This window comes from Balaenoptera acutorostrata, chromosome 8 (assembly GCF_949987535.1).
Source record: "Balaenoptera acutorostrata chromosome 8, mBalAcu1.1, whole genome shotgun sequence".
Lineage (NCBI taxonomy): Eukaryota > Metazoa > Chordata > Mammalia > Artiodactyla > Balaenopteridae > Balaenoptera > Balaenoptera acutorostrata.
The window spans coordinates 30513244-30801601 of record NC_080071.1 but is presented as its reverse complement, the minus strand read 5'-3'; the positions used below and the strand labels follow the sequence as shown (position 1 = coordinate 30801601).

The window sequence follows — 288358 nt, the reverse complement described above, 5'->3', positions numbered from 1 at the left end:
GTGTTTATTACAATCCATTTTAAAACATAGAAGAGCTATGAGAGGGTTTAATGTTACTATAAAACATTTTATTTTAAAATATTTAATCTGTATACTGAAATGTTGGATTTATGGAATCCTTTGTTCTTTTGTTGAGCAAAGATTTTCTTACTATAAAGAAGTTATGGAATCCATTTTGGATTTCAAGCTTATGCAAAATAAAGTGAAACATTATGGTTTATGTACAAGATGTTCTATAGCATGTGTTCCTAACCATCATAGAGAGTGCATTAAGAAATGTTTTCTTGTATCACTGAAAAGGAAACACTGCTCATGTAACTGAATGAAACACAAAAATTCTCAATTTGTGACTAAACTTATCAGCAATTAATATATGCAATTAGGAACAGTATGCCATGCTTAAAAACATGTTCATTTTCTTAATGTACCATATCCAAAATAGATGTGTTCTTGCTCGATTGGATTGAGTTGATGTTTAGTGTAGGAGTTTGGCAGCGGATTATGCAGAGTACGCGAATCCCACTTTTGATGGGGACAGCAAAGGGTAGAGTAGGGAAGTGAAGAAGGCTATGTGCTCATCACCTCATGCCTTCCTACTAAGATGCCTAGTTGTCTTTGTAATAGCTGCAGTCCCTGTGTTTTGATGCTAGTCATGGGAGGAATCAGGTCTCTTTTCTTCTCAAGAACAACAGCTCCACTGATGTCCAATCTGGTCAAATTAGAAACAAACCAATGACTCCTAAGTGAATCACTCTAGTTCCATTTACCATACTTCAGTGTCTCTTCCCTAACATTTACAAGGCTTCAGCCTTTATAGTTATCTCTTTATAATTATCCTTACCATTATCACTATAAAGCCAGATTACCCCAGAACTCTAATATTACATCGCATTATTTGCCAGTGTCCAGGAATTCTGAACTATTGAATTCTTGATTCTTTTTTTTTTTTTTTAAAGGATTTTCTTATTTATTTATTTATTTATTTATTTATTTTTGGCTGTGTTGGGTCTTCGGTTCGTGCGAGGGCTTTCTCCAGTTGCGGCAAGCGGGGGCCACTCTTCATCGCGGTGCGGGGACCGCTCTTCATCGCGGTGCGCGGGCCTTTCTCTATCGCGGCCCCTCCCGTCACGGGGCACAGGCTCCAGACGCGCAGGCTCAGCAATTGTGGCTCACGGGCCCAGCTGCTCCGTGGCATGTGGGATCTTCCCAGACCAGGGCTCGAACCCGTGTCCCCTGCATTAGCAGGCAGATTCTCAACCACTGCGCCACCAGGGAAGCCCCCGCATTCTTGATTCTTGATTCAGTATGTGTCTGTGCATTTTGTTATGCTGTTCTCTGCCTGGATATACTCTCCTCCCCAGTCTAAACCTATCAGACTATCAAGTTATACTCCTGAATTCATATTTATATTACCCCAAACCTCCACTGAAAAATGTGCAAGCTTTTATATGTTGACCATTATTGACAAAATGCTAGATATTTCTGTGGCAATCACCCTATCAAAAGCCAGTCAGTCATTTATATGTATATCCATTTATATGGATATATTGTCATAATATCCATTATACTATACACATTGTATGGCTTTGATCTAAGTTGGTCTACGTCATGGCTCCTGTGTACCTTCTGTATAAAAAAGGACAAAAAAAATGTAATTATTTATATTTCATTATTAGTCATTTTTATAAAACATTTTACAAACAATTTAAACTCTAACCTCCAAAGTAGATCTACTGTGGTGCCCACAGTTATTTTAATAGCATGCCACTAATAGTACATAATAACACATTTAGAAGGTTATTATTTTGTTTTACAGTATGGTTTGTACACTCAAATTGAGGTTCAGTGCTCAATGGGCTGATAAAATTGCAACTTCTCACAACATTAAACATAAACATCATGAATGGAATGGATTTAATTGTTATTGTTCTTTCATGCAAATCCAAAACACAAAAACAATCTGATGATGTTGAACTATTTACAGTACATTAACCATCGGGTTAAATTTTAAAGATTAAAGAGGTATAGATAGAAGAAAAAGTTATTGTCTATTTCTTAGAATTTCTATTATCTACTGATTGTAACATAACTAGTAAAGCTTAGAAAATCCATTTTGCAAGCTATAATATTATCTGTACTAATAAAAAAGTAAGCAGTATGAAAAGTATTTTCCAGAGGCTGTCAGCTTATATACTTTTAGAATACTCAAATTGTGAGGGGAGGAGGAACAATGAGGGAGGGAAGGCGTGAAGCCTGGAGGTAGGCTGCAGGAGAAATGGCAATTTTAATATAATGGCAGAAGGTCATTTGAATGGCATGGACCTCTGACTCTGGATTTTAAGTTATCTGTAGAATTGTGATGTAAACCCCATTCATCTCCCAAAACTTTAAGAAAAATCTATTAAAACGCAAAGACTTTGTGGGAATGTCTTCCCCCCTGTAGAAATCAGAAAGTGGTGCTAAATTTCGTGGTTCAGAACAGGGACAGGGGTTTGTGCAGATGCAGCAATGCATAATCTGGACCAGTTAATTCAGAGGAAGTCAAAGCTTGGAGCTGTATGTAACTATGAGAAGATAAACCCTCTGGGATATCACAGACATCTTGGGTACATAGTTGGATATTGCACAGAATCTGGAGTGATGTTTTAGCCAGTCTTATTGTTACAGGCAAGGTGATACCGCTAACATCTGAGGTTAATATAGATTAATAATTATTTTCACATATGAAAATGATGATATCTTGGGAATTCAATGAAGAAGTAGAATGTTATTTCCCCTTCTTATAGTCATTCTCATAGGTTTCATATTCTAACTCCAGTGATTCTTTGGTCTCTAACACATGTTTTGGCCACACCACATGGCTTGCTGGATCTCAGTTCCCTGACCAGGGATTGAACCTGGGCCATGGCAGTGGAAGCGCCGCCACTATCCACCAGGGAATTCCCCTGGTCTGTAAGACCTGCCTTCTCTTATTCACACACTTGCCACTTGCATCAGCTGGGGATGGGCAAAGATTAGGACTTAAGACTCCTTCCTAGGGCCCTGGGATCGACTATCTTTTCCAATAGCACTTACCACATACCACTATCTTGCATTCAGTGCAGTATTATTCTTCAATTAATTAACATTTATTTAGCTTTGTGAAAAAACATAGCCAAAGATTCTATCTACATGACATCAGAGGGAAACATAAATTCACACTTTACCATCTCAACATTGAGAGAATTTGATGTTATATAATCATATATAACAATGTTTCATTAAAAAAAAATTTATTTTTATTTTTGGCTGTGTTGGGTCTTAGTTTCTGTGCAAGGGCTTTCTCTAGTTGCGGCGAGTGGGGCCACCCTTCATCGCAGTGCGCGGTCTTCTCATTGTCGTGGCCTCTCTTGTTGCGGAGCACAGGCTCCAGACACGCAGGCTCAGTAGTTGTGGCTCACGGGCCCAGTTACTCTGCGGCATGTGGGATCTTCCCAGACCAGGGCTCGAACCCGTGTCCCCTGCATTGGCAGGCAGATTCTCAACCACTGCGCCACCAGGGAAGCCCAACAATATTTCATTTATATTTCAGTTTTCTTTCATTTGACATCATTTAGGCCTTAGATACTCCAACATCTGATGTATATCAATGCTTCATCCTGGATTTGCCAAAAGAGGCCTATGGAATAGTTTAGACATAGGCACTTGCCACCTAACTAAGCCTTAACATTCCTGGTGGAAAAGACATTAAAGTTTGGAATTGAGAAATGAAAATTCAAATTTAAGAGTAGCATTAAATTATGTTGGTGTGAGTCAAGTATTTTGAAAATAAGTGAAAGTAAAGAATGACTAATCAGGAAAGGTCTTCAAAGCATGCTTTAAGAGAGAACTTCTTCATATTTGGGGGAAGACAAGAGCTATGGAGTGAAAAATTGCAAATTCCTCCCCAGAGCGCACAGTCTCTCTTTTAGAACATTTCTATTTTTTTAAATTAGTAAAAATTACAGAAACAATTGTTGCAAAATTTTAAAACAATACAGAAATATATAGAATGAAGAGTAAAAGTACTCCTTCATCTGCTCCCTTTCCTCCAATAGCTCTTTTCTCCCCTGAAGTAACCATTGTTAACAGTTTGGTCTATTTCCTCCCAAAACTCTTCTATATATTCCTGAATACACTTCCACACATACATATCCTTAAACTGAGGCAAGTGTGTAAATAAATAAAAGGAATCATAGTACATATATTCTTCTGTGTGTAGGTATCAAATCAGGGGGTATATAGATATCAACCTGACTTATTACTAATAATGTCAACCTTGATCTCTAGTTAAGGCGGTGTCTTAACTAGACAGGTTTCTCCACAGCAAAGTTACTATTTTTCTCTTTACATGCTCTATTCTTTGGAAGTGAGTTACTAAGTCCAGCCCCCACTTACGGGAAGGAGAACTGAGCTCCATATCCTGGAGGGGGAAGTATCTAAATATATTATTTGGAATTCTGTAAGAAAGATTTTCCCTTCTCTTCTATTAATTTATTTATTCAATCATTTTTTATGTCAGTATGGACACATGGATATTAATTTATTCTTTGGGTTATAATCCAATATTATAGAGATTTATTCTGTTGCTCAAATTCACATGTTTTTTAACTCATTCTCACTCACTCACTTACTCACTCTCTCTCACTCACTCCAAAGGCATATTTGAAAGAGGAGCAGGCATAATAGGATTCTATTTATGTTTTCAGCTCCTCACTCATTCCTTTCTCACTGAGTCACTGATTTTTAATGTCTGCCTTCTAATGGACTGAGAGTCGGGTGGATGATGAGCTATGTATGAGGCCACAATCTAAGCTGAGTGAAGATGGAATCAGGGGAGGGACTGGAGCTCTGTGTTCTCACCACCCGACACCAAACACCTATTATTGACAATATCAGTGACTTTTGGACCCTTCAACATTGTCCATTCCTAATCAAAAGCCAGGAATAACTTAACCAGGTTCCCAGAATAAACTGGGACTAGTTTATAGAAACTTCCTCTCTCAAGGATTGGACTCAAGTAACCAGTGAGCTATGTGTTTTTTACTAGCTTGGATGAAAGTGAAAAATTCATTAAAAAAGAATCTACAAGTTTTGACAAAAGTTACCATAGCTTTCTTTAATTAGATTAATTATAATGTCTATTTTAAAGGCATTTTTTAAAAAGGCAAATTCACCTCAGGCCATGTTTAATTTTCAGGTGACCAAGTGACTCTAATTTTTTTTTTGAGCTGCAAATGTACATGTTTATCTTAGGTAAGAAAAGACCTTATCAGTATCTCATGTTTTCAAGTGAAACATTTTCATTGCATTTCAAAACATTTTCATTGCATTTCAAAACTATATTCAAAAATATACTTTCTGAGATTCTTTTCCATTATAGGTTATTACAAGATATTGAGCATAGTTCCTTGCGCTATACAGTAGGTCCTTGTTGGTTGTCTTTTCCAAACTATATTTGTAAGTGAATCCACGTATGGAAATGTATTTCAGACTATTGAATTCACAATAGGAAGCTTTAAATGTAGTGATCACAGCAGTTGTTATTTCATCATGCCATAGAGCAATGTTAATATGAAAATTGGAAATTAAATTAGCAGGGACTTCCCTGGTGGCGCAGTGGTTAAGAATCCACCTGCCAATGCAGGGGACATGGGTTTGGGCCCTGGTCTGGGAAGATCCCACATGCCACGGAGCAACTAAGCCCATGCGCCACAACTACTGAGCCTGCACTCTAGAGCCCGCGAACCACAACTACTGAGCCCTCGTGCCACAGCTACTGAAGCCTGCACGCCTAGAGCCGGTGCTGCACAGCAAAGAGAAGCCACCGCAATGAGAAGCCCATGCACTGCAAGGAAGAGTAGTCCCCGCTCGCCGCAGCTAGAGAAAAGCCCGCACACAGCAATGAAGACCCAATGCAGCCAAAAAAAAAAGAAATTAAATTAGCAGAAATTTTGTAAATTAAGTAAATCAAAATGAATCTTTACAAAAATTAATTGCTACAGTTAAAAAAAATTAAAGGAAGTGTTTCCAGATATCGAGGTACTATATTTTATATATCTTTACTATAATTTTAGAATCAAAGGAAGTCGAAAACATTTAACTTAGGGAAGATGGAAATAGAGCAGAAAAAAAAAAGGTATAGGAAGGATGAAAAAGAGTGGCAAAAAATAATTCCTAAACATCCCACCTAATCTTACCTACTCCAGTTGAGGTGGCCTTATAGTAGTTCTTAAAATTTTGTCACATGATTGTGTGGCCTCTGGGCTCTACAAGAAGCTGGGCTTGATTTTTCCCATTTGGCTTTTAGGACCAGGATTGATAATAAATAATGAGTGTCCAGGGACTTCCCTAGTGGTCCAGTGGGTAAGACTCCATGCTCCCAATGCAGGGGGCTCGAGTTTGATCCCTGATCCAGGAACTAGATCCCACATGCATGCCACAACTAAGAGTTCACATGCCACAACTAAGGAGCGGGCGAGCCACAACTAAGGAGCCCACATGCCGCAACTAAGACCCGAAGCAACTAAATAAATAAATATTAAAAAAAAAAAAAGAGTGTCCAAAAGTTAGTGTGTGCAAAATAGACTATATAGTTTAGGTCTGACTCTGGGATGAGTTCAAATAAAAACAAAGAAGATTTCTTTTTCTTCAATTATAATTTGTGAGAAATAGAAATATGTTCTCATGGGTATTTTAAGGGCTGTGATAAAGTTGCTTTGCTCAGTGAATGATAAGGAAAATTTTGAACATACTTAACAAACTGCCATGTTTACATAACCATAGATTCTAGGAAATGTGACTAGAAACCACATGTGAGAAGGAGCTGAAAAATCACAGGATTCCTTCTATCACTGTTTCCTACTCTTCTTCTGGCAAAGTCATGGTCATTCTTAGAGTAATGCAAAAATAGCAGTAGTAAGCTGAGATTTTGATCCCTGTTGACCCATAGGTCAATTTCTCAATCGGTTCAGAACCTAGAGGGAAGCTGGAATATAATTGAGACCCTAAACCCCAGTACTGTACTTCACTTGGCCAACACTTGTCTTTTAAAATTTAGTAAGGCATTACCTTCACCAGAAGCCTTCTCTGCCCCCACCCCCATTCTCCCCTTTGAGTTCAAGGCTCCTTCTCTGTTTTTCTCTTCTATTGGAGCACTGTCCACAATATAGTGAAATTATCTGTTCCCTCACTAGATGGTCAGCCTCACAAGGGACGTTTTTGAATTCTGAGTACCTAGCACAGTGCCAGCTTCCTAGTAGATGCTTTATAAATGTGGAATGGAAAGGATTCAACGCTCAATTCATTCTCATTGGCCCAATCTTCTTATGAGATGTTCTGTTTTCGCTCTATGGTTTCATTGTGATCTTCATCTTCCTATACAGCCAAAAAAAAAAAAAAAAGGGAATACACTACAGTTAAATTACAAATTTTAATTATGCTACATATTTATCTAGGAATCTATACTGAAGTATAGATTCTAGTATATAATACAAACAAAAAAAGCAACAGAATTGAACATACGAATATAATTTTTAAACAATCCACACTCATTACCAGAACTAAGACTCTTTTCTAAGTTTATCTTCAACCTCTTCCTTCAGATCATCTCTAGACTTGGGTAACTATCAGGTTCATCTCAGTTGAGTTTATAAGAAAATTAACACTCACTGTTTCATGCCCACTTAGGAGACCTGCCCTGAAGGCTTGGGTTGGGATGATCTGACATAATACATGGATCATGGGGCATGTAGAAAATGAAAATTCACTTGGTCGTGGAGGAACCTCTAAGGAAACCTGAAAATGTGGGTAGCCATTCTCCCCAACAGCTGAAACTGAGGCAGGACCAGAGGTCATGTGACTACCAACTGAGCACTGGCTCTCAAACTTGGCTATCCATAAGTCGGGAGTCTTTGAAATTCCTGATGCCCAGGCTGCACCCTGGACAAATGGAGTCAGAATCTCTGGGGACACAGGCCAGGCATCAATGGTTTTTAAGCTCCTCATGTGATTCCAATGTATAACTAAGGTTGAGAATTCCTTCAATAAAGAGAGATACCCTAGATATTTATAGAATACCTAGGTATTTGTAGAAAAATGAAACAGAGGTTTCTGTGCCACCTGCACAGTGGCAGGTGTTCCAAATTGTAGGTATTGTCTTGTTAATGAGCTTCTACTTAAATGATCAACCCTAAACAGTAGTACTAATGTTACAAACAGCAGGGATTTATTTATTTACCCCTGTTAATTCTCCAGAATGATTCCATGGAGACAAGCAGGCAATTACACAGATAAAGAGATAATACATTTTGCTAAGAAAACAAAATTCAAGTTGCAGACGTCTGGAGTGTGAGCAGAGTGGCACCTCCAATGTGCTCCCTGTACCAGGTTGGGACTGACTGAGAGCCCACACCCTGCAGCACTGCCAGGTCAGCTCAGGCCACAGGCCTCCTCAGCCACCTTTTTAACTTGCAAGAATATGGGGTAGGCGTGGAGAGGCATGTTTTTCATCAAGGTCAAGGACTTTAAATCCAGGCAAATCTGGATTCTAATAATAGTAATAGTTAATACTTACATAGGGCTTTTCATATGCCAGGCACTGTACTAAGTGCTTTAGGTATTAACTTAGTTGAGCCTTACAGCCTCCCTAGAAGGTGGGTATTATTAGCGTCCCGTCCTTACAGAGGCGACCTGAAGCACAGAGAGGTTAAGGAACTTGCCCAAGGTCATACAGGTGGTGTGTTACAGAATTCAGGATTTGAACCCAGAAAATGTGGCTTCTGATTCTGTGATTTTATCCATTACTTGACACTTCCACATACGAGGGATGCAACTGCCCTTGGGTATATTATTGAAGCTCACTGAGTCTTATTTTCTCATTTTAATAGTACTTATCTTGCAGGATTGGTGGGAGGGAAACAGCTAGTACAATGCCTGGGGCATGATTTTCTCTCTGTTGATGTTATTCTCCATCTCCAGGCAGGTTATTGTCAGCTCATTCTACCCTATGGGCCTGGATGGACGACTTGGATGTTTACTTAAGGATTAATTAGGAGAGACTAGCAGAGTTTTGCAGTTAAGTTTTCTTGTCTCCTACCTCAGAATATAAGATAATAGATACAGTATTATACCCAAACAGATTCCACATTCTCACAGACCATACTTAAGAAATAATGATTTCAGAAGATGGTTAATTTCAGCCACTTTTGTCCTGAGTAAAATCAACTTCACTTCAATTTGGCTGTACAGTTTAGCTAAGTTAGGAATTCCCCCCAAGGGAACCCATGATGTATAGTATAAGGATATATAAATTTGTATATTGGTCACTACCGTGAAAGCACTTTTCTGAAAGCAGAAATCCATCCAATCAAGTCATGGTAGTTGGAGTAGAGATAAAGAATTGCTTTCCTTTGCCATTTTAAAACAGTTCACGTGGTATGGCTCCATTTATATGAAATTTCCAGAATAAGGGAACCCATAGAGACAGAAAGTAGATTAGTGGTTGCCAGGGCCCAGGGAAAGGGTAAGAATGGGGAGTGACTACTAGTGGGTGTGTGGTTTCTTTCGGGGGTAACAATAATGTTCTGGAATTAGGTAGTGGTAATGATTGCACAACTCTCTGAACATGCAAAAAAGACACTGACTTGTACACTTTAAATGGGTGAATTTCATGGTATGTAGGTATCTCAAAAATGCTATTATAAAATAAAACCATTCATGTGAATGTTATTGGCTTTGCCTCTTGTGCCTCAGTGCCGAGAAGGAGATGGATATTTTACAGATGACTGCTGCTCACCTTAGCAGTGATAGATGGATAGCAGCACGACAGGATGTAGGATTATGATGACAGTTTTCAGGTTCAGTAACCGTGAGAGGCTATTTGAGGTGACCAAGTTCTCCACAGGGATCCTAAACAAAATCCCTACTCTATTGCTACCCTAAGCAAGGCCTAATTATCCAGAGCTATGGTGAGAGTGACCAGACATGCCCAAACCTCTTGGCATACTGTGATTTGCATGGTGCCTATAACATAGCAGGTGTTCAATAAATCTGTGATGAATGAGTAAATGAGTGACTGAGACTCCCCATGGATCCTCTGTGTTGGAGTAAAGTCTCTGAACACAAGCAGTGTTTTCAGTTTGTTTTTTTTTTACACCTGGGACAACTGCAATGTGCTCTGAAATGTGTTGATGCACTATATTTAGAACATTCAAACACAGTGAATTATATTAATATATTTATTTAAAAAAAAAGAGCTCAGGATACCAAAGTAGTGCCCTCTCCCTCCTCACTACGTAGGCATTACCTAGTCTTTAAAAAAAATTTTTTTTGAATTGAAGTATAGTTGATTTACAATGTTTGTTAGTTTCAGGTGTACAGCAAAGTGATTCAGTTATACATATACATATACATACACACACACACATATATACGCATTCTTTTTCAGATTCTTTTCCATTATAGGTTATTATAAGATATTGAATATAGTTCCCTGTGCTATACAGTAGGACCTTGTTTTTTATCTATTTTATATATAGTTGTATGTATCTGTTAATCCCAAGCTCCTAATTTATCCCTCCCCTCCTTCCCCTTTGGTAATCATATGTTTGTTTTTAGAGTCTGTGAGTCCGTTTCTGTTTTGTAAATAGGTTCATTTGTATCATTTTTTTTTAGATTCCGCATATAAGTGATATCATATGATTAAGGGGAGGTGTGGGTGTGAGTGGGTGGGGGGGAGCGGATTCTGTTTAAGCTATTCTTTAGAATGAGAGTGACACCCTGTGGTAAATTCTTATAATAGACTGTATTAAACAGAGTAGGTGTGGATTCCCTACTTGTCTACTTGTACTATTAACCAAATTAACCAGACTTCAAATTAAATGAGAATGTATTGAGTGCCTCCTATGCACAAGAACTATGCTAGTGCTTTCATGGATATTATTTCTTTCTAGTATTTTATATTTCACCCATATGATCAGGTGCTAAACTAATTCTACATGTATCTCTGTCTAGAGACGCTATGGCATCCAGAACCCCTTAAACTGTATGGAAAATGTGTGCATGTGTGTTTCTAGGGAAATGGACTCTTACCTTTAGTAATATGCTCCCACGGGTTCCTTGCTCCCATAACACTTGACATTGCTATCTTAGAGCATGCTCTAACAATGCCATGATGATATACTTTAGACTAGCTTCATGAATCTCTTTTTCTTTGAAAGTTGCCATTTCTCCTGGCAAACCATGCTCACCCTAGGTTTAAAAACAAACTTAAGGGGCTTTCCTGGTGGCGCAGTGGTTGAGAATCTGCCTGCTAATGCAGGGGACTCGGGTTCGAGCCCTAGTCTGGGAAGATCCCACATGCCGCAGAGCGACTAGGCCCGTGAGCCACAATTACTGAGCCTGCGCGTCTGGAGCCTGTGCTCCGCAACAAGAGAGGCCGCGATAGTGAGAGGCCCGCGCACCGCGATGAAGAGTGGCCCCCACTTGCCGCAACTAGAGAAAGCCCTCGCACAGAAACGAAGACCCAACACAGCCATAAATACATAAATAAATAAAATTAAAAAAAAAAACAAAAAAACAAACAAACAAACTTAAGGGAATTCCCTGGAGGTCCAATGGTTAGGACTCTGCGCTTCCACTGCAGCGGACACGGGTTTGATCCCTGGTGGAGGAACTAAGATCCCGCACAAGCCGTGCATCGGCCAAAGGAGGGTGGGGGGGAAACTTTAAAAAAAACTTCAAAGAAAAAAGAAAGAAAGGCAGAGAGAAAAAAGGCAAGAAGAATAGGGTTAGATAGCAGCACAACTTTGTAGAGTGGAAAGAGTATTGGAATCTGTCAGTCCCATATCTATTACTTCTGCCCGTTTGAGCTTAGTCAAATTAGCAAGTCTCAATTTCTTCATCTGCAACATGGGGATAATAATGTCAGAGAATTATTGTAACAATCAACAGATGGCGATGAGTTTTTAGATACAATCAGAAGTACAATCCATGAAAAAAAAGTGATAAGTTGGACTTTATTAAAATTTAAAACTTCTGCTCTGTAAAAGAGACTGTTAAGAGAATGAAAAGACAAGCCACAGACTGAGAGAAAATATTTGCAAAACACATGTCTGATAAAGGATTTGTATTATAAATATACAGAGAATCCACTGGGAAAACTTATGTGTATAAATCTGAAAGTGATAATCTATTACACAAACATAAATTTTTATTTACAGCACATTTTTTCGCTTGATTATAAAATAGTACACAATCACCATAGAAAACATAAAAATTAGAGAAAAGCATAAAGAAAAAAATTCAATTTATCCCATAGCTCAGCAATAATAATTGTTAACATTTGATGTATTATTTTCCTTTTTTGCTAAGCATTCATGAGTAATATATTCATATGGTATCATTGGTTAACTGATGCTTAAAATTATCCTATTTGTTCCACCTGGGGGGTCTGGATTTCTACCGAGAGAAGGAGGAGCCCCTTTTCAACACTGAGTATAGAATGTCAAATCCTGGTCTATAGAGTGACATCAGCCAAGCCCTGGAGCTGCATCTGGGACAGGATTGGGAAGAGAAGGCAAATGCACTCTTCAGGTGTGTGCTTGCTGCCTCTTCTGTCTCTGAACAGATCTAGTTTGTGTTTGGGTGTGTGTATGTACAATGAGCATGTGTGAGCCTGCACACACACAGGGAAAGAAAGAAAGAGGGCTGAGAGTTCAGGTCTGAGGCTTAGCGCTTGCATTGCTGGCTGCACACTTGCCAGAATGGCTTTAGGAAGCCCCTGCTAAGGGCTTTTTCCTTATCTTTAGGGATAACATAAATACAGAAACGTGCAAATCATAAGTATACAACTAGAATTTTAAAAAATCTAGATGCATCTAGATCAAGAAATATAACCAGCACCCCAGAACCCCCCACTATGCTCCCTTTCAGTGATTACCTGCCACATTAGTGACCTGACTTCTAATACCATAGATCATTTTTGTCTGCCAAGCAGATTATTTTGATTCTATAATGGACTCATAAAGGGAACTATTATACCTTCATAAGCACTCTGAAAAGAGTAAAGTTGCATTGATGTAAATATTTCAGAGCCAGGTAGGCCTGTGGACTCCGATGTGGGAAGGCATCATTACAGCCTTGGACCTGGACAACACAACTTGTCTCTTTTGCAATCACTGGGGTACCACCAAACCTCTGATTGAAGTCCTGTCTAACCCATGCCTGATCTGCTGCTTTAAATTTTGCTCTTCCAACTTCAGATAGTACCAATACTAATCGGTTGCCCTGACTCATGTCCTGCCAGACAAGACTGACCTCCGTAGCCTTCCCCTCATCCCAGTTCTGTTGGCTTGATGTCTGCTAAGCCCGCTGTGCTGCCCACCATGGCCTTAACCAGGTGCTCTTGCTCTTAATTTGTAGGAGACTTCTGAAAGGTCTAGGCCTAGGTAATGCAGATTGAGAAAAACGAAAGAGTAAAACATGAAGAGCGAGATTCAAAGAATTGAAAAGGACAGGAAAGAATAGGGGCTTTTTTTTTTTTTTTTGTCAATTTTAAGACATGAAACTTCCCAGTTTCCTTTTCTAGACTAGAGCAAAGGTAACTCAGAATAGGTCTCAAACCACACATTAGTCCATTTTTAGGATGATACAATAACTCTTCAAACATAGATAGAGCAGGGCCAAACATTCCCTATATATTCTTGTTAGAAGTTACCTATTTGTTCTATGCACAAGTTTAGTTTATTTTTTGAAATTTTTTTATTTTAAAAATTTTTAACATGTTCTGCACATCTTCCCTGTTGCTGGTTGGAAATCATTAAAACATCCTGGAAGGCTGTTTTGGGACAGTTAGTGTTGGGAGGAGTCCATGGGGATTTTGTGAGCACTCTATATAATGTACAATGTAATGAGTTGTAGGGAGTTGGAGGTACACACAGGGTGAGGGTGATTTACAACATCCTTTATAATTTAGAATAAAGGAGGTGGGTTTGGAGAGACCTTAGAGGTTAAAGAGATCAATCTTCTACTCAATGAAGTAATCCTTTTGACAATAACCTTGATAGATGGTTATTTAACATCTGCTTAAACATTTTCAATGATTTCCAATGACGAGACGCTCACTGCTTACCTAGGCAAGTAATTTTATTTATTCCCATCTTGAATTATAATAAAGCTTTTCTGTATAATGATTTGAGGTCTGCCTTCTTGCAGCTACTTTCTAGGGAACCCAGTTCTTTCCTCAGGAGTAATAAAGAATAAGACAGTAAACTAATGGGCAATTTTCCTATAGTGAGAGAGTTACCATGTCATTCCTTCCTTACTCCAAGTTAAATATCTCAATTCTTTCCACCATCCCCTAGCTATCGTGGTCTCCTTCCTCAAGACAGTTAATTTTATCAATGTCCAAATAGAACAGAATACTATAGATGTGGTCTGATCAATTTAGGGTCTAATGGGTCTATAACTTTCTTTGATTTGGATTTAATTCTCCCATTAATGCAGCCCAAGCTGGGTTTTGTTGTTGTTGTTGTTTGGTTGGTTTTTGTTTGTTGTTTGTTTTGGTAATCATCATACTTTTGGCATATACTGAGCTGTGATCAATAAAAACTGTCATATCTTATTTTCAAAATTTGTATAGCTAAAAAATTAACACACAGTGAAATTAACATTTTTAGTAAACAGTTCTGTGAATCTTAACACATGTATAGATTTGTGTAACCACAACCACAATCAAGATACAAAACAATTCCATCACTCGCCACCCCCCCGTCAAATTTCCTTCTACTATACCTTTGTAATCACACCCTCCTCTGACTTCTAAGCCCTGGAAAGTGCTAGTCTGTTTCCTACCACTTATAGTTTTCTCTTTTCAAGAATGTCATACAGTTGGAATCATTCAGTATGTAACTTTTGGACTGGCTTTTTTCACTCATCATAGTGCCTTTGTGATTCATTCAACTTGTTGCATGTATCAATAGTTCATTCCTTTCTATTGCTGAGTGTTACACTATATGGATGTACCATTGCTTGTTTATCTCTTTGCCAGTTTAAAGATACTTGGTTGTTTCCAGTTTTTGGCAATTTTTATAGAGTTACTGTAACCAACCATGTACCAGTTTTTGTACAAACATAGTTTTCATTTCTCCTAAATACTGAGGAGTGGAATTGTTGAGATACACCTAACTTTATAAAAAAACTTTCAAATGACTTTCCAGAGTAGCTGTACCATTTTGCATTTCCACCAGCAATATTTGAGAGTTACAGTTGTTCTGCATACTTGCCAGTACCTGGTATTGTCAGTATTAAAAAATTTTAGCCATTCTAATAAGTGTTTACTGATTTCATCCTGGTTTTAATTTGCATTTCCCTAAAGGCTAAAGATGTTGGACTATACTAATTTGCCTTCTGTATATCCTTTTTGGTGAAATGTCTGCTCAACTTTTTTCTCAACCTTTAAGTTGTTTTATTATTGAGTTTTGATATATATATATATATATATATATATATATATATACATATATATAATAGATATGTCTTTAACAAACATATGATTTACAAATAATATCCCCCAGTCTGTAGGTTGTCTTTCATTCTCTTAACAGTGAATATCTTTAATAGAATAGAAATTTTAATTTGGATGAAGTCCAGTTTATCAATTTTTTTCTTTTATAGATTGTGTTTTTGGTGACATGTCCAAGAACTCTACCTAAACCCAAGCCATGAATCTCTTTTTATTTTTTTTTCTTCTAACCATTGTATAGTTTTGTGTTTTACAATTAGATCTATGACCCACTTTGATAAATTTTGTTTATGATTCATGGTATGGGTTGAGGTTCTTTTTTTTGCATATGGATGCCCAATTGTTCAAACACCATTTATTTTTTATTTTTATTTTTTTTAAAGATTTATTTTTTTTTTATTGATTAATTGATTGATTGATTGATTGCTATGTTGGGTCTTCGTTTCTGTGCTAGGGCTTTCTCTAGTTGTGGCAAGTGGGGGCCACTCTTCATCACGGTGCGCGGGCCTCTCACCATCGCGGCCCCTCTTGTTGCGGAGCGCAGGCTCCAGACACGCAGGCTCAGTAATTGTGGCTCACGGGCCCAGCCGCTCTGCGGCACGTGGGATCTTCCCAGACCAGGGCTCGAACCCGAGTCCCCTGCATTAGCAGGCAGATTCTCAACCACTGCGCCACCAGGGAAGACCCAAACACCATTTATTGAAAAAACTATCCTTTCTCCATTGAAACGCCTTTCCATTTTTGTCAAAATTAATATATGTGTGATTTTATTTCTGGACTCTATTCTGTTCTGTTGATTTGTGTCTATTCCTTTGCTAATAATATACTCTCTTGATTATTGTAGCTTTGTAGTAAAACTTAAAATAGAGTAGTATGATTTCTCTAAATTTATTTCTCTTTTTCAGAATTATTGTGGCTATTCTAGTTCCTTTGCTTTCCCATAGATTTCCTATATATATCAAAAATCCCGCTGGGATTATGACTGGAATTGCATTAAACCTGTAGATCAATTGGCATCTTTACTGAATCTTCCAATCCTTGAATATAGTATGTCTCTCCATTTACATAGGTCTATTGTAAAACCAGTGTTATGAGGTTTACAGCATACAGTTCCTGTAAATATTTTATAAGATTTATACCTAGATATTTCATTTTTGGGGGCTGCTGTAAGTGGTATTGTGTTTTAAATTTCAGTATCTAATTGTTTATTGCTACTAAATGAAAATATGATTGATGTTTGTCTTTTGGCCTTGTAGCCTATGATCTTGCTAAATTCACTTTTTAGATCTAGGAGGTTTTTTATAGATTCCCTTGGGATTTTCTACACATTGTCTGTGAAACAGTTCTATTTTTTCCTTCAAACCTGTGTGCATTTTTTTTTCTTGCTTTATTTCACTGGTTAAGGGTTCTAGTATGATGCTGAATTGGCGTGGTGAGAGTGAACATCCTTGTAATGTTTCTGACCTTAGAGGGAACACATTCAGTCTTTCATCAGTTAGTATGATATTAGCTGTAGGGTTTTTTTTTTTTTTTTGAGGGTGCCTTTTCTCAATAGATTGAGAAAGAACTCATCTATTCCTAGTTTGCTGAGAGTTTTTATCTGGGATGGATGTTGAATTTATCAAATATTTTTTTCTGCATCAGGTGAGATGATCATGCTTTTTCTTTTGGCTATTAATATAGTGGATTACATTTCTTCTTTCCTAATATAAATAAGCAATGATGTAATTACCCTATAAACACTGCTTTCACTGTATACCACAATTTTTTGTATGTCGTATTTTTATTTTCCTTCAATTCAAAATATTTTCTGATTTCCCTTAAGAGTGTTTTCATTTCTTCAGATATATACCTAGGAGTGGAATTGCTGGATCATATGGTAGTTCTATTTTCAGTCTTTTGAGGAACCTCTGTACTGTTCTCCATAGTGGCTGTACCAATTTACATTCCCACTAACAGGGTACAGGGTTCCCTTTTCTCCACATCTTTGCCAACATTTGTTATTTGTGGTCTTTTTGATGAGAGCTGTCATATCTTTTTACAGAGTAAATTACTTCATGCTGGGAACTCTCCTATCCTTCATTTGTGCATGTTTTAAATATACATTTAGTGATATTAAATTTTGTCGTATAGGTATTGATCTATGTCCTTTTGGTCCATTGTATTTCATGTGTTAGTTGTTTTAATGTATACAATTGTAATAACTGATAATCCCTTGTTTTAATGTATCTTCAACCAAGTCATTGTTCAGAACATTGACTAGGTTAAGACTAAGAAAAGAACCTTGTAAGAATTTATAGAAGATCTATAGACTTATTCATTCATCTATCACATTTTATTAAATGCCTACTTCCATATGCCAGGTACTTTCTAATGCCCTGGAGATACGGAGACAAATAAAATAAAATCTGTTGACAGAGATCCAGAAAACAATGTGTTTTGGTACATCAGTGAATGCACCTAACTACTAAATCAATGCAAATTTTTTGAGCCTGGGTCAGGCTTTGTGTTGCATAGAGAAGACATAGCAGTGAACACGTTAGTGACAATCCCTTCCATCATAAAGTTGCTGGTCTTATCTGTACTATCACATTGCCTTGGTTTCTCCATTTTGCCTACCAAACTATCATGAAAGACTTTGACACATGACTCTCTGAAATCCCTAACTAACATCGGTTATCTATCTCTGATCTACCAATATAGATGCCCTATCAGGGAAAAAAAAAAAAAAAAGAGGTTAATTTGTGAAACTTGCTCTGAGTTATCTCCAGTTTCTTTTCTAAGTGCTAATCAACTCTATGTTTAAGCCAGTTTGGGGACTTCCCTGGTGCACAGTGGTTAAGAATCCACCTGCCGATGCAAGGGACATGGGTTCGAGCCCTGGTCCGGGAAGATCCGACATGCCGCGGAGCAACTAAGCCTGTGCACCACAACTACTGGAAGCCCATGTGCCTACAGCCCGTGCTCCGCAACGGGAGAAGCCACCGCAATGAGAAGCCCCCGCACCGCAACGAAGAGTAGCCCCCGCTCACCGCAACTAGAGAAAGCCCGAGGGCATCAATGAAGACCCAACGCAGCCAAAAACAAACAAACAAATAAATAAAAGAAAAAGCCAGTTTGTATTTTCTGGAGCTTGACATCAGCTAATGGAAAGAATCTAGAGCCTTGTTTTTCCCTTTCAAAAAGCAAGCTGTTTGTTTATCTTTATCTTAATTCCTCTACCAACTTAAACTTCATCCAACCTATTTTCCCTCTTGGTAGACCACCCTCTATCTTCTGTTGTCCATGTCTTCTGGTATCAGACTTTAGCTCCTCCTTTTCCTGTGGTTATATTCTCACTTACCTCTCTTAGAAGCTTTCTAGAGGGAGGAGGTGGGTAACCACAATCAGAGCAATTGATCTTTAGAGAGAGTGGAGGAAAGAGAGAACCAGAAGATGATGAATCCTGGCGCTGTTGTCTGTGCTTAGGCCTTATTTCGAATGTAGATGTTTGGTATTAGACTGATATTCATTAGTGGTATACACACTCTTGGTTCGGCTGTGTTTCAAGGCTAGGAAAAGTGGATGCATATGGAACCGACGGCAGAAAGGATTTATTTCAGGACACAGAATGATTTGAACAGAAATTACTTACATTTTCAAAATATGATCGCTCCTGTTCCTGTTATGGGAACTTTCTCAGTGCCCCTGAAATCCAGATGAAACTCTAAACATGGAAAAGTAGTTACTGTTAAAGCCAAAATCTCCTCTTTCCTCTCTTGTAATGACAGCATGATAATCTGTATACACGAGAGCTGTTGAATACCTTCTCCTGTTGGATTCCAGTAGCAGTAACTTCAAAAAGTTCTGGTAAATCAGTCTCTTTTCCATGACAGATATAACTATTGCCTTACTGCAAGATATTTTAAAACAACACAAACAACAGCTATAAGAACAAGAGCAGCAGCAACAAAACCCAGTCTCTTGCAAAATCCTGATTCCACATCTAAGCTGTGCAAACTCAATACTTCCAAATAATTGCCTTACACTGTCCTCCCTTTCTCTCTCATTTCACAATACAGGACTTTCCCACTAAAATCAATCATTCTTTGTCTCAGCTTATGTTTTGCTATGTACAGGGGTTAAAATTGTTCTGGATGGTTAATTAGCCATAAATCCTTCTCTAAAACATAGAACATGTCAGCTGTTTTTGTAAACCCCCTATGTTCCATTTTGCTTCAGTGCTTTTTTTATAAACCTAATTGTGTCAAGGCACTGACATATTTATTGCTCACCTTTTCACCCTTTATGCTGATCCCTGGCTGCCCACAGGGCCCTTTGAATCGATCAAAACCACTCCCCTTGTGTAAGAAAAGTCACATTTACACTAACAATGGGAATCCATAGCCATGTGTTGCTTCAGTGTGGGTCACCGGGAGCACATCAAAGCAAAGGCTGTGACTCGCTTGGATCCCTCTTGAGTTTTTACTTTCCCAGTTTCACATACAGAGGCACAGGAATGATTTTTTAAAAGCTATATATATATATATATATTTATTTAGTTTTGGCTGGGTTGGGTCTTCATTGCGGTGCGCGGGCTTCTCATTGCGGTGGCTTCTCTTGTTGCGGAGCATAGGCTCTAGGCACGCGGGCTGCAGTAGTTGTGGCTCACGGGCTTAGTTGCTCCGCAGCATGTGGGATCTTCCCAGACCAGGGCTCGAACCCGTGTCCCCTGCATTGGCAGGAGGATTCTGAACCACTGCGCCACCAGGGAAGTCCCAGGAATGATTTTTTTAAAACAAATTTTGACTGCTGCCTCATACCCATTCTGTGTTTTAGGAGGGAAAATGGAAAGTCCTTATTAAAAAGAAGTACCTCTTTTCTCCACTCAGACTTAGACCAGAGTTTTTCTGAACATGACCCAGGACAAGAAAAGAACAGAGAAGAAGAGTGGCTTGATATGAGAATTCAGCTGTTGAGCTCCCTGGAAAGCAGGAGTCATGTGGAAGATGTGAATTTTGCCACATGCTGGGTTAGTTTGTTCGTTTTTCCTTCCATCCATCCATCCATCCATCCATCCATCCATCCATCCATCCCTTACTCTGTAGAGATGTTAGAAGCAAAGATCACAGTCTCAAATGCCTTCAGAGTATGAATGAGGTTTAAAGACTATGAAAGATGGGAATTTGGGTGAACTGGAGAACACAGGTCCCATCTTAAAGAGGTGGCCACTACTCAGCTTTAGCATTTTCTAAGGAGGAGTACAAGTCCAGTGTGAATTGAATTCAGTCCAGTGTGAACTGAATTTTCAAGAGAATCAGGAAACCCAGTTTTTTATAAAAAATCTTCCAACTTTTTTTTTTATTAATTTATTTATTTATATTTATTTTTGGCTGTGTTGGGTCTTCGTTTCTGTGCGAGGGTTTTCTCCATTTGCGGCGAGCGGGGGCCACTCTTCATCGCGGTGCGCGGGCCTCTCACTGTCGCGGCCTCTCTTGTTGCGGAGCACAGGCTCCAGACGCGCAGGCTCAGTAGTTGTGGCTCATGGGCCTAGTTGCTCCGCGGCATGTGGGATCTTCCCAGACCAGGGCTCGAACCCGTGTCCCCTGCATTGGCAGGCAGATTCTTAACCACTGCGCCACCAGGGAACCCTTTTCCAACTTTTAAATGACATCAATTCTCTGAAAGTTTTAAAATCACTGTGCTGAATGGATCTGCATTCTGAATTTGACCAGCATTTCAGGACATCCAAAGCTCCACTGTCCTTCTGAAGTTTAGAGAGGAGTGAGGAGGTCATAAGTGATTATGCTACAAAGCATATATATTCTATATTTTGTAATAACCTATAATGGAAAAGGATCTGAAAAACAATCTATGTCTATATATCCATCTCTGAATCACTTGGCTGTATGCCTGAAACTAACACAATATTGTAAATCAACTATAGTTCAATAAAAAAGGAACAGAAAGTTAATAATCATAGCTATAATAAAGAAAAATATCCTGAATTAAAAAAAAGTTTTTCTTCTGTGGCAGATTCTAATTTCCCAGTCTTCCCCCACCAGAAGCAACTTCTATTACCAGTTCTTATGTATGTTCCTAGGTATATCCTGTATGCACATATATATTTTTGAAAACCACCACAACAATAAAGGGGAATGTAATATAAACATTGTTTTACATTTTATTTTTTCCACTTATGCGTCTTGGATATTATTTTTAATCAATACATATATTGATTAAATATATATTTTTTATATTTTTATAAAAATGATTAAATGTTTTATATGTATCATATATAAAAATCTCATCATTTCACTGCTACGTAGCATTTTATTATATGGTACTACCATAATTTATTTAATTCTCCTGTATTATTTTAGGATTCTTTTTCTATTCAAGCAAAATCATGAATGTCCTTGTACATGGGTCTTTGAATATAAATGAAAGTGTGACAGTAGAATAAAACTTTAGATGTGAAATTGCTGGGTCAAAGAGTATATGCATTTATGTTTTGAAATATTTTGCTAAGTTTCTTTCGAAGAAATTGCCAACCTACAGTACTCCCCACAGGGGCCACCTGTCACACTGCACTCTTGCCAACAACACAAATTTTTTGAAGTTTTCATTTGATAAGTAGAAAATAGTATTTCATTGATGTTTTCATTTTTATTTCTTTATCTATGAGTGAGGCTGAACATCTTTTGAAAATCATTTGCTTCCCTTTTTTCAGTTATTCATTAAATATTTCTTGACCATGTATAATATGCCATGCATTGTGCTAGATACTGTAAAACCAAACCAAATGCACACAACCTGTGATTCATAGAACGTATTGTCTAGTGGAGGTGACAGACATGAAACAATTAATTACAGAAATAATTATTTGGTTACTGTTGTGATAAGGGTAGGGTGTTATGAGAGTGTGTAACAGGGGGCCTGTCCTAGTCTAGGAGGACAAGGAGGACTTCTGGGAGAAGTAAATTGAGACCTGAAGGAGGACTGGAGTTAACAGGATGCTAACAGTAACATCACAATGCCTTGGTCTCCCTCTCCTGACCCTCCCAATCACTTAGGGAGTGACTACACTTCCTTTCTACCCCAGACTCAGGCCCACCTGACCAACAGGTGATCAGAGAACAGGATGGGAAAACAAATCTGAATCAGTTATTTTCATTATTCTGGTGAAAAGTCTGGTGGCTGAAATCAATGACTAAGTTTTATTTTGAAATACACGTTAACTTTTTTTTTTTTTGGCTGCGCTACATGGGATCTTAGTTGCCTGACCAGGGATCAAACCCATGTCCAGTGGTTAAGCGCAGAGTCTTAACCACTGGACCGCCAGGGAAGTCCCTGAAATATATATTAGTTTTAATAGACTATTTGTTAATTTGTCAAAAATCAAGAGATAACTAAATTGAGATTATTTGGAATATTTGACAGAATGATGTATTTTGCACCCCCTCCAATATCTTACATTTCTATTTTCTTTGACTGCCCAAAACCGGATTTCTTCACCTAAACTTAATGCTAACAGTTGTTAAATCATGAAAGTTTGCTGAAAAGATCTTTTTTCAGTTACAGCCCTTTATAATATTGAGGCCTTGATAGTAAGATTTCATATTTGAATTATGGGGAAATGAGAGCTGGAAGACATTTAAAAAAAAAAAAAAGAGTGAAATTAGCAGTCAGGAAATAACTTAGGGAAAGACTACTGGGAAGTCATGTGACCTCAACCTAGACCTCATTGTGTCACCTTGTTATCATAATATTGCCTTGTTCTTTTTAAAATTTTATTTATTTATCTTAAATTAATTTTTATTGGAGTATAGATGCTTTACAATGTTGTGTTAGTTTCTGCTCTACAGCAAAGTGAATCAGCTATATGTATACATATATCCCCTCTTTTTTGGATCTCCGTCCCATTTAGGTCACCACAGAGCACTGAGTAGAGTTCCCTGTGCTATACAGTATGTTCTCATTAGTTATCTATTTTATACATAGTATCAATAGTGTATATATGTCAATCCCAATCTCCCAATTCATCCCATCCCTCCTCCCACTTGGTATCCATATGTTTGTTCTCTACATCTGTGTCTCCATTTCTGCTTTACAAATAAGAATATCTATACCATTTTTCTAGATTCCACATATATGCATTAATATACGATATTTGTTTTTCTCTTTCTGATTTACTTCACTCTGTATGACAGTCTCTAGGTCTATCCACGCCTCTGCAAATGACCCAATTTCGTTCTTTTTTATGGCTGAGTAATATTCCATTGAACATATGTACCACATCTTCTTTATCCATTCCTCTGTTGATGGACATTTAGATTGCTTCCATGTCCTGGCTATTGTAAATAGTGCTGTAATGAACATTGGGGTGCAAGTGTCTTTTTGAATTATGGTTTTCTCAGGCTATATGCCCAGTAATGGGATTGCTGGGTCATATGGTAATTCTAGTTTTAGTTTTTTAAGGAACCTCCATACTGTTCTCCACAGTGGCTGTATCAATTTACATTCCCACCAACAGTGCAAGAGGGTTCCCTTTTCTCCACACCCTCTCCAGGATTTACTGTTTGTAGATTTTTTGATGATGGCCATTCTGACCAGTGTGAGGTGATAACTTCACTGTGGTTTTGATTTGCATTTGTCTAATAACTAGTGATGTTGAGCATCTTTTCATGTGTTTGTTGCCCATCTGTATGCCTTCTTTGGAGAAATATCTATTTAGGTCTTCCACCCATATTTTGATTGGATTGTTTGTTTTTTTGATATTGAGCTTCATGAGCTGTTTGTATATTTTGGAGATTAATCCTTTGTCAGTTCCTTCATTTGCAAATATTTTCTCCCATTCTGAGAGTTGTCTTTTTGTCTTGTTTATGGTTTCCTTTGCTGTGCAAAAGCTTTTAAGTTTCATTAGGTCCCATTTGTTTATTTTTGTTTTTATTTTCATTACTCTAGGAGACGGGTCAAAAAAGATCTTGCTGTGATTTATGTCAAAGAGTGTTCTTCCTATGTTTTCCTCTAAGAGTTTTATAGTGTTTTACCTTACATTTAGGTCTTTAATTCATTTTGAGTTTATTTTTGTGTATGGTGTTAGGGAGTGTTCTAATTTCATTCTTTTACATGTAGCTGTCCAGTTTTCCCAGCACCACTTATTGAAGAGGCTGTCCCTTGTGTATTGTTGCCTCCTTTGTCATAGATTAGGTGACCATAGGTGTGTGGGTTTATCTCTGGGCTTTCTATCCTGTTCCACTGACCTATATTTCTGTTTTTGTGCCAGTACCATACTGTCTTGATTACTGTAGCTTTGTAGTATAGTCTGAAGTCAGGGAGCCTGATTTCTCCAGCGCCGTTTTCCTTTCTCAAGATTGCTTTGGCTATTCAGGGTCTTCTGTGTTTCCATACAAATTGTGAAATTTTTTATTCTAGTTCTGTGAAAAATACCAGTGGTAGTTTGATAGGGATTGCATCGAATCTGTAGATTGCTTTGGGAAGTATAGTCATTTTCACAATGTTGATTCTTCTAATCCAAGAATATGGTATATCTCTCCATCTGTTCGTGTCATCTTTGATTTCTTTCATCAGTATCTTATAGTTTTCTGTGTACAGGTCTTTTGCCTCCGTAGGTAGGTTTATTCCTAGGTATTTTACTTTTTTGTTGCAGTGGTAAATGGGATTGTTTCCTTAATTTCTCTTTCTGATCTTTCATTGTTAGCGTATAGGAATGCAAGAGATTACTGTGTATTAATTTCGTATCCTGCAACTTTACTAAATTCATTGTTTAGGTCTAGGAGTTTTCTGGTGTCATCTTTAGGATTTTCTATGTATAATGTCATGTCATCTGAATATTGCCTTGTTCTAATCCTGTCTGAAACTATCTGAGGATGGCTTTATTGGGAATTCCCTGGCGGTCCATTGGTTAGGACTCTGCGCTTCCACTGCTGAGGGCGCAGGTTCAATCCCTGGTCAGGGAACTAAGATCCCCTATCCTGCATGCCACGTGGTGTAGCCAAAAAAAAAAAAAAAAAAAAAATGGGGATGGCATTATGCAGTTAAGATTCAGTTTGCTCTCTAATTTGAGCTGTTGGTATCCTAGCACTGTAAAATCTGTGTGGTTGTTATGATTACCCAGGCATAACTCAGACATATTGTAGGTTTGGTTCCAGACCACCACAGTAATGCAAATATCACAATAAAATGAGTCTCATGAAGTTTTTGGTTTCCCAGTGCATATAAAAGTTATGTTTATGTAGAAATGTGCAATAGCATTATGCCTATAAAAACCATGTATATACCTTAATTTAAAAATACTTTATTGTTAGGGAGTTCTCTGGCGGTCCAGTGGTTAAGACTCTGTACTCCCAGTGCAGGGGGCACGGGATGCACGGGGCACGGGTTTGATCCTTGGTCAGGGAACTAAGATGCCACATACCACATGGTGAGGCCAACAATAAAAAATTATTGTTAACAATACTAACCATCATTTGAGCTTCCAGCAAGTCATAATCTTTTTGCTGGTGGAGGGTCTTACCTCAATGTTGATGGTACAGACTGAGACTGATCAGGTTGGTGGTCACTGAAGTTTGGGGGTGGCTGTGGCAATTTCTTAAAATAAAACAGCCACGATGTTTGCCCCATTAACTGACTCTTCCTTTTGCGAATGATTTCTCTGTAGCATGCAATGCTGTTTGATTGCGTTTTACCCACAGCAGAACTTTAAAAATTGGGAGTCAATCCTCTCAAACTCTGCGGTTGTTTATCAACTAAGTTTATGTAATGTTCTAGATCCTTTGTTGTCATTTCAACAGTTCTCACAGCATCTTCACCAGGAGTAGTTTCCATCTCTAGAAACCACTATCTTTGCCCATCCATAAGAAGCAATTCTCCATCCTTTTTTTAAAAAATTTATTTTATTTATTTATTTTTGGCTGCGTTGGGTCTTCATTGCTGCATGCGGGCTTTCTCTAGCTGCAGCCAGCGGGGGCTACTCTTCGTTGCGGTGAGCGGGCTTCTCATTGCGGTGGCTTCTCTTGTTGCAGAGCACGGTCTCTAGGTGCTCGGGCTCAGTAGTTGTGGCTCATGGACTCTAGAGCGCAGGCTCGGTAGTTGTGGTGCACGGGCTTAGTTGCCCTGCGGCATGTGGGATCTTCCTGGACCAGGGCTCAAACCCGTGTCCCCTGCATTGGCAGGCGGATTCCTAACCACTGCACCACCAGAGAAGCCCAATTCTCCATCCTTTAAAGTTTTATCATGAGATTGCAGCAATTCAGTCACATCTTCAGGCTCCACTTCTAATTTTAGGTCTTTTACTTTTCCCACCACATCTGTAGTTACTTCCTTCACTGAAGTCTTAGACACCTCAAAGTCATCCATGAAGGTTGGAATCAACTTCTTCCAAACTCCTGTGTATGTTGATATTTTTACCTCTTCCCATGAATCATGAATGTTCTTAATGGCATCTAGAATGGTGAATCCTTTCTAGAAGGTTTTCAATTTACTTTGCCCAGCTCCATCAGAGAAATTGCTCTCTATGGCAGCTTATAGCCTCATGAAATATATTTCTTACATAATAAGACTTGAAAGTCAAAATTACTCCCTGATTCATGGGCTCTAGAATGGATGTTGTGTTAGCAGGCATGAAAACAACATTAATCTCATACATCTCCATCAGAGTTCTTGGGTGACCAGGTGCATTTTCAATAAGCAGTAACATTTTGAAAGGAATGTTTTTTTCTGAGCAGTAAGACCCAACAGTGGACTTAAAATATTCAGTAAACCATATTGTAAACAGATGTGCTGTCATCCAGGCTTTTTCTTGTTCCATTTATAGAGCACAGGCAGAGTAGATTTCCCATAGTTCTTAAGGGCCCTAGAATTTTCAGAATAGTAACTGAGCATTGGTTTCAACTTAAAGTCACCAGCTGCATTAGCCCCTAACGAGGGAGCCTGTCCATGAAGCTTTGAAGTTAGGCATTGACTTCTCCTCTCTGGCTATGGAAGTCCTAGATGGCATCCTCTTCCAATATGAGGCTGTTACATCCACAGTGAAAATTTCTGGTTAATTGTAGCCACCTTCATTAAGTATCTCAGTACTTCATTAGTATTTCAGCCACCTTCATTAAGTATCTTCATTAAGTATCTCAGTATCTTCATTAAGTATCCAGAAGATAACTTGCTGTAGCTTCTACAACAGCACTTGCTGCTTCACCTTGCACTTTTATGTTAAGGAGATGGCTTCTTTCTTTAAACCTCATGAACAAGCTCTGCTAGTTTCAAACTTTTCTTCTGCAGCTTCTTCACCTCTTTCAGCCTTAATAGAATTGAAGAGAGTTAGAGCCTTCTCTGGATTAGACTTTGGCTTAAGGGAATGTTGTGGCTGCTTTGATCATCTATCTAAACCACTAAAACTTTCTCTGTATCAGCAGTAAGGCTGTTTCACTTTATCGTTCTTGTGTTCACTGGAGTAGCACTTTTAAATTCCTTCAAGAACTTTTCCTTTGCATACACAACCTAGCTAACTGGCGCAAGAGGCCTAGTTTTTGTTTTTTTTTTTTGGCGGCACGCAGCATCTTAATTCCCCGACCAGGAATGGAACCTGCGCCCCCTGCAGTGGAAGCGCGGAGTCTTAGCCATTGGACCACCAGGGAAGTCCCTGGCCTATCTTGGCTTTTGACATGCCTTCTTCTCTTAAGCTGAATCATTTCTAGCTTTTGATTTAAAGTGAAAGACTATCCCTTTCGCTTGAATACTTAGAAGCCATTGTAGGGTTCTTAACTGGCCTAATTTCAATATTGTTGTATCTCAGGGAATAGAGAGGCCTGAGGAGAGAGAGGGAGAGGGATGGAGAATGTCCAGTCGGTGGGGCAGTCAGCAAACACACAACACTCATTGATTAAGTTTGCTGTCTTACATGGGCATGGCTTGAGGGACCCCAAACCATTTTAATAATAACATCAAAGATCAGTGATAACAGATCACTGTAACAAATATAATAACAATGAAAAAATTTGAAATATTGTGAGAATTACCAAAATGTGACACAAAGACATGAAATGAGCAAACGCTGTTGGAAAAATGGCACCGATAGACTTGCTGGAGGCAGGGTTGCAACAAACCTTCAATTTGTAAAAAACAAAATCTGTGAAGCACGATAAAATGAAGTAGGCCTGTTAGTAGCTTCTTGAAGACTAGTTGTTTTCTTTTGGGGGGATGTCAATAGCTTTTTTGATGGCCACATGGGGGAGCTCCACCTTCCTTAACAGTTACCTTGGAAAATCACATTCTATGTTTTTGTTTGCGTATTTATTTATTGTGATTACTTTTTATTTTCATCAAAGTAATCACCCACAAAAAAAAAAAAGTAATCACCCACAAAATTAAGAACAATCAAATGGTTCTACCTCATCCCTCTACAACTCTTAGTCTTACTCCCTAGAACCACCTACTATCTATTTTTTAGCCGTTTTCCCAAGTATCTATATTTGGCTCTCTGTTTCTAAATGTGGGATTTATACTGCCCTATCTTGATTTAACAACTTCAGATAGTATATTACATATGTTCTGTTATGGTAGATGTGGATTCAGCAATCTAGCCCTCTGACTGCCAGGATTCACCCTCCCCACCCCCCACCCCCATCCCCTGCCCAGTTGTGTAATTAGAATGCTTTCAAGTGAGAATTACAGAAAACCCTGACTCTACAGGCTTAATAAGGGAATTTGTTATCTCCATTTAATGTGAGGCTGAAGATAATATTTCTCAAGGTTGCACAATTCAGTGGCATCACTGAAACCTGGGTACTTTTTATCTTTGCTCTGCTATCCTTGGGGTATTGACTTTGTCTGCAGATTCACTGCTCTCATGATTGCTAGATGGTGGCAAATTTATTTGTCTTTTCCACATGTCCAGAGGAACAAGAAGAGACTGACTCTTCCTTGCATTTCTGTTTAAGAAGCCTCCCATCAGACTTGGATCTATGTTTCTTCCTAAAACTATCACAACTAAAGGGAATGGGGTTGTCATGATTGGGACTAATTAGATTTACCCTTTATGACTGGTGTTGGGATCAGCCTCCTCTAAAGCACGTTGCCAAACAGAAAATGGTAGATACTGGAACAAAATCTAGGTGGAGGAAGGTGGGAGATGGAGGGAAGGAATGTTGGATAGGCAATAATACTCCACCATGATAATAGAATTATGTCATAATTTTTGGTTCAGTTGATAGTCATGCATAACATCATATCATATAAATATTGTTCACTCCTGAGCCAAATAATGTACTATGGTTTAATTTCTTTGCTTTTATAGTTCTTGTGCTTGCTTTTCCTGAAGTTGATGATTGTAACATTTGTTTTACTTATATACTTTTCTATTCTTATCCTTATATTTTCTATGAGATTTGTCAAACGCCTTTCAATAGTTTCCCAAATGCTGAGCAAGTCAGATAGTTTATTATCTTCATTCCTTTTTCTGGGAACATTCCTCCTGGAGCTCTCTGGGGATCACTCTGTACTGGTTGTTCTCTAGGTCAGCTGTCAAACTGCGATTATTCTTTAACTCATTCTTAAATTTGACACTCTGTTTAGGGAATCCATGATTTTTCTTTTTCTTGATTCATTTGCTTATTTTGCTGGACTCATTCGCTTTCTAAGAAAGGGAGTAAGTTTGTTTAGCTATTGTGTGTCTGCAAATGCTTTTAGTTTACTCTAAAGCTTGACCAGGTATAAAATTCTAACTTGAATTTCTAGGTTGAAAGTCATTATCTGTCAAAGTTTTTAAGATTTCTTACCTTTTGTCCTGTATCATCTAAGGTCATTATTGAGAGATTCAAGGCCATTCTCATTTCTGTTCATTTGTATGTGATCTTTTATTCTCTCTTCTGAAGACTTAAAGGATTTTCACATTATCCCCAATGGTCAGTAACTGTATGATGCTTTCCTTGGAGTGGGACTTTTGAAATTAATAGTGCTAGTCATTTGGCAAGTCCTTTCAGGCTACAGACTTGTGTCCTTCACCTTCACTAGTTGTCTTAAATTATTTCTTAGATTATCACTCTTTCATTTTTTTTTTTAAAGTCTTTATTGAATTTGTTACAATATTGCTTCTGTTTTATGTTTTGGTTTCTGGCCGTGAGGCATGTGGGATCTTAGCTCCCCGACCAGGGATTGAACCCGCACCCCCTGCATTGGAAAGTGAAGTCTTAACCACTGGACCGCCAGGGAAGTCCCTCATTTTGTCTTTTGTTCTCTTTCTGGCACTTAGAATGATCAGATGTTGCATAACCTGGACTAATTTTCTGATTTTCTTATCTTTTGTATTTTTCATTTTTCCCTTATTCCCCTGCTCTCTTTTTTCCTACTTTCTGGGAAGACTTTATTTTCCAACCCTTCTATTTAATTAAAATTTTTTTCAATGTATAGATTTTTAATTTCTTTTTTTAAAAAAATTAATTTATTTTTGACTGCGTTGGGTCTTTTTTTTAAATTAATTAATTAATTAATTAATTAATTAATTTTTGGCTGCATTGTGTCTTCGTTGCTGCGTGCAGGCTTTCTCTAGTTGCAGTGAGCGGGGGCTGCTCTTTGTTGCAGTGCACGGGCTTCTCATTTTGGTGGCTTCTCTTGTTGTGGAGCATCGGCTCTAGGTACACAGGCTTCAGTAGTTGTGGCACGTAGGCTCAGTAGTTGTGGTTTGCGGGCTCTAGAGCGCAGGCTCAGTAGTTGTGGCGCATGGGCTGAGTTGCTCCATGGCATGTGAGATCTTCCCGGACCAGGGCTCGAACCCGTGTTCCCTGCATTGGCAGGTGGATTCTTAACCACTGCACCACCAGGGAAGCCCTAGATTTTTAATTTCTAAGAGCTTATTCTTGGATTATTTGTTTTTGTAGTGCTTTTTTTTTTTTTTAAGGGTACACCTTCTGTCTGAGACTATTCTCTTGTTTGTAAGTTTTTATCCCTTCCCTGTATTGTATACCCCCTTTTCCCTCCCCACTCCTTGAATTTTTTTAGTGTTCTTTCTCCCTTTCTTTTCCTGTTTGCTTGTTGTGATTACTCTCTTCTATGTTGTCTTCTAGAAATATCTGATAAAAATCTGATAAGGCATTCATTTATATTTAAGGACAGAATCCTAAACAGTTGGTTGGAGGTCTGTGTGTAGCCACTTCTCCTATGAGATCTTTCATGATTCCTCTAACCTATGTGCTTTTAGTCTTTTAATCCCCAAAGCACTCTGAATCTCTCTTATGGCATTCACATTCTGCTTTATATCAGTTACCTCTAACCTAGCTTATAAATGTAAACTCTCCTATGAGATATGGATTCATTCCCCTGGGATAAGTCACATCAGACCAGCCTGGATAACCCTGGAACATTTTGTTTCTTCTATTTCACTGCCAGTGTTGTTTATCACTGTCAATTCTTGTTAATCAGGAACATGGTTGAAATTCCTGGATTAACCTTGCATAATCTGGTAAAAACAACCATAGAGTATTTTGCTAAATTTACTAAATAAAAGTTATCTATCAGTGTTTTATTTTTGCATTTTCATTGATTTGTGGGCAGGATAGTTATCCTCCAAGGTGTTGTGTCTGCCAATCATCAGGGAGCAGCAAATGATACCCCAAGAAGCCATAAAAGAGGGCTTGCTAAAAATTGGAGTGATTTGTATACATCCATTGAATCAAAGAGTGATGTATAATAAATGCCTCTCAACTCAAACAAAAGTATGATTAGAAAAGAATTTTTCTTTTAAAGATGGTGAAGAGCTTCTAAGAAATATAGTGCTTCAAAGTGAATACATTTTTGTCGACTTCTTTAGCAATACTCATTATTCACTTGACTATCAAGAATATATATTTTTAAAGAAGGTAAGAATTATTTTAGTGCTAATAGATTAAATATTTTACGTCTCTGTTATGGACTAGAAAGAACATTTACCTTGAAACATTGCTATATAATTGTATATCAGGAAACAATGGCTAGTGTGAAAAATAATGATGTTTTTTAAAAAATTGAGTCAACTAATGTAAGAGTTGATAGAAAGCTAAGATTTTCTGAAAGATGAAAAAAAATGAAAGCTTAATTTATGTTGATGGTGAAAAAGTCACAATTTGCTTCCCTTTGCAGCCAAAAAAAAAAAAGACTCTGAGAGTTTTCCTGAATCTTAAGCATAACAGAGATTTGTTTGCTTAGCTAATTCCCTGAAAACTGTGGTGTGTGAGTTGCACGTTTCTGTGCTTGTGTCTGTTCTTGGCCAGGTGAAGTCATAGAAGGGGGAAGAAAGCAGGGTGCTTGATCTCAGAGACGCCTTACCTTTGCCTGATAACCCAAAATGGGGAAATGATGACAAAAAAAATGCGCACTTAGGACATCATTGTGTGTATTCAAGCGATGGTGAAAAAAGGTATGGCGGTTTTTAAGAATTGTCTGCCGTTTCTTTGACATGCCTCCCATCAAGGAGTATATATCCCCTCCCTTTGAATCTCAGCTGGCTTTTGACTCACTTAATAACCAGTAGATGGAGCAGAAGTGATGCTGTGTGACTTCCGAGGCTAGGTGAGAAAGGTGAGTCACCATGTAAGTTCCCATGCTGCCATGTAGAGAGAAAACACTTGTAACAGGATCTATAAATGGAAGTTTAAGCAAAGATCCTAAGATGACAAATGCCAGATGGCAGAGTGGATTGTGAGGATTTGTCAAATTTCAAGGGAAGTTTTCTAAATCTTTCTCATATCCAAGTTCTAAAGGATAGGGTTGGAAATGGGAAGAGAGGATTGGATAGAGGATGTCTTTGAAGAGAGCTCTGTTGTGAGCCCTCCCTGCCTCCTTTCTCTTCATCTTAAACATGGTGAGAAGAGTTCCTGAGAAATCTTGATATGTGATTCATGCAGTTGGTGGGGGGGCAGAGGGTAGCCATGAGGACTGATGTCTGACTTCTGACTGAAAAATGTAAAAGACAAGAATGTGGACTATCCAGCTGATCCAAGGGGAGCAAAGGATGTGTGTGTGTGTTTCCTCAATCAGATGTGGTCACTGGGAGAAAAGACAGGCCTGAGGCTCTTTTAAATCTTATCCAAGCCTGGACAGAGTGATGGGAACCCAAAGGAGAAAATGGAGTGTGGAATGCTGAGGTGGAGTAGCTAGCGGTGGGGGGGAGAACGCATCCACCAGGACTAAAAACAAAATTGAATGTTCCCAGTGAGGACTTCTAGCAGGACTCATAAAAGGAACCATAAATTAAAGAGCCAGGTTTAAACATCTATCAGATAAGAGGGCAAGGACCATTTAATGACAGTCTTGATTAAGTAATAACTTTCCTGTTCTCCCTCCCTGCTCCCCTTTCCCTTCTCTCCTCCTGCTTTGACCCTTGAGGAGTCAGATAACACATAGCAAAATAGGACATAGGAGAGAAGGGGTAGAAGCCCAGGGTGGAGAAATGGGATCATATTCCAGTCTTTGGTTGACTTACCTACAAAGACCTCAGTTGGAAGAGGGGAGAAGTTTAACTGTTAAATCAAATTCAATGTTTTGGTAATTACTTGAGATTGTGCACTTTCACATTCATTCTGAGACTTTGTTTGCAACTTGATGTGGCCATTTGGGCTTTTTATCATCTAAGAATGACCAGAAAAGTCCAGGACTGCCTGAATTTCATTCAGGGTGAAAGAAGGAGGGAACCAAGGAGCAGACCCTTTACTTGCAATTTGAACTTCCCTCCTTGTCCCAACCTAGGAAGATCTTTTATTCTTCTGGAGGTAGAAAGATGCCCTTTCTTTCAATACGGCACCATTACCATGGCTATTACAAAGTTCTAGGCTTAGTCTTTTAGGTTTTCGCTGAAATCTTGCAAGTCAAATTCTGTTGCATTTCAAAACAAAATTATCACTGTACCTTCTCGAGCACTTGCAACTCACTCCCTTTGCTTTTGTTTTCAAATTGTTGTGTCTTCTGTGAGCTGATGGAGCAACTTGACTGGCTTCTTTGTCCTAGGCTAGGTAGGTAGGTACCCTCAGGGAAACTAGGAATAACTAGGGGTTATGAGACCAAAACTGCATTAGTTTAATACTTAAAAAATATTATCCTGGCTCACACCAGTATTGGGCAGGCCGATGGCATGTATTTCCACTGGTCTCCGTTTGGCTTACACAGTAATGTACTAAGGTAGGGGGTGCCATTTGTGAGGTTGTCTCTGAGTTACAGGAGCAGGTGTAGAAATATCAGTTGACTCCATTTCAGCAGTTGTGGTGCCTACAGAGGAACTATTGCTTCCTTCAATTTGTGGACTTGTGAGACCTCAGTTGGTGGAACCAAAAAACTAAACTAAAATAAAACTAAGTAAAATCAAAGTCAAATGGCATTAGAGGAAATGCTAGAGAAAGACCTTTATTATTGATCAATATGATATGGCAATTTAAAATCTCACCTGACCTTGGAACATTGTATGTTAGAGTTATCATTATCTGAGTTATGGTGCCAGGAACTCTTTTTCTATTCTATTCATGAGATCTTACTCTCATGGTTAAAAAAATGAGTGAAGTTTAGGTACAGATGGAACGATATCTCAAATAAACTGTTTTAGGCTGGCTATAGTTCCTCAAGGAACATGGAATAAAATGGTTCAATCAGCATTCTGGAACCAACTATATTCTCTGCATAGTGTAGTATTTACTATTATTGTTGAACATGGAGTAACTTTTTAATGATAAGAAACTGGGAAAATCTTATTGGTCACTCTCCTTGAAAGATTTTTGATAATCTGTACCATTCTTTCAGACTATTTGTTTACAGTTACCTATTGGTTGATTCCTTAATCTCAGTTTGGTATAAATATAGATGTTGTAGGGACAATTTGTGTTTCACTGAAAAACTATGCACTGTCTAGGGGGTATCCTTCCATGTTATATGGTTCTGATTTTTTATAAGCTTTTCACAATTCTGTAAATTGCTGATAACTGATGGCAATGTAAAACAGTTGTTGTCTATAGACATGCATATTCTATCCTGTCTAGTAGAGGTGCAGTTGACTACTCTCCGCCACTGTGGAAGAAGCTAGTTTTGCCTCCATTTGCATGTTCATTTCACCATTTCTTTACTCCATGGAAAGTTGTGCTTTTTTTGACTTTCCCTTTGAATTGGTTTTAACACCTCCTCAGTTTCCTCACTGAGTTAAATAAAATCTTTAACACACATTCATTTTCATATCTGTATGAGAGTCATGAGTTTACCTTAAAAAATTATCTTTTAGGGACTTCTCTGGTGGCACAGTGGTTAAGAATCCGCCTGCCAATGCAGGGGACACGGGTTCAATCCCTGGTCCGAGAAGATCCCACATGCCACAGGGCAACTAAGCCCGTGTGCCACAACTCCTGAGCCTATGCTCTAGAGCCCATGAGCCACAACTATTGAGGCCGTGTGCCACAACTACTGAAGCCCGCTCGCCTAGAGCCCGTGCTCTGCAACAAGAGAAGTCACCACAATGAGAAGCCCGCGCACTGCAATGAAGAGTAACCCCCGCTCTCCACAACTAGAGAAAGCCTGTGCACAGCAATGAAGACCCAACGCAGCCAAAAATAAATAAATAAAATAAATAAATTATCTTTTAACAGTGTATTGTCAAAATATTAGTGTTTGGCAATCCATATGTTGCTCACCAATGACATGAAGTGGTGATTATTGTAGCAGAGATTTGAAATGGAACTATGAGTTTTAAATCAAAGTTTCTTCCTCATTTATCCTGGAAAATCAGTGGCTTTGGTGCTTATGCTGTGTAGCCTGTTATTTATGGGCAACAGATAAAAGGGCAAGGAATGTACATGTCTGGGGCAAGAGAATTCCGATGACTGCAAAACTATCATGGAATCCCTTAGCAACTCCCTCTGCTCACCTTCCCATTACTGAACCGGAGGACAACAGGAGAACAAAGAGACCAAAATAACAACATCAAATTACAGCAGGCAAGGCCACCCATACCTCCCCGTGCTCCAGGGCATCCAGAAGGAGTTCCTTTCTGATAATATCAGCAGAGATCATCCCTAGAAGCTTAGAAAACTGTAAAGGCCAGTTTCTATATTTAACTAAGAGACTTCTGATGTTTTTTGATGGCAAATTAAAAAGAATCAGAGTGGTTCCTTGGCATGAAAATCTTCTCCAAACACACAATATTATTATAGCAACAAGTCATGAAAAAGGCCTGATATAGGTTGACATCCATGACCTTGTCAACATTGATGGGAACTTGTGTGGAAACCAACTTTTGTCCTTTTTGAAGTCTGAAGGTTTGAGTAGACTCTAGCTGCTTTGCTAGGGCCCTGACACTGATTAGTTCTGATCTCTACCTTTTAAGATTCTCTTAGCAATTTGGCTGCTGTACAAGTGCTACCAGGGGCATGTGCTACCATTCCTCACAAATATGGTAGCGTACTGGGCTTTACAGTTTCTGACATAGATGAAAACAATGCCAACTGAAGTGAAGCATAGTCGCTTGTTGAAGTATAAACACATTCTAAGGGAGCATGTTTTCCCCATCTACTGGCCTCATCTACCAACTCCACTTTTGATACTACTTGGTCAATCCTCAGGCAAGAAGGGAGAAAGTATTGTGTGTGATCACCTTAAAGTCTAATTAGAGCAGAGATGTCATATAAGCCTGGCACATTTCTCTGGACACTTTCTTGGTGATGGGAACAGAGTTACCCCCATCTAACCTTGAAAATAGTTATTTAAATAATTGTTGCACGGTTGCCTCATATGAAACACATTCACATTTTATTTTATTTTATTTATTTATTTATTTATTTATTTTTTCACATTTTATTTTTTAACCTAGAAGTTGAAGCCACTCTGTAAGAGTCCTGTGCCGATCTTCTGCTATTGGTCCGAATTTTGCTAAATTGATTCCTACATTTACGTAATTGGGATCATAGCTAAAGCTCCAACTTTGGAGGTAGCTTTGTTCACTAGAACATGAGAAGTGCAAGATATTTATTTTAAATCGGGACTCTAAGTCTACAGTAACGTGACCTGTAGCAAATGTAGGGCATCATTCCCATTCTATAAGATCTGCAAGGCTCACTCTTAGGATATCATGGTTGATTTATGCTTTCTAAATATCTGTTTCAAATGTTCATAAAATGCGATAGTGGTGCTTTTTCCATTTCTCCAAACTTGGAGAATTAAGGTGAGCTCATTAAAATTTTATGTGGATTATTGCCCTCTACTGAGGCTTTATGTCAATGTCCCTGAGTTTTAAAAAGGGAGAGGGGCGCCATTCCACCCTGATCCCTGTGAATCTATAGAGATTAAAAATATGCAACACGATGCCCTGGGCCTAAAGGTTGTAGCAATATGAGCTTATCAGGCAATTAATTAGTGAATGGAGGTACATACATGTGTAGGAGAATGCTTCCTTGGGCTCCCATATGTTCTTCATTTAGAGGTAAGTCTAGAAGCAGGAGATTGTAGTGTATGCTAGTCCAGTGGTTTCTGGCAGAACTCCTGCTAGGGTATAAGAAACAGAATCCAGAATCTAGGGGTAGATTAGGCAGGAACTAGGCAGGGAATCAAGAGGTGAAATATTTTAGAAAGAGCATGTCATTTGGAGCCAGACTGAAATGGTTATCTGGGTATTTCCCCTTCCTCGCTGTGTGAATTTTGTAAGTTACTTAACCTCTCTGAGTCTCAGTTTCCATAAGTGTATGGTGGAATGGTAATCACCGCTTCATAGGTTGTTGTAAGGATTAGAAATACTGTATGTAAACTACCCAGGACAGTGTAGGCCCATATTATGGCATCTACTCTAAATTGGTTAAGATACAAGTCCTAGTAAAGGATGAGAGTTCCAACCAGGTGAGCCAAGGCAGATGCTCATTTTGAAGGACTCCAATGACTTGGGTCAGAGAGAGGTCAGGTAGGTCCTGCCTGCTTGAAATTCCAAGACTCATCCCTAGCATAGTACACCTTGTCTACAGGCTGAGAGGCCTGGGGCTGCTGATAAGGATTGGCTCAGAATAGGCCTAGGACTGAGGCTAGCCCCTATAGGGGTCAGAGGACAAGGGCAATCGGAGAAGGCAGAAAATGTCAGTGCTTTTTGTTAGTAAGACTTACCTGTGTCCTCGTGGAGTGGTCTTTGGTCTCTTGTCTAAAGAGACCAGATCTTTTGGGAGGATACTGAATTCTCAAATGTGTGTGTGTGTGTGTGTGTGTGTGTGTGTGTGTGTGTTGCAGTTTTACTGTTGCAGGAGGAAAGGACGTTAGCAATAATGATAGTTATTCATAGAATCTTTTCAGTAACCTAACCTATATTATTAATGCTATCCTTACCACAAGTGTGAATATTATCATTTTTGCCTAATACATGAGGAAAATAAGGTAGAGAGTGATCAGGTGACTGGGTCATGTCACAATTGGGACTAGAATCTATGTAGCATTTCTCCTGAGCCAGAGCTTTTCCCATTGTATAGATTTAAAAATAAAATGTATTGAAGGGATTTTTTGGTGCTGATAATAGGGCATATTTTCCTCTGTGACTTGTGGGATTTTTTTTAAGCCGTATAACAACCTATGGGCAACTTTTAATTGTACTTCTATGTAGATTACACTTGGAGTAAAATTTATGGGAAATTTTATGGCAGAATTTACATTCCCAGTCCCAGGGAAACCTTGCCTGACAGTACACTTTTTGAGGCAGCCAACAGCTCAGTAAACAGGATGGTTCTGGATTTGTCTGTAGCCAGCTGTGTAGCTTTAGGCACGTTTCCTAGACTTAAAAATCCGGGAGACTGTCATTCTAGCCTTACTGTCTTAAGTGACCTATGAAAGCTTCCTTCAGCTCTAAGTAATGATGATACTGTGCTCCAAACACTGTATTTTACAGACAGTATCATATGTAGGTATAACCACCCTCCTTTGATAGAAGAGAACCCTGAGGCCCAAAGAGATGAACAGACTTGCCAAAGTCATAAATGGAAGAGCAGTTTTCAGTGCAGGATGGGGACCTCAAAGCCCTCGCTTGTTCTACTGTGCCAGATCACCAATCAGTTTATCTCTCTCCCCTTTACTGGTAAAAAGTCAAAAAACTGTTAAGGTAACAGCCTCCAGTATGGGCGTACCCCCTCAGGCATGAGCAAGATACTCTATTGGGGAAAAGAGAAGAATGTCTGCACTTTGATTTATATTTATCTCATACTTTAAATATTTCTATTTTGGGAGTGTATTTTAAAATGTATATAATTTGTGTAATAGTACGTGTATGTGATGTGTAAATACATTAATTTACACACATCATACATGGAGGTTTGTGAGGTATGCAGTAAACTTATTTTTTCCTGAAAGGAAAAATGTTTGGAGAGCCCTGATTGTCAATCTAATTTTAGTATTTGATTAAAAAATATTGTGAAAATAAATAGGCCATAAAAAAATGTTGTATAATAGAAACTCAGTTGTAGATAATTCTATTTGGATTATTTGGTCTTTTGGATTATTTACACTTTTAGATTATCTGGGGCCATTATTCTACATCAAAGCAGATGCCAGAAGGTTGATTGCAGAAGAGATGTCTGCTTCATGTGGGTATTATTTGACTTTTGTAACCTTGTTTTTTCTTTTCCTTTTTTTTTTTAAACTTTTTATTTTATATTGGCGTATAGTTGATTAACAATGTTGTATTAGTTTCAGGTGTACAGCAAAGTGATTCAGTTATACCTATACATGTATCTATTCTTTTTCAAATTCTTTTCCCATCTAGGTGTAACCTTGCTTTTTCTGATATTCTGGTAGTAATAATAGCTACTGTTTATATATTTATGTGCCAGGTACCTTGATAAGCATTTTAAGTTGTATCTCATTTAATCCTCACAATGGCCCTGTAAGTCAGGATTAATAGCTCCACTTTATAGACAAGGCAATTGAAATTTAGTAAAGTGTCGAGATTTGCCCAAGATTACCTAGTTAGAATTTGGACTTTGATCTTTCTGACTCTCTAATTCACTTCTTTCTTGTTCGGTAATCTGTGTTAAACATGTCAGATGTATTTGCTAAAATATTAATTTCATACAAATCAAGGTTTTTTTTTTCTCCTTTAGAGCCATTAAAATGGATCCCACAATACACATCTCATCTAAACCTTATCACAAAATTTTCAAAGTGCTCATATAAGAGATCATTCTAAAAAATTATATATTTTATGTCTTTTTCTCCTCTTTAAATAGAGGTAAAATTAAACTCTGAAAGGGTTCCCTAATTAGCATATTTTATGAACAGTTATATTACTCTCAGGACTTTAAAATTACTGAATGTTAGATTATTAGAAGTAACTTAAAATGGGTATTTTGCTATTTGATATAGGAAAAGTTAAGGCTATAAATTATTTTATTGTTTAATTAGGTTTGCTACATAATTCCAATTTGTCCCATTAGTTTCTATCAGAAATTGAATACATTGTTTCATCAACAGAAGGCAAATTGTTTATTAATGTTAGGTAAAAAAAGCAAACAAAGAGGATACAGAAAAAAATCTATTAATTATGTGTGAAGCAGTAGTTACTAATTTAATTTGTCTTTGTAAGATACAATTCACTTTCAGTGAACAGGTCATAGATTTAAATAATATTTTCAATTGAAATTTTGGAAAATGGCTAATCACATAGAAAAGAATTTCAGGGACAAAAAGCATTAAATTTGGCCACTGGGTGTCAATCTTGATCCATATTCACAAGTAGTTAGGGCAAGAGAAATCAATCTTAAGTGACTTCAGCTTCTCTTTGTAATTCTCTCTCCAGACAGTTAAGGGAGTGGTTTTATTTAATAACTAACACAGTAGCACATTTTCTCTTTTAAAGTCTTTGTGATTTCTCTTTCACCACCATGAAGAATCTTCAGAAAATCTGAGGAGAAAAAAAGACTAAAAAAAGTAGCAAAGGGGCTTCCCTGGTGGCGCAGTGGTTGAGAATCTGCCTGCCAATGCAGGGGACACGGGTTCGAGCCCTGGTCTGGGAAGATCCCACATGCCACGGAGCAACTAGGCCCGTGAGCCACAACTACTGAGCCTGCGCGTCTGGAGCCTGTGGTCCGCAGCAAGAGAGGCCGCGATAGTGAGAGGCCCGCGCACCGCGATGACGAGTGGCCCCCGCTCGCCGCAACTAGAGAAAGCCCTCGCACAGAAACGAAGACCCAACACAGCCATAAATAAATAAATAAATTAAAAAAAAAAAAGTAGCAAAAGAAGGCCTTTAACAAAATGGACTGACATTTGCACTTCTAAAATCTTCTTGGGCTAAGCTGTGTTGATTGGCTATGTAAGACATCACTGGGTCACTTTATTTCTGCACACTACTCTCACTATGTAAAATTTCAAAGTTCCATAGGTCAAATATTGGCCTGGAAAGTATAGCTCTCTTAGTGAAACAGTGCATTTTTTGGTTCATGATTACTTTTTCTTTTTCTTTTTTTAAAAATTTATTTATTTAATTTTGGCTGTGTTGGGTCTTCGTTTCTGTGCGAGGGCTTTCTCTAGTTGCGGCGAGCGGGGGCCACTCTTCATCGCGGTGCGCGGGCCTCTCACTATCGCGGCCTCTCTTGCTGCGGACCACAGGCTCCAGACGCGCAGGCTCAGTAGTTGTGGCTCACGGGCCTAGTTGCTCCGCGGCATGTGGGATCTTCCCAGACCAGGGCTCGAACCCGTGTCCCCTGCATTGGCAGGCAGATTCTCAACCACTGCGCCACCAGGGAAGCCCATGATTACTTTTTCAAACTTGGAAAAAAGTAAAACTGTAAGGGGTGTATAGAGTGGGGGAGACATATCAGCCCCACGATCCCCTTATATTTACCTCTTTCTAATGTATCCTAGAATCTAGATATACTCTATGCATACATAAACATTTATGTGTACACATCTCCTCCTCTTTTTGGGTATACAAGTGGCACAATATACATGCCATGCTGAAACTTTTAAAACAATTTATTAGTGTATCTTGGAGCTTGCTTCATGTTAGTCAATATAGATCTGCCTCATTCTGAGCTGAGACCATCCTTTTTTTAAAGATAATAACTAGTGTTCCGATGTTCTCATCACTTAGGATTTTAAAAGTGGCACCAAAGGCAAGAATTTGGTAGCATGTGCCAATCCAGATTAGAGGAAATAGAACGAAGAGAAGTTTGAAGCCCTTACCTCTAATGGTCTGCAAGTCTTTGATGCCCCTTCTCCTCCTCCTCCTTCCAAACCCTCCTCCTTCCAAACCTCTGACTTCTGTTATCTTACACTCCCTGATGAGCCTTTTTAGAAATTGGTGGTCTACTTATGCCAAGCCACAGCCATATGATTGTCCCCAAGACACACCATAGCATTGTAAGGGCCCAGAAGAAAACATATCATAAGATTAGATAAAGTTGGATATTTGCAAATAACATTAAAAAAAAAACACCTCTCATTTGCATGAAAACAATACAGCTTGATTTCATTCATTTCTGAACTACTGAACTGGATTGAACATATTTTCATTTTCTCAAATTTAGTAGTTTGACTTAAGTCTGTCATCCTATTAACAGGGCTGCCTCCAATGAGGGTCTATAATTATGATGGATGCTGTGGCCCCAAATTTACCCTTCCATTATGTTGGACTGACATTGAAACCATATTGGACAAAGTGCCAGTAATCTTTCTAAAACCGGTGCAATCATGATGTGCTGAGATATAGCCTCAACAGGTAGCTGATGATTCCTGACTTTCTGGAGCTGCTGCACTCAGCTCTTGGGTTTCAATATCCCCTCCCATCCCAAGCACCATGGGAGGCTGTACTTAGGTTTTGAATTCATCTGGTTTTGAGCACTTTCAGTCTTGCTCCGTATCCCTTGGGATCATTAGCGATACCCTGGGGGTTAAGTGCTGGGCATACTTTTTACCAAACTGTGTTCTCTTTCTCAGCACAGGCCCCTTGGTTAGTAAATGGACCTTTGAAAAGACTCAGGGCTTCATAATTCTACAAATGGTATAAAACAGGCCCATTTGGAGCAACTCTGGTGCATCGCCTTCTAAGAGTTAGGAGACATGGTTGGTGCTCGTGTCCAGAGGGCAATGTTGGATGTTTTATGCCCTGTTAGCATTTTCAGAGGCTGCCCTTGATTTGCAGCTGAAGTCTCTAGTGGCCTTAGAACCTTCCATTACACCTTGACTGGGAATGACTTTAAGTCAAGGCTGCCCAGCAGGTTGATTTGCAGGTCTTCCGGAACAGTGTTTCAATGCATCCTTAAACTTTGCTGCTGTTTAACTCATCAGGCCTTGAAAGCATTAATGCATCTTCTGAAAGGGTCCTGCATAAAGGTGGAGGGCCAGAGGTGCCAGCAGCACAAAGAAGAGTGGCTCTCAGGCCTCCACCACCAACGATCCAGAAGAATGAATTCCCTTCCTGGATTGCTCCGGGGAACTTTGGCCTCTAGTTTCTACTTTTGCCTTTGGCTGGTAACTGCTGCCAAAAGCAGGGTCAGACTAGCCTTTCGGAAAGACAAATATGGGAATTGGTGTCATTTCTTATGTGCCCTTGGCCTAGGTAGTAACAGCTTTTCATCTATGAAATAAAAATAATAATAATGGCACTGCCTGTGGAAATCAGTGAGATGGTGTTTGTAAAGAGCTTGGTACAACACTCAATAAATAGTTGTCACTAACATTAAGAGAGAAGGTTACTTTACTAGTTACCGGAATAGGGTAATTTTTGTTGTTCCTTGACTAAAGGAGGACCTGCCCTCCTGACTGTGATTCATGAAGTTATGTAACTAGAAATTCACTTTCTTTCTTTTTTTAAATATTTATTTATTTATGTATTTTGGCTGTGCTGGGTCTTAGTTGCAGCACGCAGGATCTGTTAGTTGCGACACGCGGACGCTTCGTTGTGGCATGCATGCGGGATCTAGTTCCCTGACCAGGGATTGAACCCAGGCCCCCTGCATTGGGAGTGTGGAGTCTTACCCACTGGACAACCAGGGAAGTCCCGAAATTCACTTTTTAAAATCAAAATGTCTTGGTAAGCGTGAGAGAGAACATTCAGACTTGGCAGCCACTTACACGTTAGTGAGAATAAACTAATCTTATTTTGATAGGGAGTGATAAGGGCACTGAGCACTTTGGAGAAGAGAAAGAGTTCCCACTGAATAGACGAAAAGCAAAGATTATTAAGCCTCTGGTCACTACAGATGAGCTTCCTCTACTTTAGAGTTCTATACAGAGCTCCTCTATTTCCTTGAAGTCTGTGCCCCTTCGGGAAGAAATGTCATCTAGTGATCCATGCGTATTTAGTCCCATGGCTCCCTCGCTCCATTATTATTATTATTTTTTATAAATTTATTTCTTTTATTTATTTATTTTTGGCTGCACTGGGTCTTCGTTGCTGCGTGCGGGCTTTCTCTAGTTGTGGCGAGCGGGGGCTACTCTTTGTTGCGGTGCGCGGGCTTCTCATTGCGGTGGCTCCTCTTGTTGCGGAGCACGGGCTCTAGGTGCACAGGCTTCAGTAATTGTGGCTCGTGGGCTCTAGAGCGCAGGCTCAGTAGTTGTGGCACACGGGCTTAGTTGCTCTTCGGCGTGTGGGATCTTCCCGGACCAGGGCTAGAACCCGTGTCCTCTGCACTGGCAGGCAGATTCTTAACCATTGTGCCACCAAGGAAGCCCCCTCGCTCCATTATTAGTCACTCATTAATTTCTTTGCTTAAGTTAGAGCACGACTGGAAACAATGTGGGGGCAGGGACCCCAGATCTGCTCTTATTAGCGCATGTATAATGCCATAATCAATATTTGTCTTTACTATACTACAAAGCTACAGCAATCAAGATAGTATGGTACTGGCACAGAAACAGAAATATAGATCAAAGGAACAGGATAGAAAGCCCAGAGATAAACCCATGCACATATGGTCACCTTATCTTTGATAAAGGAGGCAAGAGTATACAATGGAGAAAAGACAACCTCTTCAATAAGTGGTGCTGGGAAAACTGGACAGCTACATGTAAAGGAATGAAATTAGAACACTCCCTAACACCATACACAAAAATAAACTCAAAATGGATTAGAGACCTAAATGTAAGACTGGACACTATAAAACTCTTAGAGGAAAACATAGGCAGAAAACTCTATGACATAAATCATAGCAAGATCCTTTTTGACACACCTCCTAGAGAAATGGAAATAAAAACAAAAATAAACAAATGGGACCTAATGAAACTTAAAAGCTTTTGCACAGCAAAGGAAACCATAAACAAGATGAAAAGACAACCCTCAGAATAGGAGAAAATATTTGCAAATGAAGCAACTGACAAAGGATTCATCTCCAAAATTTACAAGCAGCTCATGCAGCTCAATATCAAAAAAACAAACAGCCCAATCCAAAAATGGTCAGAAGACCTAAATAGACATTTCTCCACAGAAGATATACAGATTGCCAACAAACACATGAAAGGATGCTCAACATCACTAATCATTAGAAAAATGCAAATCGAAACTACAGTGAGGTATCACCTCACACCAGTCAGAATGGCCATCATCAAAAAATCTACAAACAATAAATGCTGGAGAGGGTGTGGAGAAAAGGGAACCCTCTTGCACTGTTGGTGGGAATGTAAATTGATACCGCCACTATGGAGAACAGTATGGAGGTTCCTTAAAAAACTAAAAATAGACCTACCATACGACCCAGCAATCCCACTACTGGGCATATACCCTGAGAAAACCATAATTCAAAAAGAGTCATGTACCACAATGTTCATTGCAGCTCTATTTACAATAGCCAGGTCATGGAAGCAACCTAAGTCTCCATCGACAATTGAATGGATAAAGAAGATGTGGCGCATATATGCAATGGAATACTACTCAGCCATAAAAAGAAACGAAATTGAGTTATTTGTAGTGAGGTGGATGGACCTAGAGTCTGTCATACAGAGTGAAGTAAGTCAGAAAGAGAAAAACAAATACCGTATGCTAACACATAAATATGGAATCTAAAAAAAAAAAAAAAGGTTCTGAAGAAACTAAGGGCAGGACAGGAATAAAGACGCAGACATAGAGACTGGACTTGAGGATATGGGGAGTGGGAAGGGGAAGCTGGGATGAAGTGAGAGAGTGGCATGGATATATATACACTACCAAACGTAAAATAGATAGCTAGTGGGAAGCAGCCGCATAGCACAGGGAGATCAGCTCGGTGCTTTGTGTCCACCTAGAGGGGTGGTATAGGGAGGGTGGGAGGGAGACGCAAGAAGGAGGAGATATGGGGATATATGTATATGTATAGCTGATTGACTTTGTTATAAAGCAGAAACTAACACACCATTGTAAAGCAATTATACTCCAATAAAAATGTTAAAAATAATATTTGTCTTTGAAGGAAGGTAAATGGGCATATTTTATAAATCTCTCTCTCTATATAAATATATATGTACAAAAATCTATATATAATTATAAACTATATATAATTGGACTATATATTGATATATTATTGAATATATATTCAATTGATTATGTATGTATATATGAGTATGAATATTATATTTGAATATATATAATTATATATGTACACTTGAAAGTGATACATAGTTTAAAGTCTATATCTTTAAAATTTTCATTCTGTTGAGTACCTTCTTTCAGAAGGGAACTTGTACCTTTTCTAGTTAAATGTGCTTATTTTATAAAGAGGAATTTTAGGGCCAAAATGGAGAAGTTATTTCCTCTAGATCTCACAACTCATTAGTGGCAGGGCAGGGACTAAATCTGGGGTCTTTTGTTCCAAAATGGTGCTTACTATATAATACTCAGCATAGCTGAGTAGTCAAACAGTGAATGCCTGGGATAGCAGCTAGGTTAGTCCAATACATACCTGCAGATTTTATCTGGAGCCAAGTACTCAAAAAGACACAATTCAATTGCATGAAAATTTATACTTCCTAAAATGAACCTATCTGGTTAGAGGTCAGAATAGTGGTTACCCCTGGGGGAAGTGATTCAAAGGGTCATGAGAGGTGCTTCCGTGATGTTGATACTGTTCTATTTCTTGATCTGGTGCTGACTACATGAATTAATTTGTGAAAAATTCATCTAACTGTATACTTAATGATTTTTGTGTGTGTTTTAATCTTTAATTTTAAAAGTTTACTTAGAAGAATATAGATTGGCTAGGTGCCATCTACATGAAAGACCTTTAGGTGCTACTTTTTACCCACATTAAAGTAAGAATTGAAACAAGTAGTGTAAGGACAGAGGTGCACATTTTAGAATGATCGTATTTAATCCTCCACCTTTGTTCTTTTATTGTCTCCTGGAAGCCCAGTTTCTCCAAAGTAACTAAATTTATTTAAGCGATGTAACAGATAAAAATCTACCTCTTGGGCATCTTTTGACCAAATTGAATTGGAAGGTATGAGAGCTTGTAGGTTTATGATTATTACCATGAGCCCAGAGTTAAAAATGCTTGTCACCTGTTTGGCCATCTTTTTAAGTGCACTTATCTGATCTTCTTTCCACTCCCGGCAGTAAAGGGAATGATAATTCCTCCTCTGGGCCCCCGCAAGGACATTGTTCATGGGAGGAGGGGCAGAGGTGCCAGATGTAGAGCCATGAGTTGAGTAGAGCTATTTCAGATGTTCAGCATGTTTCTCTGCTTCTGCGCTTCACAGTGTGAAGGCTTGTGCAAGGCAGGTTCAAGCATATTTTTCTTGAAATGAATGTTAGCACAGAAGGGAGTTGGAATTAATGGGTTTTTATCAAGAAATAGGAGGAGGAGGCGGCTGAATGCTATTGATGTAGAGCTGACTACAGCCTGCAACCTATTTCTTATTCTTTGATCTTTTGCCATGATTTCCACCTTTAAAAGTTTTAATTAAGGCTTTGCCATGGAAAATATGGAGTCCTTATGGGCCCACCAGAGTAAGTGCAGTTTTGCAGTTTTATAGTTTTTAACATCTAAATTATTTATAGAAAACCTGGGCCATTTTATATTTAAAAATAACTATAAGCTTTCTAGAAACGTACTGATAGTTGTCTCAAGATTCTGTATTCCCATTCATTAGCTACTTTTTTTTTAAATATGACAACTCACTATACGATGTTCTTTTTTTTTTTTTGCATCCAGACTTGCTAAAAAATTCTTTTGAAGTGTAGTGGAAATTCCTTCAATTTCACTTTCCCTTTTCTGGTTGAAATAAGAAAAAACATTAATTTAAAAAATATATACATCAATTTTAGCAATAAAAAATGTTCTTACATAGTTTGAAACATTCAAAAACGTCAAGAACCTTGTCAACATTTTAATTTGGTTCATATGATCATTCACTGCCTTTGCCTCCCTATATTTTTTCCGCTTCTTTGAGGTATAACTGACAAATAAAATTGTAAGTTATTGAAACCGTGCAGTGTGATGATTTGATGCACGTATACTTTGTGAAAGAATGTATATATACTGAGTTAATTAACACATCCATCCGCGCACATTTTTTTGGGCGGGGGTGGGGTGGTGAGAACATTTAAGTTTTACTCTCAGCAAATTTCAGTTATACAACTAAAGTGATCATGTTATACATTGGCCTATTAGATCCTCAGACTTTATTGATCTTAAAACTGAAAGTTTTACCAACCTCTCTATCTCACTTTTCTATTCTCTGTTTCTATGAGCTCGACTTTTTTTTTAGATTCCACATGTCAATGATACCATGCAGTATTTGTCCTTCTCTATCTGGCTTATTTCACTTAGTATACTGTTTGGCTACCTATTTAAAGTGTGTTGAAACTCCTAGGTCTCAGCTCTGTGCGTATCAAAGCCAGACCAAAGACATTTATTTATGAGTAAATAAAAACAGACAAAATTTCAAAGAGCAAACATTTTGACTTAGTGCTATTTAAAGTTCAGATTTTACAAAATCTTTGCCATATAGTTTGCCATATAGTTCAGCAATCCCATTTATGGTCTACCCACTAAGTATCAACCTCCATGTCAGGCATTACACAATACAGTGACGTTCAAAGTTGCATTTGGATAGAAGGGGTGTGATTCTTCCTCAGCTTGAGAATGAAATAATTGTATCAGACATAAACTCAAAGAGAAACTGGTCTCTGAGACTTATTTTGTTCTGCATTTTCACTCTTTTGATCTTTCCATCTTTCAGTACATGTTATTTGAAAGCCATGTCTTTATAAATGCAATGATGCATCCAAAATAAGTTAAATGACAAAGCTTCAAACACAGCTGCTATTTAAAAAATTATATGTAGCTGAGAGGAGAAAACAAAAACTAAAAGACAAGTGAAAATTCTATAGTTACTAATGTGAAAGACTGACGTAAATGAAATGGAGACACAAGTATTGACTCAGTACTTATTTTGAGCCCCAGATATTAAATGAGTATTTTTTTCCATTGAATGATATTGGGAAACCTCTTTGAAAACATGCTGTGCTTAGGAGCACGTCCATTGAAAAGATTCCGGGCCTACTACTCCCGGCTGCACCCGCATTCCAGCCCTATCTCTAGTTCAGAGATCTGAGAGTCAGAGTTAAAGAGATTTTAGAAAATAGTAATTTTTTTTCTTTTTGCTGTAATTCAACCTGAGGGCTTTTCATTTAAGTTGTCATTCCTGGGGGAAAACAAAAACCTACCTTCAAACCTGATAATGCTTCCTTGGCTGGCTGCAGATAAGAGCGCTTTTGCCATAAAGGAATGAGTTGACTTTGATTAGCTTAAAATTACTCCAGTGAATTTGTTGTCAAAGGAGGTATAATATCTTTCCATAAATTTCATATAATATCTATATTTTCAGTAATGTATAGCATTTTTACATGTTTACCCTTGTTGTCAAGGAATAAAATCTGATTTAAGATCACAAAAGGTTATTTTCATGATATGTGTATAAGTGAGATTCTGCTTAATTAATGAACTGACTGGGTTTTTTTCCCACCATGGACTTGTGGGCATTACTCCTTTCTCTTATTATGTTGTCTAGAAAGTCATTTACTTGTACTAAATTAACTAACGTCTACAGGAAATCAGAAGATAAGAATATTGAATGAGTCTCTCTTCTCCCCAAACTGTGGCTCATATAGTTTAACCCACTCAGTGTTGTCCCATGTAGTGTTCTTTCAAAAACAGCTACATTTATGGGGAGTTCCCTAGTGGTCCAGTGGTTAGGACTTGGCGCTTTCACTGCTGGGGCCCGGGTTTGATACCTGGTCAGGGAACTAGGATAAGATCCCACAAACTGCATAGCGTGGCCAAAAAACAAACAAACAAACAAACACCCAGGTACATTTAAACTTCCAGTTATAAGTATGTAGTAAGTACTCAGGATGTAATGTACAACATGAGAAATACAATTAACACTGCTGTTATATATGAAAATCGTTAAGAGAGTTCTCATCACAAGGAAAAATATTTTTTTCTATTTCTTTAATTTTATGTCTATATGAAATGATGGGTGTTTACTAAACGTATTGTTTAATCATTTAATCATTTTATGATGTATGTAAGTCAAATCATTATGCTGTACACCTTAAACGTATACAGTGCTGTATGTCAATTATATCTCAATAAAACTGGAAGAAAAAAAGTACATTTATTGACAACATTTGAAAATTGGGTTATTTCTAATGAAAATCCAGATTTCTGGCTTCTGTTACAAAATTATGGACCGAGAATACCAGGACTAACTTTTCGCAGGACAATAATTGGCTGAATTTGAGCAGTAGCCAAGTTATACACCGTAGAACAATGTGGATTTTTTCTTAAATATGACCCATATTAACTCATTTGTGTTACCAGATGAGGCCCTGTAGTCCTTTGAGTTTGAGACTCCTGTTTGAGGCAGGAATTGTGTTGGGTTACATAAGACTTGGAAGGGGGCAAAAGATTTTTGGTGCTAGAATGACCCTAGAGCTTCATAATCAAGAGTCTAGACTTCGGTTCAGATGGATATGAGCTCAAAACCCTGCTCAGCCATGTTCTTGGTCTTGGAACTTGGGGCAAATTGCTTAAATATTCTTAAACTGCTGCTTCTTATGTAAATAGAGCTAATTATATCTCCCTCATAGAGTTGTTGTGAGGAGAATTAGAGAGTGATTATTCCTAGTACAAAAAGTTTTGCTAATCAAGAAATCCCCTGGCTACCTTCAAGAAATTGTTTATAGAACATTTACTAAAATTCTGAGAAGGCACATTTGCATATTTTAAATACTCATCTAAATATTATCTATATTATTGGAGTACCCCTCATAGTCTCCAAATCAGAGCTGTAAACCATTTCCCCTTTAATATAATTCTTCTCAGAAAGTCACAGTGGTGGCTTTCAGGCTGAATAAAGCTTCCTATATTGTTTGGCTAGATTTCTGCATTCACAGTAGGCATGCTTAAAAGTCACTGTAATTTCAGAGGTCATTCCTAGAGTGGATATTAAGCAAAATATTAAAAAAAAACCCCAAAACCCATAGGGAAGGATTAAGATTTGTGTGTGGGGGGAGGTGGTGCAGAAAAGGGTTAAATCAATTTCCTTGGACTGGAAAAATAGACTTGACTTAGAAAACCCTTTCATAGGTGCATATTTTACAAATGAAACCTAGCAAGGCCAACAGGAATCTTATAATAATTGACTGAAAATTTAACCTCCTTCAGACCCTTCCTTTAATTATCCTGTCTGTACAAGTCTGTAGTTATTAATACTGTCTAAGCAAGAGCATCCCCAAGGTCAGTGTTCTCCATCTGGCTACACATTAGAATCACTTGGGAAATTTAAAAAATTAGCAATGCCCAGGCCCTACTCCCAGAGAGGCTGAGTTAATTGGTTTGGGTACAGTCTGGAAAGCACTATGAACTTCTGCTACATGGCTTCTATGGCCTTACTCTCAGCTGTGGGGACCTCAGCTGTAAATATCAACATGATACAATTCAGATGGTCTCTAGCTCTACTATCCAGTAATACAGATACTTCTAACAGTAGAGTTCTAGCCTGTTTATCTTTCTTGCAAATTAAAAAGACAGGCCTTTCTGAAGCTGAAGTTATTAGATCTCATAAAGAACCACAGTGGGGTCTGATGAATCATGGTAAGAAATCAGGGTGCACACCAATGGAGGTTTTAAACTTTGGGTTTATTTATTTAATTTATTTATTTATTTATGGCTGTGTTGGGTCTTCGTTTCTGTGCGAGGGCTTTCTCTAGTTGCGGCAAGCGGGGGCCACTCTTCATCGCGGTGCGCGGGCCTCTCATTATCGCAGCCTCTCTTGTTGCAGAGCACAGGCTCCAGACGCGCAGGCTCAGCAATTGTGGGTCACGGGCCTAGTCGCTCCGCGGCACGTGGGATCTTCCCAGACCAGGGCTCGAACCCGTGTCCCCTGCATTGGCAGGCAGACTCTCAACCACTGCGCCACCAGGGAAGCCCCCAGTGGGGGTTTATACTACATGGTGAAAAACGGAGGCTCATTAATAGAATGGACTCTGAGAAAAACTGAGGATTCCGTGACAGGAAGAGAAGAGCAGTAGGTATCTTGATTTTCTAGAGGACTTGTACGTTGGAGCTGTCAATAATAATAACTGATACTTACTGAACATTAATCCTCACAAACTGTATGGGGTAAGCACTCTAATTAGTCCCACTTTGCAGATGAAGAGACTGAGTCACAGGGAAGTTACAAGCTGAGGTTGTGTTGCCAAGGTTACATAGCTGTACAGAGGAAGTAGAGCTGGGATTTGAGCTCAGGCTCTTAATTATGACAGTTGCCTGTGTTAGGCTCATCTTCTTTATTATTGGGAGGATCTGGGGGGAACTTGCTGAAAATACCGTCTTTCTGTAATACCAGCAACGCTCCCCCGGGAAGTGCTGCCGGCCCTGATGCTGGCAGTGTTGCCCAGCCAAGTTTGCTCATGAAACCCCTTATGCATTGAATGTGTACAAAGGCAGCAACAAGAGCTAAACATTTCCTTTTCTAACCTCCCCCAGGGTTTATCAAGTAAAACAGTTACCTTAATCATCTCAAGGTCCAAGAGTTGGAACTTTGCTTTTTCCTAAGAGATGACTTTCTGGGAAGGTTTCTAACTAAGAAAACACCTTGGCAAAAGAGTAAAAAATTGACTATTTAGTGACTCTCAATCCAGGAGGCTCAGGACCTTTGGATTACTGACACAGTTCATCTGCTTTGGCAGTCATCTAGGATTTCTGGGGACTGGCACACTTTTATTAACTGCCTGTTAAGCCACCAGACATGCAAATGTAGACTTGACATATTAAAATACAGTCATAAAATGCTGGGGTATTTTTTGGGTAGACTGGCACATCTGAAGAATAAAATTATACAAGCTTCTGTCCATTTTGTTCAAATCACTGATAGTGTGGCTATGACCAATCCAATTCAAGTGTCTTCTATTTTTCAGACTATACAATTTTTTTTAAACACACTTTGCTCAATAGTTCTTGCAATGCACTGAATTCCAGATGAGAGTGTTGAGTAAGAATTAATATATTACTATATTTAAAATTTGATGTTTGTGATTATTAATGATTTTTAGCATGTAATTAAGAGGGAGCAACCACTAAGTTATTCACATTTTTTGTTCCCAATAATTCCTTTTGATTGTAGCATTGGAGTGTCTTCTCCCCAAAGCCTTTTTTTGGCTTATACTTCTCCTTCCCCTCTCTCTGTGCAAACTTGTCCCTTTGTTTGAAATCTTCTGAATTGTCACATGTTGAAACCCTTGTTGTCCTTTGATGACCAGTTTGAATGCTGCTTCTTCCATGATGCCTTCTTTGATTGCCCTGCTCTCCTCTGCAGTCTCCCAGGATTCAGCACTGGGTAGGTGTCACTCACACTATGTTTACCTCATCCTGTCTGGATTTGCAGTTATTTCCATATGCATTTCACTTCACCTGCTAGATCAAGGGCTGGCAAACTTTTTCTATAAATGGCCAGAGAGTAAATATTTTAAGCTGTGTGGACTATATGCTCTCTGTTGTAACTATTCAAATCTGCTGTTGTGTGAGATCATCCTTAGTCACTGTGTAAGTGAATTAGTATAACCGGGTTCTAATAAAACAACTTTTGGACATTGAAACTTGAATTTCACATAATTTTCACGCAATGAAATACTATTCTTCTTTTGAATTTTTTCAACCATATAAAATTGTAAAAACTATCCTTAGCTTGTAGGCTACACAAAAATAGGCATCTGGTGGATTTGGCTTTGCAGTTTGAACTCTCTTCAAGACTATTAATCCACAGAAGGCAAGAGCCACATGTCAGACAACTTTGTGTCTATTTTATATGCCTGCCACAAAACCTTTAGCCAAATCAATGTTATTTGAATTAACGGGCAATAAAAAGAAGACATATCTGTATCATTGAAAAAAATCAGAAAACTTGAGTGGTTTATGGTCGTTTCATTTATTCTTTCATTCTTTCAGCTGCAAGGAAGTTTGGAGACACAAAAAAAGTGATGGATTTTGTTTGTGCAACTTTACATAAGCAGAATTAACCCATTAAAATGCTACTGCCACATGAAGAGCCTAATGAATAATGTAGCCATCACTTTACCTGGAGTTTTAAAAAAAAAAAAACCTTCTGAGTTCATTTGGAGTATAAATGTTTTAAATTACACATTACTTTTGAAACGGGGGTGAGTAGGGGTTTGTATTAGTGAGCAGAAAAAGAGCAAGAAATTCTGAAGCCCCTAAGAAGGACAAAAACATAAGAAGGTCTGAAGGTACTTTTCAGTGTATGTTGATTACCAAATGGATTTTCTACAAAAAGAAAGTAGGGTAAAGCTGGCTATTGTTGACTTCCACTTCTTTTTCTCTTATTGTCTGAATTTTTTGATTATGGTAAAATATACTTAATGTAAAATTTGCCATTTTAATAATTTTAAAGTGTACAATTTAGTGGCGTGGCATTAAGTACATTCACAGTGTTGTGTAACCATCACCACTATTCATCTCCAGAATTTTTCATCTTCCCAAACAGAAACTCTGTACCTATTAAGCAATATTTCCCCGTTTCTTTGTCCCCACAAATCCTAGTAACCATTATTCTTATTCATTTCTGTCTCTAGGAATTTGACTACTGTAGGTACCTCATTTAAGTGGACTCATACAATATTTGTACTTTTGTGTCTGACTTTTTTCACTAAGCATAATGTTTTCAAGGTTCATCCATGTTGTAGCATGTATCAAAACTGTATTCCTTTTAATGGCTGAATAATATTCCATTGTGTGTATATACCACATTTTGTCTTTCCATTCATGTATCTTCAGTTCTTTTGATTATATACCCAGAACTGGAATTGCTGAATCATATTGTAATTTTATGTTTAACATTTTGAGAAAACACCAAACTGCTTTCCACAGTGGCTGCGCCATTTTACATTGCCACCATCAATGCACAAGCGTTCCACTTTCCCCACATTGTTTTTTTTTTGTTTTTTTGTTTTTTGCTGCACTGCATGGTACGTGGGATCTTAGTTCCCTGACCAGATATTAGACCAGATGAAAATCAGCCAACTCTGAGGATGCAGAGGCAAAGGCACACAGGTATGGAAGATACCCTTATCTTTATCCACCCACTGGAATGGGCTGTGCTGGAAGAAAAAAAATTGCAAGTCTCTCTTCTAAAGCTTGTGTTATACAGTGCCTCCAATTTCCCAATTTGAGAAATAGTAAGGGTTTTATTAGAAGGAGTCACATAAGTAGTATATTAGTTTTTTTTTTTTTAAAGGATTTTCTTATTTATTTATTTATTTATTTATTTATTTATTTTTGGCTGTGTTGGGTCTTCGGTTCGTGCGAGGGCTTTCTCCAGTTGCGGCAAGCGGGGGCCACTCTTCATCGCGGTGCGGGGACCGCTCTTCATCGCGGTGCGCGGGCCTTTCTCTATCGCGGCCCCTCCCGTCACGGGGCACAGGCTCCAGACGCGCAGGCTCAGCAATTGTGGCTCACGGGCCCAGCTGCTCCGTGGCATGTGGGATCTTCCCAGACCAGGGCTCGAACCCGTGTCCCCTGCATTAGCAGGCAGATTCTCAACCACTGCGCCACCAGGGAAGCCCAGTATATTAGTTTTTAAAGAAAGATTTTTGCAGCTACTTGGTGAAAAGTGTTCTGTCAATTTACCCACAATTATCATGGTCAGTGAAATCAGATGGCAGCAGGATCAATATCTCTCTGCTGCTCACCAAACATTATTAATGGTAGTTTGTATTTTTATTTTTACTGTAATTTAAAAAACTTTTCTATTTTGCCTAATTTGCCATTCAGACTGAGGTATTTCTAGGCTTAAATATTATTTTATAAAGTTGTCACCTTTAAGTTGATAAAATGTACAAGTTCTGAAGAGTATAGGTACATTTTTATTTATACTGATTATATCATCCAAGTGTTGTCTTGCAACATATTCAAATATAGCAAGTTATTCTTCTTGTGACATATTTGTTACTGAAGAGGTTGCTGTAACATTACGGTGCCCTGCAATCATTAGGCAGAACTTACTATGCTTTCAGTCGAAAAATTAGAATTTTGGAAAACTTGTCTCTGCCAGTGGACCTTGATAGCTTAAGAATACTTGACTCTTTTTGCTTGAGTTTTGTGGTAATATTAACCAGTGTAATTAAAAAAATTCCATAATGAAATATATCAACTTTGTGAAGAACTGAGTAACAGTAAACTAATATTTTTCAAATGACTAGTGCATAATGTTACAAAATCCATTCAAAGTGAAAGACAGGCCAATGGATTTTAGTATAACTGAGGATGAAAATTTCATTGATATGGTTTCAGATTCCTTATTTGTAATTAACCTTTAAGAAACTACAGGTTGATGGGAAGTCCCAGTTCAGCTTTCAAGAAGACTTAAATCCAGTCTTGTTACACCTCAGTTTGACTGGATCAAGGATTTACCCCTATTCTAACTGCCTGCTTGAGGGAAAATAAATCCTCTTTGGAGAAGGTGGCATCATCTATAGCCTACACAATTTTTCATACTCAATATAAAGTATTCAATAAAAATTTGCCAGGCATACCAGGAGCCAGGATGGAATGCCTGAAAACAAAAATGTAATTAATTAGAAACAAATCCATTGGGCTTCCCTGGTGGTGCAGTGGTTAAGAATCCATCGGCCAATGCAGGGGACGCAGGTTCGAGCCCTGGTCTGGGAAGATCCCACGTGCCACGGAGCAACTAAGCCTGTGTGCCACAACTACTGAGCCTGTGCTCTAGAGCCCGCGAGCCACAACTACCGAAGCCCGCGTGCCTAGAGCCTGTGCTCCGCAACAAGAGATGCCACCGCAGTGAGAAGCCCGTGCACCGCAACGAAGACACAACGCAGCCAAAAATAAAATAAATAAAATAAATAAATATATAAACAACAACAACAACAACAAAAACAAATCCAAAGTTGGTTCTTTGAAAAGACCAACAAAATTGATAATACTGATAAGGAAAAAAAAGAGAAAAGACAGCAAATAACCAATGCAGTAATGAAAAGAGAGATCATACAACAAATCATGCAGATTCCAAAAAGGTAATACGAGGATATGATGAACAAATTTATGCCAATACATTTAAAATTTTGAATTAAATGGAAAAATTCCTAGAAAAGCACAAATTGCTAACACTGACATGAGAAAAAGAAAAATCAGCCTCTTGGTGCCATGTTGATTACAATGGACCTTTTTCCTGTGGAGGGAGAAGTGATTTGTCCTTCTTAGAATCAACAGATCCTGTAATATGGGTTTGTTTTCCCTTCCCACAGTGCCTCTGCCAGCACCATCATTTGAAGGCTTACAAAATGCCTGATTCACTAACATGGAATCTAGAATCGTGTGGCCCCAGAACAAGCAACCCATTTGTAGTGAAGGAGGTTTAATACTGGGTGTTTGACCTTGCAATGCCTTCATCCTATTATGTACTTCATAAACCAGAAGGAGCCACCCTAATGGAACAATGAAATGACCTATTAAATTCTCATTTAAATGACCAGCTCAACAACAAAACCATGGAATTGGGATGCTGTCTTCTGGGATGTAGTATGTAGCAGATATATGATGCTCTGTCCCTAAGAAGTGGAAGAAAAATTGGTGTCTCTCACCATCATCTCAAGAATTTGCTAAATGACAGAAATGTAATTTAGGCTCTGCTGGTTTAGAGGTTCTTGTTCCTAGGCATAATGATTCCACTGGGGGACACAATAAAAGTACCACAGAACATTTAGGTATGACAGCTGCCTGGCCACTAGGCTCCTCATACAGGCTTCAACTCACCTTACGCTGGAAGCATTACGCTCCGGGTGCCTGCTGCAGCATATCTTTTACTTTTTGCCCTGGAACTTCTCCACTGCTGCAGACACGGGGGTCTCAGCAAGCGTACATGCATACCACAGGTTATGGGGAAGGTAATGCCCATGAAGATAACTCTTTACTAATAGTGGATGGGAGTTGATGGATGATTACTTCTCCTGGTTGATAGTCAGGTGGATAATTCTGAAAAGCATTCTCTGCGCTCCTTAGAAGGCTCTGGGAAAACTAAGTGCCAGGTACCACAGTGGTGACATTGATATAGTACCCCTATATAGCTTTCTTTCTTCCCTGTCTCATTCTCTCTGGTGCCCCAATATTGCTCCTTGGAGTTATTTCTCAAATAAATGACAGGCACTCAAGGGTTTGTTTCAGGACTCTGCTTTCAGGGAAAGTACAAGCTTAGGTACTCTGGAGCTGATCAGACTGGGTTCAAATTCTAGGTCTGCTAACTATCTTGTGATGTTCAGAAAATCACTTAACTTCTCTGGACTCAGTTTCCTTTTTTAGATAACAGGAATAATTATAGTACCTACTTCATAGAGTTGCTGTGAGGATTAAATAAGTTGATATTCATAAAGCACTTTGAACTGTGTCTAGCATGTAGTAAGCACTACATAAATGTTATCTATTACTTGTTCAAGGATTATTTTTTCATTTTATTAGTTTCTAGGAACCTTTCTGTAATATTAAATATTAACTTTTTTGGTCATAGGTGTAAAAAGTATTTTCCAATTTGTCTTCAAATTGTTTATTGTGTTTTTTTGCTTACAAAATCATTTTATTTTTATAGATAAAACTATCAATTCTTTCCATTCTGTATTGTAGGCTTTGTGCTTTGTAATATTAGGCTTTCCCATTCTAATAGTATAAAAATAAAATGTAATAGAAATAATTTCCCCAGGCAATTCATTAAAAACAAGGTGTATCAGTATTTGCATACTAGTTAGCTGGAACCTTGCTTGATGTCAGCAAGTTTTCATATGCATGTAAGATTCTTAGCTCATATCTGGCACATAAGTGAATATTCATCAAATTTTAGTTACTAGTTTTATTCTTCATAAAACAAAATAAAAAGAAGATCTTGACTGATTCTAGGACTACGGCAGGGAGTATACAAGATGAGCCTGGAGCACCTTGTAGTGCTGGAAAGTAAGGAAGTGCTCAAAACAAAAAAACCCACAAAAAACCCCACAATGATGGGGGTATGTTAAAGGGACATAGGAACCAAATGAAAGAGTTCCCAGTGACCAAAGCTAGAACAATTTGAGCAATAAAATAATGCAGTATTGGCTTATAACCCAAACTATAAAATAAATATCCATAATTCCATAGTGATATAAATAAAGTATTGAATAAAAAAATAATTAGGGACAAATAGATAAATCTATTCATGCAGAAGAATTTCCTTACTTTGCCCTTAAGGAAGTGGAGTGTGGGCTGTGCATAAATACTTCCTTATAAAGAGGACAGAACGAAAAGCAGGGAAAGGAGTGATTGCTGTGTAGCAACGTGACAAACACGACTTCAGCCAGGTGGCTAATATTAACATCAACCTGGTAAGTCATGTTGACAGTATGTACTCTTGACATGATGTGAGGATTATGGCCCTTTACCTCTGTAGTCTTTTTTTTTTTTTTTTTTTTTACCTCTGTAGTCTTGCCCCCAAGTAACCCCACTCTAATCATGAGAAAAAAATTAGACAATCTGAATTGAGGGGCATTGTACAGAGTGACTTCAGAACAGTCAAAGTCACTGAAATAAAAATAATGTCTGAAAAACTGTCACAGCCAACAGGCGCTTAAGGGGACATGATGACTAAATATAATGCAGGATCCTTGATGGGATCCTGGAACAGAAAGCGGGCGTTAGGAAAAAGCTAAGAAAATTGAATAAGTATGGACTTTAGTTCATAATAATGTATCAATAATGGCTCATTGATTGGTACAAATATACCATACTGATGTGCGTTGTTAATAATATGCTAAAATGGTTGGAGGATATATGGGAGCCCTCTGTACTATCTTTGCGACTTTTATGTAAATCTATTCTACAATTAAAAGGTTTTTTCAAAAAAGAAGACTTTGAGGAGTACAAAGTTTATTGCAGGAGATATGAATGTAATCAAAGAACTTATACCACATAGTGAGAATCTGTTTTTAAAAAATTAATTAATTAATTGATTGATTTTGGCTGCGTTGGATCTTTGTTGCTGTGAGCGGGCTTTCTCTAGCTGTAGCGAGCGGGGGGCTACTCTTCGTTGTGGTGCGCAGGCTTCTCATTGCCGTGGCTTCTCTTGTTCTGGAGCATGGGCTCCAGGCGCGCAGGCTTCAGTAGTTGTGGCATGGCAGGCTCAGTAGTTGTGGCTCATGGGCTCTAGAGCACAGGCTCAGTAGTTTTGGCACACAGGCTTAGCTGCTCCGCAGCATGTGGGATCTCCCCCAACCAGGGCTTGAACCTGTGTCCCCTGCATTGGCAGGCGGATTCTTAACCACTGTGCCACCAGAGAAGCCCCATGTACTGAGTATCTTAATGTAGGTAAGTGGTTGGTGGGATGGGATTACAGAAAAGAAAGAGACTCTCTGGGAGAGGTAGAGGAGCTCTTACCACAAAGGGGAAAATATTTGAGCTGAGGCTTGAGGAAAAAATAGCAGTTGGTCAACAAGTACTTTTCTTGTTTAGCTTGCATTTACTTAAACATTGCTGAAGCGTAAGAACCGAGATTCATCTTCTACATTTTGAAATGCTTCTTGGCATGCCCCATCTTAATGTCTGTTTCTCTGGACTGAACTCTTTTTTTTTTTTTTTTTTTGTTAAATTTTTATTTATTTATTTATTTTTAATTTATGGCTATGTTGGGTCTTCGTTTCTGTGCGAGGGCTTTCACTAGTTGTGGCAAGTGGGGGCCACTCTTCATCGCTGTGCGCGGGCCTCTCACTATCGCGGCCTCTCTTGTTGCAGAGCACAGGCTCCAGACACGCAGGCTCAGTAATTGTGGCTCACGGGCCCAGCCGCTCCGCGGCATGTGGGATCCTCCCAGGCCAGGGCTCGAACCCGTGTTCCCTGCATTAGCAGGGAGATTCTCAACCACTGCGCCACCAGGGAAGCCCCTGGACTGAACTCTTATAGTCCTTTGCCTACTGCATTGTCCAGTTACTAGGAAGATATTAGCAGAAGTGGTTCTTAAATGGATTTTATGATTCTGTTCTTGATCTAAAGGTCTGAATTCCATCTTCAAGATTTAGTTGTCACAAACCTTTTGACTGCAGTTTCAGGGTTTCTCATCCTTGAATTAGTGAAATTTGAGGGCAGATAATTCTTTGTTATGGGATGGGGCGGGGGATGGAGTGGGTAGAGAGGTTTGTCCTGTTCGTTGTAGGATGTTTAGCAACATCCCTGGTCTCTAACCACTAGATGACAGTACAACCCCCAGTCACAACAACCAAAAAGGTCTCCAAATATTGCCAGATATCCCCATGGGACATTAGAGAAATAATGCTCCTTTTATAACTCAGATTGCAATGTTAATTGTAGGCCCTAAAGGCAAGGATAGCTAAGGAGAGGTTAAAACTCTGAAATACCTTGAGGATATTTCCCACAGTATACACGATCTCAAGATCTCTTCAGAGTAGTTGCATCTTGTGAGGTCTGATATGGGTGAAATGCCAGAAGCCAAATGCAGAGTTTATACTGTTTTATTTCATTCGTTCATTTATTTGTTCTGCAAACATTTACTGAGGGTATGCCACGTATCAGGCCCCATGCCAAGTTCTGAGAATTTGGTGTTGAATAAGACAGACCCAACTCCTTTGATAGGGAGCCTGGCTGAATTCTTATGCAAGTCCCCAAACAAAGTCAGACATTGAAGACTGGAGTTATGTCTAATGGTGATACTGAGATAGTTGTCCTAATTGATTTCACCTGGAGGATCATATATGGGTCCTGACTTTACATAGGCCCTTTCTTCATGCACATACTGCTCCTTATCACATACCTTTCTACAACCTCCAGCCCTCTCACAACCCCTGAGATAAGAGATGGACTGTGGGACTGAAGGAATTGTACTGGTCTTCTGGCCTTCAAGAGTCATTATCCAGGCAGATGTTTTCACTGACCTTTGCCTATAGAAATTGCTCCTAAGAGAGAGGAATTTGAAAGCAGGAGGCTCACCACGTTGACCCTGCTACTGGATTCCTAGCCTTCCTCATGATGCACTATCAAGTGGCCCTGCACAGACTCTTGACTGGTGCTTGTGGTGGCGTCACCATCTGAACACGTGTGCCTGCCTTAGGCCCGCCTGACTCCCAGGGCTTCCTGCCATTCTGTCTTTAAGTCCTAAGTTTTTCAGGCAAGTCCTAATTTTATTGAACTTTTTTTTTGCAGTCAGTGAGACTCATTAGATTCTCTACTGTTTCTTTAAACCTCTGCCAAGATGTTCCCTATGACTATATTTGCAAAGAAGGAGGATTCCCTTGTCATATTACACCTGGTGTCTCCGTTTTTGGTTTGGAAAACATGGCTGCTGCCCTTGGTTGTCCTTTTAGGTGTGGCTGTGGCTTTTCCAGGCCTGGCTACCCACCAGGAACAGGCAGCTGACTTATGGCTCAGGAGCTGGTCCTGAGGCTGGCAAGTCAGAAGTTGGAAAAAAACAACAAAAAATGTTCTTTCCTTGTGAATGGCAGTTGTTATTACATCAGAAGCATACTGGGGCTGCCTGGTAGGTGAGATACCTTGTGATGTCTTTTTGGCAATTTTTTATGGTTTCAGTCTGGCTCTGGTTTACAAGGGGCAGAGATCCATTCAAACTCACTCAAGAAAAAAGAGGATGAGTGTAAGGATAATCTAGGTTAGAAACTAGACCTGGAGTGCAGTCAGGAATTTAATCAGCCCCATGAGACTCTGCCTATATCTCCACTAGGCTCTGTAATCTCACCCTCAAGGCTGGGAAAGCAGACAGTATGTTTGAGGAACCAGGTGGAGGCCAGTGTGTCTGGATAGTCATATGAGGTTCACAAGATGGTCAGTGTGAACCATCACTCCAGATCATTCAAGAGCTTGTAGCCGTGCTAAAATTTTTGAATTTTATTCCAGGAATAAATGGGGAAACTACTGAAGTGTTAAGACCAAGTGACTAATATGGTCTGGATGACTGAAAAAAATTACTCTGGCTTCAGAGGGAGAAGATTTCAGGAGGCCAAGGGAACACAACAAGTGTGACAAGAGCTGGGCTGGGGGAAATCAAGAGAGCTATGAGGGCATATCGAAGAGCCTCCTAAGTCAGTAGCGGTGGTTAGGGAAGGCTTCCTGGAAGAAGAGATATTTTAAATGAGACTGGAAATTTGAATAGGAATTAACCAGATGAAGGGAAGGATTGGGAGGAGAATAATATTCTAGACAGAGGGAATAATAGGAGCAAACCCTGGGAGACAAGAGAGGAATTGTCCTTGTGGAACTTATGACTTGATGCAAAGTTTCTTAAACTTAAAAAAAAATTATTTTATTTTAATATAATTTTAAGCTCACAGAAAAGTTGCAAGAATAGTGCAAGAGACTCCCATATGCCCTTTGCCCATTTGTTCTCTTTCTCTCTTCCTAATTGATAAATTATGAACTCACGTTCCTGAACCTCTATTTATTTATTTATTTATTGGCTGCGCCACGCGGGCAGGATCTTAGTTCCCAGACCAGGGATTGAACCCCAGCCCGGGCAGTGAAAGCACGGAGTCCTAACCACTGGATGGCTAGGGAATTCCCGTTTCTGAGCCTTCAAATACTTCAGGATGTATTTCCTAAAAAACAAGGACATTCTCTTTCACAACCAATATCATACATTATAGGATATTATTATTGAATCTACAGTCCATATTAAAATGCCTCTATTTTTTCCCAATAATACCCTTTAAAGCTATTTCTCCCCCCAGTCCAAGTCCAGCCCAAAGCTGTGTATTGCATTTAGTTGTCTTATCTCTAAAAAGTCCCTCAGCCTTTCTTTGTCTTTTGTGACCTTGCCAACCTGAAGTGTACAGGTTGATTATTTTATAGAATGTCCCTCTGTTTGGATTCTTCTGATGCTTTCTCATGATTATGTTATGCATTTGTGTAGGTATACCTTGTGGTATCTGCTTTGTTTACCATGTGTCTGGCTTCGGTAATCCTGATGCATCTGCCCTGCATGCATATGCTGGACACACCTTGTCCTGATAATATACCTGAGTCACCTTGCCTTGACCTCCTGCCTCCTCCAGAGTTTTGGGGTGGGGAGAGTTATGTTCAAATACTAACTATCCAATCCTAAACGTGCTTACCCTGCCTGTTCCCTGTTCCTTCCCATGGAAATCACAATAAAGGTGCTTGCCCACAATTCCCCCCTTTTCCTCTCTGAGTTATGACTCTGGTGGTTGCCTGTGTGGCCCCCGATGTCCTGACTTGTGTTCCCTCTTTTGGGATCTGTGAGTATAATAAACTATCTTTTCAATGGCCATCATTTCCTGATCTGTTGACCTTACCATACCTAAGTAATAATAAAACCTATTAAAACACCTGCCAGTTTCTCCACTTAAAGTTACTATTTTCTCTAATTAACGAGGAATTTGTGGGGAGATACCTCAAACTTTTTTGACTGAGATGCATAATAAGAAATACATTTTACATAGTGGAATGCCTGTTTCACAAGAGCTTTGTGAAACAACTCATGTCCTTTCCATATGAAAGTTATTTTAGTTTCTATTCTGCTCTGTTTTATTTGAAAATGTCTTGTCTGACCTACTACCTTGATTTCATAACCCTGTAATAGTTAGTTACCTTTGTTTGAAAACACTAGTCTGGTGGAAATATCACTTTGATCATCTGTTTACAGAATGGAAAATAGATGTGAGAGGGCAGACTGACAGCAAGGAGCCCATGATAAGGTTCTGGCCATAATTCAGGTGAGAGAGGTTGGTGGCTACTGGCAGTGAGATTGAGAGAAATGGGTGAGTTTGAGAGAGAAGTGAGTGGGTTGAGGAACTTGCATATGGAGTGGGGAAGAGAGAGGAGTCAAGAATGACAATTTCGGCCTTGGCCTGTGGGGTGGATGGTGGTGCCCCCTACTGAGACAAGAAACACTGAAGGTTTATGGTTCAGGCTCCATCATGTTGAGTTTGAACTCTTAGGGACATTGGCTTGGAACTGTCCAGTGGGCAGTTAGCTCTGTGGCACTCAGGAGGCAAATCTGGGTTAGATTATTAGCAAGCCGAAGTTGGATCATACTCAAGGAGATTTTACAACTTCATGTCCACTGCAGGAAGCAGAAGTTGGATCAGGATAGGAACAAATGCTCTGAAAATATTTCCAGTAATTTGGCGTTGAGATGCATAATAACATAGACAAGTCAAAAATAAATTTAAGGAAATCAATGAACACAAATTTACTAGGATAAATTTCACTTTTCCGCACTTTCCTGTCTCTTTTGGTTAACTGCACTGTAATGTATAGATGCATAGATGTAGAGAGAAATGTGGAACATAAAGAAATTACACGTTTGCATTACGTAGAAACGATACTGGCGTAAATCACAACTGCGTTAGCCTGTGCATTGCCGGATGCTGGTCCTTAGTTGTAATCCTCCAAATCTAGCAACAGGCATTCTCAGGTATAGATGCGGAGATAAAGACATGCGCACGGTGCAGGCTGTAAAAGATGCTTGGTTTTAAGTGGCACGAGTTTGGAACTGTATTGAAAAAACGGGGTTTTCTAGTGGAAAAGAGTGTGGATGTGTGAGTTTACATACAGTGTTGGGAATGATGGGCCGTGCTTCGTTATTGGTCCCTCATCCTCCATCCCCACCCCTTTATCTGCTCCACTCCCTCCCCCCCTCCATTCTTCCCCCCTTCTCCGGCGTTATTCTGGGATTAACGGCGGGGTCGGCCCCATACACAAACGCAGCTGGTTCGTACGGTCAGCCTGAGCCCTGCTGCGCAACCACGTCAGGAATTCCAGTAAGTTGGCAACACTGGAGCACAAAGACAACAACAATGAGGGAAACCCTTCAGTGCAGAAAGGAATGTTTGGAGCGGGGGCTGCTACAGTGAAAGGACGCAACCCTCCCCCCCGCCATCGCGCCTGCCCTCACCCTCCCGCACCTCCGCAAGCCCACGCGCGCCCTGGGAGGGACGCAGCCCCTCCCGCGCCTGCTGTGCCCCCGCCCGCGCGCCGCTCCAGGCGCGCGCCTCCCCAGCGCCCGCCGCAGCTCTTTGTAACTCGGTGGTGCGGGGACGCTCATTGACTATGCAGCGCGGCCCCGGCGGGCGTCGGAGCGGCTTGACCCCGGCGCGGTCTCGTACCATCGCCCCGGCCGCCCGGAACCGGCATAAATCACCCGCCGAGACTAAAGTGCAGCTTCTTGCCCCCTCGCCCCTTCCCTCCTCCCACTCGCCTCGTCCCCCTTACTTCCCAGCCCCCCTGCCCCTCGGGTCCCCAATCCTGCCCTCCTCCTCGGCGCCGCCCAGCGCCAGACGCTGTGCAGGGAGGCACATAGCGTTCCAGTGACTTTGGTCAGAGCAGAGAACTCTGGATTCCCAGTCCTCGAAAAGAAAGCCACACAATCTCTCCCGCCCCTTCTCGCACCCTACTCTTTTTTTTTTTTTTTAATGCACCCTACTCTTTTTAAGGCTAAGTTTTCTGTGTCTATTTCTCTCGTCTTGTCTTTCAAAAATAATACCTATCTCCCCCTTCCACCTCCCCGCAAAGCTTCACCAACCACTAAAGTCCGACTGTTGGGGGTCAGCAGAGTCCCACAAGATGCATGCTCGGGGGACTACGTGGGTGTTGGGCTGCCGCCTTCACGGCCAGGGCCCCTCTGGCTGAGGGAAAGGGCTCCTGACTCCCTGGACCAGGGCCTGGCTCCTGGAGCAGGAAATTCTGGGGTGACCCCTGGCCCGGAAACGGCCCCTCCTCACACAGGGCTCCCAGTGGCCAGGAAAGAGGTTACACCAACCCTCGTTTTTTCTGTGGGCACTGGAGTCACATATCGGGTGAGGACGATGCTCTGTAAGGTCTGCTCACAGTGCTTTTGGTGGCCGCCCACCCCCCGCCCCCCGCCCCCGCCTAACGCTGCCCCAAAGAAAGGAACTGCGGGGCCCTCTGAACCCCTTACATTTCTCCCTCACATAAAGGGGCACCAGCATCATCGAGAAGACGTCCATTCTTTCAATTTTGCTTCAGAATGGACAGATTTGTACGAAGTGCGATCTGGCCGTGACACCTGTAGACGTGGTGATTAAGAAAACTAAGCAAGGATCCGAGGCGCCCCCTCCCCCCAATATTGATCCAACTCCCCCCGTAACTTGTAAAAACACAGAGCACCCCATCTCAGCGCCCTAAGGGGGAAACCAAGGTGTCCGAGGGAGCCTGAGGATTGCAGACTAGAGAATGGTCTCAAACCTCTCCAGCAGTCTCTTTACTCCTCTTTCCCCTTCCCTTCTCTTCCTTCTCTTATTATTATTATTTTTTCCCTTTTCAAAAACTGTATAGGTGGCAGATATCCGCGTGGACCGCCTAGCGGACTTCAGTGCGGAGGCAAATCCTGCCCGCGTGTGAGTGTGTTAATGTGAGTGTGTGACTGTGAGGGGCGTGTGTGCGCGTATGAAGGACCGCGTGTACCTGGGAAGTGTGCGTGCACGTGTGCGTGTGTGCGCGCGTGAGGGAGCGTATGAGACTGCGCGTGAGGCGTATGTGCCTCTGTGTGCGCGAGGCTGTTTCTGTAGGAGTGCCTGCGTGAGTGTGCACGCGTGTGTTCGCGTCCCCGCTCCTCTCGGAGCTGCAAAGTGCAGGGGGCGGGCCGGGCGGCAGGGGGCCTGCCCCGCGGGATTCCCGCATGCTAGTTCCGGGGCGGGCGGGTCTAAAGGGCTTTATGCACTGTCTGGAGGGTGGGGACTGGCGCGGGTAGAAAACGGGATGCCTCGGGCGCGGGGCCCGGCTTTCTGCCACTGGGAGCCCGCCGAGGTGCGGGCCTGAAGGAGCGCTCTCCAGCGGAGGCGCTGCAGTGCTGAGTGCGACGCGCGCCCACCTCCCGGGGAAGGAACGGCGAGGCCGGGGACCCGGACCGTCGCGGGGATGGAGCGCAGGGCGTCGGCGGCGTGCACGCTGCTGCTGGCTTTCGCCGCCTGCCTGGCGCCGGCCAGGGGCCGAGGTAAGCGCTCACCGGCCGGAGTTCCGCGCGGAGCGCCGGACTTCCCCGCCTGGGGCAGGGTCGGGTCCGCGGACAGGCGGAGGGGACCGCGGCCGGCAGAGGCCAGGAGCGGGCGGCGGCGCGGCGGCTCCCCCTGGGGCGCTCAGGTTGCCCAGCGCTGGCAGAGCGGGAGCGCCCCTCTTTCGCCCGCCCGGGAAGTGAGCTGTCGCAAACTTGAGAAAGCAGCCCCTTCGGTTTCGGTGACAGCGCACCCCACGGGGACCCCGCCTTTGTTCCCATTGGGGTTTGTCCCAACCCTTCTGGAAGGCACTTTGCGGTTCTCCCCGCGAGTCCGCAGCCTGCTCCCCCCGCTGGTTTACTCTCTCCGGGGCCGAGCGGTCCTTGGCGCTGCTCGGTGCGCAGTTTTCCACCTGCAGCGCCCGGCCCGCGAGTCCCTTCGCGCGCGCAGGCTGCGGGCTCGAGCACCCCGCCTCTCTTCAGCAGCGAAACTTGGTCTCGCCGTGACCCCCAAGAGACCGTATTTCGATAAAGATCATTTACGAGCCAAGATAAGGCCGGGAGGTGGGATTGGTCGAGAGAGCGGCTGATGTGCTGCAGCGTTTTCTTGAAGGGTTTCCCTTTCCACCCGGGAGGGGGGAGCTTTTGTGTTGATGAATGGGCCCGTCTGCGCGGCCAGAGTTTTGAGGGCTCGAATGGAGAAAGTTTCTGCTATGAAGAGCTGTAAACTTCTCTCAGGTCGTCGGGGAGTTTTCGTTTTTTTACAGAAACAGGCGAGGGAAAGAGGAGGAGCAAGTAGTGGAGAGAATAAAAATAGTAAGATGAAAAGGAGAGAAGACAAGCAAGTAGAGAGTAAAATGGAGAGAAGGAGGGGAAGGAGAGAGCGGGGAGAGAGAGGGAGAGAGAGAGAGGGAGAGAGGGAGAGAGAGAGGAAGCTAGGGATGAATGGGAAGGGCGAGGAGGCAGGGGAAGAAGCGAGCTCTCTCCCTGGCTTTGCGTTGCTAGGTAGCAGCCAAGAGCTGCGTGTGACCGACAGCCAGACAGACAGAGCGAACTCTGCTGCCTCCAAGGGGACTAATCTGTCTGTGGGGATGGGAGACCCCCCCCCCCCTTCCCCTCCTGCTCGGACAACTTAATTGCCCTACAATGAAAATGAAACCCCTATTGTTGTAGGATTAGCCAAAGCAATAAATTGATTTCCCTGGATCACATATTGGGGTTGACGGGTGGGGACTGCAGAAGCCCCCATTGATGACGGAGAGAGGGGAGGGCTTGTGGATGGGCCGTGGCTTGTATTCAAATGGTTAATCTGCTTTCTTTCCTCAATTCTTAGCGTAAGCTCCTTAGAAGGAATCAACTAAGTAATTATACAGCAACTCCTAGCAGTACCCATTGCAGACTTCCTGGGAAGAAGTTTGGAAACGCCAACAAACCCCACTGGTTGTGTAAAAATCTTTGGAAAAGGAGGGGAGGCAGGGGGAGAACGTTAATAATTCTAACTTTGAACACCTTTTCTCAGTGTTGGTAACACAGAAAGAAGATTTATTATTATTGTGGAGGGTTTACTGCAGTGCTTAGCGTTATATACATCTCGTGTCCTAAATATAGCCATAGGATTTACTGTATGTTCTGTCAGTGCCTGGCAAAAGGAAATGTTGTCCGGATTCAACTGGGATACATCTGGGTTGTCCGCATACAACCAAAACAGATGTTCTCTTCCCTGGCTTGATGGTTTAGTCACCAAATAACCTGTACTTACTCTTCTTGGTAGTTTAGACCCATCCATCTTTCATTCTATAATAATAATAACAATAATAATACGTATAGTAATAGTAACATATCATATACTTATATATGTGGCAGGCCCTGTTCTAAGTATTTTACACTTCTTGACATTTAATCTTTACCATACCCCTTTGAAGTAAGTACTCTTACTATTTCAGTTTTACGGATGGGAAATGGAGGCATAGAGCAATTAACTTGCCCAAGGTCATGCTGCTAGGAAATCACAGAGCTGTGAGGCAAATCCAAGAGATTCTGACTCCAGAGGCTATAATTTAACTCCTACTGTATGTGGCTCTCTATCTCTTTTGTACTAAAAATGTCATGCCCCCTAAATTACTGTCCCCGTGTGAAGTTACTAAGGAAGCTGAGGGGCATTTTGCAAGTCTTTGCCACATAATGTAAAATCTGCTTACTGCTCATAACTAGATATTTTCAGAAACTCTTTTCAGGTTTCTATCACCTGAATCCTACTATCCTCACTCCCAGTCTTCCTACTTGATCATTTTTACATACATGTCCTCCGAATGTCCTCAATCTGGGAGTTTAAGAAGATTTCTAGATTCCTGTTGTATTGATTTTTGATTTAGATGAAGTAAAGTATGATGACAGTGTAAATGCCCTTATTTTAGCATAAAATATTTCAGGTAAGATCTTACTGCAAACTTTGTATCATTAGAAGTTGGAAAGAGTGTCATAGTTAGTCTTTTAAAAAATATCACATATCTGTAGCTAAAAATTATTTGCATTGTCCTCTGTTTTGTATAATGCTGTTTAAGAAAAAAAAAATGTGGGAGGGCCTGAACTCCATCGATGGCTTCACCACTTTCTAGCTGTGTGACCTTGGGGAAGTCATTTAACTTTGCATGGCTCAGATTGCTTATCTGTAAAATTGGTATGCTAATGAGAGAATCTATTCCATGACATTTTACGAACATAAAGAGATAAATGTGCTTAGTGTGGTGTAAGGCATGGTAGACAATGATCATAAATAAACTAGCAGCTCTTTTTATTATATTGATCAACAATAAATGTTACTTTTTTTTTTTTTGCTTACTACTCATATTTCTAATTTCCAAATGCACATAGGAAAGTCTTTAAGCATTTTCCATTTAACATTTCTTTGAGGAATTCCCAGATTCCAGGATGTGATTTGAAGTTTTTTGAGAAAATGGTATTGAGTCTCAGGACAATGATATTCTTTCATCCAACAGAAGTTTGGTTGTGCCCTTAATAGTATCAGCTTTTATGACAATTACATCTTTGGGTGCAGTTTATATGGTTAAAAGGATTGTGTGGCCAATAACAAACAGGCAGCATTTTGGTTCCATCACATCTCTGATACCTGCTTCTGCTTTTATTTCACAGCAGTTGGCTTCTCTTTCTCTTATTGAAGTTCTTCCTTGACAGTCTTTGGGGCTTCTGCTTAAACTCCCTTCAATAGTGTGCTTGTCCTGTTTTAATAGAAACTTTAATAACCTTAGATATCAACTGGTCTTCTTGCATTATTTTATAGATAAGTAACTAAACGCTGGAGGGAGACTGAAAGGGAGTGAAAGGGTGGGGATTAAGTGCCTTGCCTAAGGGCATATGGCCTGTGATAGAGCCAGGATCTGAACCTGAGTTTCCTTTCCTCATTCTACAGGACCTTTTTTAGAGACATGTCCTCTAAATGTCCCCAGGTTGAGGAAATTTCTGGATTCCTTTTGTGTTGATCCTGACTTATCAGATGAGTCAAAGTATGATGAAGAGATGATCTTGGAGAATCTTCAATTGGATGGGTCACCTGTCTCAGGCCTAAGCTGAATCTTATGATAACCATGTGTTTTTAGCTTGGTCCAGAACTTATGCCATGTCAGCACCCCAACTCCCAAAGTCTGTGCCTCTGGATCCATTTTTCAAAACCTTGGGCCATCAGAGCACATTCCTGAAGGTCTCTGGGTTTTGTAGTGAAGGCTGCTTCATCACTAGATTTTTAGTCTTATTCAAGGTAATTATTCGGTCACGGTTAATCACTGTCCGTGTTCTTTAGTCATGTGCTCTAAGAACACTGACAGGTTTCAGAAAATGTAAATTAAAAGTTAAAAAAATCATTTTAAAATAATGATATCAAGAACTTAAATGTATTTCCCATGTGACTAGGAGCACATTGCAAGGTTGTCTTTGGGGTTTCTGTTAAGTCCTAGTAGCTAGAACAAGGTATGTAGAAAGTTGAGGTGCTTACAGCAGTTTGTTGAATTGAAAAGAGTTGGTATAACTCAAATAGTTATATCATATTCTATTAACTTTGTGATCTTGAGGAATTAAAAAATACTGTCACCACTGTGGCATTCCACAAACATTTATTAATAAGTATCCACAGTGTGCTAGTGAGTCAGCAGTATCAATACTACAGAAAGGTTAAGGAGGATGAGAACTGAAAAGAGGAGTCTAGGTTTCACAATTAAAATGGGCTGCAACTTGGCCTTTAAGATTCTGAGATCGTCATTCTCTAGTTCCTAATAACCCTGACTATGATCTCACCAATATTAGAAAGATTTGACATGTTCCAGCCTCAGTGTTTTGGGCTGCTTCTTTAGAATGATCAGATTGGTAGATGTCTTGAAATGTCAGAGACATTTCTTTGATGCTTCCCATGTTCTATAGGGGTCGGTGCAAATGTTTCCTAATTGATTTCTTGACAGTCTTAGCATTGTAAGACAAAGTAGGAAGAGTGTGAGATTTTGGGGTTAGGGGATCTGGGTTTGAAACTTGCCTCTGCCATTTACTGTCTGGGAAATTCATTACAGTGTACTCAACTGCTCTGGATTGGTTTTATCTGTAAAACAGGCACATGTCTACCTGATAGGGTGGCTATGCCAATTAATTGAGATGCGTGTGAAGTGTTCTTTAGACTGTGAGGTCTCATATATTTTTCTATCCATCATTACTGCCTTCTTCAAGAATCTAACTTTTTCCAAACGTGAGGAGAAGATATTATATCTTGGTATCCTTTTGTTATTTTTACTTTTTTAATACAACTGATCCTTTGAGTGATATTCCTGGGCATGTTTGACATAGTACTTTAGTGGCTACAACAACTTTACATGGTAGTCTAAATTCTCATGTTTGTGAATGGCAGAAACCTAAGTTAAACTGCTTGAAGCCAAAAGGGAAGTTTATTGAAATACGTAATTGAAAAGATAGAGCCATTAGGTTGAACCATATGGGATTGCTGTTTTTCTAGGTCAGAAATAGTCAACTATGGCGATTTCACTTGGTTCAACCTAGTACAGATGGGGGCCCAGCATATGTCATGCTGATCTGGACTCTCTTTCTGTCTTCTGGCTCTGAGATGACTCTGATCTCTAGAGTGTTCTTCTCTGGTGTTACAAGATGGCTGTTAATGGCTTCTGGAACCGCATCCTCTCATGTCACGTCCAATGGGAAAGAGCAAGAGTTTTTGTCTTAATTGTTCTCTGCAAAAGTCTCAGTTGCATTTCAGGGGCTCTGCTTAGGTCATAAGCTTATCGGACAACCAATCACTGTATCCAGAGACGTGACCTATAGCTTAGACTTGAGTTACATGCTTGGTCCCTAAGGTCACAGACGAAGGCTAGACCCCAGAGGGAAAATTGGGTAAGGCTCCCAGGAGAATTGTGAACAGATGTGGGGCTGCAAAAACAACAGGTGTCTAGAACACCTTATCAGATAAAACCATTTTTCCACGTTATGTATGAAGACAGACTTGAAAAGGCTGTAGAAATTTCTCAAGAGCAGGCAGTCCTGGGGTAACTCAATAATTGAAGGGGGAAAAGTATTGGAAACATTTAAGGCAAAAGACATGGTGCTGTGTTCATGTGGTCATGTTGCAACTAGAAGATTTGCTTGTAGCCTAAAGGATTCTTATTTGGAGCAGAACTTTGTGATGGACAGGAACGTTCTAGAAAATGAGCTGAGAGATCAAAGTAAGGAGCTCTTGAGTCCATTGTAGGATTTCATTTTTCAGTGAGTCCTAGGCCCTTGCTCCTTTTCCAACTCACTTCATTTGTTTTTATTCCCAAGATGTTGTCCCTTTTCCAGGCACTAGACCTTGGCTGTGAGAAAGAGGTAGAGAGAAAGAAGAGAGAAGAAGGGTTTGGAGACATATTAAGATGCTTCTATGGAGACAAAATGCACCTTGATGCAAATCTAAGAGTCCTTAGCATATACCCTAGGGACTTCTTCTATAAATGGTAGAATAGGTGTCTTTCACACGTCACTGGATTAATTCAGAAATGCCAAACATTTGCACTCTGTGCTGATAGTTATTTTGCTGGTCTTTAAGTCTTATTTCTAATATCATGTACCAAGAAACTGGAAACATCAGTTTCCTGGAAATATAAGTCTCTCCAAGAAAATGACAGATTAGACAATGTGAAGTTTCATGTTAAAATCTCTATGCTTTTGGTCATTAGCCCTCAGGTCATGCCTAACCCCCAAGGTTATTGGAAACAGTGAGAAATGAATGAAAGCAGGAAATGTAATTACCATTCTGTGCATTGAAAAGTTAAGCCACTGTTACCATGGATACAATGGCTTGTTTATTGTCCAGATCTTGAGATTCCAAGTTTGGAAGCAATACCAGAGGTCTCCTTTAAGTTTATGTACCATCAGCCTCATGCAGATTCTTAGTAACTTTTAAAATAAGCCTTTACTCACTGATTCACATTAAGTAATAGCATACCTACTTTTGAGTGTCCAGCGGGTGTTGAGGAAACCCAATAAAGGGGAAGAAGACCGCAGCTACAATTCTGTTATGCTAGGCTTTCTTGGATTCTCATATAAAAACATCCTGTCATATAGTGTCAGAGATTTGCTTGTCACCTTGGGTCCAATTCTTTGGTTTTTAATCTCATTAACAAGGAGAAGTTTTTCTCAGTAAAGGCTGAAAAATCAAAACTCATTATTTCAATAGGGAAATCCTCAAATAAAATTGAATTTAAGGATAGAGATCTTTTTAATATGTCAATCTTACCTACCTTTTAATCTCACTAAAGGGGAGGAGAAAATGCTAATGTGTACTTCCACACAGGTTTGATTTTGATGTGGGAAAGGTGTGGAGGATACTTTTTGTTGCAAGAAACAGAAAACCCACCTCAAATTGGCTTAAACAATTAAGGGTATTTATTGGCTCATGTAAGTAAAAACTTCTGAGTCATAGCGGGGTTCAGGTGAGGTGCAGTCATGGCTCCAGTTCTCTCTCTTTGTAGTTTTCTTGACTCTACTCCCCTCTAGGTTTCAGCTTTGTTTTCAGCCTGGCTTCCCATATTGTTATATTATAGCTGCCAGGACAAATGGGGCTACATGTTTTCTTGATCCTATCTAAGAACAATTCAACTTTGAGAAGATTTCAGCTATGTTCTCAAAAGCATTATTTCATCACAATTTATAGAATGCTATAATCTCTAGGGTCCCTAGATGGAAATCAGCTAGCTTCCTAAATTTGGCATATCATCAAAATCACATGGGGAGCTTTAAACGGTATGTAGATTCTTAGGCCAAAACCCACACTTAACTAAGTTAGAAGTATGGAATCTGTTTTGTTAAGTAATTCTGAGAGTCAGACAGTTTGGGAACAACTGATCTGGGTAACCTGTCTCATTTTAGTTTTATAAACTGAAACTAATTTGCCATGGCAAATTCCTTCCAGTAGCAGTGAAGTATACTCTGTTAAATCTATTCCTTCTTTTGGGTGGGGGTGTTAAAAGGTAGTTACAGTAACGAGGAAAACTACTCTTTTATATCTGAGGGTGATATGAAGTACTGCCCCCATTCCTGGCGGTCTCCTTTCCTGGCCAACATGACAGCACCTCCCTGTAGCTACTATTTGTGTCTTAATTAGATTCTTTGTTCTTTCCCTGGACACCTTGATGCCCTTCCTCCCACTCTAAGAACCTGAGATTCTTTGAGCTACTACTTCCAACTACTGTTGGAGGTCTTCTTACCCTTTTCCACCCAAGTCAGGGATTCATCTCAAGGGAATCCCTGGCAGAACTCATTGGAATCTGAAGCAGCCGTCTGTGTTTGGCATGGGAGTATTGGAAAACCTTGTAGCTCATTCACTTTGTATCCTAAGCCCAACTCTTTGTCGATCCCACTGGGACATATAGTCCGTTGATCCTGCCACCTCTTCACTGCCCTTCAAATCCCTCAGTTATTCACTTCCTCAGCTTATATTTTATGGCCCATTGTTAGCATCACTTCCTTGCCTCCACCCTCAGCAGTCTGGTCCTCTTTTCTCAAACCTCCATCCAACACCACCTGCTCAGACCACGTTGCTTCTTATAAACGTGAAAGTAGAAGCAATCAACAGAACTCCACAAACTCCCATAGCTCAACCATCATCACCTGCACTTCAGCCTGTATATTTTGTCTTTCCTCCTGTTACTCTGGATGAACTTTCCATGCTCTGTAGTGCAACCAGTTCATTCATGTTCTAGATCACATTCTCTCTCACCTCTCACCATTTGGTTCCTCTCATGAAATCTTCTTTTCCCCACATTCCTTCTTGCTATCACCTATTTTCTCTGTTTCTTGGCAAAAATCCCTTGGCAGATTTGTCTTTATCCACTGTAGTTTCGTGTCAGTTGTTCTCAAATCCATGCCGTTCAAGTTTTTTCCGCCCCCACCCCCCTTGACAGGTATTTCTTTGGCCAACGTCACCGACGACCTCCATGTTGTTAAATCCAAAGATCCATTCTCAGCTCTCATCTTGTTTAGCTGATTAGCAACATTGCACACAGTGTGTCCTGCCTTCCTCCATGAAACCACATTCTCCTGGTTTCCTTCCTTCCTTGCTGGCCTCTCCTTGGTATCTCATGCTTGTTCTCATCCATCTTCCTGATTACTTTTCATCTCTATCTACATTACTTTGGTTGCCTCATCCTGTCTCTTTAAATACCATCTGTATGCTGACAACTTACAAATTTATGAGTGTAATCCAGACCTTACCCTAAACTCTAGTCCTATATGTGCAACTGCTTATTTGATATATCCACCTGGTTGTGCAATAGTCATTTCAGACTTATGTCCAAAAACTGAACTCCTGATCTCCACTAATGCCCCAAACCTGCTTTCTCCATAGATTTCCCCATATTAGTAAATGGCTTCTCCATCCTTGTTCAGACTCCAAACCTTGGACTCTGCTCTGACTCCTCTTTTTCTTTTATACCTCACATCCAATACATCAGACAATCCCATTGTTTCGATCATCAGAATACATGTAGAATCCAACCACTTTTCGTCTTTACCACTACTGCATTGATCCAAGTCATAGTCACGTCTTACCTGGATTATTGCAATAGCTTCCCTACTGATCACCTGCTTCCCTTCTGTCCCCCTTCTGTCAACTCTCAACCCCCTTTTAGAAACCAGTCAGATCCTGTCACTCCTCTGCTCAAAAGCTCCAATGGCTTTTGTCACACACGAGTTGGATTTTCCAGAAACAGACGCTGAGATGGAGTTTGGAGTGCAAGATATTTATTATGATCAGTGTCTGTGAAGGGAAGGGGAGGAAGCAGAAATAGGCAGAGGAAGAAACTGAACTGTGACAAGGCCTTGCTTGACGCAGTGGGGAGTTCTGGAGCTACAGTTGGCAGAGAGAGTGTTCTATGTGTCAGGCTGAATGGCCTTCCTCAGTTGCTAGATGTGGCCTGCCCTGGCCTGCCCTAGATGTGGCCTTATTCTACAACTGAGATGGACCTCAGAGGAGCTCAGTGTAGGTAGAAAGTCCTTCCCTGCAGCAGGTCCTTCCTTGAAGGGGAATCTGGGTGGTACATCTCCTCATCTCCCTGTCTATCATTGCTTCCCAGCTCATAAAGAGTCAGTGTCCAAGTAGACCCTAACCATCTGGCCTGCACATCACCTCCCTGAACTATCTCCTTCTCTCTCCCACTCACATTGCTCTAGGTGCAATGATATTCTTGCTTTTTTCCCAACGCAGTGAGCACCTTAAGGCCTTCATACTGGCTTTCTCTCTTCCTGCACATTCTTGCCTCAGACCGTGCATGACTTGTCCCTCACCTTCGATAGGTCACTGCCTATAGGTCACTTTCTCAGTGTCACCTTCTCTGATTTTTTCCTCTTACTTTCTTCATTGCACTTATCACCCTATGACATGATGGACATAATTTATTTATTTATTTTATTTATTTACTTTGTTTTCCCTTCCCTAAGATATGAATTCCAAGAGGGCAGGCATTTTTCTCTGTCTTATTCATTGACTTATCCCTAGTGTCCATAATAGGGCTAACTAAATACAAATAAGTTGAATGAGTGATAGATAGATGCCACCATGAGTGCTAAAACCAAGAAGGGCAGCCTAAGCTCATCACCATGTCCTTGGTATTGCCAGCCCTTAATTCTGCCAGGCTCCTGGAGGCCCCATCAAGGTCCTGATGGAGAAAAAAGAAAATTGCTGTCTCTATCAAAACAAGTGGCTTAGCAACGCTATTTCTCTCCATTTGACTCTCCCCCTTCCTCCACCTCACTGCCCCCCAACTACTGATGAAACCCAATGCATTTGATAGTAGCGGATTCTGCATCAGCCTTTTTAACTTCCACCCCAGACACTTGGTTACCCTGTGAGGATCCCCTGTACATACAGAATGGGGCTATTTTAGGGACAGATTTGATACAGTTGCTTTTACAAAAAGATAAGCCAAAGTTTTTAGACTTTATGTTAGTGGACTGTCATTCTGTGTTTAAACAGAACACAAAAGAAATCTGTCTGAGACCATGGCACAGTGAAAACAGCCTTGATCAGACAAAAGGCCCTCTTTGAAGAGGGGAGTGGTTTCTCAACTTGGGGAGGCGGCGTAGACTACGGAGGAAAGAACATCACATGTCAATTCAGGACATTCATGGGTCTTGTTCCTGATGAATGAACCAAAAATGGGCCCAACCGAAGAGGGCCAGACTGCTGAAAAACGCCCATGGCTGCTTGTCGCTAGGCACAATCTTTCTCACTTTAGACCCCATTCTTTTTTTTTTTTTTCTTTTTTTAAAATTTGGCTGTGTCGGGTCTTAGTTGCGGCATGCAGGATCTTTCGTTGCAGCACACGGGCTCTCTAGTTGTGGCATGCGGGCTTAGTTGCCCCATGGCATGTGGGATCTTAGCTCCCTGACCAGGGATCGAACCCATGTCCCCTACATTGGAAGGTGGATTCTTAACCACTGGACCACCAGGGAAGTCCCTAGACCCCATTCTTTTGATGACTTCATAATGCAACCGTGACCAAATAGGTTAGAGGCAGAGGAATGACTCAGTGACATGCATGTATGGGTGAAGAAGTTGGGAGAATGACCTGACATAACCACTGCTAAAAATTTTGAGTGCTTTCTATGTGCCTGATACAGTCCTAGGCGTTTCACAGGCGTAACTTTACCCACTTCTTTATTAACAGTTTGAACTTTATGGATAAAGAAGCAAGGCAAAGACAGGTGAGGTCATTTGCCCAAAGCCATCTAGTTATTAAGTGGTGAAACTAAGATTTGAACCCAGAGTCCTTAATCTTATGTGTTATCACTGTGGGTAAGTAGGAGCAAGTGCCAGGTAGTGCCTCTGTATCAATCAAACAAACCCTCATTTAATGGCTCATATTATGATCAGGTGACCTCATTTCAGAAGCTGGTAACTTTGCAACTCAACTCGTGGACCATTTTGTGCTACTCTTGGCAGTCATTCATTCGTTCATTCATTACATGTCGATGGAGACCATATCATGCTTTGGCATGTGTAACTGGGTACAACAGAGGATAGAGAGATTCCTGCCACATGGGCCTATCCAAAACAGATTACTCTTGAAGAGTACATTTCCATTTTAACCTAGTTTTCCCTCTATACTCTTTTGGTACTGGCTGATTCCTGCTTGCTGACTTTCTCCTATACTACCATTCCTTTATCTAGGAATGTCCTCTTCTCTATAATTACACATCTTTTAATTCAGAAGACCCTTCCCCAGTCAGAGAGTTCTATTTTAACTTCCTCTTAGGGATGGCGGTGATGTACAGATTTTTAAAGTCTGCTGTTGCTTAATACTGATGGGAAAATTCCTACTAAGTTCTCTTATTCAAAGTCCTAGAAGAAAGCAATTAACAACCAAGTGAGAACTGAGACTCTTTACAGCTGAGAAGTTTAATCGTGTAGAGATGGGGAAGGCGTTCGCCTGTGGGCTGGAAGGGCTGGAAGGGCTGGAAGTGCTGGAACATCTCTTGGCTCTAAAGCATCTCTCACCCTGGCCAAAGATGTCTGCTCCGTCACCATTAGGGCCAGTTCTTTAGAGTAAGACGCTCTTCCCCCCGAAATTCTGGTTAAAGTAAGAAATGTTTACCCCTGTCTGGTAAAGTAGTTCGTTGAGTTAATAACGCACAGTAAACATTTGTCAGCGTGAGGTTCAGAAAGAACGAGACGCAAAGCTGATGGTTTGATGCGGTGGTGGTGCGAAAGAAGGGAAGAAGGCACCAGAAGGTGAGAGTCTTGAAAGGGAGCCAACCTCATCTCCTAATTGTTTTGCCTAAATCAGCTTTTCTGGGGAAAAAAGATATTATTGCTCGTGCTTTTTCCTTAGGATGACATTATGGGGAGTTTCTGCTGTGAATCTGTCAAACGGATGTCAAAGATAACACTTCTTACTTTCTAGTAAGGCTCTCCTTCCTCTAATTAGCTCAGCTGAAATACGATTGTTAGAACAAAAGGAAAGGTTGATCCTAAAAGCAACGAAGTTGCAGCACTCTATCAATCATTCCTTCCGGATTCATCGGCATCAGGTAAGGTCGAGAGGAAGCTTTTGGATTTAGTGTAAATGGAAGTTATAATTTTTCTAGACCGTAATGATGACTATTGATAGGAAATCCAGTGTTCTTCCTTAGTTAGTATGCAATAAAAAAACAGTTTGCAAATGAATAAAGTGAAACCCACACATTTCCCAAATCCGTTGCTAAATGGTTAATTTTTATGTACCACCGCTCTGAATTATTTTTCCAGTTCACTTCTGGCATAAAAATTTACTTCTTCCCTAATATTTGGTGCAGCGAGGTGTTGAAAGAATTTGCTAAGTAATCACTGGAAGCTAAGATTCTAGTGAAAAACAAGATGCATGGTTTAAAAATTGAATGTACTAACTCGGAGACAGCAAAAATTAGATGCTTCTTGCTGTAAATAATTAAACCCAGCAGGGCAGAAAGAGAACATGGGACTTGAGCTAAGAAAGATGCATAGTGTATGGAACACTTTCACTTCCCTGTAAAGGAAATCAAAGAGGTCTTTAATAGTTGTTGCTGATTGTGAATATGTGCAACAAAATCCCACTGTAATCCAGATTTATTTTTCAAGCATTTTGCTTTGATTGAAGGAATGAGAAAGTGAAGGGAAGAGGAACGGTATTTTATTGAGGCCCTTTAGCCCTCTTTTTCTCTAGGAGGTCCAAGTGTGGTTTGTCACAGTGACCTGGGGCTTTGGTTCCCTTCAGGGCCTTCTTGCACTGGGGTTGCATTGGTAGATCAAAGACAGTTGGTTTTATTTTCTTGCCAAGAAGCAGTGGATCTCGAGACACATAGGATGGATTCTTTCTGATTTTCTCTAACAGGGTTGGTTTCCTTAGTCTCCCCACCTCCTCCACTTTTTTCGAGGTGGGAGGCAAGTAATTGGCCTTAATTTTTCTATCTGTATGAAAGGGAATAAGATTTTACAGTTTTCATACGGGTGGGCTTGAATATTAGCCTTAATGAAGTGCTTTATTTTATTATTTAAAAAATTAACGTAGACTAAAATGGTGTGTGTATAGTTCTATAAATTTTCATACATGTATATATTCGTGTAACCAGCACCACAATTGGGATTAGAACAGTTCAATAACCCCCCACTCCCTCGATTCCCTTATGCTATTCCTTTGTAGTCACACCCTCCAAATAAAGTTTCTAAGTTCTTTTTCTGAAAACTCACTTTCCCACATGAAAGCCTCAATTTCTGCCTTTCATTTGTTCATTTTAATTCAGGAAGTGTTTCTAGCTCATTTTTGAAGTAATTCAAAATGACATGGGTGAATGGTAAGTTTGCAAGGCTGGTTTCCCCTTATTGTATGGAGGAAAAAACTGGAAAGATGGAAGCTCTTTCAGTATAGCCATATAGGAAAAAAATTGCCTAAACTTGGCTTGTTGCTAGATTGGAATCTGCAAAGAAAACACTCAAGAAATCTCCCTTGAAGAGGAGGACAGAGGTTTATTTTTTATTTAACGATTTACCCCTTGACACCTGGGAAATGATTAGTTGATGTTTTCAAAGAAGATTAAGTCAGTGTGGTTAATTAACTGTGGTAATCAGGTGACTTAAATTAATTAACTCCTTGTTAACAATTTCCATCAATTTTGTAAATAAATGACTAAATCAGTAAATTATATTCTTAAGATTAAAGGCTTTATTTCCTGATTTATTTTGTTGATGACAAATTAGAGATTTTTCTCCTCATCTCATTCCCTTCCTGCCAGCCTGACAAATGAGAACTAGCTGGTTATAGTTTGAGAGGAACACACCAGAGTACCTTTTAATATGTGGTTTTAAGGAAAAGTCAGGCTAAAGGACACTTTTGCTCCTTCATCTCAGCACATTTTAAAAGATTTAGGGGAATGAAACTTAAGAAGTATGTACATAGCAACATTAAGGGAGAATAGAGGTAGCAAGTAATGATGAAACTCACTCCAGGAGAAGTTTTTTACTATGAAGTTTTTAATGTTTTATTTTCTTTTTTCTAAGCGAAAAGTGAATGAGGGATATAATAACATGAGACAGAATTTGGCTTTTAGCTAGAAATAAATTTTAATGGATAATTAGGTGTTCTATTTAGAAGGAATTTATCAAAATGTTGGGATATAGTGATTGCATTAGTCAGTAAAGCTTGATTGCAGGTTTAAAATGCCATGCAAATATACAACTAGAGTGTTCTTACTTTTTAGAATCTTTATAATTGAAAATTCTCTTCCCTGCTTACATGATTATGTCTTGGTCTCCAATGAAACATGTGAGCTGGAACATTACCAACCTGTCCCCCATGCCCTCAAATATGCCGTTGCATTTTCTTTTTTTTTTTTTTTTTAAAGGATTTTCTTATTTATTTATTTATTTATTTATTTATTTATTTTTTTTTTTTAAAGGATTTTCTTATTTATTTATTTATTTATTTATTTATTTTTGGCTGTGTTGGGTCTTCGGTTCGTGCGAGGGCTTTCTCCAGTTGCGGCAAGCGGGGGCCACTCTTCATCGCGGTGCGCGGGCCTTTCTCTATCGCGGCCCCTCCCGTCGCGGGGCACAGGCTCCAGACGCGCAGGCTCAGCAATTGTGGCTCACGGGCCCAGCTGCTCCGTGGCATGTGGGATCTTCCCAGACCAGGGCTCGAACCCGTGTCCCCTGCATTAGCAGGCAGATTCTCAACCACTGCGCCACCAGGGAAGCCCACCGTTGCATTTTCTGAAAGGCATTGAACGCTCAGGGGATTTGCATTGGGAGACAGATGATATAGGGTTATTTAGGATTCCTTCTAGAAGGAATATTTGGCATCTTGAATAACTTTTGAGGAGTTAGAATATATTTACGTATTTGTAAAAATTCAATGCTAAGATCACTCACATTTTATAAAGAGAAAATTCCTACAGTTTCCTTGAAGGTATAGAAGGCAGCCTCAGTTGTGGGAATGAGCTGAAGCCAGTGATGTAAATTTACATCTCTGACTGCTAAGCAAAATTTTGGGCTCTTCCTACTATTACGGAAGCTCTCTGGCCACGCCCCCTGCCCCCTTCTCCACCTACCCAAGGATCCTCAATCTCAAGGGTCTTCCCTGGATGTAGTTCACCTGTGGCCAAACCTTTCTGGTGCTGGGGCGCTGCCTGGTGTTGGAGTTTGGAGATTTAGCTCTGTCACGTTCCAGATGTGCCCCTCTGGGCTATTTGACCTCTCTGAGCTTCAGGCTCCTGGACTACTTAGTAATGTCTACTCCACAGGTTCCTGGGAATATTTAAAGGACCTTGTGAGCATGCAAGGTCCTGGCACTTGGTGAGCATTCAGTAAACATTTAACCCCACAGGGAACCTGGTGCTGAATCATTCATAGTTGACCAGCTCTTGGTTAGGTCAATGCAGCAGGGCAGCCCCCATGCTGTGTCTTTTGAAATAAAGGAACCACTTGTCACATTCTCTATCCATAGAAATTGTTGAGGAAAAAATACAGTTTTTTTTTTTTTTTTTTTTAGGAGGGGGAACTGTCAAACAAGTAAGCATTAGAAGACAGGCATTGTATCTTGCCTTTCTACCCCCAAGAACATTTATCTGGACTTTCACCTTTAGGGCTTGAAAGCACAGACCCAAAATGTCATGTTATGTAGTATTTCAAACTTCTCAATGGACTCAGTGTTTCCATTTCGTGTGTCCTGTACCTACTTCCTGTAAACCTGGTCCTCTGCAGAGTTTACTGGTGATGTCTCTGTAACTCTGAGAACAAGAATGATAGAAGCATGAGTCTAAGTAGAGCTCGGGTGTGCCTTTTGGTCAAGGAGAAACCTTTCCAGAGGGAAGAGTACGTTAAAAGATGAACACTTGGCTTTGTGAGAAGTTTTAATCAGACCACCTAAAAATCATAATCAATGTTATAACAGTTCCTTATTATTCCGTGAAAATAGACAAGAGTCAGTGAGAAGTTTAAGAGGTGAAAAGCTATCAGTCAATCCAGATTTGGTTCATAATTACAGTGAATACATTGATGTATTTATTCCACATTTACTGAGAGCCTATTGGGTCCAGAACTGAAGACACAAAGATGAATAAGACATGTACACAAACAGTTGTGCTACAAGGTGAGAGGTGTTGTCATAGAGGATTGGGAGCACAGGAAAGGGAGTGAAGTCAAGTGGACCTGAGGGGGCCAAGAGCCAAGGAAGACTGCCCCGATTTGCCATTTGAACGGAGTCTTTTTTTTTTTTAAATTCTAATCAAAAGAGCAGCCATCCTAACTGAAGAAATATTTTTGCTTCCCAGTGTGGATTTAGATGTAGTTCAGAAATTGACTCCCTATATGAAATGTATATGTATGCTAAGCTAACCAGTCCACTACTTTATTTTTTTATTTTTTGAATTTTATTTTATTTATTGAACAGAGTCTTGAGGGAGGGTGTGTTGGCAGGAGATGGAGTTGGGAGAGCCGACTCTGGTGAGACTAGACGACTTTGTGTGTCAAGCTAAGCAGTTTGGTGCCTTTGAAAAAAATATAAGCTGGGAAGCACAATGATTAGACTTAGATTTTATAAAGATAATGCTTTCGCCATGAGGAAAAGCAGATCAACCAGTTAAATTAGAGAATTACTGTAATTATCTGAGAGACAGATGATAAGGGTCGAACTAAACTTGTGGACCTGAAGGTGACCAGAGGAGAAAGAGTCACCATGGAATATAGAAAAAGCTTTTATTTGTTGCTGTTTTTGATAATTCCCATTATTTGTTTTATAAGTTGATATGTGTTATTTATGGGAATATTAGACATGTCTTTTCAATGTACATTCATAAATACTTGATGGTATTATCTTGAATCCCCTTATCTGAAAAAGTTCTAGCATATTGGGTATGGCAAGTGCTGTTTTCCTTGGTTTCGTTCATTGATTCCTAGTTGGTACAGCTTCCTTGCAGAGCATCTGGAAATGTGTAGGGGCATTTTTTGGGTTGTCACAGTCCCTGGTTGCCACTGCTAGCATTTAGAGGGCAGACAAGGATGTTAAACCAGCTGCAACACACAGGACAGTTCCACACTACAAGGAATCATCCAGCCCCAAATGCCGGTATTCCTTCTGTCAACCAAGGGCCTATATTGGTTGATAGGGAGTGGACAAAGAGGCAGGAAGGAATAATACTGGTAATAAGGGCTGACATTTTTTGAAACTTATTATGTGTCTGGGATATAGTCACCAGAATTATAGCATTTAGTCCCCATTTTACAAATGTGCAAACTGAACCAGAGTGGAGGACTATCTCTGGATCTTGCATATTTAACTTTAATGGGCAAGTATAAGCGGAAAAGGAGAAAAACATTTGCTCTGTGCACTTGTAGTTTATCAAGTCTCAGGATCCACCTCTAGGAAACATTTCTTCCAGTTCCGGAGAATATTGGCAAAGCATCACCTTCCAGTATGTTTTAAAATATGGAAAATATTTGATGACATTTAAGAAAAATTAGGGTGGCTTTATGGATTGGGAGAAACTCTCATTTGACAGCAAAACAGTTGGTGCTGCATAAATGCCTGGTGAATTGAACTGACTCCATGGAGGCACTCCGTGGCTTTAGAGGGTGCCAGGATCTTACACATTAATTTTTTTCTTCACATAAAAGGAAACCTGCTTCAAGCACAGTCTTGGTAATTTGAAGGCATGTGTCCGTGACATAGGATGAAGAATGTAGCTCTTTCTTGGTCATGCCCTACACTTTCCTGCCAGTTCCAGTTTGTTCCTTCTGCCAGGCACACCCACTCCCCTCAGACCCCCATATCGTAGCTTAAAAGCACCTTCCTCCACAGGGCCTTTCTTGATCTCCGCTGAATGTTATCTGAGCCTCTCTCACAGCACTTATCATCACACTGTGAATTACAATTATTTATGTATGTATTTTATCTCTTCCTCTAGAATAGGACCACTGATGCTAAGAGTTATGCCTGCTTCCTCTGGTATCCTGTGTCTGGCACAGAGCCACGTGTAAGCAGGAACTCAAGAAATCTTTGTTTAGTGGAAAGTTCTTTTAAGAACTCCATGAGTTGTAGTAAAGCAACTCTGTCCCCCAGGGGAGGTGATAGGCATGCTCTACTGTGGATCGCTGTTGCAGAGAGGATTTTGTTTGGCTTTGTTTCTCCCTAACGTAACCAGCAATACGAGGCTGGCTTGGTACTTCCATGGTATCATCAGGGACCTAGGTACCTATCTTCTCGCTCCACCATCCTCTGCTGGTGGCTTCCATCCCTAAGGTCACCTCATTGTCCAAAATAGTTTCTGTAGCCATAGCTACTTCTGCTCCATGCTAAGTGTGGAGAAGGAAAAAGAAGGGCATGCCTTCCCTCTTTAAAGGAGACTTCCCAGAAGTCCTACGTAACCCTATTGCTTGCATTTCATCTCGTTGATCAAGACTTACTCCGGTGACCATACTTAGCTGAAGTCTGGGAAATATAGCCTTTTGGCTGCACACACTGTTCACCTGAATAAAACTGGGATTCTGTGTCTGAAGAGGAAGGGGAATGAATATTGTGGTAGGCTATTGTGGTCCTGGCCATAGACGGTCAGGTGACACTGGGCATTTGTTACACTTTGAGGACCACATTTTTGTAAAGACATTTGAACTGAATTTGGAGGACAGAAGAAAGGATGATGAGAGAACCAGAAACCATGTTACGGGAGGAATGATAGAAAAACTGGGGATGTTTCTTTTGGAGAAGAGAAGAATCAGGGGAACAGTGGCTAGCTCTCTCTTCAAATATTCAAAGGAGCATCACATGGAAGAAGGATAAGGCCTATTTTTAATGATTCTAAAGGATAAGAAGGGAATTGTAGGCACATAGCATGCACCAAAAGAAGGCTGCAATTTGACTTTAATGTCTCTTTTAACCTTTGACCTTATAGAGATGTATACTATATACATGCATCTGTGAGTCTGATTTTGAGGTTAGAAATATTGCTTGTTCTATAGTTTCTTTGTTGTCAGAATCCCCTTTTCTCAGTGGTTGCTGTAGTGGTGCTACTGCATTTGCAGTTTATATTTTGAAAAGCTCAGGATTTTTCCTTCTGTGAGGTGTGGGCTCTGTTTCCTTTATGCTTGGTCTTTTTCAAAATGTCATCGAGAGTCAGAAACAGTTTCCACACTCAGGCTGAAGTGAGGAGGATTCTTAGGTTGTAGATACTAATATCAGGGCTTAATAATTCCATATTGCCTAACTCAGTAATTCAATAAATATTGTCACTATCAACTTTGGACTAAGATATCTGTGCTTAGGCAACTGGTTAATGTTATTTAGTTAAACTTGAATTCTTTTAAATTATTACTAAACGTTTTAAACATCTGAAATGCAGTTGCTGAAATGTCTTAAAAACAGAGGCATTATCAACCAGAGAAATAAACTAGCAGAGTTAATTTATCTCACTAAATAGTGATTTATTTTTGAAACTGCATAGATGTGTACCTGAAAACTTGCCTATCTTTGTGAATTAAGTTTTATTTTTCTAGTTCAGTTTTATTTTGAATATAGATGTTTTTCTTTTGTGAACCTCAGATATAAGAAATAGTTAAGGAGAGAGTATAATTTAAAATAGAAGTGATAATTTAGTAATAAGATAATATGAAATTTCTGTATTAAATCAGCTTTTTTGGGGCAATAAGCTATAATTCTAATTAGGGTAATTTAAAAAGATCTTCAAACTGAGTTGCAGATTATGAATACAGAAGTGCTAGAATATAAGCAAATATATATTAAACAAACAAAAAAACCCCTGAAAAATTCAAAAGGAGACCATATATAGAGTTTAAAGGATCGGAAAACACCTGCCTAAAAATAGTAACAATAGCTAACATTTGTTGACCATGTCCTTATGTGTCAGGCCCATACTTCTTACACTATTTCCATTTTAACATTATGAGTAGGAGCTCTTATTATCCTCATTTTTAGATGAGGAAACAGAGGCAAGGAAATTAAATAACATGCTCACTCACCGTAGTGTTAGGAAGAGGTGGAGCTGGAGTTTGAATCCAGGTGTAGACTTCAGGGGCTTCTCTCTGGAAAGTTACTTGGGTTTCTAAGCAGTCTTTCCTCTTCCCTCCCTTTCCTCACCCCCCAATCTTAGAGCAGTATATCAAGCATACAGCCATCTGGTTATTCAGACTTCCTCTCTTAAACTTCTGTAGAAAAGCTTTAGACACGCTGGGCTGAATGAAAGAAGGGAAATATAGACTTCTATACTTGAGATGCATTCCTACAGGTGTAATGGAAAGTACACCTCCAGGAAAGCATATCAAGTCCATTCCTTAGTCAGCAAGCTTTGAAATGTTGGGCTTCCGTGTGTGTGTGTGTGTGTGTGTGTGTGTGTGTGTGTGTGTGTGTGTATGTATCTGTGTACATGCATATATACACAGATACACACATACACATTGGGTGGAGTTGGTGAATCTTGTATTTCTAATGGAAGGAGTTCTTTGAGTTACGTAGACAAGGGGTTTCAGTTTACAAAAGAACCAATACTACAGTGTTTCAATAAATCATGTTCATTTGTTACTTGATTCTCTAGGCCTTTGGAGTCATTCCTTTTGCAATATTTCCTTAGGGCCTTTTTCTTCAGCCCAGATTAATCTAAGACACATTACACTGATGTGAGATGTCACCAGTTCTCCTGGGAAACCCTTGGACTGTATTTTCAATGGCCTGTGCTTTTATGGAAAAATGCTGTCTCACTGCTGATGAGGTTTCTGGTATCAGCAAAGACAGTTGATCACGTACCACATTAGGAGCCCTGATAAGATCCTCTATTCCCCTAAAATCTGTGCCATCAATCTGGCGAGGAAGGTATTTGGGCATTAGAAATGCCTAAAATGCCACAATTAGAAAATTCACTTCTTTGAGGGCCTCCTATTTTCTGCTGAAAGTACCAGTATCCATAAAGGTTTTAAAACTCAAACTTTGCTGTGAATAAGTTCATTTGGGTGCAGATTTTGGGACTCAGGGTCGAGAGCCATGAAAACTCTGGCCACGTTATGGGGATCTAAGGGAGAGAGAGGAAAGGATTTTTAGACAAGGGTGGGGGAAATGAAGCAGAGGTAGGACCCTTTAACTAGATAAGGCCCTAATCGCCTCATTCCTGGACTATCAGAAGAGCCTTTTAGATTTAAGCTGCTTTTACCTCTTTGTAACTTTACCGACCAAGCTTAGTGAAGTGTTGAGTGCTCTTAGTAAACAGAGTGACCATGGTCCTTCTCAGGGAAGAACTGGCTTCACTTAGTTTCTGGCAGGAGGTGGGCTGGCTGTGTGGGCTTGCACGAGGACAGCCAAAATTGTTGTGGGTTTGCTGCCTTTACCGTAGTCTCCTGACGGTTGTTATTCTGTCTCCTTGAGAGCACGTAGATAAATGGTCTGCCAGAGCCTCAACACACGCTGTTGGATTGAATTGAGTTTGGAGCGTTTGCTCTGTGAGGTGGAGACTATTTAGGAGGGTGGTGAGATCTCTCTGTTTCATTACCAGGGAAGCCTGTTGCTGGGGTCATGGCAATGATGAGATATTTTATTCCTCCTTTTGGAAGGGTTGGATATCTAGGTTCATGTAAATCCATTCTTAGTCAACCAGAGAGAAGGTGATAACTGAAGATGATAAAGTTTTCCTTCGAATGTATTGCAAGGCATAATCACAAATGATTTTAGTCAAAGAATGTGTGCATTTGTAGCATTTTTCTATTACGTTAGAGAACGTTTAGAAACTAGGATAATGAATATCTTAGCATTTTAAGGAAGAATTTGAAATTTCATTTTTTTGAACCTACGACCTGGAGAATTTATGAGCTTTCTGAATGAAGAGCTTTTTAGCTTAGCTTCAGTTGATTAAAATCCTGGATTTCTTTATGTCCTCAGTTCTGTGCCATATGTTGAGGCGAGCGCTGAGGTCAATGGGAATACTTTTATGACCATCAAAAGGTCACCGTGTCCAAGTTTAACGTGCAGTATAATGATTTAAAGTCCACTCTGGGAAAGCCTCTATATTTATCATCAGATTTTGTGTGTGTGTTGAAATTATACACCTACGGTATTCCACATAAAAACTCCAGAGGGTCACCTGATATCGAGTGACTTAAAGTAGATGAAGAATAAAAATGCTTGTTGTAGGAAAATAGGAAAATGCATAAAGAAGAAAATAGGAAACCAGTGGCAAGCTTGGTGTTGGCCCTAGGCCCTAGCTTGACCTGTGTGTCCTAGGATAAATCTTGATTTTCAGTCTTGCCCTTGACCTCAGACTGGACCAGTGGCTACTTTGTTCATGGGCAGGCAACCACCATCCTTGCTCTAAATGCTGAGCCTCGCACAAGCAAGGTGGCTCAGGCTTTGGGAGTTTTCTCTCAATTAATTATTAAGGGAACAAACAGGTCTTGTCTGGTGAAGGCATTGGTCCCCAAATATTTTACTTCCTAGGCTGTTAGAATGTTCGAGATGGATGAGAAGTGGGTGTGCCCAGGAGGGAACCACCCTTCACGGAGGGACTGCTGTTACTTCAGGCTTTGTGCTAGTGGTTTACAGGGACCTGTTTAATCCTCACCAGAACCTGGTTTTGCAGGTCAGAAACTTTGCGGGTAAGGAAACTGTGTATCAGAGTTTAAATCCCAGTTCACCAAGCCAAGTCAGTTAAGCAACAAATACTTACTGACTGAGGATTTAGTGTTGAATAAAACAAACAGTTCCTGCCCTCATGGAACTTTTTGAATGATATGGAGACAGTAGTCAGTGCTACCCATGTGTCTTGGCTCTTAGTCTAGTATTTTCTCCATCACTATCTTCTTATTTCAGCACTTATTGAGAAATCTGAATTTCTTACTGGACTTAATTTAAATTGTCTTTATTATAATACCTAAGAACCTATATTCTGAATATCAGTTCCTTCATTCAATGTCTAAGTCAGCACTGTATAATTCTAGATGCCCAATTTCCAGACTTAAGACAGCCACTGAAAACTCTATTCTTGACCAAATCCCTAATATCAGTTTATTTTCTTGTAATTACTTTTTTTTTAAAACAAATACTAGGTTGTTGTTTTTTTTTTTAATTTTAATTAATTAATTTATTTATATATTTTTATTTTTGGCTGTGTTGGGTCTTCGTTTCTGTGCGAGGGCTTTCTCTAGTTGTGGCAAGCAGGGGCCACTCTTCATCGCGGTGCACGGGCCTCTCACTGTCGTGGCCTCTCTTGTTGCGGAGCAACAGGCTCCAGACGCGCAGGCTCAGTAGTTGTGGCTCACGGGCCCAGCCGCTCCGTGGCATGTGGGATCTTCCCAGACCAGGGCTCGAACCCGTGTCCCTTGCATTGGCAGGCAGATTCTCAACCACTGCGCCACCAGGGAAGCCCTGTAATTACTTTTTTAAAAAGTGTAATGCAGACAAAATTCCAGTAAACAATGGTTTTAATTTGTGTCAGTTAATAGAGATTTTATTGTATGTACTTCCTAGTATAGTTTATTACTGAAACCATTACTTTTTTTCCAGCATTAGAATTCTAAGATTCTATTTTAATGCATGGTTAACAGTTTCTATGTATTGTGACAATAAGTTCTTACTGTCATTACTTATTGATACTTAAAATACAGATTAGGTGAAATCTTAGGAAATATATGCTACCTTTTTTCTTCCTGCTTTTGACAGTCATTGCAGATAAACTTGTAATTTTATTTTTAAGCTGCTCTTAATATTGGCGGAATTATGAATTCACCATATATAGTCAGAAACCCAAACACCATTTCATTACACATGGGTATCAGTGGGTGACAATATAATATTGTTGATTCTGTGTCAACAAGCTATTGAGTTTCACATTATAACATGAAGTGATGACATTTATAGAGCCTGGAAGTCATTTGGAGACCCGTAAATGTTATTTAAACCCAGGCATAACAAACCGGGGCCAAAGAACTCCTGGTTTAACAGATAACCTGCTGGTGAGGCATGTCCTGAAGTTCTTTTTGCTCAATTGCTAAAATCAATATAGTAGAGGAGACACAGGAAATTTTGTGTCATTTTACCATGAAAATCTTTGTAAATGTAATAAATCCTATTTTATAGTTTCCCAAGTTAACAAAATCAGCTTTACCTTTGACTCTATAGGGAAACTAAAGTCATGCTTATGTTAGCAAATTGCTTACAATAAAAATTACAAATTTTGATTTGTGGAATCAGATATTCTCCTGTAGCTTTCTTTTTCTCCCTCCTATTTTTTGTGCGGGAGGGTATAGAGTACTCTCTACTACAGAGTAATGCTGGATATAAATGGTTTGTATAATATGGGTGGGGCGGGGGGAGGGGAGTCCCATCCTTTATTGAAATAGCAGAGAATGACCTGGACGTATAAATAGGCTCCTAAGGATTTGGAGTTGACTTCTTAAGAGTCTTTCTGGACTCTCATGAGGGTCAGTATGGAAGATAATTGTTCAGTTGGTAATTAGATCAGAAGAAACAGTGGCTCTAAACAGCAGGATCTATTAAAAAAGTACACAAATCATCATGATCTCATGACTTTATCACCTCTTGGAAATCAACTTCACCCATATATTGCAATGCATCATATATCGTTTAGTTATTGAGGGTCATCTGGGTACTAGGACGTTCTGTGCTAGGCACTGGGATTACAGAGGTATTTATTCCTGCTTTTAGGAGCTCACACTTTAGAATAATGCTCTGTTATTGGTAGAATCATAAAAAATTCTTGCCACCTTACTATCACTCTTCTTTTGGTCTCTTAATCTCATTTACTTTTTCTGTTCTTTATTTTTCATATGTCAGGTCATGGTGGGAGAATTTTGAGCTTCTGCTTATAAAATCCTTTCTGAGATAGAACATCACTAGAAGGGAAAAAAATACAAAAACACTGTAAAACAACAAAACCAGTTTTTTAAAAAAAGTTAATGACACAATACATATGTATTAAAAATGTTGACTTCAGTTTACCAGATGATTAGTTATCAGTACTTATTGCCCAGGAACAGGCTCTTAAACTTATTGGTGGAAATATTTTCACATTGTTGCCGCACAGTATTTCTTAAGAGTTTAGGAAAATGTTTTGTTGGCAGAAGCCATACATGCCCATAACTAAATCATCAAGGTTGAGTCATGCATGTGTGCTCACCTCAACTAGTCTCCTAACAAATTGATCAAAGTCAGTGTGTAAACACTGTGAGAAGCCACCATAAGCCCCGCCATGGTCAACATTTCTGGTCAGAGTTGTCATCAGACTTGCTTATGGTTGCGTAAGTATTTGTTGCTTCAGAGTAAATTTCATACACATATATGAAATTATATATATTGTATATAAAAATATATCTGATCTCTACTTTCTGAAAATATACACATTTAGAATGAGAGCTTATTTAGTTCCTAGCTGAAATTTGTGACTCATAAACCCACTTATCAATTACAAACTGTTCCAGCCTGGATTTGGGCCATAGCTAGATAAGAATGAGTTACCATTTTGTATCAAATTGTGGTTAGGGTGCAAGATGCAAGGTCTCATTAAATTTAGTGTTTGGATGCTGATTGTTGACCTTGATATCTCTCCTTTCCTCCCCCTCTCTCTTCCTCTTTCCCCCTTTCTCTTTCTTCCTCTATTTCTGCCTCTTCTCCCTTTTCATGTCTTGAGAGCCTATTGGTGTAACTATTGTGAATGGTCAAGAACTAAATAACAGGGCTTCCCAGGTGGCGCAGTGGTTAAGAATCTGCCTGCCAATGCAGGGGACACGGGTTGGATCCCTGGCCCAGGAAGATCCCACATGCCGGGGAGCAACTAAGCCCGTGCGCCACAACTACTGAGCCTGCGCTCTAGAGCCTGTGAGCCACAGCTACTGAGCCCGCGTGCCACAGCTACTGAATCCCGCGCGCCTAGAGCCCGTGCTCCGCAACAAGAGAAGCCACCACAATGAGAAGCCCGTGCACCACAACGAAGAGTAGCCCCAGCTCGCCACAACTAGAGAAAGCCCGCTCACAGCAACGAAGGCCCAACACAGCCAGAAATAAATAAATAAATCAATTAAAAAAAAAAAAAATGAAATACCATAGAGTAAGGGATAAAGAATACAGCAAAGTGTTTGTTAAATGAAAACAAGGAAAAATTGTACAGCACAAGGAAATATAGCCATTATTTTGTAATAACTTTAAATGGAGTATAATCTATAAAAATATTGAATCACTGTGTTATACACCTGAAACTAATATAATATTGTCAATCAACTATACTTCAATAAAGTCAATAATAAAAGTTAGAAAAAAACTAAAATAAGATCAGAACAAAAAGGTGTTTGTATGATTCAATCCAGAAGATCCGTTTAGTAGTTACAAATGATTTGCCCTGTGACTATAGAGAATCATCCCCAAATCCACCAGTTGGGAGTTAATTTCTTCTCCTTCTGCTGCTATTGTCATAATTTCTGGTATCAAGCCATTGTTCACTTGATAACCTGGTGATCTAATTTGCTTGTTAAGGTGACCAAAACAGCAGTGATGCTTGCAGCTTTAACACACCTGTATTGATTTGACTTACGGTTCAACACTTGGGACTAATTAATCAGAAAAACCCTGGTTTGGTGTTGTTTATAAACTCTGTGTTAGGATTGAGAGTGGGTCTATCACACCCTATGTAATAAGCCTTAAGCAGGAAAGCTGCCTATCTGGAGATCTGTGTAGTCACTTATTTCTCACATGTGTGTGATTTTCCTTTTTAGCTTTTGATTCTGTTCAACCATCTTCCAGTAATTTATCTTGCTAATCAGTAAGCTGTATAGGAATACTCTGGGCAGTTGGGTTTGGAAATCAGCTCTTAAATGGGGGGATTTATAGTTTTTGTACAAGTCATGTTAAAACATTGTGTTGAAGGGTGTTATACTCTTTTCTCATGGAGTTTGATTCATTGGGTTCTTATTAACCAGAGCAGGCAGACTGTCTTAAATTTTCTTCTGTTTGGATAGTGCTCTTTTCAGCAACCTATAAATGTAGCTCTTTGGCCATCAGATAACCAGTTAGTTCCTTGGGGGGGAGTGGGGACAAAGGTCTTGGACTTAGTTTTCTCCCATGTGGAGGGGGAGTCCATCTATAGGAACCTCAGTGATTCAGCTGATAGAGAAAACACTGCATGGATTATATGAGGAAATACAGAAAAGACTAATACAAACACAGTTTCAGTGTTTGGTCATGGCTGGCAGAAAGTTTTCATTGCTGAGTGTTCTTGGTCAAAACTTAGAGATTCTTTCGAATGCTTTGGGCACTTAGATGATCGTCAATTCGTATCTTTATTTTTTTGTGAGCGTATGTGGCAGGGGTGGGGAGAGGACATTCGAAAAAAGTTTTTTCTTTTGTTCTGATAATTACACAGATGGGAAAACGTTTCACCATGAGCAGGTGTGTTTATGACTGTTTTTCATAGCAATGACCTTTTCCATTAGTGAAGAACTGCTTGAGGACTTCAGATTTGGGGCTTGTTTTTTTGTGTGACTCCCCCCACCCTTGAATGGGTAAGCCTGTGGATGTCCCGTGGAGCACTTCAGGGTGAAGCAGGCCTGCCTGGAACTGAGATGCTTTACCACACTCCCAGGGGAGTTCATTTCAAGGTGCTAGTACTAGCAGCTGCGGCATGATATTGCCCAATCTCAGGCCCTCTTATTGATGGGTAGGAGGGAGTGCGATTGCCGCTTAAGAAATTTTATTATCTTTAGGAGGAAAGAATTTATTACGGGGGGTTTCGTAGATGATCTCTTTAATGTGGGTTAAGACATTTTGAGCCCTGAATGTCCATGCTGCTTAGAGGTTCTAAGTTGTTCTCAACTGGGGGTGGTACCACCACTCTCAAGGGGTGTGGACATGTATGTCACAGGGACAGGGGATGGGCAGTACTGGCATTCCACATGTCAGGGGAGGGGCCAGGGACGCTAGACCTCCTGCTTTGCCCACGGCAGCTGAATAATTATCCCATCCTACATGCCCATCACGTCCTGTCAGGAACCCCTGAGAAGCGTGGTTTTATTTATAATGCACTTCAGTGCTGATGAACAATCTGGTTGTAGGTCGAGGAGGTGCTCAGTGAAAAAGAAGTGATGTGGAAGAGACGGGGAAAGGGGAGAAAGGCAGGTAGATAGCGTTTAAACAAAATGCGTGAGGAATAGCTCAGTTAGGAAAGGTGGAAATGTAACTTCCCACTTCTCAGAATTGAGAGGCTTCTCTGATAGTGCATCATATTATTCTGCCGGCTTTGGATCATTGAAAAGGCACTTTAAAAATTATTAAGCAAATATTTCAGCAGTCTTTGAGATCCTCTATCTCTTGAGGTCTGGCTGAATTCCTCATGCTGGATGCGCAGACACATCCATTCAGCTTGGAGAGAACCGGACACTAGGAGGCCTTGGGTGGCACCTGCGGAAACTGTTGGCCATTTGCCATGCATTGGAGCTGCTTTGGATCGGGCCTGGGGCAACTGGAAGGGCTGCAGGGTGAGCCCCACCCCTGCCAGAGCCTCTTGGTGAACCACCCACCGGCCTGTTCACTGAGCTCATGCTCTGGGCAGGGTTCTAAGGAGCCCAAGCCCTTCTCATGGCCAAAGTCTATATCCTCATTCAGATTTGCATCCACCCAGAGCGACTTTTAGTTTTAGTATAGTTACTGGCACTAGAGATTTCTAAGCTTTCTCACTCTCCACCCATTTGATCATGTCACTCTGTTCTTGGCATTCAAGGCCCTTTCTTCCCCATCTCCCCAGCTTGGTTGTCCCCCACTTTAGAAGAGGTTCCCTGCACTTGGGCCATGGAGGCCTGCTTATTCCCCCCTCACCCATGCTGGGCCTCCCTCAAGTTGTTTGGGCCCTTGCACAAAGCACGGTCCCTCCTTCACCCTCCCACCCCCCCTGCCAAGTCCTGCTCTTTCACACAGGCCCAGTGCAGTCTTATTCTCCTTCATGAAGCCTCTCTCATTGCATCATCTTGTGGTATTCATTTTTTTCTCCCTGAGACCAATTGGTTCTTATTACCTCTGCTGCTTATTTGGAACGAAGTCATCTACTGTCATATGGCACAACTTTGGAGTCATACTACCTAGGTGTGAATCCCTGCTTCTCCACCTACCAGTTGTGAGATTTGGTCAAGCCTCAGTTTTCTCATCTATGAAATGGGGCTATTAGTACCATCTCATAGGATTGTTGTGAGGACAAGTGAGATAATCTATGGGAAACACTTAAAATACTGCTGGCACTTAATAAATTCTGGGTGATTGAAAGCTGTCATTTATTTTGTGGGATGGGGGTTGAGGAATAGAGCACAGGCTCTGAAATCACACAGGCCCTGGGTCTGAATCAGACTTCGACATTTTCTGCATCTGTGGGAATTTGATTAATGCCCCTGAGATTCAAGTTCCCCTTCTATTAAATAAATATAAATCTCACTTCACATATTTCTAAGAGGATCCAATGGATATGTATAGGGACTTCCCTGGTGGCGCAGTGGTTAAGAATCCACCTGCCAATGCAGGGGACACGGGTTCGAGCCCTGGTCTGGGAAGATCCCACATGTCGCGGAGCAACTAAGCCTGTGCTCCACAACTACTGAGCCTGTGCTCTCCAGCCCATGCGCCACAACTACTGAGGCTGCGTGCCACAACTACTGAAGCCTGTGTGCCTAGAGCCCGTGCTCCGCAACAAGAGAAGCCACTGCAATGAGAAGCCCACGCACCGCAACGAAGAGTAGCCCCCGCTCTCCACAACTAGAGAAAGCCCACACACAGCAACAAAGACCCAACACAGACAAAAATAAATAAAATTAAATCTTAAAAAAAAAATGGATGTGTATAAAGCTTTTTATATTGTCCAACACATAGTAAGTGCTCAACAAATAGCAGCTATTGTTGTTACATGGCTATTTAATCTATAATGCATAAATAACTTTTGTCCCCAATAAATTTGTAAGTTCTATTTAAAAAAAGGATCCTATCTTATCATTCTTTGTTTCTTCCACAAACCTTAAACAAAGTTTTGCACACAGCGGGTAAGATTTTTTTGTGTGTGTGGCTTTATTGAATCTGACATCATATTCTTTTGGTCCTTTTTAAAAAAAAATTTCATTTAAGTGATGTATGTACATGATCACGCATCAGCTGGCTTTGTGGGTTTCCCTCCAAGTCTTTGACTTCTTGAAATGTCCTCTCAATATCAATATTGTTTTCCTCTATCAAAACATCAGGGCTCTGAAACAATAATTTGGAAAAAGCAGTCAACTCAGTTGTTTGTAAACTGGATTAAAAAAAAAAAAGAATAATTCTGGCCACCTATTTGGTGACCTGTTCTGAAAACCAGGCAGCTAAAATATTGTACAGAAAGAGTCGTAGGCTGGTTTGCTGTACCCGTCTCGTTTCAGTTCCATCAGTTGAGTTGGTGGCTATTCCACCGGTGGACATTAGGCAGGGCAGGGTCTCCAGACAGTTTGTTACCCTTGGCTGTCATGGCTGCAGTGTCAAGTTTGGAAATTAGCTAGTGACTTTAAATCTTCAAAAGGGGACTGGCCTTGTTGGTGTGGACAAGGTGTGAGAATTGTAGTAAACCATCACCCAGCTTATAAACATCACAAGTATGTCTGTCAATACCAAGGGAATAAAAACAAAGTACTGAAAAAGTGAAGTAAAAATTATGGGTGAGTTAAGGAATGTATTTCTTTGAGCTCAGTGGAGGTAAGACTATTAAAGTGCCACGTAGTGTTACATGTTTTTACCTGCCTCCTCAGGTAGACCAAAAGTGTCTGGAAAGACCAGCACATGTTAGAGGATCTAGCCGGAAAGTAGGATTTGCCACAGAAATTACCTTACTCTGTTAACTTTGGACAGTGTTCCATTGACTACGACTTGCCTTTTTCTTCTAATAAGAGAATTCATGAGAGGAAAAAGAAACTCTTATAAAGAAAGGGCAAAAGAATGAAACATTAGGGGGCTTCCCTGGTGGTGCTGCGGTTAAGAATCCGCCTGCCAATGCAGGGGACACAGGTTCGAGCCCTGGTCCGGGAAGATCCCACATGCCGCGGAGCAGCTAAGCCCATGCGCCACAGCTACTGAGCCTGCACTCTAGAGCCTGTGAGCCACAACTACTGAAGCCCGCGCGCCTAGAGCCCGTGCTCCACAACAAGAGAAGCCACCGCAATAGGCCCACGCACCGCAATGAAGAGTAGCCCCCGCTCTCTGAAACTAGAGTAAAGCCCCGAGCGCAGCAAAGAAGAGCCAGTGCAGCCAAAATTAAATAAAATAAATAAATTTTAAAAAATTTCAAAAAAGAATGAAACATTAGTATGACTCAATATTTTTCTCTTTTTAAAACTTTTAGATAGTCCTCCTATTTCAAATTATACCAGGTTTCATTTTTCTTTCTATAGATTTACGATAGTAAACTCCAATTAAAAGACTCATTGTTTGCCTTGATGGTTTTATGAATCTCTGATACGTAATTTTACAAAGAGAAATCTTCATTACCTGGTGAATACGTGTTTACTGTCCCACATGTGCCTAGCGCCGTGCCAGAGTTTGTAAAGGACACAGAAGTGGTGCTCTCAATTCCGTGCTGTGCCCCTTCCGGAAAAACAAACTTCTTCCCTCCTCTAGGCATTATCGGTTGCTCCAATAGCTTATCTTAACACATTCTTAGTCCAACACTTAAACCAGGAAGCTTGGGCTATGGCTATTTATGAAGAAAGGATTACTCTTGTTTTTCTCCAGCTTGGGGCTCTATAACGTTGAAAAACAAGTTTATCCCCATGTCTATTGTAATTTAAAAAAAAATTTTTTTTTCTTTTAATTAATTAATTAATTAATTATTTTATTTTTGGCTGCATTGGGTCTTCGTTTCTGTGCGAGGGCTTTTTCGACTTGCAGCGTGCGGGGGCCACTCTTCATCGCGGCGCGCGGGCCTCTCAGTGTCGCGGCCTCTCTTGTTGCAGAGCACAGGCTCCAGACTCGCAGGCTCAGCAGCTGTGGCTCACGGGCCTAGTTGCTCCGCGGCATGTGGGATCCTCCCAGACCAGGGCTCGAACCCGTGTCCCCTGCATTGGCAGGCAGACTCTCAACCACTGCGCCACCAGGGAAGCCCTCTATTGTAATTTTTCTTGAAGAGATTGAAACTCTTTTTTTTGATTTCCCTGCATTGCTTTTTCTAAAAAAAATTATTTTATTGAAATATAGTTGATTTACAATGTTGTGTTAATTTCTACTGTACAGCAGAGTGATTCAGTTATACATATATATATGCATTCTTTTTCATAATCTTTTCCATTATGTTTATCACAGGATATTTCATATAGTTCCCTGTGCTATGCAGTGAGAACTTGTTTTCCATTCTCTGTATAATAGTTTGCATCTGCTAATCCCAAACTCCCAATACATCCCTCCCCCACACCCCTCCCTCTGTGCATTGCTTTTGATTGTTGCAAATTTTCCTTTTTTTTAATGTGCAATGTTTGTTGCTAAGTAGACTACTCTCCTCCAGTTGTATTGTATGAGCATATGGAGTGGTGTGGATTTCACACCAGTCCAGTTAATGAATCCAGTGAATGTTGATAGCAACTTTGGAAAATAATCAAATTTTTACATTCATTTTTTTGGTGGAATTTTTTTTTTTTTCTGGTTTGAAGAGAACATAGAGCACTGGTAGTCAGTACAGCACAGATGCTGGACCAAAACTGTCAGATCCAGATCTTGCTTTACACATGTTTGCTATTTGATCTTGGGCAAGTTACTGAGTTGCTCTGTGTCTCAGTTTCTTTATTTGTAAAATATGCATAATAATGACATCTATCTTGTAGGGTTGTTATGAAGGTTAAATGACAAAGTTTACAAAAAATTTACAAAGTACTTAGAATGGTGCATACCATTTAAGTACCACACAAATAGTTTTTTCATCTTTGCACCATCTATTTTGTTTTTTGGGAAAGGCAGGGCCAGCCTGGGAAAGTAGGGTGTCCCTTTGGTTCTAATGGTTCCTTGTCAATGACTGCCTGGCTCTTAACAATAGGTTTTTATTTCAGTGTGGATTATGATGTTTTCCTCTTTGGTTTTTATTAGAGGGAGACTGTTTTAAAGTTATAAAAGATTGTTTGCAAAATTACCTCTTGGTTAAAAATGGATTGGTTGAATATGGATGTTTAGAGACCATTTGTTGAAAGAAGTATTAAATTTTGCTCTATTTAGATTTTTTTCTTTCATAAACTATGTTTAGCTCCAAGGTATGAAATTCCCCCACTCCCACCTTCTTTGGACTTCAAATTATTAAACAATAAAGTATAGATAATATGTAGTAACCTTTGGAGGGGTTATGAGTAAAGGCTACTAATTTAAAAAAAACTCTCAGAAAATAAAGTGCATACAAACCAGTTGAAATCAGGGGCAGCTGAAATTGTTATCAAACTTGATCTAGACCTTTTCATTAGCAGTGTGTTGTTTTTTTTTTTTTAATTTATTTTTCATTTTTGCCTGTTCTGGAACTTTATTATTATTTTTGTTTGATTTCTATTTTATTATTATTATTATTGTTAAAAATTTTTATTTTATATTGGGGAATAGTTGATTTACAATGTTGTGTTAGATTCAGGTGTACAGCAAAGTGATTGTGTTACATATCTACATATATCTATTCTTTTTCAGATGCTTTTCCCATATAGGTTATTACAAAGTATCGAATAGAGTTCCCTGGGCTATACTAGCAGTTTGTTTTTAAACAACACATATTTCCTTTGTAATAGAATGGATGACAGTCTTCTGACACTAGTGGAGCATTTGGTTGATTACTAAGATGCCACCCAGCAAGTGATAGAGTATCCGTTTGTTCTTCTGAAGAGATGTTTCCAAACAGTAGTCATTTGGGAGTTATAACAGGCATGGAAGTTAATATTGAAAAGATGAACTTGACAAATGAATTACCATGGATCTGTTGATAAGTTGAGTGAATTGGGCTTGATATATTATTACTTTAGATAACTGAGTATTTGGGAGATCAAATGTGAAAAATACTAACTAGAAAGAGTTACTTAATTGTAAAACTTCCCCTATCAGTTTAACTTTTTTTTTAATGTGTGATTTTAAATAATTGACTTTGAAGTGCTTAACAAATGACTTTTGGGTATCTATTTTGTGTTCTTTTCATAATGTGCTTAACTTCATATTTTAGCAAAAACAAAGAACAACCTCAAAATTTGACTTGTAATAAAAATTGCTTAAGAAATGAAAAAAGAAAAAAAAACCAAATAAACAAAAATGTTGCTTAAGAAATAACACTAATATACATATATTTAAAAACAGGCAGTATATTGTTCTGAGAATTTGCTTCAGTATGCTCAGTTTCTAAGTGTATGATTTTTCCAGCAATAGGAAACTCTTTGTAAGTAGACTGACCTTTAGATTGTTACAATTTTTCAACCAGAAATTATTAGATACTAAGGGAAACAAATGTACTGAATTTACAAATGTATTATGTTGGATTACTAACAATAGACCTAATTGATAAAAGTGATTTAATATATGTTGTGTTAATAGCTAAACCTCCAAAGCCTCTAATCTCTCATGGAAATATTGCTTTGTAGAACAAAATCCAATGAGAAGTTCTGGGATTCCAGAGTGAATTTGTACATTCCTTAGGGGCATTTTTGCAAGGGAGGTTGTTGTGTTTTAAAGGTAGTTGATAAGAGACCTGCACCACCAACCCCAGACCTGCACCACCAACCACCATCATGCATTAGTCTATAGAAGGTATTTGGGTGTACGTATTCCTGTACCACTCGGTACCACCATTTAGCCAAGGAAAGTTTCTGACCATTTGCAGCATACATTATAAATCAGGATGTCACTACCAGACAATCAGATTTGAACATTCCATGAACAAAGTAGCCTATATCCCCTAGGAATAGATCACTTAACTATGTTTATGTCATGCTCTTGATATGCCTGCATTTACACAAGACAGGATAGCACATTGTTTATTTATTTTAGGAGTAGGTAATTGATCTGTATATTTACTTAATTTCAGTTTAATTAGTCAAACATTGAAATGGGTAATTTAGCATGATTGCTTAAATACATGGGGAAAGTATAATTATTCTTCCAACCCCCTGAATTATTCCTCTACCACCATGGGTTTGTGAAAGAATAATTTTGAGTCTTCTCCATGTTGGGTTGGTGTTGGTTGCTCTCTTAAAAATAAAATTCATACTTGGCACATAATGTATGGGGAGGTTGCTGGTCAGATATTTGGGGAAACTCAGAGGATCACTAACTGCCAAATTAGTCCCCTGGGGAGAACTAGGAAAACTGCAGGATATACTGGTTGAATTAAATGAACTTGTTTAAGTTATATTCACTTTCTGGTATCACTAGGAGATATCACTGCCACTTGGAAATGTGGCTAGTTTGATGCCAAGTTTGTGCGCTCTGATTGGCTGCAGAGATTTTTGTTTGTTTGTTTTCTGGCCTTTGTTTGTTGGCAGAGAAGAGCCGTACCTGGCATCTTACAAATAAGTTACAAGCAAAAAGCCATATTATTGGTCTTGTATCTAAGAATGAAGAACCATAAATTGCTGTATATGATTTAGTAATAAATAGGCACTTAAAAAGACTGTAGGGTGGGAAACTGAAAAAAGCACAGTCCCACAAATGAAAAGTTACTCATGATGTTATCAGAGATAACCACCCTTAACTTTCTGGGCTTTTCTGTGCTTTTTTTCTGTTATATATGATTCTGTTACAGGTAAAATTTTGCATCCTTGTCTTTGTTATAATGTATAATGAAATATTACAAATATTTCTCTAAATCATTTAGAAGTTCTTCATAACTATTTTAATGAGTTCCTAATATGATATATAGATATAGCTATAAGAAAATTTATTCATTTTCATATTATTGGACATTTACGAGGTTTGCAATTTCCTTTATTATAAATTATGCTATGATGAAAACCTCTACACATGAATCTTTAATTCTCTGCTTAGTTCCTTAAGGGGAAAAAAAATTACCTAGAAGTAAAAGTATTAAGTTAAAGAATGAGCACTTTTAAAAAGCAGGATACCTGTTGTCAAATTGCTTTCCAGATTGGTTACCTCAAGGTGCACTCTAGTCAGCTGTGTGTGAAAATGACTTTCCTGCAGACCCTGAAACAGAATATAATCATAAAAATGTTTTCCTAATTGTATAAATAATTTACGTTCTTTGATTACTAACTAGTTGAATAATTTTTTGTTTTCATCAAAAATTTGTATTTTTTTGAAATATCTGTGTGGGTAACTTTTTAAACTGGCTTTCTCTTGCTTGTGGGATTACAGAATGTCACAGTGACGAGTTTCAGTGCCAACCTGGGCTTTGTATCGTTGCGTCCTGGCGGTGTGACGGGACCAGAGACTGCGCGAATGGCTTGGATGAAATTGGCTGCCGTAAGTGAAGAGCGGTGGGGCTAAGCTCTGTTCTGAGTAGCAGAAGTGCTTCATGGTCATTTCAGCTGTAACAAAGAGAAAGAGTTGTGCCTTTAGTAGTAGATTGGACTGAACTCCAATCTTTTGAGATAGAGAACTGGTGGCATTAAGAATTCAGTCCCTTTTGATCACGAGGTTCAATTCACATCAGTTTCTATCTTACTTTTATCCCATGACCTTGGTATGGAACCAACTTTCTGAGCTTTTTTTTCTGAAGCCTATAAACGATTATTTCAGATTATTCAATCTGCAAATTTTGTGCACTAACAAGAACAAAAAAATATTGTCTGTACTGCTGTGATTTGTAATTCAAGGAAGAGTCTGTGTTTATAAAAAGGATGTAGTAGAACTTGTGTGCATTACTATCAAGAGGTCACAAAAGGGGCTAGTGTGGTTTATGTTTTTTAAATAATAGTTAAAAACATGATAATATTATAAACCCCCAATTTAACTCTTTAATTTAGAAGAATTATAAAATCACTTTCATATATTTCTTCATTTAGTTCTCTCAACAATATTCTGAGGTAGGTTTCAGATGAGGAAACTGAGGCATAGAGAAGCTAAATTATTTATTAAAGGCTTCCCAGTTGGTGCAGTAATCCCAACCCTTGTGTCCATTGCTCTCCCACCTTGCCATAGGTGATCCATCACACTACTGCAATTTCATTCATTCTGACAGGTGAACAGGCAAGGGTTATCATCCAAAAACCAAGAAAGCAGGTGAAAATTTGTTTTGAATCGTTGGCCATCCTGTGGCACAACAGGACAAACTTTGGTGTATTGTTTGGATGACGATGCATTTGAAAATGGGAGAAGTGTGGGGATTAGGTCCTGTAAGGTGCTTCTCAAACTTTCATGCAGAAATGGATCACCTGGGGAGCTTGTCAAAGTGTAGGTTTTAATTCCACATGTTTGAGGTGGGACCTGAGATTCTGCATTTCTGCAAGCTCCCAGGTAGTGCTGATGCTGCTAGTCTGGAAACCACACTTTGAGTAAGGGAGTAGTTCTATTTGTAGAGATATGATCAAGTGCTATCTATTTGCCTCCTCTGGGCTTACTGAGTTCATTTTAGGTTAAACACTAGGAGCAGAAAGTCAGGAACAGTGTATTCTGAGATAAAGGAATAATTGAACAGTCATACCAACAATTTATCAATGTCCCATAGTGATGATGATAAAAACATACCAATGACAATCACTCGCAACTTATTTACATGGTACTTTCACATATGTTACTCTACTTTTTTTTTTTTTAACATCTTTATTGGAGTATAATTGCTTTACAGTGTTGTGTTAGTTTCTGCTGTATAACAAAGTGAATCAGCTATATGTATACATATATCACCATATCCCCTCCCTCTTGCCTCTCCCTCCCACCCTCCCTATCCCACCCCTCTAGGTGGTCGCAGAGCACCGAGCTGATCTCCCTGTGCCATGCAGCTGCTTCCCACTAGCTATCTGTTTTACATTTGGTAGTGTATATATGTCCATGCCACTCTCTCACTTCGTCCCAGCTTACCCTTCCCCCTCCCTGTGTCCTCAAGTCCATTCTCTGCATCTGCATCTTTATTCCTGTCCTGCCCCTAGGTTCATCAGAACCATTTTTTTTTATAGATTCCATATATATGTGTTAGCATATGGTATTTGATTTTCTCTTTCTGACTTACTTCACTCTGTATGGCAGACTCTAGGTCCATCCACCTCACTACAAATAACTCAATTTCGTTTCATTTTATGGCTGAGTAATATTCCATTCTACTTATTTTTTATAGCACACCGTGAGAAAAATATAGTCCCCATTTTATGGTGCATACATTGAGATTCAGAGAACCTGCTGAAGATTGTAAAGCAAGTAAATTGTGGAAATAATAAATTATTTGATTTTGGGTCTTATTTCCCAAATCTCATGGATTTTACAATTTATCATGATGCTTGGCTATTAGTTATTACACAACACTTCAAATAATTTAATAATTATAAACTCATGGTTGATTTTATTGAAATTAAAAATTTAATATTTTTTTGGTCATAACTTTGTATGAATGTGTGTTTGGGCTGTTTGTTTTATTCTCTGTATTTTGTATTGCTTTGGATCATCATTTTGTTGTGATGCCATTGCTGAGATTATTTGACAGTGAACACTGGTCAAAGTCCACAGGCTCTAAGGTTTTTTATATTTGCTATCAAATATATTGAGCAGGAGTTGACATACTTCTTTTGAAACGGGCATTGTTGGTTGGTATAATAGGGTGGATGTTTGACATAATGAGTTTTTTTCTGGTTTATTTTAGCTCACCCTACTTGCCGTTCCAACCAGTTCCTGTGTCAGAGTGAAGAGCTATGCATCCCGGTCCACTGGGTGTGTGACGAGGAAGAAGACTGTATTGATGGCTCAGATGAACGTCGGCATTGCCGTAAGTGCTTGTAGAGGAATCTTGTTTTGGCCCTTTGGACACCTTAAATTCCAACCTGTTACAAATACAAAACACAATGGAATGAATCTTTATAAATGCAGAGTTGGGCCTTGAAGGACAAGGGAACCTGTGCCAGCCATCTCACTCAGGGGTTGGATGATACTGAAAGTGTGAATGTGCTGAAGAATTATCAATATAGCCAGTGATGTGGACATGGGATAGATTCCCAATATTTAACTCAGGTTATGTTATGCTTAAGAAAGAAACAAAACACTTATTGGTATCTGTATGTGGAGGTCTTCATTTGTCTGGTTGGCAGTTGGATGAGTCCACGAGCTCCTGCAGCACACTGTGCAGGCAAAACCTTCCACCCCGGGGCTTCCCTGGTGGTGCAGTGGTTGAGAATCTGCCTGCCAATGCAGGGGACACGGGTTCGAGCCCTGGTCTGGGAAAATCCCACATACCGCGGAGCAACTAGGCCCGTGAGCCACAATTACTGAGCCTGCGCGTCTGGAGCCTGTGCTCCGCAACGGGAGAGGCCACGATGGTGAGAGGCCCGCGCACCGCGATGAGGAGTGGCCCCCGCTTGCCACAACTAGAGAAAGCCCTCGCACAGAACTGAAGACCCAACACAGCTATAAATAAATAAATTAATTAATTAAAAAAAACAAAAACAAAAAAAACCCCTTCCACCCCTTCTGCCCCACTATTAAACTCTCTTCTTTCTGACTGAGTGGAAGTGGAGGTCTGTTGGAGGCACTTCAGTGACGGCTGCTATAGCCATCGTAGGATGAGCTGGCACCAGAAAGCAAATAGTAGCAAGGAAGAGGACGTTGGCGACTGCTGATTCCTGGACATTGAGGGGGTTCAGGGCAGTAACCTGGAAGAAACCCTTCCATTCTGATTTCTTTGGGATGGAACTGGAAAAGAGTGTTTTATTGGGCTTAAACAATTTTGGACAAGAGCATAATCTTGGGTGAATGTAAGATGGCAACATGTGAGAAAGATGTCTGTCATCTGTAGCATTCCTTTCTCTTAAGGATATTTGTATAATTTAAAATTATTCTTGTATCAATGGGGATGTTTTTGGCTGCAAAGAATGAAAAACACAACTCAAAAACGTTAAGGAAAAAGGGAATTTATTATCTCACCCAAGAAGCCTAAATGTAGCATTGTTCCGGAATTGATTGGCAGATAAGGGAAAATCTCAATTCCTTGGATCGGTGACATCATCCAATTTTCTTCTACTATTCTGCCCTGCCCTGCCATCTTTTTAGCCTATTGGCTTTTCATGATTGCATGAAAGCTGCAGAAGTCCTGAATTTTACATTCCCATAATTCACATTTCAATATCTAGAAGAGAAAACATCAACATCTTTTCCCTGTGTTTTTATAAGACAAAAGAAAACAACAACAACAAAAAAACCCCAAACTAAAACCTTTTAGCGAGTCTAAGTTGGACTGAGATGGAAATTGGAGAGAAGATACAAGGCTGTAATGAACCACCTCAGGCTCTTGACCTCAGTTGTCCTCTGGAAAAGTCCAGCTCTGATCACTGTGTAGCATTCACCTTTCAACTTCCCCACATTCTGTTTCATTAAATGCACATCCCACAAATCATGGACATCTATCATCACTGTGTGTTGGTTTTGAGACAGCCAAGATCCTGTCGACATTTTCACATGGACATTGTCCACAAAGATCAAAGAAGAAACAGATATTTTTGATGGCTACGTCATGTGGGAACTTGTTTGTTGGGTGACTAGCAGTGGAGATGCTGTGGTCTTCAGTAGATTCTGGATGTATTTATAAAAAATTGGAATTAAGTCCAGGAATTTTGAGTCCAGCAATGGGAGTATGAGCTCTTTTCAGTCGAGCCACTAGAAGCCTTCTTTTGAGGAAGATAATGGAAATTCTCAATACTTATGAGTTTGACTTTGGTGTAAAGGTAAAATGTAGACTGTATAATTAAACAATCTGTTAGGGCTCGTCAGTGCTGGTCATGAGGTCTGCCAGCAACAAAGAGATGGTGATCCTTGGGGCAGAGTGGTTCAGGGGAAACCAGCAAACTGTGTAGGGCTGTGGAGGGTGGTGGTGGTGACAAATGGCAGTCTTGAGGAGGGCACAGACAGGAGCTAGTCAAGGCCAGATAGGAGCACGGCATATCTACATCAGGTCCAGTTACGCGCATCCAGATCTGAGATGGAGTGGCAAAAAGGGAGGGAGGTGGGGGACAGTAGTTCAGAAGGACTGAAAGGAGGAAGGAAAAGTACCAGGCATAGTAGGGAGCAGGGAGAAATCCTTGTTTCTAGGAAATCTGTTCTGGGCTCTGATATTTCTGGCTGGCCTCTCAAAGGTCCTAGAGGAAAAGGGTGACCTAGTAGGTACTCAGCGCTAGATTGTGAAGCTCTGGAGAGCAGTGACTGTGCTTTATTCAGCTTGTATCCCTAAGGCTTGGTATTCTGTCTAGCAGATAGTAGGTTCTTGATAAGTGGACACTGAATGAATGAATGATGGGTTATTTATCTTTTGGCTAGATATGCCATTTGGTTCCATTTTCCCTTGCTCCCCACACGGAGTAGGAAGAAAGCTGAGCTGTAGATTGTGATGCAGTGTGTGGTGGATGACCCCTTGATAATAATACTACATAGAGGGGATGGGAACTACCAAGGGCAACTGCTTGGGGAGACTGGAAATAACTTTACAGCAATAATTTATGAACAATGTTCCATACTATTTTAAATGAGTATGGATTTTATAAGGTAACTCTTGCATTTTAAATTTTACATTATTTTTTTTATCGGATCATCTTTTCCCCAAATGCTTCTCTTTTATGTGGACAATTAAAAAGTCCCATCATAATTCCTGCCTCAGGGCTTCCAGTGGTTAAGAATCTGCCTGCCGATGCAGGGAACACGGGTTCGAGCCCTGGTCCGGGAAGATCCCACATGCCGGGGAGCAACTAAGCCCGTGCGCCACAACTCGTGAGCCTGCGCTCTAGAGCCCACGTACCGCAAACACTGAAGCCCTTGCGCAACAACTACTGAAGCCCGCGTGCATAGAGCCCATGCTCCGAAGCAAGAGAAGCCACCGCAATGAGAAACCCGCGCACCACAATGAAGAGTAGCCCCCCTCGCCGCAACTAGAGAAAGCCCGCGTGCATCAACGAAGACTCAACGCAGCCAAAAATAAATAAATAAAAATTAATTAATTAAAAAAAATTCCTGCCTCAGACTCACAGAATAGAATTCACATGATGCTTGGAATATTGATTCATTTGATTTTGTCTGTTTTATCCAGAGGCAAATTTGATAAACTACTGGTGCTCTGCTCTCACCTACCCTAATCAACTTAGGATAAAATCAAGCTAGCTTAAATTTATGTTTATAAAACAGACAGGTATTCAATGTAGAAAGCTTATATAGTAGAGAAAACTCTGAAGAAAAAAAAAAATCACCCACATTTCTAATACTAAGAAATAACCACTGTTTACCCTTTGGCATATTTCCTTCTTGTTTAAACAAGGATTTCAATGAGGGGGACCTTACTGATCCTTGATTAATACCTATACCTGCAAAATTCTTATTTCATCCATCATTTTTACTGTATAGGTTTTCAAGCTATATTGTATTCTCAACACATGTTGATAATATAATTGTCTACACTCACAACCTTGAATGTTGATGTGATTCTGGGCATTTTGATAGTATCCTGATAATAACACTTTTGCTTTCATATTGTAAGATGTCTACCTTAGAGTAGCTGGGTTAATGTTACTGTCATATTTGTTAGTTGGTCTGTGTTTTTCAGTAATTACAAAGTAATATTTTTTTCCTTTCACAGCTGGGAGAACATGCTCAAGCCATCAGTTTACGTGCAACAACGGTGAATGTATCCCAGCAGAATTCACATGTGACCATTCCACAGACTGCTTGGATGGAACTGATGAGAAAAACTGCCGTGAGTCCTTTACAGTCTTTGCACTGTATTTGGTTTCACCTTTGTCCCTTTGGCATTTTAATCAATTTGTTGATGGACAGAAATGCCTACAATATGCCTCTTGTTATTGAAATCTCTTGGCAGATTTTTTTGTGGATTAGAGGTGATGTTCTGATAGGAGTCTATTTTTAGCAAGATATTCTGAGTCTGTCCTGCCTTAGCACATCAAGTTTCTGTATGTCTTGAAGTAAGAAACTTTTAACTTTAACATAGAATCACAAAAAGTCAATGAGTACAAAATCCAGTTTGGTCAATTTTAACTTTTAGTACGTTACCATCGTAAGCTTCTAGGTCAGATGTCTCAGTTTTTCTGCTCTTATGGACTCAATGTTTTCCAGATTACCTTTGGAAATGTGTTACAGTTTGAAAATGGCTATCTGTGTAATGGAAGAATACTATATCAATTAGTAACTGATCACCACAAGATAAAGCATACAAATCAGAGTATTCTATGTATAATGTTTAAATATGACCATAAGCAAAATAAGAAGGTGCAATCACTTCTTACAAATGAGTAAAGAGTAATCTGCCTCTCTTGAGGTTTATATAGAATTGTTAGAATACAAGAATATACTAATTATTCTGCTGTGTCTGTCCTCTGGTCCATCTAACTCTGTCTTTAGTCTCAGACATACCCATTTTCTCTCAAAAGCGCTTATAGGTCTATCATTTATGAATTTACCCAGAGCTTCTTTGAGTTTTTATATATCTTTCCCTGGCATTCTTTCTGGCATACTGCATTTCAGACTTCAAGGAGTTATTTTAATATTCTAGTATTCTAATAATCGGTGGAGAGATTTTGTGTACCTTAGAAACCTTGATCATAAACTTCTTGGTTATTATGTTTCCAACTAAAGATTTAGGTTTTAGTCTATTCTCATGGGACAACTCTTTTATTGTTTGATCATTTTGATAGGATTTTAGTTCTCTGGACTAAAATTCTAAATTCCTTCCTTTGGTATATTGTATGCTTAATGAAAGAGCCACCTTCTGTATATTTTGCTACACTTTCCAATGCGGCACCATGCCTAGGGTGGGAGCTAACATAAACTGGTTGCGAGCAAATTGTTCCTATTTCCTGTAGTGTTCAAATTGTGCTCTTAATGGAAGAAATACTCGTATGTGTGTCCAGATTCATGCTGCAGCCTCACTGTCATCACACAGTACATTAAAACAAAACAAAAAGCTTCTCCAATGCTTTCTTCCCTTGTATGTTATTTTCCTTTGAGAGGAGTTTGTGCTATTTGTCTTTACGTTTCCATTTCCTAGCAGAACTTCTGGTATCGTTCTGTTGTAGTTTCCAACTTACATGGTTTCTTTTGAAAGAGATTGTGTTGCCTCTAGGTTGGGTCTTCTTTAACTTTGGAAAAGTTATGGAGAATTTAGACTTGGTACTGGCAGTTTTAGAGACGGTAGTGTGTGTCTGGAGGTCACAAATAGCAAGTCCAGAGTCAAGGACTCCCCTTTGAGTACTTTGTAAAGCAAACAATAAATTCTTTATATTGTGGCAAGTGAAGAAAATATTTTTGATTAATAATAGAGACAAATCATACATTATATTTTGCAGTATTATGTAAACTTCGAAGTCTTATGTAAATTCCAGTGGTTATTGTTATTAGACCCCTCTCTGGGGACATTAGGGCCAGTATTATAATACTGTCTTACGAATAAGGTAACTGAACCAGCAAAGGATGGAGTGGCTTGTTCAAGGTTAAATGGTGTGTGGCAGAGCTGGAGCTCAGTTCGTCCTCTGGTCCAAGTCTGGTGATTGCTCTTCATGAAGGACTTTATTTACAGAAGGAGGAAGTCCTACCTTGTGCAAGAACAGAACCAGAGGCCTGTGCCACCAGCCAACAGTCTGCGTCTTTATCCCTTATTTACAAGTGGATAAAAATGAGTGCTTTGGGCTTCCCTGGTGGCGCAGTGGTTGAGAATCCGCCTGCCAATGCAGGGGACACGGGTTCGAGCCCTGGTCTGGGAAGATCCCACATGCCACGGAGCAACTAGGCCCGTGAGCCACAACTACTGAGCCCGCGCGTCTGGAGCCTGTGCTCCTCAACAAGAGAGGCCGCGACAGTGAGAGGCCCGCGCACCGCGATGAAGAGTGGCCCCCACTTGCCACAACTTGAGAAAGCCCACGCACAGAAACGAAGACCCAACACAGCCAAAAATAAATAAATAAATAATTAATTAATTAAAAAAAAAAAAGTCCCATACTATAAAAAAAAAAAAAAAATGAGTGCTTTATTGCAAATACAATGGGACTGCAGGAAATGCTATTTTAGGGAAAATAAAAGGCAGCCAAAACAGACTGTTTGGATTTATTCCACGTGAACACCCTGCAGCCAAGTCTCAAGTCACCAGTACAGCTGCCTCATGACTTTGCCGACGGACCTTCTGGAAAAAAGCTGGCAGGGTACAAGCATTCAAGCAGCTCTTATAGAAAGGAATGAAGGAAAGGAAGTGAGCTTTGTAAAATATCTGGGCAGGAATCCTTAATCAAGATTTTGTTCATTTTTTTAAGTACATGCAAGTAACTGTTGAACCAGAGTTAAACCTCATTGTTTCTGGAATCATACAAGTCATGAATCCTTCAGGGTTCATGGCCCTAAAGTGAATCTCACACATGTAAGGGGGTTTTACAATGAGGTATTTTTTCCTATTTCTCTCTACCTCGTTTATTTATTGCTATGTGTTCTGTAAGGAAGAGTGTAAAAAAAAAAACCAAACAAATCAGAGGAAATTAAAAAAGAATCCTCATACTTCCTTGTTAGTGCTTTGATCTCCTGGCCACAGCCAGATTTGTACAAGAAGGAAATGAATGACCTGGATCAAAGTCTTTAAAAAGTGCCAGTACTGGGGGGAGGATTTACCTCATTTTATTTTCCGTCTTTGTTTGGAGCTCTTGTGGGAAATGGGAGAGGGGAGTGTCACTCCCAGGGCATCAATCACTATCGTATTCAATTTTTTTTTTTTTATTGGAGTATTGTTGCTTTACAATGGTGTGTTAGTTTCTGCTGTACAGCAAAGTGAATCAGCCATACGTATACATATATCCCCTCCCTCCTGGATTTCCTTCCCACCTAGGTCACCACAGAGCTCCGAGTAGAATTCCCTGTGCTATACAGTAGGTTCTCACTAGTTATCTGTTTTATACATAGTAGTGTATGTATATCAATCGCAATCTCCCAATTCATCCCACCTTCCCTCTCCCCGCTTGGTGTCTATACGTTTGTTCTCTACATCTGTGTCTCTATTTCTGCTTTGCAAATAGGTTCATCTGTACCATTTTTCTAGATCCCACATATACGCATTAATCAGTACTACAAAGTAGGTGTGAGGACCATCTCCACTTTACAGAGATCAAGAGGTCAGGGTAGACGAACCAGGATATTAACCTAGGTCTAAACCCTATGCCCATGCTCTTGGAATACTTTACTTTTGTATAAGAAGTTTATAGAGCATTTTTGCCTATAGGTTACTTAGCTATTTTATTATTAAAATGATTGTTTAAATCTTTTTATTATGGAAGGTTTTAAACATAATCAAAAGCAGAGTGATTACATCAACTCATAGCTAATTTTGTCTTACCTATATCTCTTCTCTCCATTATTTTGAAGCAGTTCTCATATATCCTATAAGTTTGTCTTTAAATAATTCAGTATCTATATTGCTAAAATATAAGGACTGAAACATTACAGTATCATGATCACACCTAAAAGTTAATAACTGTTTTTTAAGTAATCAGATATCCATCCAGTTTTAAAAATTCTCCAATTGGCTTATTATATTTTTACAGTGTCATTTAAATAAAAATCCAAAGAAAATCTATATGTTGGAGTTAGCAAGTGACTTGTTCTGGAGTTTCCCATAGTCTGGGTTTTGCTCATTGCACCCACCCTCTGATGTCCTTTAACATGTTCTTCTGTCCCCTGTATTTCCTAGAAATTGGTAGCTAGATCTAGAGTAAGGTTTTTCCATCTTGGAAATAATGACATTTGGGTCCAAATAATTCTTTATTGTGGGGGGCTGTCTTGTGCATTGTAGAATAGCTATCAGTATCTTTGGCCTCTATCCACTAGAAGCCAGCAGCACCTCCCAACTGTGATGACCAAAAATGTCTCTAGACAGTGTGAAATGTCCTCTGGGAGCAGAATTATTCCCCTCCCCTGCTCCAGTTGAAAATAGCACTGGTCTAGAGGCTTGAACACATGCAAGGTGTGTGTGTGTGTGTGTGTGTGTGTGTGTGTGTGTGTGTGTGTGTAAGGGCAACAACATTTTGTATATAAAGGTATGTATTTCCATCAGGAGGCACCTAATGTCTAACTGCCCCTTTGTGATATTAGCAGCCATTGATAATCATGCTAAGATCCATTTAGTCGTAGAGGTACTTAGCTATTTTAAATGTCACTTCAGATATATAGCAACTGTTTAATTAGTTGTTTTAAATTAGAATGTTCCCACATGATGGAGGATTAAGTGAGGCTTGGCCAGAAAACCTTTTTGTGAGACGTGACACTTTGTTCTGTTTTTGCAGTCATGATGCATAGGAAAATTACTTTTGGACAAACTTAGAATCAGTTTATGAATATGGCTTTAATTTGTCTATTTCTCAGAAATAAGATTGTCTATAGGAATGGGTCTTCTAGGCACTAGAGACCACTTAAATATAGTGGTGGATGTTGGAAAACTGCCAAGAAGGACTTATTTCTTTTCCCCAAATATTTGAAAGGATCAGGAAGCTTGACTCTGTAGTTCATAGTCCCGCCTGTCAGATCAGACCCCTAGGATATAGTTCTTACCCTTTCAAGCTTCTAAGATCAAGGTCTTGAGCTCCAAGACAGAGCACCTTGTGTCCATTCCAAGCACTCCTTTTGCATAACCATGAATGGTGTGTAAGGGTCCACTCAGGGAAGCAGGGAGAAGGGAGGGAAAAGAAATGGGTGAGATGGCAAGAAAGGCAAGGGTATTAAGGTCCCAATAAAAAGATTATCCTTGAAATAAATAGTTTCGTATCATATTTGGTCTTTTTGTCTGCTGTGTTCCTATATGCATAAGGCAGATATTTTTGGTTATTCTACTGTCTGAGAACTTTCTGAAAATATATATGTGTGTGTGTGTGTGTGTGTGTGTGTGTGTGTACAGCTATGAAATAGGTAAAAGTTCATTTTTCCTGTTATTTTGCTCGTCAGTCTGGCCATCTGTAAAATGTCACCTGCTATTAAACAGCTTGTCAATTATTATTATTTTTTAAGGAACAGAGAGTTGAAACTGCCATCCATTTTGCTTTTAATGGGATTAGCATCAAGGAAAACCCACTCACTCAGAGTCTAAGATAAACATCAGAACAATGCAGCAATTATGGGTCATTCAATTAATATGTTGCACTGACTTTCCATTGCTCAAAAATAGTATAATGAAAAAAAAAATAGTATAATGTTTTCTTAGTTAAGTTAACAGATTATTTCATCTTTATCAAGCACCATATTAGCATGCTTTTGGTGTGAGTAAAACGATTGCTAATTATCATTGGTTTGCAGCACTTCTCTTTTGTTACTTCGGAATGCCAAAGAAAGGGTCAAATCCTTGTTACAATGAAGGCTTTCTTGCCGGTAATCAGCAGTATTTGGTCTGCCTGCCACTGGGGCGGCTTCGTCTCTGAAGTTTTATTTCTACTGACTTTCTGTTCTTTAGAATTTTGTATATCTAACTTTATATTTCTAACTGTTGAAACTCCAACTGGGGGCATAACTGGGAGGGAGTGAAGAGGAGGGATAAGTCATTCTTTGGACAGTGATGCCTGGTGACCGACATGTTCATCAAACTCAGCCCCACTGCGCCTTGCTCTTACTATTCTCTCTACTCGAGGTGAGAAGGAAGAAGCAGACTGACCCCATCTTACATATCACATCACAGACGGACCTTTTGTTTTTTAGCAGTTTGAGATAGGATTCAGAGCCCTGAAACCTTGAGGAAAGAGAAAAATCTCTTATTTAGTCTTCATCTTACAAGCACATTATAAATATCTCCCATCTTTTAAAAGACCCTAAGATCCCTCTCAGCTGTTACCCTACTTCTCTGCTCCCTTTCACAGCAAAGTTACATAGAATTGTCTTTAATCACTATCTATCTCCATTTCCTCTCCTTCTTTCTTTCTTGAACTCATTGAAAACAGTCCATCTCCAGATCTCCCAAAAACATTCTTGTCAGTGTCACCGGTGACCTCCATGTTGATAACCCTAATAGTTCTTGTTCAAACAACACCTTATCAGAGAGCTACTCCTCACTGTTACTCTTTCTCATTTATTTTAATGTCTGTCCTTCCACCCTCCTAAACAGAATGTAAGTTCCATGAGAGCAGGGATTTTATGAAGTTCATCACTTTCTCTCTAGTACTTAGCAGTCCCGTTACTATCTGTTGAACGAAATAGTTTTAAAAAGCTGTGTTGGGCTTCCCTGGTGACGCAGTGGTTGAGAATCTGCCTGCCAATGCAGGGGACATGGGTTCGAGCCCTGGTCTGGGAAGATCTCACATGCCGCGGAGCGACTAGACCCGTGAGCCACAATTACTGAGCCTGCGCGTCTGGAGCTTGTGCTCTGCAACAAGAGAGGCCGCGACAGTGAGAGGCCCGCGCACCGCGATGAAGAGTGGCCCCTGCTTGCCGCAACTGGAGAAAGCCCTCGCACAGAAACGAAGACCCAACACAGCCATAAATATATAAATAAATTAAAAAAAAAAAAAAGCTGTTACTTCACTTATAATTTCATTTGTAATCTCTTTATCCAGTTCTTAGCACGGTGTCTAGGAGGATGGATTTCAATAAATATGTGTTGCGTTATTCCCTGGAGCATTTGAGGCACGGTGGTCCATCCTGTGGCTCAGTGACTCCAATGCTACGGCTCAATGTGAGATTTTTATTATTTTTCAAAAAATTAGAACTATGTCAGTCTTTAACTCCTTTGCAGATTTTGGTGATAGTTCTGTGTGTGAGAAGAAAAGAGGTACTGCAGATCCAAACTCTTCAGAGCAGGCCTCTTGGGTGCTTTTTTAAACTTAGGTCTGAGATCAGGTCACCATGGATAGAGACCAGATAGGGATTTAGGACTTCAGACCCAGTAGTTCAAAGCGAGGGCGGTAAGGGAAACTATATAAGTTAATGTCTTTCCCTTTTTGGCTTCAGGCTCCTGAAAGCTGCTCAGACTAAACTTGATGTTAGTCCAATTCTAGGTCTTGGGAAGACCATATTTACTTTCTCTTTCCAAGGTACTGAATTGTTATTCACATTTTATAAATATTATGTATACGCTTTTCATTGAAAGGCTCTTCAGATTATTTTTGGAAAGAGGCAGGAAATGCTTCTCTGTTGTCCTCTTGCATATTACTGCACTCCCTAGATGCCAGTACATGATGACAGTCACTTCAGGGACTTGAATTTGACTGACACAGGAGGTGGGGGGGGGAGGGGGTGGTGGGGTGGTCAGAGGGGAATAGGTTGGTCTCCTGCTGCTTTGTGGCCTGTTTTTTTGGTATGGACTCTCTTGTTTGTCCTGGTACTCTTGGAAAGCTCTGTTTCCTAGCATAGGGTTTCCTGGAATTCTTAGATTATACCAGATTGAAGTCCTTAGTAGAATATGCCATAATTTGATGAAATTTAAATTTGACCTCACTTCTCCAGACTTCCCAAAGTGGAATGAGAAACTGAATGGAAGAAAGAAAAACTTTCCCTTGCGTTGCTTCTTCTCTTTCTTTTCGTGCTATCTTTTTAAGATTATTTCCTTTCATTCAATTTCATTCTTCCTCCTGTAATTTTCTCTTCCTATTACTCTGAAGCCTGTAAGTGGTAGCAATACCTATTATAGTGGTTAGGAGCAAGCGTAGTGGGGCCAGGTTGCCTGAATTTGAGTTCAGGTTCTCCAGCTTACCAGTCGTATGACCTTTTTCAAATTGTTTAACCTCTCTGTACCTCAGAGAGGCATGTATATAAGATCTATAAAATGGGAACAATAGCGTTACTACCTCACTGGGTTGTTATAAGAACAAAATGAGTTCATACACATTGAGTACTTGAACAGGCTTCTGGCACATAGTTTTCAATGCATGTTATTGATGATTATTATTGTTTTTGCTTATTTAACTTCGTGGATAGTACTTGCAGCTAAGTGCTGGTGGCCAAACTAGTAAACTTTTTCTGGCAAATCATTACTCTGACTGGATTATCCTGCCTTGGAACCAGACTAACATAAAGTAACTTATAAAGGATGACTTCAAGACCTTGAAAAGTCCCAGGTGTCTGGGCAGGACATATCAGTAACTTCTTGTTTTCCTTTTAATCCTGGCTTAAGTGTCATAATATACCTTTAAGAGGCCCTCTCTTTCTTTAGAATCAATTTGTCTTCTTTTTGGCTATTTTGTCAAATTCTGAGAACAGATTGTATTTACAGCCTTCCTGTCAAGATAATAAAGAGTAGTGCCTAATATGTGTGTCTTACCCTGCTGTGAATGATATCCATTCTGGGAGGCCTACGAGTTTCTCAAACCACATCTTCCTCCTTGATTATGTAAACAGAACTATAGCATGGAAATTTCTTGCTTCAAGCCAAATCATTAGCAGAGAAAACATTTAAAAAGTCTTCAAGCACCAATCTGACATGTATATTTGGAGACAGCTCCCAGTTTCGAGGAGCAAACATGGACATGTATCGTTTGGAGGTTGGAGAAAGGAAGGGAGAGGGAAGAGGTGGTGTGAATGAGGACATTCTTGCATTTTCATATCAGATAAACTTTAGAGGTCTGGGCCTTAGTTAATAGGTGCTTGTCCATCTTTCCATTAAAACAAAACTTAGCAGGATGAGTTTCTCTGGTGTTCTTGTACAGTGTCTCCTCTCTTACTACACTTCCCCTTTACTTGAAGTCCTGTAGGACATTTCAGCTACATGATGGATTTGCTCCATGGGAAAAAGTTTACAAGGTTAGACTCAGACTCTCCAGGCAAATAAACCAAAAAGTAAGACTTTAGAGATCCCCTATCACAAAGTATTGTGACTTCCTGTTTTCTGGGGTAGATTGAAACCCATTAATTAATACTGTTAGCAGTAGAAATCTTTAAAGGAAGTAGAATCTGTTCATTTCTTACTTTGCTTAGTGTACAACTTGGACCTGTTCCCTCTGTGTGGGTATCCAAAGGGGGAAAAAGTTTTGGAAACAGTTTTCCAAATCTTTTGTGTATTTTGTGTCTTGGTTCTGTGCAGTCTTTCCTATGGGCACACCCCTCCACTTAATCATGCACAGAAGAGACCAGAAGGTGTACAGGGGTTGAGGCAAGTCCTTAGCTGATTGACAGAGATTCATTATCAGCGTGGACGGAGACAAGAAAGCTGTTCATTCTTCATTCCAAGTGTCAAACTGCTGACCTCTAACCATTCCAATACCCTCTCTGATGACATCAAGCTGGCCTTGTTGTTTGTTGGGGGAATGAGCCATGTCAGCAAACTTTTAGTCTTGTTAGTGGATACTGGTTTTCAATTTTATGGGACTGGTTCTCAAAAAGCAGGACAGGGAGAGCAAGAGATCTGCCCAGCATATTTGTCTCAGATCCTTCATATCTACAATAATCACCTTAAATGAAAGAGTCACAGTCCAAGCCCAGATAAATTTTTCTCCTGATAGATAACTTCTCTATTGCAAAGAGTTGGGTTTTCTAAGATTTCTTTCCTGCCTGCTGCTCTCTTAAAAGGCTAGATGGCATACTGACCCTAAACGCTATCCGCCACATGGGGGAAAGGAATCGCTTGCTGGACTCAACTGGTTTCTAGGCATCTCTTGAAGGCAGAATTACTTAACTGAGCAGTGTGACCCTTTGAAGGTGCATTTGCAATGTGCACCATCTCAATGATGAAAAGACATCAATAACCCTAAACACTAGCTGGTTCTTGGGCTCTTAAAAAATAAAATAAAATTCAGAAAAATTAAAAATCTTTATCAGTTATTAAATGCCTTCCATTTTAGTATATGATTTGACTACATGTAACTTTGGCAGTTAAAGGATTTAAAGACACTTAACAGACTAGTTTTGAACTTCTGGAGATGAGAATATTTGTGCTTATTCCTTTATTGGGGGACTTCACAAAATGGGACTGTGCTCTCTGGTGTTGGAGACATACCCTTTTCTTACTTAAAAAGAAATCAGAAGAGAATCGGAGAATCATTATGAAAACAATCTTTAATGGAACAAACAATGGACCAAGAAAGATATCATACTTGTGAGAGGGAGGCTATTAAAAGATCGTAAAAGGCAGACATTCAAACTATTTTTAAAAGCTTTTTTAAGTGATAACTCTAGCAATACCAAGCATTTCTTGAGCACAGTGAGTAATGACCCAGTCCCTGTACTGAGTGAGGGGGATTTTAAAATGAGTAAGACAGGATCCTTGATCTCAGAGGGTTTCATGATGTCATGGGGGAAACAGATAATCAACCAACAGGATGAAGCCTGCACTTAGGGATCATGAGAGATACATGTTCCAAGTCTAGGCAAGCACAGGGGAGAGACTGACAGTACCTTTTTTCTTCAAGGGACATGCTGATTTTTCCAGTGAGACCTCAAAAACCAGAGTTAAGCATCTGGTTAATAGCAGTGAAGTGACCATATGTGCATAATGTGGTAGCAATTATTCGGGCTTTTCAAAAAGCTTTACTAGACATTGTCTTGAGGTCCCTGTACCCTGTGAAGGAACTTATCCAAATGTGTGGATGGGGAAGTGGTGACACAGAGAGGATGAACAACTTGAGTAAGAGTAAATAGGTACTGAGTTGTACCCCAGGTCCCAGGTTTCCTGGCTTCTAGGCCTGTTTTCTTTCTATGACCCTCCAGCCAAAGAACTGGCCCTTCATTTCCCAAAGCATATGTGGTGGTACATTACTTTCCTGGGATGTTATTTGTATTATGTAAACGAAGGTTCCATTTTGAAATAAGTTGAATTTCTTCTCATTCTTCAACTCGAAGCTCGCAAGTCACTTCAGAGGAGACTTCCCTGGGCTCCCATTCCCCCCGACTATGCACTCTCACGGCACTCTGTACTTCCCACATTAAGCATGTAATCCAGTTTGTAATTTGCTGTTTGTGTCATTCTTAGGTTATCCAGAGAATGTATCTTTTGTTTACTAATAATGCTTAGCAGTTAGTGTCTAGAATATAGTAGTCACTCAAGAAGTGATTGCTAAAGCAACGTCTTCATTTAAGGTTTGTGTGCTCTTTCCGTTCTTTCAGGATACCCAATATGTGAGCAGCAAACTTGTGCCAATGGAGCCTGCTATAATACCAGTCAGAAGTGTGATGGGGAAATGGATTGCAGAGACACCTCTGATGAACTCAACTGCAGTAAGTAATATGGTGAAGCTGGTTTATACTGGCCAGTTATGCACATTTCTTCTCAAGTTTGTGTTCAGTGAATTCATGTTGGTAGCTTGAAGTCAGCCATGGTGGAGTATTTACACCATGGAAATTGGCAGATAGTACAGGTGAGGACTTTTATATTCCTGGAGAACTGGTTATTAAACATTTACCAGAACACTACTGCATAGTAAGAATCTCTCTTTAAACTTGAGACAGAATCTTCCTATGAAATTAAGTGGCTACAGTGGAATTGAATTTCTCTCTTTTCTTTCCCTTCTTAACCTTGTGTCCCAGCTCACCGATGCTTGCGCAGTGAGTTTCAGTGTGGCAGTGGGGAGTGCATTTATAAAACCTATGTCTGCGACCATGACCTTGACTGTGAAGATGGCAGTGATGAACGTTCTTGCAGTACGGTGATTTCCTTACGTTGGGTCGTGCTGTTAGGAGTGCTGTTAGGAGTGCTTTTGTCTTTGCGTTTTTTTTTTTTTTCTCCCTACCAATGTACTACTTTTTTAAAATCACAGAGTCACTATGTCTGATGGCAAAGGGAGCCAGACTGTCATTTAGGGCCCATGGCATGAGCCTCAGCAGTATTGCTGAACTTGGACTTCTTTAATTTCCAAGGATCTGTGTAGAGTTGAAGGGTTGCTGATGGACAGTTTGCATTCTTTCCTTAGGCTACAAAGATACAGAGTGTATTGTATCACTGGACTCTCAAATTACTCATACCTCAGGAATGGGTCTAATAACCTTCACAGAATGAGAGAAGGGCTTAGAAAGGGAGACAAGGTCCCTAATAGTAATGGCCCTAACTCTCCTCTTTACTTTGAAATTCTTACCACATTAAAATCACAAGTCGGGAAAGTTTCAGTATGGTTGCAGGTGGCTTTTGTTACCTCCACATTTTCACTCTGACCCTCCTTTTCTTTCCATGATATTGCCTGCAATGCACACGAACGCTCTCATTGTTGCCACCTCCGGACTCATTTTATTAGAATATGAAATCTCCATGAGAGAGTTTTATAAATTCCAATAAATTGACAGGTTTTTTTTTTTTTTTTATTTGGTGGTCACTTATTTACCAGAATGTAGGATTTTCTCCACACCCATTTTGATTGGTGGGTAACCATGCCTTAAGGGTTGTTAAATATTTTCAGTATCACTCTAATTTTCTGTGAGCCATGCCTGATTTCTTTTCTGGCACCTGTGCTTGTTTCAGGGACTGCATTGAGAAGAATGTGACATCATGGAATGAGTTACTCAGAATCATTAGGTCCTAGATAGCAATGACTGTGCTTGTGGTCAAGTAAGAGAATGTTGGCCATTGGCGTGTCTATAGCATCTTTGTCCGTCTGCGTTCTCTGTTCTGTGACAACCTATAACATAACTGTCTTGTTTTTAATCTTGATGCACCTGAGTTCATGTCCTGGACCCAAAGCTGCTGTTTTCTTCTCCTCCTTCTCCTCTTCTTTCTCCTTCTCTTCCTCCTTTTTTTCATTTTTGTCAAGATAGTTAAGGGACTAAATGGGCATAGAAATTTCAGTTTCTAGGAGCTCAGTTTAGGTGGCAAGGTGAGCACTTTGATTTTTTCTGAGTGGTTTGTATCTTTGGAGTGCAGCTGTCATTTTCTTCCAGGTTCTTATCAGACCTGCAAAGGTAACGAATTCACTTGCCCCAACGGCTTCTGCATTAATCAAAATTGGGTTTGTGATGGAGAAGGTGACTGTGTAGATAATGCCGATGAAGATGGATGCGGTAAGGAGGGGAAGAGCTTCTGATTGGAAAGTGTTTTCTTAAAGTGTTTTCCAGAACTTGTTTTTCCTACTTTCCTTGTTAGAAAGTATCTGTGTGACATGCAAGTTTCTGAATTGGCTGGGCCTAAGGGGAATTAGTGGATGGGGAGGAAAGAGGTGATTCCACAAGCTTTTCCTAAAAAGACCCAAAACTCAAATATAGCATAAATTATAATCCTTTCCTTCCTAACACTAAGGCCAAATAGGTAGGACAGTCTCTCCCCTGTCTATAGCCCTATCCGAGGTTTTCCCTTTAAGACTCTTATTTTAATTAGATGTATCTATATAAAAAAAGTAGGCTGGGGGAAGGAGGGAAAATGTGATTTGTCTTAAGACCTTATAACCTTGAAAAATGACTTGGAGCTGGAGATTGTTAGTTGTGGGAAAGGCCACTCTCCAGGGAAGTGAGAAGGAGATTGTCAGTGATATTCACCCCCTTCACTGTGCTGTTATCCACAGCAGTACCTCCAACAGTTCAGAAGTTGCTGACACCCGTGAATAAAGCATGTCACCTTTGCGGGTCTAGCCCCAGGTATTGGTTTGGCCAAAAAGTTCGTTCAGCTTTTTCTGTAAGATCTTTATATTAAGAATGATGCTTGTTCTGGGAACACCCATTGGTTTCATGTTTCAGTGATCCAAGAAGTTGTTTTCCTACATTTGGGTGTTTCTTACACTGTTGACATTTCACTAAAGAAACAAAACAAACTGAACAACTCAAAATGACACACACACACACACACACACACATAAAAACCAACATAGGAATCCTGGCATTACCTTGATAGCCCTAGTTCTATTGTTCATGATTTAATTAACTAAATATTCTGCTATGGGTTATTCATCTAGTTTGTTGATAATTCAGGCCCATTTCTGCTTCCTCCTCTTATAACCTGGCTGGGAGTTGCCTCCCCTAGAAAGAGTGGAACTTAATGCCATTTGCCACTGCTTAGAATCTCAATAAAAGGTCAGTTGTAGAGTTAGAAACTACTAGATTACTGTGAAATATAGGTCATTTGTAGACTTCTTGTCTACCTGATCTCTATCCTCTCTTAACCATGTATTGAAAAAGAGTTGGCTCTGCCTCTAATGTGGCCTGTAGTAACTCTCTCTTTTTTCCCCACAGAAAGCAGAATTAACCGTACTTATGAATGTTACCCAAATGAATGGGCTTGTCCAAAGTCTGGAAAATGCATCCCAATTACTAAAGTTTGTGATGGGACTTCAGATTGTCCAGAAGGAGAAGATGAAAGCAATATCACTGTAGGACAACACTGTGGTGAGTATGGAAATTTATCTGGGCATCTTTCAGGTAAAGGTGTGTCTGTTTCTCTATAACAGATTGCCAAATACAGAGACTATCAGTTGGTGTTTGCAGAACGAACAATCCCAAGACTTAGTGGCTTTAACCAACGAACGTTTATTATTTCTCACAGTTCTGTGGGTTGGCTACGTAGTTCTTCTGGCCTGGACCAGCTCACTCACATCTCAGGATGCTGCAGTAAAAGCACGGCTAGTCCAGGCTTGTTTGCATGGTGGTGGAAAGGGCAAAGCCCAGTGTACAAGGTCTTTTAAGCCTCTGCTTATGTCATGTTTGCCAAGTGTTCTATTGGCCAAAACAAGTCACACCAAGCCCAGATTCAGTGGATTGAAGAAATAGACTCCATCTCTTGATGGGAGGAGCTTAAAAATATTTGTGACTTCCCTCTCCCCCTTCCCAGGAAGAATGGATTTAATGGTAATTGTGATGACTCTAAAGTGTTCTGGAGATTTTATTCCCTGGCTTATACCTATGGAAAAAGTGTTGTCTGGATATACTCCAAGAAGCTTCTGGTTTCAGGGATAGGTACTTTGAGTCAGTGTTTTTTTTCCCCCCCTATAGCTGTAGAATATTCCCCCACCATCAACCATCAATTCTGTGGACAACTGACTTTCCTGTAAGAAAATATAATTCATGACCTTGATTTTATCAATAGTACTCTTTCTAAATTATCTAGTAGTTGCCTAGCAATGGCCATTAACTATAACCCTAAAGTTTTGGGGATTTTTTACCCTGGAAAAAAGAGACTTCTATGGCTTTTTTTTTTTGCCATTTCATTTGGGAACCCTTTTAAATAGTCATAGTACAAAAGATAGACAACTAAAATTAACAGAAAAATAAATATAGTCACCTGAAATTCCACCACTTGAAGCTAGCCATGATTAATTAACTTTTTAGTGTTAAAAGTTAAGAGTTTAGTGTTTAGTGTCCAGTGACTTGGGAATTCTTGGGAATTTCCTTCTATGATGTTGACACAAAGATAGACTTATGACCAGATTTTTCCATAAACAGCACTTCTGATGACTTGTGCTTACACTTAGTTACAACTTTTTAAAAATATGTGCTGAGCTTTTTAAAATTATTATTATTAATTTTTTTTAACATCTTTATTGGAGTGTAATTGCTTTACAATGGTATGTTAGTTTCTACTTTATAACAAAGTGAATCAGCTATACGTATACCTATATCCCCATATCTCCTCCCGAGCTTTTTATTGCATTGTATTGCAGGAAGGCTTGAATGGTGACTGATTTCCTGCAGATGCTGCATGCTTACTGAGCTTTTACTTTTGAAAGAAAAAGTTCTTACTTCTTGTAAATCAGCCTTGTCCAGAGGTCACCGTTCATTTCACCAAGTGTTTTTCTCTGTTTAGATGTGGATTTGTGTCCGTTCTTAGGCTGTGAGTACCAATGCCACAAGTCACCAGTTGGAGGGATGTGTTACTGTCCCTCAGGTTTTATCGTCAACGAAAATAGCACCCATAACTGTGTCGGTAAGTGACAGGTGGCAGGGCCTGGTCTTTCATCACGGCGCTTGCGGCACTGGTGGGTTCCATGCCCTGTAACATCACGGAGTTTGTACTTGTGGATACGAACGTCTATTAACAAAGGGCAGCACAGTCCTCACCGAAAACCTGACAGTATGAAGTTTTAACTCTGAGAAGCTTTTGTGAGGCACCCAAGGCGAAAGAGTGGTCGTGTGATGCGTGAGTTGACTAGCTATGTGTATATCTTTCTACCACCCGATGATGCAGGTAGTCTTTTGGTGTTTTGTGTATTTGTGTTTTATGTACTTGGAAGCAGAAATGATATTGGCCATACTTGTTAAATACAGTTAGCCCTCCCTATCCGTGAATTCCGCAACTTCGGATTCAAATCAACTGGGGATTAAAAAAAAAAAAAGGCAGAAAGTTCCAAAAAGCAAAACTTGAACTTTCTGTGTGCAGGCAACTATTTATATAGCACTTAAATTGTATTTATAGCTATTTACATAGTATTTACATTGTATTGATATTAGGCATTATAAGTAATCTAGGGATGATTTAAAGTATATAGGAGGATGTGTCTAGGTTATATGTAAACACTACACCATTTTATACAAGGAACTTGACCATCTTTGGGTTTTGGTATCCTGGGGGGTCCTGGAACCGACCCCCGGAGAATGCCAAGGGTCAACTGTACTGAAATACTTCCATGTAGTTTGTAAATAGCTGCTGCCTTGAATCCATCAAGCACCTTACCCTGCTCCTCTGGCCTCTTCCCAGGATGTCCAAACCTCCCCAGGTTCCAGGAACTAAAGAGTGGTCACCCAACACAACAGAGGATCACCAGGTCACTGATCCACTGACCACACTGGCCAGTCAGTGCCCATGCTGTGCTGGTTGTTAATCCCATTGATTTTTGAAGCTAATACTAAAGAAGAACAAACTCTATCATGTTATTTCCATCCAGTGGCTGGCATTGAATTAGACACCAGTGCACTAAATATTTCTGACATCTTTCCTATCTGAAAGATAAGAATGATTTCTCCTACTGGGAAAATTTTGATTTTGATGTAAGCCAGCTTTGTACCCCACTGTGATTAGGAAGGGGTTCTTATGATGGGAGAATTAGACATGGCCAAGTATCATCAATTTTCAGTTTTTTAGGGTTTGAACAATGAATTTTTAATGCCCTGATTTCTTTTTCCTTCTTTCTAACTTTTGTTATGTGAACAACAGACATACTAGCAGGAAGTGACCACAGGGGTTTTTACTGGTGTTGGGAAAAGGCATCTGGAAGGCAACTGAAACAATTCATTACTATGAAGTATTCATCTATGGATCTTCAAAAGATAGATGATTCAGAATTTTACCAGGATATCTGTGTTCTTTTGATACTCCTTAGAAATTTGAGATTCTTTAGGGCTTTTTGGATGAAAACAAACATGGCACACGTACAAAATACTTTTAGAAAAGTATTTCTTCTGAAATAATTTCTAAAATATTAATATAATTTGGCCAAAAATATTGAATTTGGATAAACCTAATGAAGTTATTCAGTCTTTAGTCTCAGCTCATGGCTTCCAACTTAATTATGGTTGATCTTAATAATTTCCTCATAGTCAGAAAAAATTTTAATGTCAGAAAGACTCTGGGGAGTTCCCTGGTGGTCCAGTGGTTAGGTCTCTGTTTCACTGCCGAGGGCCTGGGTTCGATCCCTGGTCCGGGAACTAAGATCCCACAAGCCATGTGGCACGGTCAAAAAATAAAAGAAAAGAAAAAAGAAAAAAAGAAAGACTCTGGTTTACAAACTCTTGAGAAAGTCTATTCCTCAGTGTTACTGAGAACTGTTGTAATGGGGCTCGCTCATTTACCTGTTGTATGCCAAGATTTTTATATCCGGTAAAGCAATCCAGTTGAGGTTGTTCTTGTGGTGTTCAAAGTAGGTAATTTTAGATTTCTAATATCAGGACCGTGTCCCAAAGTTTGCCCTGGATCTGATTGCTCCTCTTAAGTAACTCTATTCGACAAGAACATGTTAAGATCAAATGCTTTATGCAAATCAGCCTGAGAGATCCTGAAGACTCAGAGAGAACTTTGAACTATTTAAGAAAGCCCCCAAATTTCTAATCGTCTCAAAACGTTTTATAAATAAAACATTTATGATCTGCAGCTAGCATTAAGTGATATTATAGGACACTGATTGTGTTTTATTATTATCATTATCATTAGCGTAACACTGCAGGTGCATTCAAGTCATTTAAAAAGACTTTTCACACAAATGTCCTCATTTGTTCGGTGGTTTTCTCAGTTTGGAACCCCTGCTTATGCTTCCTGGCATCACTGCAAGGGCTGCATCCCTTTTTTCTCGGAATGGTGCTCATCTGTAGGTATAAGGCTGCTCGTCTGTTTTTGCCAAATGTCAGGCTTCTCCACCCCCTTTACTGCCACCCAGCTGCCAATCCGATTTCCAGTCTCTTAGTTTTCTAGGCCCCTCTGCTTTCTCTTAGTAGAAAAGGAATTCTAGTAGAGATACCAGAAGCCATGTTCTCAGTATTACACTAGCTTTTCTGTTTTTCCTCTCAGCCCCAAAGAGGAGTTAGGGCTGGACTGCCTTGTAGTTGGAACTTGATAGGCCATGAAGTCTTTTCAGTAAAAGTGACTTGCTCTTTCATAATCCCTAGTTCATTCTTGTGATACCTCACAACCTATTCTCGGTCTTTTTTTCCCCCCACCCTAGAGCCGCATTCTCCAACACGTTTTCCAACATCTTTTCTAATAGCTAAGCCTGTGATGAGGTTTGGGTCATAGGTCAGAGATCCAGCCCACTTAAATTTGTTGCAGCCCTTAAGAAAAGAAAAACTTTCATAACAAGATTTTTACGTTTAATCTATTAATGAATGTAAGACAGAATTTTGCAATATTATGCTGTGCACAGGATAATTTCAGGATTCATAGAAGACATTCAGTTCATAGCACACTGCAAGTAGTCTGATACTGGGGCACTAATTTTAAGTTCCACAAACATCTTTCAGTCCCTTTACAATGTGCCTAGGACTTTAGTACAGATGACTTCCTTTGGATATAAGCTCAAAAGTCTGCAGTTGAGGGCTTTTGTGAATGTGAGACCCCCTGACACCTGCAGAGACCTTTTCTGTGACCTTCCCTCTCCTTTAAGAATGTACCCTTTGCCTCTGAGTTTTGAAGCTTGGTTAACAGTGATTTCACATTTCTTTCAAAGAAGACTATATTTTGCTCTCTTTGTCAAGAGAACTCATTAGTTTCAATACATGACACGATGAAACCAGTTACACTTGTTTCAGCTGAGCTTTTAGGGGAAATGTTTAGGTCTGCTCTTTCAAGCGTTTCAGTTCAGCAAATACTCTCTTTATGGCTGTAATCCTCTGCATGGCTGACTCATCACAGAGGCTTCAGGTGTTGGAAACCTATACAACATTTACCATCTTAGATCTGGCTCCCCAGTGAATGCCTCAGTGGTCATCAAGAATAAAATGGAATAATCCTGACAAGAAATTTTGTGTCCTTCCGTTCATCTGCTGCTGGTGGTCTTGACCTGGCTGTGGAGCCTCTGAGGCATGCTGCCGGAGCAGTTTCCCAGGGTTATTGTTTCTGATTGACAGGACATGCTGTTTGTTGAGGGAATGACATCGTGGTGGAGAGTTAGAGCAGGACGGTCATTCAGCATGGTGGGATTTCACACAGCCAGGTGGATCAGAGGGCGTCCAAGGGGGTCTATGCTAAAAAACATTTTTTTGAATTACTTTCAAAACCGTGTTTGTTGGTAGGAGGGAACAAAGAATAAAAAGGAAAGTAGATCAAGGTAACGGGCTGGAGTATTGTAAAGCAGCACTTTAGTGTTTTTTACAGTTTCTACTACCTTTTCTAGTCTCTTGAAAACCTCAGGTCTCCTTTCATTTTTCTTGTCTTCCCTTTGGCTGACAATGGATAGTAATTAGCCTTCATTCTTCTTCATAATAGAGAATAGAATCTTATTCAGTCATTAAAAGTGACAGTGTTTATACACTCATTTAAACCTGTAAAGTATTTGTAGCCCAGGTGATAGGAAGGGCATTTGCACCCAAGAATTCCTAGTTATGACTTCACCCTCTTTTTGACGTGAGAACTGCTCCCAGGGTGACTCCAGACCCTTAGACATAGTCATAGTGTCTTGCATTCAAAATGAGGTCATGACACCCTGGGAGTTTGAGGGCGAATGTCCTGTACTTTTATTCCTGCTGAAGCGAAGCCTCACGTGGTGCTTTCTTAGGGCTGAGGCGAGGGCACAGGAGACATAGATCAAATGCGGGCCTTTTATTTTTACCCACATGTTCTTTTATCTTGTCATGTCCAAATTGGATTAATTTTTTCTTCGTCACAGTCCTTGGAATGAAAGATATGCTGGTCCATGTTGTTATACTTGGTCTGGAGGGTAAATGGGAACTGTTATCTTGATCCCAGGACTTTCTTGGTCTTTCTTGCTGGGGAGTCAAAAGATGGTGGGCCATCCAGCAGGTGTGGTAGAACTCAACTCACAACTCTGCAAGTGTGATCGGATCCTAGAAATTCTGGAGAATCCTAGACCTGAGGGTCTCAGGAATTATAATTTACTTGAGAATTTCCTGAAGCCCTAGGGGGTGGGAACCTTGTTGGTTTAGGCTGTGGAGGTCATTCTCCAAGGGAAGAGAGCAGGGTGAAGGAGGGTGAAGAGTGGATGTGAACTTGGGGGGGTCAAATGAAATATTTGGCACCAGTGGACCAAAGATAGGACAATTTCTGTGCCCCTTAAGCTTTATAATCTTTGAGAAAGACACGTTCTTTCCCCCACATGTTGTATTGTTTATATGCCAATTATATTGAAACACTTTCTACACGGTAGAACGGAGACTATTATGGCATTGAACAGAGCTCTATTATGTAATGGATTTTCAATAAGCCCTTATTAAATGAATGAATAATGCTAATGAATAATCAAAAGAGAATATATTTTTCATGTCTTAAAAATGATTTTAATTTTGGTTACGATTTTTGACATCAGAGGAAAGGCAGCTGAGTAAACAGACCTTTCCAGATACTTTATTGCAGGCACAGATTTGTGTCTTACTGAGCCACTGGATATAAGGCAGTTCTTTCTGCAGTGATGGAAATGTCTGTGTCTTCCAGTATGGTAAACACTAATCATATGTAGCATTTGAAAGGTGGCAAGTGTGACTTGGAAATTGAATCATTAAATTTATTTTATTTTAGTTAATCTAAATATAAATTTGAGAAGCTGCAGAGGGCAGTGGCTACCATATTGGAAAGCACAATTTTAAAGGGATGCATTTACACTAAAAGTCAGATATTTTGTAAACCAACATTAACAAATGAAATGCAAAGGCGATGTGTCCAAGCAGTGTTGTGCATCACCTGCAAAGTTATCCTTTACGTAGATTTTTAAAAACCTTGGGTTTTCCCTAGTATGATGATGCCTATTTTTTTCCCCCTAGAGGGTACTTACTTAGGCAGGGGCATCACCCTATTCCTGTATAGCTTGTCCAAGAGTTTTTTCAGAAGGTGCTCAAGAAATGCTGTTAAACATGATTACAAACGGTTATTTCCTATGTGGCAGATTTTGATGATTGCCAGATGTGGGGAGTTTGTGACCAGATATGTGAAGACCGAATTGGCCATCACCAGTGCCACTGTGTAGAGGGGTATATCTTGGAGCACCAACAGCGCTGTAAAGCTAATTCTTCTTGTGAGTAAATTAAAGACACTTGTGTTTCTGAACAGTAAACTTCTGATGACTATCCTCTTTCCATAGCAGATGACAAAAGAAATATCAGCATTGATGCGGATGGCAGGGTTTTATTACCACAAATCAGGAATGGCTCCTGCTTTTGGAAGAATAGGTCAACATTAATTTCATACTTTGGTTATTAGGGACCAACTTGTGGATTAACAGGTTTTTTTTATTTTTTAAAAAATTTTTATTGGTTGCTTGTTCACTTTGGGACTGGAATATTATGTCATCTATCACATAAATTTTATGAGTACATTTGACCTGCTTTTAATTACTGTACCTACCATATGGTGACAAGTACCAATAGGCATTGTTTGTGCAAAATTTAGAGGTGGTTCAAAATGGACCTGCTAAATTTGGATTAGTTTGTGAAAATGCCCTCATTCTAAGAGTACTGTGGTAGAGAAAAGTCATGAAAATTTGTTTTAAAAAATTGGGCCTCCCAAAGCATTTTTGTCACCATGGATTTCTGGGTAATAAGATCTTTACTCTTTTTTTCCAATTGTTTTTTTCACACCTGTTTAAGGTGCCTTTGGGGCCTTTCTGAAACTTATCTGCCCACATGATCTATGAATTGACCATTTTCTAGTTGTTTTTGTGTAGAAATACTGATATGCTGTGGACAAACTTTTAGATTTTTACAACTGATTTTTAACATTTATTTATTTTTGAATAGGTATTATACTCATATTTTCAAAAATTTAAAATTACTTAGAAGATATATGACCTCCCCCTACCATCTCTGTTCCCCTCTGCCTAGTTTCCCACTTCTCCTCTCCTATGGATAATCACTGTTTATTTTAATTCTAGAGATTGTTAAATGCATAAATAAGAATATACAAATATACTTAACCCTATTTTTACATATATGGTGGTAAACTATACATACAGTTCTTCATCTTGCTAATGTCGCATACTATATTTTCAAGGGCTTTCCATATCAACACAGACAGCTTTTTTTCATTTTTTAAAAAAATTTTTGTTGTATTTTTAAATTGAAATATAGTTGATTTCCAGTGTTTCAGGTGTACAGTTTTTTTTTTAATAGTGGCAAAATCCATTTTTTTGGTTGTATATAATTTATTTAACTAGTCCTTTACTTATGGACTTTTATATTATTTCTTACCCTTTGATATTGCAAACAAGACCTCAGTGAATAACCTTATTCATTTTGCATTCTTGTGAGTATACGGGTATAGCAAATTTGGATCCACCATTGCCATGTTTTTCACAGAGTGGTTTCTCACTAATCCTTAAAATGTGTTTTGTGTTTTACACAATCTAAAGTTGCACCTGGGGTAAGGTACCCACCTCATCAATGATTCTCGATGATACCTCAGTGTCATTGAACTAGCAATCAGGACATTCGAGTTCTTGGCAGACTCTGTTCCTAACTTACTGTGATTTTGGACATTTCATTAAGCCTCTTTGTGCCTCAGTTTGCCCATCTGGAAAATGGATAGAATGACATATATGTGTGCCTCAGAAGGTTTAAAACCAAATAAGAAAACATAGTTGTAAGTTGCTTCATCATCTTTGTTCACTTGAAAGACTGATAATGCCTTCCTTCTTCACATTTAGTTGGTGAGGCCTCTGTGATCTTCTCCAATGGTCGGGATTTGCTAAAGGGTGATATTCATGGAAGCGCCTTTGAGATCCTGGTAGAGTCTCAAAATCGTGGATCGGCTGTGGGTGTGGATTTTCACTATCACCTACACAGAGTCTTTTGGACTGACATTGTGCAAAATAAGGTAAATAGAAATTTCTGGAGTGTAGCTTGGGAGCTGATAGAACTCCAAGCACAAAGTGTTGATAGCTTTTCATTTTTGGGAGAGTAGAGGGGAAAGTTCCTTTGTTTTCTAACAAAAAAGGCCCTTGAGATATTTTATGTTAATCAGCACCTTTTACAGCTATAGTATTACATGTGACCTATTAAACAAAGCACTCTATTATATGGATTAGCCTTGAGCAACTTTTAATTTTATTCGAAATGGAGTCCAAAAGCCTAATTAAAAGAAATAGTAGACATTCTTTCAAAACTGGGTAGATATTTGGTAGTAATTTTTGAAACTTGATCATTTAAAATGTAAAAAGTATTCTGCTTTCCTGTATGATAAAAATCAGATTTTTACCTGCATCTTCTAAATGGAACAGTAATTGAGGATTGGGTAGCAAATATTGACAGTATTTTGTTTAACAGCCAAAATTTCATTATGCTCTCTTACTTGGAAAGTGTGATGGATCTGATTTCAACTTTGAGTAATGCAACGGAGATTTTTAAAACATAAATTTTAGAGACTCCTAAAGAGTTATGGAATTTTATTTCTTCCCTTACATTTCCTTGTACCATTAATAAAATTTTAATTCAATTAACTGATAATTTGCATAAAATTTCTAAAAATTGAGACTTTGGATTATTAGCAGATCTGATTTAATGACAGCTAGAAATCAAAACAAACCACTACCACCTCCTCCACCGAGAAATCCACATTGAATTAAACTTTCTCTAACTACCAAGAATTAGAAACGCAGGCTTTTTTTTTGTAAACCCAACTTTTTATATATGCCTCATATGCTTTTAAAGAAACTCCCTGCCCCCAGTAACCCATGATGTAAAATAACAAGTCTCCAGTGAATTCTTTTTTTTTTAATAGATCTTTATTGAAGTATAATTGCTTCACAATACTGTGTTAGTTTCTGTTGTACAACAAAGTGAATCAGCCATATGCATACATATGTCCCCATATCCCCTCCCTCCTGAGCTTCCCTCCCATGCTCCCTATCCCACCCCTCTAGGTCATCACAAAGCACCCAGCTGATCTCCCTGTGCTATGCTGCTGCTTCCCACTAGCTAACTATTTTATATTCGGTAGTGTATATATGTCGATGCTACTCTCACTTCGCCCCAGCTTACCCCTCTCACCCCGTGTCCTCAAGTCCATTCTCTATGTCTACATCTTTATTCCTGCCCTGCAACTAGGTTCATCAGTACCATTTTTTGGTTTTTTTTTAGATTCCATATATATGTGTTAGCACAGAGTATTTGTTTTTCTCTTTTTGACTTACTTCACTCTACATGACAGACTCTAGGTCCATCCACCTCATTACAAATAACTCAATTTTGTTTCTTTTTATGGCTGAGTAATATTCCATTGTATATATGTGCCACATATTCTTTATCCATTCATCTGTCGATGGACATTTAGGTTGGTTGCATGTCCTGGCTATTGTAAATAGTGCTGCAATGAACATTGTGGTGCATGTCTCTTTTTGAATTATGGTTTTCTCAGGGTATATGCCCAGTAGTGGGATTGCTGGGTCATATGGTAGTTCTATTTTTAGTTTTTTAAGGAACCTCCGTACTGTTTTCCATAGTGGTTGTATCAATTTACATTCCCACCAGCAGTGCAGGAGGGTTCCCTTTTCACCACACCCTTTCCAGCATTTATTGTTTCTAGCTTTTTTGATAATGGCCATTCTGACTGGCGTGAAGTGATACCTCATTGCAGTTTTGATTAACATTTCTCTAATAATTAGTGATGTTGAGCATCTTTTCATGTGTTTGTTGGCAATCTATATATCTTCTTTGGAGAAATGTCTATTTAGGTCTTCCACCCATTTTTAAATTGGATTGTTTGTTTTTTTGATATTGAGCTCCACAGACTGGCTGAATGGATACAAAAATAAGACCCATATGTATGCTGTCTACAACAGACCCACTTCAGACCTAGGGATACATACAGACTGAAAGTGAAGGGATGGAAAAAGATATTCCATGCAAATGGAAATCAAAAGAAAGCTGGAGTAGCAATACTCGTATCAGATAAAATAGACTTTAAAATAAAGACTGTTACAAGAGATAAGGAGGGACACTACATAATGATCAAAGGATCAATCCAAGAAGAAGATATAACAATTATAAATGTTTATGCACCCAACATAGGAACACCTCAATACATAAGGCAAATGCTAACAACCATGAAAGGGGAAATCGACAGTAACACAATAATAATAGGGGACTTTAACACCCCACTTACACCAATGGACAGATCATCCAAACAGAAAATAAATAAGGAAACACAAGCTTTAAATGACACAATAGACCAGATAGACTTAACTGATATTTTTAGAACATTCCACCCAAAAGTGGAAGAATGCACTTTCTTCTCAAGTGCACACGGAACATTCTCCAGGATAGATCACATCTTGGGTCACAAATCAAGCCTCGGAAAATTTAAGAAAATTGAAATTGTATCAAGCATCTTTTCTGACCACAACGCTATGAGATTGGAGATTGATTACAGGAAAAAAACTGTAAAAAAACACAAATACATGGAGGGTAAACAGTGTGCTACTGAATAACCAAGAGATCACTGAAGAAATCAAAGAAGAAATAAAAAAATAAATAGAAACAAATGACAATGAAAACACGATGACCCAAAACCTATGGGACGCAGCAAACGCAGTTCTAAGGAGGAAGCTTATAGCAATTTAATCTCACCTCAAGAAACAAGAAAAATATCAAATAAACAATCTAACCCTACACTTAAAACAACTAGAGAAAGAAGAACAAACAAAACCCACAGTCAGTAGAAGGAAAGAAATCATAAATATCAGAGCAGAAATAAATAGAAACGAAGAAAACAATAGCAAAGATCAATAAAACTAAAAGCTGGTTCTTTGAGAAGATAAACAAAATTGATAAACCCTTAGCCAGACTCATCAAGGAAGAAAGGGAGAGGACTCAAATCAATAAAATTAGAAATGAAAAAGGAGAAATCACAACTGATACCACAGAAATACAAAGAATTATAAGAGACTACTACAAACAACTATATGCCAATAAAATGGACAACCACAAAGAAATGGACAAATTCTTGGAAAGGTACAATTTTCCAAGACTGAACCAGGAAGAATTAGAAAATATAAACAGACCTATCACAGGTAATGAAATTGAAACCATAATTAAAAATCTTCCAACAAACAAAAGTACAGGACCACATGGCTTCACAGGCAAATTCTATCCAACATTTAGAGAAGAGCTAAAACTGATCCATCTCAAACTCTTCCAAAAAATTGCAGAGGGAGAAACACTCCCAAATTCATTCTATGAAGCCACGATCACCCTGATACCAAAACCAGAAAAAGACATCACAAGAAAAGAAAATTATAGACCAATATCACTGATGAACATGGATGCAAAAATCCTGAACAAAATACTAGCAAATAGAATCCAACAACACATTAAAAGGATCATACACCATGATCAAGTGGGATTTATCCCAGGGATGCAAGGTTTCTTCAATATATGCAAATCAATCAATGTGATACACCATATTAACAAATTGAAGAATAAAAACCATATGATCATCTCAATAGATGCAGAAAAAGCTTTTGACAAAATTCAACACCCATTTACGATAAAAACTCTCCAGAAAATGGGCATAGAGGGAACCTACCTCAACATAAGGAAGGCCATATATGAATTCTTTTTTTTTTAAATCCAAATGACTGATTTGTGCAACAAAGATAGGTCCCTGGAATGAAGTATAGGAAAACTGCTCCCAGTGAATTATGCTTAAGAAGTGTAATAATTTTGGTTTTTCTTTCAGGTTTTTTCAGTTGACATTAATGGTTTAGATATCCAAGAAGTTCTCAATGTTTCTGTTGAAGACCCAGAGAATCTGGCTGTGGACTGGGTAAATAATAAACTTTATGTTGTAGAGACCAATGTCAACTGCATAGATATGGTAAATTTGGATGGAAGCCAACGGATTACCATTATAAGTGAACATTTGGGACATCCTAGAGGAATTGCCGTGGACCCAACTGTTGGGTAAGTTATGTGAAAACATACTGATTCCAGCATTTTTGGAGTTTTATTTCTCCCCCTGTACACAAAACATCCATTGGCATAATTGAAGGTTAATCCTGACATCTTTTAGGTTCTGTACTCTAGAATCCATGTTTATTTCATATCTCTTTTCATAGAAGCTTTAAAGGAGTTGGCTAAATATAATCCAATTTGAGGATATGCAGTCCAAACACACCTACTGGTGTCCTAAAAATATGTGATATTTTTGGGGTATGAATTTTATTCTTAGTGTTTGCCACATTCTCCTGGCTGAGAAATTGGATTCTGTTTTCTGACTCTAATAGTATTGTCACAACTAAACCATTATTAACATGATCACTCTAACATAAGTTGTAAAGTTGTTTTAAAGAGGGGATAGATCTGAAACCACTAGGTGGCATTGCGAGAGGCTCTGAATATCCCCGGTTCTTTATGTCTCAGGGCAGAGAGAATTCAGCGAGAGGCAGTGATAGATAAGAAGTGATTTATTAGAATAGGACGCTTGTGAGGCTTACAAGCGGGCAGGCGAGTGTTGTGCTGCCCCGAGTACTTAGTGGGTTACATTTTTATAATCGAAGGAAGAGAGGGGAGGGGGAGAAGACCACCTTCTTTTTCATTCTTTGAGTCTTCCATCATTAACTCCTCCTATATGTTGGGTGGGGGAGTTTTTGAACCTATATGGTGTCTCCGGGACTGTCACGGCACTATGGAGAAATGATTTCAGGTCTCAGTACAATGAGGGTCTTTCACTTTGAAATATCACCTTTCCGTAAGTTATTGTTTTTTTGTGTGTGCAAAGAGAATGTCCTAGGGGTCATTAACTTGTTGACATCACTGGGCAGATTGTAGACCTTATTTTCCACTGTTGTTTTATTGTTTTGGGGCATGTCTCATGCTTCTGTTGCATGGTTTTGTTGGTAAGCAAGTTGGCTTGGTTTTGTTGTTAAGCAAGCCAGTCTGGCTTTGATGCTAAGCGACTTGCTCTGCTTTATGAGTCAAGCAAGCCCACATTGTTTCAGGATTTTCCCATTACTTTCTTGAGTGATCATTAACTTACTGTGGTCTCCCAAAGCCCCCTAAAGTTCCCTCTCTATCTGCAATCCCCTAATGTGGTTTCTAAGCTAACTATTTGATTACCCTACTCTATCCCCTATCAGATCTATCCCTTTTAGTGATTTCTTGTTAGAGACTGGGGTTGAGATGTCAGTGTTAATACCTCATTACAAGTTGTTCAACTGTGAATCAATCCAGCAATAGTGATAATGCTTACTTTTCTCCAGGTGTAAATTAAAATTTTCCTCATCTTCACATTTGAGACCAGTTATGGGGGACTAGCTTTCTCCTAGATTTTCACAGTTGGGTCTTAGGAGCCTTGGATGAACTTGAGGCTACTTAAGTGTTGGTGAATGGTGATTATTAATTTCTATTTCATGATTTCAACTGTCCTTCCTTGAAAATCATGTATATGTTCTCTAGACCATGCCTTAGAATGAGGAATTAAGGAGGGAAATGGCTTGATAGTTTTTTCTTTTTTACAGCCTTTTTGCTGGCTGTAAAAAAGAGAAGTGAAGGATGGAGTCAGGGATCGGGGAGAATATTAAGAAGTTAAGAAGGTAGATGTGCATTTTTTTTTTTTTTTTTTTGCCTGCCAGTTAGTACATTTTAATAGTTGCTATTTGGAGTTGTTGACTCTCCTGATTGGCCCTCACAGTTTCTGATTTTTAATACTTTAAAATTTCTCTATTGTTTTAAACCCCCATGGTTCTCTAATCAGCTAGAGGAAATTTCCATTGATCCAAACATACAATCTCAAAAAATATTTTCTAGGTAAACTTGTAAAATAACTGATTCTTTCATCTTTTGGTTTTCTTTTGTAGTTATTTATTTTTCTCAGATTGGCAGAGCTTTTCTGGGACACCTAAGATAGAAAGGGCTTTCATGGATGGCTCCAACCGTAAAGACTTGGTGACAAGAAAGCTGGGCTGGCCTGCTGGGATAACCCTGGATTTGGTATCAAAGCGTGTTTACTGGGTTGACTCCCGGTTTGATTACATTGAGACTGTAACTTATGATGGAATTCAAAGGTAAGAAGTATTTTTTTTATATCTTTATAAGTTTTGGGGAAATACATAAAATTTATGGAGAGAGAAACTGAAGGACTAGAATTAAAAAATTGCTTTGTTGGTTGACATAACTTGAATGATCTTTGTGTTGACATTGCACGTTGTGACCTGCTCTGAGTTTTAGCTTGTGTTCCATATTAACACTCATTAAATATTATCTACAGCATTTGTTCTTTGATTTCTCTTCTCCAAGCCCTCTCTCACTCCCAGATGAAGCACATTATTTTCATTAACTTCCGAGTCCATTTATTTGTCTGGGTCCCTTATGGTTTGTTTCCAAAGATCACTTTATCTTTTAGCTTTCTATCTTCCCTCCAGTAAATAAGTTTTATTATTTTTTTTAACATTATCTGGTGGGAATTAATTGGGTTTTATACTGCTCTTATATATATTTCAAATCTTAAAGAGAAATTCTGACTTTACCTGATATACTTCAAAGACATTTAAACAATATTTGAACGCAGAGTATGGCATACCTTTTTCCTTCATCTTAGTTGGATTAGAGCTCACTATAAATTAATTAAATTGTTACCTATTTTAGATCCTCTTCTTTTGGTATTTTCAAAAACTGGTTAAAACATGGTCTTTAAATTTTGACCAAGAAAAATTACTCTAGTCAATTTGATTTTTCCAAATGGCGTGATTTTATTGTTTTCTCAGTGAAAAGAATATTCTAGTTTTGGTTTCTCCTTTATCTCTATTTTGTAAGGATGGTATCACAGTTTGCCACTGGATTTTATATTCTTAGAACAATCTCTACTTGGTTAAATGAAGTGATTGCGTATTAAGGCTATGATGTATTGTCACTGAAACTGGTTCCCATAGTGAGGATAGGAATTAATTTAATGAAAAAATAATCATATAAGTCATATAAAAACAATTGAGAAATTGCCTAATTTTTTTTCACTTTCACGGTTGTTTTGGCATTAATTTTATAGTCTAAATATTTTTATGCTATGGTTAAAGTAAAACATAAAAATCAATGGAATTTCAGAAAGATTCGAGTGGTTTGCTGGCTGTGGAGAAATATGGAGGAGATACTAAAACTCACAAGTACAGCTAAAATCATAAAGTCATTGCCTCTTGCTTTACCAGCAGGTGGCATTTAGATTTATGGAATTTATTATTATTATTATTATTATTTTTTGGCTGCTTTGTGTCTTCATTGCTGCGTGTGGGCTTTCTCTAGTTGCGGCAAGCGGGAGCTACTTCTTTGTTGTGGTTCGTGGGCTTCTCATTGCGGTGGCTTCTCTTGTTGCAGAGCACGGGCTCTAGGCTTGCGGGCTTCAGTAGTCGTGGCACACAGGCTCAGCAGTTGTAGCACATGGGCTCAGTTGCTCCGCGGCATGTGGGATCTTCCTGCACCAGGGATCGAACCCGTGTCCCCTGCATTGGCAGGCGGATTCTTAACCACTGCACCACCAGGGAAGTCTTCTAGACTTCTGCAATTTGCTAGATGAAAAATAACCCCATTAATTTTAATGTACCATGTCACTATTGAGTGTTTCAAAGTTTGCACTCACTTGCCATCTTGGGTTTCTTTGTTTGTTTCGCGTGCAGTGTGATTCCCAGTGTTAGTATCTTCAAGTCTTTTCTTAAAGCTCTATTGTGCTCTTTAGTTTTCCAGGGCTGCTGAGATTTTTCTTTGAGGTCTTTCTCCTATGCCAAAAGAAAAGAGGTTTCTTTCACGTACCATCCTCTACCTCACTTTACTTATGTGACCTCAGTGAGTTACTGTTTCTGTAGGTGCAGTCATGGCGGCAGTGTTGATTTCTTCCCCTTGCCTAGCACCTCTTACCTGTGTCGTCTTCCATTTTAGTGGCTCTGGGCACTCTGCCTCCACTACACGTATGCTCAGCTGATGGTTTCGTCAGGCAGAGACGTACCAGTGGTAGCCCTGCTTTTTCCCCTCCCTAGAGTGACGTCAGGAATAAGTCTGTGTGTTTGCTGTGGGGTGAATTCTCCAGCTCATTGCCTTGCTCCCTAATTGCTGAGAAATGGTCAGTGGTGAGCACGGAGTAAGTGTTGAAGTTGTCTACCAGACTTCCAGTCCCTTGTTACACTCTTTCCCCTACAGATTTCAAAATGATATTTCACATCTTAGACCTTTTATATGTGGAGCAACCTTAAAAGAATGAAGAGTAGGTGGGAAAACAGTAATTTTTCAAAAGATCTAGAACAAGCGAGGACGGAGACTTGGAACTTAAGTGCCAAGGCTCTTTTCGAAGAGACAATAGGAAAATCCTTTTAGCGAGTATAGACAGAAATACACCTGCATCTTAAAATGTATCTTGACTATATATTCTGTATTTGTAGCAGAAATTTTTTAGCTCTTTAAGCATTTACGTGAACTAATTCCACCTTTTTTTTTTTTTTTGGAACTAATTCCACTGTTAATCAAAATTGTATGGTATATATCTTTTGTAACAGGAAGACAGTAATTCATGGAGGCTCGAACATTCCTCATCCCTTTGCAATAAGCTTGTTTGAAGATCATGTGTTCTTTACTGATTGGACAAAGATGGCTGTAATGAAGGCAAACAAGTTCACGGAGACTGACCCACAACTGTACTACCGGTCTTCCCTGAGGCCTTTTGGAGTGACTGTTTACCATGCCCTCAGGCAGCCCTATGGTAGGCCCCTCAGCAGTGGAAAACCATGCTTGGTACTGGCCTTGGTAGAAAGGTTTTCTCAAAGTTCTCATGAGATTTGGGTGGCATTCTCAAATATATGATGGGTTATCTAGAGAGTTCAACCCTCTGAAATTGGCTTTGCCGATCGTTGGCATTCTGGAGAACTTGATGCATTTCAGAGTTAAAATGCCCAATCTACAAAGAACTTAGAGGTGTATTTAACAGATATTTATTGGCACCTGCAGTATACCAGATCCTGTCTACAGGCTGGAGAAAGAGCAGCAAACAAACCAAACTAAAATACCCATCCTTATTCTACGGGAGGAATCTCCCAATTCAACCCTCTAATATTGCAGTCGAGGAAACTGAGGCCCAGAAGAAGAAAATGACATGCTAAGTGGTCATTTTAGGTAGTGTCAGAGCTATTTTTTTCCTTCTTCTCTGTTGTATATTTATGACACCTGTTATTTGGTTTGCATTGGGTCTGTCGTAGATCAGCTGGGTTTGGTATCTCTCAGGCTGGTCAGTTATCAAAGAAAAGAAATATTTTGATTCAGACACTGAATGTTATTTTATAGTACTTATGTTACTTATGTTATTTTACAGTAAGTTTTGTTTGTTTCAAGGTTTTAAATTAACATGACTGTTTAGACTGTGTATACAGCTCTCTTCTGTATTTGCTCATGCATCAAAGAAAAGAAACACAATAAACTAGACTACATCGGAAGAAAGCTTAATATCAGTGAACAGTAATTCAGAGAAAGATAGATTTCACTTTAAAACTGTAATGCTAAGTGATAGGTCTGGCTAGGATGGAAAAAGACTGTAAAGTAATTAGGTTGATTAAAAAAACTCAAACCAACCAACCACTAAACTGATAGATTCAGATGACTACCCTTCAATGTAGTCATCCTAGGAAACAAATACTTCATTGGAAAAAATATACTGTACCTGAAAGTATATACTGTATTAGAAAATACCTATTTGGAATAATCAGTTCATGAGCTACTAAATTCACATCTGCCCTTGACCAAAAATATTACCTAGTTTTATCATCTAAATTATTTCTATTATTTGCTTCAGAATTATACCTGCCTGTGTTTCTCAAAATTAATCTACCCGAGAAGGTGAAGAGACTATTTTAAAGAATAAGTCAAAGGCTAAGAAGACAATTTCAAAAGCAGACATTTTTAGCTCTGGCAGCCTTGTGTACAGTGAACTTCCTGATGTCACTGCTTTGAGAGTGGTTTTTGGAAGTATAAAATGGTTTGTGTTTCAGACATGTAGGGTTTTGGAATGAGATCTGGATTTGAATTCTAGTTTAGCTGTTTAACCACTGAGTAATCTTGAGCAAGTTGTCTCACCTTTTGGAACTTTGGTTTCCTTTTCTGTAAAATTGCGATAATATTTACCTCTTAGAGGCATTGATTGTTAAGTTGTCCTACAAAATAATCATCCAGTGAGTTATAGTTATTTACTCTATTTTTTGAATGGTAAAAAAATAATACTAAGGTTATTTGGGGAGCAGTTATATTTTAGTCACTGAGGCTAGCAGACAGAGTCTGTTACAGTTATAGGGGGGAAAAGAACCCCCAAGGTTATCCAGTTGCAGGAATCTTGGTTGTTTTTTTTTTTTTGCCACCATCAGTTTGAGAGTAGATTCGAGAGCAACAATGACATTGGGAGCAGCTAACTGTGGATGTATTCAGTAGCAACCAGTAGTGAGGTCTCCAAGGAGTTTCAAACCCAATTCACCCGCAGGTCTCAAAATGGCTTCGCATGTCTTGGATAAATATGCATTTCTAATTGAGATTTAACCATGTGCATTTTTCCCTCCAGCTAGCAATCCATGTGCAGATAACAATGGGGGCTGTCAACACATCTGTGTCCTCAGCCACAGAACATTTAATGGTGGTTTGGGCTACCGTTGCAAGTGCAGGCTCGGCTACATTCCGGATATGGATGACTACCACTGCGTTGGTAAGAAATCAGTTTTGGACTGTCTTTCTGACGGTCAGCACAGGGGTATGTGCTGCTCTTGGACTGGGCCAGCTCCCTGTAGCACTTCTTCACAGCAAATAAACTTTTGGTAGCCCCCGGGCATCTTCCTTGGTAGGCACCTTTCCCTTTGTACAAAGAGCTGTGTTGGAAGATGTAAATTTCTGTCCTTTGGGACACATCTAGGGTTTCCTTGGGCTCCCCTTTCCCTTTATCTCCTTCCTGAAATCTGTCTCTTTTTAATTTTTAAATTTTTAATTAATTTTTTAAAGATCTTTATTGGAGTATAATTGCTTTACAATGGTGTGTTGGTTTCTGCTTTATAACAAAGTAAATCAGCTATACATATACATATATCCCCATATCTCCTCCCTCCTGCATCTCCCTCCCTCCCACCCTCCCTATCCCACCCCTCTAGGTGGTCACAGAGCACCGAGTTGATCTCCCTGTGCTATGTGGCTGCTTCCCGCTAGCTATCGATTTTACATTTGGTAGTGTATATATGCCCATGCCACTCTCTCACTTTGTCCCAGCTTACCCTTCCCCCTCCCCGTATCCTCAAGTCCATTCTCTAGTAGGTCTGCGTCTTTATTCCCGTCCTGCCCCTAGGTTCTTCATGACCATTTTTTTTAAAATTTTAGATTCCATATATATGTGTTAGCATATGGTATTTGTTTTTCTCTTTCTGACTTACTTCACTCTGTATGACAGACTCTAGGTCCATCCACCTCAGTACGAATAGCTCAGTTTTGTTTCTTTTTATGGCTGAGTAATATTCCATTGTATATATGTGCCACATCTTCTTTATCCATTCATCCGATGATGGACACTTAGGTTGCTTCCATGTCCTGGCTATTGTAAATAGAGCTGCAATGAACATTGTGGTACATGACTCTTTTTGAATTATGGTTTTCTCAGGGTATATGCCCAGTAGTGGGATTGCTGGGTCATATGGTAGTTCTATTTTTAGTTTTTTAAGGAACCTCCATAATGTTCTCCATAGTAGCTGTATCAATATACATTCCCACCAACAGTGCAAGAGGGTTCCCTTTTCTCCACACCCTCTCCAGCATTTATTGCTTGTAGATTTTTTGATGATGGCCACTCTGACAGGTGTGAGATGATATCTCATTGTAGTTTTGATTTGCATTTCTCTAATGATTAATGATGTTGAGCATTCTTTCATGTGTTTGTTGGCAACCTGTATATCTTCTTTGGGGAAATGTCTATTTAGGTCTTCTGCCCATTTTTTGATTGGGTTGTTTGTTTTTTTGATATTGAGCTGCATGAGCTGCTTGTAAATTTTGGAGATGAATCCTTTGTCAGTTGCCTCATTTGCAAATATTTTCTCCCATTCTGAGGGTTGTCTTTTTGTCTTGTTTATGGTTTCCTTTGCTGTGCAAAAGCTTTTAAGTTTCATTAGGTCCCATTTGTCTATTTTTGTTTTTATTTCCATTTCTCTAGGAGGTGGGTCAAAAAGGATCTTGCTGTGATTTATGTCATAGAGTGTTCTGCCTATGTTTTCCTCTAAGAGTTTGATAGTGTCTGGCCTTAGATTTAGGTCTTTGATCCATTTTGAGTTTATTTTTGTGTATGGTGTTAGGGAGTGTTCTAATTTCATTCTTTTACATGTAGCTGTCCAGTTTTCCCAGCACCACTTACTGAAGAGGCTGTCTTTTCTCCACTGTATATTCTTGCTTCCTTTATCAAAGATAAGGTGACCATATGTGCATGGGTTTATCTCTGGGCTTTCTATCCTGTTCCATTGATCTATATTTCTGTTTTTGTGCCAGTACCATACCGTCTTATTTATTTATTTATTTATTTTTAATTTTTGGCTGTGTTGTGTCTTTGTTGCTGCACGCGGGCTTTTCTCTGGATGCGGTGAGCAGGGGCTACTCTTCATGTGGTGCACAGGCTTCTCATTGTGGTGGCTTCTCTTGTTGCAGAGCTCTGGCTCTAGCCACACGGGCTTCAGTAGTTGTGGCACACAGGCTCAGTAGTTGTGGCTCGCGGGCTCTAGAGCACAGGCTCAGTAGTTATGGTGCATGGGCTTAGTTGCTGCGCGACATGTGGGATCTTCCCAGACCAGGGCTCGAACCCATGTCTCCTGCATTGGTGGGTAGATTCTTAATCACTGCGCCACCAGGGAAGCCCCATACTGTCTTGATTACTGTAGCTTTGTAGTATAGTCTGAAGCCAGGGAGCCTGATTCCTCCAGCTCTGTTTTTCTTTCTCAAGATTGCTTTGGCTATTCGGGGTCTTTTGTGTTTCCATACAAATTGTGAAATTTTTTGTTCTAGTTCTGGGAAAAATGCCAATGGTAGTTGCAAGAGATTTCTGTGCATTGATTTTGTATTCTGCTACTTTACCAAAGTCATTGATTAGCTCTAGTAGTTTTCTGGTAGCATCTTTAGGATTCTCTATGTATAGTATCATGTCATCTGCAAACAGTGACACCTTTACTTCTTCTTTTCCGATTTGGATTCCTTTTATTTCTTTTTCTTCTCTGATTACTGTGGGTAAAACTTCCAAAACTATGTTGAATAATAGTGGTGAGAGTGGGCAACCTTGTCTTGTTCCTGATCTTAGTGGAAATGGTTTCAGTTTTTCACCATTGAGGATTATGTTGGCTGTGGGTTTGTCATATATGGCCTTTATTATGTTGAGGTAAGTTCCCTCTATGCCTACTTTCTGGAGAGTTTTTATCATAAATGGGTGTTGAATTTTGTCAGAAGCTTTCTCTGCATCTATTGAGATGATCATATGGTTTTTCTCCTTCAATTTGTTAATATGGTGTATCACATTGATTGATTTGCGTATATTGAAGAATCCTTGCATTCCTGGGATAAACCCCACTTGATCATGGTGTGTGATCCTTTTAATGTGCTGTTGGGATTCTGTTTGCTAGTGTTTTGTTGAGGATTTTTGCATCTATGTTCATCGGTGATATTGGCCTGTAGTTTTCTTTGTTTGTGACATCTTTGTCTGGTTTTGGTATCAGGGTGATGGTGGCCTCATAGAATGAGTTTGGGAGTGTTCCTCCCTCTGCTATATTTTGGAAGAGTCTGAGAAGGATAGGTGTTAGCTCTTCTCTAAATGTTTGATAGAATTCGCCTGTGAAGCTATCTGGTCCTGGGCTTTTTTTGTTGGAAGATTTTAAATCACAGTTTCAATTTCAGTGCTTGTGATTGGTCTGTTCATATTTTCTATTTCTTCCTGGTTCAGTCTCAGAAGGTTGTACTTTTCTAAGAATTTGTCCATTTCTTCCAGGTTGTCCATTTTATTGGCATATAGTTGCTTGTAGTAATGTCTCATGATCCTTTGTATTTCTGCAGTGTCAGTGGTTACTTCTCCTTTTTCATTTCTAATTCTATTGATCTGAGTCTTCTCCCTTTTTTTCTTGATGAGTCTGGCTAATGGTTTATCAATTTTGTTTATCTTCCCAAAGAACCAGCTCTGTCTCTTTTTCAAACTATGCTCTTGAAATTCTGTAGGATTTAATTTTGAGTTCTTTTCTCTACCATGTGTATATCTTTTCCACTTTAGATGTTAGTCTTAACTCTAATGGGGAGCACTTCCCATCACTTTTATTGACCTCTCTTAGCTCACCACTTTTGCCTAAGTCAGGTAATCACATCTTGATCCCACCTGGCTTTACTGCTGTATTCCAAACTAAACTCCTAAGTGTTGGGTGGCTCATTTCTTCATCTAGTGTTTACTCCTCAATTCAGATTTTCTCTTTATTTCTACCTCTATGCTCTAGGTTTCATTCTTACCCTAAATGCTTCCTGTCCTCCTCTTTGGTCACCTGCACATCTACTCATAGTTAAAATAGGCTACTGCCTTGGCTTCAGCTGATGATGAAATGCACTCCTACAGTATTTGTTTCTCTTATGTTCCCTTTGACAACTCTCCTTTTTAATGCCTTTGGCAAATTCTTACTCCCTAGATGGTGCTGCTTCTGGCTTAGTATGTAAATTCCCTTATTTTAACTCAAACAAATTTGTTCACTTTGTAGGTAACCCTAGATTCAGATAAAAATCACCCTCGTTTAAAAAACCATGTGTTTCTTTTTGATTTCCTGGCATACTGTCACTGTCTCCTTCTTTGATTTTACACATCACTCCATTCTTTCCTGTTTCCTCCATTCCTCCACTCCCCTTCTTCTTTCCTTCCTTTATTTCTTTCTAAAGAATTTACCTGGTGGCTGTCAAACTTCTCTTTTGCTGGTCTTAATATCCCCCAAACTGCAATAGGATTTTTGATATAGATCTCTATACAAAAGTTAATGTAACTCGAGAATTTTGATGGGATTATTATGCAGTTAATACCGATTTAGATATTAAGCATATGGACACCATGTTTTTTTTTTAACATCTTTATTGGAGTATAATTGCTTTACATTGTTGTGTTAGTTGCTGTTGTATAACAAAGTGAATCAGCTATACGTATATATATATCCCCATATCCCTTCCCTCTTGCATCTCCCTCCCACCCTCCCTATCCCACCCCTCTAGGTGGTCAAAAAGCACCGAGCTGATCTCCCTGTGCTATACGGCTGCTTCCCACTACCTATCTATTTTACGTTTGGTAGTGTATATATGTCAATGCCACTCTCTCACTTTATCCCAGCTTACCCTTCCCCCTTCCTGTGTCCTTAAGTCCATTCTCTATGTCTGAGTCTTTATTCCTGTCCTGCCCCTAGGTTCTTCAGAACCATTTTTTTTAGCATACGGTATTTGTTTTTCTCTTTCTGACTTACTTCACTCTGTATGACAGATTCTAGGTCCATCCACCTCACTACAAATAACTCAATTTTGTTTCTTTTTATGGCTAAGTAATATTCCATTGTATATATGTGCCACATCTTCTTTATCCATTCATCTGTCGATGGACACTTAGGTTGCTTCCATGTCCTGGCTATTGTAAATAGAGCTGCAATGAACATTGTGGTACGTGACTCTTTCTGAATTATGGTTTTCTCAGGGTATATGCCCAGTAGTGGGATTCCTGGGTCGTATGGTAGTTCTATTTTTAGTTTTTTAAGGAACCTCCATACTGTTCTCCATAGTGGCTCTATCAATTTACATTCCCACCAACAGTGCAAGAGGGTTCCCTTTTCTCCACACCCTCTCCAGCATTTATTGTTTGTAGGCTTTTTGGTGATGGCCATTCTGACCAGTGTGAGGTGATACCTCATTGTAGTTTTGATTTGCATTTCTCTAATAATTACTGATGTTGAGCACCTTTTCATGTGTTTGTTGGCAATCTATATATTGTCTTTGGAGAAATGTCTATTTAGGTCTTCTGCCCATTTTTGGTTGGGTTATTTGTTTTTTTGATATTGAGCTGCATGAGCTGCTTGTATATTTTGGAGATGAATCCTTTGTCAGTTGATTCATTTGCAAATATTTTTTCCTATTCTGAGGGTTGTCTTTTCGTCTTGTTTATGGTTTCCTTTGCTGTGCAAAAGCTTTTAAGTTTCATTAAGTCCCATTTGTTTATTTTTGTTTTTATTTCCATTTCTCTAGGAGATGGGTCAAAAAGGATCTTGCTGGGGCACCATGTTTTATATAAATAAATCTTAAGGATAAATTTCTCAGGGAGAAGTAAGATTGTAATACTTCAGTTCAAGATTGTTTTGCCTTCACAGTTTTTTTTTCTTCCCTTCTTTCCATTATTTCCAACTATGTTTTCTACAGATTTATTTTTTTATGTTTATTTCAGAATGACATTGCAGAATTATAACATGTGTTTTATGGGTGTATAAGTAATTTCTCTGGAATTGGGAGAAGGCAAGAACTATGCTGTGGCTGACTGTGTGTGTCCCTCTTTCTACAGCTGCTGAGCGATTTCTGTTCTTTTCATCTGATGTGGCTGTTCGTGGCATCCCGCTCACCCTCTCTCACCAGGCAGATGTCATTCTTCCAGTGACAGGACATGCTTCCGTCTTTGTTGGGATTGATTTTGATGCCCAGGAGAAGGCTATCTTTTTTTCAGATACAACAAAAGACATGATTTGTAAACAAAAGATCGATGGCACAGGTGAGAATGTGTTTAAAGGGGTTTTTTTTTTGCATATTTTGTCGGTCTTCAATAATAATACTAATAATTTTTTCATTAAAACTTTGCATTCACTTCTTAAGCAGGGTGTTTTACTAAGCTTGCTAAATACTTTTAGATTGGGAAAAGAAATCTATTGCTTTTCTTTTGAATTAAGTTTAAGTGAACACTTCCTTTATTTTCAAAATAAGTCACAAATGAGAGCGCATTTTAAAACAAATATTGTTGTAATTGGACAATTAAGAATATTAATATTGACAAATCTTAACATATGGATACTCCATAATAGCAGTGTCAAATGTATGAAAGCTGTTAATGGGTTAATTAACTAGAGACTGTTCCCTATATTCAAGCAGCTAGACTGAGCCAATGGAATGACCTCTCTATAGGGATGCTGCACTACATAAATGCTGGGCTTGGAATAATAATATTTATTTTTAAAAGACATGAATTATATGTAAATATGGATTTACTGTAAGTTTTCAGTTGATTGGAATTCTGTCAAAATCTTCATAATCCTCACAGAAAGATAAATTATAGTCAGTCATATCTTACCAGTTGGGTACTTTATTGGATGTTGGCATGATCCAGTACTTTGATTTTACAATCCACTAATGGGTCGAAGCCTGAAGTTTGAAAAAAAAATCAGTAGCCATTATAACATAGCAACTAAGAGGGGCCAGCTCAGGAGCTAAACTGCCTAGCTTTGAATCCTGGCTCCTCACATTTCCTAGTTATGTAATCTTGGGGAAGTTACTTACTTTCTTTGTACCTCAGTTTCCTAAATCTGTGAAATAGGAATAATAATAATAATAATAGAGGTACTACATAGCTCATAAGGTTGTTGAGAGAATTTTAGGCTGATACATGTAAAACACCTAGAATAATGCCTGGAAAATAGTAAATATTCAGTAAATGTTAGCTATTATTGTAGCTGTTCTCAATGAAATACTCTATTGCTCTGCCCCGCCCTGCCCCCAACTCAGACCTGCTCGCTAGAGGTAATTCCTTACCATTCTTTTACCTGTTTGTTCTATTATTTGTCTCCGTGTTTCTAAATATTTTGCTTATACTGTTACTGAGTCCAAGTTTGTACTGCTTGCTGCATGACAGGCCAGTAAATCTAGAGATGAGGTGTTGGGGCAGGGAATAGCGACTTTATTTGGAAAGCCAGCAGACTGAGAAGGTGGTGGACTAGCGTCCCAAAGAACCATCTTACCCAAGTTAGAATTCAGGCCTCTTTTATACTAAAAGGGGAGAGGGTGTGGCTGGTTGTTGCAAACTTCATGGTGCTGGAATCCTTTGTTCTTGCAGCTGTCCATGTACATCTGGTCACTGTGTTCTTATAAACCACTAACAAGACAAATGTTATTCTCTGTTCTGCAACTTTTTATCTATATATGAATGGAAAAGTCTTACACCTTTAAAGATCAGAGCCTTGAGAATGGGCTCTCCTGTGTATTTCAGGCCATAGGCAACATTCCTTTACAAAAGGTGCACAGCCAGCATGACTAAGCACAGGCAACAGAGCGCAAAGTTTAGAGCTAAAGGAATAGATTCAATATGGAGTCAGGTTTGTTCTTCTCTGTTGCAGTACTACTTCTTGATTTGCATATTAGACATTTATTTTCATTGTTATAGATAGGGATTTAGCTCTTACATTCCCCTCTACCAACTTCCCTCTCCCCCTGTTCTCCCTAAAAAGCTAGATTGTAATTTTTGTTCACTGCTAAGTCAAGTAGTATTCCATGATGACATTTCTTGAACAAATTTTGATTTTTTTTTCCTGCAGTTAACAATTACTCCATCTTCATTTGCTTAGTTTTCAATGTAGCTATTATATTTTCCCCAAATGCTCCAACAGATCTATCAAATGCTTGTCTGTGTATCTATGTATCTATCAAATGCGAACAATCTATAATTTTTTCCCCCTCTGCTGTTCAGTTGGATCTGGTAAACAACTCTTGTCTTCCGATTTGCCTCTGCCACTTTCCTGTGCTGGTTTTCCTGTTTCTGGCAAGCCACTTGTTTCTCTTTCCAGGCTGATTTCCTTATTTTGCTGAAACACATTATATAGTAGCTTCTTAAGAAGAATGAGTTGGTGGTACATATTTCGAGTCTGAAGGTGTTTTTATTTTGCCCTCCAACTTGATCATTTGACTAGGTGTAGGGTGAAAGTAATTTTACCTCAGAAATTTGAAGACATTGCTGCACTCTCTTCTAGTAGTCAGTGTTGAGAGTCCTGTGGCATCCAGAGTAGCATTTCAGTGTGTATGACCTTTTTTGGGGGAGGTTGTTTTTGTTCCTTTCTGGAAACTTTTAGAATCTTTTGGTTATCCCATTCATCTTGAGATTTCTCTCCCATTCTGGGAATTTTCTTGCCTTTGCTTTTTTTTTTTAAAATAAGTTTATTTATTTATTTATGGCTGTGTTGGGTCTTCGTTTCTGTGCGAGGGCCTTCTCCAGTTGTGGCGAGCAGGGACCACTCTTCATCGCGGTGTGCGGGCCTCTCACTGTCGCGGCCTTTCCCATTGCAGAGCACAGGCTCCAGACGCGCGGGCTCAGTAGTTGAGGCTCACGGGCCTAGTTGCTCCGCGGCATGCGGGATCCTCCCAGACCAGGGCTCGAACCCGTGTCCCCTGCATTGGCAGGCAGACCCCTAACCACTGCGCCACCAGGGAAGCCCGCCTTTGCTTTTTCTATTAGAGAATGTTAGATTAATTATCTATTTTTTCTTATCTTTTCTTTCCTAGTTTTCATCTCTATCATTTTGTTCTACTTTCTGTGAGATTTTTTGGCATTTTAGTTTTAGCCTTTCTATCGAATATTTAATTTCTCTTGTATTTTCAATGTTGAAGAGCCCCTTCTTGCTCTCTGATTATTCCTTTTTAAAAATAAAGCCGGTTCTTGCTGCATAAATTCAATCTTTTCTTATTCTATGAAGATATTAATTACATTAAAAAATTAATTTTCCTCTTTCCATCTTCTTTGGGTTCCTTTTTCCTTTTGGTTTGTTTCAACTTTCTCCTTCATGAAGGAAGCTTTCTTCAAATTTCTTTGAGCCTTGTTTGATATTAAGAGCAAAGCTATGAAACACCGACCAGAAGGCTGTTGGTATGAATGGGCCTCATCAGCTGGTGATAAGACAGCCTTTTTGTTGGGAAGCTTCCAAATGTCAGTATCAGAAAATCCTCTCTGGAGATAGTCAGTTTCTCCTTAGTAGCTGCTTCCATTCTCCCTATTGGGGTGAGGGGTAAGAGGGGGAAGCTAGTATCTGTTTTGGGAGCAGTACAGAGGACAGGGAGCTGAGGCCCGTTCAGTTCAGTATTCACATATATAACCCTCCTGTGCTCAGTTCTGTGCCCTCCATTGTGCAATGTGTCCTCAGCCCACAGCCTCTCTGCTTGAGGTCCCCCAGAGAAGAAAATCTCTGGTCTGTTAGAGGAGGTAGACGGAGAGGAGTGTCATATATGCTCAGGGTCTGGGAGGAACCTCTGGGTCCAGTTGCTCCCGATGCCAACTTTTAACTAGGCCCCTTAGCGTCCCGCCCCTACCTTTTTCAGAGCCGGTGCTTCTGCGTGCAGACACGCTGAGGCTTCTGTGTGTGTGGGTGTTGGCGCTCCCCCGTGCCGGCACGTCTCTCCTTTTGCTTAGTGAGTTACTTTGGAGAAGTCTCTTTCTCTTCCAAACTCTGTGGACATCTTTCATCTGCTGTTCTTTCACTGTCATTATTAAAAGGAGTTTGGAAGGAAGAGGAGATAAACACAGTGGTCAATCTGTTATTCTGAACCAGAATGCATCTTTTCTGAGGACTAGAATTAGGTCTGCTGAGCTACACACAGGCTAAGTCTCCTGTAGATGCCTCCACAGGTCAGCTTCCTTCTGCTTTGGCAACTGCAATTCTCATCATGGGTTTTTTTGTTTTGTTTTGTTTTTTAAAATCAATTTCAAGTCCACATGCTGAGCAAATTGCCTTTTAAAAGTTTCTTATAGTTAGTGGTTAAACTGCTTGTGCTCTGGTGAGGGATGTATTATTGTAAATTGCCCTGTTTTTCCGAGTGAGAAGGTTGAGTGTCAATGAGTTTATATGCAAAAACTGAATTGTCAGAAATCAAATTGAAGTCAAGATGGGCTGAATGAAGCCTTCAGGAAACTAGCTCCATCAATGATCCCTTCTCTCCTCCAACTTCTCTTGTTCTACTGACTTTTCCCCATCATATATGCTCAAGTCTCTCCCATACTAAAAAACCTTCAACCCACCCTTCACTCCACGTTCCTCTCTAGTTGCAGCCCTCTCTCCTCAAGTTCATGAACAAGCACCTTAAAAGTTTGGCCTACACTTTCCTAGCCCTACTTCCACATTTCTCACCTCTTCGTACTATGTCACTCGAAACCCCTTATCCTGGTCACCTCCAGTCTCTTTGTTATAAACTTTATCCTTATCTTTGGCGCCTTAGTCGTCTTCTTTAAAATGCTTTTTTCCCCCTTGACAACACACTCGTGAATTTCCTTTTATTTCTTGACGATTCTTTCTAGTGTTCCTTACACGTCTTTTCTTCTTTGCCTGTCCTATACACAACTGTGATCTCTAGTGCTCAACATTGGTCCTCTTTTTATTTTTTTAATTTTTTTAATTTTTATTTTTTAATTTGTGTATTTATTTTTGGCTGCGTTGGGTCTTCATTGCTGCACGCGGGCTTTCTCTAGTTGCGGTGAGCAGGGGCTACTCTTTGTTGTGGTGCACGGGCTTCTCATTGTGGTGGCTTGTCTTTGTTGTGGAGCACGGGCTCTAGGTGCTCGGGCTTCAGTAGTTGTGGCTTGCGGGCTCTAGAGCACAGGCTCAGTAGTTGTGGCGCATGGGCTTAGTTGCTCCACGGCATGTGGGATCTTCCCGGACCAGGGCTCGAACCCGTGTCCCGTGCATTGGCAAGCAGGTCCTTAACCACTGCGCCACCAGGGAAGTCCGGTCTTCTTTTCTTATTCTGCATTTTCTTCTGCATAATTTTTCACCTTCCGTATCTTGTGTTATAATCTATGTAGTAGTTATAAATCAGTGTGAGGAGACTTATGATAGGCCATTTCCTGAATGTTTTTCCTCCTCACCTGGAGGATGAGGGGAAAGGTCAGGTAAGGCTTCTTACAGGAGGTGATGGAAGTCTCCATCCAAACTCTCTCTCTGGGGTTCAGACCCATAGAGCCAACTGCCTTTTGGATATCTCACCTGGATATCCCACAAACCACCTCAAAACCAATATGTCTAAATGTTCACCTTTATTCCACTTCTCCAGACCCCTGCCGTAGGGGAAGAGCACCACCTCTCCCCCTGCCCACCAAATCTGGTGGTCACCCAAACTTCTTCCTTTCTTTTAGCCTCTACCATTAACTTGTTAACCTCCAGCCACGCTTTGGAGCGTGTGGAATCCTGTCTCTCTCCCTCCCACTTCCACGTCTTTGCTTTCCTGCAGCCCCCCATGCACCACTTCCTTTGGGAAACTTCTCCACACCTGCACTTGGCCTTGGTTTCCATACTATCCTGTGCATACCTCCAGCACAGCACCTGTTACTCTTCAGTTTTTTTCCCTCTTGGCCTAATTGCCTCCCCCCACCTCTCCCACTTCATTACCTTGAAGATACCTTGAAGACAGTGTCCACATTTCTTTCAAAATGCTTCACTTTTCTATGACTCAGTTTCCTCATGTACAGAATAGGGATAATAATAATTCCTACTGTTGAGCTGTTGTGAGGATGGATGAATTCATGTAAAGTACTTGGGCCAGTTCCAGGCTCATAGTAAATGCTCAGTATAAGCTATTATTATTAATACTATTAGCAATATCATGTTTCCTCAATGTTTAATATGGTGTCTAGCACACAGAGGACTTTCTTTTTACAATTTGCTGAATAAATGAATGGAAAAAACACCAGGATTGTTTCTCTTCCTTCAAAAGAAAGAGATGTGATTGCTTACACTGATTCACTTTTTTTTTTTTAAGAATATTTTGTTGTGATAGTTTAAGGTGTACAGCAGAGTGATTCAGTTTTACATTTTCCCATTTAGGTTGAGCAGAGTTTCCTGTGATTCACATTTTCTTTAGTAAAAAAAGAAAAAGGAGGGGAAAAGGCATAAAAAATTCACAAAGAAGAAAGTGGTCTTTTTTCTCCTTGTACCCAGTTCTGATTTCCTTTCTGGTTGCTGGTCTTTTCCAAACTTGGCAACTCTGTGGCTATGAAAGACTGTTGATGAGAAGGTTGGGCGGGAATACCTCATAGATACCCCCAGTCGTACCTGGCGGTGTCAGCTTATCAGCACTGTCTGTGGGTGGTGGTTGTGAGTATGTGAACTCAGGTATCTCTTCTTCAGATGTTCTGTACTGAGAAATTTTTTCTGGACGGTTGAACAAGGGAGTAAATCCAGGCCATACCACTCCTGGTTCTATTTATCAGAGTCATATCTATTCTTTGAGATCCAAACTTTTGGAGATGGATAGATTCTAGGTTTATCTCATGTGTTGCTTTGCAGTTTACCGTTGCTTTATTTTTTAAAAGAACTCCACATTACTGAAATATTCTCTAGTTCTCACACAAAGTTTAAATATGCAGTGGTAGGAAAATGTATGTCATGTAAAATATGCTTACTTTAAACCATGTCCATATTTTAATTTACAGGAAGAGAAGTTATCACAGCTAACAGAGTGCCAAGTGTTGAAAGTTTGAGTTTTGACTGGATTTCAAAGAATCTCTATTGGACAGATGCTTCTTATAGGAGTGTCAGTGTCATAAGGCTAGCTGATAAATCGAGGCGCACAATAGTCCAGAATTTAAATAACCCACGATCAATCGTAGTTCATCCTATTGCTGGGTAAGTGTGTTCATGTTTTCCTAAGAGCTTGAAACTTATGTCTTGTACAGTCATTGCAAAGTGATGCCATAGGTATTTGGCAAATTCAGTAAATACAAGATTGAACCATGTAAATTGAAATCACCTTAGATTGTGTCCTTTTAGCATATGCTGAAGTGATCACTTATCTCCTTCCAAAAACTTTCTCCTAAGCTTTGGCTTCCCAGTCTTCACTGGAGTGCGGTTTTTTTTCACAGTCGCAGAGGACCAAACAATGAGACACAGATTCTGTGGAGAAGGAATGAATATGCAGCAGAATTATCAGGAAAGGCTCAAATTCTTTCCCTGCTTTAATGTATTGATATAAAGCTTACCAAAACTTGCTTAATCATTCAGTAGTTTTCAGAATAAAAAGTCTTTCAGACCACAGACAAAGTTTCATGTTTAACCATTGCATTATTGGTGGAGTCAGACAAGAAGAGACAGAACATTTCACGCCATGCCTTTTTGTTTTTACCTTTCTTATTTAAATATGCTAGATAGCTAACATAAAGTCTGAGATAGCTAGTTGTGTTTTAATAGAGTAGTTAAAAAAAAAAAAGATGACTGGTAATTCACTAAAGCCTGATTCAGGGTACATAGCAAACACTTTACATAGTACATAATCTCATCTAATCCAAAAGCTGGTTTGTGAGTGAGGTATATACAAGACCTGTTTTGGAGGTAAAGAATCTGAGGCTCAGAGAGATAAAGTAACTTGCTCAAGGACCCACAGCTATTAAGCAATAGTTAGTATTCAAATTCCAGGCCTGTCTGACTGCAAAGCCTGTGTGTCTAACATATTTTAAAACTGATGATGTTATTGATAAGAAATTTCATTGCCCAATAGAGAGTTAAACAGTTGATTTTCTAGTGAATTTATCTTAAGCTAAATCTTTGACGTTAGGTTTTGAAAAGGCATTAAATTCCTTTCCTGATGTATCCTTCATATTTTTTTTTTATAAATTTATTTATTTTTATTTTTGGCTGTGTTGGGTCTTTGTTGCTGTGCGCGGGCTTTCTCTGGTTGTGGCGAGTGGGGGCTGCTCTTCGTTGCAGTGCGTGGGCTTCTCATTGTGGTTGCTTGTCTTGTTGCAGATCACGGGCTGTAGCCGCGCGGGCTTCAGTAGTTATGCCATGCGGGCTCAGTAGTTGTGGCTCACGGGCCCTAGAGCACAGACTCAGTAGTTGTGGCACACAGGCTTAGTTGCTCCGCAGCATGTGGGATCTTCCCGGACCAAGGCTCGAACCTGTGTCCCCTGCATTGGCAGGCAGATTCTTAACCACTGTGCCACCAGGGAAGCTCCTGTCCTTAATTTAAAACAATATGAAGTCACGTTTCAGAAAGTTACCTTTTGGAAAGACTAATTTTAGTTTTTAAGGCTCATATGAAAGAGAAAAGGTTTTTTCCCTACACTTATCTTTTTGCCACTCCTCGGGATAAAAAAAGACCTCTTGGGTAAGATCGTTTAAGAGTTACGTTTATTTGGATGCATTTTTCATCAGGGATGAAATGCTTTCCTGCAAATTTAATTCGTTGTGGAAGATGCCTAAAGAGTGATCTAGTGGATCCTGGATGTTTAATCCAGAAAGAAAGTGAGAGATTAAAATCTGTTTTCTTGCTCGTAGTTTATTTTATTTCAAGAACATGAAGTATTTAAAATGTAACCTGAACTGTGTCTTTTTAAAGAATCTACTTGGTGACAATAGTTTTAGGTCCTGAAGTCTAGCACAGTGGTTCTCTGCTCTGGATGCCCATTTTAATACCATTTGTATTTTCGATATATTTTTCTATATAAACCCAATAGCATACAGAAAATGAAATTAATTTGCAGCAAGTCTCTGGAGAATCTACGTTTGTGCTAAATCTCTCTAAGTCATGTAGTTTGTCCCAATATTAACATCTTTGATTTATTACCTCCTTTTCTAGGTATATATTCTTCACTGATTGGTACCGTCCCGCTAAAATTCTGAGAGCATGGAGTGATGGATCTAACCTTTTGCCTATAGTAAACACTACTCTTGGGTGGCCCAACGGGTTGGCCATTGATTGGAGGTAAGTAGGAATCATCCCAAATTGCTGAGTTCCCACTTACTATGGAAGACATATACATAGTTGGCCAGCTTCTGCTGGGATGAAAACATATGTAGTAATGAATATTCTGAGGAAATTGCTAGAGGAAGCAGAATAGGACAAGACCCAAACCCCACTAGAAGTAGAACAGGGATTTGATGAAGTACAGGTCATGTGCAATTTTTACAGGGGGCATCTTGAGGATAGGAAATTATGTCAACAAATGTGTATTTGCCTATATACACCATGGAGGATTTTTGGAATATGAGATTTAAATTTTAAGAAATTAATCTGTCAAGGAATATAGGAAAAGATAACAGGGTAAATAAGCTTACAGACATCAAATGCAAAAGCAGTTTATAGGAGAGAAAAAAGGAAGAAACGTGTTTAACCTTTTAAACATCAGTTACTACGAATATTTTTCCTAACTTGTGGATTTAATAAGGAGAAAACTAAAATTCCTAGCTTGAAAATAACAACATTTCAAGTTTTCTAAGACAATTGAAAATCACTTCATAAAAGTTGTTTTGTCTTTCTGGAGAGCATGAAGCTATTAAACTTTGCTTAATAAATGTGTCACCTGAACGTGCTGTTTTTGAATGCCCTTAGTATAAAGTGTGCTGTGCTAGTTTCTGGATAACCAATAACCAAGTATTTTATTATTTTAGCTCTTCACGATTGTACTGGGTAGATGCCTTTTTTGATAAAATTGAGCACAGTACCTTTGATGGGTTAGATAGAAAAGTCCTGGCCAGTGTACAGCAGATAACACACCCGTTTGGACTTGCTGTCTTTGAAGGTACGTTTTGAAGCAAAAGAAGTGTGTCTTATTTATACTGTACAAGTTGTATAAAACTCATCCTCATTTGGCAATCTCACAATTCCAGAAAAGCTGGTCACTTTTTAAATTGAAATGGTGCTTTTATCTATAAATAAAACATTTGGTTAGTTGACTGAATATTTAACTTTTATTTTTTGTTTAAGAAATTTTTAGATAATAATATTGACAACTTATATGGTTGTAGCACTTTATAGATTAAACATATTATACAGTTTAACTCTGTTATGTAAATATCATGCAAAGAAATAGTACATTACTGCTTCTTTATTTTCATGAATAAAACAGCAAGGGCTGTTTGTAATAATTATTGTAGCATTTCTTTTTTTTTTAAGTTTTATTTTTATTTTTAATTTTTTTAAACATCTTTATTGAAGTGTAATTGCTTTACAATGGTGTGTTAGTTTCTGCTGTATAACAAAGTGAATCAGCTATACATATACATATATCCCCGTATCTCCTCCCTCTTGCGTCTCCCACCCACCCTCCCTATCCCACCCCTCTAGGTGGTCACAAAGCACCGAGCTGATCTCCCTGTGCCATGCGGCTGCTTCCCACTAGCTATCTATTTTACGTTTGGTCGTGTATATATGTCCATATCGTAGCATTTCTTTGTTCTCTGATGTTTGCAAGAACCTTGTCAGAATCCTTGTGGGAGAACCATTACACATACTCATCAACTGGGTAGCTGACGTCATCTTTGTGATACAGAAGTGTTAGCACATGGCTTATGAAGAATAGCTAAATGTAGTTTTTTCGTCAACCTTTCCAAATAATTTAAGATTGCTGGGAGTATGGAATTCTGGGAAACTGCAGCAACAATGATCGCACCGGTGTATCTGTTTTCTTTCTCCCGTCTCCCCTCTTGTGAGTGTAAGCCTGTTCTCCTGGGTTCAGTTGCTGGGAATAAGAATCTAGCTTGTCGCTACGAAACAGGTGGTTTGTTTAGTCTTGAAAACAGGGTTTCTGTGAATGATTGTATAGCTTGTGCCAGGCCAAGAGGGCAAGGAGAAACTAAAATCTACCCTGGTTCTGCGTGATAAACCATAATTAGTCTAGTTAGAGAGGGGCCATTTTGTGACCCACCAAAGGCCCTGTGCACGTGCTAGTTGTGTCTCTGCTTGAAACTTCCTACTCTGAATAATTAGCATAGTGCTTTACAAAAACTAGACACTGACTATAATTCAAAGGCTTTGTCACACACCTGTGGCGTGGAATGAATAGCTAGTAAATATATTGTATATTCCACCCTGCTGTCTGTTTATCGGTGGAGGAGTGCATGGTATTTAAAAATATTTTTTAAATGGTCTTGTGAGATTTTTGATGAGTCAGTTAGAAATACGCAGCCCCCCAGCCTGTGCACTCTTTCCCTTTCTACTAATGATGTCAGACACGTCCTATTTGTTGTCACATAGGAACGTTATAAGAATGTTAAACTTTCTCTGCTCTTTGCTGGGATATTTTGGGATTGAATAAAGTTTCAGTACCTTTTGGTTTCATCAGTATGAAAAAAACTTGAGTGCATACCCATGAGACTAACACAGCATTACAATAATAATATCAATAATAATGATCATGTGTCTTTTCAACATTGCCCTTCATTGTGAATTTCTTAGAGAAAGTTTTTTTATTCCACAATGCCATGGAAATTACGTGTCTTTTTAATGAAAGGCTAGATCTCCTTGACTGCGCACCACACAGGACCTACCGGTTTATTGAACACGTTATATTTTTAAATATAGTAAGATGCCTTCCTGGGTGATGGGCCTGAGATGGCCGGTCAGTCTAGATAAGATTTAGTGAGTCTGATGACTGATTAGTCATTGATTAGGCCATAGATAAGGAAAACTGGTTTAATGATAAAATTTGTGATTTTCTGGTTAGTTGGCAGTTTTAGTTAAGTTATTGTTAAAGAGAAGATCCACTTTGATTCAGTCTTTTCTTTGAAAAATTCTGTTGAAATATATATGTTTATTTCTCTGTTTCAGTATCTAAGGTAGAATGAACATGATCAAATTTTTGAGTTTTAGAATCTTGTATTGCCTCTATCTTCTATTTTCAGCTTCATGGAGCATTACTCAGTGTGCTTTAGGTGTAGGAACACTTCTGTGGGTAATTGTTATTGATCCCTAAACATACACTGACATTTCCTTCTTGGACTAGGTCTGTACTTTTCCTTCTCAACAGCTTGTTATGAAACTTGAGGGTCAAAGTTTTTAAAAAAATGTTCTCATTAAAACATGGGATATAAAATGTTTGACCTGGAAGAGAGCTTAGAGATGATTTAGTCCATTTCCTTAATTTTAGTAGAAAAATGAGCACCACCCCCAAGGTAAAGTATTTGCCTAAGATAACTCAGCAGGTTACTGCTTTAGCTGGGATAAGAACTCAGTCTTTTGAGGCATCAGCTAATGCTCTGTAAAAGAATCCTGAGATTTAAAAAAATTTTTGCCCATGGCAATCTAAGCCCAATTGCTATTAAATACCATCACAATATTCCATACATTCTTGCCTGAACCTGAACGCTAGTATTATAAAAAATATAGGCTTCTGGGACTTCCCTGGTGGTGCAGTGGTTAAGTGCCAATGCAGGGGACATGGGTTCGAGCCCTGGCCCGGGAGGATCCCATATGCTGCGGAGCAACTAAGCCCGTGTGCCACAACTACTGAGCCTGTGCTCTAGAGCCCGTGAGCCACAGTGACTGAGCCTGGGAGCCACAACTACTGAAGCCCAGTGCGTAGAGCCCGTGCTCCGCAACAAGAGAAGCCACCGCAATGAGAAGCCCACACACTGCAACGAAGAGTAGCCCCCGCTGGCCGCAGCTAGAGAAAGCCCGCGCACAGCAACAAAGACCCAACACAGCCAAAATAAATAAATAAATTAAAAAAAAAAAAAGGCTTCTAAGAGGTAGGGTCTCTCTCAGAGATCCATACCAGCAACTCCTATTGTTTTTATTCCCTGAGTTTCACTGTTTATATTACACTCCTCTAGAGCTCTTCCCTTTCTCTCCAAATCATAGAATTTTCACCTCTACTGGTGCAGGAAAAATTTGTATCAGGAAGTATTCTTACAACTCTGTTGTTTTATTCAAGGTCCTTAGCTTCAGAAGCTCAAAAGTCAATAAATAAATGTTTTCTTTAAAAAAAAAAAGAATATATATATAGGCTTCTATAGAGTCATTTCTAGAGACTAACAAGTCATGGAAAATGATTACAGAAACATATTACAGATATTTATGGAAGAAGCTTCCCACATTTGGAAGAAGCATTACAAACATATTGCATTTTCCCAAGTGATTTGTAAGTGAGCTGTGGCGAAAATACTAATCACCGTGTTCCTTCTTAGGCTACGTGTATTTTACTGACTGGAGACTGCGTGGTATTGTTCGAGTCAGGAAAACAGATGGTGGACAACTGGTGGTTCTCCGAAGTGGCGTTGGTATTGTAATGCATGTGAAGGTATATGATACCAGAATCCAGACCGGTGAGTGATGTTGCCAGCTTCTTTTATAGGGATGTGTTTAATATGGTGGCTCCTTTTCTCTTTAAGTACTTATTATTTAACATAACTCCTGATAGTTTTATCTTCCTGTCACTCAGATAGTTTTAAAGTGTAAGATTTAGAATTTCTGTTTGACTCAGCTAACTTTAAAACTGTTTGAGAAAAACATGTTTCAGCACTTTTCTGCATTTAAATTGAATGTGCTATTTGGCACGTTGATTTCCAAGAGGAATCGAGTTTTTAATATTGGGTCTGACAACCAAACCTGTGATCAACCTAAAGGAAATGTGCTTGACTCACTTATCTCGGGGCATTGCTTTTTCAGGGTCTAACGCCTGTAACCGACCCACCAATCCGAACGGTGACTGCAGCCACTTCTGCTTCCCAGTGCCAAATTTCCAGCGGGTGTGTGGTTGCCCCTATGGAATGAGTCTGACTTCCGATCGTTTGACATGCGTGGAAGACCCATCCCGCGAGCCACCGTTGGAGCAGTGTGGTGCCTTTTCCTTCCCCTGTAACAATGGCAGATGTGTGCCCATTCACTACCGCTGTGATGGAATTGATGACTGTCATGATAGCAGTGATGAGGTTCAATGTGGCACATTTAGTAAGTAGCTGTACACTGGCAATACTTCCTAGGATGAATAGAACAGAGAGGCTGTACACTGGCAATACTTCCTAGGATGAATAGAACAGAGAGAGGGGGCTTAAAAAAAAAGGCTTGGGTTATCTCTATAGGAAAGAATATTCCTTTCGGATTGTTAATATGTACTCCAAAGGCTTTTAGGAAGCTAGGTGATAAATATCATTCATAGATAATGTTACAGATGATTTCTAGCGTTGATTTGGGCTGTCTTCAACAAAATTTCTTTCTGACATTGGCTGTTTGGATCAATGCAGAGTCATTGCATCTTGGCTTACTCCTCAAAAAGTCAACAAAACAAACTGGATCTAATCTTTAGTATTGGAGAGAATAATATCACAGAATAGGTGCTTGCAATAATAGCTTTTGAAAATCTCATGTGCTATATTCCTTTTTCCTCCTGTTGGTGTAAAATGAATTATGGGTGAAATGGTGGTTTTAACCTTTACATTCTTCTTTTGATGGTAATCCAATTTATAATAAATGCTATTGCAGAAGACAAAAAGGTAGAGGACAGTTGAAATCTCAGAAATTTCTATCAAGGAAACATTAGTAGAAAGAAAAGTGATATTTGAAAATGAAAGTGCTCATTTGTACATTTTTGAAATTTTTTGAAGCTTTATTTTGTGTATATCTTTTTGTTTTTAAAAGTGCAGATTTTACATGAATGTTTTATCAATTTCCAATGACCCATGTGATCAGAGGAAGCATAGCTTAGAAGTAAAGGATGGGCCTTAGAGTCACACCAACTAGAGCTTTGGTCTTGGGCAGATTCCTAAGCTCTCAAAGCCTCAATTTCCTCATCTATAAAATGCAGATAATTATATGTACCTGACAGTATTCTTGTGAGGATTAAGAGAGAAAAAAAATATGTAAACACTTAGAAAAGTGCCTGGCATATGATAGTTGCTGAATAAACTTGCACATTTTGTATAACGCTCCCATTGAAAAAGGAGAAGAAATGGGCCTTTACAAGGTAAGATCTCATTTAAAAGGCTGTAAAAACAGATGTCTTTATGACCAATTCGTTTCTGTTGTAGATACTTCCTGTGCACCTTCAGCATTTGCGTGTGGCCACGGGGGACAGTGCATTCCCTCACACTGGCGCTGTGACAAACAAAATGACTGTGTGGATGGCAGTGATGAGCAGAACTGCCCCACCCGAGCACCCACTTCCTGTCGCGCAGACTTCTTCACCTGTGATAATAACCTGTGTATCCCAAAGAGCTGGGTCTGTGACACAGATAATGATTGCGGGGATGGATCTGATGAAAAGTCATGCGGTAAGTTCTGAACTGATTTCTCTTGGTTGGTCAGCCTAGTGAATAGATTTGAACAGTCAGTAGGCCTTGTGCACTTTCCTTGAAGGCTTACATAATTTTCGTTGTATCTTAGCTACTTCTCTTCATCTGTCAATCCCTGTATTAATAGGCTATAGGAGCAAAGACATGGGAAGTCTTCCTAAATATTTTTTATGCAAGCAAAACAAGTCTTCCTAAATATTTTCTATGCAAGCAAAACACTGTCTCTGATGTCTAACACCCAGATAGACACTGGAAAATAAAATCCTTCAACTATTCAGATATTTAAAACAATTTTTCTTTCTAAATCATATAAACACATCCAGACATCTGGCTATTGGTTTTCCTTTTCATTTATACAGGCAAAAAAGGCAACAGAATAAAGAGAAACAGAACATTTAAATTTCATTAATCTAACCCACCTGCTTTTCATCTTGCGAGTTCCTGATTTCCTCTAGGTTGTCATTTGTTTTCATATCAGCAGTCATAGTTTAAGGTGGAGCAAAGTTCCCTGGACTAAATTCTGTCTTGGTTGCATGATTAGGCAATTCGCTTTTTCTCAGGACTAGATGAGCTTTAAGATCCCCTCCAGCTTTCACATTCTGTGAGACTATATTTACTATGACTTCACGTTTCGGGTAGGGGGAGGCAGCGCATCTGACTCTAAGGCTGTGTCTCTTCAGCCAGCTAGGACCCTGGTTTTGAGGATCGTTCTGCTTAGATTTTGGATTAAATCCAGTTATCATGATCTGTCTGTACACTGTTGCTACTAGGCATTGTGGTCATGCGGACCATGTTGCCTTGCTGGGCTCCATTGCTTAGCTTTGGTGCAGAGTCTTGGACTTCATAGCATTCAGGAGGTGTAGGCCAGTCCAAGGCCATGATGCTTAATTTCTAAGTGTGGTCTGTTTTTCAAGGTGTAATCACAGTTTCTGACTCTGCCCTGTAATATTTTTTTCCTCTTTCCCAAAAGTGTCCTAGCTGGGCTCTGGATGGGCTGACTTTGGCAATCTGGCTGACCTGAAGGAATTTTGAGCGCACATACAACTGAGATAACTTACGTATTTCCTTAGCGTTTTACAGTTTGGCTCTGGTACACACTGAACAAGAAATAAACTGTTACTTGGTTTTGTTTTTGGATGACATTAGATAATACAGAGACATGCTCGCCTAGTCAGTTTCATTGCCCCAATCATCGATGTATTGACCTATCTTTTGTCTGTGATGGGATCCACGACTGTGCTGATGGGTCTGATGAGAGTGCTTGTAGTAAGTACATTGTTTTATTTTTAAATTTTTAAATTTTTAAATTAATTAGTTAATCAATCCATTGAAGTATAGTTGATTTACAATATTATATGTTTCAGGTGTATAACATACTGATTCACAATTTTTAAAGGTTAACTCCATTTATAATTATAAAATATTGGCTATATTCCTTTGTTGTATAATATATTCCTGTAGCTTATCCCTATCTTGCCCTGCCCCTGTTCCTTCTGCCAATTGTTAACCACTAGTTTGTTTTCTATATCTGCGAGTCTGTTTCTTTTTGGTTACTTTCACTAGTTTGTTTTATTTTTTAGATTCCACATGTAAGTGATATTATATGGTATTTGTCTTTCTCTGACTTATTTCATTAAGCATTATACCCTCCATGTCCATCTATGTTGTTGCAAATGGCAAAATTTCATTCTTTTTTATGACTGAGTAGTACTCCATTGTATATATATACCACATCTTTTTTATCCACTCATCTGTTGATGGGCACTTAGGTTGCTTACATATCTTGGCTATTGTAAATAATGCTTCATTTTTATTCACGATGTTTAGAAAAATCTCAATGTTTAGTTGTTTGCTCCTTGGCTTAATTTCTAATACTTTTCTCTCTCATTTTCAGTAATTAATTGCACTGCTTCTCAATTCAAATGTGTCAGTAATGGTAATTGTATTAGCAACACATATCGCTGTGATGGTGTTTTTGACTGCAATGACCACTCTGATGAGACAGATTGTCGTAAGTACCATATACCTAGCATGTTTCAGGTGAGGGGGTCATTACATGTTTACCAGTATTGATATTACCACAAATTTTCTCTTAGACAAACTAGAGGGAAGGCAGCCTGAATTACAAAGCATTGTCAAAGGAACACAGTATTGAACATATAATAAAATTGACTTGACATTACCAAACAGCGACTTATAATTTGTGAATCGAGTGGTTGTAAGTGGGCACTTTCAAATTGTCTCTTGAGTAGGTTAAATATTTCTCAGATATTTTTGTTCTCACTGTTAATTTTTCCTAGGGCATACCAAATTAGTGGGTTTCAAAGTTTTGAGGTTTACTATTTATAAAGATATTTTAATGGTTTCTTTTAAATGTCAGTAGGGAGGTGAAATCAAGCAAATCATTTGTTTAGTATCTGCTAACATGCTACATATGGTCTTTGTCCTGAGAGTCTGGTAAGAGAAATTATAGAAAGTAAGAAACAAAGCAAGGTAGATAGTTACAAGGGCCTTATAGAAATGATACAGATAAAATTCTATGAAGGTTCAGAGAAAAGAAATTTTTTCAGAGGATTCAAGGAGGACTTCACGGACTATAAATCTGTTGGACCTATACTCTCCACAAGCTGTAGACCTATATTGGACAGGATTTGTTACTGCCCACTTTTTATATTAAATGAGGTGAGGTGGTCATTTGTTTGAATAATGGTATTTTGGACCACAAATAGTAGGTTTCTATCAATTCTCCTCCCTAATCAGAAGTGTTTAAATCTATGGATCAAAGAGAAAAGTTAAATGCTTACATACTATATAGGTGTGTGCAACACCCAGAAATTCTTAATCACTGAATTTCCTGTCTCACATTGAAAACATGGAATTCTTCTGTGGTGATCTGAGGTTAAAGTGCCATTGCCCCTGACTTGCTATTGCCTTCAAAAGTTCCTAGGAGGGAGTTTGGGTTTACTCCTGTGAAATAGGCAAGCAATTCTTACTTATCTCGTAAGGATTGCTTGGTGAATAGTGGAAAGTTTACAAAGAATTGAGGATTTACAGTCATCTTTTGTTTACTTAATGTGTGCTGGTTTCATCTGATATAATTCATTTGAGGGAAAATGATAACATCCAAATATACGACATTAAACCCATGAATTCCAATTCACCGTAGCTATTTAAGCTCTATTTAAATGCTCTGGTGATTCTTTATTATTTAATCCATAATTAGAAACACAGGAAATAGAATTTTCTTTTGACCCAGGGACTTATCTTCTATCCAAGAGTTGTACATCCTTTGTTGTCAGATCCACTAATCTGACGCATGAAGATCTCTACGTGCCACAGTGTCAGAGAAGACTCGTGTCATTTTAGATTTTAATATTACATTTGTCACAGTCATTATTATAAACCTACCACTGATCCAAAATCGTTTCCTCTGAATCTAGGAATTATATGAAAGGGATTATGGATTGCATCCACAAGCCCATTTTCCCCATTTTGTTCTCTCAGCAACCAGGCCTCCTGGTATGTGCCACCAAGATGAATTTCAGTGCCAGGCAGATGGTATCTGCATTCCGAAGACCTGGGAGTGTGATGGCCACCCGGACTGCCTCCACGGATCTGATGAGCACAATGGCTGTGCCCCCAAAACCTGCCCTTCATCTCATTTCCTCTGTGACAATGGAAACTGCATCTACAGGGAGTGGCTCTGTGATGGGGACAATGACTGCAGGGATATGAGCGATGAGAAGGGCTGCCCTACGCAGGCCTTTCAGTGTCCCAGTTGGCAATGGCAATGCCCCGGTTATAGCGTCTGTGTGAATCTGAGTGCAGTATGTGATGGCAACCCTGACTGCCCCAGTGGGACAGATGAGTCCCCGCTTTGCAGTAAGTTTCCCGACCACAGTTTGCTGCCATAACTTCATCCTGAGCAGTGGCCGGCTGTGCGTCCTCTTTGTCACAGTCACCATGTAGCTTTTGAGGAAGGGGTCTCGGTTCCTCTCTGAATTTAGATCTGTGTAGGGATAGCCATCATGGAGTTCAAATAAATCATCACTGGATAATATTTCTCATTAAATCCTTTGCACCCGGTTCTGTGTTTTTACTTCATTAGATTGTCAAATTAAATTTGGTTCTGTGGGTAATGCGCTCATTAAGTTTCTCTAACTTTAATATTTTCTGATTTCAATCAGAACTTGCCACAAAACAAATGAAGTCTGGGGATTTGTGTTTGCTATGATTAAAATCCTGTGATTGGCATGTAATCCTAATTACTGTCCTTTCTTTATTCCTTCTTTAATCAATGCTCACTCTCAGATGATACCCAGCCAGGTATGATTGCAAAGTATTTTAGATTCTTATGATTTTAAATGCATTGCGTTTGTGCTGAAAATGTCCTAATCATTTTGACTTACTTCCCCTTCTAGTGCATGTTTCATATCATGACTCTTATAAATAAGAGTACACATGGAAATAGAGGGCATTTGCATCCTCAGGTAGATGAACTATCTTTGGGTGCTTCAGGCATTGCCGTTTGAGTCCTGAAAGTAAGGATGATGGCATGTCAGTGCATCTGTGCCCTGTAGTCTTCCAATTGCCTTTCTCCTTTATAGACCTTCCAGCTCTGCTCTTCAGTGTCAAAGTCTTATCTTCCATGTCTGTGTAGGTAGAAGAATGACAGGAAGCAAATGGCAAGTAATTTAGGTCTCTTTGCATGCTTTACCAACGATAGTTGTGTTTCTTGATGTCCACCATATTTCCCCAAGTTTCTCTCATTGCACTAAATGGAGTTATAATAGAAGGCTGTAGTGAAGAAAGTGGTCCAAGTCCAGTGGACGTGAAAGATGGTAAATCCTCAGGCAAATCAGAGCACTGAACAGCCTGTGGACCTCATCCAGGTGGATTCTGCTCATAGCTCTTACCTGGGTATTGTGTTGAAGGTGGCCTGAGACTGTATGACACATAATACAACCGAGTGAACCAAAGAAGCAAAGATTCCTGACTTTTCCACTCTGTGATTCTTTTTCTTTATTCTAGACCAGGAGAGCTGCTCAGATTCCAATGGTGGTTGTACTCACCAGTGTATTCAAGGGCCCTATGGGGCTCAATGCCAGTGTCCATTGGGATACCTGCTTGCCAATGATTCCAAGACCTGTGAAGACATAGATGAATGTCGTATTCCAGGCTTTTGTAGCCAGCACTGTTACAATATGAGAGGTTCTTTTCGGTGCTGGTGTGATCCGGAATACAGGTTAGACGCTGACCAGAGGACCTGCAAAGCTACAGGTAATGAAAGTGAACTTACTCCAGCCAGTTTACCAAGCACACTCCAGAGCTTAAGATTAAATGTCACGTTTAACAAATTTCACCATCTTTATATAATGCTTAATGAATTCAGTTCAACCAGTATTAATTCAGTTTCTACTATGTGAAAGTATTTGTACTATGTGTTAGGGTATTGCTTTGGCTGCTTTAAAAGTGACCAGAGAGTGACCACCTAGAGGGGTGAGATAGGGAGGGTGGGAGGGAGACACAAGAGGGCGGGGTTACGGAGATATATGTATATGTATAGCTGATTCACTTGTTATACAGCAGAAACTAACACAACATTGTAAAGCAATTATACTCCAATAAAGATGTTAAAAAAATAAATAAATAAAAGTGACCAGATAAAGAATGCTAAAACAAAGTAGGCAGTTTCTTTCTTTTTCAGGCAGGAGTCTGGAGGGTAGACAGTTCAGGGGGTAAAAGCTGGTGTGGCTTCCCTCTAGGGATCCAATGCTTTTGCTCCAGTCTTTGCCTGCTCCCAGAAAGTAGGAAAGGGGCGAGTAGCTTCCTTTTAAGGCTGGCACCTAGAATTTGACACATCGTTTCTGTTCACATTTTATTGTTCAAAACTTAGTCGTATGGTCACTCCAAACTGAAATGGAAATGGGGAAATGTCTCTAGCTGGTAGGCCCTGTGCTGTGCTAAAACTTGGCATAATTTATTACTAAAAAGGAAGAAGAGGAGAGGGGACATGGGGATGATTAGAAGTCTCTGCAACAGCTGAATGCAAAGTACAAAATAAGCAAGTACAAAAGTAACTATAGTAACAGGAAGAATGCAAGTAGAGTTCACTCCAGGTTGATATTTAGATAAACACTAAAGTGTAATTCAAGGAGGAAAGATATTTCGAAAAAGCTTACTTTCAACACTCATGAAAATCAGCTAACTATTAAGGTAACATCATTCTTATAGGAATTTTTGTTTGTTTTTCCCATTACTCTAGTTTGGAATGACATCTTCTTGCTGTTACCAAAGGTAGTACATCAAATATTGATTGTTTTTTCTCCCAGAATCGTTGACACTTGTATTTTCTTCTTGGACAGCATCTGAAAGTCTGCTGTTACTTGCGGCGAGTCAGAACCAGCTTGTTGCTGACAACATCACCAAGCAGGAGCATTCTATCCACGCCCTTGTCCAGGATGGTTCTCACATTGTGGCTGTTGATTTTGATTCAGTCAGCGGTCATATCTTTTGGTCTGATGGAACTCAGGGTAAAATCTGGCGTGCGTTTCAAAATGGAACAGACAGAAAACTAGTGAGTACATGTCTACTGGCCTTTGACCTGACTAGTTCCCCTGTCTTGGGTCTATTTGCTGTTACTCACCAGTGGGAGAAGGCCCTACCTCATCTTAGGTCCTTCTCATGTTTTCCTCCGGGCCACATCACACCCAAGGGACCCCGATGTTCCTAACTCCTATTTGATGGGATCTGAAGGGAGATGCATGGCTCTGAATTGCAGGTCATATGATGCAGAGACCTCACAGCATCTTGGAGGTCCCTTTTGCAAATTTTTTTCCTAGTGGATGAGAGATAAGGGAAACACAGGGGAGGTTGCTTTTCTTTCTTTTACCTTTTAAAAATGTTTTAAAAATTTATTCTTTTCTTTGCCATTATGGTTTATTACAGGATACTGAATATAGTTCCCCATGCTATACAGTAGGACCTTGCTGTTGAGGTTGCTTTTCTTAGCTTTCATTCAGTTATGTTTCTTGATCAATCTCCCGGAGTTTCAGTTTCTTGATCCTTGATGGTTATGTTTCCTCTGCCCCTTAGAAATTTATTTTGTAATTGTTGGCACTCAGTCAATAAAGGTATTACTTTTGCCATGTGAACATTGTAAAGTTTCATAGGGTTGCCAGCTTAGCAAACGGATACAGCTTTTGTTTAATTGAAAAAATTCTGAAACCAAAATGAAACTACAGACCAATCCAACAATAGAGTATTCAGTTCTACATAATCTTGTATATTTTTCCAGAAAACCCTACTGTTTCTACATGGGAAGACAAAGTTTTCTAATCTTCATAAGCAATCATAGGACCAATTAGATGCCTTATTCTCAATTTTCATATAATTTCCATGTTTGCATTCATTTATTCCCTTGAGAATTCATTCGTTATTCACTTTTGTCTTCAGACGCTTGACAGTGGTATCACCATGACCGAAAGTATTGCAGTAGATTGGGTAGGACGCAATCTTTACTGGACAGACTTTTCTCTGCAAACAATTGAAGTCTCTAAACTGGATGGGAGTCACAGGACCGTGCTGCTTAGTGAAAACATAACAAATCCAAGGGGACTAGTGTTGGATCCCAGAACTACGTAAGACTTCTTTTTTTTTTTTTTTAAATGATGTTGCCTTAACATTGTATGAGGGAAAAATAACATGGCATGCTGTGGCTAATATTCATATCACAAAATTTACACATTGATTTATTAGCTTGGCAATAAATGATTAAGTCTAATGAATGCATGCAGTAATATTCCATAGACGGGCCATGGTACTTGTTGTGCCGTGTATACCTCATGGTTATACAACAAAAATGCCAGATTTTCCTGCTTCAGTTTCATATTGTTTACTAGAACTTCCTTTTATGTCATGTAAGGAAGTTTTTGCCTGCTGGCCCTAAAGGGAAGAAGAAGAAATTCTCCCATGTGCTTAGAAAACTTTGAAGGCTTCTTTCCTTGAATTTCCTTAGATTCTCTTAGATTCTTTTCTGCAGGAAGATGAGTTAGGCAAATTATGTTCAATGCAATGCAGACTTCCTAGATATTGTAAAGTAAATTTCGCACCTGTGAAATTTATGATAAATCTCTGATGATGGATAAATTGACTTATCTTAAAAACGACAGGGTAGATAAACAGGGACAGATGAACTTTTCTAGATCAACTCTTTGTGGATTGTACAGAAACATGAATCGGCATTGAGACATTTCAGTGTCACAGTATACTGCACGTTTTCTGAACATTATAAAAACACCCAGATGGCTTGTGATTGCATTATGATTACAGTTTTACTTTGTGACTCTCAGAGGAAATAGTAAGCTCTGTGCATATATTCTGACCTGGAGATGAGTTATTTTAAGCAGAGCTTAAACAGGATATTCTTAAAATACTTAAAATGTTACTTAAAATGACAGTTATTTTCCATTTTGAAATATGTCCCATCCAGTCGGTAACTAGTTTCTTTTCACAGTGCCTGTGTGATGTTCTGGTCTGACTGGGGCCATCACCCTCGCATTGAGCGAGCTAGCATGGATGGCAGTCTGCGTACCGTGATTATCCAGGAGAAGGTTTTCTGGCCCAATGGCTTAGCTATTGACTACCCCAACAGGCTGCTGTATTTCGTGGATGGCTATCTTGATTACATAGACTATTGTGAATATGATGGAAGCAATCGGCGGCAGGTGATAGCCAGTGATTTGGTAAGTTGGTAGTGAGGAAAGGAAACTAAGACCACAATAATGGTTTAGTAGGAAGCAGATAGAGTAACAAGAAAGCGAAGAAATTCACTGTTGTGTCGTAGACATTACAAGGTCCATCTAGGAAATATCAACAGGAGGAAGGGTCAATCTATCTTTTATTATTGACAGAAAATCAATATTCTAGTTCATGGTCAGATTGTGCCACATCCAGGAAGGATTAATAGCTCGTGTGACTTAGTTGATCTGTAGATGCTAATCTGTTGCTTCTCTAAGTCCATGTAAATAATGATTTAATTATATGTAGATTCCCTCCATGAAATCATAGCCTGTTATATATTTTGTATTTTTATTCAGGAAATTCTGGTGAATTTATTGTCACAAGTTAAATGAGAAAATATGTATTTTACCAAAAAGCTATTATTGACTTCTATTTAAGATTGTGATTGTTTATAGTTCTGTGACTTGAAGAGGCCCTGGGGGATCTCTCCTGTAACTAGACAGGTGATCTACATAAGTCACCTTACTTTCTGCACTTCAGTTTTGCTTTTGTTTATAAGATGGATGCCCAGTGTAATTACCAGAGTAAAAATGAAGGCTAAGTGACACAGGTACATGAAAGTATTTTGGTTGGTAAGTGAGGTATAGGTCAAGAAGTATATTTTTTTCTGTCTCTTGACCAATGATTTCTCTATGTCTTTATTAAATTAAATGCTAAAGGAAACCATCTTCTTGGGTAGGTATCCTTTTCTACTTTGTTCATCTTCATTTTTATTTCTAGGTCTCATTGTTCTCTTCTGCTTCACAGACTCTGCGGCATCCCTACTCCCTAAGTCTCTTTGAAGATTCCGTGTACTGGAGTGACCGTGCTACTCATGAGATTATGAAAGCCAACAAGTGGCATGGGGGGAACCAATCAGTAGTACTGTCTCTTCACCAGCCCCTTGGAATTGTTGTGGTTCATCCTGCAAAACAACCAGCTTGTAAGTGATAGAGATCTCCTGCATGGTATAGCTTGGAAAACATTGATCTGGGGAATGTAAAATGTATAATGTTGCAGACCCATTTGTTTGGACAATACATTTCCATGACCTCTGTTTACCATGGAAAACTCAAATCTTGTATGTCTTTACATACTCAAGTCTCCCTGGTCTTTTCTCCCACTTTCTTTTGCCACACTGGACTTCACTGGACTTCATTTTGGTACAGAAGCACACCAGGCTACTTACCATCTCTGAACGTCTGCACTGGCTCTTGCCTCTGCCCTGGGGCGCCCCTTGTCCAGATGTCTGCCTGAGTTGCTGCTTCATGTTATTTAGAATTCTCTTAGATGCTCCTTGGTGGCCCTCGACCATCCTATCGAAAATGGCACCGCCCCTCATAATTCTTTTGCTCTTTACTCTCACGTTCTAAAGTCACACAACTTATGAGTTTAGTTTTATCTCCCTTTGTTAGAGTATCTGCCTCATGTTTACAGTATTCCCAGTGCTTAGAGTGGTGTTTGGTACATAGTGAAGGCCTGCTAGTTTTTGAGTGAACAAATGGATTACTGCATCTAACAAGGTGTATGTAATAAGAATATATAGGCTCTAGAGAGCATCCTATGAGCACAGGATGCACACAGGATCCCTCTACTTCAAGGAGCAGAAACACACAAAGATGTCATCAATAGAAAAATAAAAGATTATTATCTAACCAAAACTTGGACAACAGTGGGTAAATGTCAAGGTCACACAGGGAACACACAACTTGGTTTCATTTAATGTAAAAAGATCTCTTTGGGGTCAGCCAAGGAGACACATCTTATGTAGCATCAAATTTCTATTACTAAGCTCTGGATTACTCAGTGGCTCTTTGTTCTGTTTATAGACTGGATTGATCTGTGACCTTGGGCAAGTCACTCCTCCCTCTTATGCCTCTTATGAATTCTATGTTGAAAGAATGATGTTGGGGAAGGGTAAATACCAAACCAGCCAATGTAACAATGTATTGTGTCTCCAAATATTGGGGGCTTCTGGAAGGACAATTTATTTTTATTTTTATTTATTTATTTATTTTTTAAAATAAATTTATTTATTTATTTATGGCTGTGTTGGGTCTTCGTTTCTGTGCGAGGGCTTTCTCTAGTTGCGGCAAGTGGGGACCACTCTTCATCGTGGTGCGCGGGCCTCTCACTATCGCGGCCTCTCTTGTTGCAGAGCACAGGCTCCAGACGCGCAGGCTCAGTAGTTGTAGCTCACGGGCCCAGTTGCTCCGCGGCATGTGGGATCTTCCCAGCCCAGGGCTCGAACCCGTGTCCCCTGCATTAGCAGGCAGATTCTAAACCAATGCGCCACCAGGGAAGCCCAGGACAATTTATTAATTGAGATATAATTGGCACATAACACTGTACTAGTGTTAGGTGTACAGCATAATGATTTGATATACGTATGTATTGTGAAATGATCACTGTAATAAGTTCAGTGAACATCGATCACCACACGTTTTTTTTTCTGTGATGAAAACTTTTAAGATCGACTCTTTACTATAGTCATCATGCTGTACATTACATCCCCAAGACTTATTTACCTTGTAACTGGAAGTCTGTACCTTTTGACCACCTTCACACATTTTGCTGCCCCTCATTCTCTGCTTCTGACAAGCACCAGTCTGTTCTCTCAGTTCATTTTTTTTTTAAAGTTAGATTTCATGTAAAAGTGATATCATATAGTATTTGTCTTGCTCTGTCTGACTTATTTCACTTAGCATAATACCCTCCAGGTCCATCCATGTGTTGCAAATGGAGGATTTCCTTTTTTGCGGGCTGAATAATATTCGATTATATGTCTATATATACATACCATGTCTTTATCAATGTTTTCCATTCACCAATGTTTTCTTCTCTTCTCTTTGTATTACAGCCACAAATCCATGCGTCCATGCCCAATGCAGCCATCTATGCTTGCTTTCCTCAGAGAGGCTTTACTCCTGTGCTTGTCCTTCAGGGTGGCGTCTCTCTCATGATTCTGTGACTTGCGTGAGAGGTACAGTATGTCCTTTAAGTATGCCCTGAAGGTGGAGCTTGCCACAGTTTGTACAAAGCTGTGTGAGCTCTAAACCACTTGGTGATGGGGTGTGTGCTGTGTTCCCTCTGATCAGCAGGTGTCTGTAGAGTGTGTGCTGTATGGGGTGTTAATTGAGCACCATATACAGAAACTGTATTCCAATTGAGTTGTAATTGTAATATAGTTTCTTTACATGCAGCTGATATTATGTGTGCATGTAATTCAACAATCTTTAACCTCACATTTTCTCTTACCTGGTTATAGTCAGGCAAGCTATGATAATGGGAAGTTCCAGATTCTGCATTTAGTAGTAAAAATCCTTAATATTTGTGGATAGCTTCATTTTTTAGGTTCCTGATCTCATCTTTATTCTCATAACCAGTAGTCAATAATGAGTGTTATAGTCTGGGTCTTCTGACTCCAGTGTCAGTACCTTTACTATTACTGTATGGTACTTTAAAAATGAAAGTTTTCTCTGTATGAAATATTTTAAGGGATTATTTGAACAATTTATTCTTCATCTCATTCTAGATATCTTACTGGGTTGATTGAAGAGTATGTGGAGAGTTATACTAAATACTTTAGGGAGCAAGAAAGGAAGGACAAGATGTAGTCAATCCGCAAAGGAGATTTCTAAGAAATCATTTGCCTTTGCTTAAAAATCTAAAGAGGTAGTCTAAACTCAAGTTTCTTTCTTTACTCAGTGAAGAGGAGTAAATGTGTTTTGATACTGATAAAAAATGGCTGTAGACCAGTTAAAATTAAATGGTTAATGGGAAAAAATTGCTAAATTAAGAGAAAAATAGAGTCAATCTAGAGGGAAGTTTAGTTTTCAAATGGAAAGTATATTCCTGAATCCAGGAAATTTATGGTGTTTACAGGTTATGCAGATGTAAGGTTACTGAAAATCAAATTCCATCGACATGTAATATTTTGCAATGATACTTTTGTGATGAAAGATTTTAATTATTGGTAATGCTGACAAAGGGATTGGCATTTGCCATTTTTCTTCAGAGCTTTATTATAAACCTAATCCTTGTTGACATTGTTTAATTTAGTGTGTCCTCAGAGTCTTTCAGCAGAAGATTAAACTGGGCTATAGACATTCTGCATACAAAGCATTCTTTCACCACACAAAGATTGTTGAACTGTGCATTGGGGATTGGTGTAATCTGTATTACTATCTGATGGTGATTGATAAGTGTAAACTCTAAATAGTACCTTTTGTTGTTTCACAAATAATTCCACTAGCGGTTTTCCCATGGACTGACTTTACTGAGGTGGAACCTTTTCAATAGTTTCCAACCGGCTTCTGAGCACCAGCTGGGTAACTGAGTGCCAGTATATGTGAACTAAAAAAAAAAGTTGCATTTTTTTTTCCCAACAGGAAGCTTAGAAGACTGTTAACATTCATAGATGAAAACGTTTTACTTGATTTAAATGTTCGATTGCCTCTAAAATTTTGTCTGCGAAGTGTCTAAAATATCTTTGGAAGTGCTTATGTGATAAGATCAAGTGAAAAAGCAGAGATGGTTTAATATTGGCTATGTAAAATCACACATTAAAAAAATCTGGAGGACAAGATACACAAGTGCCAATAATGCTTACAGTTGGGAAGGGGGATTATGGGATATTTCTATTTTTTCCTAATTTTATGCTCTAAAATTTTAAAGGGAGAGCTTTCTCTGTATGAAATAGTTTTTTATTGTTCAGCAAATACGTTCCCCACAATGCCAAAGAAACCCCCAGAACTCAAACCAAAACATCTTCCCAGCACCCCCTAAAATTAACAACCGCAAATCCAGGGCTGTGCAAGGTCATACTTTGGGAGGAGCTAGGCTTGGGAGTCATAAATGTCACCTCTTAATGACAACATAAATTTCCCATTCCTGACTGTTGTTCTTCACTTCTTTGCTCTGTGAACACTAATCTTAATAGGATCATGACATGAAAAATAGAAAATGAAGAAATGTTCTTTCATTTCAAAAGACTAAGACCTCCTGAACTCCTTTCCAGCCAACCCTAGGTGCTGCTGTGCCTACTCTTTCATGGTCATGGTCCATATACTTTGTCTGGCCCTCCAGACTCTAAGTTCCTTGAGACTAAATCCTCTACCTGATTCCTTGATGTAGGCTTTTTGCCTGTGGCGCACAGTGGCACTCAGTAAATGTTGAGTGAATGACAAACCCTCCAATATCCCTTTTTGCTTCTTCTCCATTCCTGTGTTTTTCACCTGCTCATTCCTTTATAGATGTGTAGAGTCATAAAATCACTCCTCCTGTTTTCTTTCCCACAGGGCACTTTTCATGCACCTTCCTATGCCACCTGCTGTCTCAGTGGTCACTTCTGCCAGTGCAGCATTAAATAATACCCCATCTCTGGTCTGTGGCCCACAAATGTTCACTGGCTGTAAACCCTCTCAAACACACCCACAGTGATCAGATGGAGGTGCTGAGACCCATCCCCAGGGAAGAGCAATGGCTGAAGAAGTAGTGCTGGGTGCTCTCAAGGGAAGAGCTTGTTAGAGGAATCAGGAAGGCCCATGTTTGATGGATGAGAAATGCAGTTTTTTACGCCTTAAACAGTGCTTTGGTTGACAATTGTTGCAATTAAGCAAAAGAAAAATTACCCATTGAAAAGAACAGAATCAGGTTTTGAGTAAGTAAAAGTTCCCCTGTGAAACTGGGAAATACTTCTTGTTTCTCTGAACCAATGAACATTTATAACATATAATTAATACATCATTAAATATCATCTCAGTATATTCAGGGTACATCTTAAACTCATAATTTTTCATTTCTGCAGTTAAATCAAATGAATTGAGTGGTGATTTGATATTCGATAAGTAGTACCCAGACTGCACTTTTTGCAGAGGAGTGATTAAGAACATAGGTTTTGGAGAGTTCAAGCAACCTTGCTGTGACTTGGGTTAGATTTGCTAATTTCTTTGTGCCTCATTTGAAATTTGGGGGAGGGGGATAACTACCTAACAAGCAGGGTTATGGGGCTTCAGGAAGAGAAATTAAATGAAGTAGTGCTTATTTGCTGCATGCTGTGTAGCATGTCTTCTCAATAAGTGGCGACGGTTATTATGGTTATTGCAGTTGTTCAGAAGAGAGGCATAGTGGAGCAGCTGAGAGAGTCAAGGCTTGGGGGTTAATCTCATTGCCTTGTTTCCTGCGGAAGCTGCAGAGCTGTGGGAAGCTCCTTGGCCTCAGTTGTTTCTGAAAACAACTTTGCAGGGTTGCTGTGAAAGACTAAATGCTATATATTGTAATACTTTGTAAAGTATTGAGCATGAAGAGTTGCAAATTTTATTTTAGATTTGTACCAGGTTAATAAATTGAGTCATTTCTCGGTAGTGGAAACAGGAACAAGGAACAAGGAAAAGCTAATAGGACATGGAAGTTAAGTAAAGAAAAAAATTGTCAAAATAATCCTGCTGAAGATGTAAAGCTTCCTGGATGATCAAAATAATGCAAACACCATTTTTAGCCCATGAAGAGTATGTAATGATTAATCATTTTATATAGTGTCTTAATAGGTGCTATATCTTATATGTCTTAATAACACAAAACTCACATTCCAAAGTTTTCCTTTTCTCACAGAAGAATGATAATAAAACCCTACTCGTGAACTTCATTAATTTTTTGATAAAGGGACTACAATTTGGATAAAGATCATCTTTGAAAATGGACCTCATTATCTATTAAAGAGCCTACTTGAACTGATAGTTTAAATAAGGCATTATGAAGATGTTTAAGTTGCAATGTACAGATACTTCTGAGAACTTTAGAAGGCATTCTTTACATATTTACTTATGTATCCATCCATTTATTCATTTATGGGGCCATTCAGTTAGCAAATATTTATTAGACAACTATTATAAGCCAAGCTCTGGGGACATAATAGTGAGTAAATCAGACAGGGTCACTGCCCTTTGGGAGTTAGAATCTAATGTGGAAGGTAGACATTAGTGAAACAACAATTGGTGGGATCATAAATTAGATTTACTTAGTAATTAAAGTCTCTCATAAACGCTAGGCAGCACTTTGTGGTGTTATTTTCTGAACATAATTAAAACTAATGAACTGCCATTCACCAAGAAGAGTCTATAAATTTTCTTTCACATTTTGGGGCAAAATCGAACTCTCCTTTCTCTGAGTTATTCTGCATATAGAAATGGAAGAACTTCTTGTCTGTGACTCTTAGCAAACTTGGATAGTTTAGCAGCATGAGTAAGGAATTAATGAAGAGTATGGTAAATACTGATCTACTTTGGGTAATTCCAGTGGTCTTATGTGTAAAGTTGGTGGTCTGGTGACACAGCAACCCATTGAAACCCAATGGAAGGCCCTGGATTATCTGGTGAAATATCTATCATGCATTATAGTTATTGCAGCAGTTCTGCAGTGGCATTTTGTCCCATCAGATGGTACCAATCCACTACCTTCTGTTACTCTAAATGTCTGGGATATAATTTTGAGAGATATTCTGTTATTTTCACAGGTGATGAAGCGTTCCTAATAGTTGTAAGACACAGTATAATTTTTGGAATCTCCCTTAACCCTGAGGTGAAGACCTTTGATGCTATGGTGCCCATATCAGGGATACAGAATGGTTATGATGTTGCAGTTGATTACTCAGAGCAATTCATCTATTGGCTTGAAAATCCAGTAAGTTTCGAATAACATTCAAAGTATGCAACTTGTTCTTGAAGAGCCTAGCGGCACTGAAGCCTTCTTATATTTTTGCTGGGTGGGAAATGGCCCAGACGTAAATAGATTTACCACTGAGCATTTTTTAATTTAGTGAGGGATGTCAATGGGAAGTTGGCCTGGAGCAAAGACCCGATAGTAAGCACATTTAAGCTATTGGGTATATTTATTCATTCAGCAAGTATTAAGTGACTACTCTTCCCCCTGCACTGAACTAGCTGATTCCAACTGCAGAGTACATGCCAAGAGGAAGCAGTGACAAAGCTTGCTCTTAAGGAGCTTTAGTCTATTAGACTAAGATAAAAATGAGGATATTAGACTAACATACAAATGATCATCGCTCAAGACCAAAAGCAGTAGTTCCCTAAGGGAATTCCAGGAAAGCATCTGATATGGCCACTGTGGCCTTTACTCAGAATCTTTGCCTCTAGGATAAAAAAGAACACTCCTCCAGTTTCCTTTCCACTGGGACCCTTTCCTCACCCTTTAGGGAAGAAACCTGTGAGGATGGGGAAGGGGCAAGGAAAATACAAATGAGGAAGAGAGGGAAGATCTTTGTGGTTGACGCTTGTCACCTCTGGAAAAATATACTCCTGGCCTCCTGATTCACACCTGTGACTTGGATTATTTTTATGACTCTTTGGCCTGTGGTGGTTAAGGAATAAACTTCTGTAGCTGATATCAGAGGGAGCCCGAATGGTAAGCCTTGTGTATTCCTGTGATGCGCTTGAGAATCAGTGTTTTCAGTGTTGCTGGCGTTAGCGTTATACACAGTAACCCCAGCCGGCGGCCCTGAAACTTTGCCTTTCTTGCACGTGTGAGGCGTGTTAAGGAAACACAGTAGCTGCAGTGAAGCTGTGGCCTGGAAACAGCTCAGCCCTCCTTGTCTTTCTTTCCAGGGTGAAATTCACAGAGTGAAGACAGATGGCACCAACAGGACAGTGTTTGTTCCTCTCTCAAGTTTGGGGGCTTCTACGAGCCTGGCCTTAGATTGGCTATCAAGAAACCTTTATTATACCAATCGTGGAACTCAGTCAATTAAGGTAATGATTCCATAATACTATTGACGCAAACACTGGTTTCTTATTCACGTAAAATCTATCCTCAGGAAATGCTGTCATATGGAGGAAGCAAAAGGGATATTAATAGTAACTATCAAAGTCTCTGAAGCCAAGGAGAAACCTAAAAATTGGAACTTTCTACTGCCCTACTTTGTCTCCTCCTAAGTATAAATGGTAACTTGTTCATACAAAGGGATTTTAGATAACTTATTAAGATATATACAAAGATAAATAAAAAATTATGTAAGGAGTTCAACATAAAGGGAAGCTTATAGTAGGCAAGGCATTTTCACTATCTTTCCTCATCAAGTATTCAATACTATTTCAGTTCTAAACCAAATTTATAGGTTACCTCTGTTCTTAGATGGAAATCTTTCTATGGCTCCAACAGTGAAACAGAAAGTAGAAACTTGATTCTAATTCCTTTGATGCTTTCCTTTTTTGAGATAAGTGTTTTTTTTACTCTAATTCCCAGAAGAAATTCTATAGGGGCACAGGTATGAAATCACATGAAGTAAATCAGAGGTAACTTGACTAGTACTGGTTTGCTCCACTCTGCGACAAGGTTAAAACTTACGTGATGGATTATTAATTCAGAGTAATTTTGAGAGTGAGAATTCCTAATGCAAAGGGGTGGTCTTGGGAGAGCGACAGTAGGGTGACATTCCACTGCTCAGGATGAGGCACCAGTTAGTAAGTTGGTTCTCTTTGGGGCGTTCAGAAAGATTAATGCTAAAGATGAGGAAGGCACACAGCAGTTAAGTGGCTAATTTAGAGCAGATTTGCTAGGAGGAGTGCTTATTCGATAGTCAGAACAGTGCTTTACAGTTTACAAAGGTCTTCCACAAACATCATCTCATCCAGTCTTTACAACATTCCCGAGGGCAGGCAAGTGTAGTAAACGGTCACAGTGACGGGGACATTCGCAGTACGCATGCAGTATGCTGATCTCAAGCTGGGTAGAATCAGCAGCTCCTAACATGAAGGGAACCTTGGAGGCTCATCTGGTTCAAGCTCTTTGTTAGACGAAAATCTGAAGCCCACAGAGGCTAAGAAACTGGCTTAAACAGTCAGCTTCACTGCCCTGATTCTGGGGGAGGTGGGTGGTCTAACTTTGCCTTGTTATAAACCACAAGCTCGGCAGTCTAGCCTGCTTCAACCCCCTTGGACAGTGACAGAAGGTATTTTGCACAACCTCAATGAAAAACATCACTGACCCATCAAAACACAGGCAATATTTACTGCCCAAGACCTTTAATACCAAACTCACATCTCTCTAGAGTCCACTCAGTAGAAAACTGTCTTCATTCCAAATGGCAGTTAATCTGCTCCTGCTTTGTAAGTGGGGTCTTCTCTTTTGGACTGATACTCTTCCAAGAGCAGGGCACATGTCTCCTCCATCAGGGTTAGATACAACAGAAAAGCACCAGTTGAAGAACTGAGTATGTGCGTGTGCATGTGTGTGTATTGGTGAGGCCACTTCAACCACGGAAACCTGAAGTTGGTAATTGTGCTCCAAATGCAGTGAGGTCCAGAGGAGAGAGAACTTGCTTTGGAGTTCTGGCTTCGAGTGTGGCTTGCTTGCTCATTTATGCATTCATTCAATAAGCACTAGGAAATGCTTTCCATGGATTGGTGCCATGGTTAATCCTGGATAGTCAAGGATGAATCAAACATTTGTTTTTCCTGCTTTTAAGTAGCTCACACATCTGAGAGCTAGACACATAAACAAATATCTTTGCTCCAGTGTAAGTGTGATATGTGCATTGAATATAAAGAGAGTGATTAAGGACAGAAGTAAGTGTGTGGGGAGAGAACGGTGGGCTTCCCCCAAGAGGTTACTTGAGAGCTAAGTCTTGAAGGATGACCATCCTTTATTTCTGCCTAATGAAGAAGTAGGGGGGAAAAAAACCACTTGAATAAAGACCCTGAGATATGAAAATGCATTTTGTGACTAAGCACGGTGTTTACTCACAGGCTGTTTGACCTTGGACAAATTATATAACTTCTCTGAGTCTGTGCTTCCTTATCTATAAAATGGGGTTAATAGTTCAGTAAGTAAAAGTACTTGACGCTAAGGTATCCTGCGAATACAGAGCCCTGTTTCCCTCAAATCATCAACATATTTAGACTATCCATAAAGGTAAATTGCCCCTTTAGTGTTTTTATCGGTTTTTTCCTTTGGTGGTATCAATTGTGACTCTTCCAGATGAATGTTAGATTGATTAAAAAACCAGAAATAGTGTCCAAGTACTGTTTACCTGTATAATATCCGTTCCAGAGTAGGAGAAACTCACATTTAATTCCAACTCTTCCGCTAGGGGTAGCTGTGGGCTCACTCACGAAAAGCAATTCTGTAGCTGAAGAGTGAACCCTACCGAATGGCTGTGTGTGAGAGAGCTCCATCTCTGCCAAAACACAAGGAGACGGACTTCCCTTTGAACCAAAGCCATCCTTAGGGAAAGGAGAGAAATTGCAGCAGGAAGAGGAAAATTGAAAAGAGAAAAATTATTTTAGTCCAAATAGGAGAGAAATGTACCACACAGTAGAGAGAAAAATATAGAGAGAAGAGTGAGGGAGAGAAGGGTGTGTGTGTGTGTGTGTGTGGTGTGTGTGGTGTGTGTGGTGTGTGTGTGTGTGTGTGTGAGACAGAGAGATGTATACAGATAGAGAGGCAGAGATAGAAACAAACGCAAATAATCAGTTTGTGTTGAAATGTAATTTTATAGAAAAGCCTTCATGCAAATCAAGAGGTATTTTCTTATTTCTTACGAGTTTTTCTCATCTCTGACTGTCTCAAGTGCATACCAAAATAGCCTTGTTTCTATAAGAAACTGCATCTAGTCCAGTAATCCATATCCCTCTGTGGTGTTTCACAGTGTTATAACACTGTGGTTGTAACAATTCTAGCAAGATTACTTAAAAACATAACATTGGGAAAACCACAAATCCTCTCTAGACCTCTTTTTCATCACGTTATATGAGCATAATAATGGCATCTATCTCACAAAATTACTGTGAGGATTAAATCCGATAATGCTTAGTATAAGGCCTGCTACGTAGTGAGGTCCCAATAAATGGATCAATAAAAAAAATTGAATACAGTTGTGCTGGGTGCTGTGTGAAGCACTTTACATGCATTGTCTCACGTTCCTGGCACCTCTATGCAGAAGGGAATTTGTCATCCACATTTACTGATAAAGTTCAGAGAGGTGAACTTACTTGCCTTAGGTCATATAGTCAGATGTGGCCGGGTCAGGATTTGCACTCAGGCTGTTAACTTGGCACAGAATTCACTTTAACTCTGTGTAAATTTGGACTGTTTGATCAACTGTGTTTGCAGTGATGGGCCACTGGGTGCTATGGCCCAGTCACTGGGGTACAGGAGACCTATGGGGTTCCCATTGGTCTTCCAGAGTTTTCTCATCTTTTTCTGTAGCTTCGCTCAGGCAATGATTCTGTATGTTCACTCATTTGAATCTTTCTTTTATCCGTATAAATATCCTCTCCTGGAACTTTAGGTGAATTGAAAATAGAAATTTGAGAGGTGATTTTGTTTTCTTACTCCCATTTTCTATTGAGCCTATTTTCTCATAGCCTTGAAATGCAATTAGGGATTATCTGAATATCATGCAAACCCTCCCATTCACCACAATCATGCTTTGAATTCGTTGTGTGTTTAAGTTCTCCTTCATCATAGCTTTCTTTATTTTCCCCTTATATAGGTTTTGACACTCCGAGGAGATGTCAGATACGGAAAAACACTGATTACCAATGATGGGACGAATCTTGGAGTTGGTTTTCCGGTTGGCATAACTATTGATCCTGTTAATGGGTGAGAGTTCATTCATAAGTAGTGTATGTCTTCTATACAGCACCACCCTTGTTAATATTATGGTCTAATAAAATGGAAGATTTCAAATGTAGGGCCTTTTGTGATTTCATATGCCAACATTTGAAAAATATAGATCTCAGTAAGAAAGAAATAACTCTAAGTTATATTTAATGTGTATTGTGTTCTGTTTTTCAAATTAATAACACTGAACTTAAAATTAATTCCAAACAAACAAGAATTTCAGATATTTTAAAATAGAATTATAAGAGTGAACAGTAATACATTTTGACTTTGAATGAACGTGGAAAGGTTTAAGGGGGTGGATAAACACTTGAAATAGACCTTGAAGGATGAGAAGGCTTCCAGTAGGTGCAGGATGGGTTGCAGCTGAGAAGTGGTACTTGAGGCCAAACAGCAGTGAAGGCCCAGAGGCATGGTGGTATTTAGCATGATTGTGTAGAGGGCTGGAACCAGAGACTTCGAGTAGGGGGCAATTGACTAGATGGGAGATACAGCAGCTAAAGTCATCTGGGGACAAATCAGGGAGGGACTTCATTTATTTTTTTTAATATTTATTTATTTATTTGGCTGCGCCGGGTCTTAGTTGCAGCACATGGGATCTTCTTGCCTTGTGTGGGATCTTTGGTTGTGGTATGAGGGATCTTTTAGTTGTGGCATGCGAACTCTTAGTTGTGGCATGTGGGATCTAGTTCCCTGACCAGGGATTGAACCCGGGCTCCCTGCATTGGGAGTGCAGAGTCTTAGCCACTGGACCACCAGGGAAGTCTAGGGAAGGACTTTAATATCATGCTAAGGAGTTGCACTGTATTTTTTCTGAGAAATAAGGAGCCAGCAGGGAATTTGGAGGAAGGGAATGATAGAACCTAATCTGTATTTTAGAAAGATTGATCAGAACTGGAGTGGAAAGGGTCAGGGGAAGGAAGAAAATGTTCAGTCAGGGATGAGAGTTCTTAGCTAAGTTTAGGTAGCTTAAATTTTTAGTGAACTCAGAATTCACAAGAGTTTTGTGACTTTGTCCAGAAAACTTTTGGCAGCCTGGAATGGGAAAGGAGAAAGAAAATAATGACAGGAACTCAGGGTTAGCAGTTAGCAAGGTAGGCACAATGGGAGATCATGAGAATAAATCAGAATATTGTTAAAATGGTTAAAATGGTATGAGGTCCAGGCATAGAGGGCCTGAAGGATTGAGAGCTCAGACAAGTTTTAAGCGCAAAGAACAGGTTCAATGGAAGAAATAAAATAGGAGCAAGGAAGAGATGGAAGAGTTTGGTTGAAGCAGGGAATTTCAGAGTTTGAGAACTTAGAGGCAGAGAAGTTTAGAATTGAAGAGGAGCTTCATGGGATGGGTATCTTGGATTGGTGGTGAAAGAGGTATGCATATAAAGATGATCAGAATTAAGTGTTTTGAGGACTTATAGGGAAAGAGTGTGAGAGGGTTGTCTGTTGAGGCTATAGCAGGAGGTGAGATAGAAAGGAAAGAAAACTTGGATTCAAGTCTAGAAGTTATGTCCTCACTGTAAATGGAAAGCAACCCTTATATATTTTAATGAAGTTTCATGGATCACAGATTTGGTAATTCTGTGTGCTGATTAGGGTTCATGTGTACAGATTGCATTTTCCATCACGAAAATCAGAAAATAAAGTAGCTGGTCTTGTGGTAGATGATTTGGAAGAGAATTAAATAAGAGGGCTGAGAGGTGGTCAGGGAGGTACTTGACCACATTTACATTAGCTTTGTCCTTCCTAGTGTGCTGGGCATACTGAGTCTTTGAAAAGGATCGACTGTTGATACAGGCTCTTCTTAGTCCATGAACTTCCTGTGTGACCAAGCTAAAGGATTGCCCACCAATGGAAAATGGTATCCTGTATCAGATACCATTTTAAATGGCCTCTCCCCCAATAATAACTGAGACGTATACAGACATTAGAGAACACCGATTAAGGACTCCTCCACATTGGATGTAACGAGATATTAACGTTTCAGACTTCCTGCATTGAATGGTGTGCATCTTGAGGACAGGAAAGACATGTTTTTCATTTAAATATGTAGTGAAGGCATCTGTTTCACTAAATGCCTTTGTTTTTCATGGTTGTAGGAAGCTGTACTGGTCAGACCGAGGAACCAACAGTGGCATTCCCCCCAAGATTGCCAGCGCTAACATGGACGGCACATCTCGAAAAACTCTCTTTACCGGGAGCCTTGATAATGTGGCGTTTATCACCCTCGATATTGAGGAGCAGAAACTCTACTGGGCAGTCGGCAGCACGGGAGTGGTATGAGCGCACTTTCTAGTCTGTTGTTCTTCGTTGCCGAGCTTGCACAGCTGACATGGATTGTTCTGAGTTGTCTGGCAGTGGTTCTCAAGAAATCTCACTTGGCCATTTGTACCAGTGTTTTATTGCCCTTTCTCTCAATAACTTCTTTCCCTGAAGTCCAGCTCTTTATAGTGTGTGCATGGTTCCTTACAGAATGTTTATTTTTTCCCTCATTCTTTCTTTTTCTTCAAGATAAAATAATTCCATTTCTCTTTTCGTATTTGTCCTTTAAGAGCCCTTTCTTTCATGTTTCACTGATTTCAGTGCTTTTCTTCGCAAGTTCTCAAAGGCTCTCTGATTGCAGAGACTAAGAAAATAAATAAATAAATAAATAGCAAGCTTCTGAGCTCAGTGTCCCCTCACAGCTACATATGCCGCTCTAATGTCCTAACATGGTAGATGCATGTGTGAAAACTCCCTTTCCTGGTCATTTTAAACTCCAAGGTGGAGTTCATTACATTCTGCAATAAGAAGCAGGAACTATACAGTTCCGTTCATTCACAGAAATAACATTTGATCTTCACTACTGTGCTTATGCAGCTGAGCTGGGACTGGGCACATAGAAGGTGCTCAGTAATAATTATTGCTCAACTAAAATATTGTTTTGGATGTTGAGTGTGTGCTAGTCTCTTCCTTGCTTTAAAGAACAGGAGTGATTTCAGATCTGTCTTTGACATGGATGCTCTCCATAAAATTGTCCGGTAGGTTTGGTTTTCAGTTCATGACAGCTCGCTGAGTACTCATTTCACTCCTGATATGTGCTTATAATGGTGAAAAAGAAGGTGATGTGTGTGAAAGCACTTTGCAGAAGCTCGTGCCACATGGTGTGATTTCTGCTTACAAATTAGCGTGTCCCAGACCAGACTCCCCAGCCCCCTCCCCTTCCTGTTTCCACATCTGCTCCGCTCTCTGGAATCTGTGAGCCGGTTGGTGGTATGACTCTCCATCCTTTCTCCTAGGCTAGAACCCACATATTCCTCCTTCACTCTAATAACCACATCCTTATTTAGTCATCACAAAATCCTGGCAGTTTGTCCCCATGCCTCTTCTCTCAGGTCCAGCCTTTTTCTGCCACTTCCACCATTCTGAGCCACTTCTCTCTAGCCCTGACGAGAGCGTGACCCTCACTAATGAACCTGTTTTAGTGATGGAGGCATGTGGTCTTCATAAAACCACAAGGAACCCTGGAACCCTGGCCCAGATAAGTAGCTCCAGATACTTCAGCCAAGCATGGTCAGCTCATCTGGTCCTGGTCACTCCCTCAGCAGCTCCCCTCAGAGCTTATCTCCCCTGTGCTCTACCCTTCTGGAACCTCTGTCTGTTTCTAGGGCATAACCTGCTCCTGTAACTGCTGGGTTCCCTTGTCCAGGAAGGTAGGAGCTACACCCCGTTTCTCTCTTACCAGCACTCAGCTCAGATCCTGGCACAGAGGAGGCACTTGAGACAAGTTTCTGTAATGAAATCAAACCAGCTATGTCTACATTTTGTTTTTCTTCCAGAGCAGAATGCTTGTCACTTCCTGTTAGAAACTTCATTCTTGAGTTCTTTTCTAGTTCACCAGAGTCATTTTGACTCAGGCTTGTTACTGTGCTGATATAACAGCGCTATCTTGCTGTCTTCTGTGAGTGTGTCGAGCACGTTTCCTATCTCCATTGCAGAAATAGTTGGTGAAGATGTTAAACGCAGGGCCAGTTAGACATTAAATGTGTATTATCCTTGACCAGAATATCACATGCAGGGATTAGTCCCCTATTCTTCACCATGCCATCTGAGAAAGTTGATTGGCTTATTTGGACTTCAGCTTCATTGTCAGTGAAATGGGCACAATGACGTTTGTCTGACCTGCTGCTTGACGTAGATGTGACTATCAAATATAGTCAGAAATATAGTCAGAAATCCCTGGAAAGGATAGAGTGCTATATAAATGTGAAACATTATTAAGAGAATATTGGTTTTAAACATTTTCCTCATTGCACCATGAAACAGTCAATAATGAAAATTCTGATCTTTCAGATTGAAAGAGGAAACGTGGATGGTACAAATCGAATGATCCTGGTAAACCATCTTTCCTACCCCTGGGGACTTGCTGTCTATGGCCCCTTCCTTTATTATACAGATGAAGAATATGAGGTCATTGAAAGAGTTGACAAGGCTACCGGGGCCAACAAAATAGTCTTGAGAGATAATGTCCCAAATCTCAGGGGCCTTCGAATTTATCAAAGACGTGGTGAGTATTTGTCACTGAAACATACATATTCATGGGTGTATATATATTTATTCATGGGTGTCTGCACACTGACATGCCCACACACAAACCCACATACGCACAAACCTGTGTGCATACACATGCATGCAAACTGAAATTACCCCAAGATATTTAAAAAATTATAACCATGTCTTAAGCATGGCTAAGCGTCGAAGACTAAGCTGGCATCTGAAAGGCCAGATTGACTGCAGAGTAAACTTACTCCCATTCTTTCCCCGGCACTTTAAACTCCTTACTTTGCTTTAATTTTATCGTACTCCCTGACATATTACGTATGTGTTTATCATCTGGGTTCTTCATTAGAAGGTAACCTCCATAAGGACAGGTATTTTGTCTGTCTTGTTTCTTACTCTCTCCCCAGTAACTAGAATAGTTGCTGGTGCATTGGAGGTGCTCAGTAAATATTTGTTGGATATCTGCTGGGAAAGTGATTAACACGATAGAATTTTTTTAATCTTAAAAGGAATACTCTTAGATGTTGCCTTTTTCAATAGATTTTTTCCCCAGAGATAATCGAACATCTGATTTGCCCCTTTATATTAACATTATGATCTGGAGATGATTTTTTATAATTTTGAAATATTTTGTAGCTTTTAGTCCCTAGCCAAAGATTTGTTTGCTGTCCTATAACCTAGGTTTGTTACTTGGTATTATTTTATTGCATGTTCAAAAAACCCTTAAATATTCTTATTTAGTATACTTTAAATCAAATGCTCATCACAGTTTTGATCATGTAATTAAAACTGATATAACTTAAAATGCCAGTACATAGGTCAAGAGGGGAAAAAAAAAATTAGAATTTGTTGACTGACCTCCCTAATTCCTCTAATTCTTGAATGATTTGTGGAAGAAAAGCAATTGGTGCTCCATTCTCTATTATTATATAATATATAAACTATATAACTATTATATAGTTGTGGTCCTGTTTTAAACCTCTGTACGTGTTAGTTCTAGAAGCAGTCGGCTCTCCAATATTGTTTTTAGGTCAACTCAGATTCCATATTTTGTTACTTACTTTTATAATGACGTATTTGGTGACTCAGTTGAAAAATTTGACATGGAGTGGCAAGTAGGTGGGGTGAAAAGTTACAAACTAATTTTGATTTCATTTAGGCTCCGAATCCTCAAATGGCTGTAGCAACCACGTGAATGCCTGTCAGCAGATTTGCCTGCCTCTACCAGGAAGACTGTTCTCATGTGCCTGTGCCACCGGATTTAAACTCAGTCCTGATAATCGGACCTGCTCCCCATATCACTCTTTCGTTGTTGTTTCCACGCTGTGGGCAATCAGGGGCTTTAGCTTGGAATTGTCAGATCATTCAGAAGCCATGGTGCCAGTGGCAGGCCAAGGTATGCCAACTCCAGTACAGGTAACACTTGACTCCATCTGGTGCCACGTTGAAGTCCTTGGTACCATAAAGCATTTCTCCACGTCTGGATTCGGCACATAAGGAAGCTTGTTTATCCTGCTTGATAACCATATTCACATGTCCTCATGACTCATCTCTGTTTTCTTATATCTAAAAAGTCATGGACCTAAGTTACCATCTTGCAAATAAAATCACTAAGTTTTTCAACCAATTTTTCATTTTGAAAAATATCAAATGCAGAAAAGTTGAAAAAAAGGTATAGAGAACATCCTTATACCCGCTAGAGTCAACCATTCTTAACATTTCACCACATTTGAGCCTTCAATCTCTCTGTGTGTTTATGTGTGTATGCATACATATACATACATTTTGAATGAACCTTTCGAAAATATATTGCAGATGTCATGACACTTCACCCCGTCTGCTTAGCGTGCAGCTTGAAGGGCATTGTCATCGAATTCATATTTTTTCCTGTTGGCCTCATAATATTTTTATAGCTGTGGATTTGTTCCAGCCAAGATGTAATCAAGATTCATGCATCGTATTTGGAATGTCTGTTTTGTGTCTTTTGATCTGTAGTAGTTACCCCAGTATTTTGTTATGACAGTGATTTTTTTGAAGAGACAAACCTATTGTCTTTTTAGCATCTCACATTGAGGGTGTCTGATTACTTCCTCATAGTGTCATTTAACTTGTCATTCAATTTATACCCTGATTTCCCATGAAATGAAAGTTAGGTCTAATTGTTTGATTAGATTGGGGTTGAACACACTTGAGAAGAATCCTTCATAGTTGAAGCTGTGTCCCTGATACAGAATCTCATTAAAAAGGACATAATGTAAGCTTGTCCCCCTCTTAGTAATGCTTAAGCTTGATCATTTGGTTAAGGTGGTCACTGTGAAGTCTGCTTTTTTTTCCCCCTTTGTAATTTGTATGAAATCTTTGGGGTCACACTTTGGTACCCATGAATTTGTTTTTCCTCAAGCACCTTTTATTCATTGGTTTGAGCCATTGATGATCCTTGTCTGAAATGATTATTTAATTGGGCATTGCAAAATGGTGATTTGTCTTGTTCTATCATTCCTTCTACATTCATTCTTTTTTAAAAATAATTAATTAATTTTTGTCTGTGTTGGGTCTTTGTTGCTGTGCGCGGGCTTTCTCTAGTTGCGGTGAGCAGGGGCTACTCTTTGTTGCGGTGTGTGGGCTTCTCATCGCAGTGGCTTCTCTTGTTGCAGAGCATGGGCTCTAGGCGCGCAGGCTCAGTAGTTGTGGCATGCAGGCTCAGTAGTTGTGGCTCGCGGGCTCTAGGGTGCAGCCTCAGTAGCTGTGGCACATGGGCTTAGTTGCTCCACGGCCTAGTGGGATCTTCCCGGACCAGGGATCGAACCCGTGTCTCCAGCATTGGCAGGCGGATTCTTATCCACTGTACCACCAGGGAAGTCCCTACATTCATTCTTCTATAAAGGAGAGTTCTCCTTTTTATTGTCACATGCACTCAAGTTTTTATTTTTTGAATTCAGTGTAGAATCATTTAGCATAATTATTCCTTTGATGCTCCAGGCAATCCATTTTGGCAGGGGAGAGCCTCTCGTAGTGGCTGCCTGTATTTTTTCGACATGATCGCATTAGTGTTTGAGTGCTTCCTTGTTTCTTGGTCTAATAAATATGTTCCAGGCTCACCTTGTACCTTCCCTTCCCAAACCTATAATTAGCCATTTCTCCCAGGAGCCAGTGCTCTTTACTGTGGGAAGTGGTTCTTAGAAACTAAGATCTGGGGGTAAGTGTGCTCATTGCAACTGGGAAATAAATAGTTTTATTTCATAATGGGGGCATGGTTGGAGCAGGGTGGGGTTGGGAATGAGAGTTTGAGAGGAAGGGCAGACATTTTTAAAAGTTCTAGTTCAAGCTAGAGTATTGTTTAATGATCTTTTCTTAAATGTTCTAGGACGAAATGCACTGCACGTGGATGTGGACGTATCTTCTGGCTTTATTTATTGGTGTGATTTTAGCAACTCTGTGCCATCTAATAATGCAATCCGTAGAATCAGACCAGATGGGTCTAGTTTTACAAACATCATTTCAGATGGGATAGGAGAAAATGGAGTCCGGGGTATTGCAGTGGATTGGGTAGCAGGTGGGTAAGCTATATAGTGATTTTATTGAAAAGGCTTTTCGTGTTTGCATTTCTTATTTCTTATTTATCATCTTATTTATGCTATAAAGTTTAACATAAGTGCGACAGATCTGTTTTTCTGAATGTTTATTGAGATTACTTAAAATAGATTGAATTGTGTTTTTAGAATAAATGTAACAGACTTGTGTCTATTAGTGATAAGGTGTTTCAGTTGACAGATTCATTAGAGATTATCTCATTTGTTTCTATTATTAATAGGATCAAACTGTAGGCAAAAATGGATAGAAATATTTAATTATGTAGGTTTATTTCACACTTAGATGAGCATCTAATTTCTAAATTAGAAATGTCTAAATTTTCAAAGAGAAAGCTATATCAAAGTATAATGTAAACCATGAAATATGACATTTACTTTAAAGGTTAGCAATTTTACTTGCCGAATTCTTAATTGCTTCCTCATGTTAATGTATGAAAACCGTTTTGATTATTAGGCACTTTATTGTAGTTAAATTGAAATGCCTGACCCAATATTACATTAACTTAGCTATACTGATTCATGTACTTAATTTTGGATTACCACTCATTTTTAATGATACACTGACAAACAAATGTATTATACTTCTAGAATATAATCCCATTATATCAAAATAGGTATCATTGTGTGTTATCAAGCCTGGCAAGTAGATATCACTTAGAAATATTAAAATATATTATGAAAATCTAGATACTATAATAGTTAATTGCCAATAGTAAACATGGTAATATGGTTAGGCTTTAAGGCTTTAAATTGGTTCTTAAATTCCATTCTTGATTACAAATTTACTATGTTATTTCTGAGGATATAGATAAAACAAGGGTCAACAGCCTATAGCCTGTCGGCCAAGTGCAGCCCATCACCTGCTTTTTGAGTAAAGTTTTGCTGGAACACAGCTATGCCCATTCATTTATGTATTGTCTATGATCGCTTTCATGTTACTGTGGCAGAGTAGAGTATACTGTATACTCTGCAAAGCCTAAAATATTTACTATTTGGCCCCTTACAGAAAAAGCTTGCCAACCCTTAGCAGCAGTACAACAGACTTCTGACTACATGGAATCAATGTGGGCTCCCTCTCTATTCCTTAAACTATCTTCCTGCCATGCTTTTTATTCGAGCATTTACATTGTTCTTTAATGCCCAAAGGCAAATGGCCTTTTGTTTTGGTGACTTTAGAAGGTCCGTGGGATGAAAACCTCTACACTAGTTAGAAAGACAAGAAAAGATCTCACGTTAATGCCAAACAGAAAGAGCATTTGATGACATAGGTAACAACCTGAGATATTGCTGGCTCTCACTCTTTGCTCCTTTCATCATGTTGGAGTAGAAGGTATGTTATGATAATGAGTCTTTGAAGATTCAGGTAGAAGAGGAAGGACATTCTGGAAAATACACCTTTCAGTAGAAAGTGGGTTATGATGTTTGCTATGAATTCTGATCTGCTTTAGAAGCTGAAGAGAGTTACATTCTCTTTAAATGTGAAGAAACAATCTATTTAGTTCCTAAGAGTAAATATTTATTTTTCTAAGTCTAAACTGAGATATTTATCTATCATCCTGGAAAAGACAATATATACTGACCCAAACCTCAATCTTACAAACGGTATCTTCTTCTTCCTTCTTGTTTTTCCATTCATCAGCATGCTCTTTCATTTTTCTGCAGGAAATCTTTATTTCACCAATGCTTTTAGGTCTGAAACACTGATAGAAGTTCTAAGGATCAATACCACCCATCGCCGTGTTCTCCTTAAAACCACAGTGGATATGCCCAGGGATATCGTTGTAGACCCCAAGAGCAGATACCTCTTCTGGTCTGACTATGGACAAAACCCAAAGATTGAACGTTCTTTTCTTGACTGTACCAATCGAACTGTGCTTGTATCAAACATCGTTGCCACACCACGGGGCTTGGCATTGGACCTTAGCAATGGCTACGTTTACTGGGTTGATGATGCTTTAGATTTAATTGCAAGGGTCAGCATTGATGGAGGGGAATCTGAAGTGATTCGTTTTGGCAGTCGTTACCCAGCTCCTTATGCCATCACTATATTTGGAAATTCTATCATATGGGTAGACAGGAATTTAAAAAAAATCTTCCAAGCTAGCAAGGAACCATATAAAGCAGATCCACCAACAGTGATAAGGGACAATATCGACTGGCTAAGAGATGTGACCATCTTTGACCAGAATGTTCAGCCCCGGTCACCAGCAGAGGTCAACAACAACCCTTGCTTGGAAGATAATGGAGGATGCACCCATTTCTGCTTTGCTCTGCCTAAATTGCACACCCCAAAATGTGGCTGTGCCTTTGGGACCCTGCAAGGTGATGGCAAGAGCTGTGCCATTTCATCAGAAAATTTCCTCATCTTTGCCTTGGATGATTCCTTGAGGAGCTTACACTTTGACCCTGAGGACTATAGTCACCCTTTCACAGCAATAAGTGTGGAAAGAATTGCCGTGGCCCTAGACTATGACAGCATAGATAACAGAATCTACTTCACACAAATTTTACAATCTGGAAAAGGCCAGATTTCCTATGTCAACCTGAATTCAAGGAGGAGTTCTCCCACCGTTGTTGTTTCCGGTAAGTGCACTCTAAGCGTAGCTTATCTTGGAAGGAGACACAATGGGATCAACACACATGGATAACCCAGGGGTTCTAAAATGCATATTGAGACTCTAACTTCTTTTTGTGTTTTTATTGGTGTATGTCCAGGCATAGGGAATCCTGAGGGCATTGCCTTTGACTGGATCAATAGAAGAATTTATTACAGTGACTACACCAACCAGACAATTAAGTCCATTGCCACGGATGGGTCTAAGCACACTGTGATAGCCCGAGTTACAAAGCCAAGAGCAATTGTGTTAGATCCTTGCCAAGGGTATGCCATGGTCTGCTTATTTCTGGAGGGAGTGGGGTCTGAAATTATTTTATGCTCATAGAGAAGCCAGTGTTTTGTGGGCTTGTAGCACTGTAGCTACAGATTCAAGGGTGAAAGAGCATGAGTGACTCTACCTGGGAAGGAACTCCCATTGATGCTAGGAAAATTGGCAGCTTACTAGGGAATTAATGCTCTGACTCAGTAAATCCCCACTGGGCAAGTTGTATGGATGGGAATGGAGTAGGGTTTCATTTTGCCGTATTGGTGTCAATTTACAGTTAAAGAATGCTGCCATCTTTCTTAAGTAAAAAGAGTGAGGTTCCTTGTGATGAATTATGACTCCTTTTGGATCACTAGGTACATGTATTGGACCGACTGGAGTACTAATGCCCAAATTGAGAGAGCCACACTGGGAGGAAACTTCCGGGAATCCATCGTGAACAGTGACCTGGTCTGGCCCAATGGGCTCACTCTGGATTATGAAGAAGGCTTTCTCTACTGGGCAGATGCTAATCTGTATGTGTCTTTGGTTATTCCTGTGGGTGTTGATGAGAAGATTTCTTCCTCCCTCTTCAAAAAGAGAGGGATATACATAATGTGATGAAATATTGGTGAATACATCTGTGAAACTTGATCTATATCATGAGATTGAATAATTGTGAACTGAAGGCATCTAATGATGCATTACTAGACAAGTTAATTTCAACTATATTTACAAATGTAGTCATTCAATTTATAATTTACAGGCCCCATGTAACTACCATAAAATATGAATGACTTTTAAATGCCCACTGATAGTAAGTTTTCTCTGGGCTTTAGCATTCAGTATCTTGTAAAAACATTTTCCTTCAGTCTTTGTCTTTTCGTCATCTTCTCAAAAAAGTTCTTTCTTCTGTGCTAGTTTCTTCTCAATTTCATAGTGTTTTGCTTATAAACTTCTGTCAGCTCTAATTTTATATGTAACTCTCCAAGTACTCCTGAAATTACTCATGTTCCAATCATCCGAATGATTGAAGAGATGAGATGATTTTGTTTATTATGGCTGGTGTCTACATGGTGGGAATCTTAACTTTTCTTGCTTATTTTCTTATGATTTTGGTCTTGTGACACTGAGCACCTAACAACTTCATCTTTATTTTCTCACTTGAAACAAAGCAGTGATGTTTTGTGTCTAAATTTGGATCATTCTAGGTAAATACCTCAAAGTAAATGACAAATGGAAAAAGTCATTAAGGGAGTGGGAAGGGAAAAGTAATTCACATTAAAAAAAAATATATTTATTTATTTGGCTGCATCGGGTCTTAGTTGCAGCATGTGGGAACCTTTAGTTGCAGCATGCAGAATCTTTTAGTTGCAGCATGTGGGATCTAGTTCCCTGACCAGGGATTGAACCCGGGCCCCCTGCATTAGTAGTGCGGAGCCTTAGCCACTGGACCACCAGGGAAGTCCCATGTAATTCACATTTTATTGAGTGACTACTTTGTGCTAAACACCGAGTTCCATGCAATACATGTATTATTTCTTAATACCCTCCCGTTTTCAAATGTCAGTCTGGTTCCTTTTGTAGGATTACTTGTGGGTTATATTAATATGTGGAAATCAATGATTTATATAGGCCATTGTTTGATAAGCAGATGAAGTTCTCCCATTACCAGAGAGACATTTCTTGCTGCCATATGCTCCACTTGAAAAGAAAGTTGGGGGCTTGTGTAAAGCCATGGTTGGGCTCAGGCATTGGGTACCAGTTGAGGAACTTATTCTTTCTGGAGTCCAGCATTTTTTTTTTTTTTTCCATCTTCGTTTTAGGCAGAAGATTGAGCGCATCACTCTAGAGGGCCTGGAGCGGGAGGTCATTGTCAGCAGAGCCAATAATCCTTTTGGTTTGGCTGTCTATGGCCAGTATGTTTACTGGAGTGACTGGTTCACTAAAAAAATTTACCGAGCAAACAAATATGATGGGTCAAGTCAGACTGCAATGACCACGACTCTTCCCTTCCTGCCTAAGGGTATTCGTGCTGTCGTGAAGGACCAACAGCAGTGTCACAATCCTTGCGATCAGTTTAATGGGGGCTGCAGCCATATTTGTGCACCAGGTAAGGCACTGGCCATGAAGATAGACTCATGGAGAGTAATAATAATGATGACCACTAGTAAGGAAGGCTGAGGGAATATTCAGCTCTAATAGAAAAAATTCTCTTTGTTTTCAGAGTAACTTATAAAATAGATTTCAGGGTTTGTATGTTGAGAAGAAGACTTTGAAAGGTTTCTTTTGTATTCCATATGGAGCCTTCTTACAAAGACATTTTTAATTCAAGCTTGATGGAGGTAGAAAGAAACATGCAGGTTTGGCTGCTGCATCTCATGTCTTGAATAGAAATTTCATCAATGAGCTAACATTCCTTATAAAAGGATTTAATTCTTTCACTTAGGAGGTACTGTTTATAGTGGATATTTTAGAGTGTGATGTGTGCTTCATAGAGAACAACAAATTCATAGGAAGACGTGCCTTTTGAGACTGTTGCTTTGCAGATTTCACTGAGAAAGTAGAATCATTGCTAACGTTTCAGTGAAGACAAGAGGTAGTGGTTTAAAGGTTAAGGTGAAGTAGCCACATTTATTAGAAATTGGTGGTGGTTCTCATTGATGGAAAAATGACTCAGAGTAGAGTTTCTATGGCTTGTCTTATAGCGTGTTTAATATAGAAGCTGTTGCCAATGCTCTCCTGGAGGAGAAAATATGAATGTTTGCTACACAAATCTTTAGCTTTTCCTGGGCCTACCTTTCTTCAGGTCCAAATGGCCCTGAGTGCCAGTGTCCACATGAAGGCCACTGGTACCTGGCCAACAACAATAAGTACTGCATCCGGGATAATGGTACAAGGTGCCATAGTTCCAAGTTCACCTGCCTCAGTGGGTACTGCATCCCAGAGCAGTGGAAATGTAACGACATCGATGACTGTGGTGACAGCAGTGACGAGCTGGAAACTCTCTGTGGTGAGTTGGACTCTTGGAACTTTTGTTAAGAACTCACAACGTACCAAGTGTTTGGTCCTTTTAGAAGTGAAAAACATTTACTCTGAGAATCTAGACTGCACTTTGCTTAAATCACACATAAACTGATATATGTGCTGTGAAGTAGTGTATGATGCTTTATTAGGAAGCACCTCTATAGTGGTTAAGAGCAAAGGTGCTGGATGCCATTTACAGTCTGTAGAGCCCTGGGAAAGTTACTTAACCTCTCTGAGCCTCAATCACATTAAAGCATTGTGTTTGCAAACTTAACGTGATTAAGTTTAATGTGATTGAGATAAACTTATACATTGAGATGGTAGAGAAATGGAGTGGCTTTGCCATTTGCTTAAAATACTTCATTTGCTAAAAGAAGCATGCAAAATACTTGCTTAATCTAACTAATTTAAAGTGTTATCTCACTTTGCATGCAGTGCGTTTTGCAGCTTTTGCCTTGGAAGGTAAACCCAAAGTGTCTTATTTTATTTGCTTGTATCTTTTTAGAGAATGGAATGATGCTTTAATCCAGAAGCTTCTTCAATGTTTTTTTTCCCCTCCTCTTAGCGTATCACACCTGCCCTTTGACAAGCTTCACATGTGCCAACGGGCGATGTGTCCAATATCGTTATCGTTGTGATCACTACAATGACTGTGGTGACAACAGTGATGAGGCAGGGTGCCTGTTCAGGGCTTGTAACGAAACCACGGAATTTACTTGCAATAATGGAAAGTGCATCCCGCTTCACTTAGTCTGCGATGGGATGGACCACTGCCATGATCACAATGCTTCAGATGAGAAAAATTGCTGTAAGTTCATCTTCAGTACTTGTGCTTTGGAGTCTTGAAGTCTTAGAGCTTGGGAGATGAAATTTTTATATAAAGACAATGCATTTTCTGAGAAAAAACCCCATAGTATTCATCTAAAACATATATTTCATTTTAATACAGTCTACTAAGTGATTTTTTAAAACAATTCTACCTAGTATTTGAATTATTCACCTAAATTTATGGATCTGTACAACCATTGACTATTTAATGTTCAGTATTTTCTCCTTGGTTTATACATCTGATTGTTTTAAAGCTTTACCAGTGGTTACTGACAAAAATGATTGATTAATGTGTTGTGTTTAATGTTTGTTGTGCAAAAAGGTACATAGTACAGTGTTGACTGAAATGATTTGTCTCTAGTTTTTCTGGTAAATTGCTTTTTAGTGAATTGATTTTCCAAAATTTCTGGGATTTGCACTTTAGAACCTTGAGAAAACAAAAGGGCGGAGCGTGAGCACAAATGTATTTTTAGTTTGGGTATATCTACATGCTCCGTTGCTTTTGTAGGCACTTAAACACAATATTTATTCGGGTGTGCTTTTTTTTTTTTTTTTTAAATCAACAAGTGGCCAATCTGCTTCATCTATCTCCCCAAACTATTTTTTGAGTATTTTAATGCAACTCCCAGACATACATATCACTGATAAAGACCTTTCGAAAAACAACTACTATGCCAGTATTATGCCCAACAAAATCAACAATACTTATTTAATATCCTCTAGTACTCAGTCCATATTCAAATTTTATCACTTGTCCCCAAAATGTCAACAGTTGCTCTGTTCAAATTAGGATTCAGGCAAGGTCTACACGTTGATTTAGGCTGGAATTGAGGCCTAGAGGTTTGATTACATTAGACTCAATTCTTTGGGCAAGAACACTTCATAGGTGGAGCTATTTCTTGTCGTATCACATAATGAAGCACATAATGCTTGATTGTTCCACTTTAAGTGAGGATGAAATTAATTAGTGAATTTAGAAGTCAGCCTGAATCTTCCCTTAGGAAGTTCCCATCAACCTTTCACCCAGTGGTTTTAGCATCCATGAATGGTTGTTCCATAAATTCATTATTACTTTAAGGGTTACAAAATAGGCATTTAAAAATTTTATTGTTCCTTGCACATTTATTAGCTGATGTTCCATAAAGAAGAAATTTCCCTTATTAACTATTTTGTTACCCTGAAATAAAATTCTGCAGGGTAAATGTCTGATTCTTTCCCTTTGTCATTTTTGAGAGTAATGAGTTGGTGACCAATGAGCACTAAGTTTTTGCTTTGTTTTGTTTTTACTATTGTGTTAAACTCATGGATTTTCACGTTTTTGAGTTTTAATGCAGTGAAGTAAGTTACTGGTTTCGGTGCTTAATTGTTCTATCTTCAGCCAGCAGGAACCCTGGTAAAGTTGGGTTCTCTGTTATTTTGACTTGACCCCATTCAGTCTTTCATAGCTCAGACTTGTACATTTCCTGTCTCAGACCTGGAATTGGCCTCATTCCTTTTGTGGTATTTAAAAATTACCACAGTGTTGCGTTACCCATTCCTATTTGGCTTTTATTGCTTCTAGGCCTTTTTATTGGACAGAGCTAGGAAATACAATTCTTAAGGGAAAAAAAAATGATATTGGTATTTTCCATTTTAATTTGGGATAACAGGTTTTTTACCTTTTGGATTTTATAATCATGTCTCTTTTACTTAAAATCTTGGTTTGTAATAAGTGACATTAACATAGTCACTTATTTGCTTTATTCTATAATAATTTCAACATGCCTATAATAATTTCAAAGTAACCACACAAATATAATTAAAGATTTTAGGTCCTTCTTGTTCTTAGATTATTTCCCACTAGGAATATGCCGTCATTTGTTACTGTTTCCAAATTTTAGGAATTGCTTTTCTTTATCTATTTTTATTTCATTATGTTTATTTATACAAAATAATGTGCATGGTTTCATAGTCAAAATTATATGACAAGGTACATTCACAGAAGTCCCTCATCCTTGTCCTCTCCACCCTGCTCTCTCCATACTATTCTCAATCTGTTCATAGGGGTTACAATTTTCATTAGTTTTATCTTTTCATCATTGTTGTTGTTTTTAGCGTAAGCATTTCTTTCTTGCTAGACACACACACTGTCATCATTTTTCTTACACAAAAGATAGCCTAGTGTTCTGCTTTCTTACTGTTGATATATACTGGAGATCATACCATCATTCCTTATCAATATACAGAGATCTTCTTCATTCCTTTTTACAGCTACATATTACTCCATTGTGTGGATATGCCATCGTTTATTTAACCAAGAGTGGGGAGTCATGCTGATGCTATTAAATAGTGAAAACGGACAATTAAAACTATAAAACAGCCTCCCCTCTCCTCCATGGCCTCCGGTATCAGCTGGAAATATCTCTCTTTAATGTAGAATGTATGGCATCCCATAAGTGTCGTGGATCATGTCTCTGTGATAGCTTTGAACATCCTTCCCTTCTGGTGGTTTGATTCTGCAGTAGATCTGTTAGCGTGGATGTGTATGATGTATATGTGGTGGGTATGTTCCAAATGTTTATCTGGTTGTCTTTTTCAAGCTGATCGCACGTGCCAGCCTGGATACGTAAAATGTATGAATTCAACTGTTTGTATCCCTCATCTTTTCTTGTGTGATGGAGACAACGACTGTGGAGATATGAGTGATGAAAACCCCATTTTCTGTGGTAAGATAAACCTGCTTCTCTTTCTGTAGTTCCAGGGATGCATGTCTTGAGCTAATGCAAAGATACATCACCTGGGTGTTTGGGCTAATTTCAATTTGTCATCTCAAATTGACCTTGTTATTAGTTTCAGTAGGCAGTTACTTTAGGATGTAATTGTAGGGGCATAAGAAGCCCCTTCTCTCTGTTCCCTGGCTGAATGCCTGACTCCAAATATTTCTTCCAGAGACCAGCTCTAATGCCTAACTTTCTACAATTAAAGGCCTTTTGTCTTCAGGAACTCCAGGCAGAATTTGCACATTGAGCCCTTGTATTTGCTCTCAATACATTTGTAGTAGCCATTAGTAACTGAAAGAATTTTTCTCTCTTTTTCATATGTTTGACTTTCAGAAACCTTAATTTCTTATTTATCCATTTGGTTTAATCAAATAATTTCCTGTATCTATTAAACTAAAAGGCCTTTCTTAAGCACGATGATTTTGAGACTATTGGTGTAAATAGATGCATCCTTTAAGAACTTAGTGATTGTCACCAGGCCAGGTTCCAGTCCAAGAGCAGGGGTCAGTTGTAAAAACAGCAGCAAGAGGTAGCAGAAAATCCAGAAAACACATCAGACCAGAACTACCTCAGGATATGCAAGAAAAGAATCAATGTTCACGTGTAGGCAGAGTCATTTACTCAGATGAATTACAAGGATGAATAAGAGCAGAACTTTGCTAACTCTCTAGAATCATGGTCTAAGATGGCTAAAAGATTGTGTGTAGGGTGAACTCAGATTTGGTTATATTGTTTTTGCTTTTCAATAGCATTTATTTTATTTCATGTTATGGCAGAAAACATAGAACCAAGTTTTCTTTTATCTATAATTTGTGATTTCGTGTGTCAAAAAAATAGTCTCTTGGTATTTCTAACAAATGCAATTCATTTTTGAATTTCTGGAATTTAGAAAAAACTTCTGGGAAACTGGAGTGGTATTGCTCTCCCATACTCCTCCCTCCCAATGGAAAACTTATACAAAAACTCACTTCCCAGGCCTCAGCCTTCCTTTCTTGGCAACTCGTATCCAGATCAGAGATACAGGCAGGTTATTAGGAACAAGCTTGTGTGTTGCTCATGGGTTTTATCTTCTTTCCCTCCTGCAGTCTCTAAGTCATGTAAGAGCGACGAGTTCCACTGCACGTCTGGATCCTGTATTCCTAGCTTTTGGTTTTGTGATCATGAAAGAGATTGTTCTGACGGCTCTGATGAACCTGACACTTGTGGTAAGAGAGTAAGCAAGCATGAAAAACATTGTAATGAGGCTGGAGACCCTCTTCCGACTACTTCAAATATAGACTATGGTTCTGGCTGCGGAATGTTTGCACTTTTTGCTGAAACCACTCAGCAGACACTCATTAAAAACCTGTTCATGCAGGGCACTGGGTGGGTTGCTGGTCAGGATATGGAGGTTGCTGATCGATGCAGATGAAAAGAGATTATGTTGGTGATGCACCTGGTACCTGCCTGGCTTGTAGAACTCAGTTAATTGTAATGGACTCTGTCTGAATTGGAATTTCTGAATTTGGCTGAGTTCTGACCCATAAGACTGTGGGAGGATCCAAGAGTGATTGAAATCATCATATACAGGTGGAGGGGGCATAGGAGGGGCACACATTTCTTCCTGTGCTGTGTGCCAGCTGAGGAGGTAGGGTCCCATGGCCATCTGAGCTTCCTGAGATGTTCCAAGGACCTTCTAGTTATATTCTTAGAGGCAGTTGTGTGTTGCTTGTGTCTGAAGGCTGCTATTTACCTCTGCAAGCCCTAATCTATATCCATGCACAATTTTTTTTACATGATTTAAAAAATATAAAGGTAAAATCTAATACATTGCTTTTTTGTCCGTCAGTATTGCTGTATAGGGGTCAGCAAACTATGGCCATGGGGGGCTTCCCTGGTGGCGCAGTGGTTGAGAGTCTGCCTGCTAATGCAGGGGACACGGGTTCGAGCCCTGGTCTGGGAAGATCCCACATGCCACGGAGCAGCTGGGCCCGTGAGCCACAATTGCTGAGCCTGCGCGTCTGGAGCCTGTGCCCCGCGACGGGAGGGGCCGCGATAGAGAAAGGCCCGCGCACCGCGATGAAGAGCGGTCCCCGCACCGCGATGAAGAGTGGCCCCCGCTTGCCGCAACTGGAGAAAGCCCTCGCACGAACCGAAGACCCAACACAGCCAAAAATAAATAAATAAATAAATAAATAAATAAGAAAATCCTTAAAAAAAAAAAAAAAAAAAAAACTATGGCCATGGGCTAGCTGCTCGTCTTTATAAATAAAGTCTCATTAGAATGCAGCCGCATCCTGGCTACGGCTGCTTTTTTGCTACAATGACAGTGTCAAGTAGGCGCGACAGAGAACATATAGCCTGTAAGCCTAAAGTATATACTGTCTGGTTAAGAGAGAGTTTGCTGACCCCTGTTACAAAGTCTTCATACTCCTGTTTAATGGCTGTGTGATAGTCCATTGAGTGGTTATGTGATCATTGAGTTAACTGCCTCTATTTTAAGCATTTAGATTGCTTTATTTTTTTCTGTATTATAAATATCACTGCAGTAAGTACCATCACATATAAAGCTTTTTTTTGGAGTGGTATTTTCTTTGTATAAATTTATTTATTTATTTTTGGCTGCGTTGGGTCTTCGTTGCTGCACGTGGGCTTTCTCTAGTTGCGGTGCACGGGCTTCTCACTGTGGTGGCTTCTCTTGTTGCAGAGCACGGGCTCTAGGGCACGCGGGCTTCAGCAGTTGTGGCACACAGGCTCAGTAGTTGTGGCGCATGGGCTTAGTTGCTCCACGGCAATGTGGGATCTTCCCGGACCAGGGCTCGAACCTGTGTCCCCTGCATTGGCAGGCGGATTCCCAACCACTGCGCCACCAGGGAAGTCCCTGGAGGGGTATTTTCTTAAGACCATTAGCCTAGTTTTGCAGCTGAATTCAGACTATTTTCTATTCCTATTTTCCCTCAGGTTCAAATTCTGTGGCTAATAGAAAGTGGTATTAGAAGCTCTCTGCCAATTTCTTTTTCCCCAACACTAAGAGTTTTGAGAAAACAAAGGGCACATAGAGTTTTGAGGATCTGTAAAGGAAATAATTAATAACTGTTAGGTGGGTAGAATAGTCTTAGAGATTGGTTTAAATATATGAACTATTGGTTCAGATATATGAAGAATAAATATAGTTTCCAGACTTCTCCATGGGAACCAAAGTCATAGTAATAGCAATTAGTACCAACTGTCTGACATATTTAAATAGAAGTAAACACACAATCTAATATGAATGCATTCTCATAATATGCAGAGATATTATTTTTTTTCTAGTTTTATTGAGATATAATTGACATACAACACTGTGTAAGTTTAAGGTATAGAGCATGATTTACATACATCATGAAATGATTACCACAATAAGTTTGGTGAACATCCAATACACAGATATTATTTTAAAGAAATAATAAGATGTGTATAAAAGAGTAAAATCCCCATTCCTTTACCCTCCTACAGTCTCCTCCCTCCCCAGACATAATCACTATTAAGTGTGAATTCTTCCTACCTTTATCTATATATCCTGACATGTAGTTTTTAAAACACAAATGGGATCTTACTACATATATTTTTTCTGCAATTTCCCCCCCACTTTTTTTTTTTAGCCTAACAATATCTTGTCACTTAGAAAATGCAGCTCTATCTCATTCCTTTGCACTGCGGGATATTGCTGTAAAGTATGGGTGTTCCATGTGTTTTTATCCCTTTCCCAACTGATGGATATTTAGGTTGTTCCCATTTTTTCACTATAAGACATAATGCTAGCATGAACATCCTGCATATGTGGGAAGATTCTTATAGGCTAGATCTCTAGGAGTAGCGTTCCTGTGTCAAAGGGGATATATTTCTTTCAAAGACTGTATTGATATGTACTCTTTTCTTACCAGCTTATGAAAGGTCATGTTTCTCCTTACTGTTTCATTGTGCTGTATTTTTAGTGGTTAAAATTAAATTTTCTTTTGCCCTAGGCTAATTTTGAGGGGTCTCTGGGTTTATTGGCATATGACAACTTGATTCGTTGACATGTGGGATATGATTAAAGAACTCTAATTGGTGTTCTAGAAAGCCCATGCTGTAGTAGGCTTCTCCCAAGATTCCTGGACTGCAAACCACTCTTCTCACCAAGAGTGCTTTTTATATTTTTTCAGAGTTTTCTGAGCCAACGTGCTTCAGTGATGAGTTCAAGTGTGACAATAACAGGTGCATCCAAGTAGAGTGGGTCTGTGATGGTGATAATGACTGTGGGGACATGAGTGATGAGGATGAAAGACACCACTGTGGTAAGTGCAAACAATCGATTCCTCTGCATTATCACATTCCAGGGAAACTCAGTAGATTTATTTTTCTGTCTTTGGAGTATATGGTTGTCAGAGAGGTTCCTCTTTATTGAATGCACACAGATAGAATGTTACCTTTATTTTTATGCTCAAGAATGTTTGATATCATCCACTTAAATGCTTTAAAATGATGAAAAATGATTTTAATGTTTACTTTTTTTCTGTTGCATTTAGGTAAGGGAAATAATGTCCTACATTTCTAGAGCAGATAAAGAGAACTCAGTTGGCCACTCTTAATAGCAGTTTTAATAGTGTTGCAATTAACTGTGCCTCCAGTTTTTAGGACATTATTTCCATTACCTAAATGCAACAGAAAATACCTAGAGCTGTTAGGGGGTGGGATGGGTCATTCCTTTTAAGTGAATCATGGAACAAACTATGGAACACCATCTCCCATTACCAACAGAGCATAGAACTCTTAGCTAAGGTGTCTTGGAAGAGTGTCTTTCCATGGTAGAATAATAAAAACAATGACTCCATGATGTTTGCATTTGATTGTTACCTCATATGTCCACGACTTTGGTGGTGGTCCATGGTTCTACATATATTCTATGAAGTGGGTGGTTGGCAGCTGCACAAACATGGACTGTAGCATATACTTTTCTCCCATATCTCCTCACCAAGACTCCCTTCCTCTTGTCTCCTCTTTACCCTCAGTGAGATTGGATAAAATACCTGTATTTTATTATGCAGGCTTTCATGATTACACGTTAGCATCTTAGCTCTTTCCTAACAGTGTCTTGGTTTCTGACAACTCTTACTGATATACACAGCTCCTATATACCTAGGAAAGAAGCCCTAGCTTTTTGGAAAATTCTGTGACTTTGAGCTTTGGTTGACTAACCATTGCGAGCTTCAGTTTTCTCATCTGTAGAACTGGCATAAAAATGCCTATCTCACATTGTGTTTGTGTGATTATACTTTGTAAACTAAAAAATGTTACCAAATGTAAGGGATTTTTGGTATCCAATTAATAAAATGTGAGTAGTTTTGATAGGCCTAAGGGAAAAATGTGACCTTACGTTAATTTTATGGAAAACTAAATGAGGTGTTTTTATTATCTTTACTTTTTACTTCTGAAAAAAAATCAAAGATCCAAAGCAATTAAAATGAAAATTTGGGAGGGTGGTTTGTCTACCTATTTTCCCTTCATTTCTTTTCATCCCTCAGACTATTATGTAATGTAAAGCAAGATAAATAATGGTTCAGAATGAATTTGACTTCTAGAATGAGCTCTCATGTGACTTCTGATTCTCATGTGCTTTGGTTTCAGAGAGTCACAGCTGCTCAAGTTCTGAGTTTCTCTGTGTAAGTAGCGTGTCTCCATCCAGGAGGTGCATCCCTCAGTCTTGGGTTTGTGATGGCGATGCGGATTGCTCTGATGCCTATGATGAGCACCAGAACTGCACCAGGAGATCCTGCTCTGAAACGGAGTTCACCTGTAGTAATGGACTGTGTATCCCCGACTGGTTCAGGTGAATTGGGGATTAAACAGTCTACCAACAAACCTAAACTTCCATGAGGCAGGACTGGGGCCTGGAGCCCATGGTACTTTTAGTGGTCTATGAAAATGTTTGGATTTCTTTTAAAATCAAAAGAAAAAAAAAAGAGAAATTTTAGGTCAAAGAAAGTATTTTAATACCAAATAATATATATGGCATTATACCAATGTGGTCCTTAATTATAAAAGTTTTTTATGGTGGTAAAAGTCACGTAATATAAAACATACTATTTTAACCATATTTAAGTGTACAGTTCAGTGGCACTAAGTATATTCACATTGCTGTGCAACTCTTACCATCATCCATCTCTGGAATTTTTCACCTTCCTAAACTGAAACTCTGTCCTCTTTAAACACTAACTCCCCATTCCCCCTCCCCACTCCCCTTGACCCCCAGCCCCTGGCATCTACCAATGTACTTTCTGACTCTATGAATTTGACTATTCTAGGGAAATAAATAAATATTGTTATGGAGGAAGGGGCCCATGAAGGCAAAAGTGCCTAGGGTCCATGAAGGTCATAATGTGACCTTGCACAGAGGGCCAGAGAGATGAATGAAGTGGGCTTGCTAGAAGAAAGTTCTTTCTTGGGGTAGCTGAGGCTCTTGGTTTTCCACTTGGAGTAGAGGCATGGGTACAAGAAATACTTCATTCTCTTCTCTCTGCTGTAAGAAAAATAACAGTGTGAGCATGATGATAAATGGGTCTGGGCGCTGCGGCTCAGGGTCACCCAGACAACAGTGAGGGGCAGGTGAGGTGGATCTCGGGCAAGTGCTCCAGCTAAGAGACGCAGACACTAGTTAGCGTCATTTGTTTGGAGGGAAGTTGGGAATCTGGATTTTCACCTGAAATATTCTGATTTTAAATGCTGGAAACATATTTTAAAAACCCACTCGAGAATGGTACTGGGTTTCATAACACAGGTGTGACCGGCGCAACGACTGTGGTGACTACAGTGATGAGAGGGACTGCGTGTACCCTGCCTGCGACAAGGTCCATTTTACCTGTCAGAATGGGCTCTGCATTTATAAGGCCTTCGTCTGTGATGGGGAAAATGACTGTGGAGATGACTCGGATGAGCTGGAGCACCTGTGTCACACCCCGGAAACCACGTGTCCCCCTCATCAGTTCAGGTGTGACAATGGGAACTGCATCGAGATGGTGAAAGTCTGCAACCACCTAGATGACTGTTTAGACAACAGTGATGAGAAAGGATGTGGTGAGTATAACAGAAGATTGGGGAAAAGGAAACCAGGGGGACTGAATGTGGATTTTCAACCCTTCGTGACTTAGCAGGACTTGTCAGTTGGTTCTCTAAGTAGAACATTGCCAGAAAATTAGTATTGCTTGTCTAGCAAAAAGCAAGGATTTCTTGGTATATAAGGTCAGTCACAAACATATTTTGGACTAATTCATGAGTTAGGCAGTCATTACAGAGAACAGGAGATGAACAAATTCAGGCCATCGGTATCTAACAGCAGAGAGTGTTGATTCTTTATGGCCTCTTGCAATGACTTGTTGCCTTCACTGCCTCTCTGCTAGGATTCCTTAGCCTGTTTTTTATTTTTTTTAAATAAATTTATTTATTTTATTTATTTTTATTTATGGCTGTATTGGGTCTTCATTGCTGCGCGCAGGCTTTCTCTAGTTGCGGCGAGTGGGGGCTACTCTTCATTGCGGTGCACAGGCTTCTCATTGCGGTGGCTTCTCTTGTTGTGCAGCACGGGCTCTGGGCGCACGGGCTTCAGTAGTTGTGGCTCACGGGCTCAGTAATTGTGGCTCGCGGGCTCTAGAGCACAGGCTCAGTAGTTGTGGCGCACAGGCTTAGTTGCTCTGCGGCATGTGGGATCTTCCCGGACCAGGGTTCGAACCCGTGTCTCCTGCATTGGCAGGCGGATTCTTAACCACTGCTCCACCAGGGAAGTCCCCTTAGCCTGTTCTTAATTTTCATCCTCAGGTGACTAAAGGGGAGAGTTTAACTGGCAGCCCCTTCCCCCGCCCCCACCGAACTCCCACAAGTAAACCAGTCTAGAATTTATAAAATATAGAATCTTAAGGAAATGTTCTCCCCGCTGTGTAGATAGTTTTTTAAAATTTTTATTTATTTATTTATTTATTTGGCTGTGTCGGGTCTTCGTTTCTGTGCGAGGGCTTTCTCTAGTTGTGGCGAGTGGGGGCCACTCTTCATTGCGGTGTGCGGCCTTTCACTGTCGCAGCCTCTCTTGTTGTGGGGCACAGGCTCCAGATGTGTAGGCTCAGTAGTTGTGTCACACGGGCTTAGTTGCTCCGTGGCATGTGGGATCTTCCCCTTCCCAGGGCTCGAACCCATGTCTTCTGCATTGGCAGGCAGATTCTCAACCACTGTGCCACCAGGGAAGCCCGTAGATAGTTTTTGAATGTAAATGGCCATGTGTCACAGGACCAGCCAGAGGTACCCTCCCAGGGTGCTGGGTGGCTCATCCCATTTGTGATTCTCAGTCAAGTGAGTGCGTCTCTTCCCATCTCCACGTTCAGGGACGTCACACTGGGAGCCTGAAATTGGCCATGGTGTGAGTCGTGGCACCACTGAAATGGAAGAGGCTACAAATTAGAGCTCCCCCCTCCCCCCATCCCACCCCACACCCCAGACCTGTTTTACCAGCACACCGCTGTGTGGGCTCGTCTGCTCTTCTTTCTCCTCTCTCCTGCTATTTTACTTCTAAATTTATCGATTAAAAGAAGATTGACAGGTATAGGATTAGAAGTCAAACTTGTTGGTTGTATTAGTTGTTAAAACCACTGGTGAAGGATCAAGTTGGGAGGAAGTTGAGTAAGATTGACTTTTGAATAATGTAGGACCTTTAGAAATCCCTTCTTATCTGTCTTCTTTTAGCATGATTCATTAAGAATTGGGTCTGTCCAAACAAAGCAAAACATAACAAAACAAAAAGGATTGGGTCTGTCCAGTGGGAAGGTTGACTTTGGACCATTATGGTGGATCCATTGCTGTCAACTTAGGTTCTCTGATAACTGTCTTTTACCTACAGGTGTTAACGAATGCAATGACCCTTCACTCAGTGGCTGCGACCACAATTGCACAGACACTTTAACCAGTTTCTATTGTTCTTGTAACCCTGGTTACAAGCTGTTGTCTGACAAGCGGACTTGTGTTGATATTGATGAATGCAAGGAGACGCCCTTTGTCTGTAGCCAGAAGTGTGAGAACTTACTGGGCTCTTACATCTGCAAGTGTGCCCCAGGCTACATCCGTGAGCCAGATGGAAAGACCTGCCGGCAGAACAGCAACATCGAGCCCGATCTCATTTTTAGTAACCGTTACTATTTGAGAAATCTCACTATCGATGGCCATTTATACTCCCTCATCTTGCAAGGACTGGGTAATGCTGTGGCAGTGGATTTTGACCGAGTAGAAAAGAGATTGTACTGGCTTGATATAGAGAATAAAGTCATTGAGAGAATGTTTCTGAATAAGACAAACAGGGAGACAGTCCTAAAGTACAATCTACCAGGTACAGAAAGTCTGGCTGTCGACTGGGTTACCAGGTAAGAAAAAGCTGAGGCGCTTTTTAAGAGTTAAAAGGCTTTTTGTTTTTAAAAAAGTATTCAAACCATGTTTTCATCCTAACAGAGAACTGATCTTTTCCAACTTGGGTTAATAGGTGTATACAATTTAATGCTTCTGCATGTTTTTGTTTTTTTCTGCTATGTACCTAATAATCAAATGGGATACCACAGAACCTAAAATCTAGTGATTTTAAGAATTTATGATATCAATTTCATGGGGAGGGCCATCACAAAGGAGGAAAGAGCTCTGTTATTACTGGCCATTCAGTTAACTGGAGGTGATGTGAAGGGATGATGCATGCATTTGTTGGTGCATTCAGTCATTTAAAGCTGTTGCCTAAGTGCCTCCAGCATGCAGTGCTATGCTAGGAACTGGGGTCTAGAGGTCAACAAGACAGACACAGCCCCTGCTTTCCTGGCGTTCACAGGCTGCTTACAATGCTATTTATTTGCAGCCTGGGCTGGTTGTAAAATAGAGAATGGCTAACTTGAAACTCTGAGCATCTTTAAGGTAGACGGTGATATTTTAATTGAACTCGACCATCTCAACCACACTTCTTCACATCTCTATTGAATACTGAATCTATCAGATATTTGGCTTTGTGGTTGACATGAAGCTGTAGGCACTTAGCCTGCAAATATTATTGCTTCAGTCACCCCAGACCTACAGAGGACTCTTCCACATCTTCTCTGTTTGACCATCTTAAGGGTAAAGATCCTAAGATGGGGGATGGAGAATTGGCCCCCTAGTTCTACCTGAATAGTAATTGGCCTGCCATAGGTGCTCAAGAACTGCCTACAGAAAAAATGAATAAAATAGTAATTATGTGAATACAAGTATTTTATATATAGTGGCTCTTTTGGGTGTCAAAAAGCATAGTGATTAATGATTTGCAGGAATAGAACCAATTGTGGTACTCAGGCACTTAGATAGCACATTCTTTTTTTTTTTTTTTTTTTTTTTAATTATGTGTTTCAGTGCATAAGTCTTTGCACAAAGGATCTCATCCTTTGGTGCAATGCAGGGAAAGATAATATTTTAGCCTTGATATTGTCATTCAGCCCCCTCTCCCCAAAACTGGTAGGATGATATTTTCCCTTGGATTTCAGCTACTTTCCTCTCACTCTAGGCATGTTCTTGACCAGGGGAAAGAATTAGGTACATGTGTGGTACTGAGGAAGATGGAGCAAAAAAGTCTAGGGTGAGGGTAGGATAAAATATCTCATGACCGAAGCATTTTCTCAAATGTTCAAGAAGGAGCACAGCCAGGCTAAACATTCCTTAAAACACAAGGCAGGATAGAACCCAGTCACATTTAAGTTTGTAGGGGACAGTCCTAAGATACTAATTACATTGAAATTTGAAACAATTTCCCCAATATCAATAAAGATGTTCATAGCGAACTCAAGGATGTTTGGTTTCCAAGGCCCTTAAACTTGATATACAAGTTTTTCAAGGCAACATTATGCACAGTGGAAAATTGTGCTGGTTCTCAGTCCTTTTAATTTTTCCTGGAGTGGGCACGGAGTGTCTTCTCCATATTCTGTTCACTGGGTCAGTGTTTTGACTGTGGAATAAAGAGAAATTAATGAGTTGGTAGTAAGCGCCACAGAGTGGAGTGGCCTGTGGTGTAGCCAGTCTTGAATTCCTGCTCTAGCTCTTACTAATCAGCAACCTCTGGGCCTCAGCAACCTCATCAAGAAAACAGGAATAAGATCTTAAATAATATAATATTTGAAAAAGTCCTTAGCCCAGGGCTTGGCATTTAATAGATAGCTGCTATTATTATTGCTATTATTACCCTCTACAATGTTGGAATCTAAAATTGTGGCCATCTCATACATCAGGATTTACCCAACTGAATTAAATAGCAAGGCTTGTGCATTTATGCATACTCATTCCCTCATCCCCAAGTCTAAAAAGATGCTACTGTCCTAACAGTTAAATATTCTGACACCTCGCATGGTTGGATCAGGCTTACCTCTGGCAAGGAGACATTGGGGTCTTTTGGAAGAGAAATCATTTCAGTAGGAATTGACTATCAGATCTCAAATGACACTCATTCTAGGAGTTCTGAACCCTTTGGAAGGTTATGGATACTTTAAGACTCTGGTGAAACCCACAGACCCCTTGCTGGATAAAAGCACTTAACAAATTTATGCTTATACAATTTTGCATCAGTTTTAGAGGGTACACGCCCCGCCCCCAGAGCCTAGGCTACCCTGGTGTCAGATTAAGGACCCCAGATTAAGAACCCTGCCTTATAGAAAATAATGGATTTTATTGAATAGCAATATATTCAGAACTGAAATATCCTTGAGGTAAGAGATTCTAATAAGTTTCTAAAGCTTTTTGAGTTTAAGTAAAACTTGGCACAGGGTAAGAAACTCATTTTGCCAGCCTGCTGGGACAGGGCCAGGGAGGGGGTCAGGTTTTTCTTTATCTGAAGGATGCCATGATTCAGAGTTCCCTTGTGCAGTCTCAATGATAACACTTAGACAAGTTTGTTTCCTGGACTCCACCATTTAAACTGTAGTTCATGATACTCATTGATCACTCTCACTTCTGCTTCCCTGCTCCTCTAAAGCCTGGAACATTGCTTGGGAAAGATGCCTTTTGCTGCATGAAGCAAGTAAAGCCAGAATCCTTGTGTGAAGTGTGGCCCCAGAATTTCCTATTGTAAGGTGACATCACCTTACAACAGGAAGAGTAGCACACATTCTTGCATCTTTTGTTGTCTCATTGCAGGAAGGTCAACTGTGTTTCCCCTTGTCCTTGTTTGCCTGGGGGAAATGTGCTTGGATCGGAAATTGTGTGGTTAAATGTGCAAGTAAAATGGCTATAACTCCTGGTTCTCCATTTCTCCATTTTCAGAAAGCTGTATTGGGTGGATTCCCACCTGAATTGCCTTTCTGTCTCTGACCTCAATGGTCGATACCGCCGCAGGCTGGCCGAGCACTGTGTGGACGCCAACAACACCTTCTGCATTGACAATCCCAGAGGAATTGCCCTGCACCCTCGATATGGGTATTGTCTCCCTGTAATCTTGGGCTCTTCTTTCATGCCCTTCTTCCACCTCTGTTACCAAAAAGGCTGTTCACATAGTGATATCAAGGCCAGTGTCTTGTTGGAGCTTGTCTTCTGCTTTTCCTACCTGGTAAATGGCTTAGTATTATGGGTAGAAGCATGGCTTGTTCAAATGCTATTCATCGGCTATTCTATTTTCTTTGCCATGACACACCATTTCACTTTCAAAGTCACATATTTTGGCTGCATGCAAGTAATTTATGGTTTAAAAAAACAACAACCCACCTTTACTGGACTTTCCGTGTCAAATCCACTGAAATCCCCAGTTAATCATGTTCATTCCTGAGCATTTCCTGTGCATCATGCCCTTTTAGATTATTTTCGGTTAGTTCTCTTTCCTTTATGAAAGGCTCTGTAGGATGTAAACTCCATTTCTCTAATTGGAGAAAGCTTATGTCTTTGCCACTGAGTTCTTCTGGCTTCAGGGACTGACCCTTTGTGTTTGCTCCAACAGGCATGTCTACTGGGGAGACTGGGCTGACCGAGCATACATTGGCAGAGTAGGCATGGACGGAACCCATAAGTCTGTGATTATTTCTACCAAGATCAAGTGGCCCAATGGCCTCACCATTGATTACACCAATGATCTACTCTACTGGACCGATGCCCACCTAGGTTACATTGAGTACGTACTTAGAAAAGAATAAAGCCAACTGGGTGACTGCTCATTCCAAACACCAGTGCTTGTGTTGCCAGTGTATTATTCCCAGGCAACTTCTAACTGGCCTGTTTGTTGGAAGTCACTTCTAACTAAAGTGCCTACAGGCAATTCACCAAGCTCTGTGGTATGGTGCAAGAGAAAGAGCGTGAACTCTGAAGTCATACAGATCAGGATTTTGTCTTGGTGCTTTTACTCCTTATACTCCTAAAAAAGCAGCTAGTAATCTCTCCCCTGTGGTACTCAGCTTAGTGCTCAACTCATCTTAATTCCCTTATCCCTTTACTTTGCCCTACCCTCCCAAATATATGATTAATAGACTTGGAAAAATTATACTGTTCAATGAAAAATACTCCTTGTAAAAAAGATAATACAAATTATCAGCCAAGCAGTACATGTTTATTTCGGGGCATTGCTAATTATGGCCTAGTTGGACTATGGTAATGTCTTCTGGGTATTTATGAACTAGTACCCAGATACACAGCCTGTTGCATGCAAAAGCAGGGAATTCACTAGAGCTATTTTAAAGGTTTAAAAACTCCTGTCATTCTATTAAATTTTTTTTGAAAAAAATTACACTTGACAAAAAATACTCATAAAAGTATCTGAGCTCTTTATATAGAGATCATGCAAGAACTGAAGGAGAAGGCCTCAAGACTGCTTTCTGGTTTATGACCTTTTTAAAGAAACAGATAATGACAAAGTTCTGGTCATTTATCTGCAGTCTTATTAACAGAGGTCAAGAAGGTATTCAGGTTTTCCTATGCCTTCTTTAAGTTTCCATAAATTATGATATTTTGGAAAAAAATTCTAACATCACATGGCTAATGTTATCAACTTCTTTAGTTGATAGCTCATTCCACCTCTTGTGAGTTTTAGGGTCTGCTCCCAGATTTTTAAATATTAAAATATCAGTATTCTGACATAGGTTCACAGGAATGAATGAGACCTAGATTCACTAATAATGTCTGGGTCATGATTAATAATACATGTGCTACCAGTGTGTACAAAGCTAACCCTGCTGGCCTTTAGGTTAACTCAGCTAGTCTATACCGCTCAGGTTATACTGAGAATCAAGCTGTCTCCGAAAACTGCTTCTTCCCTTGTCCTCCTGAGGAGACAGAAGTCCAGCTTTAGATTGCTTTCCTCTGATTTCTTCTGATGGCTTAGGAAACAGTGTTCATCCCAAGATATCGAAAAAATGCTTCATGGAGAACATCAACATAAGAGGTTATAAACCTACAAGAGCTGAACCAGCTGCATCAGCAGGAAAGCAGCTGTGGTTAGGAATTAGTGATCTTTAAACTCCTCTGGTTATTCCTATTGTTTTTTTTTTTTCTGATTTCTTTTTAACATCTTTATTAGAGTATAATTGCTTTACAATGGTGTGTTAGTTTCTGCTTTATAACAAAGTGAATCAGTTATACGTATACATATGTCCCCATAACTCTTCCCTTTTGCGTCTCCCTCCCTCCCACCCTCCCTATACCACCCCTCTAGTTGGTCACAAAGCACCGAGCTGATCTCCCTGTGCTATGCGGCTGCTTCCCACTAGCTATCTATTTTAAGTTTGGTAGTGTATATATGTCCATGCCACCTCTCACTTTGTCCCAGCTTACCCTTCCCCTTCCTCATATCCTCAAGTCCATTCTCTAGTAGGTCTGTGTCTTTATTCCCGTCCTGCCCCTAGGTTCTTCATGACCTTTTTTTTTTTTTTTTTTTTTTAGATTCCATAAATATGTGTTAGCATACGGTATTTGTTTTTCTCTTTCTGACTTACTTCACTCTGTATGACAGACTCTAGGTCCATCCACCTCACTACAAATAACTCAATTTTGTTTCTTTTTATGGCTGAGCAATATTCCATTGTATATATGTGCCACATCTTCTTTATCCATTCATCTGTTGATGGACACTTAGGTTGCTTCCATGTCCTGGCTATTGTAAATAGAGCTGCAATGAACATTTTGGTACATGACTCTTTTTGAATTATGCTTTTCTCAGGGTATATGCCCAGTAGTGGGATTGCTGGGTCATATGGTAGGTCTGTTTTTAGTTTTTTAAGGAACCTACATACTGTTCTCCATAGTGTCTGTATCAATTTACATTCCCACCAACAGTGCAAGAGGGTTCCCTTTTCTCCACACTCTCTCCAGCACTTATTGTTTATAGATTTTTTGATGATGGCCACTCTGACAGGTGTGAGATGATATCTCATTGTAGTTTTGATTTGCATTTCTCTAATGATTAATGATGTTGAGCATTCTTTCATGTGTTTGTTGGCAATCTGTATATCTTCTTTGGAGAAATGTCTATTTAGGTCTTCTGCCCATTTTTGGATTGGGTTGTTTGTTTTTTTGATATTGAGCTGCATGAGCTGCTTGTAAATTTTGGAGATTAGTCCTTTGTCAGTTACTTCATTTACAAATATTTTTTCCCATTCTGAGGGTTGTCTTTTTGTCTTGTTTATGGTTTCCTTTGCTGTGCAAAAGCTTTTAAGTTTCATTAGGTCCCATTTATTTATTTTTGTTTTTAATTTCCATTTCTGTAGGAGGTGGGTCAAAAAGGATCTTGCTGTGATTTATGTCGTAGAGTGTTCTGCCTATGTTTTCCTCTAAGAGTTTGATAGTGTCTGGCCTTAGATTTAGGTCTTTAATCCATTTTGAGTTTATTTTTGTGGATGGTGTGAAGGAGTGTTCTAATTTCATTCTTTTACATGTAGCTGTCCAGTTTTCCCAGCACCACTTATCAAAGAGGCTGTCTTTTCTCCACTGTATATTCTTGCCTCCTTCATCAAAGATAAGGTGACCATATGTGCGTGGGTTTATCTCTGGGCTTTCTATCCTGTTCCATTGATCTATATTTCTGTTTTTGTGCCAGTACCATACTGTCTTGATTACTGTAGCTTTGTAGTATAGTCTGAGGTCAGGGAGCCTGATTCCTCCAGCTCCGTTTTTCTTTCTCAAGATTGCTTTGGCTATTCGGGGTCTTTTGTGTTTCCATACAAATTGTGAAATTTTTTGTTCTAGTTCTGTGAAAAATGCCAGTGGTAGTTGGATAGGGATTACATTGAATCTGTAGATTGCTTTGGGTAGTATAGTCATTTTCACAGTGTTGATTCTTCCAATCCAAGAACATGGCATATCTCTCCATCTATTTGTATCATCTTTAATTTCTTTCATCAGTGTCTTATAGTATTCTGCATACAATTCTTTTTTCTTCTTAGGTAGGTTTATTCCTAGGTATTTTATTCTTTTTATTGCTGTGGTAAATGGGAGTGTTTCCTTAATTTCACTTTCAGATTTGTCATCATTAGTGTATAGGAATGCAAGAGATTTCTGTGCATTAATTTTGTATCCTGCTACTTTACCAAATTCATTGATTAGCTCTAGTAGTTTTCTGGTAACATCCTTAGGATTCTCTACGTATAGTATCATGTAATCTGCAAACAGTGACAGCTTTACTTCTTCTTTTCTGTTTTGGATTCCTTTTATTTCTTTTTCTTCTCTGATTGCTGTGGCTAAAACTTTCAAAACTATGTTGAATAATAGTGGTGAGAGTGGGCAACCTTGTCTTGTTCCTGATCTTAGTGGAAATGGTTTCAGTTTTTCACCATTGAGGATTATGTTGGCTGTGGGTTTGTCATATATGGCCTTTATTATGTTGAGGTAAGTTCCCTCTATGCCTACTTTCTGGAGAGTTTTTATCATAAATGGGTGTTGAATTTTGTCAGAAGCTTTCTCTGCATCTATTGAGATGATCATATGATTTTTCTCCTTCAACTTGTTAATATGGTGTATCACATTGATTGATTTGTGTATATTGAAGAATCCTTGCACTCCTGGATTAAACCCCACTTGATCATGGTGTATGATCCTTTTAATGTGCTGTTGGATTCTGTTTGCTAGTATTTTGTTGAGGAATATTGCATCTATGTTCATCAGTGATATTGGCCTGTAGTTTTCTTTCTTTGTGACATCTTTGTCTGGTTTTGGTATCAGGGTGATGGTGGCCTTGTAGAATGAGTTTAGGATTGTTCCTCCCTCTGCTATATTTTGGAAGAGTTTGAGAAGGATAGGTGTTAGCTCTTCTCTAAATGTTTGATAGAATTCGCCTGTGAAGCCATCTGGTCCTGGGCTTTTGTTTGTTGGAAGATTTTTATTTTTTAATTAATTAATTAATTTTTTTTAGCTGTGTTGGGTCTTCGTTTCTGTGCGAGGGCTTTCTCTAGTTGTGGAAAGCGGGGGCCACTCTTCATTGTGGTGCGTGGGCCTCTCACTATCGCGGCCTCTCCTGTTGCGGAGCACAGGCTCCAGACACGCAAGCTTGATAGTTGTGGCTCACGGGCCTAGTTGCTCCGCGGCATGTGGGATCTTCCCAGACCAGGGCTCGAACCCGTGTCCCCTGCATTAGCAGGCAGATTCTCAACCACTGTGCCACCAGGGAAGCCCTGTTGGAAGATTTTTAATCACAGTTTCAATTTCAGTGCTTGTGATTGGTCTGTTCATGTTTTCTATTTCTTCCTGGTTCAGTCTCGGAAGGTTGTGCATTTCTAAGAATTTGTCCATTTCTTCCAGGTTGTCCATTTTATTGGCATAGAGTTGCCTGTAGTAATCTCTCATGATCCTTTGTATTTCTGCAGTGTCAGTTGTTACTTCTCCTTTTTCATTTCTAATTCTATTGATTTGAGTCTTCTCCCTTTTTTTCTTGTTGAGTCTGGCTAATGTTTTATCAATTTTGTTTATCTTCTCAAAGAACCAGCTTTTAGTTTTATTAATCTTTGCTATCGTTTCCTTCATTTCTTTTTCATTTATTCCTGATCTGATCTTTATGATTTCTTTCCTTCTGCTAACTTTGGGGTTTTTTTGTTCTTCTTTCTCTAATTGCTTTAGGTGTAAGGTTAGGTTGTTTATTTGAGATGTTTCTTGTTTCTTAAGGTAGGATTGTATTGCTATAAACTTCCCTCTTAGAACTGCTTTTGCTGCATCCCATAGGTTTTGGGTCATTGTGTTTTCATTGTCATTTGTTTCTAGGTATTTTTTGATTTCCTCTTTGATTTCTTCAGTGATCTCTTGGTTATTAAGTAGTGTATTGTTTAGCCTCCATGTGTTTATATTTTTTACAGATTTTTTTCCTGTAATTGATATCTAGTCTCATAGCGTTGTGGTTGGAAAAGATACTTGATACTATTTCAATTTTCTTAAATTTACCAAGGCTTGATTTGTGACCCAAGATATGATCTATCCTTGAGAATGTTCCGTGAGCACTTGAGAAAGGTTATTCTTATTTTTAAGGCATTGCTTTTGCAACTTTTACATCTTTCATTCAGTCCAAATAAACTTTAAGTTTAGTTTTTGTTTTAATTGAAGACTAAAAGTTTTGAGGAAGATCTGAACTTCAGTTACCTTTAGAACTTTATTCATTGATTTGTCAGCCTCTATCCTTAAAGGCACTAGAGGAGGGGCATTATCTTCACTGAGTGACTCTTCCTTCCTCCGACTCCAGGTACTCTGATTTGGAGGGCTACCATCGGCACACGGTGTACGAAACTGGGACACTGCCTCATCCCTTTGCTATTACTGTTTTTGAAGACACCATTTATTGGACAGATTGGAATACAAAGACAGTTGAAAAGGGAAACAAATACAATGGGTCCAATAGGGTGGTGCTGGTGAACACAACACACAGACCATATGACATCCGTGTGTATCATCCCTACAGGCAGCCAATTGGTGAGTAAGTGATTTGGAAGTTTTTGCACAGTTGCTTTAGGGTCTTGTGCATGCCATTCTTGTTTTTGTTTTTAAAGCATAAATATCATGATTTATACTGGGAATGGGGTTACTTGCTAATGTTTTCTACGAAGCAAATGCTGAGAGTTGAGGGGATGGAAATATCTTTAGAGTTTATTCCCCTATTCCTGGAAAAGTCTGCTTACAATTCTTTTTCATAGCACCTGCTCTATTCTTAAAGATCAGTCTGGGCTTTCTTTTTGATAAGAATCAACAGTTGTTATGTTGCCTTTTGACATTTCAGCCCTAAATACTTAAGAAAGCACCTCTGAAAAATAAGGACATTTCCTGTGTTACCACAATAAATTGTAACACCTAAGAGATGTATTATAATAACATGGATGTATTTAGAACAATCATTTCTTTACCAACATCAATCTACTGAAATGATTAGTTTAAAAGAAATGCTTAAAAGAAAGTTATAGTAACTATAAAACATCATTTATTAAATGTCTGTTTGCATTTGATATCTAGCCAAGTTCTGGAGTATTCTTTGGGGATAGAATGGATTTTGTGGGCCTGCTTTGTCGTGGTTTCTTGTTAAAACATACAATAAACTTGGAAGTTAGGAAAAATGAGAATTGGTGAAATATTTCTTTCTGGAAGCTAATATTCTTCATATTATTTAGCAGAAGTTCAAATTCATCTTTACCTCTGAGTGGCGGCCCAGACAAGTAGTATAGATGTTGCTCAGTTTATCCATCCACTTGATTCTTGTGCAACTTCTGTTGCCTATATCCTTAGGATGAGAGAATATAGCATCTGCTGAAAATTAAAACTTTAACTTAGATTGTGGGCACATGGATGTAAACTAAATTTCCCACCTGCACTCCAAGGACTTTGGGAGACACATTTTTTCTAGCCCAACACCAGTGAGTAAGCCTCACTTCTGGTAGCACATAAATCAGTTTTCTGTACTAGCAACAGAGTTGCTAAAACAGCTCTACCATATGTACTCGTTATGAACTTTTGCACAAAGCATGAATCTAGGATAACATTTTTTTACTAAGAGGTGATGAGCTTTATGCGGCCGGTAATCAGCGCATCTGTGTTTGATACTCTCTTTAAGTGAATGAACATATATTTTCTTCCTTCTTTCACTAGTGACTAATCCCTGCAGTACCAACAATGGTGGCTGTTCTCATCTCTGCCTCATCAAAGAAGGAGGCAGTGGGTTCACTTGCGAGTGTCCAGATAACTTCCATACTGTCCGGCATAGTTACAGCACCCAGTGCCTGCCCATGTGCTCTAGCACCCAATTCCTGTGTGCCAACAGTGAAATGTAAGGCTCTCTCCTCCCTCTCCCCATTGCCTCTCCAGCCCTTGGACACACATTGAACTTCAAGGCTCCAGGGGGTGGGAGTTTTCCAATGAACCAAGATTTTGGCTAATTAACGTGGCTCATTTGGGGTGCACCAAGACCAGGAAAGTTGGATCTCCAACCGTCCAACTTTCTCTAACTTCAGATAATTTCGTCCATGAAAGAAGGAATTTGTGAACCAAATGGTTACGCCCATGCATGCAAGTTTTTGTTTCTGTAGCAAGGAAGCAAACTGTGTCTTTTTTTTATTTCTAAGGAATTGTCCAAAGTCTCAGGGCCAAGAATGTATATAAATGTACACTGAAAAATAGCCCTCAGGAGTGATAGAATTTCTCTCTCTTTTTCAAACATATGCTGGCCTAGCTCCTTAGATGACTATGCCAGAGGATCCAGGGTCACACATTCAAATCCATTTTTGATCATTTGTATTTGTTATGAAACATGGTCACAGAGTATTTCCCTCACAATGGCCACAGGCCTTGACGACTAGGGGCTCTGAGTCAGAGAGTGAGGTCAAGAGGAGGTGTTAATGCAAATCATAACATCTAAGATTCAGTGGCAGATTATTCTGACGATTGAATAAGGTATCCTAGGTTAAGAATCTAGCATACACCCATCACGACATGGGCTCTCAACAAATGTTAGTGCCTCCAGCTTTCCAGCCAGTACCCAAATGTCATATATCCCTCTGGCTGACAGTCCCACCCAATCCCTGTTTCCAGAACCACAGCTCCAAACACACACTCCACTCTTTGTTGTGGCAGGAATTTAATCATCATACTCAAAGCATTTTTTCAGTGTGTGTTGGGTCTTAACAAACCTGTTCTATGTCACCTTGTTATGTTTTCTCTGAAAATATTCCACAGTAGCCAAGGTTTAATTGATCCTCTTCTTGGGTCATGAGAGAACTCGTGTGTATCATTGCTTGGAATTCACTTTTGCCTTCTTCTCTCTGGATATTCATTGCCTGCTCCTCTAACCACTTGGTGTTTTGCTAGGAGCAGTGCTCTGTTTTCTCTGTGTAGGTGTATTCCTATCTGGTGGAAATGTGATGGGCAGAGAGACTGCTTGGATGGTTCCGATGAACCCATCACTTGCCCGCAGCGCTACTGCCGGTTAGGACAGTACCAGTGCATGGATGGCAACTGTACCAGCCCACACTTCATATGCAATGCTCATCAGGATTGCCCTGATGGGTCCGATGAAGACTCTGTTCTTTGTGGTGTGTTGAATTGCTTTCTACCTTCTTTGCCCACTTCTATAGTTGATCGCCCATGGTTCTGTAGGGATTTTCTGAATGTCATAATCCAAAAACTGGTCCAAAATCCTAGGAAAAAAAAAACTCAGAGCCCATCCTATATCTATTTTTATAAAGTTTTAAAAAAATCCCAAGGTCTCTACAAGGAAAATGGTTGAGGTAGATACTAAGTTGTCTATATTGATGGTTCTTTACTGTATGCTGTGCATAGAATCTCCTTTGAGAGCTAACATTGAGGATGAAATGAGGGATTCCCACATTTTAAACAGGGACTCTTAGTTGTAATATTTATTTATGTTTCCATTTTTAAAAAGCCAAAAAATAAAAAAGCCCCACCAAAACCCAAAAAAACAACTCTCCAAACCAAAATCAACACATAAACAATAGCAATAAACAGAAAGTTTGAAAACCATTGTCCATTAGGGCAGCAGGTACAGCAGAAGGTGAATTTAGTAGGCTGTCAGCGATTCAGTCCTTATCCCCTAATTCTGCATGCAAGAAAAAGATATTTAAGAATTTAGGAGACAGTAATAGTCAAAGGACTAACTGCTCATGTAGTGGTACTGGTTAATAATAAGTGCATTAGGGCATAAGTCCTCTAAGAAGAAATTATAATCGAGTTCTCCAGGATCCATTAGTGTAAATTAGGAGCTTTTGTTCCTGACACCTTCCAAGCTGATAACCAAACGTCCTCGCTTGCAGAGCATCACCAGTGTGAGTCCAGCGAGTGGCAGTGCGCCAACAAACGTTGCATCCCGGAATCCTGGCAGTGTGACATGGAGGACGACTGCGGAGATAACTCGGACGAAGACAGTTCCCACTGTGCCAGCAGGACCTGCCGGCCGGGCTATTTTAAGTGTGCCAATGGCCACTGCATCCCTCAGAGCTGGAAGTGTGATGTAGACAATGACTGCGGAGACTACTCAGACGAGCCCCTCCAGGAATGCTGTAAGTTCCTGTGAGAGGGACCTGGCCTGACCGGGAGCAGGGAACAAGAGCAGCTCTGTGTGGATGGAGAGAGGGTGTGCAGCCCCTGCTGCAGCCCCATGGGGTGCCCCCTCTTGGCTCTTCCCCGCGGCTCTTCCGGCACCACAAGGCAAAGGAGAGCCGCACGCACAGCCTGCGGGTTGAACCACGCCCCTGGTTCTCAAGCGGCTGATTCCTGCTCTCCATACACGAATGTCTAACTGTCCAGAATATGATAACAAGAACTTACACTTTGTCTGTCTAGCACTTTCTCTTTTGAGCCTCAGAGAAACATGGTGAGGTAGGGAAAGTGGGTGTTACCAACTCTCATTTTACAAGTGAGGAACCTGAGCTTCATGTTAAGTGGTTGGTCACTTTTCTACTTCGTGCCAGAGCTGACACTTCAACCTGGTTTTTTTTTTACTTCAGACCCAGTTCTTCCCCCCCACCCCGCCCCACTCCCCCCAAAGTTTGACTGCAACATAAATGAGTGGTAATGAAATGGTGAGAAAACTTAAGGACTCTGTCTTTCTGCTTTGGGTGAACGGATCACACCTAAAAGAGACACAGTTGCCAGAGTCCGTTTGGTTGGTAACATGGTCACCATTAGTCATCAGCACCGCATCCTAAATAAGACAATGGAAAGGTGTCTTTGGTTTCCTGGCAGGACCGAGGCTTCAGTTCTGACCTTGCTCCTTCCTCTCTTTTCAGTGAGTCCTGCCTACCGCTGTGACAACTATACAGAATTCGACTGTAAAACAAACTACCGCTGCATCCTGCAGTGGGCTGTGTGCAATGGTTTCAACGACTGCCGGGACAACAGCGATGAGCAGGACTGTGGTAGGGAGGGGCTGCAGGGGAGGAGGGAGGGGCAAACAACTTAGCAGGAGATGAGAGCGGATTTCCCACATCATCCTTCCTTTGTTCGCCTCTAATAACATGTTACATTTTTGTAGCATTTTACAGGGATATTGGGAGTTTACTTTATACATCTTAAATGAAATGTGTCTCAAAGGATACTATACTTGGGGAAGACCTTGTGAAGGTGTTAGGAATTTGTGTAATTTCTCCCAAATGCAGAATTCCTATTTATGCTTGACAAGTTTAAACTGTCTGTCTAATCTTAGAGATTGATTGAAAGGAATGAAAGGGGGAGTAGAGAAAAGATTTGGTATCTATCTCTAAAAAAGATATTTCAAAATCAGAATATTTCTTATTTGGAGATTTTCATATTCTGAATCTCCCTCTGACTTTCCACATCCTCTGTGTCTGGCAACATAGAAAATTTATGGACAAAAGGCCAAATGAATGAATGGAATTTGCCAAGATTAGGCATATTCTCTAACTTGATAACAATGTCTGTGTGTGTGTGTGTGTTAGGTTTAGTTGGAAGAGAGGTAAGGAAGATATTGGGTTATTTTAATAAGAACACTGAATCTAATCAACTAAAGACAATGTGATGGACATGTTTTGTTTGCTGGTGGCATCACTTAATTTTCCTTTCCAGGCCTTCGTTGCAAATTACAAGCCAGGGACCAAATCATTTTTTGAACAGTTTCTACAAAAGAGAACGGATCTAGTTTCAAACAGTAGGATAGATTCAGTTTAGCCTAAAGAGGAATATTGACAGTGAATGTGGCTGGCATTCCTCTTTCTGGGAGCTTTGAGAATATGGTAGCGTAAGCCTCAGACCATCTCACAAGAAGGCCAGTACTACTTCGACATTTCTTGACCATGGGTTTCTGAAGTATTTGCAATGACTGTGCTTTGCAGAGTCGATGGCATGCAAACCTTCTGGGGAATTTCGCTGTACAAATCACCACTGCATCCCTCTTCGCTGGAGATGTGATGGGCACAGTGACTGTGGAGACCATTCAGACGAGGAAAACTGTAGTGAGTGTTCAGGGTCCTTCATCCTTACGTGCCACTGGAGTGGTGATGTCTGCTTTTTGTCTGTAATTCAACTGTCTATGCCGTTCATCCTCAAAGGGTAGGAGGATGGCTACCTGATCTCTTGTTTTCTGACTGGTACATTACTACTTTTTCAATTCCTTCTCAGCTGGTTGTAATCAAGCTCTGGGAGAAGAACATTTACCCAAGTATATCTTTTGTCTCTTATTTATTTATTTACACTCAAGTTTATTTTTTTTTCAAAAAGAACTTGAGGTGACTTACAATATATCATTGCCTTATGATATATATCGATTTCAGATTAACTAACATGAAATACATTCTGACTTTAGTCCCCTTTTGGAAGTAAGAAGGCAGTTGAGAGAATCAGAATGCTGATTACACCTGCAATTATCAATTGACTAAAAACTTCTTACACAAAAGGGCGATCCAATTGGCATTTTATTGTTCATAAGAAAGTTCATGTTGAATCCTATAGGAGGTTATCTGGAGTTTCAGGAAATGAAAAATTATCTTAAGATTAAATCACCTTTGGACAAACTTTTTGACAAAGTCCATTCTTTACAGACTTACAATTGAGGTGTAAAGTCTATTTTTGGAGGCTGGACAGTCTGGGACTTGGGACACAGGAGGGCGTTAGGCACAGAGGACACTTGGCCCGGTCCACAAGCTTGTCCCCTATGTATGATTCCTGGTGCCCTCTAATGGCCATGTGGCTTTCTTTTTTAGCCCCCCGGGAATGCACAGAGAGCGAGTTTCGGTGTGATGATCAGAGCTGCATTCCTTCTCGATGGATCTGTGACCAAAACAATGACTGTGGGGACAACTCAGATGAGCGGGACTGCGGTAACTGTCACAGCTCTTTAAGGGGCTTTCCAGAGAGTCTTGTACTAGGATCAGCGTATTGGTCGGAAGTAGGGACTTCACATGTGTGTTTGGAAGGTTTTTTAGACTTAAATGATTTCTGTGTAACTTATGTAATATATAAACCTTAACATTACAGTACCTTCTGCTTTACATATATTTTTTCTATGCTTTATGATTACCTTATAGCAGTCTAGATCAATAATAATAGGGGAAAATCGCAAGAGAGTTTTCAAAATCTCATTTTAACTTAAACCTCTGCTAGGAACAGAGTTTAATCTGCATGGACCTTATAAACAAATAAAAACATTGGTCTTCCTACTATTCTCCAGAAAGTGGCCCTAAAACATATATACAGCTGTAGCTCCCTGGTGTAGAGGTCAGATGTTAGAATAGGAATCATAAACCCCAAGTAGTTTTATAGCTCTTACTGATTAAGGGTTGAGTCTGAGAAAAATCAGCATGCAAAACAGTAAAAGTTGGGGAGTTCAGGTTTTTGAGGAAAAGTTTAAGAGCTAGAGATATTTAATAGAAGAGAGATCGCTACTTCCATCTCCATATTTTGAACGGGGAAGGTGTACCTTTGAGAGTTTATTTACTCGCTAACCACAAGGCGTGGGTTTGTTGTGAGCCAGTCACCGGGTATGGATAGGAATGTGATGGAAGACTTACTACCCTCCACAGAACTAACAGTTGTCTGAGAATGCCAAGGCATCCTGGAAATGACAGTCTTTTCTCTTCAGAGATGATGACCTGCCATCCTGGATATTTTCAGTGTGATAGTGGGCACTGCATTCCTGACCAAATGAAATGCGATGGGTTTGCCGATTGTCACGATGCCTCTGATGAAGCCACTTGCCGTAAGTTTCTAGTCACCCGTGGCACCGTTTGTCTGAAATGTATGGATATGGCAGTTTAGACCCAACCTTTCCCATCAGCCACCACTTCTTATATTAAAAGACCATAGATATTTTCTATTCAGCATTCATTGATAATTATCAGTTTACCTGGGGCCTGAGTCACCATGTCCATATATTTCACAGTAGACATTCAAGTGCATTTCATTAATAATATTTCAAATAGAGAATATATTAAGTGTCTGTGCTAACGAAAGTATTTATATGTTATCAGCTACTCTACAAATCGTTAATTGGATAAAAACTTGGCAGGTAAAAGAATATTCAAGCAATGAATAAAAGGGTATTCAAACATAATGAAGTCCCAGCATTAAACATTTTCTGAATTGAATAATGGCATATAAAATTGTTTAAAAGTATAAAGCCAATATGATCATTTGCGTTTTAGTCTTTTTGAATCACTGAATAAATATTAACTGTTGATGATTATCCATGGTGGATTTTGTTGATAATGCGGTTGCCGCATCTTAAAACCTGGTTTCCAAGAGACTGTATAAATGGATGATAGGAAAAGCCAGTGCTGACACCGCTGAAGGGTTGCACTTGCCTATGAAGAAAAAATCAGTGCTGTCCACAGAATGACTCATGTCATTGAATACTGGGCTTGGTCATCTATCCTTAAGAAACATTCCATCAGAATTTCAGACAGTTTAAAGCCACAGAACATCTGGTTGAATCAGGAAGGGCAGGCTATAATGGAATTCTTTCCATTAGGAGAACTCTTTCTGTAAAGGCGAAATAGCTGGATAGCTTTCCAAAAAGTATCTTTTTCTAATAATTTGACTATGTCTCCTCCCCACCGACAGCCACTCGCTTTCCCAATGGGGCATACTGCCCAGCTACTATGTTCGAATGTAAAAATCATGTTTGTATCCAGTCATCTTGGAAGTGTGATGGTGATAACGACTGTGGCGATGGCTCCGATGAAGAACTTCATCTGTGCTGTGAGTGAGAGAGACTGGGGGTGGTGTTGTCAATGTTTCTTATGTGGAGCATGTGATCCAGGAGGGCGGTTGTACAATTTTTGAGTACTGGACACATGATCTGCATTAGTGTGGTTTCACTTGGCCTTCCTGCTTAGTTCTCTACTTGGAACATGAGAAAGTTGGGCAAGCATCCATAGTGTTAAACATTTTGTGGCCTTCAAAGGCAATTTGCATAAATAGAGGCAGATCTGTTGTGGTTGAAGTCTGAGTTAGGGCGGGGGTGTACATCTCTCCTGCTGCATCCTACTTTCAGTGCCCCTCAGAGTACTTCTGCTAAACCCCCAGAGCTTCAGAGGACACCTTTAGGAAATTTTAAAACTAGTTAGTCCTTAGTCACTTCACTTTACATCACAATTCAAGCCCATCTAATTCTTTTCTGTTGTATGATGCATATTTATTTATTTATTTATTTAAACCTCTTTATTGGGGTATAATTGCTTTACAATGGTGTGTTAGTTTCTGCTGTATAACAAAGTGAATCAGTTATACATATACATATATCCCCATATCTCTTCCCTCTTGCATCTATTTATTTTTTAAACCAGTGAGTCTCAATTTGGGTACCCATCAGAATCACCTGGGGAGAGGTATTTCAAAAACACACGCTCTGGTCCCACCCTAGGCTTAGACCTATTGAACCAGAATGTCCAAGGACATGTCAGGCCTGGGCAAAATGTATATTGAGAAAGCTCCTTAGCTTTTAATTTAGTCTCCTGGTTGAGAACTACTGATTTTAACAAAGTGAATGAAAATAGAGTTTGTTTTGGTCATTTTGCTCCATGCTTTGAGTCATTGGAGAGACTCAAGGGCAGTAGTTCTGAGTGTCATCTCTGTACTAGGAGAGTCAGTATTACCTGGGAACGTGTTAGAAATACAGATTCATGGGCCCACCCCAGATCTACCCGATCCGAATCTCTGGCAGTGGGACCCAGCTCTCTCTGCATTAATAAGCCCTCCAGGTGATCCTGATGCAAGCTAAAGGTTAAGAATTTCATGTAAGTAAAAGCCCCCAACACAGGAGAAGACAGTCCCAGAAACATTCCTTCTGGAACTCTTGGTTAACTCCTAGTCTGACTTAGCTGCAATTTGCTTCTGAGGTTCTCATCACCTCTTCCATTCAGTTTCCTAGATTCATCTGCATTAGTGTGCTTTCACTTGGCCTTCCTGCTTAGTTTTCTACTTGGGACATGAGAAAGTTGGGCAAACATCCATAGTTTTAAACATTTTGTGGCCTTTGAAAACAATTCATTTTTAGCCCAGGGATTTGACTCTAGAAAATGATATATCAGAGTATTCCTTCCCCCCAAAGAACTTTGAATTAGCGTACATTATATTTTCCCAGTGGCATCCCAACACTTTCCTTGCCACATCTTAGTTTTGTATAAGGAACTAACCATGTTTTGTTTTGTTTTCACTCGATGAATCTTGAAAAACATCTTAAGCATGTGTAACTTTCAAAGAAGAAGTCCTCAGGAAGTTGCTTCCCTCTAAAAGATACAGTGCCCATAGTTAGTAAAATTAAACTTTGCGGAGGCAGAGACATATAGCCACATGAAAAAGTGACCAACACTGTTTTATAATGTTGCATTTGCCTTTCACAGCAAATAATTCTTGCAAAGTTCTATTAACGATACTTCCAAGAACCAGCTCTCAGAGCTGAATTTTTTCCCCCCAACCTCATTACAAGTCTCTCCTCTTGCTCCCTGTTTGTGGTACCAAGGCAGAAGGAAAATCAAACAGCCCAAGTCCTCTATGGGAAAGAGGAACATGTGTGTTGAGTTCACTGAATTCCTGGTACATGCATAGAGGACTGTTTCCCCTGTAGCAACTAAGGGACCTGGGTTCTACCTGTAGGTTCCTCACAGGGACACAAGCATTAGCCAGAGGTCTAATTCTGGATAATAAAGTGAATCAGGGTTTCCTTATGAAATATCAACTTTAAGTGCAGTAGGTGAGGGAATTCAGGTAGGAAAGTCCATCATGGTGTAAAACTTTAATGAAAAGACTTTGTGTTCTAGAGGCTCAATGATAACTCCAGTCAGAGGGACAAACAGTGGCCTCTTGGCTCAGGTATGGTCCTGCTGGCCTCTCCAGCCTCCTGGCCACCATTGTCCCTCTCACTCCATGCTTCAGCCCAGAGACTTTTTATTCAGGTCCAGAAGCCTGCCTTCCTGACTCAGAATTTTTCCATGTGAAGCCTCTTCTGACCCCTCCTCCCCCAGATCTATATCATATCTCCACAGTAGATGCTTTCACAGCATGTTTCCTTTGTGGCTCTTACCACAGTTGTAGTTGAATGGTTAATTTGTAAAGTCTGCTCTCCTGCTAGAATAAACATCCCATGAGGATAAGGATTGTGTCTTTCTTTTTCCCAATTGAATCTGATGCCCGGCACAGCGCCACGGTGTCAACTAGACACTCAAGAGCTATTTGTCGATTGGTTAATCGAACAAGCCAATGACGGGATGAATCAAGCAAGCCTGGCGCTGGCACAGGAGTGTTTTTAGACACTGACCCTTATGTTTTGCTCTTAATCTGTACTTTTGCTTTTCCATCTTGTGTTTTAGTGAGCGTTCCCTGTGATTCACCACACCGTTTCCGGTGTGACAACAATCGCTGCATTTATCGTCACGAGCTGTGCAACCATGAGGATGACTGTGGAGATGGAAGTGATGAGAAAAAGGAGAACTGTAAGCCAAAGTCAAAAGGGAGAAGGGAAAAAGAAGGGCCCCCAATTGCTTGCAGTTTGCAAAATGTACCTCAGGGATTTCAGTTTATTCTGTAGAGGCTTGAGCTGCACCCATGAGTGCAGATCTCCGTGGACATTATTGTTTGCAAGACCCTATAAACACGCATCACTCAGATGCAACCCTTTCCCGCTTCTTCCTATTTCATTTGAACCAGATGTTGGCAAGTTCCTTAAGAAAGTGAGAACAAATACTAAATAGTGGTTGAGTCACACTTCACAAACTAATGGTTTCTCTCTTTTCAAAGATGAGGTTTGGTCACTCTTCAGCCTAGAGTTTCTAATTGCCAATCTAGGCACGGGAAATTCTCAATGCCCCACTGAAAAGATCATGTTAAGTAAGGCAGCTCTGGTGTTCACAGAGCTTATCTAATACCCTTCTTTAAAATGAAAATGTATTTCCCAGAAGAGAAAGATGATAGATTATTTTAAGAGATAAGTTTCAAACTGGCTGCATTTAATATTTTAGATATTGAAAAATCTGTGCTTTTCCATTTTGAGACTGTTTAAAATCTATCCATTGAAGGAGAGAGTTGATTAATTTTCTGGGCAATTTAATTTATCTAGAAAAAGTCAGTGAGGAAAATTATTCCTCCTGAGTCGAATTACTTTTTTTCCTAAAAGGATATTATCTGGGAAAATTTAGATAAATGCTTAACTTTTCTATTTTCTATTCCTTATATTGATGTGGTCTTAAAATGCTTACTGTCAGCTGCCATCCCAGATGGCCATCCTGGCGACTGGGTGTCAAGGGCACTTTGATACTCTTGCCATGTTCAAGTTTGTACCCTCCCTCTCCCTCACCTTTTTGGGGCAGAGATGAACCTGTGGTTATAAGATTGTTAATATGTTTGTTTGAAGCATAGCACAAAAGAATGAAAACCCAGAAATACAACCTTTTTAAAAAATTGGGGCAGGTTTACCCCTTTCCCTCTTCTCTTTCCATTTCCCCTGTCAATCATGCCATTTTTCAATGGAGCCAGACATTTGTAGCATGTGGTCAAATCCCAGAGTGGGAAAAAAAGGGGTAGTAAGCTAAAATTCTTCTCAGGGAGCAGGATGTTAGAGGAATCACTGCTAGCCATCACAGTAGGCGAACTGCAACATTTCAATAGCTTAAAACAGCAGAGGACTAAAGTTTGATGAAGGTCAGGCAGCTCCCTCCATCCTGTAATTATGCCATCTGGAACACATAGTCTTCAAGGTTGCTGAGGCAGGAGAAGAGAGAAATGGAAGAGACAGTTTCCTAACTTTCTGGGCCTGGAAGTGACAGGTGTCATGTGTGCTCACGGTCCATTGGTTGGCCCTAGTCACGTGGTCCCAATCTAACTGCACGGGGGACTGGGAAATGTAGGGAAGTGCATGGCTATTTAGTGAACACCATTTGTTTCTACCACAATTTACCCTGGTGTCACTAAAATTCCCCTTGCACTTTTCTTTCCATGCATAGAACACTCTTAACACCTCCCCCAGGGACATAACCCAGAGTCCCTCTCAGTAAATGAAATCCAGGAGCTCCAGGTGACAGGCAGTAGTCGTGCCATCAATTCCAGATGTGTTTCCTCTTGGTCTGGAGACCCATAAACTAAGAGACTAGTTTTATTTGTGTCTCCTGCCCCCAGTAGATAGTGGTAGAACAGGGGGAGCATAATGGAAATAAACATCCTCATTGGGAAAGAAAGAATGAGAGACTCATTGCCATCCCTGTTCTGTAGCAATTCTGAAATGCCACTGGGCTACGGTGGCACATGTTGGCCCAGGACAGTCCTGATTTACGTCTGTTGCCCTAGTGGAATTGTTAATAGAGCTCCTTTCCCTCTCACAAGCATATCGACTTGGAGAGTAAAGTGTATGTTTACCCTGTGCAGACATTGTGAAGGCCCTTATATAGTGGGGAGTGGAGGAGATTCATTGATGAGGTCAAGACTCTGCTCTCAGAGGATCACCTACGCCCATTTTTCCTCATTGTCTCTGCCTCCGCCCTTTGGCAGTGGTTGCTTGTCTATATCCCTCTTCAAATGAAGAGGGAACAGGGGAGTATGCCCTCCTTAGGGGCGGTACAGCTTTCCCAGCCACCCCCTGCTTGTAGAAGTTTGGGGGCCCAAGAGTTTTGTCACCTCAGTCACAGTGTTTTGGTTTATTTGGTCATATGTTTCGGAAACCGAGCAGGCTTTTGATCTTCTTGCTTCCGGTTAGTTCTAAGCGTCAATAACCTTACTCAGTGTTTTTGTTTGTTTGTTTGGTTTGGTTTTGGGTTTTTTTTTTGAGACACAGTTTTTGAATTTGTTGCATTTCTTTGCTTTGTTTCCCTCATGCACCTTTGTGTCAACTTTGTCAGTTATATTCAGGCCAGAAAAGTAGATGGGCTTTAATTCAACTAAGAGATTTGACTGGTCCTTTTTAAACTTCAGAGTCTTGTGTCATCGAAATGCAGTAGGTTCTCTGCAAACTGCAAATTTCTGAACTTTATTTTCTTTGATTTCTGCTTGTAAATCAACCAGTTCTTCCCCGAGCTTATCTCTTTCTTGCCAAACTCAGGTAATGGCAACCCGTGCACATTATTAACATTACATTTTCTAACCTCTTTGCCCAGATTGACAAGTTCAGTAAACATGTGGTCTGCCTTCCAGTTTTTCCAAGGTGACAACTTTACAAATACTTTGCCACTGCGTAACACAGGTCTCCATCTTTCCCTCCTTTGGGATCACTATCCTCGTTGCCTGCCTCCTGACTGACGCCAATGCCGAATATTTTAGGTTTTTGTTATGGAAGTGCCCTACTTCTATATCAGTTAGGGTAATTAATACTAGCGACCACAACCAACAAATCTCAAACTCTCAGTGGTGTGACGTAGCAAAGGCTTATTTCTCACTCACGTAAAGGCCAGCACAGGTTGCACGCCCTTCTCCATCTTGACGCGAGGCCACCTGATACACATGGTCCCTGGGTTGCTGAGCAGGGAGGCACATAGGCTTTAATAGCTTCAACTCAGGAGTGACACGTGTCACCTCCAACTCATAGTCCATTGGCCTGAACAAGACACATGGTCCCAACCTAACTGCAAGGGAAACGAGGAATTGTAGGGAAGCACACGAGCTTATTTGTGGAAATACTGCCTCTGCCACAGAAGGAAGCGTCATGTTTCACAGAAGAAAAGGTTTTGACTTTACCTTATTCTTAAATTTTAGGTGCAGAACCGACTCCTAGACCTTGTACAGAAGATGAATTTAAGTGTAGCAATGGACGTTGCATTTCACAGCACCTTGTATGTGATGATGTCAATGACTGTGGTGACCATTTTGATGAGACAGGATGCAGTAAGTAAATACTTATTTTTATACTTCACTGTAGTAACTCAGGTGAACCTACTGAAAGCATGCAATAACATAAAGTAGACGATAACCACGTTTCTCTTTAATTTACACATTGTGTTCTGAACTGCAGTCAAGCCCATAGCTACCTGTTATTGAACACTTATTCTATACCAGACATCGTGCCAAACAGAACATGGATTATCTCATTTCATCCCTGTAACAGTCCTGTGAGTTAGGTATTGTCTGTCTCTCTGTCTCTCTCTTTTAAACAAGTGAGGAAACCAGCTTACAGGTTAAATAAATTGGCTATGTCTTCCTGTCATTAAGAAACTGAGTCAGGATTTGAACTCTGATCTGTTTAACTGCAGGGCATATCCTCTTCCCAGTTCATTAGGTGCCTCTCAGCACCTTAAAGCTATTAATTTTGTTTCTTAGTTTGTACATTTTCTCATCTTAAGCCAAATGCAGTATCTTTGGCACATAGGGGAAGAGTGGTTGGTAAGACTGGAAATGTCACAGGGGACCTTGGAAGGACCACTTATTTTTAAGAGAGGATTTTGTGTAGGCAAAGGATGATGTATGCAATCAAGGGATGATTCTAGCTTAATACTGTGATGGAAATCTTGGAAGGGCATGCTAATAATTCGCACTTTGGTAGTCCTTTATAGCGTTTATGAAATGCTTTCACATACATTCTCTAATTTGTCACTCAAGATAGCTCCAGGGGATTACTGCTATTATGTCTAACTATATAATAAAGCTCAGAGAGCTTAAGTAACTTGCTTGAGGTCACACAGAGTGGCAGAGGCAGAATTTGAACAGTCCTGGGACTCCAGGCTGGAAGACTCCAGGCTTCTAGTTCCTCTGCAACTAGCTGTGCCACTTTGAGTACATACTGACTTCGTCAGGCCTCGATTTCTTCTTAGGAAAAAGGAGGGAGTTCTTCAAACCCTACAAGTCTGGACTTAGTCACTTTCGTTAGCTCCACATGCTTTCAATTTTGTGGGCTTTAATCGTCTTTTTCTGAGACGCCCCAAAGGTTTCCTGGCAAATTTTCTCCTCTGTGGGTTACAAAGGAAGATGAAGAATCAGCCATATTGAGTTGATTTGCCATTTGTTTCACACACTTTCTCAGTGGGGCCTGGAGTTTTGGACATAGTAATGTGACTTGATTAAATATTTAAAAAGCATAAACATGATGGAATTTGTAAAACCCAAAGGTAAATTTGGGTTCTGCTGCCTAGAGACTGATATGTGAATGGTTCCAGGACTTTGGAATATTTCCAAGTTAGGCTTAGGTCAAACATTGGTTTCTCTTTTAGTTACCTGTGCCAGTTAAAAGCCTGAAAATTAACCGCAGTACTTTTAATTCAAATGACATTTAATTAAAAGCAGGGTTTATTTAAAGGAAATAGGTATCACAGGCATTAATATGGTATGGAAGCAGCATTTCTTTGCAGATATTAAGCGGATCTGTGATATGGAATTCAGTCTTACTGCAGTGGGCTAATTTGACTAAGACAGAGAATTCTTATTTAAAACACCAGTTCTTGGATGCTGCTAATCCACTTGCTTTCCTTTTCTTTTCCTTTCTCCTCCTCTTCCTCCTCCTTTTCTTTTAAACAGGATCACTGAAGTGTTTTGGACATATGTTTTCTTTTTTAAAAATATTTTAAAATCATGAAAGGAAAGACATTAGCATTTTTCTTATACCATTGAGGGATAAAGAAAAGAAGTTAACCTCAGGTTGCAAATATTATTTATGTGATTACAAAGATAGATTGACCTGCTATTTCTCTGTCTGGTAGTTCTTATTCCTTCTTCATAAAATGGAAAATAGAGTGTCTACTTCCCAAATAGAGTATCATATATCTGGGTTGGGGGAGATCTCTTGTATTATGAATTAAAATGGTGATTGTTTTCAAATGGAAGAAGTTACAGGAAGGTCTTTACATTTGAGGATGAATCTCTTAATGTTATAGGGTTCTGCTCTTGTTAAGGACTCTTGCTTCACAAGAGTATAACTCATTCAAGGGAACACTTGGTCCAGAAATTTTTACCTCCTGGGATCCCTAATCACATTGTAGATTTTAGAGATGGGGAGGAAATCACAGAGCCTCATGATGTACTTGAGACTCAGAGAGGTTATGTGACTGGCTCAAGGCTATTCATGTTGATAAAAATAAGGTCACATTTATTGAGCAATGTAGTGGAGACATTACTTACCAACCTTACAGAAATTTAAAAGGTAATAGAGAAATACTATGAGAAACTTCATGCCAACGCATTAGACAACTTAGGTGAAAAGGATAAATTCTTAGACAAAAAATGCTAAAACTGCCTCAGGAAGAAATAGAAAATCTGAACAGACTTATTTAGCAATGTGTCATTGTTAAGAGCTCAGACTAGACCTTTATTATAAGAGTCTCACGTATAAAGCTTTTAAGTATGAAATCCAAGGGCAGCATTCCATTGAATGTCATTGTGCTTTATTTTGTGTTTTTGAAACTGAATGTTTTTAGTTTATTCAAACCACATATACTCACAGTCAGTCATTGTACCTTAAGGCAGCGGTCCCCAACCTTTTGGCACCAGGGACCAGTTTCGTGGAAGACGATTTTTCCACGGATGGGAGCTGGGGGTGGGGTGATGGTTCAGGAGGTAATGTGAGCGATGGGGAGCGATGGGGAGCGACAGAGGAAGCTTCCCTCGCTCACCCGCTGCTCACCTCCTGCTGTGCGGCTTGGTTCCTAACAGGCTGCGGATCCGTAGTGGTCTGCGGCCTGAGCGTGGGGGACCCCTGCCTTAAGGGACCCTGAGAAGTGGCTAAGTTCACTTCATTGCCTACTATAGAAGACAAATAGATATAAATCTATTTTTATTTAAAAGAATTGAGTCAGGAGATACCTGTATCAGTGTCTTTTATTTATACGTGTGTGTATATAGATACATGTATACACACATTTGAGATGTATCTATTTATATATAAACATGATTATATAATATTAAGATAGCAGAGCAGGTGGTTACAGTTGTAAAGAGTCTCTGCCTGTGATTCTGTCCAGAACCGGATGCTCTGAGGGTGAGCCTGGCAGTGCTGAGTATAATCGGAAAAATTGCCTCAAGGATCTAACATTACATGTATTTGTACAAATGGTATTCAAGCCATTACCAGATAGCCCTATACAGAGGTCTCTGACGCTCTGCAAAGCTTATGGAAAGAGGTCATCTCAAGATGTTCTATAATTGGCTATCTGTAGGTGTTCTTCTGATATACCACTTGACTGTTCATTTGTGGCTGACGTGCTTTGTACTGTTCATTTGTAATGCTGGGATTTTGTTTTTCAGATACAGGAAAAGAAAGGTCATGTGCTGAAAATCTATGTGAACACAACTGTACCCAATTAAGTGAAGGAGGATTCATCTGCTCCTGTAGACCTGGGTTCGAAGCCAATAGTTTCGACAGAAACTCCTGTGAAGGTAGAGTATATTTCCTCCAATTCCTATTAGGGAGAACCTTGTACTTTTTAGATACTCCATTCATTCCCTTTTACTAAACATGGTTTAATTCCCTTCATGGGGCTAAGCTCATGGTCCTAGCTCATGAGCTAGGACCATGACTCAAGGATGCCAGTTGCTTTTTCCCCATGCTATGTTACTGGTGCCTTGCAGAGCATTGGGCCATAGCTCATCTTCAGTAATGTCTGTGAAATTGAGATGATTAATGAAGACCTGAGTGATGATGGCTACTTACTGTACCAGTGTCTGAGATCAAATTTTCTTTTTTTCTTTTTAACATCTTTATTGGAGTATAATTGCTTTACAATGTTGTGTTAGTTTCTGCTGTATAACAAAGTGAGTCAGCTATACAACACAAGCCTTACTTTCTTCAAACAACACATATTTATTACATACCTCCTTACGTCAGATGGAAATGAGTTCCCAGGTGTGGAGTCCTAAGGGAGCTTATCAAGAATGGTAAATATCATGTATGATTTTAGGTGTATTTGATCATTTGAATTTACTGTTCCTATCTCATTATGTGCCATACTCAGATGATTAGAATAGTTCTTTTAAGGGCTGAAGCTTAAGAACTCAACTGGAAAAACCAATCAATGACTTCCCTCTCTGAAGCCAATTAGCAGGAGGGAAGCGGTACCAAACATCGACAGCACAACAGCTGCTTCCCCTTTGCTTCTTTAAATCTGGTCTTTGGGACTTTGGGTTCAATAATAGTCCCTACCTCAGAGAGTCTTGTTGGAAGATTAAATGAAGAAAAAACATGAAAAGCATGTGAAACAGTGTCTGAAACTTGGTCAGTGTTCCACAAACATTGGCATCATTGCTTATGTTCATCTGCACTCTTCTCATCCTTATTGCTTGTGAATATGGATTTAAACAGAAGCAGGGTCTCTAAGGAATGGATGGGAGCAGATGTTGCCCACTTGGTTTTATTTTGCCTACAGACATCAACGAATGTGAGCAATTTGGGGTTTGTCCCCAGAACTGCCTTAACACCAAAGGAAGTTACGAGTGTTCCTGCGCTGAAGGGTTCAGGTCCGTGAGTGACAGCCACGGAGGACGGTGTGCAGCTGACGGTAGGATGGTTGACCTGGGGATTAACTGATGTACTCAGCAATGCTGATGAGTACAATACACCAGGAAATAAACTTTAGAGTCTTATTTTGTAAATTCACCAGCTACTTCTCTTCCAACACCCATCCAACCCTCTTCTCCTCTCTCCTCCCCTGCCAAATTAAAACACTAACTATAACCCCCTAACAAATACATAGGAGTTCAAACAAGAGTCAGGGGTTACGTATTATTCTGGATTTAGCCTCTGGTCCACCTGGATACAAACTTCAAAAAGTGGACAAAATGTCACTCTCTAGAGAATTCAAACAACAAATGCTTCCCTGTAGGATGGTGGTCACCAAAAGCTCCCAGTCCTCTGAGGTCAAGGTTTGAGGCCCAGTAATCCAAAGCGGGTCACAAAAAACATTGCATTCAATGGGTCACAGTCAGTTGGGGCAAATCAGGAACATTCTGTTGAGAAATGTTTCTTTATTGTTCATGGACTACTGATCACAGACAGAAAGCATCTGGCTTATTTACGACTTCAATCATTAGCTCTACATTTTAGGTTAATGCCAATATTTGAGAATCAGGCCTGAGTGAAAGCAGCAATAAATACTAGATAGAAATGACAATAAAAGTCAGAAGTATCATAGTCCAGATTTCCAGAGGTCTGATCTAAATCAGCATATCTCAGTTAAGGGGTCTTTATGATCTTATAGATTTGAATTTAAAGTTTGTAAATGAGTTTAAGGACTTGATAAGAAAATAGCATTTTTATTTTGCAGATGAAGGGTAAAATGGCTGTTCAATTTCTTCATACAAATTGGGCTTTTAAAACATACATTTGACTAGCATACTTAAATATTTTACCCTCCAAGCATTTTTGACACTGAAGGAAAACTAGGGTAAAGGCATTTGAACAGTTGGTGTGGTAATTAAGCGGCAAATTAGAAAATGTTTAACTCTTAACTAACGAGATGACTGAAATAAATTAGAATATTTATATAAAACATTATGTCAAGATAAAGGAAATATATAAAATGAACTTTCAAAAGTTACTTAAGTTAGATTTGATTGACATTATGCAAGTAAATTAAATTTTAAAAATTCTAGGCAATGCATCTTGGAATGAGTCACCATTTACATAGCTGCTTTAAGTAAAAAAAAAATTTTTTTAAACCAAGAACAAGCTGTTTTTTGTCATTAGCTAGAAGCTAAATTGGGTCACAGAGCTGATTGCCTGCTAAAAGAATCATTAAAATCTGTCAGTAAAGAATGGGAAATGAGGACTTCCGGGTAAACTTTTAGTATGACTCTACATATTGTATTTCTTCTGTGAGACTGAATGTCTACAAGATACTGAAATCTTGTCTGTTTTACTGTCAGTGAAAAACAAATCAGTGAAAAAGAAGTAGCTATCCAGGGGTCTCAGTCTTGGCTTAGCTTTAAACTGTTGCCCAAAGATAAAGAACTGATAATATCTCTAACAGAAATGTTAGCTTTCTACCTGAAATGGAGACAAGGATGTCGACAGTCACAGATTTTGCAACCCAGTTGATGGTCCGCTCTATTCACTAACAGAGATCAATTTTTAGAAAAATTCGTTTTTGTTTTGTTTTGTTTTGTTTTTTAAGGGCAGGGAGGATATCTGCTGTTTTATATCCTACTGTTATAAACACAAGTTCAGGTAGCATTCAAACAGATTAATCAGCCCTTCATTTGTTTACAGGTAACCCTCCTTTGCTGCTACTGCCCGAAAACGTGCGAATTCGAAAATACAATCTCTCATCTGAGAAGTTCTCAGAGTACCTTGAAGACCAGGAACGCATTCAGGCTATGGATTACGATTGGGATCCAGAGGGCACAGGCCTCAGTGAGTATGAACTGTGCCCTCGGTCATTGATAGCAGTTGAATACATTGAATTATAAAGCGTTGAACTTTGGGGAATTTATTTCTAATGAGTGAATGTTGTTGCCTGAGTGGAAGGGGATGCTCCTCCCGCCCAGCGTGCTCCAGACAATTTAGCTGTGGCCGTGCGTCCCAGCCAGTGTTTCCCACCTTCTCGCTGAACCTTCTCCCATTTCTGGGGACTGTCCTTTCAGGATCACCTCATGTGCCTTGGTTTACTATCTCCTTGTCTTTGCCCTTGCCGAGACCGTTCTTCCCCATCGTTGTACGCTTGGAAAATTTCTACTCAAAGACCCAGTTCAAAGTCACCTCCCCTCTGATGTCTTTGATAATCCCTCCTGGCACAGTTCTGTGAGCCTGTAGCATTTTATACACGCTTCTACTAAAGCACATGTTATGTTGAGTTATAGCTAATTGTCCACGTATTTCTCTCCCTACGTCTTAACTGTGTGCTCTTTGGAGACAGAGATTGAATCGAATTCATCTCTACATGCCTGGCATCTGACCCAGCATCTAGTACAATGTGTGTGGTGGGTGCTCAATGAAGGAAAAATGAGTGATGTTTACTGTGGAGTCTCTCATGGCTCTGTATGGCATGTGGGAGACGGTAGTGGGGCAGGAAAACTTGTGCTCTATGCCTGTCTCCCTCATCTACTAGCTTTATGACCTTAAATAATTGTAACAATTCTCTGGATCTCCATTTCTTATCTGTAAAATAAAAGAAATAATCTTGTTTGGCCTGCCTCCCTCTGAGAGTTGTTTTGAAAACCAAGTGAGATGACAGATATGAAAATGCTTTGCAAACAAACTATGTAAGATTTATTGCTGTTGTGTTTTCACATTTCATTATACAATACAGTGAACTTTTCAAGAATGGTTCAGGGACTTCCCTGGCGGTCCAGTGGTTAAGACTTCACTTTCCAGTGGAGGGGGTGTGGGTTTGATCCCTGGTCAGGGAGCTAAGATCCCACATGCCTCGCGGCCAAAAAACCAAAACGTAAAACAGAAGCAGTATCATAATAAATTCAGTAAAGACTTTAAAAATGGCCCACATCAAAAAAAGTCTTAAAAAATAAAAAAAAGAATGGTTCATACCTAGGAAAGTATGTGCTTTGAAAGTCAGTCTTCCTATACTTTTTTTTTTTTTAACATCTTTATTGGAGTATAATTGCTTTACAATGTTGTGTTAGTTTCTGCTGTATAGCAAAGTGAATCAGCTATATGTATACATATATCCCCATATCCCCTCCCTCTTGCGTCTCCTTGCTATGCTTTTTAAAATGTCTGCTGTCCAATATCCTTTAGTCTATACATAAAATAAGACTTCTCATCTACACAGCTCCTTTATTGCTAGTATGGACTCAAACTCTTAACGATTTGCCCCTGGTTTATCTATATGTTCTGTTTTGGAAACTAGAATGTGATCCTAATGGGGGTAAATAGGCTGAAATATATTTTAATGCGTTACCTTCAAATAGAGAGGACTAAGTATTAATAAGTTATCAATTGAAGCATTTATAGCTAATAGCTCAAGTATGATAGATTTTGAGGTTTGATCATACTGGTTGAATTGAATTATTAGTATTATAGGAACACCAAAGAGGTAGAAGTGTCAATGAATGAACAGTACTTCACCTGATTAGACCCAGTTCCTCCCTTACCTGGTGTTCCTAACAGGAAACTGACCTGTGTGTCTTGCCTCCGCAGGTGTTGTATATTACAGTGTGCTAGGGCACGGCTCTAATTTTGGTGCTATCAAACGTGCCTACATCCCCAACTTTGAATCTGGCAACAATAATCCCGTGAAGGAAGTTAACCTGGATCTGAAATACATAGTGCAGCCAGATGGATTAGCAGTGGACTGGGTTGGAAGGTAAGTTTAGCTTCATTCTCCTCTTGCCTATTCTATTTTCCTGGCCAGAGCTCCCCTCTGCTCACCATGGCGCATGAGTTAAACTGGCCCCAATTATGGGCACACTCAGCCTCAGGGGCAGCTGGGTGATGCCTGGGCTTCCTGTAGCCTCAGCAACTACCTCTGCTTCCCCATTGTGTCATATAAACATCATCACTTCCTATATTCTATGTGTGCCATGAAAATTTTGGGAAAGCCCCAAGGTCAAGATTTTATATTTTATCTAGGAGAGCATTCTTGCCAACAGAGTTCTGGATTCCAAAATGAACTTTCAGTATGGCAGCGCTGTTCATTTTGTGAAGAAATGGGACAGCCTTACATTCTACCAGCAAAGCAGTTGAGATGAAACATGTTCCTTTATGGTATTATTTTGAGGAGGAACAATCCACATGCTGTGTTTTTGGGAGGCTATGTTGTCTGAACAGATTGGAAATTTGACTTCCCTGTTTAATCTTTGGGTTTGAGTTAATAGAGCTGTTAGCTTCCATCTGCTCTTCTACACCTTCTAGAACTTCAGGGACCAGAGCCAGACATTTTGGACGATACCTAAATAAGAACCTTGAGTAGGTTTGTCATCAGATACATGCCTGAGAGGCAAACTGATGTGGAAGAATTAATAAGCTCCTTCTTCAAGGAAGAGCCTTGGGTTGGAATGACGTTTGTGGGAAAGTGATTACATTACAGTCAGAATTCAACCATTTGTAGAACCTCTTATGTCCTTGAAATGAACTAATAAAGGAAAATGTTTGCTGCACTCTGGGAGAACAGAGAATCCTTTGTAGTATTAATTAATTTTCACGTTTTCACTCACTTGTCTGGTGCTCTTGGAAGACTTGAGCATCTCTACAGAAGTTAAGTAGGTCCCACTGTGCCTGCAGCATAACAGGAGACTCATTTCAGCAACTTCTGTCAGGAAACAAGACCTCAGAGAGTCATGAACTGGAAACTCTAGACTTTAGCACTTCCTTCTTCAAACCAACCAGGCAATGGCATATCTGTCTTCTTTTTTTTTTTAATTAATTAATTAATTGATTGATTGATTAATTAATTAATTAACTTATGGCTGTGTTGGCTCTTTGTTGCTGCGAGCGGGCTTTCTCTAGTTGCAGCGAGCAGGGGCCACTCTTCGTTGGCAGTGCAGGGGCTTCTCATTGCAGTCACTTCTCATGTTGTGGAACTGGGGCTCTAGGCACGCAGGCTTCAGTAGTTGTGGCTCACGGGCTTCAGTAGTTGTGGCTCGCGTACTCTAGAGCACAGGCTCAGTAGTTGTGGCACACGGGCTTAGTTGCTCCGTGGCATGTGGGATCTTCCCAGACCAGGGCTCGAACCTGTGTCCCCTGCCTTGGCAGGTGGATTCTTAACCACTGCGCCACCAGAGAAGTCCCAAGATCTGTCTTCTTGTTTGAAGTTTTACCTCTTTCTCAACCTTAATGAATGAGTAAATTTAAGCAACTGCTGGAACTCTTTCTGCTTGTAAGAGACTGAGACCTGAAGCCTTAGGGATGGAATAAGGGCAGGATGGCTTTGCTGAGATTGTTATTTTGAATGGCTATTTCCACTCATCCTTGGAGCTGATGCCAGATTCCTAGTGATTCCAGTGGGCTCTTGGCTGAGGAGGAAGCCAACTCACAGGCAGTCAGAATGAAAGGCCAACAGTGCCTCACAACTCCTATCTAGAAGCAATTGCCTCATAATAATGCCGGATGTGAGGTTCATCATCATTACCAATCCTGGCTGATACAGCTGCTTTGGGTGAATATCCCCTTCATCCGACACCCCATCACTTGTAACTTTCTACAGATGTCCCCTTGGCTGAAGAGATTGGGGCATTCCTGAGAGAGGGAGGCTGTGCTCTCATCACTGGTGTCTGAGTAGCTGTCTTGTTGGCCAGAACTTCCAAAATAAATGCTCTCATCTTCACACCTCTTCCCCAGAAGTCCAGTCTAGACTTTTCAACTGTTTAACTTTGTCTCTCTAAATTCAGGCATATTTACTGGTCAGATGCCAGGAGTCAACGGATCGAGGTGGCTGAACTTGATGGAAGGTACAGAAAGTGGCTGATTTCCGCTCAACTGGATCAACCAGCTGCAATAGTTGTGAATCCCAAACTAGGGTAAGTACTTGAAGGAGTCCTTAATGTTCTAGATATTTTCCACTGGATTCTCAAAAAAATTATATCTTCAATTATTTTTTCCTAATTGTACTGAAATTGTCCTTGGACTTTTTTGAGTGGCACCTATGACTATTTTCAAGAATTATAATATGCCCTAAAGATCACTTAGGACAAAACAGGCTTCAGAAGATGGACACTGTGTCAGGGGAAGGCCTCTGGCCACACTTTTTCCACAGCCCAGTTTGTCTAAAACCCACACATTTCTCAACAGAATTTAAGGACTGAGCAACACCTGATGATTGGTTTAGACTAGACATTGCAAAGAGGTGGCTGATGGGCTAAATATGGCCCATACACTTATTGGACTTGAACTTCACAGAGCTTTAAGTTTTTTGCTTTTTTTTTTTGTAAACTTAGTAGATAACATTTAAATTAAAAATAAATATTTGTATTTTTGGCTTGAAAAATCAGAAGAACTGGTAAAGTTAGGTAGGTATGCCTTCCTTGATGCGGTATTGCTTAGAACTCTTAGGGCTTTGCTTGATGCGGTGTTTGCCCATCACTCTACATTCATAACTGCCCTGTTCCACCCATTTATCTTGCCTGCCTGATCCTTTCTAGGTGTTTAAAGGGTACAGTCCCTGGTCTACTCAGTTCTACAATTAAGTATTAATTGCATGCAAAGTAATACCTTTTCAAAGAGTTAGAATGTAAGCTCCATGAGGGAAGGAATCTGTTTTGTTCTCTGATACGTTCCAAACACAGGATAGTGGCTTCTCACACAGCGGGCATTCAAGAAATATTTTTTGAAGAATGAACAGCTTTCATGATTATATATTTTAAAAGGTCTGGATATATATCTTTGGACAGGGCTGGCCAGTTTCTATTGGGAAAGTGCAGTTCTCAGGAAGGATAGATCACAGATGCACAGGCTCCCCCCTTTCTCTCCCTGTCTTGTGTAAAGTATAAAAATAGCATCATTTAGGACCCAAGCCTCTTTGAAAACCAGTTGATTTCTCCACTAGATGAAATGCTGCCATGAGGAAACCTTCTGTTACAGGTTTATGTACTGGACTGACTGGGGCAAAGAACCTAAAATCGAGTCTGCTTGGATGGATGGGCAGCGTCGGAAAGTCCTGGTTCAGGAGGACCTCGGTTGGCCAACCGGCCTTTGTATAGATTATGTGAATGGTGACCGGATCTACTGGAGTGACCTCAAGGAGGACGTTATTGAAACCATCAAATATGATGGGACCGATAGGAGAATTGTTGCAATTGCAGGTTAGAAATTTCACTTAGAATCTCATGTATTAAATAATTAATGTATTTCCAGTCTCTGCCCATTTTCATAAGAAGGAACCCTAATCTTAGGAGATGCTTTTTATAGTTTCTTAGATAGCACTCTGCCCAGCTCCCAGCTGCTGATTTAAATGCAAATGAATCTATTAGCAATTATTAAGTCCTTTTTGTCCTTTTTGTAGAATTAAAAAAACCTGCTGTCAGCAGCAGATGTTGAAATAACCGTTTCTTGTTAGGTTGCTCTGATAGAGATGGCCATCATGTTTTCCAATGGTAATCCGTGTCTAACCACTTCTAGGTACATCAGTTTTTAATGTGCTAGATTGCTTTTTATGCACAACTGGAAACATCTAGGAGAGAAGCATTTTGTTTTCTTATCTAGACTCTACAGAACTGCAACAGTCCAGCACGTAACAGGTTTTTCTGATAAGTGGTGTCTTATGTTCACAGAAAAAAAAGATCTCTGCCATACAGATTGTTTTCTAAAAATAAAATAAAATCAGCAACTTGAAAGTGAGCGAGTCCCCTATAATTGGTGTCAGTCAGTAGGCATTGATCTATTTTAATTTCTGTCATCTTGATCTCCTGGTGCAGCACACTTTCATGGTCGTGTGTACAGAGAGTCTGCCTGAATGTTGCTGGAATTTTAAGGTGTTGCCTAAGAGATTGATCCAAGCAGTTTGACTTCTGACATAGAAGTGGGGCTCAGGTATCTTCTTTTCAGTAACCTTGTTTTGTTTTGCTTTTCCCCTGTGGGTGAACAGCAATGACCCCTTATAGTCTGGACATCTTCGAGAGCCAGTTATACTGGACATCTAAGGATAAGGGAGAAGTATGGATCCAAGATAAATTTGGGCGAGACGAGAAAGAGAAATTGCTGATAGTGAACCCTTGGCTCACGCAAGTTCGAATCTTCCATCAATGGAGATATAATCAGTCAGGTAGTCACCAACCTTATTTCAAATTAATGGCTATAGTTTTTTTAGAAAATGGTGGTGGATAATAATAGGCTGATCTCCCTGTGCCTGAAACATGTTTGTGTGTGTGTGTCTGTGTCTGTGTGTATTTTAACCGTTTTGACCAAAGAAGATAAAATTGGAGGTCGAATGAAATGATGCACACCACCAGCAGATATGGAGTAAAAATACTTCAGTCCTTGTTGCTGCTTGGAGTTGTGGGATTGTACTCTTAGGCCACAGAATCCAGTAGGTGTCAGACCCCCTGCTAAATGTGACAAGTCACGTAATAGGCTTCGTGGACATCAGAAGTCTTACCCACTCTAGCAATTGCAAGGCCAGGCTAGTCATGTCATCCTGAGCTATGCGAGCCTTAGCTTAAAGCTTAAAGGATGCGTTTCTGCATCCTCCCTTCTTTCTCATTTTCTGAGTTCTGGGTCCTGCTTCCTCAGGTTACCTGTGTTCTAATTCATCCTTCATCATTGTGTGGAGTAACGTGAAAGGGAAAGGACATTTTTTTTTCCCGTGGGCACATTTTTTTTTTTTTTAATTATTTTTATTTATTTATTTATGGCTGTGTTGGGTCTTCGTTTCTGTGCAAGGGCTTTCTCTAGTTGTGACAAGCGGGGGCCACTCTTCATTGCGGTGCATGGGCCTCTCACTATCGCGGCCTCTCTTGTTGCGGAGCACAGGCTCCAGACGCGCAGGCTCAGTAATTGTGGCTCACGGGCCCAGCCGCTCCGCGGCATGTGGGATCTTCCCAGACCAGGGCTCGAACCCGTGTGCCCTGCATTAGCAGGCAGATTCTCAACCACTGCGCCACCAGGGAAGCCCCCGTGGGCACATTTTTATTCACTGATGTCTTTAATGATTTTATTTCAGATATAGGTAATTATATATCAAAATATTCTATCAAATCTTTTTTTTGGAAATATCTTCCTTTTTTAAAATTAATTTTTATTGGAGTATGGTTGCTTTACAATGTTGTGTTAGCTTCCACTGCACAACAAAATGAATCAGCCATCCTCATACAGATATCCCCTCCCTTTTGGACTTCCTTCCCATTTAGGTTACCACAGTGTATTAGGTAGAGTTCCCTGTGCTATATAGTATGTTCCCATCAGTTGTCTATTTTATAGAGTATCAATAATGTATAGTGGGGAAAGGACATTTTTGAAGTGAGGAAAGGAAATAGACTTTTATTAAGTTCTATATGTCAGATTCTCTCTTCAGGATTAACCCAGACATCTGCTCCTTCAATTAATCTTCTCTCAAACTTATAAAGAGGTTTAATTCTCATCTCACAAATAAGGAAACTGACAATAGGAAAGATTTAGTAACTGGTGCGCCCAAGTCACACAACCAGCGGATAAGCTTTAAACCCAGAAATGGTTTTTAAACTCAATGCCATTCACCCCAAAGCTCAGCACCTTTCTGTTCTGGTCCAGCTATCAGTGTACCCAATTCCAGATTGCATTCTGTGGCTGTGTGGCCTTTGACAAGTCACCTCCCTTCTGATCCCTGCATGTGAAACAGATGTGGAGCCTGAGGTCCCCCTGAGTTCTCTGATACTCTGAGAGCCTGAATCAGTCTTGACAAATTGAAGTGCAGAACGGAGGCTCCCAGGAGATTACACTGGCGGCAAATGCCTTTTCTAGGGATTAGCCCCCTTGTGTTGCTGGTAGTGATTACCCTTCTCCAGACCTTCTCCAGAACATTCCAGATCCCACTGATACAATAGCTCTTGTGTCCTAAATGCTCCTGCAGCTCTTATGTTTGGCAGTTTCAAGGGCAGGAGGGGAGAGCCCAGTGTACCTGCGGAGCCCCCTCCAGCCCCTGTAGAGAGGACAGCCCAGGAGTCAGGCAGAGGAAGATCTGGAGACTTTCCCTGAAAAGCATCTCAGCCAGCTGATACTCTGAGCCTCCTTTGCAAAGTGTTGATTGATGAGTAGGCCAGAGACTCAGCCCAACTGTGCCAGATTATCATTTACTCTGGACCAATAGCTCTCCAATTTTAGCACGTGTCAGAAACGTCTAGAGAGCTGTTGAACACGCCTTGCTGGGTCCCACCTGAGGGGTTTCTGACTTAATATGCCTGAGGTGGCCTAAGAATTTGCATTTCTGACAAGTTCCCAGGGGATGCTGATGTTGCTGGGTCAGGAACAACATTGTGAGAATCCCTGCTCTACTCAAAGTGTGGGCCATGGACCAGGAGCATTGGTGTAATACGGGGGCTGGTTGGAAGCTCAGACTCTCAGGCCCCATCCCAGCCCTCTTGAATCTGATTCCACAGGTTATTTGTACGACATTAAAATTTGAAAGCTGTGCTCTAGAGAGCTGAAGGAATGGTCATGGGCCAGGTTTTGAGTGAGGCTTTTTACAGCCATGCCTCGTCCATGGTCACGTTTTTGCATGACAGAGAATCAGGATTATAGAATGTTAGTCTGAGAAGGAATTTAGAGACGACCTAATCCTTGGATAAATCATAATATATGCTAAGCTAGTGTTCAGAAGACTCTAGAATTACCTGAGGCGCTTTTAACGGTAATACTTGAGTTCCATCCCAGAGCGATTTAAATCTGGATTTCTGTGACAGGGCATCAATCATTGTGAATAGCTCCCAGGTGATTCTGATAATCATAGCTCTAAATTCCCTAATCTTGCAAATAATGAAACTGAAGCCCAGAAGAAAGTTCTCTGTGGAGAGCAGGGGTGGAAATCACATCCAATGTATGCTTTGGCTGGGCCACACTTTATGATCTATCCAAATTTGGGTGATGACAAGTCTTGATATAATAATGGGGTCTTACTGACCTTTTAGAAATATCTCAAATTGCTTAGTGCTGATTGGTTTTTGAGGTCATGCAGTGAACCAGACAGACACCTACCTTCCAAAGCTGCCAGAGCAACAGGGGAGATAAATGATGCCAGAAGAAAATGTGAGGTGTACAGAAGTGGGATGGAGGGCACGGGGCGGGACTGTGCCACTTTGGTGGGGTGGCAGGGGAAGGTAGTGCAAATGAGGGTGAGTTGCCAGGTGGCATGTGGCTTAAAGGTGTTGGGATGCTGCTTGGGCTCTGATGTCACCTGGCCACAACTCAGTGGATGGGCATGTCCTTGGTTGGGGTATTCGTTCCCTCCTCAGAAACTAACCACTGTTCTCTTCTGCTTTCCAGTGCCCAACCGCTGTAAAAAGGTCTGCAGCCACCTTTGCCTTCTGAGACCTGAGGGATACACCTGTGCCTGTCCCCAAGGCTCCAAATTTATAGAAGGGAGCGTCACTGAGTGTGATGCAGGTAGGGACACTGCCTGGGCAGCCATGGGGGCCTGGGAGAGCTCCTTTGCCTTCGTTAGTAGGTTCCCTTACCCGTGCTTCACCTTTTTCAGGAGCATGAAGAATCCCTGTTTATTGGTCTCTTGCAGAATAGAGTGGGGATGGCTAGAAAGAGGGATGGGAGATGTGGAAAATATGAACAGAGCTGAGTGGGACTTAAGGGGCCGAACAGATCTTGTGTTCCAATGATTTCTGAGAATTATTTGCCAAAATCTGCAGAGATTTAGATCCAGTGCCCCTAAATCGACTGTTGTGTTGCCTATAAAGACATTTTGAAGAGTGAGTTTTCTGTAAGGCCTCTTCCTCCTTTCTCCACCCCATACTGGATCCCAATCGCCCCAGAATCTATTCAGTCTTAACGAGAGCTCCTCAAGGTGGAGAGCCAGGCTCCTGAGGTGGGACGGGGGCGCTTATCCAGTACGGAGGGGAGGCCTAGAGGAGGTTCACTGGTTTTCCCACACACTCATTTCAAAGTTTGGACAATTGAAAAAGGGCCACGTTTTAAAATGTACCTTATGCTCTTGGGAGATGGAAGCTGGAAGTAAGTAAGTAAGTAAGCAGTGGTTTAATTCTCGTCCCAAATGCTATAGATGATCTATTCTTGGCAAGACCTTTCTTCAGTGACTCTTTTAAATTAAGGAGTTAATAAGCCATAGGGAGTAACTAGTTAGTGTCCCTAACTAGTATCCAATGCTTGATAAGGGTGTTAGAAAATCATCCTGCTGTTCACTAGTGGCCCATTTTATGGCTCACATCCTTGGGCCCTTCCCCCTGCTTTAGCTGATGGGGAAATGAAGAGGCGTAACCATGTTCTGCCACCAGGGGGCGCAAGCGGTTAAACAAGGCACCTCCTGTTGACTTCCCAACCAGGCTAAAAAGTTGGCAGGTTTAGAGCATGAACTCAGCAAGTAAAAACTGCCCCCTCCCCTTCCCCTATCCCCACTCTTATCCCAATGCTACTGGGGAAATATTGGCAAGATTACAATCTTCAGCAAGGGCAATTTTGAAGGTCTTAAAAAATGAGGAGATCTCCAACCAGCTGTCCATTAAGCGTCTATTTATCTGTCTACGTGTCCGTTTATTGATGAACGGATTGCTGATGCTTCGGAGCCTTTAGTGGAAGTTTCGGGGTGTGCCTAAGTTGAATTCTTGATTTCAACTGGGTTCAAAGAGAAGAATTCTGAAAACTTCAAAAGAAAATGTCAATGTCCTAAGAGATTTCCTTTACCACAGTGTCCTTTTTAACTATTAGTATATATTCTGGAGTCTAGCATCTCACCACTGTTTTGGGAGGGGGAAATGCTATAAACTGCCTTTTTTTCCCCCTACCAAATGTATGTTACTCCCCAAGACCTTATTGATAAAGAAATTCATCTGACTTAAGGGGAAGGTGACATTTAAAAGGGAGACTAATTAGCTGCCCCATCACATGGGCTCCCCACTCCAGCCCTGGGCTGAAGCAGGTTTGCATGGTAGGGGGGGGGGTCTGCTGAGTGCGACTGACTAACACCTGCGTGGCTTTCCCTTTCTGCAGCGATCGAAAGTCCTATCATCATGCCCCATCCATGCAGGTGTATGAATGGAGGAAACTGCTATTTTGACGAGAATGACCTCCCCAAATGCAAGTAAGTCTGAATGCTGTAGGTCTTGCATCTTCTGGGGGGAATTTGAGACCTCAAAGTAGCCAGAAAAACAAGTACAAGAACCTTGCCAGTTCGCTAATTTTCACATCATAACCAGCTTGCCCTCCAATGGGAGAGTCCACAGAGAACTAAGGCAGTGCTTCTCAAAGTATAATGTGCGTTAGAATCACCTGGGGCTCTGGAAAAAATGCCCATCTCATTTACAGGGATTCTGCATTTCTGACAAGCTCCCGGGAGATGCCACAGAACTGTGGGCCACGCTTTGGGGAGCAAGGAGTTAGAGGAGTGACAACCCCATTTTCCTACTCACCTCAGATTGCTAATTATAATTGGATTGTGGGAGAGCAGCTGTCAGCAGAGCTGTTACAGTGCTAGGCAGTCACGAGGAGCAGAGACTGGGCTAAAGATTTGGAGGGCAAAGAATTATCAAGAAAGCTCTTAACGTGGAGCAAGATGATATTTAATGAAAGCATGTCAAAGGAAAGAACACAATGAAGGTTTCCAGTTCCACTCTCCAAGGAGGAATTCCATAGGTTAGAGAAGACACCAGTAGGTTCATTTGTTGAGGCTGATTCTGTAGATGCCACAGGTATTCCCTCAAAAGTGAATTTCCACAGTCAGATTACAATCAGAGCCTAAGAAAGCAACAGCTTGTGAATGATTCTTCTTTTCCTTTCAGATGTCCTAGTACCTACGTGGGGGAATATTGTGAAATAGGGCTTTCAAAAGGCATTCCTCCCGGAACAAGTAAGTTTTAAGAATACGAGGGACATGGGAATGCATCATGGTAACTAAATTGAGTGTTGTCTATATTCTATTTAACTCAGTTTTTGAAGAATGAATGGTTCTAGCCCCCAGTCCCTATTGCTAAGACTACTGGCTCTTTTCCTTCTCCTCATATTCATATGTTTGCTTCCTCTTCCCTCTTTGACAGCAGCGGCCGTGCTATTGACAATCATCCTGATCATCATAATTGGAGCTTTAGCGACTTTAGGATTTTTCCACTATAGGAAAACTGGCTCCCTTTTGCCTTCTCTGCCCAAGCTGTCAAGGTCAGTTTCATTAGGTGGGATACTGATTTTAGAAGTCTGTGTGATCTGTAACCACGTAAATAACTTAGTTTTTCTTTTAAGTTAAAAAAGCATCCTAGGCTGTTCACCTATTCTGCAGAAACAAAAAATACTGTACTTAAAGCAGTCACTTCAAATCACAATGTCTTAATTGATTGCTTCTCTGAAGCCTGAGTACAAATCACATTTTAGAGTCTAAAGGGTTGTACGTTGAGGTTACACTGGCGAACAGCGTCGGCTGTTTGAGGGACCAGGCTTTCTTTCTGCAAGTGCCCAGCTGGTCCTCTCCTCGATCTCAAGCATTCGGGAATGTGCTCGAACATTTCCAGGTCACTAAGGGAATTTATTCCCATACATGATGTGTAAATTCGAAGTGGGAATCGAGCCTTTCGTTTAAGGAAGAGCTAGGAAAAGGTACAAAGAAAGAACCCTATTGCAAAAGATTGTTTTTTAAAAATAATAAGACACTGATTACTTCTTTTCAGCTTAAGCAGTCTTAGCAAATCCTCTGAAAATGGAAATGGGGTGACCTTCAGATCAGGGGATGATGTTAACATGGATATTGGAGTATCTGGTTTGGGGCCCGAGTCTGCTATTGACAGATCAATGGCGATGGTGAGTTTGGTTTCAAAGTGACTATTTGAAGGTTATCATTTTTACTGTTTTATCAAAGAAACACTTTTTATAAAGAATAAAATTCACCTAGAAAAAACTGAAATACAGTATGTCCCCTCACTATACAAAGTTAGGAAACATTAGGTTTGTTGTAGAAATGTGTCTAAAAACATTAGTAATGAAATTGAAATTAACCCCTGATCTAAGCCACACGGTTGAACTGAAATCATGAACAGTTTTAAGTTTAATTGGAGTCTTAAACAATCTATGTTTTTTGGGAAGCAGGGGAGAGGGACCATGATATTCTGTTTTTATTCGATGACTTTTTGTATGTTTAAAGGAAGAGGCAGGGAAATAACATGTTGCCTAGTCTCATATATTTTCCCACCAGTGTGTAGTGTTGGGATAAACAGTGGTTTTAGAGTCAGTGGTTGGTTCAATTCACAACTCTGCCACCTGCTAAGTATGTAATAGTAGGGATGGAGCTTGATCACTCTGTCTCCATCTGTAAAATAATCCCTCCTGTGAGGACCAAATACTTTATGAATGTACTAGTATCCACTATGAAGTCTACCATCAGTGTTGGGAAATCATTCCCAGTATTCTGCCTCCCCCCACCACCCCAGTCTTTCCTTTTTGTTCCTGTCTAAAAGTACAATATTATCCCTCCTGTCTTCTTTCCCACTCTCCCTCTTCTCTTTGCTCCTTTTCCACCCCCCCACCCTTTCCTCTATGTCCAAAGCCAATCCCCAAGTGAGTTATGTGCCTTAAGGAGCCATAGAGAACTCGGATAAGGGAAGAGGGTTTTTGTTCTCCTGCCCTGAGGAGTTAGTGCACTTACGTTACATTACATAACGATTTGCATAACGATTTGCCTCGTGGAGGCCTTGTGCCTCCGTTGGCTTTTGTTGGCGAGGTGGGGGGCAAGTTCTTTTTGGGTCAGTTTGACGTAGCACCTAGCGTACCTCCAGGTGTGAGGAGCACATCCTCCTCTGTGTAAGAATCAGATCAGCACGGTATGATCTTTATTTTTCCCTCCATCAGAGTGAACATTTTGCCATGGACCTGGGGAAGCCGCCCATAATATTTGAAAACCCGACATACACCTCCAGGGACACTGCCGTCAAAGTGGCTCAGCCAACAGCAACCCCGGTGAGAAATCACAGTCCTTGCTGTCAGGATTGGCTGTTGCTGGATCTTGTTCTTTGGAATAATGTGCCTTTAGGGTCCTCCCAACCTTCCCTCCATGGAAGGAAGCACACTGGTCGCTTCCTCAGCTTCACTCCCTGCAGTAACAGGACTGACCCAAGGACAGAAGGCCTGAAAACAATCAGAATCCTGGGTTTTGGCAACCATTCTGGGGGTGCCGACCAAGAGCCTTTTCATCCTGAGTGGTCAGAGCAAGAGGTCTGAGTGCATATTCAGAGGCTCGGCAAACACACTGTGCCCGACACACGCATACGGGCTCTCTGTAAATATCTGTGAACTGAATGAGTGGATGGTCGTCAGGTCATTATGCAGAGGTTTGGGGTACTGGGCACACTCTCTGGGTTCTGACTGGTATCACAAGGGTGTGATTTGAGGTGACCTCCCTGCTTGCCCTTGCCATACTTTTCTGGAAAGTACAAAGGTCTTCAAGGTGATAGGCAGATACATAAATTTCCTTTGATGAGGCCCTATTACTCACTCATCTTTAAGAGGAACAGGGAGATGAGATAGACGTATAGATGAAGGAACAGAACTCTTCATTAGGTCTGAATCAGTAGCCCCAGCGCCACTCCAGTGCCTGTCAACTGTTAGTTAGCCTGTCTTTCCTTTGTCAAAACAGCTAGGGCCTCGGCAAAATACAGTTTCACTGTTAACACCTAAACTTCTTTTGAACTCACAAGGTATAGTACATTTTAATGTAAGACAGAAATGTTTATTTTATGAATAGCTTTCTTAAGATCAGCAATATTTGAATCTTGAAAGCATTTTGCCTGATCCTTTAATATCCAGATAGCAAAACTTTAATCACATGATAAAATAGATTTTTGGCATTTTCCCTTGAAATAAAACGAAGCCATGTTTACCAATACATTCCCAAGTTTGAGAAGAAATAAAGTGGTGAATGTAAAAATATAGGAAAAGGGGTGAATTTCTACCCTGTAATTTATTAATTATATATCCATGGTAATTTGTGCTTTAAGAGGGAACCTCGGAATCACATGAGTGTTACAGAAAATATCTAGAGGGGTATTAATGTCATTATGCCTCTTGTTTTAAAAATTCAGCCTCCTGGGGCTTCCCTGGTGGCGCAGTGGTTGAGAATCTGCCTGCCAATGCAGGGGACATGGGTTCGAGCCCTGGTCTGGGAAGATCCCATGTGCCGCAGAGCAGCTGGGCCTGTGAGCCACAATTACTGAGCCTGCGCGTCTGGAGCCTGTGCTCCACAACAAGAGAGGCCGCGATAGTGAGAGGCCCATGCACCGCAATGAAGAGTGGCCCCCGCTTGTCACAACTAGAGAAAGCCCTTGCACAGAAACGAAGACCCAACACAGCCATAAATAAATAAATAAACAAATATTAAAAAAAAAAATTCAACCTCTTTTAAGCAGTCCTCTGAAATTAATAATTTTATTCTAAATATCCAAACGTAAAACTCTCAGTTCACCAATGCAGTTGGAAATAATTCATACTGTTCTATTAGAATTTGGCTGCCAATATACAACCAGAGTATCCTTTGTCCAAAACTATGGTCAACAGTGGGAGTAAGAGGCCCTAGAGAACACCGTAGAAGTTGCTATTACTACATGAGAGTGTGACCAGTGATGGGTGTATTTGCCTCCCAAGAGTAAGGCAACAGATAGACAACTTAGTAGTTGGTGCTCCTGATTTTGGGGAGACGAGAGTGGTGTTTATTCCTGGACCACAGGGTTGGTCTCATATAATAAAAATGGTGCCTGATCATGTTTGTGGGAGAGCAAGGTGATAAACAGAACCAGAGCTGGTAAGAAACTTTATAGCAAAAATTCTTTCAAAACTGAATAATGGCCTTCAATATGCACACAGGTAACTGAATCTGGAAATGTGTATAACGAAAACTATGGAAGTCCCATAAACCCTGCTGAATTAGCTCCAGACACAAAGCCAACTTCCCCAAGTGCTGATGAAACTCAGGTAACAGTGACTGACTACTGAAATGATATGGGATTTGGGAAGGACTTTGGAATTGCTGGGTTTATTAATCCTAGGCAAACTAGAGAGACCCTGATAGGCTCACAGAGCCCAAGATGTATAGGCAGTTAGTAAAGATAATTTTATCATAAACTGAAAAACTTTCCACTGAGTAAAGCTACATTCTAACACTGAGTTGGTAATGATGTTCCTTGTGACGTGGGAGGTAAAGCAGAAAAGAAGGGCAGCAGACTTCTGGACCCAGCCTCTTCAAATCAGAGGCGTTTAATTTGAGATAACAACTTAGTATGAATAAAGACCTCACTGTGTCAGTGATGCGTATAGAGGACCTTTTCCTTTCCCGTGCAATACAATTTTTCTACAGTGTATATCTTTGTTCCCTTAATAATGTATGTTGTTTTTGGCTCTACTCTTGTTACCAACATTCACCACTAGATGGCACTAATTTACACTCTTCATCTATCCATCTGTCCATCTTCCATCTAACCATCCAGCGAACATTACTGCCCTCAATGTGCCAGGCACAGTGTTTAATACAGAAGATTAAAAGAAACAAAGACCACTAGATGGAGCTTCTCTATCTTGTCTGCAGGCCCTTTGAAATTTGTAAACTATGTTGTCTACAGAGAGAAATTCAATAAATAAACTGGATACAAAACTTAATATTAATGGATAATATATCATTAGTTTTAACAGACACATAGGAATCTAGCTCAGATATAGCTGTTTGATTCTGGGCAACTGTTTTACCTCTGAGCACTAGAGTCTTAATGTTTCTCAATGGGGGCACTATTGGCTTATTGGGAGGGGCAGTTCTTTTTGGTACAAAACTATCCTATACATTGCAGGACATTTTAATATTCCTGGCCCCTGTCCACTAAGTGCCAGTAGTGTTTTACCCAATGCATTGTGATCCCAGAAATCGCTCCCTCCCCCGCCCCTGGCCCCCAAACATGCTCTCCCAGTTGAGAACAATAGGATCTGGAATGTCTCAGTTTTAAGGTTCTATGACTTCTGTGAAGTAATATAAAGAAACAAAAGCCCAGGGGTAGTTAGAAATCTTACCACTTTTTACAATCCCTATTCTCAAATTGCCTAATCTATAAACAAAATTGGTATCTGCAAAGTCATGTTGGATTTTCAGCACCTCACAGATTGGTTCCTGTTCTGCTTATTTGCGTCAAAATGAAAGTTGAACTAAATTGATGCTGATGAGGAGAGCTTATAACAAAGGTCACCTTGTCCACCTTTTCATATTCCATTTACTAATTCCTTCTCTCTCACACACACACACACACACACACACACACACAGATACACGAATGTTGTCTTAGAAAGGAATTTCCAGTTTCATATTTTGCATATTTCATATTTTCAAGGGACTGAATTTTTTTTCTTTAAGCTACATTGAAAAGTTTATTTCGAACACTAATTTTCCACAGACACCAGAATACTTGAATGTCACATATTTGGTTCCCCAAGTCTGACTCAACTCCACAGCAGTGCCAGATCTATTTTATATTCTCAGCATCTTTTCTCAGTCCATTTCCAGTCTAGTGATCTTCCCTAGGCAGAGTTCTCTCACAGCTGAGCAGGAAGGGAAGTGTGATGGAGATGCTGCAACCTCTGACCTGCACATCAGTCATCAGAAACACTGAGAGAGTCTTTCAAGTGAGAGCGAATGTTTACCAATTATAGTCCTTTTCTTTCTCATCTCCATCTTTGCAGTACATTGGCTCTTCTTCTTTTTTTTTTAATCAGTTGAGGCTGAGACCCTCTAAGGTCTGTCCTCCATGGTACATCCAGGGATTTTTCTATGACCTTTGCCTTCTGGGAACTGAGAGAACAGCCAGGGAGGCTTAAAGCAGTAGAAGCCATTGGTTAGGATGACCCTAGGTTGACCTTAATATGCCAGAGGGGCTCACAGGTTTCTCTTTCATCAATAAATCTGCTCAAAGGACTCAAAGAACATGAAGTCCTGTGACTTAGTCCTGTCATTTTCAAAAGTCGTGTCGACATGCACTGGATTTCCCAAGGAGACGACAATGAAAATCACCCGCACTTCTCTTGTTAGTAGTTACTCAGCTCCATGTAGCCATTCCATACCGAAGCAATGAGTTTTAGCCTTCCCTATTGAAGTGTAGGTTTCCAGAGGCCGGGCTCTGACCTGAGTGTCTCCATCTTGCCCTCGTGCCGAGTAGGTGCTCACTTAAATGTGGGTGAATGGCCTCTTCTACTTCTCCTGTATTCACATGCTCCCCACTCCTTCGCATGTTGGCCCCCTACTTTCACAGAGCAAGAGACAATCCATAAAGCACGTGGGCTACCTTAGCCCTGTGGGAAGAGGCTGTTTCCTCATCCCCTGTTCTCTTGTCTCCTTACATCTGGCCGCAGGGCCGTGGCCAGCACTGCTGCCATGGGCAGCTTTTCAGCCAGACAGGGGCCACTCATCATAGACTGGGGTGATTTCTCTTTGGGTTCTTCAGTTTTGAGACCTCCGTATCCTGGAGGCCCTGCCTACTCCTCTATCTACAATTTAGTTAAATGAGTTTGCTGTGACTGCCTTTCCTCCTCTGCAAAAGAGCATCTACCTCACAGAGTCCCTGGGAAGATTACATCAGAAACTTGTAAAGCTCTTGGAATAGTCCCCGACACACAGTAAGCACTCAATAAATGTTAGTTGTTTTTGTTGCCATTATTATTATTGATTACAGGAGGAAATGACGAAGCGAGACAGAACATGTTTGAGTTGACCAAGGATCAAGACATCGTTTTAGGAAATGAGAGTTACAATCTGGCTTGTTCCTTAAATTTTCAGGCAGCCCCTGAAGAAATCTCTTGCCTGGCTCTGTCAAAGCTTCTAGATACTCTGGGCACAGATTCTGTAAACTGTACACTTCAGATCAAGGAATTTTTTTTGAAATTATTAGATAAAAAGAGCCCAAAGAGTTTCAGTTACTGTTCAAGGCCCAGCCGAGGAAGAATTGAACAATTTACTACATGGGCCAGGTCACGTGGTCCCAGGTCCCAGATTGCTTTCTCCCTCTGTAAGAAGAAATTTTAAAACCTAAGCAGAAGGAAGAAACCCACCAAAAAATTCCATTACTGAAGGTTTTCTGTTTCCTCTTTTCACTTAGGCAACAAAGTGGAATATCTTCAAACGAAAACCGAAACAAAATGCCAACTTTGAAAATCCATTCTATTCCGAGGTAATTTTTAACAATTTTTCTCAGCCCAGGCATTCTTTCTTAGTATTAACTTGCTACATCAGGCATACACTCAGATGATTCTGAGCAAATTGGCCAAGATTTGTCTTCTTCACACAACACCGTCTCCCATCTCGTCGGGGGAATAAATGGCTGATTCCTGTTTCTTTGTGGTCTTAGATGGAGAGTGAACCAAAGGTTGGTGCTGCTGTGACCCCACCTCCATCACCTTCTCCCCCTGATAAGATTTCTTGGAAAAAAGGCCCAAGTCCAACCTACAGTGCAACAGAAGACACATTTAAAGACACCGCAAATCTCGTTAGAGAAGACTCTGAGGCATAGCGGTGCCAGCTATTTAGGGAATAATTAGAAACACACTTTTGCACATATATTTTTTACAAACAGATGAAAAAAATTAACGTTCAGTACTTTATTAAAAAAATATTTTTTCCCCTGTACTCCTGTAGTTGGAAATATTTGTGGAAACAATACCTTGTGTGTCTTTTTTATTCATCTCATATTTTTACAAATAATTATCACAATGTACTATATGTATATCTTTGCACTGAAGCTATCTGAAGGTAATGCTATAAATATATTGTATATTTGTAAATTTTGGAAAGATTATCACATCATTAAATTTGCTAATGAGAGTATCTGCTGAATTGGTTGGTGATCATTACATTAAATGATCCATTGGGACTTCCCTGGTGGCACAGTAGTTGAGAATCCGCCTGCCAATGCAGGGGACACGGGTTCGAGCCCTGGTCCGGGAAGATCCCACGTGCCGCGGAGCAACTAAGCCCGTGCGCCACAACTACTGAACCCACGTGCCTAGAGCCCGTGCTCCGCAACGGGAGAGGCCACCGCAATGAGAAACTGGTGCACTGCAATGAAGAGTAGCCCCTGCTCGCCACAACTAGAGAAAGCCCGCACACAGCAACGAAGACCCAACGCAGCCAAAAATATAAAAAGAAAATGATCCATTGAAGAAAGGAATTGACTTGGGGCCTTTAGCCATGTCAGAAGAGGAGGCACCACTCATAGTCCCTATAGAATTATCAAGGAAGGGAATCCAGGCCACTCCTGGGTCCGTTTTCACACATCAGCACTTAATGTTCAGCATTACATGTAACCTGATGAATAGCGTAATGATAGCGATGCAGATAACGCAGTAGGTAGAAAAGCAATTCAGTCCCACCCTTCTGCGTGTTTGCGTTGTCTAACCAGAACACTGTCTCCTGTGTGTTATCTTGCTCGCTGCCAAGTCAACACTTTTATTTTAATGTCTGAGAACGTCCCATGTCATTAAGTGTAAGTGTCCTGCAAAGAGTTTGTATCTAATCGCGTGAACTTTCATTTGATGGACCATAGGGTGATTGACACCCTTGCCTGGCATCTCAGGTGGTCACCTACCCTAGAAACTGGAGCTCAGGAGCTGAATTAACTGAAAGCAAATCTGTGTCTTCATAAAGGATGGTGCAAATCAAATACCGGTTAAGCAAAGCCTCAGCTGGGTTTGTGTTTTCTGTGTGTGAAAATTTCCTTATGATGACTATTTATTTCCTCAGTTGAACATGAATAGAAAGGGAAACCGTTCTTATTGAGCCTTTTTTAGGTCCTTGGCAAAATCGTACATTTTGAGGAGCCTAGCCCTCCTCTTGAATAGCGGCTGTAGTCTCCACAGCGGGAACCGTGGCAGGAATACACAGTTTCCACACTAAGTAGGTAGGATTCCTGGCTCTCTGTGCTAATGTGGCACATTTTTAAAACAACGAATGAATGAGTGTATGAACGGATGGGTGGATGGATGAAACAGGTACTACTGATGATTTTTTTCCCGAGTTCTCAAAATATATTTTGCTCATATTTTGAGTGCTTATTGTAAATTACTTTGACATGTACTTTGATTAGAAAGCAAATGGAAATGATGCTGCTGAAAAATTTCTAATAAATGTGTATTTTATCAGACTTGTTCTGTGTGCTTCATAAGCCCGGGTCATGAATCAGTTGTATTTTGCTGTGCAGAGAGCTTGGGGCTTTGAGTGCTAGACAGCTGGGGAACCAGGAATGCCCAGGGTTCAGGGAGGGGAGAAGGAGGAGGAGGAATCCACCGCTCACGCAGCCCTGACAGGCCTGGCGGGGTGAGCTCAGGAGAGTAAACTGTAGGTTTCTGGGACTTCCCTGGTGGTCCAGTGGTTGAGACTTCACCTTCCAACGCAGGAGGTGCAGGTTCGATCCCTGGTCGGGGAGCTAAGATTCCCACATGCCTCGTGGCCAAAAATTCAAAAACCATAAAACAGAAGCAATACTGTAACAAATTCAATAAAGACTTTAAAAATGGTCCACATCAAAAAAAATCTTAAAAAAAGAAAAAAAACTAGGTTTCCACCTGAACTCTGGTCGGACGGCCCCCTTAATTGCCTTTCAGAGCCATCCATTTCCCCCTGCCTTTTTCCTTCCTCACACCCTAGGCCCCCAGCCAGTTTCCCATTTCGGATCTAACTGTGATGGGAGAGCAGCGAGCACGGTCACAGCTGGAGAGGGTTTTGTTCAGCCTGGGATTCGGGCTCCAGTGGGGTGCGTGAGATGTATCAGTCCACGAAGTGTGAAGTCAGAGTAAAAGGGAGCTCAAAACTGGTTGTGATTTCCAGCTTTGATATTTGTCTCAGGCCTTAAGCGCAATAAGAAATTATTCTGGGGAATTTAAAAAACGAGAATTAGTTCCCTGCTTAGCTTCATCTGTGGGTCTCCCCAGAAAGGAATCAGAAAGCCTGCTGCTGCGTTTCTGTTCTCTCCCGTGTGAGCTGGCACTTGCGGGTCAGAGCGTCAGTGGGAGGGTTACCCCTCCCTGGTTGGCTCTCCCAGCCCAGGTCCTGCCCCTGCTTTACTCTCTCCAGTCGGAGCAGCTGGTGGGAAGGTGTGCAAGGTTGGTGGGGGCAACCTGGAGACAGGGTGCTGTTTAGAGGATGGAAAAGCGGATGTTATTCAGCATCTCATCACATGAAGCAGGAACAATTTTACTAGCAGAAGTGTATTACTGCACAATGTAAGATCACAACCACGAGCAGGTGTGTCCATAGGAAGCCGTCAAATCACACTGGTCACCTGTCCAGGGATTCCCATTGATTTTTTTTTTTTTTTTTTTTTTACTATTTATTCCTTTCTTCCTTCATTCATTGATTCACTCACTCACTCACTCACTTGCCTGTGTTCTTACCAGCACTCAGTTGCAAACATATGGACATAAGAGACCATGAGTTTAAGGAAAATATGTGAGAGGAGAACTTTTAGTGGAGAATTCCATCCATTAACTTTTTTTTTTTTTTTTTCCTGAATTGGGGAAAGATCACTATTATTTGATTTTTGAGGTGGAGTATCTCAGGCTGGCTCAAAGATGAGAGCTAGTTAGGCCCTGGGGTTAAGGAGGGGTCTGAGGAAGCTGGTTAGAGATGCACATTCTGGAAAGAGCCCTGGCCTCACAGCCTGTAGCCCTGGGTTGTCCTTTGAACTCTCAGCCTCTCTTCAGTCTTCCCCTCTGCATTCATCAAGGTCACAAGCCACAAGTCATACTGAGGATAACATATGATTATGTATTTCTTTTTTTTTAATTTAATTTTTATTTTATATTGGAGTATAGTTGATTTACAATGAAAAGAGGTTGGACGTATATGAAAGGTCTGAAAAGCCTGGGAAAGGAAGGCCAACTCTGGAGAGCATTGCCTCGTGCCGCTGGTGGTAATGCTAACCACGGCCATCACAAGGTGCGGATCAAAAAAAAAAAAAAAAAAAAATCACCTGGGTGTGTCAACTCCTGAATTTTACCAGCCTTGCTGAGGACTTTTAGTCACACCAGTTCTGTGCCTCTTCCTGGAAGTGAATTCAGAGCATTTCGTATGAAAATCAACCAAGCTTCTGCATTCACTTTGTGTCCATGATACTCTGGAATAAGTGATAGGAGACAAAATACACGGGTCTCTAGAAACTATTCGACGTCACTGAGTTCACTTAGCTAACAATATCACCAGTCATAGAATGCTGTCCCCACCTTATGCAGACCAGAGAGGAAGGGCTCATATTTCTGTTCCTCTGATAACTAGTGTCCCCTAATGACAGTCATTTGCCAAGAGCACAGTTTCCCAACCGATTACTTTCATCGCGGGAGCTGGGTCATACTCCTGCTGCTAATCTCCGAGGCTCAGCTGCACCTTCTGTGAAACAGAGAGGTGGCCTGTGAGCGTCCAGTGTGAAAATCTATGTAAAGAGTGTACGCAGCCCACCGCCCGGCACAAAGTAAGCCCTGAATCTGCAGTAGCCATGATTATGATCATTTATTAAGTGGAAGAGAAGGGAAGAGGTTTTTTAAAAAAAAGGAGATGTATTTTTTAAAAGCTCCTTGGTGATTTTAACATGCCGCCAGGATTAGAACTAATCTAAATAGAAGTGGCTAATCTTCTTTAATTTTCTTTTTTTTTTTAAGTGAAGGATGTTATGGGGGTGGTCAAGATTTTCTCCTGGCCTTTGGAAGAATGCACAGATCTTGTCTGTAATGAGGCTGGAGTGAAGATGATAAAACGTAGGGTCTCATTTTATTGTCACTTAAGGGTAATGAGAAGGCAATAAAGACCCCTGGACGTGAAAGATGGGAAACCTGAGGCTGAGAAAGGGAAAATGCATATTCAGGTCACAGCATGGGGAACAGACCCACATTTCCTGTTCCAACAATCCAGGGGTAGGACCCTGCACAAAATTCCCAGTGTCCCGCACCCAGCCCTTCTCTGAATTAAAGAACAGGTTGATGGAGCAATTTGTTCTTCTATCCCTTTCCATGGTTCCAGACACCAAGGGACTTTAATTATGTTCTATTAGTTTCCCTGAACCTCATTGTGGCTGTAATTCCTCAGGAGGCCTTTTGGGGGCCTGGGAAGAGGAGGAGACTGGAGCGTCCTGAACCTTCCTGACACGACTTTTACCGCAAGACAGGTAGGATGTGGTCTATCTCCAAGAATGCAGTTGTATATTTATTGCTTCTAGGTTTTTGTTTGTTGAGTTTTTATTTTTATTTTTTTGCAAATTCAGAATTTAGAGGATAAGCAACCTCGAGCTGTTCTTGGCAACAGTGCTTTGCCACCATTTTCCAAATCTTCAAGGGACCAGATTCATTCAGTGGAGGGCAATGGAGACTTTATTTGCTGCACAGAAAAGGGTTCCCCACATTATGGAGGTAGTGCCTAGACTTTGGGTGTGGGGAGTCCATTTTTCTGTCGTTGGCCCTTGCCCAGGGCCTCGGGCAAATGGCTGACACAGACCTCAGTCACATGGGCAAGGAGCCCTTCTCCTGGAGAGAGTGAAGCTCTGACTAAGTGGCCGTGTGACCTTGGGTAAGTCGTTTCACCTCCCTGCTGGTTAGTAGCTTTATCTGGAAAGTGAAGTGGTTGGACAAGGTTATCGCTAAGTTCTCCTTTAGTATTCGAGTTCGATGATTTCTCTCTGCTTCAGTCTTCATTTGGAATTTGGTTCAATTCAAAATCACTGCAGCTGTTTCTGTAAGTTGTAAGCCTGTTATAGCAACTTCAAAGAAGACAGATTCGATTATAACTTCTTAGTTTTTATCCTCAAATGCTGTCTCTCTCTAGGTGAGTTACCAAAGAGGTGCATTTTAGAAAATCTTTTTTTTTTTTTTGAAGTATCTGAAAGCCTGCCTGTCAGTTTCAGGGCTGAAAGTTGCCATGAGGGGTTTATTTTTGCAGGAAACTCCTGCAAACTTCGTTTACAGAGCCAAGGCTGCAGGGGCCTTTCATGGGACCCCGGGTCCATAAGGAGTTTCCTAAGGCACAAGAAGGGACCCTAGTCAGAGAGTAAGGCTGGCTGGAGGACCAGGAAGTCACCTATGAAGAGCCAGTGGCATCCTGCAGACTTCTGATGAGATGCGAGGCCCATAAATGGGCTCTGGATTAAAGAACAGATGAACCTAGAACTAAAATAAACTAATCATGATTTTCAATTCTTTGAATGTTAAACTTGAATTTATTTTTCAAGTGCGGTAAGATACACATAATGTAAAATTTTAAATTTGGATTTTTAATCATCAGTCTGACATCTGGAGCCGTTTTTGTTTTTGTTTTCCCAAGACGGCCTTAGGAAGCTTCCTGTAATGGCTTTGAAAATCACTGAGGCATAGTATTCCTTCTAATATTCTGACTGTGTCAGAGCCCGTGAAAAGATGGCAGGAAACACAGCTCAGCTCAGCCCAGGCCAGCAGGAAATGCCCTAGTCACCTGTGTTGGTCACGTGAGTTACTTCTCAGAATGGGTTGAGCTGGGGTGTTCAGAGTGCAAAGCCGCCAGTTAATAACTTAAGCAAATGGCCACCACGCCCTGGTTTAGGAGTCAGCCGTGGCATCTGGGAAGGTGAAGTAGGGTTGGAGCCAGGGCTCTTTCCCTAGCTAGATGGCTGACCTTGCAAAAGCTGTTGAGTTTCTCTAAACTTCTGTTTTTTACCTAAAAAAATTGAAGATAATAAATTCCATAGGGCTCTCATGAGGATAGTATTTATTAATTCATTCTACAAATATTGAATGAGCATCTACTAGGTACCAAAGAATAGTATCAAGTAGTAACAGCTAACATTTCCTGAGCACTTTAAGTGAAGTACCTCATTTAATTCTGGAAGATTTATACTGGAAGTACTATTTGTACCATTTTACAGATCAGAAAACGGAGGGAGACCACAGATGGGAAGATGCTATTTTTTAAAAAAAATCATGAAATTATATTTTGATAATTATAGTTATAAAATAATTCTATAGTTTTGTATAAATTATAAAACACAATACAACATGCTTTGGCACAAGATCGTGACCTAGGAAAAATTTTCCTTTACTTCCTCCATTTTATTTCTGTGGATCCTTAGTGACCTATACTGTCCAGCAACAATAGCTATAAGAGTAGGTATTCACTGAATCTTTATTATGTGCCAGGACCCTTTCTAAGCACTTTCCAAGTATTAACTCATTTAATCCTCCCAACAGCTCTATGAAGTAGATTATTATTCTCATCCCCATTTTACAGATGAGGAGACTGAGGTAAGAGAGGTTAAATAACTTGCACAAGGTCTTATAGGTATTAAGTGTTGGATCCGGGACCCCACCTCAGTCTAGTCCCTGGGTCCACACTCCACAACATTGTGCCACACTGAGTCCTCACATAGGCTGGCAAGGGAATATCCTGCCCTACCCAACCCCGACTTAACTCCTCCTCCATCCCCTTCCCACTCTACCCTGACTGTCCAACAGCTTCCTAGTCTTAAAAACCTTTCCAAACTCCTATCAAAGCTTCCTATCCAAAGGAAGCCTTCAGTGACTTGTATTCTACTGAGGGCAGGTCAATGCTTTCTGGCCCCTGTGGGTTAGTGTCTTGACTTCAGTTAATGCTAATGCGATTTAATAAGAACCCTTGGAGGAGATGGCTCTGGTCACACGAGGGACCTCCTTGGGCTGGACTGGCTCCTGGGTGCTCCTTCCCCAGTTGGGTGCTGGCTTCTCTCCCTGTGAAGGGCCACGCCAGCCCAGCCCAGCTGCGCCATCCGGCATTAACCTTTTCTTCACGCAGTCATTAGTCTTTAAGTATATAATGAACCAACGCCTTGATTTATTCTGCAGAGAAAAAAATCTGCCAGGACAGGCTGAATATTCCTGGTGTGTCTCCTGCTGTGTCCGGCCGTGAGGCTCTTGTTTCTGAGAAACAAAAGAGGCAGAAAAATGGGAAAGGCAGGCGAAATGATTTTTCTGAGCTCTGTCTCAAAACGGGTGGTGGAGTCACCCGGCTAGGACAGCTAACCCTACCCTAAATGTTATTTGTAATTTCCCGGGCAGGGAGGGAGGCTGTGTGTGTGTGTGTGTGTGTGTGTGTGTGTGTGTGTGTGTGTGTGTGTGTCTGTATGTGTGTGTGTGTGTGTGTGTGTGGTGTGTGTCTTTCTTTAATCAAGTTAGATTCACACCCTTTTTCTGCCCTCACAGGACCTTCTAAGCTCACCTCCATTCTAGTCCTGGTATACATTTTAATAATCCCTTTTCTTGTCTCTCTCTCCAACCCTGTGTCAATGTCCCAGGGACAATGACCATCTTTCACTCCTCTCTCCATAGCTCCTAACACTGAACCTGGCACTTAATAAGTGCTGAATAAATGTTAGTTAAGGAAATTAGTGAAAAAAAGTTAAAGGCTAAGGCAAGAAAGAAATCCATCAAACCCTGAGCCTCCAGTGAAAGATACATGGTCTCACGAGCACGTTCGTATCCTGTCTACCTCACGGGATGGTTCAGAGCTCATGTGTGTGAGGTGACTTTGGTCACGATCAGGTGGCATTTAAATTTGTACTTTGACTTTTTTCTTCTAAGCTCCTGGGACCCATAAAGGCTTCTTATTGAATAGAATGGTCAAATGTGTGGGCATATACCCTGAGAAAACCATAATTCAAAAAGACACATGTACCCCAATGTTCATAGAAGCACTATGTACAATAGCCAAGACATGGAAGCAACTTAAATGTCCATCGACAGATGAATGGATAAAGAAGAAGTGGTACATAGATACAATGGAATACTACTCAGCCATAAAAAGGAACAAAAATGGGTCATTTGTAGAGACGTGGATGGACCTAGAGTCTGTCATACAGAGTGAAGTAAGTCAGAAAGAGAAAAACAAATATCGTATATTAAAGCATATATGTGGAATCTAGAAAAAATGGTACAGGTGAACCTATTGGCAGGGGAGAAATAGAGATGCAGACGTAGAGAATGGACTTGTGGAAAGGGGGGTTGGGGTGAATTGGGAGATTGGGATTAACATATATACACTACCATGTGTAAAATAGATAGCTAGTGGGAACCTGCAGTGTAGCATAGGGAGATCAGCTCGGTGCTTTGTGACCACCTAGAAGGGTGGGATAGGGAGGGTGGGAGGGAGACGCAAGAGGGAGGAGATATGGGGATATATGTATATGTATAACTGATTCACTTCATTGTACAGCAGAAACTAACACACCATTGTAAAGCAACTATACCCCAATTAAAAAAAAAAAAAAAAAAGACATCTGAAGCGTTAACCTCATGCTCTTCCAGAAAGATGACTGAGAGGAGATGGGCTATTACTAAAAGCTCACCTGGATGTAGGCAGGGAAGCTCCACCCCTCCCGTGTCACTCAACCCCTAAAACTTACCAGTGCTCGTGTATAAGACAGGGCTGCGGAGAGCCACTCACAGAACCAGGCTGGCTGTCTGGCCTGTTGAGACCAGGCTGGCTAGGAGCCTAGGCCTGCAACAGCTGGTGTCCGCCGAGCAGTTAGCACATGCTGTTCTGCACATAGGCCCTCGTTCAGGGGGTACACCAAGCTGAGGGAGGTACTGTTATTAGCAGCCCCATTTTGTGGAGGAGGAAATTGAGTCACGGAATTAAAACAGCCTGCTCAGGATCGTTCAGCCAGGAAGTGGCAGAGCCAGGTTTTGAACCCAGGAGCTTTGACCCAGAGCCACGTTTCTAACCAGGGTCAGATCTGCTTCCTGGTTCGTCTCTATGACCTGAGACACGATGTAATGGAAAGAGTCCTGTTCCAGGGAGGAGGAGATCCAAGCCTCAGTCCAGGTTGGCCAAAATTGAGCGATGTGATCTCAACACGTTGCCTGCTTTTTGGGTTTCTTAAAAGGGGATTGAAGATCACTGCTTTACAACCTAAATATCCATTGACAGATGAATGGACAAGGAAGATATGGTACATAGATACAATGAAATATTACTCAGCCATAAAAAAGAATGAAATAATGCCATTGCAGCAACATGGATGGACCTAGAGATTATCATACTAAGTGAAGTAAATCAGACAGAGAAAGACAAATGTCATATGATATCGCTTCTATGTAGAATCTAAAATATGACTCTAATGAACTTATTTACAAAACAGAAAGAAACCCACAGACATAGAAAACAAACTTATGGTTACCAAAGGGGAAGGTGGGGGAGGGATAAATTGGGAGTATGGGATTAACAGATACAAACTACTGTATATAAAATAGATGAACAACAAGGATTTACTGTATAGCACAGGGAAATGTATTTAATACCTTGTAATAACCTATAATGGAAAGGAGTATGAAAAAGAGTATATATGTATATATGTATAACGGAATCACTTTGCTGTATACCTGAAACATTGTAAATCAACTACACTTCAATAAAAAAAATGAAAAAAATTAATTTTTTAAAAAAAGATCACTGCTTTAAAGTCTTTCATAGAGGAAGACCCTCTTTAATTAATTACATGGGACCCATGCTTTGAAAGTAACATTAATCAAAAGAAGTGTATTTGTTGAGTAGCAATTACCTTGTTTTCCATTTTGAATTAATGAAGTCAAATTAGAGTTTGACTCAGCTTCAGTGAGGTCCTGCTTGTGCATTTCACCTAGTTTCCACCTTCTGTTTTCCTGTGTCCCATCATGGATTATTTTTCTTTCTTAGTCCTAGCCACGATTTTCTATGTAATAAGTCTATCTGTTTACTCAGTTTTGTCTATCTCTCCCTCCAGAGTGTAAGCTTCTGTGTGGGCCAGCAACTCACTGCCTTATTCTCCTCTGTATCTTCAGGGTCTAGCACCTAACAGGTGCTTGATGAGTTGTTGGACTAATGAATAAACTGACTTATAGGTATTGACAAACCTGTTAGCTGAGGCTATTAAAGGGTAAGCACACCATTTCAATCTGGCTTTTAACAATATTGAAAATAACTCGAAGAGCTCCATTTTTGCTCTTTAAAAGTCTGTAGACTCTGGGTTGGGAAGGGCTGGATGGCATGACCTCTAAGCTCCCATCTGCTTCTGAAATTTCACAACCCAGTGGTTTTCCTTTGTGAAGGCGGCCGGAGAGATTCACTGAAGGTGGGACACTAGGAGGTGGTTTTTCCCCATTGATGTAATTCATGGGAAGTAGGGAATGCTCTGGTGCCACCCACTGATACCCATCTGTCTCCAAGCAGGGTGACCCCAAGGCCAGATGACAGCATAACTGTATTCATTCTGGAGAGACGTCCACGGTAGCAGAACTTCTTTAAAGGTCCCAATTGATAGCAAACCTATAACTTTTCTGCTCAGTTAATGTATAAGTTGAAGGAATTAGAAAAAATTATCCTCTCTCCTATACGTATGAGTGATTCTTGGATCTATCCTTTTATGAAACTAAGTATTAATATTATGGGACCTCATGAATGTTGTGGAAAGCCATGTGTACAGCTATAAGGATGAACGGGACGAAGGCAGGCTGGGGAGAGGGAGAAGCTCAACTCTGAGGCAGTTGCCATGGAGGCCTCGGCCAACGACACAGGATGCTCTGGAGCTGGGAATGGTCCTTCTGAGTCATCCTTAACTGAGGCTGGGGCCAAGCCTTTGGTCTCTCCATCAGCCCGGCATTGGCTACCAACCACTCTGTTTCAGTCTGTTCAGGCTGCTATAACAGAATGCCATAGACTGAGTGGCTTATAAACAATAGAAATTTATTTATTTCAGTTCTGGAGGCCGGCGAAGTTCAAGATCAAGGCACTTGCAGGTTCAATGTCTGGTGAGAACCCACTTCTTGCTTCATAGAGAGACGGCCATCTTCTCACTGTGTCCTCACATGGCAGAAGGGATAAAGGAGTTCTCTGAGGTCTCTTTTATAAGAGCACAATCTCATTCATGAAGGCTCCACCCTCATGACCTAATCACCTCTCAAAGGCCCCACCTCCAAATACCATCACATTAGGGGTTAGGGTTCCACCTATGAATTCTGGAGGGACACAAACATTCAGTGTCTATCACACCCCCGTAAGCTTGTGTGAGGCAGCATGCTGGCTGAGGGCAAGTCCATCAAAGGGCATAGTCCTGAGCCCTGAGCAGCTGGGGGATGGGTGCAGACGCCCCAAATAGGGATCCGGAAGGAGCACCAGATAGTCTTTAACTTTCTTCTGATGCTGTCACCATATCCTTGCATACTTGATTTGCCAGAATGGAATAAAGTAGAACAAATTTCCCAGCCAGGACTGTGTTGCATTCAGCAAAGGATGAATCAGCCTGAAAACAAAGATGGCCTGGCCCTCCATTTGCCAGACCTCCTGGCAGAGCAGCCAACCCAAGAATAAGCACCGGAGGAAGGTTCCTAACCCTCCTCCCTCTGTCCTCACCTTCTCACTTTCCCTTTCCCTCTTCTTAGTTTTATTCTCCAGCTAAGCTGTCAGAGGCAGCCTTTGAGGAGTGTGTGGTTGGTCCTTGGAGAAGGAAGCTGAGGGGGCAGGGTGGGAAGGGGCTTGCACCTCCAGGTTGGGTGGCAGGGATGGGGATGGGAGTCTTCCTTCTGGGTCAGAATCCTTTTGCTGACAGAACTACACATATGATAGCTGTTTTAAATGGAGGAGATGCCCAACTGTCTTCCTAGAATACAGAACTTAAAACTGAGCTAGGTGGCACCAAAAGTTGTATCTTGCAGAAGAGGGACATTTTGATCTTGTAGATGTAAAGGGCGTATCTCTGAGGTCACATGTTAGCAGACGAGGTGTGTCCTGGGTTTGTTTGTTTGTTTTTGTCTTTGAAGAACAATGAATCACCCTAAAGAACTAAACAGATATTCAATTCTAGGAAGTTCAGGGGTGGGTGAGACTGTGCTGTCCTTGACTTAGTAAGCCTACTTTCAGACCTCAGGGGAAGCTTGGTCCCCCTAGGTGTCTACTTGCTTCTTTAGCTCTTTGACTAGTGAGTATGCATGTTTCATACTGGATTGCAAATTAATTTTTTTTCTTTTTGCATAAAATATACCAATCCTTCAGATTCCAGGTAACAGCTTTTGAATGAACCTACTATTCTAAATGTTTTATTTCAAGATGGAACGATCTATAACATGACTCACCTGTTTGACAATGACGGGTTCTTGTGGCTTCAAGGAGGCTTGAGAAAACCTCTAATTAGATCCATGGAGGTCATAAAGTGGTCATAAAGACGGCCCGCACCCTCCCTGTTCACATATGGGCCAGGGCTCCCAGACTTTTCTGTCCCCTCTACCCTCCCCTCAACTTGGGGGAAAGGTGAGACCTCTTAAGAGTCCGTGAGTTCAGAAGACAAGGAAGGGAAGAGGCTGACAAAAGCACAAACAGTCCGGGGCCGTTGAGCCTGGGTGTTGGACCCCATCTGTGGAGGGGGCAGGAGGTGGGTAGCACTGGCTCCCAGGTGGCCCACTGCTGAAGACATGGACTCAGGCACCACAGGCAGCCTGGCTTGGAGTCCTAGTTTCATTACTTAGCCAGCGTATTCTTGCAGTGCATGATTTAATCTCCAGGCACCTGAGGCTTGGTTTTTTGTTTGTTTGTTTGTTTTTTACTGAGTAAATTGGGGGTATGACCTTCGCATGCTCCTAGGTTGTTATGAAAACTAAATGAGATAATGCACGGGAATGTAAGCTCTGTGAGGACAGGGACGTTTGTTTCATTGGTGCTATAGTTCAAGTGCTCACATCATTCTTCTTGGTGCTGAAATATCTGACAAACCACATAGCACAGGGCCTGGATTACGGCCAATGCTTGTAGCAACACAGCTGCTGTTCTTCTGCTGGGGATGCTTCCCTACACCTTGAAGCTTCCAGATCTGAACGTCTGCCAGGAGCTCTTGTGCGTACTCACGGGCGCGCCAACACGCAGTCAGCCCTCACACCTGATCACGAGTTGATTGGCTGGTTTCCTTCAGTGAGTCAGCAGATGGCAGACCTATGCAGAGGGACCCTGGGATTGGGGCAGCAGGTCCAGTGTTGTGGCCTGGAGCCTGCTGAGGGTGGGCCAGCCTGGGGTGGGTATGGGGGACTGCCAAGCTGAAGGATTTCAAATGGCAAGAGTCCTGGAATGCTTGAGGAGAGGCTGTTAGGTGCTGGGGAAGGGGGGAAATGGCAGGGAGCCAAAGACGCAATGGGCTTGGTTTGTTTTAGGAAAGTTGACAGGAAAGCAGAAAGACCTTTTCCTTTTCCTTTTTCTATATTCTTCTCTCTCTTAGAATGGAGCCTAGTACAGTTGGTTCTCCAGCTGAGCCACATTTTGGGTTCACGGGCTCTTGCGAGCTGGAGAGGGACCTGGACTACCATTGTTTCTATGAGAAATTCATTCTTAATTCCAAATAGATGATGAATGGCCTTGGTCTCAGAGTGAAACCCGTTCTGTGCTCTGTCCTGGAATCCAGACAAATCAGGGCTTGTTTTTGGTGGGGGCCATTGGAGAGTTCTGTTTGCATACTAGAGACCTCGCAGGACCCTGGGGAGAGCAGAGGCAAATTCTGGGGCTGACAGTCGGTCCCAGGGCAGAAAATTCTTGAATAAATTGGAGGGGTGCAAACTGGAGGCCAAACACCCTTCAGCTCCTTGACATGCTAGGAAGTATTCTAGTGGGAGAAGAATTCCACTTGAAGAGAGAACCATGCACCAGCTGGTCCGGAGGCTAGCTGAGTTTCAAGGAACATCTTGACAGGGGCCGTCAAAGAGTTCATATTTTCTCCCAGCCAGGTTCCTAAGGGGGCTTGGGGCACATGCGGAGGGAAAGCCGCCCATGAAATGAGCAGAGAAGGCCAAGGGAAGATGTGCAACATTAGGGGTGTTAAGGATGCCCAGAGAGGGAAGTCCTTTCTTAGGAGCCCTGCCAAAGATTGATCATGCTGGTGGGAGGGGTCCTCGCCTGGGAGAGCAGTGACAGGGCCATGTCAGGTCTGAATGGGGAAGATGACCAGATCACTCTTCAGTAGCCGAGGACTGACCTGGTCACCCGGGGGATGTCGGGTGCTGGGAAGAGGGCAGTTGGCAGGACTATTGGTACCCACAGCCTCCTGGCTGCCAAAAAGATGCAGAGCCCCACTCACCCTGCCTGAATATAACCTTCTTGGCTACTGTCAGAACTAGAGCTACATGTATAAAGAGACTTCTGGAATATACGACTTTTGAAATCTGGGGACTTACTTGAATGAATCTCAGCTTGGGGTCTCCTCCCACCTTCCCTCTAATGAAGAAGAGAGAGGAGGAGCCGGCCAGATGGTACCAGTGTTAATGGACCAAGCACAGTACATAAGGTAGAGTTGTTTCCAGTTAGTTCCCTGCCTCCCCTTGTTAGCTATGGCAAACTGACGGAGTTTCACCCAAAGGGCAGCCAGATTGCTTCTTACTGCCTCCTTCTCCTCTCCCTGCCCTCAGTAAGAATGCTAGGAATTGTTACCAAAGGATCAGAATAAAAGAAATGGGACACCAGGGGTTGACCCAATGCAGCTGGGAGTCCAGCTGCTATCTTGATGTTGTGTTTCTCTAGAACATTGCAGCTCTTTTCACAGATCATAAAATGCTGGGTTAGCTTCAAAAAACATGCCAGCATGTGTCAATTATCCTCAGTAAGGAAGGCGGAGGGGAAACAAAATTGCATAAGAGAAGTTAAGAGGTAATTCCTAAACCCAACCTTAGCAAGTGGTTTCCACCTCACCCACCCTGGGTGTCACCCCATCAAGAGGAGTTGCCGGAACAGAGCCGTTTGGTGCCCACTGCCCAGTGGAGGCTCTAGGGCCCCGAGGGGAATCAGTTGATCTGCCGGGGGAGGCGAAAGGACAAAGGCCAAGGGTAGTAAACACAGGGGTGCATCCGCTCAATTAGGAGATACCCACGGCCGCTGGGCTGGCAGGAGATCTTGACGCTCCAGGGCTGCTCGAATGCTCTGTGCCTCTGGAAGGTGATTCGTAGTTCCTGAGCCTCACTTTTTCCCTTCTTAAAAAATGTGACTCCTAATACCTGCCCCCATCTCAATAAGGAGATAAAATCCAAGAAACGTTAAAAGGCGTTGACACCTCAGAGAAGGTTCCGTGTAGGGGTGGTGGCCACAGGAGCAACAGGTGCATAAGTGTGTTTCATACAAAAGGCAAGGGTTATTATCAAAAGCAGCAGGAGCCTTAGGGCCTATGGGAGCTGGAGAACATTGTGGGGAGTGTGGGTGTCGGGTGTGGGATGGAGGTAATCGTCTACCAGCCTGCAGAGGTGGGTCCTGGACGCTTTCTTTTCATCCACGTTAGTGCAGCAGTCACGTTCCATGTGACACTAAAAGGCCACCTCTTCCCCGTTCTGCACTAGCACATAAAACATAGTCTTTGCCTGGTCTCCACCCTACATCTCCTGCAGCAAAATCTTGAATTCCCCTGCTCCCCAAGGACACCAAGGCAAAGAAACATCTACAAACTCTGATTCCTTTCAAAGAGTGCCAGGAATTTTGAACATGGGTGTAATTCATCTCCTAGGAACTAAAAATTTTTTTTCGTTGTTTGTTTCTTTACCATTCAGCTGTTTATATTGGTTTGGTATGACAGCTGATTCGGGCTTTATTTAAATGTGTCCCTTTCCCCACGGGCAGGGTGGACTTGCCACTGGGTAAATCAGTCAGCGCCTGCTGTGTGCCTGCCCCGGTCCGGGAGAGCCTTACCATCACGTTTGTGTCTCCGAAAAGCAGTGGATAATGATGAAAATTCTTTTTTATAATTATGCTTACCCGGCAAATTCCCCAAACTCGTTGTCACATCTTGTTATAGAGATGGGCCTTCCTCCAGGCCCTCCTCCGGGGAGCAGGCAAACAAAGGAAGAAGTATGGGAGCCAAAGTGATTATTGGGACCAGAGTGACAAGATGGAGGGATTGTAAGGAAATGATACACACAATTAGCAGCCTGGCAAGTTTACAGACGTTACTCATTAAGATTTCCCCGAATATGTTGATGGGGCCTTTGTAGCAAACTTTAGCTTCGTAACCGTGTTAGTAGTAACGAAAATAGAGAACTGAAGTTGATTGACAGAACTGCATAGTGCCCATTTATCCATTCCCAAGCTCTTGTGAGAAGGAGAGGCGAAATGTCTTTGGCACTTAGTGGTCAAGACCCCAGCCATCTTTCTCTCTGGTCTGAAAAGTGCTTTGGCTCCAGCACAAGGAGGTCAGTGGGAGAAAACAAGCAAAGGTCAGACTACTTTTTCTTTCTCCTTTCTTTTTTGTTAGTCACGGTTAGTGACTGGATTTTTAAAAGGATCCAAAAGCATGAAATGGGAGACTTGAATATTCTGATTTGCATATTCATGTCAAACCTGGGTTGCCAGCACTCAGTTGTTTCAAAGGCTGTTGCCAAGAGCCCAGCTTCGAAAGGCCTCAGCATGTCGGGGGCACCTGGGGCCTCTTCATGGGGCTTCAGGAACTGAGAACACCCTGCCCCTCCCCTTCTTTCTGCTGTTCTCTGGGCTTCCCCCGGTGAAACGAAAGACAGCTTCTCCAAGGGGCTGACTTCACCCGTCCAGCACCACTTCCTCCGCGAAGACATGTAAGCACAGTGAGCTGTGGGCTCAGGAGATGGGCAGGACTTTGGAGATGGCGGTTATTTTTCTTTTATGCCTTGTAGTATTTTTGGTCCCCTGTTTTAAAAAAAAATTATTATATTAATCATTGATTGTGTTCTGCATTATTCTGGGTTATCCTAGAAGCTAGCAATAGCGGGGCTGGGAGGATTATGGTTTTCCATCCGAGAGGGAACTTGCTTTTTACTGTGTTTTCATAGAACTAAACTACAGCATGTCAGATTTAGATGGTCTAAACGGAAGACTTCTCCAGTAGGAAAAGCTATTAAAGAAAGAAACGAGTTCATCTTGAAACGGTAGATTTTAATCCGTTAGAAGTGATATTTCTTAGGGGTAGAAGGAATGATTATGTTCCTTCCCAATGAGATCAAACAGCAACTGCAGGGTCCTTCCTGGGAATCCCAGGGATTTTATGAGCATCAGGTGCCCCCTAGTGTCCAAGTGGCAGTATTGGCCTTGCCTGCTTTGATCCCAACAAAAATGGAGCACAGGTGCGGGGACTTAGGAGGGGAATCTCAATTTGTCTCCACTTGTTTCCTGGGGCCAGAGGTGTTGGGGGGAGGAATAGAGGTAGGGAGGGGGCTGGTGTCAGGAAGTGGCTTGTCCAGTCCCCTGGAAGCTGCAGTTCCTGCACCCACACCATTTGGAGAAAGAGCTGACCGCCCATCCTTACCCAGTATCACCATGAGGGGACCAGGTCCCTGCAGTGGAAACGTTGGGAATTAAAGAGACTGGAGCTCAACTCCTAACTTCTTGGACTAAGCACTTAATCCTTTGGATGGAGCTGCCTTCAAAACGGTGGCAGGAATAAGTGTATTTCGGAGACAACACTTGTGAAACTCCTGCTGCCTCTCAGTAAACCCCAGTCCCCTTTCCCCATGCCTGTCCCTCATCCCAGATTTGAAACAGCTTCCTGGGTCCAATTCACTTGACACACAGCTATGTGGGCTGGCTTCATGCATATACTATTTCTTTGTAAAAATATTATAAAGGTGTGTGGGTTTTTAATTTGTTTTTGGCTGCTTTAATTGATTTTTAGAAGTCAGTCTCCTTCAAACTTGACCCTGAAATAGCTCAGGCAACCATTTCCACCTGAGATGTGGCCGTTGCACTTTGACAATTATGAGACACAGCTGAGCCTTCAAGTTTGTCCGGCCTGCCAGCCAATGAGGGAATCCACTATAGCCGCCCTGGAGGCTCTGGCATAGTACCTCCAGGCAGCAAAACTCTCGTCTTGCTGATATAGTGCCTCTGGCTGCACTAGAAGTCATGAATAGATTTTCCTAGTGACCCACTCCAATGTAGTATCAGAATATCTTCATAACAGATCCCAAATCTTTTTCGCTTCTAATTTTTCTCCTATCTTTAATTCATTTGGGGCAGCTTTTCTATCACAGAAGAGTTTGGATTTAACCAGAAAATACTCTTCTGCCTTCCATTTTCACTATGGAGGGAGGAAAGAGGGATTATTTTTAGCTTAGGTAGGTGAGGTAAATTGGGACTCTTTACAGAGGAATTTCTCTGACTATAGCCTTAACTACTTAAAAGAAAGGGGACTAAATTAGAACACATGAATAGGTCATTTTGAAAACTTGCCATGTGTTGGGGAAGGGCAGCAGAGATGGAGACATGCACAAGTGTCTGGTGAACCAGGATTGACTTGCAGGCCAGTCAGAGGTGTGTGTGTGTGTGTGTGTGTGTGGTGTCCCTGGGCATGACACTCGACCTCTCCCAAATCTCTAGTTTTCTCATCTGTAAAATGAGGCATCATAATAGTACCTACCACAATGTTGTTGAGAAGATTATATCTGATAATGCATTATAGCCCACATTCACATAAAAATTGTTCCATAAATGGTTATCTACTATTATTCATTCACTTTCTTTCTGCTTTAACTGATTTTGGGTTCATCTTGTACCTTTTGGAAGCTTCCTTGTCAATTTACAGAAGTACAGGTGGTCTTACTTCACTTCCTGCTTAAATGGAAGCGCAGTTGCTATTTTAACCATCTAGGGATTAGATGCAGAGGGAGATCTTATGCAATCCTGCAACAGGACATTCTGCAGCTCTCAACTTGGCTCTGAAAACAGAATGTGTTCAGGAAATGCTTGTCACCTAACTTGGAGCCAAGTACAATGCCAACTAGGAAATACACCAGCACTTACACATGCAAGCATCCCCTCAAGTACCCTCTCTCCAGCACACGGCTTCTGGGAGTTGAGGGGTGTCCCAAGTGGGGTCCCCCTGGTTTGCTTTTGGTTTGGGTTTAGATGGAGACATTTATAGCCAAGATCCTTAAGTCAGGTCCCGTAAATGATGTTTCTCTTGTCCCCTAAATAAGGACAGGACCTCCCAATTATGTTATACCCCCCCGCTTTGTTTTTATTCCACAGTACCCTTGTCGGACTTTTGGGATTGAGCATGATGGCTCAAGTTCAAAACCCAACCACAGAGTTTCCTGTGGTTTCCACTGCATGTCATTACACTGTGCTAGAAAAGTACAAGGGAAATGCTGCTATGTCACCCAGGAGAAAAGCAATGATTTCGGCAAGTTTCTGATAGTGCAAAAGCAATCAATACCAGACCCAAATGCCATGGAAGATTTTTGTCTGAGAGCATTCTTACACCAAGATGAATGTGGTGGTTATTTTTGATATCATTTTCACAGTTCCAAACTCTGTATGGAAGACCAAGTAAATCGATTTCACTGATAAGAGATACAACTTCTCAGTGCTGTGGCTTGGATGTTCTAAAAATATATACTCACTGAGCAAGAAGGGCCCTTAGCAGCATCTGTTGCAGGGGGCTGCCTCTAAGAGGCTGTCCAACGTAGACGCTGACGGTCCTCACCGCTACCCACCAGCTCTAGGTGCTGCGTAATTTGAGTATCCTATCTGAGCTTTCATCTTCTTTGTAACCACCTCGCAGGGCTGTTGTGTGAGGAATAAGCGAGGTAATTGTGCATATAAAACAATTAACACAGCGCTTGCTGTGCATGTAGTAGCTGCTCAATATTTGGTACCATCATCATCACATCATCTTCGTTATCTTATTTCTGCAGCTCTTCAGGGGTGATGATGTTGGAGCTCTTAGATTTCTACTGAGTCACTCTTTGAGGTCTCTTATCTTTCTCACAGGAGAAGTGGCCCATTTCTTATCTGAGCCCCGTTCTGTTGTGACTCTGACAGATAATGTTGCTTTCAGGGCCTCTGTTCCCTTTTCTTTGAACAGAGATCTGAAGGGCCTTGCAACCCCGCCTCTCTCCATTCAAACACTCTTCTAGTAGCTGAAGGCTTTGCCAGGTCCGTCCTGCATCTTTTTTTTTCCGTCCTGCATCTTGGACTCCCTTCCTCTGTAGTCACAGAACCTTGGGTGGGACTCGCCACGGAGTGGGTGCTGAGAAAACGGCGACCAAAGGATATTTTGTGTGGCTGTTTTTTTCTCACAGGTCTTGATTCTTTTCCCTTTCATTATTCTGAGTGCTCTGTTCTAGATCCAATCCCTTCTTATCACACTTAACTTACAGAATCGGGAAGAAATCGGTGGATTTCATGTTGTGTTCCTACCACATTAAAGACAAACAAAAAGCAAAAAAACCCCATATCTAAGATATGATTAGGGTTAGGTAAAATCATTCATGCAATGTACAAATGCATTAAGAACCTGACATGTACTGAGTGTTGAATAACCATTACTATATTTTTCTTATTATACCTGTGAGAAGCCAGGTTGCTTGGATTACTTGATCCATAACAAAGGTACCATCATTAATTGGGTGGCATCATGCTCAAGTTCTAGTTGCCATATCTAGGATGAAAAAACAGACCCAGAGGGCTGAGAGTAAATATTTTACCTAGGCCTGGGACCGCATGGTTTTGGTCAGGGCTTATGCTATGTGTCTATCACAGAATGCTTTCCATCTCCAGTTTCTCAAAAGGAACTGAGGGCAGTTGCTGGTGTAGAATGTGACAGAATGCTATGTTGCTTTGCATGACCTGTTTCAGGCTGGAGTGTTATTTATTTCCAGGAATGAATTAGGCAAGAGCTGTGATCTGGTTTTTTCCTAGGCAGGTACGGTGTGAACAAAGAGCTTGGAAACTTTGCTAAACCAGAATCTGCATTAGAGCCCTGGCTATTTTAATGCCTCATATAGAAGAATGGATATTACTCATATTTTGTTTTAAAAAAATGAATCACAGAGTTGAGGAAGAATATCTGAATTGAGTATCAACAGAATTGTCTTACTTTTCAACGTGCAAACATTCATGAAACTGTTGGCCAGTATTATCCCTATAAACTGTGGCAAAGGTTAAGTTGTCACAAATAATTTGTAAATATTAAAAAGCTTTTCATTTTACGAATGTTTAGCTCTTTCCTCCACACCGATGGTATTGTTATCTCTTGTGTTCTTGAGAATTATTGGGATTAATAGGGTGGAGAAGAGCCAAAATTGATCACTTTTCTCAGAAGTTCCTGGAAGTTTTCCTCATTAAATGCTGGGCTGGGTTTCCCACAGAAGTTATGGAGCTTCTGGAGAGATTTTAAATAGAAGAGATTCTCTTCAGCCTGGATGGCATGGACATGTCCTGCCTACAGGCAGAGAAATGGACAAAATGATTTTTTTTTTTTTTTTTGCCACATCACGTGGCTGGCAGGATCTTAGCCCCTGACCAGGGATTGAACCCGGGCCCTCTGCAGTGAAAACACTCAGTCCTAACCCCTGGACTGCCAGGGAATTTCCTGGACAAAATGATGTCTAATGTTCTCTTTTTCTGTGACCCAGGAAGCCTCAG

At 40.3% G+C, this 288358-nt stretch overlaps 1 protein-coding gene and 1 non-coding gene across 2 annotated transcripts; one reads left to right on the top strand and one right to left on the bottom strand.

The window, feature by feature from the left end:
* The first annotated feature begins 68735 nt into the window (after nucleotides 1–68735).
* Nucleotides 68736–268130, top strand: LRP2 (LDL receptor related protein 2). Its single transcript, XM_007183233.2, has 79 exons — nucleotides 68736–68971; nucleotides 105832–105939; nucleotides 108269–108391; nucleotides 112235–112351; nucleotides 123658–123768; nucleotides 124078–124191; nucleotides 125419–125538; nucleotides 126700–126852; nucleotides 128267–128386; nucleotides 134004–134132; nucleotides 135759–135928; nucleotides 139790–140013; nucleotides 141909–142115; nucleotides 144585–144787; nucleotides 146627–146767; nucleotides 152630–152833; nucleotides 159518–159710; nucleotides 161659–161784; nucleotides 162471–162601; nucleotides 165987–166124; nucleotides 166468–166749; nucleotides 167826–168068; nucleotides 169236–169355; nucleotides 169984–170100; nucleotides 171594–171971; nucleotides 173121–173369; nucleotides 174455–174666; nucleotides 175545–175729; nucleotides 176605–176833; nucleotides 177639–177813; nucleotides 179731–179853; nucleotides 184384–184550; nucleotides 185492–185635; nucleotides 189379–189488; nucleotides 191606–191783; nucleotides 193839–194052; nucleotides 195205–195441; nucleotides 197410–197598; nucleotides 199298–200218; nucleotides 200351–200516; nucleotides 200874–201032; nucleotides 202323–202609; nucleotides 203306–203509; nucleotides 204089–204331; nucleotides 206931–207056; nucleotides 208196–208315; nucleotides 211274–211405; nucleotides 212736–212937; nucleotides 213886–214181; nucleotides 215989–216505; nucleotides 219402–219554; nucleotides 220069–220239; nucleotides 225778–226004; nucleotides 227169–227346; nucleotides 228411–228607; nucleotides 229346–229591; nucleotides 230321–230449; nucleotides 231383–231502; nucleotides 232250–232366; nucleotides 233128–233244; nucleotides 234108–234245; nucleotides 236855–236977; nucleotides 240222–240350; nucleotides 243696–243827; nucleotides 244814–244945; nucleotides 246655–246798; nucleotides 248542–248707; nucleotides 250731–250859; nucleotides 251920–252140; nucleotides 252923–253099; nucleotides 256291–256410; nucleotides 257983–258073; nucleotides 258771–258838; nucleotides 259026–259143; nucleotides 259647–259776; nucleotides 260821–260928; nucleotides 262828–262935; nucleotides 266091–266162; nucleotides 266340–268130. Exons 1-79 carry the CDS (start codon nucleotides 68896–68898, stop codon nucleotides 266499–266501), a joined length of 13956 nt encoding a protein of 4651 aa, XP_007183295.1. The 5' UTR covers nucleotides 68736–68895; the 3' UTR covers nucleotides 266502–268130.
* On the bottom strand, nucleotides 201888–201960 carry TRNAS-ACU (transfer RNA serine (anticodon ACU)). The gene has a single exon. It is a non-coding gene; the product is annotated as a tRNA-Ser (tRNA).
* Nucleotides 268131–288358: the final 20228 nt, after the last annotated feature.

Excerpts from the sequence above, each read along its gene's own strand:
- LRP2 (XM_007183233.2), top strand. The coding sequence starts at position 68,896 with ATGGAGCGCAGGGCGTCGGCGGCGTGCACGCTGCTGCTGGCTTTCGCC. Across the intron at positions 233,245-234,107 it reads CTCTGATGAAGCCACTTGCC|CCACTCGCTTTCCCAATGGG; the intron begins GTAAGTTTCTAG and ends CCCCACCGACAG. Across the intron at positions 260,929-262,827 it reads CTCAGCCAACAGCAACCCCG|GTAACTGAATCTGGAAATGT; the intron begins GTGAGAAATCAC and ends ATATGCACACAG.